The sequence below is a fragment of the Capricornis sumatraensis genome, chromosome 4 (genome assembly GCF_032405125.1).
Source record: "Capricornis sumatraensis isolate serow.1 chromosome 4, serow.2, whole genome shotgun sequence".
NCBI classification, from domain to species: Eukaryota; Metazoa; Chordata; class Mammalia; order Artiodactyla; family Bovidae; genus Capricornis; species Capricornis sumatraensis.
Genome location: NC_091072.1, coordinates 93,638,409 through 93,926,766, shown reverse-complemented (window position 1 = coordinate 93,926,766; position 288,358 = coordinate 93,638,409). Strand labels below are relative to the sequence as shown.

General features: G+C 39.7%; 4 protein-coding genes across 6 annotated transcripts; 2 read left to right on the top strand and 2 right to left on the bottom strand.

Annotated features, from left to right (window-relative positions):
* Positions 1 to 7,394: 7,394 nt before the first annotated feature.
* Positions 7,395 to 28,657, bottom strand: KICS2 (KICSTOR subunit 2). 2 transcript variants are annotated; one of them, XM_068972117.1, is made up of 3 exons: positions 28,423 to 28,657; positions 19,398 to 19,683; positions 7,395 to 8,211 (listed from the first exon to the last, which is right to left on the bottom strand). In XM_068972117.1, exons 1-3 carry the CDS (start codon positions 28,655 to 28,657, stop codon positions 7,395 to 7,397), a joined length of 1,338 nt encoding a protein of 445 aa, XP_068828218.1. The 2 variants fall into 2 exon arrangements, with proteins under 2 accessions (XP_068828218.1, XP_068828219.1); XM_068972118.1 differs by having other exon boundaries at positions 28,582 to 28,657.
* A 35,559-nt stretch (positions 28,658 to 64,216) lies between these two features.
* C4H12orf56 (chromosome 4 C12orf56 homolog) lies at positions 64,217 to 144,421 on the bottom strand. Its single transcript, XM_068971450.1, has 13 exons — positions 144,170 to 144,421; positions 113,951 to 114,113; positions 108,136 to 108,208; positions 98,978 to 99,383; positions 95,261 to 95,334; positions 86,855 to 86,999; positions 81,294 to 81,400; positions 80,578 to 80,667; positions 74,952 to 75,075; positions 71,071 to 71,145; positions 70,475 to 70,549; positions 67,476 to 67,654; positions 64,217 to 64,343 (listed from the first exon to the last, which is right to left on the bottom strand). The coding sequence occupies exons 1-13, from the start codon at positions 144,419 to 144,421 to the stop codon at positions 64,217 to 64,219; spliced, it is 1,890 nt and encodes a 629-aa protein (XP_068827551.1).
* On the top strand, positions 87,047 to 199,834 carry XPOT (exportin for tRNA). 2 transcript variants are annotated; one of them, XM_068969677.1, is made up of 25 exons: positions 87,047 to 87,078; positions 162,431 to 162,564; positions 166,173 to 166,255; positions 168,340 to 168,396; positions 169,182 to 169,251; positions 169,937 to 170,155; positions 171,018 to 171,202; positions 171,304 to 171,472; positions 172,597 to 172,833; positions 173,925 to 173,963; positions 174,096 to 174,158; positions 175,198 to 175,322; positions 175,703 to 175,847; positions 176,006 to 176,125; positions 176,481 to 176,575; positions 177,135 to 177,204; positions 178,871 to 179,109; positions 180,008 to 180,293; positions 182,660 to 182,849; positions 189,816 to 189,932; positions 190,371 to 190,486; positions 191,187 to 191,234; positions 194,475 to 194,546; positions 196,833 to 196,889; positions 199,264 to 199,834. In XM_068969677.1, exons 2-25 carry the CDS (start codon positions 162,505 to 162,507, stop codon positions 199,288 to 199,290), a joined length of 2,889 nt encoding a protein of 962 aa, XP_068825778.1. In that variant the 5' UTR covers positions 87,047 to 87,078; positions 162,431 to 162,504; the 3' UTR covers positions 199,291 to 199,834. The 2 variants fall into 2 exon arrangements, with proteins under 2 accessions (XP_068825778.1, XP_068825777.1); XM_068969676.1 differs by lacking the exon at positions 87,047 to 87,078 and adding an exon at positions 159,616 to 159,758.
* Positions 199,835 to 203,959: 4,125 nt separating this feature from the next.
* On the top strand, positions 203,960 to 247,740 carry TBK1 (TANK binding kinase 1). Its single transcript, XM_068970252.1, has 21 exons — positions 203,960 to 203,987; positions 206,377 to 206,494; positions 211,235 to 211,375; positions 214,270 to 214,399; positions 216,672 to 216,853; positions 221,671 to 221,831; positions 224,686 to 224,796; positions 227,555 to 227,734; positions 230,222 to 230,418; positions 231,281 to 231,339; positions 231,736 to 231,827; positions 233,305 to 233,406; positions 234,667 to 234,745; positions 238,739 to 238,860; positions 238,959 to 239,035; positions 239,625 to 239,664; positions 240,461 to 240,562; positions 240,692 to 240,788; positions 241,683 to 241,789; positions 242,013 to 242,084; positions 246,977 to 247,740. The coding sequence occupies exons 2-21, from the start codon at positions 206,408 to 206,410 to the stop codon at positions 247,026 to 247,028; spliced, it is 2,190 nt and encodes a 729-aa protein (XP_068826353.1). The 5' UTR covers positions 203,960 to 203,987; positions 206,377 to 206,407; the 3' UTR covers positions 247,029 to 247,740.
* The last annotated feature ends 40,618 nt before the right edge of the window (positions 247,741 to 288,358 follow it).

Here is a 288,358-nt window from a genome sequence, read left to right as displayed (position 1 = left end):
CCTGCATGTTCCTGCTATTGCTGCTGCACAGCCAAGCAGTTCTCTTTCAGAATGCACCCCAACACAGCTGCCCTTTGTGGCCCTCCCTGAGTTCTGCCATCAGGCAGACTGCTGCCCCCAGGTGCTGATATTAGGTTCTTGTTTAGTCACCAAGTCATCTCCGACTCTTGTGACCCCACAGACTGTAGCCCGCCAGGTTCCTTTCTTTATGGAACTCTCCAGGCAGGAATACTAAAGTAGGTTGCCATTTCCTTCTCCAGGGGATCTCCCTGATCCAAGGACAGAACCTGAGTCTCCTGCATTAGCAGGCAGAGTCTGACATTAGGTACAGGGCTACAGAAAGCAGAACACATTTGTATCTCTTCATTTCCTAACATTGATATCTTACACATACCATATGGTTTTAAATTTAAAGTATCCTAGAAACAGATTATCAAAGTCAGATTGAAAAAATATGCAGACAAGTCAAAAGACTTGCATTTAATGAAGTCTCATGGATCTACAAGATATCAAGAGAAGTCTCCCAAGGAAGAAGGACACAGCAAGCATATTTCTTCTGACTCATTTCCTCTGGAGAAGCAGCTTAGAATTATTCAGGCAAAAGGCCATGAAATAATTGCATTGCAGAATTGCTAAACTCTATCTACAGGGCTTTCTTGGGAAGTCACATGGCATGTTTTTTCTTTCTCACTTGGATGGGAAAAAAATTTATTTTTCTTAAACTTACTTAAAAGAAAAACAAAAAACAGAAGTTAATGTAATATTTTTATATAGACTAATTACAGAAAATAGACTGAGAATGATTTTCTACCTAATAATAAAAAATTACAGTAAAATTATGCTTGGTAAGATTTTAGTTCTGAGTAGCTTTTCTTACTGAGTAATCCACTGGATATACTCAGCATTGCTTGGCTATAGTTGGCTAAATGTCTTGTGTGCTCATGAAGTGGTTGGGCTTTTTGTGGTCACCCCATTAATGTGTCAATACTGAACTTTTCCCCTCTATGTATTCCTTTGCAACTGCCTGAAAAAAAAAAAAAAAAAACTAACTAGTTGTAAAAGCAATCAAAATAAATATTTTCAGATGCTGCTTTCCAAAACTGGGTCAGAGACCACTAGGGTACTGGCTCCCTGAAGCATGGGAAGAATTTCAGATGAGATCGGGCACGTTCAGGGTGGTATGGCCATAGTGGGAAGAATTTTAGTGGCTAAAGTAGAATTGCTGAGGAAGGTATTAGAAACTAGAGAGGAAGGAAAAAAGTAGAGGAGAGGAGTTAACAGTAATCAAGAGAGAAAAATCAACCATGAAGAAGAAATAAGGGAAGGTTGTAATATTTTATATGAAAGTGTCTATGGTAAGTGGAAAAAATGGCTGCTTTGATTCAGATTTGGGGTTAAAGCTAAGAGGCAAGAGGCAGAAATCCTTATAAATTCTTACACATTTCTTTAGAAACTCCTCAAAGTCTCTGGAAGATGCTGTACAACTCACTATTTTAAAAACTGACAAAAGAGAAAGAAGTGCTTCCAGGTCACCGCCGGCTGCCGCCTCCCGTCGCGCTCTAGAGCATTGCAGAGAAAGACAACAACCTGGTACCTATTGGCAAACCGGCCTCAGAGCACTGACGATGAGGAAGAGGAAGACGACAACAAGGACAGTGAAGAGGACTCAGAGGATGACGAGGACATGCAGGACGTGGATGAGATGAATGACTACAATGAGTCACCTGATGACGGGGAGGTCAATGAGGTGGACATGGAAGGCAACGAACAGGATCAGGACCAGTGGATGATCTAGGTAGACAAGAAAAGGTGGTCTCAAGAAAAGGGGTCCAAGGACGGCCCTGGACTCCCTGCAGAACCAGCTGATCACCCACCCCCATGGCCCACCCCAGTGCCTGAATGCTCATCCTCAGGCACTTCCTCAGCTGCTGCCAGGACCTGATCTTCTTGGTCCCTTCCAGGCCATCAGTCTGCCCTTGAATCCCCAGGGCCTAAGCCCAGCCCACTCCCTTCTAGCCAGCATCTCACCCCTTGTTTGTCAGATCTAGTCTCTAACTTTCTTTAATAAAGACACAGGACTGAAAAAAAAAAAAAATAAAAATAAAAACTGACAAAAGAATAAAGCATTTATCTAGCCTCCCCTTTATGAGCTGTTCTTCAAGGTAACTAAATAGTTGGAGGTGTAGTTCCTCTTTGCAGATTTGTCTAATAAATGAAATTCAGTTCAGTCGCTCAGTCGTGTCCAACTCTTTGCGACCCCGTGAATCACAGCATGCCAGGCCTCCCTGTCCATCACCAACTCCCAGAGTTCACTCAGACTCACATCCATTGAGTCCGTGATGCCATCCAGCCATCTCATCCTCTGTCGTCCCCTTCTCCTCCTGCCCCCAAACCCTCCCAACATCAGAGTCTTTTCCAATGAGTCAAATCTTCACATGAGGTGGCCAAAGTACTGGAGCTTCAGCTTTAGCATCATTCCTTCCAAAGAAATCCCAGGGCTGATCTCCTTCAGAATGGACTGGTTGGGTCTCCTTGCAGTCCAAGGGACTCTCAAGAGTCTTCTCCAACACCACAGTTCAAAAGCATCAATTCTTTGGCACTCAGCCTTCTTCACAGTCCAACTCTCATATCCATACATGACCACAGGAAAAACCATAGCCTTGACTAGACGGACCTTAGTCAGCAAAGTAATGTCTCTGCTTTTGAATATACTATCTAGGTTGGTCATAACTTTTCTTCCAAGGAGTAAGTGTCTTTTAATTTCATGGCTGCAATCACCATCTGCAGTGATTTTGGAGCCCAGAAAAATAAAGTCTGACACTGTTTCCACTGTTTCCCCATGAAATTAAAGTGACATATTTAGAATCCAACAGTTTTGTAACCTCTACTAATACAACCAATTTAGGCAATGCCAGGTATTAGCTGTCTAATAAAACACACGTGTGTGTGTGTGCGCGTGCGTGCGCACGTGCTAAGTCACTTCAGTCATGTCCGACTCTTGGCAACCCTTTGAACCATAGCCTGGCAGCCTCCTCTGTCCATAAGATTCTCTGGGCAAGAATACTGGAGTGGGTTGCCATGCCCTCCTCTAGAGGATCTTCCCCAACCAGGGATGGAAACCCTGTCTCTCATATCTCTTACATCTCCTGCATTGGTTCTTTACCACTAGTGCCACGTGGGAAGCCCAAAATGCACAACACTTGCTACCAAAAAAAAAAGCAATTACTGAATGTGATCAAACATCTTGATCTAACTCCCAACATGAAGAGAAAAGAGAACAGAAAGCTTATTAAATAATGGTTTGAGGATACCATCAGCAAAACCCTGACTGTGAAAACCTCATAGAAGAAATAAACTAAACATTTCAATCAAAAGGCAGAGATTGTCAGATACTGCTCTTTTTAATTAGTATTCTCTAGTTCTCACTACACACACTTTAAAAACAATGATACAAATAAATGACAAGTAAGAGGATTGAAAAAGACACACCATGCAAACAGGAAACACAAGCAAGCTGGAATGGTCATAAAAATGAGGCAAAGGCTTTCCTGATGGCTCAGAGGTACAGAACTTGCCTGCCAAAGCAGGAGATGTGTTTGATCCCTGATCTGGGAATATCCCACAGGCTGTAGAGCAACTAAGCCTGTATGCCACAACTACTAAGCCCACGCTCTAGAGCCTGGGAGCCCTAGAACCTGTGTTCCACAACAAGAAAAGCCAACGTAATGAGAAGCCCTCGCACTGAAACTAGAGAGTAGGTGCTGCTCGTCACAGCCAGAGAAAGCTCATCCAACAACAAAGATCTAGCACAGCCAAAGGAACTATTCCTAATTTTTCTTAAAAAAAAAAAAAAAGAAAAAAGAGGCAAAATGGATTTCAAAGCAAGGAGTACTAATGGAAATAAAGTGGGAAGCTAAATAATGATAAAATGGTTAATACATGAGAAAGAAAAACTATTAATGTGTATGCGACTAATAAAAGGAATTCAAAATGCAGAAAACTGACAGAAATAAAGAAATCCATAGTCACAACTGGAGATTTTAATTCACCCTTCTCAATAACTGATAGAGCAACCAGACTAAGAAATATCAGTAAGAAAACAGAAATGAAATGATGCTTCCACCAATGATAAAAATTTGGGAAGAACCACAAAGATTCTAAGGGCTTCCCTGGTGGCTCAATTGGTAAAGAATCCACTTGCAACGTGGGAGACCTGGTTCGATCCCTGGGTTGGGAAGATCCCCTGGAGAAGGGAAAGGCTACCCACTCCAGTATTCCGGCCTAGAGAATTCCATGGTTCATGGGGTCGCAAAGAGTCGGACATGACTGACTTTCATTTCACAAAGATTCTAAAATAAGTAAAGCAGGTGGGTTGATTAGACATTTATCTGCCTCCTCTTCTAAACTAGTTCTTTAAGTACCATTCAAACTTAATGTCAAAGTACAGGTTTGTCACCAATCTGGAGAGAAAGATGAGAACAGAAAAGTTTAAAGAAACAGTGGTTCATCTTTTATTTTGACAGCATTCAAATGCAAGTAAGTTTGCAAAGCATTTTTTACATGCGTGATCTCAGTTCATTCTTACACATCCTTTGGAAACAGCAGACCATATTTCCTTATTCCCATTTTACAGATAAGGAAGTCAAACTTAGAGGCCAACTTGCCAAAGAAAATTGCAAGTTGGCTGTTAGATCAAAGGGTGAACTTATTTTGACAATCACCTGAGTGACTATACTGGGAGTGAGGTTGAAATAATAACTATTTTCTCTCTTCAAAGTAAATTTTCTCTAGCATCTTCAAATGTACAGAGCAATTATAAACAGGATATTGGCTCCTGGGTTAAGAATTTAGCTTTACTGTCACACTCCCTAAGATGACACAGTCAGACACCAGGCTGGACCCAAAGAACAAAGTCATAAATGTTCACCCTCTGTCCAAACAGCGTTCTGAAATGAACACTCCTTGATGGGCTTGTTGGCAAGCTTGGTAATTGTTCACTGCACTTCTGGTTACCCATAAACATTGATCAAGTTGTGCTTTAGAAACATATTTCAAAGCAAATGGTCTACAGAAAATATGAGCATTTGTTCTTCCCATTAGCAAAGCATGGGGCTTCCCTGATAGCTCAGTTTGGTAAAGAATCTGCCCACAATGCAGGAGACAGTTCAATTCCTAGGTCAGGAAGATCCCCTGGAGAAGGGATAGGTTACCATCTCCAGTATTTTGGGGCTTTCCTTGTGGTTCAGCTGGTAAAGAGTCCGCCTGCAATGCGGGAGACCTGGGTTCGATCCCTGTATTGGGAAGATCCCCTGGAGAAGAGAAAGGCTACCCACTCCAGTATTCTGGCCTGGAGAATGGGGTCACAAAGAGTCAGACACGACTAAGCAACTTTCACTTCACTTCACATTAGCAAAGAATAGACTTTATAGATCATTTCATTACTGATTTCAAAGGACAAATCTCAGAGAGTAAAATGACTTTGTTTCCTGGCTTGAACCAAAATAGGTTTAAAAATAAATATACAATTCAAATATTTTCTAGGCGAGGACTCAGTATTTAAATACTGTATATATGTTTTATTTACACTCTCTGCCATGCTCCACTGAGGCCTGTTTCTTTTAGGTAAAAGGGACACCATATCATTAAGGCTAATGGTGGTTTCATCTAGGGGGGGAAAAAAATTCATGAACACCAAGGAATATTTTTCAGCTTCTTGGAAAAACACGAAAAGGAAGAAAAATGATTTGACTAATTAGTTCCAATTGTTTTCAATTTTTTATGTAAATTAAATGTTGTGAAATCAGCCCAGATTTTTATTGAACCTTAGTGAAAAAAATGCAGAAGTAAATCTCTACTTCCTATGTAAAGCAAACTGGCTTTTCACAAATCATATTTTTTCTAAAAAATAAAAACAAAAGAAAAACACACATTCTCCACAGAAAATAGGCCAGTGGGCTCTTCCACCAGGGAGTCTGGTCTGAGATAGGCAGCCTCCTACATGGACTCAAGGGACTCTCTGGTCTCGGCCAATGCTGCCCGCTTGCCTGCTGTGGCCACCCCGTAAAAAACCGTGACTCCATGCAATCATGAGAAAGGGGACTGCTCTGATCATTATGCTGCACACAAGCTTTGAAGGAACTATCAAATAGTAACTACTCAATTACTCTTTGTGGCTTATTTTTATTCTCAATCAATAACCTAGAAGGGAAGGTCTCCACGGCCCATTATGGCTTCACTGATCTGTCTCCTTCCCCATGAACACCTACTGAAGGAAAGCGTTAAGGAAGCATGTGTTAAGATGTATCACTGCTTCTAAAAATAACGTGGAGGAGACAGGAATGAAACCCAGGTTGAGATGTGCTTAACTGTAGGTGGATTACTCAACTACAAAGAGGCCTTTTGAATGCGCAATAGATTTTTTAGCAAGTATCAAGACCTCCATTTTGATTTTATAGAAGTAGGTTAAGTTGCCTAAAAGAGGCTGAAAAATCAAGACTGCCTACTTTTTCAGACTAAAGATAACCAGGGAGGAGCCAAACATGAGCATGCATTTCAACAGAAAGGTGATAAACAGAGAGCCAAATCGCTCCTTTCCTGAAGGAAGAAACGACCACTTAATGGCTTACACTAACCTTAAAACAGTGAAAAATTCAAGCTTTATAAGGGTAAAAACAAATGCAGCTAGATGTGCAGGTCATCCCAAAAGCAACCTTGGCTATTAAAGTTGCCCTGAGAATCTTTGGAACTGTTAAAAAAAAACAGATGCTATTGCTACCATTCTGATTCACTGTCAATTTCAAAAATTGATAGAACTTTCTCATCAAGACCCTAATTGTGGCATCAAAAATATTAATTTGCTGATCACAAAACTTAAAGTTTCATGTTAATTTGCTAATTCATGAGCTGGAAAATATTCCTTGATTTTAAAAAAGCTGTTTTACATAGTATCTCAGTTACTCATCCAGAAAGGGGCGGGGGGAGGGAAAGACAGGGCGTTTGAAACTACATTGGAATACAATGTTTGGAACAATATAAAACATCTGGAAATAAGAATCAAAGGCCAATAAATATTAGTCTACATGAAATACAGGAAAATAGAAGAAAACGCCAAAAAAAATACCTTGCTGTACTGCAGAGACCAGCATCCATGACCACCTCCTAGACTACTCTTTGGATATGTAATTCAGTTGGCCATAATTGCTTATAAAGGGTGCAATGCAATCAGGCAGGGTTTGTCCTGAATTTAGAAATGCAAGAAGCATGGGGTGGGGGAGGGGTGGGGAGGGGTGCCAGGTGGGGGTGGGGTGGAACCTCTAATCATAGACCACTGTAGATAGTTAGAGCAATTAAGAACATAATACCCAGTCTTGAATACCTTTCACACAAACCACCTGCTAACCTTTGGATCCAGGTTTTAGACTTGCAAAAACCTTGGGGTTCTTAAGGGCAAGTGAGATCTCACTAAGGAAAGAAATAAAGTGGGAGTCTCTCTCCGATTTCTTTGACTCAAAAATGACAACAATGGTAAAGTGAGGTTCTGGGCGGGTGAGGAAGTAGGTGCTCTGAACTTTGTCATCATAGAAGTGGACCACTTTCTCCAAGCTGTTCAGGTCGGACGTGCGGTCCGTCATGATCATGATGACATTGGGCCAGTGCATGACAGGCCGGTCACTGGGCAAAGACACCACAGCCGGATATTGATCCACTCCTTTGGGAGCCTCTCTGTAGGAATGGGGGTGGTGATAGCCGTGACCCTGAAAGCTCTCAGAACCTCGGTTGTCGAAGATTAAGGACACGTTGGCAGCGTCGTATTTCCTGATGAAGCTGGAAATTTTTCCAAAGAGGTCGGGGCTGGCTTTTGCAGTCAGCGCTTTCATTTCTGAAGCAGTCGTTTGTCGGCTCAGCGCCTCGTGAAAGTAGAAGCTAAATTTGGCAAGAAGCATGTTTTTGAGTTTCATCAGCCAAAGGAAAAGGTGTGGGGGCTGAACGGCCTTCTGAGACTGCCCTCCAAACAGATGTTTCTTGGTCTCCCGTTGCTTTTCAAAGATCTGGCCCCAAGTCTGCAGCTTGGTGTGAGCGCTGTGCAAGTTCACCAGGGACGGGAGAAACTTCCACTCGGAGACCTGAGCCTGGGCCTTCAGGAGGTGACTCAGAACGTCGACCTCCAGCTGGAAACTGCTTTCCAGAGGACTGAGGATGGGGTGGTGAAATCTAAAGTGAGAAGGGAAATGAACACGTTAAGTGGAAATGTGACCCCACGGTGACACTTTCTATCCTCAAAAAAAAACAAACCAATGTGGTCAGACAAACAATATTATGTTTGGGGGCAGGGAAGGGAAAGACTGAAAGATTCCATGTTGATTTATTTAAACAATCGTTCTGACAACTTCACCATCTCAGGATTATATCAGTGTTATAGTCTCCCATGGGAAGAGCCTGATGTTACAAAAAGAAATTGAGAATAGTCGCTACTTTCTTTTCAAATAAAGAGAAATTGAATTAGCTATAAGTCTTTCTCAGCTTTTGTTTGTTTCATTTTGTTTGTTTGTTTTGGGCCATGCCACATGGATTGTGGGATTTTAATTCCCTGATCAGGGTTGAACTTGGGCAGTGAAAGCACCGAGTCTTAAACACTGGACTGCCAGGTAATTTCTGTTATAAGTCTCTCTGAAGTTTATTTATTCCAGGAATTGTATGACGAAACAAGACATTCTATTTCAGGCTTAGATCCTAAAAAGGCAAAGAAAAGGTCACTGAAATATCTCTTAAATGTGCACATAACACATATCACCTTATTTAATGTTCACAGTAACTCCAAAAGGATTATAAAACCTATTTTTCAGATGGGAGTAGAGATGATAAACCAATATCCGAAACATAGTATGCAATCAATCAATGTTTATTAAAGGAATAGAACACTTACCAGAAAGCCCTTATTCAATCCTAGTTCCCAAATTCCCTTCATAATTTAATCACAGTTACAAACAAAATGGTGGCTAAATTTTTAAAATTTTATACTTCAATCACTCTCCATTTATCTCAGGATAAAATCTAAAATCCTTAACAAAGGCTTACAAGGCCTTGTAATAACCTGTGCAAGTTCACCTTCCTTGAACTTAGACTCTCCTCAGTTTGATCCACATTCCCATGGTCCTCAGTTTCCCCAGAAATTACATAACTAGAAATGAGATGATATCACAAAGAAAGTTAAGGTACTACTGTGATTTCATTCCTATTTGTCCTAGACAAAATGCTTTTTAAAAATTTTAGCCATGATCTACAGTAAGAATTACAGTTTATACTGTGACTTAGTACTGTGACTATACCATACTTTATACATATACCTATAGATAAATTTCATATTTACACTTACTATGGGGATTCCCTAGTAGCTCAGACGGTAAAGCATCTGCCTACAATGCAGGAGATCCAGGTTCAATCCCTGGGTCAGTAAGATACCCTGGAGAAGAAAATGGCAACCCACTCCAGTACTCTTGCCTGGAGAATCCCATGGATGGAGGAGCCTGGTGGGCTAAAGTCCATGGGGTCGCAAAGAGTCGGACACAACCGAGCGACTTCACTTTCAATTTTCCAGTAGTCAAGTACAGATGTGAGAGTTGGATCATAACGAAGGCTGAGTGCCAAAGAATTGCAGCGCTGGAGAAGACGCTTGAGAGTCCCATGGACTGCAAGATCAAACCAGTCAATCCTAAAGGAAATCATCCTTTAGTATTCATTGGAAGGACTGATGATGAAGCTGAAGCTTGAATACTTTGCCACCTGATGTGAAGAGCCAACTCACTGGAAAAGATCCTGATGCTGGGAAAGATTGAGGGCAGGAGGAAAAGGGGACGACAGAGGATGAGATGGTTGGATGGCATCACTGACTCAGTGGACATGAATTTGAGCAAACTCAAATAGTGGAAGACAGAGGAGCCTGGCGTGCTGCAGTCCATGGGGTTGCAAAGAGTCGGACGTGACTTAGTGACTGAATGACAGCAACAACATACTGTCAAAGAGACAGAAGATTCACACACATCTGTTTTGGCCCTGGTTGAAGAGGAAAATTTTGGTTATCAATTAAACAATTAGGAAAAAAATCATCACAAGTATATCTAGAGTTTTTAAAATCCTAAAAATATGAGATGATTACGAGATCCCAAACTAGGTTGACTATTATAAGGTAGAAACTGATTATCATGTGATAAATAAGATGCAGTTATTCACATAACAATACATTGTTTTTTGTATTACTGGCATTTTATAGTCAACATCCTCTAGGAAAGGGAAGCTAAAACATGGATGGAGGGTGTAGTCTAATAAGGCACTGAAAGAATCAGAAGGATAAATTCCGTTCAGTCGCTCAGTTGTGTCCGACTCTTTGAGACCCCATGGACTGCAGCATGCCAGGCCTCCCTGTCCATCACCAACTCCCAGAGTTTACTCAAGCTTGTGTCCATTGAGTCAGTGATGCCATCCAACCATCTTATCCTCTGTTGTCCCCTTCTCCTCCCACCTTCAGTCTTTCCCAGCATCAGGGTCTTTTCCAATGAGTCACTTCTTTGCGTCAGGTAGCCAGAGTATTGGAGTTTCAGCTTCAGCATCAGTCTTTCCAATGAATATTCAGGACTGACTTCCTCTAGGATGGACTGGTTGGATCTCCTCGCAGTCCAAGGTACTCTCAAGAGTCTTCTCTAACACCACAGTTCAAAAGCATCACTTCTTCGGCACTCAGCTTTCTTTATAGTCCAACTCTCACATCCATACATGACTACTGGAAAATAAATCGGATCTCAAATCTCTAGCAAAGGGACTTCCCTGGGGGCCAGTGGCTATGACTCCGTGCTCCCAGTGTAGAAGGGGTCCAATCCCTGGTCAGGAAACTAGACCCCACACACGGCAACTAAGAGTTCACATGCCGCAATGAAAGACCTGGTGCATAAAAATAAATAAAAGTGTCTTTTAAAAATCCTCTGGCTCAAGTACTCAATTAACTAATTTGGACTCTTCAAACATTACATTCTTTGAAATAAACATTAGGAAAGTCTCACACACACACACACACACACACACACACACGCACACTTACATACACTATAGCATGTCTCAAAATCTTTGCATTCTAAGAAATGCTCCTACCACCTTAGCCTTTAGGCAACTTGACATTTAATAAGCCTTAAGCATCACAATATTCTGTAATCATGGGTATCAAGAAAAATCTGCCAAGGAACTATGAACACAGTAAGACTGTTAACGGGAAAATGGTATCATCCTATCACAAGTAACAGTACTCAAAGTGATTTTTCTGCTTCCAATTGGAAATCATTTATATCCAATATTCTCCTTGAAAGAAAATGAATTCTCTGTACCAACTTTTAGAAAGAATTCCATACAAGCTCTTCGATAAACATACTAAACGTGTTTAAATGTTCAATGTTTATTAGGATGAATGTGAATGGCGAAGCTACTTTTCATTTTTTCAAGAAGAGCTAAAATTTCATGTTGATGTTATTCTGCCAAGACTTTGAGATTAGCATTATGTTGTATCATCTTCCCATTCCAGCTCTGTGCCTTATACCTATTCACATCTCAGACCATGGGGTGGGTGGTGGTGGTGGTCTGTTAAATCATAATTTCAAAAACACACACCTCAGCTATGGCAGCGAGCTTGAAAGAGTCTGAGTACAGAATACACTGACAACTATTTTCAGAGAACACCTGCTCCAAAAAAAAGCCAAAAGAGAAGACAAAGAGAGAACTCAAGCATGTACTGCTTCCTTCACAGCTCCCCATCAAGCAGCTCCTTCCAAAAGAAGTATGGAGGCCCACGCATGTGAGAAGGCAGAGGTCTGATGAAAAATAAAGCTGGAGCACAATGTGAATATACGGTATGTCACAGAACTGTGCACCTACAAATGATTAAAACAGTAAATGTTATGTTATGTAAATTTCAAAAAAAAAAAAAAAATCTATAATCCCACTTAAAACAACTATTTTACTAGATTTAGATACAAACACATTGACGAAATGAAGATGAATTAGCCAAAGGTTTGCCCTACAGGACTTAACCTGGTGGAAGGAGGCGTTTATAACGGGTACAGGTAGGAAGCAACATCTCTCTCAGGATGGGTACAGATCAATTAACAGTTTAGAAAAAGGAACAATTCCTTTTGGTTGAAAGGTTGTGTAGGCCATGGAGGAGACAGGTTTAAATTGACCCACAAAGCTTAAATTTCAAGCCCCAAATTCCTAACCACCCCAATTCCACCCCCTCTGCTGTGTGATTTTGCAGCCCTCCCACCAGAGGTGGCGTACTTTCCCACCCTGGACCATGGATTGGTTATGTGATTTGCTTTAGCCAAAGGGATGTTAACAGATCTGATGCAGGCAAAAGCTTAACATGAGCTTGACTGGGCTTGTTCTTTTGCACTTGGGTCCTCACCACTAGGTAGCTGCTTCCGCTCTAACCTTGGGCTCAGAATGAACACACGTGTAGCTGACTAAACCCACAGCTCACAACAAAAAGCCAAGCCCACTCAGAGCAATGTGTTCAGCACAGCTATCTAGCTGAGCCCAGCCTACATCAGACAACTCCCAGTTGACCTGTCTGCCTGAAAGTGTGACTTTGGGGATGGTCTGTTATACAGAACGATTGTGGCAACAACTGATACAAGATAGAACTCTATGGCATCCTGGTATATTGACTATTTTAAGCTGAATGAATTTGAGAAATGACATGTGCAGGAAGGAGTTTCTGGCCCTCTCCTGAAGCAGGTAATAAAACCCTTAAGTAAGAGGGCCCCTCCTTGTACCCTGAGGAAAGGAACATTCTTATCTCCAAAGACAAAAGGTCACGGAGAGAAATCTGAACTAACAGGCCTTGCTGTTTCTCCCAGTTCAGGAAACTTGGCTCATACCACTTTTCCCCACAACTCTCACTCATCATCAAATCTAGCATAAAAACACGGGTTTAACAACTTATTTGGATCTTCATTTCCTTAAGAAGACTCCAGGCCACATTGTTGTTTGGTTGCTAAGTCGTGTCTGACTCTTTGCGACCCCATGGACTGTAGCCCACCACGCTCCTCTGTCCATTTCCCCGGCAAGGATACTGGAATGGGTCGCCATTTCCTTCTCCAGGGGATCTTCCTGACCCAGGGATTGAACCAGTGTCTCCTGCATTGGCAGGTGGATTCTTTACCTCTGAGCCATGAGGGAAGCCCCCAGGCCACATTAAAACTATATTAAATACATTTGTATGCTTCTCTCGCATTAATCTGTCTTTTGCTAAAGGGTCCCCAGCTAGAAAAAAGGGTAAAGGGAAGAGGTAGTATTTCCTCCGATACAAATTCAAGCATATTCTAAGCGAACTAAGTAACAGGAACTAAGGTAGGAAATAGCAAATACTTATGGGGAATGCATTAGATTGTGGACCATTTTTGGTTTTTTAGGGGGGGGGCTTCTGGAAGTCAGACAGTAAAGCATCTGTCTACAATGCAGGAGGCCCAGGTTCGATCCCTGGGTTGGGAAGATACCCTGGAGAAGGAAATGGCAATCCACTCCAGTACTATTGCCTGGAAAATCCCATGGACAGAGAAGCCTGGTAGGCTACAGTCCATAGGGTCGCAAAGAGTCGGACATGACTGAGCGACTTCACTTTCACTTTCTGCTTAAAATCCTGTTTTCTCTTTGAAGCTGCTTTCTTTTCACTCAGAGTTTGGATGCAATTTAAAGCATTTGATGGGTCTTAGATAATTTGAGAAGTTGGGTTGGGGCAAGATCACAGGAAAGCCTCGAGTCTTCACTGTTAAGATCTAGGCATGTCAATTAACGAGAGTAGAATGTGTCCCACAGGAACCGCATTGTTGTTGGTTTTGCTTATGAAATTTTCAGTGGGCAATAGTTAACCTTATTGAACTACACACATACAACCAACTGTTTCAGTAACAGTGTTATCATTACAAATCTTTTTTGAAGGAAAAAGGACATCAGTTCAGTTCAGTTCAGTTGCTCAGTCGTGTCTGACTCTTTGTGACCCCATGAATTGCAGCATGCCAGGCCTCCCTGTCCATCACCAACTCCCAGAGTTCACTCAAACTCATGTCCATCAAGTCAGTGATGCCATCCAGCCATCTCATCCTCTGTCATCCCCTTCTCCTCCTGCCCCCAATCCCTCCCAGCATCAGAGTCTTTTCCAATGAGTCAACTCTTCACATGAAATGGCCAAAGTACTGGAGTTTCAGCTTTAGCATCAGTCCTTCCAATGAACACCCAGGACTGATCTACTTTAGAATGGACTGGATGGATCTCCTTGCAGTCCAAGGGACTCTCAAGAGTCTTCTCCAACACCACAATTCAAAAGCATCAAATCTTTGGTGCTCAGCTTTCTTCACGTAAAGCCTAATAAACCAAATCACAGTTCTGCCTATGGTGAGAATTCTGTCATTTGAAGCATTCAGATTAAAAAACAAAATGTGCTTCCTAAAATGCAAACAGGAAACACATAGTTTTTCAAGGCAGAAGCCTGGTGTGTCTATCTTTGCCTGGAAAAGGTTTAAAGCTACCCTTTTCTACTTCAACCCTCCCCACCAAAGGCAAATAAACTTATATAACTCAATTTTTAAAAATGTCCTTTAAATACTAGCTATAAAATTATGATTAAAGAATAAAAACCATTTAATAGTATATTATTGCTATACCAGATGGACTTTTAAAAGCTGTCTAGAATGAATAATTGCAGATCCTTGGTTGGGGAACTAAGATCTTACATGTTGCATGGCGTGGCATAAAAAGGGTACATGGCACCACACAAGGAATACAGCCAATATTTTATAGGAACTATAAAAGGGATACATCATTTTAAAATTGTGAATCACTATATTGTATAATAACATAAAATACTGCACTTCAATTAAAAGCTCTTGTTTTAGGAGAGTACATATTAATTTGCATTTATAATCAATATTCTAGTTTTGCTTTAACCATGAAACAGAAAGATTAGCCAGAATTTTCTCTTATGCCCATTGTACATAACAGGTAAATAAATTAAAAACAAATCTACAGAATCAAAAAATGTTCCACTGATGCTTCCTTGGGGAAAAAACCCAAGTTCTACTTCCCTTTAAAAGTATTGAAGGAATAGTAGACACGCTGACCCTAAACTCAACATTCAAAAAAACAAAAATCATGGCATCCGGTCCCATCACTTCACCACAAATAGATGGGAAAACAATGGAATGGTGACAGACTTTATTTTTCTGGGCTCCAAAATCACTGCAGATAGTGACTGCAGCCATGAAATTAAAAGACGCTTACTCCTTGGAAGAAAAGCTATGACCAATTTAGATAGCCAACAAAGGTCAGTTTAGTCAAAGCTATGGTTTTTCCAGTAGTCATGCATGGATGTGAGAGTTGGACCATAAAGAAAGCTGAGCGCCAAAGAATCGGAAGGACTGATGCTGAAGCTGAAACTTCAGTATCTGATGCAAAGAACTGACTCACTGGAAAAGACCATGATGCTGGGAAAGACTGAAGGCAGGAGGAGAAGGGAAAGTCAGGATAAGATGATTAGACGGCATCACCAACTTGATGGACATGCGTTTGAGTAAGCTCCAGGAGTTGGTGATGGACAGGGAAGCCTGGTATGTTGCAGTCCATGGGGTGCCAAAGAGTCAGATACGACTGAGAGACTAAACTGAACTGACCCTGAAAGAATTAAATCTGTATTATTCTTTCTATAGGGCACAGAGAATGATTAATGTTAATGATTAATCAAATGATTGTTAATTGTTTAATTTAAAATGCAGCATCACAAATGACTATGATTCTTAAATAAGAATTTTTATTTGCTTAACAATGTAGTAAGTTTGCCAAAAGAGGAAACCCTTAACACCATTCTACTCTGAGGACAACTGGCTTCCAGGGGTAAAAAACAAAACATGCTTCCTCTTCAACTCTGAAAGCAAAGGGTAAACCATGTTACTTTGTATCAAAAATAATTCTACTTTCTCCCCCAAAATCAATATATTATACAAAATTTCAACTTTTCAATAATTCTAAAGAATTTATATTGCTCAAATTAACCCAAAGCATCTAAATGTAGATCATTTTTGGACTAGGATGTGTCTGTGATCAGTAATTCCCTATTAACCAGACAAAGGTAGCATTGGTGGAGAATGTCTATAGCTGAAAATACTTACTGATCATGTGTTATCTTACAGCCCAACTCCATCAGTATCCACTCAGCAGGATGAGGGGTACAGACAAGTGCCCTAAGATCTGCAAGAATGAAATCTGGGCTTTTGCTACTGCAGTGGAAGAAATTCCCAGGGCTTTGAGAAGTTGGGGTGTTTCAAAGAAGATTCAAAGTTGATATATCACAAGTCTAACAAAATAAAAACAGTTAAATAGTAATAACCTTTCATTACTATGGGGAATTTCTGGAGCTCAGTGGAAAAGAAACCACCTGCAGTGTAGGAGATGTGGGTCCTATTCCTGGATTGGGAAGACCCCATGGGGAAACAAATGGCAACCCACTCCAGTATTCTTGCCTGGGAGATCCCAGGGACAGAGGAGCCTGGCAGGCTACAGTCCATAAGGTCTCAAAAGTTGGATACAACTGAAGCAACTAAACCACTGCTGCTGCTGCTGCTAAGTCTCTTCAGTCGTGTCCGACTCTGTGTGACCCCATAGACAGCAGCCCACTAGGCTCTCCCATCCCTGGGATTCTCCAGGCAAGAACACTGGAGCGGGTTGCCATTTCCTTCTCCAATGCATGAAAGTGAAAAGTGAACGTGAAGTTGCTCATTCGTGTCTTGACTCTTCGCAACCCCATGGACTGTAGCCTACCAGGCTCCTCCGTCCATGGGATTTCCCAGGCAGGAGTACTGGAGTGGGGCCATCGCCTTCTCCACTACTACCTTCTTTACTATGATACAACAGACGCACCGGCACTTGCACACACACTGATAAGGCTCCATATCCCATATATCCAGTATTGGCATCATTCTCTTATTTATTCAATTTTTCTTGCAGACTTATGTATCAGTGTCACAGGAAACTTTTAAAACAGACAGGTGTCTGGATACCCCATCCAGAATTGCTAGATCTTACTCTCTTGGGAAAGAAGGGCCCCGATACAAGTATTTTTCTTAAGCTCCTGAAATGGTTCAACAAAAACACTTTCATATTAGCATTTGGGAATGACCACATAAGATCCTTCATCCTAAGAATCATATCTCCAGTTATACTATAGTTTTTGGTTTAAGAAAATTATTAAGAGACAACATATACTAATCAGATTTGAGGGAGAAATAAAACAATACTTCCAAACATAAAAAATTTGAAAACATGTAAAATTTGTTTAAAAAAAGAAAATGTGTGTATTGATATGCATAGACTATCTCTTGAGAACGACAGAAAAATGTTGTTAACATTCAGTGACTCTCAGGAAGGGAATTTAGCTGAAGAACAAGGGCAGAAGGTAAATTTTCACTACTGTATTCTTTTGCACTTTTATAAATTTTGAGCCATGTTAATATATTGGAAAAGACCCTGATGCTGGGAAAAATTGAGGGCAAGAGGAGAAGCGGGCAACAGAGAATGAGATGGCTGGATGGTATCACTGACTTAATTGACATGAGTCTGAGCAAACTCAGGGAGACTGTGATGGACAGAGAAGTCTGGTATGCTGCAGTTCATGGGGCTGCAAAGAGTTGGATACAACTTAGTGACTGAACAGCAACAATATATTTCCTATTAAAAGTAAATAAAAAGATAATTTAGAATACAGTTTACCCTTGAATGACGTGAGTTTGAACTTCACAGGTCCATTTACATGCAGATTTTTTTCAACAGTAAATACTTGGAGTCACAAATAGGGAGAAACCACAGATATGAAGAAACCGTTCTTTCTACCAACCTTTGCTTTCAAAATCCTACCTGCCCTTAAAAATCTTCTCAAAGAGGAATAGATTGGGAGTTTGGGATTGACATCTATATATCTATTTTAAATATAGCAGTGTGTATCAGAGAAAACCATAATCCAAAAGGATACATGCATCCCAATGTTCATTACAGCAATATTTACAATAGCCAAGACATGGAAGGAACCTAAATGTCCATCAACAAAGGAATAAAGAAGATGTGGTACACATATACAATGGGACATCACTCAGCTGTAAAAAAGAATAAAACAATGCCATTTGCAGCAACATGGATAGACCTAGAGGCTATCATGTTAAGTGAAGTAAGTCAGAGAAGGACAAGTATCATGTGATATCACTCACATGTGGAATCTAATCTAAAAAAGATACAAATGAACTTATTTACAAAATAAAAGCAGACTTAGAGATATCAAAAACAAACTTATGGTTACCAAAGGGGAAAGATGGGGAGGAGGGATAAATAATCAACAAGGACCTAGTATTAGCACAAGGAACTCTACCCAATATTCTGTGATAACCTATAAGAAAAAAGACCCTAAAAAAGAATAAATATATGTACATGTATAACTGAATCACTTTGCTGTACACCTGAAACTAATTCAACACTGTAAATAACTATACACCAATAAAATGAAATATTTAAAAAAATAAAAATAAAAAAAATAAAATAGATAACCAACAAAGACCTACTGTACAACACAGGGAATGTGTTGTGCTCAATATTCTGTAATAATCTAAATGAGAAAAGAATTTGAAAAAGCATAGATATATATATGTGTGTAACTGAAGCACTTTGCTGTACACCTGAGACTAATACAACATTGTTCATCAACTATGCACCAATATAAAATTTAAGAAAATTTTTAAGTCTCCTCAGATTCTACCTCCTCCATATAGTCTCTTTTAATCTCTGTACTTTGCCCACTACTCATCTATTAATCAGATGAGCATTAATTAGCCTTCATTTGGGAATATAAATTAAGATATCTGCCTTTCTTTTTTAAGCAAACATATCTGAACTCATTAAGTCCAAAGGAGTGGTATCCTTCAAAGTCATCACTTTCCATTTAGCTCATCATAAAATTACTGAGCACCTACTATGTGCAAGGCTCTATGCCAGGTTCCAAGGACCCCAAAATAAAACTGAGTCATTCACAGTCAATGATGTCCACAGCACCATTCAAATTCTTTTGGAATTGCTCTTTGGATCTGACAGTAAGTAATACATTACAACCAATCTCACTTCTCTATAGGTAGCTTGTGTCTCCTGCACTGGCAGATAGATTCTTTACCACTGAGCCACCAGGGAAGCCCTGCTCAATGTATGCCTGTTGATTAATTAACACATATAAAATGCAATACAGCCATTTCTCCTTCACAATTATTCTATGAGACTCTGCGTGGAATTGCAAGGTTGCCCCATCCCATCCCTCCCTCCTCACCTACACTGACCTGGAGCTGTATTTCTTGAGGATGGTGTCCAAAAGGCCAACAAGCTCTTCAGCATTGATGAACTTCTGTGTGCTGAGAGTGTACATCTTCTCATAGAAGTCTGCGATCTCCGTGCGAGCCTGAACAAAGAAGCAGAGCTGCTCTGACAGGTGGGAAAGGAGCTCTTCCACGTGTGGAGCGGTCCCCCCGAAGGCACCACGGCCAGTCACTACCTTCTTCAGCTCGTTGTGCAGGGAAGTATAGATGGTGCGAATGGAATCCTTCCTGCTGAAGAAAGACTGGCCCCCTGGAAGGCAAATGACAGAAGCAGGTAAGGAAGAGAAACCAGACCCACAGAATGCTTGCCAGCATCCAGAAGGAAACAATCCAAACCACTGAGCTCAATGATTTTTCATCTACCGTATTCTCTGACTTCTACATATTTTGTGATTCGTAATTTCACTGGAGAGTAAGTTAAGTGGATGCCTGGTATCACTCATTTGTGTAGCAATGGACCTGTGTATGATTTTCCTGTTGCCTTGTTGTTTAGCCGCTAAGTCATGTTTGACTCTTGCAACCCCAAGGACTGTAGCCCATCAGACTCCTCTGTCTACGGGATTCTCCAGGCAGGAATGGGCTTCCCTGGTGGTATTCCAGGCAAGAATACTGGTGTGAGTTGCCATTTTCTTCTCCAGGGGATCTTCCCGACCCAGGGATCAAACCGACGTCTCCTGCATTGGCAGGCAGACTACCACTGAGTTTTCCTTACCCACGTGCCAACCCCACTTCAATGAAGGATTCAGATCTAATTCAGAGGATAGTTAACTTAGCAAGTGACATGAACCTGGTTCTAAAAAGCCCTCCTTCCACATTTAGGAATTTAAAACAAAAGAGAATACCCAATTATGAGACATTGTTGTTATTCCTGGTATATCAGAAAACTTCATCTTGGCTTTGGAGTTTTATTTTTCTTTTAAGCTATACTAGAAAATGGAAAACACAGCCTACTGGGATCCCAGGAGAAAAAAAGGAAATGTTAGTGTTCTTAGCAAGGTTGACACTATAGGTTATATCACAATAAGTACCACATTGTGCATTATTAAGAGTAAGAAGCAATTATAAATAACTGCTGCTATTAACTCTGGGGTTCCAAAGGAAATCAGCAAGAAGTAAGGCCAAATACATTCTTTACAACAGTTGAAAAAGTTCAAATGGCATATACATCATTTCTTTACTTCTGTATGAATACATGAAAAACTATATTTCTGGGGCCAGTTTCATAGATGTTGTCTTAAGCAATTCTGTACCCCAACAAAGGCTCAGAGGCAAGACATTAGGAGAACAAAAAGAAACAGGACAGGTTTAAAAGAGAGAATCTTAGGAATATTAAAAATCTCAGAGACAAAGGACAGTTTAAATTCTCTGCTAATTCACAGAAAGCGTTAATGAATGAGTTAGTATTCTAAACATACCAGTTAGGAGGGAAAGTTACATATCAAGGCCTTTGTAAAATTTTCTCTTAATGAATGAAACATTTCACAATTCATTGCCCAGTCTGTATTTCAAGAAAGGATTCTTATATCCCTTACTACTATGGCAACCACCTTGCCCCAGCCTATCTGTGACTGTCCAGGTTCTAGTACTAAAAAATCTAGCTTCTCAGGAAACCCTTAGTGCCATGTCCTGAAAACCCCCTCAACTTTGAGCAAACCTATGCTGATGGTCAGGCTTCCCTGATAGCTCAGTTGGTAAAGAATCTGTCTGCAATGCAAGAAACCCTGGTTCGATTCCTGGGTCGGGAAGATCCACCGGAGAAGGTACAGGCCACACACCCCAGTATTCTTGGGTGTCCCTTGTGGCTCAGCTGGTAAAGAATCCCTCCGCAGTGTGGGTGACCTGCATTCGACCCCTGGGTTGGGAAGATCCCCTGGAGAAGGGAAAGGTTACCCACTCCGGTATTCTGGCCTGGAGGATTCCATGAACTGTATAGTCCATGGGGTTGCAAAGACTCGGACACCACTGAGCGACTTTCAGTTTCATGAGGATGGTCATCTTACTTAACTTCTGATTCCACAGGCAAACTACTGATACTTAAAAAGTGTTTTCTCCAATATACTGCCCAATCACACTGGCTAGCAGTCACATCATTTCTCTTACTAATAGAAGCAAACACCATATGGTACAGGTGGATCCCCAGGTGGCACCAATGGTAAAGAGCCCATCTGCCCATGCAGGAGACCTAAGAGATGTGGGTTTGATTTCTGGGTCAGGAAGATCCCCTGGAAGAGAGCAGGGCAACCCACTCCAGTATTCTTGCCTAGAGAATCCCATGGACAGAGAAGCCTGGAGGGCTACAGTCCGCAGGGTCTCAAAGAGTCGGACACGACTGAGGTGACTTAGTACACACAGGTGGATCCAACATGCTATACAGGACTGTATCCTGGAAGGTTTGCCTTCCTTCTCCATCTGTATTCAGTCTAGCTTTGCAGATTTTGTAAAGTGATGGTATGAAATAAATGGACATTTGTGCTGAGGTCTAGAACAAAATCTGTTAGGTTAGGAAGGTAAGGAGAGTACTGAGTAAAAGCTGAAAGCTCTGGAAGGCTGAAAGACTTGGTGTCAAATCCCAGCTTCCAAATTTACAAGCTGTGTGACGTGCACTCACTTAGCCACTTTGAGCCTTAGTTGTTGCTTTAACATGAAACTAAAAAGACACAATGAAATAACATTTAGTTTGCAACAAGCCTGGAGCGAAGCACATAATCAATAAAGCTAAACCCTTTCCCTTTCATTTGGGCTTCCCTTGTGGCTCAGCTGGTAAAAAATCCGCCTGCAATGTGGGAGACCTGGGTTCGATCCCTGGGTTGGGAAGATCCCCTGGAGAAGGGAAAAGCTACCCACTCCAGTATTCTGGCCTGGAGAATTCCATGGACTATATAGTCCACGGGATCACAGAGAGTCGGACATGACTGAGCGACTGAGCGACTTTCACTTTCCTCCCATTTCTAACTGATATAAGAAGCTCTACCAACAAACACATGAAAGATGCTCAACATCGCTCATTATCAGAGAAATGCAAATCAAAATCTCAGTGAGGTATCACCTCACACCATTCTGAACAGCCATTATTAAGAAATCTATAAACAACAAATGCTGGAGAGTATGTGGAGAAAAGGGAACCCTCTTGCACAGTTGGTGAGAATGTAAATTGATACAGCCACTATGGAGAACCATAGGGAGACTTCTTAAAACACTAGGAATAAAACTACCATACAACCCAGCAATCCCACTACTGGGCATAGACCCTTAGAAAACCATAATTCAAAAACACACACGTACCCCAGCATTCACTGCAGCACTATTTACAATAGTTATGACATGGAAGCAACCCTAGATATCCATCAACAGATGAATGGATAAAGAAGTTGTGGTACATATATACAATGAAATGGTGTGTGTGTGTGTGTTGTGTTAAGTTGCTCCAGTCATGGCTGACTCTTTGCGACCCTATGGACTAAAACCTGCCAGGCTCCCCTGTCATCGGGATTTTCCAGGCAAGAATACTGGAGTAGGTTGCCATTTCCTTCTCTCGGGGATCTTCCCCACCCAGGGATCAAACCCACGTCTCTTACATTCTTTATCACTAGCACTACCTGGGAAGCCCATAAAAAGGAATGAATTTGAGTCAGGTGAGCTAAGATGGATGAATCTATAGTCTGTAATACAGACTGAAGTAAGTTTGAAAGAGAAAACCAAATATTGTGTGGGTGCTAAGTCATTTCAGTCATGTCTGACTCTGTGACCAAATGGACCATAGCCTGCCAGACTCCTCTGTCTATTCGATGCTCCAGGCAAAAATACTGGAGTGGGTTGCCATGCTCTCCTCCAGGGGATCTTCCCAACCCAGGGATCAAACTCGCATCTCTTGTTTCCTACATTGGTAGGTGTGTTCTATACCACTAGTGCTGCCTAGGAAGCCCCAAATATCATATATTAACACATAAGTATGGAATCTAGAAAAACAGTACTGATGAACCTACTTGCAGGGCAGGAATTGAGACAAAGACATAGAGAACAAACCTGTGGACACAGCAAGGGAAGGAGAGGGTGGGACGAATTGAGAAAGTAGCATAGTAAAATAGAAAGCTAGTGGGAAGCTGCTGTATCACACAGGAAGCTCAGCCTGGTGCTCCAAGACAATCTTGAGGGGTGGGATGGGGGCTGTGGTGGGAGGGAGGTTCAAGAGGGAGAGGACATACGTTTACATATGACTGATTCATGTTGTTGTGTGGCAGAAACAAACACAACATTGTAGAGCAATTATCCTCCAATTAAAAACAAAAGAAGCTCTTAATACTAGAGTCAGGCTTCTGCAACTCTGTGGTCAATTGGGAGCTTCAAGTACTGGAAAAAGAACAGCTAGCTACTTGATAGATAACTGGGTTATCTAGCGGGTGTGGAAGGGCTTCCCTGGTGGCTCAGATGGTAAAGAATCCACCTGCAATGCAGGAGGCCTGGATTCGATCCTTCGGACAGGAAGATCCCCTGAAGAAGGGAACAGCACCCACTCCTTCTTGCCTGGAGAATTCCATGGACAGAGGAGCCTGGCGGGCTACAGTCCATGGGGTCGCAAAGAGTTGGACACAACTGAGCAACTAAACATGCACACACGCATTTGATGTGGAAACACCACATAAAGAATACCTTTTAAAGCTTATCAATAAACATACACTACTAGTATGTGAAATCAAGCTAACTGACACTTTAAGGAAGGGAAAGACCACCAATTCACTTCTTTTAAATGGGTCTTTTTTCTCAAAGCTCTCAGGAGCACAAGCCTATCTGGTGACTGTCCTGCTAAGGAATGGGAAGCCCAGGTGGCTCAGTGGTAAAGAATCCACCTGCCAATGCAGGAGACTCTCGGGTTCAATCCCTGGGTGGGGAAGATCCCTTAGAGAAAGAAACCCGCTCCAGTATTCTTGCCTGGAACATTCCATGGACAGGGGACCCTGGCAGGCTACCGTTTAGGGGGTTGCAAAGAGTCAGACATGACGAGCACATACATACACACACACAGACTGGAATATCCAATGGGGAGTGGCCTTTCTTCATGCTGGGAAACAAGGAACCAGAGACACCAAACTTCTTTCTTGTCTCAGTTTTTTGAATTTACAAAATACAATTATTTTGAATTATTTCTAGAAGTCTATTTTCATGAAAGCTCATTATTTTTCAAGATTTCAACAGTCTATCTCATGTCATGAAATTTCAAGTGGCAAGTATATTAAAGGAGCATGCAAAATTTCTAAGCATATTTTAATCCACAACTTCTTGCTCATGACAATCTTTAAACATCAGTTCTCAAGGTAAGTCATTTTCTACCATGGTAACTTCCAGCAACCATGTCGAGGAAACTCTCCAACAGCAAAACAAAGGGCAGAAAAGTATGACCTTCTAAAGTCCTCCACAAGTGATAGCAACAGAGTGAAAGGGGCAAAGCAGGGAATTAAATAGTTAAAACCACTAGGCGATTATAAGTGGAAAAATATGGGAGACCCTTGTAAGTTACTGATTATTTAAAAAAGCAGGTTTGCTTAAACACAAAACCAAGCAGGATTGCTTAGTAACAAAACCATGCTGCAGAAGCATGGGACAAGCCCCCAAACAATAAAACAATGGAGGTGTGAGCCTCACAGATTGCCCAGTGAGCTCAGTAAGTTAATGATCACCACTTTGACACACTCTCTGACACATAAAAAACAATGATTTGTGGACCTAGCTTGACCATGTTTGGAGAAGAAAACTCCCCTGCCCAACCTGGAGGAGGAGCCGACGATGGAAGCATGACATCTACTCAAGGAAGACTAGGGAGTTCTTCTCCTTGCTACTTTTCCTTTGATTATAAAACTATAGCTCAGTTAAGTCCACAAGGGGCAGCTTTTCTCACCCACCCGCTTGTAAGCCTCACAACAGTCCTATTCTTATAAATCACTTCTCATCTCTCACTTTGATCTCATTGAGTTCTCCGTGCTGAGACATAAAGCACTGTGCTACGAGAACTCTTTGGAGACCCTGTAAATGACACCAGTTGGTTTCGTTTTCACAGGTATTGAGTCACCATACTTTCTCTTCCCAAATAAGTATATTCTCCCCTCAGAGTATGGAGCAGGCTATAAGATAAGCACTTGCCCCAGAGTTCTCCAACTGACCAAAACAGGAACAGAAGGCTCCCTGTCAGTTCTGTCCTTTGTCTAAAGTCCCATCCTTTCATTCATAATCAGGATTCACGGCTAAGGCCTCCAATAAACAGTCACAAAAGTAGGGTCAAAAAGACTCACTTTTTAAAACCATGCTTTCTATATGTTCAAAAGGTACAGATAAACGTTTTGTTTTGCTTTTTAAAGAAACCCAGATGAGTATTCTAAACAGCAAAGTAGTTGAAGAACATGGGACTGTGTTGTGACAACACAAAAATTTTCCCAAGTTTTTAAGAAAATGGGAGCATCAACTCAATAACCAAGAAGTCATATTGTAAGCACGTTGATACCACAAACATTCCCATACAGAAAAACCATAAGGTATTTGCAGAGTTAAAATTTTACATCTGGAACCTACATTTACTGTATATGGGAATAAATTATGAGGCATTAAACATGCCATTTTCAGAACATTTATTCTGAAATGACAGATCAGCTGGGAGCCTCAATAGCCCTGAGGATGTTGCATAGTGTAAATTGCTCTGTGGATCAGTTTCAAAGCACAGCCCTCAGGCTCAGCCATGCAAGCTGGGGTCCTTGTAGAACTAATCACTTTACATAATAAGAGCCACTTCACAGAATCCAAGTCAGAGACAGTGATGGTCTTGTGCATGTTCTTATGCACATCAGGCACATAAAGCCAGGCACATACAATGTAAACTAGAGTAGATTTCTTTCCTTTTTTTTTACTTTAGACTGGATTTCTTAACTGAAGTCTATACACAGGACATGACTGAAGCGACTTAGCAGCAGCAGCAGCAGCATACATAGGCTATGGGTTTCCCAGGTAGTTCAGCGGGTAAAGAATCTGCTTGAAGATGTGGTTTCAGTCCCTGGGTCAGAGTGGCAACCCACTCCAGTATTCTTGCCTGGGAAATCTCATGGACAGAGGAGCCTAGCAAGGTAGGGTCCATGAGATAGAAAGAGCTGGACGTGATTCAGCAACTAACGGAGAAGGCAATGGCACCCCACTCCAGTACTCTTGCCTGGAAAATCCCATGGATGGAGGAGCCTGGTGGGCTACAGTCCATGGGGCCACTAAGAGTCAGACATGACTGAGCAACTTCACTTTCATTTTTCACTTTCATGCACTGGAGAAGGAAATGGCAACCCACTTCAGTGTTCTTGCCTGGAGAATCCCAGGGACAGGAGAGCCTGGCGGGCTGCCGTCTACGGGGTCGCACAGAGTCGGACACGACTGAAGCGACTTAGCAGCAGCAGCAACTAAACAATAACAACAACATACATAGGCTTTAGGAACTCCGACTGAATATTTTCAGGTTATATGCAAAATTGTATTACACATATATTTTTCTGGGGAGTGAGGGCACAGGTTACCAAATTCTCATAGGTGAGCTAAAAGAAAAAACCTAAGAAACGTGACCCTGGGATCAGTTACCAATCTTCAAGAGGCAGGGGAATCTACAAACACCAAAACTGCCAGAAAATTACCCACCATCAATTTTATAGCCAGGATCGTCTCCATTTTCATATATACATAATAATATGTAAATTACATAATACATAGTATGTAAATTACAATACATCTACAATTTTTTATAAGTCATGTGGTTACAAACATAATCTGACAGTTCAAAGGTAGGTATTCTGGTACAGGCTCTGTCACCTACTCACATAACTTCACACACACACACAATTTGCCAGTCCGTAGAAAGGGAATTACAATAATGCAACAGCAATTGTAAATTTATGAAAAGTGCCATTGTAGGAAAGGAGGAAAAAATACAGGTGAAACTACCTGACTAATTCTTGCCAAGTCCGCACACTAAATAACAAAATACTGTTTGAAAAGCTAAAGCAAAGATCTCAGAAAGTCCTGCCCCTTGGGTGTTTACAGAAAGCAAGATATACAGGGTCACCTTCTGGCAATATAAGGAAAGTGGGGGAAAAAACTCAGACTGGAATCTGCACACAGTTGTAGTCTTCTATTTTATATTGTACATATGTCCTTCATTCATACCAGACCCAGACCCTGTGCCTCTGATATTAAAGAGTCTAAAACAGGCCAAAGCACTAAAAAGACTCTTAAAAACTCTGGAATTCATAATATCGGTAATTATTAGTAGTAATACTTTATATGTATAGCCTTTGGCTTTCACATATATTATTTCTTTCTGATCTCATATTGTTTGTTTCTACTAGTGAAAATCAGCTGAATCAGCTTCTGCATTTGATTTTCAGGGGCAAGATTTATAGTGGAATGATAAGCGTGTTTACCATTTTCTCTGTAAGACCCCTCTTGTTAGAGTTAGGCATATTTCTTGCCTTTCCTGTCCAGTATTCTTTTTTTTTTTCTTCATTCATTAAATGTTTATTGAGGGTCTACGAAGACGGGGTAGGACTCCATCTGTAATTCTCTCGAGCCTTAGCCTTAAGAGGCCAGACAATAGTGTTTATTAATTCTAACTAGGTTGTACTGCCAAGTTTTGCTCCTCTCGCCGCAGTGTCACTGGTTAGAGAGCGAGTTTGCGTAACTTCTCACTTATGGCACCAATCCATGCATGAGAAAAATGGATACAGCCATCCTTTCGGAGCACAGCCCTGCAAAGAACATCCACCCAGTTGGCCAATCTAACTGCCGCGCAGGCCCGTGGGCGGGGTTTGTGGAAGCCGAGGGAAGGAAGGGATCGGTGGGAGGAGACCTGGGAGTGCAGAGTTGAGCCAGCGGCTACGAGTGACAGAGACTGGGAACCCAAGCCACTGCCGATCGGGGAATATACTCCCTTTCCTTCCTCCTCCAGGGGCACCGGGGGGCGGGGCGGAGGTACCTAGTTTCTGCCCCAAGTAGGTGAGGCTGTGATAGACCTTCTCGGCCGCAGCCAGGTGGGCCAATGCCGCCAGCAGCGACAGCCAGCTGCCCCCCGCGCTCTTGTTGGCCTCTCGTTCCTTCTCCACATTGTCCTTGGCCTTGTCGTAAGAGAAGATACCCAGATGAGAGAAGAACGTCTCCAGCACCGCCTGTTCCACCGGGACCGGGGCGGCCAGCGGGATAGACTCCCCCATGCGAGCTGCGCTCCAGCTCCACCCACGTGGCTCGCCTCTCCTTCGCACTTCCGGGTTCTCAGGGAACGTGCGCACGAGCGTACGTGCGCGTAACCGCCACAAGCGGCGGGCTCGTGAGCGCGCTGCTGCCTGGACCGAGCCTGAGCCTCAGAGAGGACGAGGATAAGAGTTTAGGCCAGAGACGGGTGACCGCCCATCAGCTCCTGAGCCGCTTCGGCGCTTCCGTTCCCGCAGCCCTGACTATTCGGACCCTCAGGGCAGAGCGCTAGGCGGCCAACTCGCTGCTCCGTGGAGCTGACGTTCAGAGGTGAGCTGAGAGGCCCCTCCCTGTGAGACTGCGTCTGTGCTGATGACGTCACGTTTACTTGACGTCAGTAGTTCTTGTGCTAACATCTGGCCTGGGCTCCACCGAGCCTGAGGCGCAGGGCTAGGAATTGAGACTGCGGCCTGGAAGTGTGCTGGCTGTCACAACAAGGACTCTGTAGTCATTGCTTTCAAACCAACCCCAGTAAGTGGTTTATAGAAGCCTCACGTGGGTAAAAGTTTACTTATTTTCCTCATGTCTGATTTTCACACAATCACACGAGTTAATTCTCGCCTCTGTGGGGTCCTAGTCATCTCATGTTCTTGCTAACGAAAGGGCTTCCGAGCAGAGCTGCTCCTGGGCTTGGCCATACTTCATTAGGCTTCCGTAAAAAGTTCTCAGAATGAAGTCTACCTTAATGTAACTTCTGTTAAAGAATCTGGATTGATCCACTTTGCCATTCAGGTTAACTGCAAATTTTTCTGACATTTAAGAAACTCCATAAACCAGCTCATGTGTATGTCCCCTGCTTGAGACACTACCCACGGCTCACTTAGCTTTTACTTTTCTCTTTCCTTGTACGTACTTATTTTACTTATTTTATACTATTTAGTTATATTGTGTTTAGTTACATAAATTTACCTGTCTTTTTCCTCTACGAAGTGGTGATTTCCCTAAAGCAGAATCTCGGGTTCACTAACTTTTATAATCTTTTCATCGTGGACGGCACAATGATGTTCCTTAGTCAAATGAGGGACTTGCCTGTTTTCATTTTGTTGGCCAAATGTTCCGCCATTGTTACCTTTTAATATAACAAATCCCATAATTTGATTTTAATGAATATATAGTGTATCTGTTGCTTGCTCTCAAGAATATAATTGAGAAAGATCAACTCTGTTAACTGATTCAAAGCAGAATTTTATATGTTATAAAGGTAAAAAGGGAGGCAGCAGTGGTGTCTTTTTGGAAGAATCAAGGCTTCCTGGAAGACAATGTGATGGTTCTAAATGAATGAGTAGAAAAGTAAGTAAAAAAAAAAAAAAAAAAAAGTAGTACTAGCCCCAAAACCGACAGACAGTGAAAAACAGTTTTAAAGCTCATAATCATACTCAAGATATGTAAGAATTCTTTAGGTAGTAAAGGTAGCATCATAGATGAGTGGAGAAAGGAAAATTAATAGTGAAGGAGACTTGATTATGGGGAAGAAAAAAAAGCTTTCCCCATGTATCCTACAACAAAAAATAATTGCATATGTAAAAAACAAAATCAACAAACTAGAAAGAAATACAAGTGAAAATTTAATTGATCTAGAAATAGAAGAACATAATTAGGAAAGAATTGGAAGAAATTACAATTACAAGAAGGGATTGAATTGTTTGTAAAAATTTCAAGAAAACGCAATGCCATCCTGGGGAAAGATCTTTGTAACTGTATGTCAGGCAGAGATCTGATGTACTTAACATATCAAGATCTAGTCATCAGAGAAATGCAGATTATTATATTTTTCACCTACCAGATTTTGTAAAAATCTTTTTTTATGTGCTGGTAAACATGCAGGGACTCTGTTCTTATACCTTACAGATGGGAATGTAACTTGGTATGACCTTCCTGGAAAACATTTGGCAATATATATTAAGGTTGTATGTTAGTCACTCAGTTGTGTCCAGCCCTTTGTGACCCCATGGACTGTAGCCTGCCACGCTCCTCTGTCCATGGAATTCTTCAGGCAAGAATACTGGAGTGGGATGCCATTTCCTTCTCTAATATATTAAGGTTAAATGAGAGTATATGCACAGCGTCTAAAACACTAAGACATAACAAGTGGTGCTGGGAAAACTGGTCAACCACTTGTAAAAGAATGAAACTAGAACACTTTCTAACACCATACACAAAAATAAACTCAAAATGGATTAAAGATCTAAACATAAGACCAGAAACTATAAAAATCCTAGAGGAGAACATAGGCAAAACACTCTCTGACATAAATCACAGCAGGATCCTCTATGATCCACCTCCCAGAATACTGGAAATAAAAGCAAAAATAAACAAATGGGATCTAATTAAAAGCTTCTGCACAACAAAGGAAACTATAAGCAAGTTGAAAAGACAGTCTTCTGAATGGGAGAAAGTAATAGCAAATGAAGCAACTGACAAACAACTAATCTCAAAAATATACAAGCAACTTATGCAGCTCAATTCCAGAAAAATAAATGACCCAATCAAAAAATGGGCCAAGAACTAAATAGACATTTCTCCAAAGAAGACATACGGATGGCTAACAAACACATGAAAAGATGCTCAACATCACTCATTATCAGAGAAATGCAAATCAAAACCACAATGAGGTACCATTTCACACCAGTCAGAATGGCAGCAATCCAAAAGTCTGCAAGCAATAAATGCTGGAGAGGGTGTGGAGAAAAGGGAACCCTCTTACACTGTTGGTGGGAATGCAAACTAGTACAGCCACTATGGAGAACAGTGTGGAGATTCCTTAAAAAATTGCAAATAGAACTGCCTTACGACCCAGCGATCCCACTGCTGGGCATATACACCAAGGAAACCAGAATTGAAAGAGACACGTGAACCCCAATGTTCATCGCAGCACTGTTTATAATAGTCAGGACATGGAAACAACCTAGATGTCCCTCAGCAGATGAGTGGATAAGAAAGCTGTGGTATATATACACAATGGAGTATTACTCAGCCATTAAAAAGAATACATTTGAATCAGTTCTAATGAGGTGGATGAAACTGGAGCCTACTATACAGAGTGAAGTAGGCCAGAAAGAAAAACACCAATACAGTATACTAACACATATATATGGAATTTAGAAAGATGGTAATGATAACCCTGTATGTGAGACAGCAAAAGAGACATAGATGTATAGAACGGACTTTTGGACTCTGTGGGAGAGGGAGAGGGTGGGATGATTTGGGAGAATGGCATTGAAACATGTATACTAAGATGTAAGAAACGAATCACCAGTCTATGTTCAATACAGGATACAGGATGCTTGGGGCTGGTGCACAGGGATGATCCAGAGAGATGATACGGGGTGGGAGGTGGGAGGGGGGTTCAGGATTAGGAACTCATGTACACCCGTGGCAGATTCATGTCAATGTATGGCAAAACCAATATAGTATTGTAAAGCAAAATAAAGTAAAAATAAAAATTAAAAAAAAATAAAACACTAAGAGTAGATGCTTAATAAATATTAGTTAACACTTATTGTTACTATTGTTGCTTTTATGGTTCACAACATCCAACCTTTTTATCAGCAGAGCACCTAGAATAATACCTTGAACTTATCAAATTTAATAATAGCCAATTATTTTACCTGCAAAAGAGTTTACTCAGAAATAGCCAGAGGAATTGCAATTCAGGTAATGGAAACTATGGTGGACCACAAGCAAGTCCAGAGGACATGGAAAGGCTTCCCTGGTGGCTTAGATGGTAAAGAATTTACCTACAATTCAGGTGGCCTGGGTTTGATCCTTGGGACAGGAAGATCCCGTGGAGAAGGGAATGGCTACCCACTTCAGTACTCTTGCCTGGAGAATTCCATGGACAGAGGAGCCTGGCGGGCTACGGTCCACGGGGTTGCAAAGAGTTGGACACAATTGAGCGACTGAACTGAACTGAACTGAAGGGGCTGTCATAACTAAATAGTTCTTGGGAGGAAGCAGGGAGTTCAAAGTATGGCCTATGGAGGCTTTTCATTGTTTGTGGTGCTACAGTCTTTGATTGACTAGGCAGTGGTTGGCCAGAAAGATGGTTTTCTTCTTCCTCCTAAATAGTAAAGTAGGCAGTACCTTCCTGTGGGAAGAGGTAAGGGTATGTCTCTTATAGTTTGGAGTAACTGATGATGCACAGCCATGAGAGCTCTCCCTATAGACATATTCTGACTCCAGCTTCAGCTGAGGTTCTTTATTTCTACAAACTTAATGGATGTTTATTGATGTCTATTTATATTTGATTGGCTGATTCTCCTTGTCTTACAGGAATTTTGTAGGAAAAAGATACTGAGTCAGTGACATGATAGGCTATTAAAACATTGATGCTGTAAAGATACAAGTTACCTTAAAGGATCATCTGGTTCAGTCTATTAGCAAGACACTTTGGACAGTAGCAATAAATGTTTGCTGTTGATGATATGCTTGCCATCTACTGCTGCATATTAAATAACCCCAAAACTTAGTGACAAAATTTTGTTGTTGTTGTTGTTCAGTCACTAAGTCATGTTCAACTCTTTGCAATCCCATGGACTGTTGCTTCTTGACCTGCATACAGGTTTCTCAGGAGACAGGTAAGGTGGTCTGGTATTACCATCTCTTGAAGAATTTTTCACAGTTTGTTGTGATCCACATACTCAAAGGTTTTAATATAGTCAGTAAAGCAGAAGTAGATGTTTTTCTGGAATTCCCTTCTTTTCCCTATGATCCAACAAATGTTGGCAGTTTGATCTCTGGTTCCTCTGCCTTTTCTCAACCCAGCTGGTACATCTGGAAGTTCTCAGTTCACATACTGCTGAATCCTAGCTTGAAGGATTTTGAGCATTACCTTGCTAGCACTTGAAATGAGCGGTAGTTTGAACATTCTTTAGCATTGCCCTTCTTTGGGACTGGAATGAAAATTAACCTTTTCCAGTCCTGTAGCCACTACTGAGTTTTCTAAGTTTGCTGATTTATTGAGTGCAGCACTTTAACAGTATCCTTTTTTAGAATTTGAAATAGCTCAAGTGGAATTACATCACCTCTACTAGCTTTGTTCATAGTAATGCTTTGTAAGGTCCACTTGACTTCACAGTCCAAGATATCTGTCTCTAGGTAGTGACCACACCATCATGGTTATCTGGGTCATTAATACTTTTTTGGTACAGTTCTGTGTATTCTTGCCACCTCTTCTTAATCTCCTCTGCTTCTGTTAGGTCCTTACCCTTTCTGTCCTTTATCTTGTATATCAAATAACCGCAAAACTTAGTGACTTAAGAGAGTAAAAATCATGTATTGCCTCTCACAATTTCTGTGAGTCAGGAATTCAGGAGTGTCTCAATTGGGCATTTCTGTTTTAGTGTTTCATAAGGTTACAGTCCGGTGTTGGCTAGGATTGTGGTCATCTAAAGACTTATGAAGCTGGAGAGGCTGCTTTCAAAGTGACTGTCTTCACACGTCCACCAGGTTGTCACAAACTGTTGGCCACATGGGTCTCTCCATGGGATGTCTTGAGTGTCCTGCTCACAGCATGGCCACTGGCTTGTCCTGGAGCATGTGATCAATCTGATAGACCAAAGCAAAAGCTGCACGACTTTTTATGACATAGCCTTGGAAGTCACACTCGGCCGCGTTCAAGGCCATCCCTGATTGAATTTGGGCAGACTAGGGAGGCGCACAATGGCTAGGGAGTAAGGTTCAAAGGAGGCCACCCTGGAAACTACCACAGATGCCAATCACATTTCCAGCATGGAGAATTATCTATTTTCGTGAAAATATCTAAGGGTGGAAGCTCTTAACTGATCCTTTTTATCCTTAATATTGCTTAAGAAGTTGTCCCTTAATTTCAGCCCTAATCTTTCCTGTTAAGTCTAGGAAAGACCGCTGATTTGATGCTGCTCTTTAGAGTCTTTGAAATATCCCTACTGACAACGCCAGTGACAAAACTATTTTAGTGATAACCCATTTTGGGGGCAAAATGATATTTTAAATGGGCAAGACATTAATTCATTTATCCAAGCATTTTTTTTCATTCATTTGATAAACAGTTGATTAATTTTTGTGTGTTGTAAATACATATAAAAGAACGTATACCAAAAATAATTTTACAGTTTAATGATTATTCCAGTTGATTCCTACCCCAGTTTTTAAGTATTTCAGCTTACTTTCTTTTTGCTGATTTGTTTCCTTGACTTTCACTTTTTTCACTTTCCTTGACTTTATACTAATAGTAAAATTGTTATTGATTTAGCACTTAACTATATACCACGACTTTAATGTATGACTAATCTTCCAACAGATCTTCACAGCAGGTGTAGTTATCACCATTTGATTACAGAGAATTTAAGTAATTTGTTCGAAGTACTCACAGCCAGTAACTGGCAGGGCGAGATGCAAACCAGTATCTGTCTCTCTTTTCTTTATGACATTGCTTCTGTTCTTGAGTTATCCCCTTATGCATATGCCTCCCACCTAAGAGGTAAGAGACTTCCACATTGTTACTCAGGCATTTTCAAATTGTTTCTGCAGTTATCTCCGTTTATATGCATAGTATGGTTAAGAGGTCTGATTTCAATGAGAAGTCTTTCTTAATTTACCAACACTTTCTCCTTAGGTTATTTACTAAAAAATGCCATACAGTTAACGATATATAGCTCATTAGCACCTAACTTTCAATTAAATTACTTTCCCTGTTGTATATTTTTAAAATGTGACCCCCTCTTTTTTTACACTTAATTAGCTCTTGCCGTTTTGTTTTTCTTCCCATAAATATAATGATTTTGAAGTCATAAGGTAGAAATTATACAGGATAGTGAGTTGAAAAAGAAAACCAAACTTCAAGACAGAAAGTGTATTTTAAATCTGTGCTCTAAATAACCATTGCCTAGAATTGATATGGAGCTGCACTGTGCAGTATGGCAGTCACTAGCAATATGTGGCTGTTTACATTTCAATGAGTTGAAACTAAATAAAATTTAAAATTTGGCTCTTCATTTGCCTTAGTTACACTTCAAATGCTTAGCAGCCACCTATGGCTAATGGCTACCATATTGGAGAGCACAAACACTGAATTTTTTTTTTTTTTGGCTGTGACTTTCAGTGTGCAGGATCTTAGTTCCAACCAGGGATGGAAACTGTAACCCCAGCATTGGGAGCTCGGAGTCTTACCCACTGGACCACCAAGGAAGTCCCTGAAATATCTGTCATCACACAAAGTTCTGTTGAACATGCTGGAAAAAAACAATGTCATAAGAAATAATTTCACAGATTAAAAAAAATAAGCCAAAAGGAAAAGAACAGAAGTTCTGTTATTTTAATCATATTTCATACTTTCTTCTTGATTTTCTCCATATTTATGTTTTCTCTTTAAAATGTTATGTGTATATGTACATATATATATATATATATATATCAGTTCAGTTCAGTTCCTCAATTGTGTCTGAATCTTTGTGACCCCATGGACTGCAGCACACCAGGCTTCTCTGGCCCATCACCACCTCCCGGAGCTTATTCAAACTCATGTCTGTAGAATCGGTGATGCCGTCCAAACATCTCATCCTCTGTCACCCCTTCTCCTCCCACCTTCTCTTTCCCAGTATCAGGGTGTTTTCCAATGAGTCAGTTCTCCGAGTCAGGTAGCCAAACTATTGGAGTTTTAGGTTCACCATCAGTCCTTCCAATGAACATTCAGGACTGATTTCTGTTAGGATGGACTGGTTAGATCTCCTTGCAGTCCAAGGGACTCTCAAGATTCTTCTCCAACACCACAGTTCAAAAGCATCAATTCTTCTGCGCTCAGCTTTCTTTATAGTCCAACTCTCACATCCATACATGACTGCTGGAAATACCATAGCTTTGACTAGACAGATCTTTGTTGGCAAAGTAATGTCTCTGCTTTTTGAGATGTTGTCTAGGTTGGTCATAACTTTCCTTCCAAGGAGCAAGCGTCTTTTAATTTCATGGCTACAGTCACCATATGCAGTGATTTTGGAGCCCCCAAAAATAAAGTCTCTGACTGTTTCCACTGTTTCCCCATCTATTTGCCATGAAGTGATGGGACCAGATGCCATGATCTTAGTTTTTTGAATGTTGAGTTTTAAGCTAACATTTTTACTCTCCTCTTTCTCTCTTATCAAGAGGTTCTTCAGTTTTTCTTTGCTTTCTGTCATCAGGGTGGTGTCATCTGCATATCTGAGGTTATTGATATTTCTCCCAGCAATCTTGATTCCAGCTTGTGCTTCATGATGTACTCTGTATATAAGTTAAATAAGCAGGGAGACAATATACAGCCTTAACGTACTCCTTTTCCTATTTGGAACCACTCTGTTGTTCCATGTCCAGTTCTAACTGTTGCTTCCTGACCTGCATACAGGTTTCTCAAGAGGCAGGTCAGGTGGTCTGGTATGCCCATCTTTTTCAGAATTTTCCACAGTTTATTGTGATCCACACAGTCAAAGGCTTTGGCATAGTCAATAAAGCAGAAATAGATGTTTTTCTGGAACTCTCTTGCTTTTTCCATGATCCAGCGGATGTTGGCAATTTGATCTCTGGTTCCTCTGCCTTTTCTAAAACCAGCTTGGATATCTGGAAGTTCACAGTTCACATACTGTTGAAGCCTGGCTTGGAGAATTTTGAACATTACTAGCGTGTGAGATGAGTGCAATTGTGTGGTAGTTTGAGCATTCTTTTGCATTGCCTTTCTTTGGGATTGGAATGAAAACGGACCTTTTCCAGTCCTGTGGCCACTGCTGCGTTTTCCAAATTCGCTGGCACATGGAGTGCAGCCCTTTCACAGCATCATCTTTTAGGATTTGAAATAGCTCCACTGGAATTCCATCACCTCCACTAGCTTTGTTCATAGTGATGCTTAAGGCCCACTTGACTTAGCATTCCAGGATGCCTGGCTCTAGGTGAATGATCACACCATCATGATTATCTGGGTCATGAAGATCTTTTTTGTACAGTTCTTCTGTGTATTCTTGCCACCTCTTCTTAATATTTTCTGCTTCTGTTAGGTCCATACCGTTTCTGTCCTTTATTGTGCTCATCTTTGCATGAAATGTCCTCTTGGTATCTCTGATTTTCTTGAAGAGATCTCTAGTCTTTCCCGTTCTGTTGTTTTCCTCTATTTCTTTGCATTGATCGCTGAGGAAGGCTTTCTTACCTCTCCTTGCTGTTCTCTGGAACTCTGCATTCAAATGGGTATATCTTTCATTTTTTTCTTTGCCTTTAGCTTCTCGTCTTTTTTTAGCTCTTCACACACAAGAAATAATTACAGCTAAATTTATTGCTAATTGCTAAGTCACTTCAGTCGTGTCCAACTCTGTGCGACCCCATAGGCGGTGGCCCACCAGGCTCCCCCGTCCCTGGGATTCTCCAGGCCAGAACACTGGAGTGGGTTGCAATTTCCTTCTCCAATCCATGAAAGCGAAAGGTTAAAATGAAGTCACTCAGTCATGTACGACTTAGCGACCCCATGGACTGCAGCCTACCAGGCTCCTCCATCCATGGGATTTTCCAGCCAAGAGTACTGTAGTGGGGTGGAACTGTACTAAGTGCCTTCTGTGTATTAACTCATTTATTTAATCCTTAGAACAATGTTATATTCATTATGGAAAATATTTTTAAAAGAGAAAACCAACCTTAATCCGCAAACCCAGAGGTAATCACTGTTGACATTTCTGGTGGACACTGTGGTATGCTGCCTGGAGCTCAGGATACAGCTGCCAGGAATCTTGGCTGCTGATGACTCACATGTGAGTTGTTCTCCAGAATTACCTTCTGTGAAAGCAACTGCCTCACACTAGGTTACATCCCCTCCCTGGAGACAGCTCACATCCCATGACTGGTCACTTGTAAAGGTACAAGGCACAGTCCCTCAAAGATAAATAGTTGCTTTTTTTTTTTTTTGAAAAAGGGGGGTTCAATGTGGGCTAGATCCCTGGTGGGAAATCCTGCATGCTGCAGCTAAGACCCAATGCAGCCAAATAAATTTTTAAGAAAGGTACAAGGGACAGTCTGAGACATGCAGCTTGAGAACTCACTTCGTACACAAAGCTCGGTGCCTTCTGCCCTGTGGTTCACCCTCTCCCGCTGCCCAGTCCTGCCTCCCCTACAGGGGCTGCCTCTCAGAGTATTCTGTGCTAAACCACCTGCATGCAAATCTCTGCCCCAGAGTCACTTTCCTGAAAAACACAACCTCAATCAACATTTCAGAGGATCAGTTCCAGCTTTTTTATTTTTTGCATATATTTATGTAACTTTAAAAAACCTATCCAAACTTAGGCCACCCCAACAACTTTGATGTTTTCTCATCTATTGTTTTGTATGTTAACTTTTAGTTGATAACATTTTATGAATCATTTTGCATGCCACTAAGTATTTTTTTATACCACAGTTTGTAACAGCTCCTCAGGATTCATGTAATACATTATACTCAGTCTTACATTCTTGAATATTTTGGTGTTTCCTGGTTTTCACTGTGGCAAACCCTGTAACTTAGACCAACATTCATCCCCAACTTCTCTCTCACTTGCCTGCCTATGGGATGGGAAAACCAAATATTACCATGTATTTTGTTTTCCTAACCTTGCTAGGAGTGGTGTAAATTCCAGCCTTTGAGAAGTCAGCTGAAGATTTCTGAAGTTGAAGGGAAGTTCCAGGAAACCTTTTGCCTTCCAAATAAAATTGCACAGCCAAAAATGATATCATCTCTTCCCTGTTCTCTCTGCTTGGTAAGGAATAGGATGTCTGGAGCTATGGTAGCCATCTTTCATCCATGAGTGAAAAGTCAAGAAAATGAAGGGCTTCTGGCCTTAAGATCATTGAACATTTAAACCAAGGGACTTCCGCAATGCAAGGGATGTCAGTTCAATCCCTGGTTGAAGATCTTGCATACTGCAAATAAGACCCCATGCAGCCAAAATAAATTTTTTTAAAAAGCAACTACCTATCTCTGGATTTCTCATTATGATGAGGAAAACAACTATATTTTTTAAAATGTGCCTATGTTTGGATTTTCTGTTTGCTTATAGCTGAAATAATTTATAAATGTCACTGTCCTTGATGTTCGTGATTATAAGTAATACAGTGATAAACACTTGAATAGCAATGGTTTAACATAAAAGTCAGGGGAGAAGAATCAGGATCCTTCTCTTCCAGTGTTTCTTCTTTTTGACCTTGTGCAGCTCTGTTCTTAATCATCCTGTTTTCCTTTTCTTGTGGGGACCAGAAAAATAAGGCATGTAAGGCTTCCTAAAGTCTTTCAAAAGGCAGTAGTAGTTAGAAAATGAAATAGACCTTTTATAGATTATAATCATATCTCTTCAAATAGGATATTTTAGCAAAGGCAGCATGCCATTGAGTTGATACCCACTACTGCAGAATCAGCAAGAGTTTTTTGGAACAGGTGTTGCATGAACTGGGTAGCATTAAGTAATGTATTAATTTTCTCTGTGCTGTGCTTAGTTGTTCAGTCATGTCCAACTCTTTGCGACCCCATGGACTGTAGCCCATCATGCTCCTCTGTCTATGGGGATTCTCCAGGCAAGAATACTGGAGTGGGTTGCCATGCCCTCCTCCAGCGGATCTTCCCAACCCAGGAATCAATCCCAGGTCTCCCGGATTGTAGGCAGATTCTTTACCATCTGAGCCTTGCTGCTGCTGCTGCTAAGTTGCTTCAGTCATGTCCGACTCTGTGCAACCCCATAGATGGCAGCCCATCAGGCTTCCCATCCCTGGGATTCTCCAGGCCAGAACACTGGAGTGGGTTGCCATTTCCTTCTCTGATGCATGAAAGTGAAAAGTGAAAGTGAAGTCGCTCAGTCGTGTCCGACTCCTAGCGACCCCATGGACTGCAGCCTACCAGGCTCTTCCGTCCATGGGATTTTCCAGGCAAGAGTACTGGAGTGGGGTGCCATTGCCTTCTCCTTCTGAGCCATGAGGGAAGCCCAATTTTCTATATATTTGCCTGGAAGTCATTAAGGTCTCTAAGGTTGGGATATTTTATCCTTTGAGGATAAACAGAGAATCAAAGAAGATGAACTGCACTACTGTTTGAAGTGAAAGGAGCAGTGCTAAATTGCAAAGCAGATGTGAAGATTGTGTTTGAATTCAGCTTTCTAGTGGCAGGCACTTGACATTGGCAAAACCTAAATCTAGTGAGTCTACCTCCATGACTCCCACTTACCCAGTCTTAAGGCTGTTTATAATTTGACAGCCGTAGAAACCTCAGGCTGGCTGGTTTGGGCTCAAAGCATGGGGATACTTCACAGGTCTCAGGGAATCAGTATCTAAGACTGGGGTGTCAAAGATAGAGACGATCTAGCTCATTCCCACTAGTGTCTTTAGGATGGAAGATGGCTCTAGATCTGGCCAGACTGCCAGCAAGTTGCTACGGACTAGACTTTCACTCATGAGCATGGACTAAAACTGGCCTAGCAAAAGCAGCAGAGTGAAAAGGCAGCCTAAGGAAATCATATATCTAATAAGGGGATAATATTCAGGATCTATAAGGAACTCTTACAACTCAACAACATCAAATAGAATCCACTTTAAAAATGGGCAAGAAGATACACAAATGGCCAAAAAGCATATAAAAAGATGCTTAACATTACTAATGATTAGAGGCATGCAAATCAAAATGGCTACCATTTTAAGCAAACGAAGAGAAGATAACAAATGTTGGCGAGGATGTGGAGAAATTGGAACCCTTGTGCCCTGTTTGTAGGAACATAAAATGGTACAGCCCCTATGGAAAACAGTGTGCTGCTTCCTCAAAAAATTAAAATAGAATTACCATATGATCCAGTAATCCCCTTTCTAGGTATACGTCCAAAAGAACTGAAAGGCTTTCAAAGAGGCACTTACACACCCATGTTCATAACAGCATTATTCACAATAGCCAAAAGGTGGAAGCAAACCAGGTGTCTATAAACAGAGGAGTGATGAAGAGAATACGGTACATGCATACAGCAGAATATTTTTCAGCCTTAAAAAGGACGGGAGGGAGGGAGTCCTGTCACATGCTACAACATGGACTATAAGGACATTATGCTAAGTAAAATAAACGAATTGAGAAAAGACGAATATTCGATTACATTTATGTGAGGTATCTAGAATAGTTAAATTCACAGAGACAGAAAGTAGAATTGCAGTAGTTGCCAGTGGCTGGGAGAGGGGAATGGGGATTTGCTGTTTAAGGAGTATAGAGTTTCAGTTTTGCAAAATGAAAATATTCTGGAGATCGTTGCACAATAATGTGAATGTACTTAACACTTAGGAGGGGTGGAGAAAGAAAAGTAGATCAAGATCGCAGGGTCCGGCAATGCCTAAGATCCATATATACTATCTTGGTCCCTTATTTGATGACCCTTGCAAATGATATTACTCATGGCACACTGTGTATTTTTGTATTTATTTGGTGTATTTGGTGCATGAAATAGGACCCACTCATATCATGTTGCAACAGGAGATTTAATACAGGGAATCAGGAGCTTACAGAGTTACTGGAAAGTCTGAAGAGATAAAAGTGGGGCCTCCAGGAGTGCTTACTAGGACAAGACTGCTGGGCTGGTTTACCAGGCAAGAGGCGATCTCTGCTGTAGACAGAGAGCTGGGGCATCTGGGGACACCTTTGGTGCTGTTGAGTTCAAAGACTCAACACTGTCACTGTTAACAGAGAGCCACTGCTGCTCCTGGGACTACCTCTCAGCACCCATGAAGTTAGTACCTAGACTAGTTAGTAAAGCCCAGCGTGTTCACAGCTGAGTTTACTGGCAGAAACAGAGCAGGTGGCTCCAACCTTCGATCCATCTTCCAAGTGCTGCTAATTGGCAGAAGCAGAACCCTAACTGCACGGAGATGGGGGAGGTGTGGTTTTTATTCTTCCTTAACACCTGCAGAGCGCTGAAGAATTGATGCTTTCGAACTATGGGGCTGGAGAAGACTCTTGAAAATCCCCTGGACAGCAAGGAGATCAAACCAGTCAATCCTAAAGGAAGTCAACCCTGAATACTCATTGGAAGGACTGCTGCTGAAGCTGAAGCTGGAATATTTTGGCCACCTGATGTGACGAGCCAACTCATTGGAAAAGATCCTGATGCTGGGAAAGATTGAAAGCAAAAGAGGGCAACAGAGGATAAGATGGTTAGATGGCATCACCGATTCAATGGACATAAACTTGGGCAAACTCCAGGATGGTGAGGGACAGGGGAGCCTGGCATGCTGCAGTCCATGGGGTTGCAAACAGTTGGACACAACTTGGTGACTGAATAACAACAATGACACCTGCAGTCTCAGAAACACTAGAGGACTTCCCTGGTAGTCCAGTGGTTAGGAATCTGTCTCGTAATGAAGGGGACACAGGTTTGATCCCTGGTTGGGGAACTAAGATCCCACATGCCACAGAGCAGCTACTGAGCCCACGTGCTCAGGAGCTCGCTTGTCACAACTAGAGAGTCTGTACCTCAGCAAAAGATCCTGCGTGACCCAACTAAGACCCAACCCAGCCAAATAAATATTGAAAAGAAATACTAGAGGTTTGGCATAAATGCTGAGAGCCAGTTCAGGGCACCCACCACAACTAGATTGTGGCTTTAGGCCCCTTCCGCCTCTTCTCGTCTTTGGCCAACTCCTTATTCCTTTAGTTGAGAAATCTCTGACACTCCCTTCTCTACCCCCACCCGTACAGAATGGAAAGCCTCTTGTGAGTTTCCCTAGGTCTTAGCTCTAGCTATGTGACCTGTGTAGTTCTCTATATCATAATAGCCCGGTTTCTTCTTCCGGGCTTCCCTGGTAGCTCAGCTGGTTAAGAATCCGCCTGCAATGCAGGAGACCCCTGTTTGATTCCTGGGTCGGAAAGATCTGCTGGAGAAGGGATAGGCTACCCACTCCAGTATTCTGGCCTGGAGAATTCCATGGACTATCCATGGGGTTGCAAAGAGTCAGACATGACTGAGTGACTTTCACTTTATTCCTCCACTAGACTAAATGCCTTAAAGGTAGAAACTTGGTGTATTATTTGTTAAGAAAAATAAGTAATTCCAATATTATAACATCCCAAATAGCGTTTCTTTTCCTATTTTCTTTGCTCCATACTTTTGTGTGTTGATATCTACATGGTAAAGCAAAACAAGGTAACTTTCTGGCTTTTTGGCAGAGCAAAGAGTAGTTCCACCAATACTCTCTCTATATGTATCCCTATTTGACTCTCTGTGTACCTATATACGGAGAAGGCAATGGCACCCCACTCCAGTACTCTTGCCTGGAAAATCCCATGGATGGAGGAGCCTGGTAGGCTGCAGTCCATGGGGTCGCTAAGAGTCGGACACGACTGAGCGACTTCACTTTCACTTTTCACTTTCATGCATTGGAGAAGGAAATGGCAACCCACTCCAGTATTCTTGCCTGGAGAATCTCAGGGACGGGGGAGTCTGGCGGGCTGCCGTCTATGGGGTCGCACAGAGTCGGACACGACTGAAGCGACTTAGCAGTAGCAGCAGCAGTACCTATATAGGTACAACTATACTCCAATATAATGAAAGTTGCTCAGTCGTGTCCAACTCTTTGTGACCCCATGGACTGTACAGTCCTTGAAATTCGCCAGGCCAGGATACTGGAGTGGATAGCCTTTCCCTTCTCCAGGGGATCCTCTCAACCCAGGGATTGAACCTGGGTCTCCCGCATTGCAGGTGAGTTCTTTACCAGCTGAGCCACAAGGGAAGCCCCATATTCCAATAAAAATTAATTTTATAAACACTTGAAATTCTGAAATTCCAGAACTCTATGAATAAATTCTACTTTGTTTTTCATTCAGTAATTATTACTTCTGTATAGTGAAACTTTCTTCACCCTCTGAAGTCGAAGCTTCTGTGGGATTTCAATTTTGTTTCCTCACATCTTCCGTGATACCTAGTCCAGTGTCCTGCATAGTACGAAACAGGCTCTTAAGAGGTAAAAAATACATGTATAGATTGAGATCTTTCCCAGGGGAAATATTCATCAATTTTTCTCCTCTTTACTGTCATATGTTACTTTCTTTTGGGGGTGACATTCAAATGTAATTTGAGTATGCCTCCAAGAAATCAGTCCTCAACGTTTTTGGAGATGTTTCTGTAGTCAGAGCTGAGATTCTTTTCCTTAGAGCAGGGCTGTGTTCACTGCCCAGTTGTCTATTCCTGAGACTGAATGTGAAAATGTTTCTTTTATAAGAATTGTGTTGCATGCATATAAAATACTCTTGGCCTGTGGATAATGCCAGATATAGTAGGGAGTTCTCTATAGGGGACCAGTTTTTCTTCTGCTCCCTTTTTTAGGAAATGAAGTTTAAAAAGAAAAAAAAAGGAAATAAAATTCTCTGTAAACATATAAATGACCTATGGAGAAGGCATAATGTTTCTGAAACTTTGACTTATGTCAGTAGTTCAGTCTCAAAAACAATGTTACCATGAATGCAGATTAAACAAAGCCCAAAAGCATGTGAAAGGGAAAGAAAATAAGTACCTTTTAAAAAGTAATTGTATTTAGCTGCTATTTTACATTATGGTTTCCCTGGTGGCTCAGATGGTAAAGAATCTGCCTGCAGTGCAGGAGACCTGAGTTCAATCCCTGGGTCAGGAAAATCCCTTGGAGAAGGGAATGGCAACCCACTCCAGTATTCTTGCCTGGAGAATATCATGGACAGAGGAGCCTGGCGGGCTAAGTCCATGGGTTCACAAAGAGTCGGACACAACTGAGTGACTTTCACTTTGATATTACATTCTAGGGGAGCAGCAAAATTCACCTCTGGGGTACATGGAGATTTTGTTTGAGGAAAGAGAAAAAAAAAAGACCAGCCTTTGGGATTGTGAGCTAGTCTCTATGGGGATGGTTTGACAATGAGAATTTTTAAAACTTTGTTTGGAGTAATAAAATTACAGTGATTTGGAACCTGTGGAACTCAGAAAAGAGATGAAGAAGAAGGAAATCTGAGCAAAATGGCAGCAGGCAGTACCGGAGAAGAAAACATAGTGATAAATTCCCTGTGTTGAAAAGGACCATAGGACTTCTGGATACTTCTATCTTCTGTCCTGTGCTTAAGTAAGTAAGTAAAGTCATTCAGTCGTGTCTGACTCTTTGTGATCCCGTGTACTGCAGCCCACCAGGCTCCTCAGTCCATGGGATTCTCCAGGCAAGAATACTGGAGTGGGTTGCCAGTGCACTAATTCCTCTTGTAATTCCCAGACCTTCAGTAAGTCTTTTATGAACAACCACTTGTGCAGAATGGTGCTTGGGGAATAAATGAGGAGGGGCAGTGGTGACAACTAGGATGAAGTGGGGGAAAGAGGAGATAGCAGCCACTAAAACACAGAAATTTAGAAACGATTAAGAATTCCTTCTTAACCTTGGGGTAACCTTGGGGAATCATAACCTTTGTATTAAAGGGCCAAGTAAACCTAGAGGCCTGGGACACTTGAGGTCATTCGACGCTACACATGAAAGGTTAAAGCCCGATCCCCAAGCAACAGGAACGACCCCCAGATTGTGCAGGATCTGCCTGGATGGGCTGGGGTGCTCTTTAAGGACTTGAATACAGAGAATTCATAGAGAAAATTGGAGACTGATATTAAGAACCATTCATCTCACTGAAGAAACTGCATATTTAGAAACAAGAACAACAGCAAAACAGAACTCTGTAACCTGTTTATATGTGGGTCTGTGCATTCTTAGTAACTGTCACCATGGTAGCAAGGCAGTTTGACAGGGTGCCTTCTTAGCACAGTATATACAAAGGAGAGAGATAACAGCTCAGCATGTACTGTCTTATACCTTCCTTATTTATTTGTGTTGATCCTGTACCTCTGACTATTAGCCTCTGACACTTCTCGTCCTGATAGCATCAAACACAGTGCTAAGAATATATTAGGCACTAAAACACATATACTGATTGACTGAATTGAATAAATTATATTTCTGCTGTGTCTTCCTTTCTAAGCTATATAGAGAGTCACCCAGCAGAAATCTGATTTTAAAAATGACTCCTGGGAATTCCCTGGCGGTCCAGTGGTTAGGACTCTGCACTTTCACTACCAAGGGGACGGGTTCAGCCCCTGATCGGGAATTAAGATCCTGTAAGCCTTGCAACAATCCCCCCACCCTGAAAAAAAAAAAGGAAAGAAAAAAAAAACCCTCCTATATTTATCTAGAGGATCAAAACTAGGCCATTTTCCTAATTGGACTGGCCCAACATGCATTTCAGATTGTAGGGGGTGAAAGGACAAAGATTAGGTACACTAAGACTCTTTATCTTATCAGAAGACTAACATGTGAGTAGTAGATAGACGAGTAAGTAAATTCACTTGCATCAGTAAGGCCGTTCAAGGCCCAGAGGCTTTTTGTGAAGACTTGCAGTGCTGTTTTCTGCTTGGATGCAAAGACAAGGTTGGCAGCAGTTCCTGAACGAGTAATGTCAGGCGTGGGTTAAAGCCCAGAGGACAGGGAGTTCCCCAGATTTGAACTTCAAACTGAGAAAGCTTTTTGGGCACCTTATATGCAATGAACACTCAGCCTGGGAAACCTTCTTCTTATAACGTTTTGAGTGAATGATAATCTTTTAGTGTAGCCTTTTCCCTAGTATATTCTTACATTTCATTTTAATTTGTCATCTGTATAATTGCCCTGCATGTCAGTGACTTTCATTTCTACTCTTAATGTTTTGTTATTTCACATTTCTTTTTAAAAGTATTTAAATGTGGACATAGCCTCTTTGTTTTAATAACTGGGCGGTGGGGGGGGGGGGTTGCCTAAAATTTGCCACTTTTAAATCTGGGTTCCTGTAGTTTCAACAGATTCTCAGCATGTGCCACCTCCAGCTTACAGATTGATATTCCAGTCATGTTTGAGGCTGAAAACAGCTGCAAGAATTTGTCCTTAGAATTCTTTAGCAGTTGCTTCCAGTTGATAAAGTCCAAATTTGGCTGGTCGGTGGATCAGCTACTGGGATGTGATTATCATCATGATATCACCCCACTGGGATAAACCAAATGGGACCAGCCTCTCATGGAACAAGCTGCAGAGGTTGCCATTGCCAGAGAGGGATAGGTTAAATCCTTCCAAACCTGCTAAGCAATTTGACCTAGTTCCTGGAAATTAGAGTGTATAATGAAAAGTATATTTGGTTGCAAATGTGTTTCTTTCTTTCTCAAAATTATTTTTGAACCCCTGTGAGACAGGGATCTCATGGGCTCAGGTACACCATTAATAAGCTTGACTAATTCAGTATGAAGTTTGGGGAGCAGACAAATAATATGACTTCATTTTATGAAAAGAATGTTTAGGCTTATAGTGGTGAATGTTTGTGAAGACACAGTTAACATGCGTCCAGCTTCTCCTCTCCTGTTTTTTGACCCCTGTGTTTAAAACAATGGCGGGCGCAGGTGCTCAGTCAATGCTGAAGAAGGGAGGGAACGAATTTGAAAAGCTCCTCACAACCTGCCTCCAACCTACTTGTCCAGTTGTGGTATATCCAACTGCCCTCTCCCCAAAACATCCAATTTATACTTTGGCAAAATAGTTAATGAGTTGCCTAAAAATCTCTCCTGCTTTCCCACTTCGGTACCTTTGCTGTTACTGTACCAATGGCCTGGAATATTCTTTTCTCATATCCCAGAATATGCAAAAGTTACTGTTATTCAAGCCTCATTTCAAATGCTACTTCCTTCATGAAAATTTTATTGATGATCTCAATAAGGTAAAACCAAGCCTTTTTGCCTTCTAACTCATAAAACTCTATACCTCCTGGTCATTTATTCTCAACTATTTTATCACATAATTATCTCTATAGTTAATGTATTACAAGCTTGCCATATAGTAATCTTGAAGATTGGCACTGGGTCTTATTCATCTTTACAGTAACTCACCCATAGTTGATACTCAGTAATTGTTGTTGTTATTCAGCCACTCAGTTGTGTCCAACTTTTTGTGACTCCATGGATTGCAGCACGCCAAGCTTCCCTTTCACCATCTCCCAGAGTTTGCTCAAACTCTTGTCCATTGAGTCAGTGATGCCATCCCACCATCTCAGCCTCTGTCTCCCCCTTCTCCTGCCTTCAATCTTTCCCAGCATCAGGGTCTTTTCTAATGAATCGGCTGTTTGCATCAGGTGGCCAAAGTGTTGGAGCTTCAGTTTCAGCATCAGTCCTTCTAATGACTATTCAGGATTGATTTCCTTTAGGATTGACTGGTTTGATCTCCTTGCAGTCCAAGGGACTCTCAAGAGTCTTCTCCAACACCACAGTTCAAAAGCATCATTTCTTCAGCATTCAGCTTTCCTTATGGTCCAACTCTCAAACATCCATACATGACTACTGGAAAAACCATAGCTTTGACTATGTGGGCCTTTGTCGGTGAAGTAATGTCTCTGTTTTTAATACACTGTCTAGGTTTGTCATAGCTTTTCTTCCAAGGAGCAAGTGTCTTTTAATTTCATGACTGCAGTCACCATCTGCAGTGATTTTGGAGCCCAAGAAAATAAAGTCTGTTACTGTTTCCATTGTTTCTCCATCTATTTGCCATGAAGTGATGGGACTGGATGCCATGATCTTCGTTTTTTGAGTGTTGAGTTTTAAGCCAGCTTTTTCACTGTCCTCTCTCAGCTTCATCAAGAGGCTCTTTAGTTCCTCTTTGCTTTCTGACATTAAGGTGGTGTCATCTGCATATCTGAGGTTATTGATATTTCTCCCGGCAGTCTTGATTCCAGCATTTGCTTCATCCAGCCCAGCATTTTGCATGGTGCACTATGCATATAAGTTAAATAAGCAGGGTGACAACATATAGCCTTGACATATTCCTTTCCCAATTTGGAACCAGTCCATTGTTCCATGTCGGTTTTAACTGTTGCTTCCTGACCTACATACAGGTTTCTCAGGAGGCAGGTAAGATGTTCCGGTATTCCCATCTCTTTTATAAGAATTTTTCAAGTTTTCTGTGATCCACACAGTCAAAGGCTTTAACATAGTCAATGAAGCAGAAGTAGATGTTTTTCTAGAATTCTCTTGCTTTTTCTATGATCCAGTGGATGTTGGCAGTTTGATATCTGGTTCCTCTGCCTTTTCTAAACCCAGCTTGAACATCTGTAAGTTCACAGTTCACACACTGTTGAAGCCTGGCTTGGAGAATTTTAAGCATTACTTTGCTAGCATGTGAAATGTGTGCAATTGTGTGGTAGTTTGAACATTCTTTGGCATTGCCCTTCTTTGGGATTGGAACGAAAACTGACCTTTTCCAGTCCTGTGGCCACTGCTGAGTTGCCATATTTGCTGGCATATTGAGTGCAGCATTTTAACAGCATCATTGCTTAGGATTTGAAATAGCTCAGCTGAAATGCAAAAGTAGGAACTCAGTAATCAGTTGTTGAAATAATTATGGTATTCAATTTTACTAATGCTGTACTGTGAATCCCAGAAAATTTTTTATCAGTTTTCTTAATAGAATATAAATGTTGTTCTCATAAATGGACACTATTTAAACTCCCAAATAGATTGGAGTTGTATTGGTCAACATTTTCTTTCTAGTAATTCTGTAAAGGATTGGAGCCCTCATTAAGACAAAAGGACTCTCCCTGTGTTTTAAATGATCATGGACTTAATTCTTTTAGTAACATCATTAAAATTTATATCTTGTGTTCCTCAGAGAAGATCTTTTGCATGTGTTTTTCCTCAGTATGTGTGTATCATTAAATGTTAATTCATCTGATCTTTCAGTTCTGTTGTTCTCACCTGTGTTACCTAAAGTTGTCATTTCCATCCATTTATCCATTTACATGTAGGGCAAAGGTCTTCATGGAGACTTTTGGAGCTGTGCTTTCTGCATATTATTAAACATTTTTTCTACAAATGACCTCGTCTTGACACTTAATAATCAAACTAAAAATTCTCCCCCAGTTTTAAATAGTTAGCTACCACCATGTGCAGAGATTGAAGAGAGAGAAGATGAAGTGCAGATTATCCAAGAATTAAGGCTGGAAGTGAACTGAAAGCTTCCCTCTTAAAAGCAAGCACAGCACTGTGTTTTATTTCCTAAAACTTATAGTTCTCCTGAGGAAGGCATGTAATATGTCATTCAGAAGATTCTAAGGATTTAAGACAAAAGATGCAAAGAAGTGGAAAAAACTGTCCTTTTCAAAAATTTGGGATGGTCTTTATTCTGACTGCTACATGAGTTACAGTCCTAAATTATAACTTTCCAAGTCTCGTAAAAGCATTATTCCTAAAATAAATGATGCTTCAATCAAACCCTCACCAGTTTTTATTTTAAATGATATTCTTTTTACCACGCTTCTTCTGTTGCTTAGAGCCATGACTCTATGTTCCTTTTTGTCACTCTCTCCCCATCTCATTTCCTTCTTTTCTAATCATATTTCTATCCTTTTTCTCATTCTCTTTATTCTAAGTTATAATGTATGTACTTAAAATACCTTTACATTTTTGAAGTAATTTCATAGTCTTCCTGTCTTAATTGATGTTTTTCAGAATATCCATTTCTTATTGAAAACATCTGTTGAGCATCTGTGATCAGCCAGATCCTGAGCTAGGTAAGGAGATATAATCATAAACAGATGATAGAAGGCCCTTGTAAGGAGCTCATAGTCACTGGAGATGGCATTTATTAAGTAAATAATAACATAGCTTATTTGTCTAATAACTCAAAGTCTATGATAGAGTGGAGTCGAAGGTAGCTTTACTGAGAAAGTGAAGCTGAATTTTGTGGATACAAGTATGCATGAGGTATGAAAGGGCTTGGCATGCTCAAGATAAAGAGAAAACATGGGGGTGGGGAAGGATGGGAAAAAAAGAAGACCGATGTGGTAGGAAAATTTTGAGCCAAGGGTAGAGTGATTTGAGGGGAGGTAGGTAGGGACCAGGACATGTAATGCCACTATGGGCAGGTTATATATTTTGGACTTAATTCTAAGAAAAATGAAAAAGCTATTGGAAAGATTTAAATAAAAGGATGTAATCAGATTTTATTATTTTAAAAGTAACTGTGGAGAAATTTAAGATTCAGGAGACTCCTAAAAAAGCTATTGCTGTAACATAGGTGTTAATGATATTGGTTTGGACTAGTAAAGATGGGAAGAAGTATGTGTTCTGAAATTCTGTTGTGGACAGAATTCACAGGACATCCCTGTGGATGAGTATAGATCTGTCCTGTCCAGAAACAGAGAGAGAGGTGAAATGACTTCTCTTGAAGCACAGGAGTCTTACTCAAGATTAATTCATGACAATATAGTAGTTCATGATGGAAAGATGCAGAGAGAAGAGGAGGAGACTTCCTCTTATTAGAATATAAATGCCATGCCATGAAGTCAGGGGTTTTTAATTTCTTATTTACTGTATCTCTAGTGGTTGGAATAGTGCCTGACACATACCTACTAAACAAATATTTGTGGAATGAATGCCTAGTGCCACAGTTACAGTACAGAAACTATCTAAGCAGTTGTCTTGGCCAAGACACTAATTATAAGAAGAAAAATTTAGATAAATTTACCGTCACACCTCACATTGCCTCTCTAAAGAGGTAATGAGAGAAAGCTTTGCTTTTGTTTGTTTATTTATTTATTTACTTAATTGTCTGTTCCTGGCCTTGGTTGTGACACACGGGATCTTTCGTTATGGCATGTGTGATCTCGGAGAAGGCAATGGCACCCCACTCCAGTACTCTTGCCTGGAAAATCCCATGGACGGAGGAGCCTGGTGGGCTGCAGTCCATGGGGTCGCTAAGAGTCAAACACGACTGAGCGACTTCACTTTCACTTTTCACTTTTATGCATTGGAGAAGGAAATGGCAACCCACTCCAGTATTCTTGCCTGGAGAATCCCAGGGACGGGGCAGCCTGGGGTTGAGTCAGACACGACTGAAGCGACTTAGCAGCAGCAGCATGTGTGATATAGTTCCCTAATCAGGGATCAAACCTGGACTCCCTGCATTGGGAGCGTGGAGTCTTAGCCCTTGGACCACTGGGGAAGTCCCAAAGCTTTTTAAAATCATGGGACGCTGGAGAATTTCAGCTAAGCAGCCAGCTGGTCTATAGGAATAAAGATGGACAAAATACTTGCCTGGGCAGCTCAGCTGGGACCAGGTGAAGGTCCTCGAAGCCTGGTGGCTTTGCAGGACCTCAGTGTTGGAAACCACAAACAATCTGAGTGTATCTGAGTGTGTGGGCTAAATTCCTGACTTTATAAATGGAAATTCATCATTGCTTATATCACACATCTATGAGACTTATAGATTGCCTCATCAGCAGGACCCAAGAACAAAAGCCTGTCTACAGTTATCTTCCAGCTCTCCTAAACTGAATTTTCCAAGTTGAAATAGCCGAGTCTACTAGTAAGCTTCTGAAAGCAGCCAGTTCATCTGGTGTCTACTGCAGAGGCTGGAAAACTGCCACCTGTGGGAACAGTTAGCCTGCAGCCCATTATTTACTTTTTAACAGCTTTATTGAGATATAATTCACATGCCCTACAGTTGCCCTTTTAAAGTGTACAGTTCAGTGGGTTTTTGGTGTATTTATTGAGTTGCACTATCTTCACCGCAATTGATTTTATAACATTTTCATCACATATCCCCAGAAAACCCTCACCCATGAGCAGTTCCTCTCCCTGTTCGCCAAAACCTGCCAGCCCTCGTATTCTTTTTTTTATTTCTTGTCTATAGATATGCATATTCTGGATGTTTCTTATAAGTGGAATCATACAGTAGGTGGTTTTTTTGCCACTGGCTTCTTTCACTTAGCACGTTTTCAGGATTCATCCAGGTTGTGGCACAGCAATGCTGCTTTCTTTCTTACTGCCAAGAGAACGAAATGGATGTTTCCACATTTTGACTATGATGAATAATGCTGCCGTGAACATCTGTGTATAGTGTTTTGTGTGGACATATATTTTCATTTCTCTTGGGTATATACGTAGGAGTGGAATTGCTAGATCATATATAACTCCCTGCTTAGATGTTTGAGAAACTGCCAAACTGTTTTCCAAGGCTGCTGTGATATTTTATAATTCCCACAGTAATGTATGAGGGTTGCAGCTTCTGCATATTCTTGCCAACATGTGTTATTATTTGTCTTTTTGATTATAGCCATCAAGGGGTGAGGAATGATATCTCATTAGGTTTTGTTTTGCATTTCTGTAATTTACAGCTTATTATACAGTGTGAAAACTATGAATGGTTTTTACATTTTTTTAATGTTGAAAAAATCAAAAGAAGAATATTTATCTGAAATTTTCAATTTCAGTGTCTATAAATAAAGTTTTAGGGAAATACAGTCTCACCAATTTATTTTGTATTGTCTGTGGCTCCCTGCAACAGAACTGAATAGTTACAACATTGACTGCGTGGCCTGCAAAGCATAAAATGTTTACTGTCTGTTCATTTACAGAAAATATAGTTGGATGAGACTTGTCTACAATGTAGTTGATGAGACTGCAAAGAATCTAGGATAGGAAGGAGGAAATATCACTGCCCAGTAGAAATGGATTTTTAAAAAATAAAAATAGGGGATGCAAACGAGCAGAACAAGGGAGCAAATTAGGATGTCATTGGTCTTAGGGAGACTACCATATTTTCACTTGAGTCATTATTATAAGATCCTTCCAAATCTGGGCTCTCCACATCTTGCAGTTCTCTCCCAGAGTTCTACTCCTAATCTACTGCTCTGGTTATGTATTGTTCATCAGAAACCTTCAGGGATGTCCCATGCCTGCAGACCTCTTCTTCAGGAACACTTAGACAGTGTCCCACATGATCTGCCACAACTTAATTTTCTGACGCTTACCTTCTATCGAAGATGTGCATGTGCTGAATCGCTTCAGTCATGTCCAGCTCTTTGCGACGCCGTGGACTGTGGCCTACCAGGCTCCTCTGTCCATAGGATTCTCCAGGCAAGAAGGCTTTACGACTGAGCCACTGGGGAGGCCTCTGTTGGAGACACCTCACCTGAATTTCAGGATTCTGTGCCTTCACTCATACTTTCTTTTCTACTTGGAATGCTTTTCTCTTCTCCAAATCCTAGACACATTTTATTATTATCATAAAGTATTTCAAGCACACAGAGAAAATAATAATATAGTGATATCTGTGCACTCATCACCAAGCTTTGTCAAATCTTTTGCCATCTTTAGTTTGAAAAAAAATTACACATTTATGAAACAATATTACCCACATAGATACTTTTAAAATCTCCAAAAATACTAAATCTTCTAAGTTCGGCCTTGTTAATGAACCCAATCAGAATTAAACTTCTTTCTGTGATTTCCTGTAACCCTTTCTTTATACCTGTACCATCTGACTTATTCTACCCTTATAATATCTTCTTTAAGTGTTCCTTACTGTTATCATTCCCATAGAGTGGTACAAAGATGATTTTAGATAGTCCAAGGTAAAGGCATTTGAAATTTTTAGAATTGTGTTTATTTAAAAATGCATATTAGAAATATGTAAGCACAAGTATTTAAATATATATATATTTTTAAATATATATATATCTAGAACATCAACTCCATGATTTCCCAGATACTCTAAACTAGGTAGAGGTTCTAGAAATGATGTTAGAAAAATATGGAGTAAATAATGATGTTAGAAAAATATGGAGTAAATAAAAATACAGATGATATGGCAAAAGTTTTGAAGGTTGTACTCAGTTTAGCTTAGAGAATTTAGCTTTTTAGAACAGAGACCCAGTTTTATTAATCTTTGTACATCTTAAGTATCCAACTAACTCCAAATTAGCCCAACTAAATCCAAACTCTCTGGGACAGCAAGATCCTTGAAAATTGTGTGAAACCTCCCAAACCTCTGACAGACCACATTTAGACATTGTCGCCACATTAAGTATCCCCAGCACATATGCCAAGGACAGATGGTGCTTTTTCCCCCCCTCTCTCTTCCCTGTCCATTATGACAAGTTGCTCCAGTTGGGGCTTGATAAATATGAAATAATGCTAATAATCATCGTCATCTGAAGGAATGGAACTCAGAGTTGCCAGAATGCTGTCATTAGTATCCACTTCAACAGACCAGTCTCAGCAAATTTGTCTATGGGGCATTGTAGAGAAATATTTCTCCGCCTCCTTGAAAATCACTATTTTGTGGCATCTTTTCATTATTGCTAACACAGAACCATCTGAAGGCACATTGACAACTGAATTTGGTCTTGAGACTTGGCGGGAAGGAATCATTTTGTTGTGTAGCAAGCCCAAAGCATCATGCTAGCCAGATTATGTCATACAGTTACAAAACTGCTGTCCAGTCTTCCAGCTTCTCTGAGTAAATGTGGCCTTCTCAGAAGTTTCACCCCTCCTACCCAAAAATGACCTTGTATGCTCTCAAATATCAGAGAATCCTCAGTGTGATGAAATCTTTCATTCTATATACTAGTATTTCCTTTCTTACAGCCTGTGTTTTGAGGTGGTGTTTTGTTAATATGGGGGAGTCAGGGGAATCCCTGACGCTTCTGAGTCACAAAAGAAGATCAGAACATATCAAAAGTTTGGTTGAACCGCCAAAGCTTTACTCTTATTAGACTGGATATGCTTCTCAACAAAGCCCGAGAAGCTTCTCTAAGTAGGTTTAACTTTTGCTTCTTAACTCCCACTGCTAAGGCACAGATCTTTCCTGATCCTAAAATTCCACACTGAGACTGGCTTCTAACCAGGGTACAGATATAACCTTATTACTTTATCATTCAAATGAGGACACTATTGAAAATATAGCAGAAGTGCTGGGGGGGAAAAAGCATAAACCATCCAGGGACACCATGATGTTAAGTCACCATACTTAAAACATTGTGAGCCCTTTAGCCTCTGCAGCAGAGCCTCTCAAATTGGGGTCTTGACTTCAGCTTGAAAGTCTGTGGAGTTTCTTAGGAAGTTTAAAGTTTCATTTTTATTTCAGTGGAATGCCTGTGTTTGCATTGTTTATGTTGGGCCACTGTTTGTCCCTAAGTGGGGGAACTTTGAGTGTCCTCAGCCAGAAAGAGAACAGAAGCAGGTACTTCCCTGGTGGTCTAGTGGTTAAGACTTCTTCACCCTCCCAATGCAGGGGGCACCGGTTTGATCCTTGGTTGGGGAACTAGAATCCCACATACAGCGGGGCGTGGCAAAAAATAAATAACACTGTGGCTATGTAAATCAACCATATTTCAAAAATTTTCTTTTAGTTTAGAAGAAAATTTTAAAAAATAGCAATACATTGGGGAAAAAAAAGAACACAAGCAGATTTCAAACATAGTGAAATGTTCAAGCCAAGGGGCAGTCCGAGGTTAGCGTGGCCTGTACATAAAGATGTGCAGTAGTTCTGAAGAGCACAGTGAAATGTGACACCAGGAGACTGGAGAACTTAAGGGCCTTTGTGATACATTCTACCATCTTCATTTTTCGAGGAGAGGTGGCGTTTGAGCAAAACATCACATGTGACATTGATATTAATTTACATTTAATTTTGTAAACTTTTAAACTATACATTTGTGCCGATTTTATAAGAACATATGGGGGCTTCCCAGATGGCTCAGTTGGTAAAGAATACACCTGCAATGCAGGAGTCACAGGAGCCGCAGGTTCAATCTCTGGGTTGGGGAGATACCCTGGCAGAGGACATGGCAACCCACTCCAGGATTCTTGCCCGGAGAATCCCCCAGAGGATGACAGAGGACCCTGGTGGGCGTCAACGCACGGGGTCACAAAGAGCTGGACACGACTGAAGCGACTGAGCACAAAAGAACAGTTTTCTCACACCTAGATTTATGTGAGTACATATTAAAGAAGGCTGACAATAAAAATTAATTTAATTTTGAAGATGAGCAGGAATTAAAAGTTCATCAATCAAAACTCCTAGAGCAGTTGTTCTTCTGTCTTTCTTGTCCAATTTTGCCCCCTGGTGGTTATAGTTGGGAATAGATGTAAAATGTTTAGTTGCTGTTTGACTCTTCCGACCCCCGTGGACTGTACCCCGCCAGTCTCCTCTGTCACTGAGATTTCCCAGGCAAGAATCCTGGAGTGGGTTGCCATTTCTTTCTCCAAGGGATCCTCCCTACCCAGGAACAGAACCCATGTCTCCTGCATTGGCAGGTGGATTCTTCACCATGGAGACACCTGTGAAGCCCCGGGATATAAAATACTCCCTTTATAAATGTGTCCTTTCCAAATTCATTTGCAGGTTAGCTGTGCTGAAGACAGTAATTTCCATGTAGGAACGATGTTCTAAATAATGGCTAATATTGCAGAATAGCCTGCAAAACCCCTCAGTGGCCCTCTTCCACTTGATCTACACCCTCCACCTCCTGTAGTGCCCTGCTGCTTCTGCTAAGTCACTTCAGTCCTTCCGACTCTTTGTGACCCCATGGCCTATAGCCCACCAGGCTCCTCTATCCATGGGATTCTCCGCAAGAATACTGGAGGGGGTTGCCATTTCCTTCTCCAGGGGATCTTCCCAACCTGGGGATCGAACCTGTGTGTCTTTTGTCTCCTGCATTGGCAGGTGGGTTCTTTACCACTAGCACCACCTGGGAAACTTCTACTGTCCTCCTTGCTGGCGAAACAAATCACTAACCACTGTCACTACCATTGCCACTAACTACTCCATCTGTGTCACCACCACAAGCAGAAAGAGGAAGGAAGGGAATTAGTGGCTCCATCAAATCCGACATCTTTATTTATAGGCACAACTTATGCCCTGAAATCCTACACCTCTCCTCGGGTCTTCAAAGGAGTGGACCGCCCAGAGGGAAATTTAATGGTCCCCTTTGCCTCTCAGAATCTTAGGGCAAATATTAATCTTGCTTTCTTTTCTCTTGTTCCACCTCTAGTCCCTCTTAGTTCTGCAAAGTCCCCTTCCAAGTAGAAGACAACAAGAAAGGAAAAGAAAAATAGAAAAACAAAAGGAAAGAAAAGAAAACCCTTTGCCCCAAGGTTTTTCCTAAACCCAGAAGCCAGAGATCTCTGATATATAACCAGTACACCTTCAAAACCTTATCTCCTCCATGTTGTATAACTTCCTCATCAGTCCCTTCTAGGGACTGGCTCAGAGAGCAAGGGTTGAAGGCAGAAGCAGTCTTGGTCCTCTTGGTGTTCATCATACACTATCAGCACTTAAGTGGTCAGCTGTCATTTGTGCTGTGAGATTCCAAGGGTTCCTCCCCAGTAAGGGACAGTGACAGTGTGGACCCTGTTGTGCTTAGACAAATATAAATCCCATTTTAAAAGGATGAGAATTCTGTGGAATACTGTCTAATCCATTTAAAATGACAAAAGGGAAAATTATTTTATGATTTTAGCCATGTTTAGTCAACTTTTAAGGACTTCCCTGGTGGCTCAGACGGTAAAGCATCTGTCAATGAGGAAGATTCGGGTTTGATTCCTGGGTCGGGAAGATACCCTGGAGAAGGAAATGGCAACCCACTCCAGTACTGTTGCCTGGAAAATCCTGTGGATGGAGGAGCCTGATAGACTACAGTCCATGGGGTCGCAAGGAGTCGGACACGACTGAGCGACTTCACTCAGCCAACTTTTAGAAAAAAGTTGGAAGAACAGATAAGTAAAATACTTAAGCTGGTTAGAGTGCTTGATTGTGGCAAATGATTTAATTTGGAATTATACTAACATTGATAGAATGCTGTAAATGTATTTAAAATAAATGATAATGTCCTTGTTCTGTTTACCCAATGCTACATAATAAACCACCCCAAAACTTAGAGGCTTAAAATAACACTTACTTTTTTTAAAAAAAAGATAAGCTCATAGAAACAGAGGGTAGAAAGTGGTTGCTAGGGGCTGGGATGGGGAAATAGGGAGAGGTTGGTACTTCTCCAAACTTTTAAGGGTATAAACATTTTCAATTATGAGATGAATAAGGTCTGCGTACCTGATGTATAACATGGTCACCATAGCTGATAACACTGTATTATATAATTGAAATTTGCTAAGACAGTAGAACTTAAATGGTTCCCCTCCCCCTCAAAAAAAAAAAAAAGGTACCTATGGGAGGTAAGGGATGGATTAACTTGAGTGGGGGTGAGGGGTGAGGGTGGGGAAAATCCCTTCACAGAGTATAAGAATATCAAATCATCACATTGTTTACTTTAACTACCTTACAGTTTTATTAGTCAATTATACCTCAGTAAAGCTGGAAAAAATCCAACCCTTTATTATGTCTCATAATTTGTGGCTTGCCTGGGCGCTTTTTCTAGAGCTCTTACTTGGGGCCTTTTCATGAGTTTGCTGTTATGTGGCAGCTGGGGCTGGCGCTCCTGTCTGTGGTCTCCTTCTACATGTTTCTTTAGCCCATGCTTTCAACTCAGCATAGAAGAGGCACTTTGTAGAATAGCCAGATATTGGGATAGCACTATCCCAGATGTTGGGATATAGTCATGAATGCGGGCCAGACCCTCATGAAGCTTACATTCTTAAACTCCTGCATTGCAGAAAACAGGTAAGTAAACAAATACAAAGTGAGGTAAGTGATAGGGAGGCCACTTTGGAGTGATCAGAAAAGCCCTCTTTGAAGTGACGCTTGACGATCTGAGGGGGGGAAGCATTTGCTAGTGCAAGTGTCCAAGCCTTGAAAGAACTTGGAGGTTTAAAGGAAAACCATAAAAGGCCCGTGTGTTTAGGGAGTAGTGAGTGAGAAGAGTGATTGGATTAGGTCACAAAGGTAGTCAAAGGTCAGGTCATTAAGACACCTGAAAGCCATGGTAAGGACTTTGGATTTCATCTTGGGTAATGAGAAGAAAAGAGGTTTAAAGTCATAAATTGTATTGATTTCCTTGTTCAAAAGAATAGTCCACTCTCACCTTAGAGAAGGGTTTTGTAGGAGTCAGGGGTGAAAACAAGGTAATGAAATAGTTTATTGCATTAGGTGATGGAGGTTTGGACAAAAGTAGAGCAATTATGAGAAGTCAGTAGATTATTCATATATTTTGAAGGAATTTCCAATAAGCGCTGTTGATGGATTGTGTTTGGAGGATGAAGAGAAAGGAGAAGACACAAAAGCCTCCCAACTGTCTCTTTTGAGTGGAAGGGTGAATGAAGTGAAATTCACTGAGGAGGGGCAGACTGGTGCAAGAACAGATTGCTTCATTTGGGGAGAAGGCAGGAAAGGAAATTTTAAATTCTGTTTGAACATTTTAAATTATATTATGCCCACTTAATAATTTGTAATTGAACTGTTAATACATGATTTAAGGTTCACCCAAATCCGTGCAAGAATTAGCCATGTTATAACAAAATGCCATACTACCTGGGAAATTAGAATTAATGACATGTATTTAAAGAATAAGTTCTTAACGTGAGTTAGTGTTTCTGTTAGGATAATTGCTACCATCGATTGAGGGGGGGTTTTATTTGTTTGAACCATATGAGATTGCAGATATTGATAGTTTTGAACTTGAAAATGGCAATGCCATATGGTTTGTCTGTGTATTCTGGCCATAGAACTATTTGTTTACATATGAATGAATGAATATTCACAAAAACCCTTAAGGCAGACTTTCTATTAACTTATGCTTGACAAAATGGAAGTTCTGAAAGAAGTTAAATAACCTGCCAAAAGTCTGATAACAAGTAGATGGGCAAGAATCAAAACAAGGTCTTGCTGACAAAGCATCTGGACTCTCGGTCACAAGTTATACCACCCCTATTTCCAGCCAGAATCATTCTACCTTCCTCTCAATGTAAAAATCTTCAGATCCAAAAGACAGATATACAGGCACAGAGTGCTTGGTCTGATGGGATGAAGAATTGCTGACTGTCTTCATCCTACAGGGAGCCAAGTTCAGGTGGAACTTACAAGTCAGTATTGCATTTTAGAAGTAAATACAGTGAACAAGAGAAATCAGAGTGAGTTAATACTATTAAAGGTTGCTCAGAAATTCCCATTAAATTCATTTTTTCAAGAAATTTCCAGCTTCTCTTCTACATTTATCACTGAAACCTCTCTACTATACAGACACATTAAATAGAAAACAAGTGAGTCTAACCTCAGAGAAAATATAATGCCACTGGCTGAAACATATCACCAGTCAACAAGCTGTGACCACTTTTAGCAAATGCCTTAGAACATGTTTAATACCATACTTACTACCATACTCAGGCATTTCTATACACTGAAAAATGGTGAGTGAGAGTCAGTATGGAAATGAGTAAAATACATCATCAGTCAGAGAGACTTTAGGCTTTTCCCTCTTAACATAGTTTCTGGATTATCTAGATTTCAGTAAAATGAACAAACTCTTCATATGTGTATTCTCACCCTGTCTGTGAATCAATTAGGAACACTATAAGGACAGAGTGGCAAAGTCTGCTTGATCAGTTAGTAATTAGCTGTTTAAATCAAAGGTTAAAAAAAGTTTACATGACTGAAAAGCTTTCTGTCCACCCTTGGGAAGAATATTTCCCACGCAGCTCTTGCATTGTGAATGTCAATTAGAGTCTACAGTCCTTGGTGATGAGCAGTAGAAATAGTCACCTAATGAGATCATACTCCTGCTAATATAAAATTGAATTTTCAGTTTAATAATGAAATGAATCTGTTCTTCAATGCTGTATAGATTGGGGGCTGAGTATAATAGCTAGTCCCCAAATTGGTCCTGGAAATAAGGGAAGCACTTATTAATCTCTAAGTTCTCAGCCAGCTTTGATAGTAGTTTAATAAGTACCCAAACCTAAAACTTCCTGGGTGGCTCAGTGATAAAGAGTCTGCCTGCCATTTCAGGAGACGCAGGAGACATGGGTTTTATCCCTAGGTGGGGAAGATCTCCTAATGGGGAAAATGGCAACCCACTCCAGTATTTCTTGCCTGGATAATCCCATGGACAGAGGAGCCTGGCAAGCTACAGTCCATGGGGTGACAAAAAGTCAGACATGACTCAGCAACTGAGCACGCATGCACTGAATCTTTACTGCTTCCACATAACCATCTTATGTGCCTAAGCAATACCTTTTCATTTAAATCTAACAGCCCTCTGGGATAGGTTATATTTTTGTTTTGATTAGGGCTTAGAGATGTTAAGTAACTTCCCAAGGTCCAAAACTAATGGGAGAGAAGAGGCAACACAGACAAGAAAGCACGTGGGAAAGAGACCCCCAAGCCCTCTCCAGAGCCTCGCCACGCCTAGCCCAGAGCCAGGGCACTACCTGGAAGCCGAGGCAGAGCTGAGTCAGTGCTCTTGTCATTCTGCAGGCTCCGCACTCATCGGTAGTCAGCCTACTGTCCCATCATTTTTCCAGTTTCAAGTGTTGCTTGCCTTTGTCTTAAGAATCTTTTCAAATTCTCCTGTTTAACCATCTCTTGGGAATAACCCCTTATCTGACAGCCCAGGACACTCATAAACACCATTTTGCTCCCTTTCTGTCCCTAGATTAGAAAGCAGAAGACTTATAATCTTGGATGGGTGACAGTGCAGAAGGCTCAGACACTTTCTGGGGCAATGGTATGACAGCCAGGAGGAAAATGCTTAGTCCAAAGAAAACAGCATTGTTGAAATCAGTGTACAGCCAGGCACTGAGCCAGGGTAGCAGAGGAATGCACTGCCCATTACAGAATGCTAAGAAGTGTCTCATCACAGGCAGAGAATGTCAGAGCTGGAAGAGAACTTGGAGAAAAAGTTCTACCTTTAGCCTTCCACATAGGAGAGGAGGCCCTGAAAGGAGATCTGGCTTTCTCCAGGTCAAACAGCTGGTTAGTGGTTTAACCAGAACCAGGAATCAGATGTCCCGAGTTTAATTTTCTCTCCACTGCACAGCACAGGCAAGTCTGGCTTGGGAGCCCTTTCTTTGGTGCTGGATTCTTCTCTGATTCTCCCTTAAGGAAGTTGAATGCAGGACCCAGTTCCTGAGTTCTTAGAAACGCAAATCCAATAGCTCAGCAGGGATGCCAAAGTGAAGGTTTTTGTTGGATTAGTTTACTGCCATAAGATATAGTAAGACATTTTAGAAATAACTGGAAGAGCCATAACTGCTTATAGACAGTTTCTCTTTCATAGAAATGCTACAAGACTGCTCTCATTAGCTCCAGGTTTGTTTAAGAGTGGCAGAATGCATTTAGTTTTGTTGAAGCAAGTCTAAGCTGCTTTCCCCATGATAAATGAGGAACTGACCTTTCTTACAGCTATACCTATGTTCTTCTGCTCCTTCTTCCATGAATACTTCTATCACTAGAATTTTTACACCTGGTGTCATCCTGTTGCCCAATATTTACACTCCCCACAATTTATTTTTGGATATGTCAGTGGCTTCATGCCAGTCACCATTATTACACCAAAACTCATCAGGGTGCACTTTCTACACTTGCTCTTCATAGGTTTCTGTTTCTTTTATGTCTTAAACTTTTTCTTTTAGAAAAATGCTAGTCTTCAGCAACACTTTATGTCATTGTATTGAACAGTTTCTTTTTAAAGACTTCCCTTGGAGAGGTATTGAGGGAACCTTCAAATAAGATCTTTTTTGTAAAATACAGGAAGAGCTGTATTTCTAATAAATATTAAGTTGACTTCCAATTAACATTTTATACTCTTATTAATGTTTCACAGATTGTTTCTGTTCAACCAGTTTCAGAACTTCATGGAAAAGTTGAGTGGTAGGTTGGGTAATAGGGTAACATAATGGGAGCCTTTTTTCCAATGCTGGCATGTGAATAAAATACCTGCAAATCATAAAAAGAAACAAAATAGAGAGCTTTAAAAATAAGACTTTTCACACCAGTCACATCATTAAATACATACTTACTGGCATAGGGCTGTTGAGTGTGGGAGTTTAACCCACAAGACTGCCAACATTTAGCCCTCCAATCTCCTCCATTTGTGACCTAGAAGACCTCTGATATGTGAGCCTTTCAGCTCACTGAAGCACTTTACTTCAGCAAAGAGAGTGAACTGCATTAATAATGTATCAGTTATCAAAGCATCAATAAGGAAGCTAGGCCTGTCCTCACCACAGTGTGAGCTGAGACTCTTGCCTCTCGTTTTCACGGCCATACACAGCGGGGAGTTTAAATGAGTCAAGCTGGGGTGAGTGAAGCTTGGTCCCCCACTAGGACCAAGTCGAGGGAAGAGGAGAGTTTGTCCCCACGGCCTCAGTGAAGTACAGTTGACCCTTGAACAACATGGGTTTGAACTGTGTGGATGGATCCACTTGGGCTTGGATTTTTTTCAGTAAGTGTATATAAATATAGGTGTAGAACACTGCACAGACTTGTGTTGGAGTGGATTGCCTGTCCTTACATAGGCACAAGGCGATGCTTAATATAAAATTGATAATGTGTGAGTTCTCATAGTACTGTTTATAACTGCTTTCAAAGACTTACATACCATACAGTATGCTTCTCTTTCTTGTAATTGGAGAAACTGTTTCAGCCTATCACCACAGGTGTTTTTTTTTTTTTTTTAAGTAACAGTGTTTCCAATACTATATTATGAATATGACTATAACACTGTGTGCCATAAACATTTTATTATGATTCATTCATTATTGTATAAGCCAGGTTACCATGAAGCGATCATATTGCTGCTGCTTTGTTACCAATGCATGAACCATTAGGCCTGTACATAAATATAAATTTCTTTTTCACATTATCTTTTCATTTCTTTTGCCTAGTGATTGTAATATGTGTAACATCTACAGTGCTTTGTACCACTTAAGACAAATTAATGTAGATACTTATAGATAGACAGTTCATCTTTTAAAGACAACATGAACTTCCTGTATCAATAAATATGATTTTCTTGATAATATTTTCTCTAGCTGACTTAATTGTAAGAATGCAGTATATGATACATATAACATACAAAATATATATTAATAAACTTTATGTTATCAGAATGGCCTCTGGTCAAAAATTGGCTATTTGTTAACTTTGGGTGGAGTCAGAAGTTATGTATGGATTTTCAACTATGTGGGGTGTGGCATCCCTAGCTACAACACGGTTCAAGGGTCAGCTACTATAGGAAAAAACCAGGGAAGGGACAAAAGTAAGAAAATCTTTAGCTAGACTCTTGGACGGCTTCAAGCATTGCTTCTCAGCCCTGGATGCGCATTAGCATCACCTAGAAAGTTTATTTTAAACACCAGTGCCCAGGCGCACCCCAGACAAACTGAACAGGTACAACATTTCTATATGTGAGACTTGGGTGTCACATGTAGGAAGGCTAACACTAAGGACAAAGAGAGGAGACAGTGGCAAACTAAACAGTGTGTTATCTACCTAAGAGGGTAGCTGCTTTTGAGCCCTGGCCAATTATTTTCATGTAGGCATGTGACACTGTTGTTGCCATTGTTCTGATTTTTAAATGTGTGTAACTATTTTTAAGACATTGATTTATGTGACCCATGCTACAACATGGATGAACCTTGGAAACATCATGCTAAGTGAAAGAAACCAGACACAAAGGCCATATGTTGTGTGATTCCATTTGTATGGAATGTCCAGAACAGGCAAATCCACAGAGACAGAGAGTAGATTAGCGGTTGCCGGGTGCTGGGGTGTGACAGCTTCATGGGTAACAGGCTTCTTTGGGAGTGATGAAAATGTTCTGCAATTAGATAGGAGTGGTGGTTGCACAACATTGTGAAATGTATTAAAAGCCACTGAGGGAATTCCCTGGTGGTCCAGTGGTTAAGACTCTGTGCTTCCAATGCAAGCGGCCTGAGTTCGATCCTGCATGCCACACGGTGCAACCAAAACAAAAAAGTAAAAAAAATAAAGTCTTGGCAGTTCCCTGGTAGTCCAGTGATTAGGAATCAATACTTTCACTGCTGTAGGCCTGGGTCAAAAAATAAAGTCTTTAAAAATAAAAAGCCACTGAATTGCACCCTTTAAAATGTTTAAAATGGTGAATTTCATGCTATATGAATTTTACTTCAAAAAAAGTGAGGAAAAAATTAGGTCATATGCACCAACTCATAGTGGGGCAACCAAAACCCTTTTATGGGAACCAGAATGGAACCTATGCTATAAAACCACATGGAGGAAAAACAGGATTGACACTGGCCTGTAAAATTTTTTAAAGCAAATCTTTAGGCCACACATGCCTTCCCAACCTTGTATGTCTGTCTCCATCCAAAGTAATAACAAAGCTACGCCTGCTGCACCCTTTTCATCTTAAGTTAGACACAACCTGGGTTTTGTTTTGTTTTTCTCTTTAAAGGTGCTAATGCAAAGCTACACCGCTAAGAGCATTTGGCTTTGCCGGCCTATAAATAGAAGTAGGAACCCCTGAGGTGCAGAACAAGCTGGCTGATGATGAAACAATGCTCTCTGCTGTTCTTTCTTACTGTTTTGTTATTGAATGTAAGAGAAGGGTAAATGAAACAACAAAAAAGAAAACCCTAGTAACTGCATTCATCATTCCTCCTTTATCAATTGTTTTTCTTTCCCCCAATGACTGGGTTAATTCACAGTCAATTATATTGTCTCCTTCAGTAGGGTTTCTTACTTTCAGTTATTCACATGTTAAAATCATTACCAGTTCTGCAAAATAGATGCTGGTTGCGATAAAGACAGTGAGTGAGAAACAGTCCTTCCCAGAGAGCTCTGATGATTCACTGGTCTCTTCTGGCGCAGGAATGTACTTCAAGTGGCAATAGTTCTTAGACACCCCCCAACCCCAAATCCTACCTTACCACAGTAAGGTAACTATTTTATCAAAGTAAAATATTATTAAAAACAAACATTAGAATTTCCTACCTAATCTTCTAAATATTGGGTCGTGTTGTAGTTTTGCATGAAGATAAAAAATGAGTGGATTTTGTGGCAGATGAGAGTCAGACTTTTTCTTACCTGAATTCTTCTCTGTAGTTGTTCCTAATATACTCAGCTAAAGTCTTGCTGTACTGCAGGCAGCTCTTGAGGATGTAAAACTGCTGGTACAACAAAACCGCTCGGCCAGGACTTAGCAGCTGAAATGAAGCTGAAAGGCCCTTCACCACTTGTTTCACAATACTGGCCACAAAAGTAATCTAGGCAAGGGAAACACAGTTACACGCACGCTGCATGCTACCTGCAAGGGCACCTGCTTAGCTGGAATCTCAGCTAGAAATCTAGGCTGAAGTCCTCGCCACCCTGACTCCCTGATGCCCTTGCATTGTGCTGTTTCTTACTAAATTAGTATTGAGAGAGCTCCAGACCACACACCAACTGGGTTTGCCAGTTGCCCCCCTACCAACTGGATCAGAACCAGACCTGACTGTCAAAGGAGTCTGACTCCAAAGCAGGAGGAGAACATTGAAAGCATAAATTTAGGCTACTGTAAAAAACAGAAAGGAATACTACTGCCCTTTCAGGCTCTAGCCAGAAGGTCATTCTGGATGCTCATTAAATTAGCACTAACAAAATTTGCCTTTTCTATTCACGTGGCTACTGACCCTTCCTAAGTATGGCAGGTGATCTGAAGTTTCCCCAACCCAGATCCATTTACACATATTGACTAAATTTTGTGTCAGGCAAATGCAGATTGAGATCAGAGAGTCTGGAGCAGGGAAACAAAGCAATGCCCATTGGGAATTAAATTTTTAATTTCTTTAGCATCTTGCTGTAATCAAGAAAGAGAATCAGCCAGAGCTGACTGGCCTGCAGGTATATTCAATGATTCCACCAGTTTCCCTGCTTGCAAATTTCTCTCAAATGGTCTGTTTCTACCCAGACTCTTTAGAAGTAGGTTAATACTGCAGTTTTTAACACTGTTAGTGGTCCTTTTGCCATCTTTCATCCTGACGTTCTTTATGGTCATAGGCTGGCCACATACTCAGCTCAGTTCCTTTGGTGAACTAACCCTAGAGGTTGACAAGAAAACTTTCCTGTCGCTTGGAGTTCTTAGGACCCCAGATTCCACACAGTAGTTTAGATGATGAGGTCTACAAACACCCCACACAAAAAATAAGGGTCTTGCATCGTGCACATATGAGCTACTGTTGCTGGGAGTGGCTGTAACTTTACAACACTCTTTGAAGTGGGCCTGAGACTGGTTAGAGTCTATGTCTGCTAAAGGACTCAGATTCCTGGCTCAATCTCTGTATAAGGCAGTTGGCTGTACTACTGACAAGTGTACCCTCCGACTGCAGTCAGGTTTTTATATATTTATGTCAGAGATCTGGCAACTGGATTCCCTAAGACAGACTCAACATCAAAATAGCTCAAAGCAGGAAACCACTGATGGTTAAAAGAAGCATGTATGGAGAGAGAACAGAATACTACATGTCAATCCTCCATTAGCAACAAAAATTTAGTTTGCATTACTACCTTTTGAAAAGATTTCCAATTAAATCAATGTTGACTACACGGACGAATACATGAATGAATAAAGGGAAAGTAAGTTTGGGGAGATGAGAAAGATTAATGGATAAAGCCTTTCTTAGAGTTAATTCAGCAGATATATTATTTAACATCTATTATGTGCCTGGCACAAAACACAGAGCTCCTACCCTATGGCCCCTTGAGTTTCGGAAGAAAGACATTGTATCAATCATGATAGACTAGGGTATGTGATGGTAATAAATCTCGCAAAATATCAATGCTTTGTTTAACACAAGGAAGGTTTATTATTTGCTCATGCTGTATGTTCCTTAAGGATCAGTAGGGGTTTCTGCTCATTGTAGTCACTGGTCCGCATTCCAGGACCATATGGAATGTTACTAGTCACCCTATCAGAAGGAAAAAAAAAAAGGCAGGAAAGCATACACTGGCTCCTAAACCTTTGGACAAGAAGTGACATAGGTTACTTCTGCTCACATTCCACTGGCCAAAGCAGAAACAGAGACCCACCTAATTTCGAGTTGGTAGGGAAGTGTACTGCTACTACTTGCCTGAAAGGAGAGAAACCCAGAATATATATGGACACTAATGGCTACCACAAGACAGAATCAAATAATAACACAAACAGTGTAGACTGCAACAATAACAAGTCCTGTGTAGAATAGGAAAAAGTTGCCATGCTCTGACAATGTGTGTCCATGATGGAAGAATCTGATATAACCAGAATGGGAGAATCATCACCTCCATCCCACACGAGGAAGGGGCACTGAGGCCTGAAGGATGAGGAGTTAATTAGGTGTAAAAAGAAGGAAAAAGTGCTTCAAGCAGACAGACAGAGGGAATGGTAAGGACCATGTGATGGAGTTGGGAGTATCAGGGTGGGCAGTAGGTATGAGACCCACATAGCTAGCAGAGTGAGGGACCAGAGGAGGCTTCAGGGTCATAACATGCACAGCCTTGTAGGCCATATTAAAGTTTTTAGTCTTCATTTATTATGAGCACGAGATTTAAAGCAAGTGATGACATAATCAGATTTTTTATTTTGAATAGATTCCTTTGACTGTAGTCTGGTGGAAAGATAGGACAGACCACGTAATGCAATTAGAGTGTCGAGGAGAGAGATGGTGATACCACAGACCAGGGTGGCGGCTGCCAGGACAGAGTGGCCACAGTACTAAAAGTGTCCTCATACTCACCAACTCACACTCACTGTTTAAGATGAATGTTCATGTTTTTCACTTAATTATACAGCCAGCGTTTTAAAATTCTATTTCCTACATATAGCTTAGGGCTTTTCATTAAATAAAAATCACATTTAAGATGTTATTTCAATATCTTAAACATTCAGGCCCCAAATAGAAAAACATTTTATTTTGACTAATAAAATTACCAAATGTACATTTTCTTCTGTTTTATAAACTTCTCCCCTTATAGAGAAATAGTCGTTAATTAAGTACAAGAGCATCTGTTTCATCAGCCTTTTTTGATCTGTTTCATCAGTTTTGTTTCTGCTTCTAGAAGGTACTTACTATGGGAGGACAACGTTGTAGAAACGACATTATCCAGCTAATAGCAAACTTTGTTGACTGCAATCCAAGATTTCCCTAAAAAAATGCAATGAAATAAGCAAGTTATATTCATGAAGTTCAAACCTAGCTAAAAAGATATTCAGTTTCAAATACATTTTATCCTGATTAATCAAATCTTTAAGATGAGTATTTAGGAACATAAGCTAGATGAACACTTAAGAACAATAGTAGTCCTGTCATTTAAATCACCCAATTTTGGAGGTTATCTCTAAGACAAGCATTTTAATTATAGAATATATATATCATATAATAGGGCTTCCCAGGTGGCTCAGTGGTAAAGAATTACCCTGCCAATACAGGAGATGCGGGTTTGATCCCTGAGTTATGACGATCCCCTGGAGAAGAAAATGGCAACCCACTCCACTATTCATGCCTGGGAAATACCATGGACAGAGGAGCCTTGAAGGCTACCATGCATGGGGTCACAAAAGAGTCAGATGTGACTTAGTGACTCAACAACAACAGTATATATCATATAATGATCATGACATATAAGATAATGACACAATATGGTATGTATAATAAAACCATTGTACCTGCTGAAAGACAAGAAGTATCTCATACAAAAGTGCTGTAGCTGTATCTGTATATTCCAGGATAAGCTTCTGTAACTAGAATTTTTAATAGTAATCAATGCAGTATCATTGGCAGAGCCAGAAAATAATCATTTCTTCTGGTTATAAAAAGAACTTATGATCAGTAGAAAGTATTAGTGTGGTTAATTTTCTTGTTCTGTTTGATTCAATCATTCTCAAAAAAGTGGCTCTCATAAAATGCCTGCACATATAATAATGGCTAAGAAAGTGGGAAAAGAAGGAAAAGAAGATACGGCCTACAGAATAATACTGACATGCAAAAAAATGCACACTGATTTGATCTGAATGCACACATTCAGATCAACCATCCTGCTTCCTTTCAAGAATGTAGAAATATACTCCCCAGAATTGAAGTAGGAGATTCTCCAGGGAATTAAGTCTTATGCCCAACTTGAAGGATAACTCCTTCTGTGGTATGGGTAAATGTAAAGTTAGAGACATTTTGTTGTTGTTGTTCTCAAGAAATTCAAACAATTGGTGAAGCTGTCTCCTAGCCTACAGGCCACTTGGTGCATGGGAACTATGTAGGCATGCTACAGGCCCCACATTTTCCCTAACAGTATCCTTTGCAAGGAAGAGTTCTAGTTTGAAACCACCTGCTCTATTAGACCTTGGAACCAGAATTTATATAATCTGCTCAAGGTTTCATTCATAGCCCAGGTGCAAAAGACCAGCAGGTCCGAAAACAGGAAATTCAGACCTGTCTGTACTACTCACTGGATGTTTTCATGTGGAAATATCAAAGGCAAATCAAATAAGCTAATCTAAAACCAAGCTCATTATTTCCCCTTTAAACCTCCTATTCTTGTTATGGCTGTTATTTGTCATCCAGGCCAGAATCTAAAAGTCATCTAATATTAACTCTTTATATTTTTATCAACTCAGTTTCCTAAAAATTTCTGGAATCTTTCCTCTTCACAATTACCATCTTCCTTTTTTCATTTATTTATTGAACAAACATGCATCAGACACAGTACTCATTGGAGTCCCATACTGTACTAATGGAGAGTAACAGAGACGTGGTTACTGCCCTGGTGGAATATACAAGGGCTTCCCTGGTGGCTCAGAGGATAAAGGGTCTGCCTGCAATGCAGGAGACCTGGGTTCGATCCCTGGGTCAGGAAGATCCCCTGGAGAAGGAAATGGCAACCCACTCCAGTACTCTTGCCTGGAAAATCCCATGGACAGAGAAGCCTGGTAGACTACAGTCCATGGGATCGCAAATCTAGGGGGGAACAGATATCAATCTAATAATCACATAAATAAATGCACAGTTATACACTGAGACAAGAGCTGTGGAAGAAAGGCACAGGAAGTTAGGAGAGCTCTAAAAAGAAAGCCTAGTGTTGTTTGGGGGTCAGAGAAGGCTTGCTTCTTGGCCCCTATCATCCCTCAGCTGGACTACAGCACTAGCTTCTTAACACTTCTGTCAGTCTTGTTTCCATCCTCTTTTATCCCTAATCCACTCATTCCAGTGTTGAAATTGGTACTGCAGATGCTCCATATACAGTCTGTAATAATATTTGATGTTATATTTGACCAATTAATGCCTGTCTCTTCAACCTATAAGGGCAGAAGTGGTGTCTATTTTGCTTTTTATTTGCAGCCTGCTGCCTAGAACACTGTTTAGCTCATAACAGACACTCAATAAATATTTATTGAATAGATGAGTGAATTTAAGACCTTTCTAAAATAGAACTCTGATTGTGTGTCCAAGAACTATCAAATCATGTCCACCCTTTAAAGAAATTCTGTGTTGGCCTATTCAAAATAAACTAATAATAACCTGATTTATTCTCTCAGAGTAAGTACATTATCAGTTCAGTTCGGTCACTCAGTCATGTCCGACTCTTTGCAACCCCATGAATCGCAGCACGCCAGGCCTCCCTGTCCATCACCATCTCCCGGAGTTCATTCAGACTCATGTCCATCGAGTCCGTGATGCCATCCAGCCATCTCATCCTCGGTCGTCCCCTTCTCCTCCTGCCCCCAATCTCAGCATCAGAGTCTTTTCCAATGAGTCAACTCTTCGCATGAGGTGGCCAAAGTACTGGAGCTTCAGCTTTAGCATCATTCCTTCCAAAGAAATCCCAGGGTTGATCTCCTTCAGAATGGATTGGTTGGATCTCCTTGCAGTCCAAGGGACTCTCAAGAGTCTTCTCCAACACCACAGTTCAAAAGCATCAATTCTTCGGCGCTCAGCCTTCTTCACAGTCCAACTCTTACTTCCATACATGACCACAGGAGAAACCATAGCCTTGACTAGACAGACCTTAGTCAGCAAAGTAATGTCTCTGCTTTTGAATATACTATCTAGGTTGGTCATAACTTTTCTTCCAAGGAGTAAGTGTCTTTTAATTTCATGGCTGCAGTCACCATCTGCAGTGATTTTGGAGCCCCCAAAATAAAGTCTGACATTGTTTCTACTGTTTCCCCATCTATTTCCCATGAAGTGATGGGACTGGATGCCATGATCTTCGTTTTCTGAATGTTGAGCTTTAGGCCAACTTTTTCACTCTCCTCTTTCACTTTCATCAAGAGGCTTTTTAGCTCCTCTTCACTTTCTGCCATAAGGGTGGTGTCATCTGCATATCTGAGGTTATTGATATTTCTCCCGGCAATCTTGATTCCAGCTTGTGTTTCTTCCAGTCCAGCGTTTCTCATGATTATTACTCTGCATAGAAGTTAAATAAGCAGGGTGACAATATACAGGCTTGACGTACTCCTTTTCCTATTTGGAACCAGTCTGTTGTTCCATGTCCAGTTCTAACTGTTGCTTCCTGACCTGCATACAGATTTCTCAAGAGGCAGGTCAGGTGGTCTGGTATTCCCATCTTTTTCAGAATTTTCCACAGTTTATTGTCATCCACACAGTCAAAGGCTTTGGCATAGTCAATAAAGCAGAAATAGATGTTTTTCTGGAACTCTCTTGCTTTTTCCATTATCCAGTGGATGTTGGCAATTTGATCTCTGGTTCCTCTGCCTTTTCTAAAACCAGCTTGAACATCAGGGAGTTCACGGTTCACGTATTGCTAAAGTCTGGCTTGGAGAATTTTGAGCATTACTTTACTAGCATGTGAGATGAGTGCAATTGTGTGGTAGTTTGAGCATTCTTTGGCATTGCCTTTCTTTGGGATTGGAATGAAAACGGACCTTTTCCAGTCCTGTGGCCACTGCTGAGTTTTCCAAACTTGCTGGCATATTGAGTGCAGCACTTTCACAGCATCATCTTTCAGGATTTGAAATAGCTCAACTGGAATTCCATCACCTCCACTAGCTTTGTTTGTACTGATACTTTCTAAGGCTCACTTGACTTCACATTCCAAGATGTCTGGCTCTAGATTAGTGATCACATCATCATCATTATCTGGGTCGTGAAGATCTTTTTTGTACAGTTCTTCCGTGGCACTTTGATACCTCTAATATTTTAGTAAAACTTTAAACAAACATGTAATGCTAAGTTTGCACTACTCAGATAGGTAAGGAAATGATAAACTAAGACAAGAACCTTAACCCTGATATATCTCTAAGACAGTGCTTTTTTACCCATTAGACCCCTGCTGTGAAATTATATACATAAATATCTTACAGAGACAGATATAAACAGATTTATCTAATATATACAGAATACTGTTTTCTCAGTATGCATACTTTAAAACATATAAAATGGATATAATATTGATGAATAGCTATCTAAGTTTTGAAGTTAATAACAAAATATTAACTTTGATTTAATTATGTTTCTATATTCTAGAACTCATGGTCCACATAGAAGAACTTGTATATATTGTAATTAATGTATTCCAAAATTTTCATCTCACCTCAGCATCAAAAGACATCTCAACTGAAGCTGAGTCAGCCACCAACTGGATGTCAAACACAGGACTTGATTTTGGAATCTGAGGCTCACTAATTAAAATTACCAAAAGGTTAAATAGTGTTCCCCTGAAAAAAAATAAAGGCACTTAGTGAGTTAAGTTCAGAAAGAAAAACAGTGACACCAAGTTTTCAGGCACTGAATGTAATTATATTTAAAAGTATGAAGGACTGTGGACTGTTTATTTTAATTGAGGTATAATTGATTTATAATATTAGTTTCAGGTATACAATATAGTGATTCAAAAATTTTATAGGTTATACTCCATTTATACTTATTACACACTATTGGCTATATTCCCTGTCTTGCACAATATATCCTTGCAGCTTATTTATTTTATACATAGTAGTTTGTACCTCTTAGCTCCCTACCTCTATTTCGCCCCTCCCCCCTTTCCTCTGCCGACTGGTTAGAGCACTTAGTTTGTTCTTTATATCTGTGTATCTGCTTCTTTTTTGTTAGATTCACTAGTCTTATTTTTTAGATTCTACATATAAGTGATATTGTAGAGTTTTTTGACTCTAGAAACTGTTTGTAACAAACCATTTCAGAGGTTTATTGTTCCACTAAAGATCACTAGCTATTAGTGAATAAAAGTAGTATTAAACTTCAGGTCTTTCAAATGCAGTGTACAGTCCCCTAATATATACTAATAACCCACTTAAATGTTACTGCATATTTGAATAATATATCATACTATTTGAAAATAAAAAGGCTCACACACACAGAAATCACAATTCATAACATGCTTCCTGAGAAGCTAGGTCAGTAATCCCATTTTCATACGTATAGTACAACCCCTACAAGGTTGAAAAAAAGCTGAAGGCAGACCACTAGAAAAATCCATTCCCTAATTGAAGACACTATCAGAGAAGCTTTGACAGAGAGGAGCAATAAAAGAATGTACATATAGGACTATATAGAAATCCTCTATATTCTTAAGCATACCTTTTATAATAGAATAAAGAAGAATATAAACAATCTTATTTAGTAATATTTGAGGCTGAAACTCCAGTACTTTGGCCACCTCATGCGAAGAGTTGACTCATTGGAAAAGACTCTGATGCTGAGATTGGGGGCAGGAGGAGAAGGGGACGACGGAGGATGAGATGGCTGGATGGCATCATGGACTCGATGGAAGTGAGTCTGAGTGAACTCCAGGAGTTGGTGATGGACAGGGAGGCCTGGCGTGCTGCAATTCATGGGGTCACAAAGAGTCGGACACGACTGAGCGACTGAACTGAACTGAACTGAATCTTTACAGTCATTTAAATTATTACCATGATACGTTTACCAAAATTCTAATAAAAGTGCGATTCCCCTCCTTTCACCAACTCAAAAAACAAATCTAGTTCTCATATCTGCAAAAGAAGTTAGCACATTGTCAGTTACCACATTGCTCAAAAAAGCAGGATATGTCCTACAGGATATTTGCTAATGTTTTATTCAGGCTGTTTTAAAACAGCCAGTTTATTTTCAGAAGACACTTCTCAAATCAACAAAATACTCTATTTAGAAGCTTTCCTGATACTAAGTTTGAATTGACATTCCATTCACTGTAATATTTAATTATAGTCCTTTATTTTCAGCAACAACTTTTTTCAAACTATCATATATCCTAGGCTAAAGGGAGGAACTCTCAAATTCTGAGTCACTGAGGTAAGTTGAATACATGACTTCAACCATAAGAATACTTTAAAAAAAGGAAGGATTATAGCATATTTCAAGAATACAATGAAGTGGGTTGAACTAATAAAATCTCTACTTATGAAAAAAATAAAGAGGAAAATGCTGAAATGAATAAATGTTTTTTATTTGCTCAAATGGAATTTAATTTTAAATCTATCCCTTCTGCCATCTATTCCTTCTGCCAACTCAATTTAAAATCCATTAAGTCAATAATAGATAAAAGAAATTTTATTCTAAAATGGTATTTCATCCTGACTTATAATAGACACCTTAGGGTTGACATCACACCCTTAAAAATGGTACCAAGAGTTTGATACTTTTATTGTTTAGATTGTTATTATTCCCAATGTAAGATTTTTTTTAATGTATTACAGTATTTTAAAGTACAGACGTTGAAGGGCACATTCATGGTCTTATAAGTCATTCTGTGTTATTTTGGTAAGCAGAATTTTAATATGGCTTCCAAGATTTGCATCCTGTAGTATATACACTCTATATGACCCCTTCCCTAAAGTATGGTCAGGACCTGGGAACATATTAGGCTTTCATTCTCGTCATTAAGTTATATTAGATGAGAAAGGTGAAGAAATTTTGCAAATGTAATTAAGATCCCCAGTGAGTTGACTTTTGAGTTAATCAAAGAGAGATTATCCTGAGTGGACCTAAGCTAATGAGGCGAGTCCTTTAAAAGAGAGTTTAGGCCTTTTCTGAGCTCAGAGATATTCTCCTGCCAAGAAGCAAGCTGTCATGAGCTTTACAGCTATAAGGAAATTAATTCTGCTAACAACTACCCAAATGAGTTTGGAAGAGGGCCCCAAGCCTGAGACTGCAGCCCCAGCCAACCACCTTGATTACAGCCTTGTCAGACCCCGAGCAGAGGAGCCAGCTAAGCTGTATCCAGATTTCCTGATCCACGAAACTGTCAGATAATAAGTGTATGTTGTTTGAAGCCACTAAATTTGTGGTATTGGGTTGGTCAAAAAGTTCATTCGGGTCTGCCTGTAAGATCTATGGAAAAAGCCAAATGAACTTTTTGACCAACCCAATAATTTGTTACATAGCAACAGAAGATTATTAGTTGTATTAGACATTTACTGTGCTAGTTATTGGTACAGATAACATGATTTGACCACTATGAATATCAAAATTGACTGAAAAGTTAGTATTACAACCAACTATAGCAATATACTATATGTACCAAAGGACATGAGAAGAATTTGTTGTCTCAGGAAAGAAGCTTGATACAGTAGGGCTGATGTGGCAGAACCAAGTTAAGACAGAGCAATTAAAATGCAACACTTTACAACAGAGATTGGTAAGAATGATTTTCTCCAATTGGGATAAAGAAAAGTAGAGACCAAAAGGTGGACAAAAGGGGTAATGTGATTTAGCAATCATTTCAGTGTGGGAGAAGACATAAATATCAGACATAATTTTGAATCTCTCTCTTGGATATTGGGAAAATGGCAGTATCATCAACTACATAAAGAAGTATGCAGAGAAAAAAAAGTATGCAGAGAAAATAGCTGTATATTTTCCTTGTATGCTCTAGAGTAGGGGTCAACAAACTATGGCCTGCAGACACAATAGCCCAGAGCCTCTTTTTATAAATAAAACTTTTATCGGAATACAGCTGTGCCCTTTCCTTTGCATATTGTCTATGGCTGCTTTTGTGACAATGGCAGAATTAAGTAGTTTCAACAGAGACTAAGTAGCTTTTTGCAGAAACATTTGACCACCCTGCTATAAAGCATAGTATGCCTATAGTCCTTGACACACAGCAAGTTGCTTCAGTTCAGTTCAGTTCAGTCGCTCAGTCGTGTCCGACTCTTTGTGACCCCATGAATTGCACGCAGCACGCCAGGCCTCCCTGTCCATCACCAATGCCCAGAGTTCACTCAGACTCACGTCCATCAAGTCAGTGATGTCATCCAGCCATCTCATCCTCTGTCATCCCCTCCTCCTCCTGCCCCCAATCCCTCCCAGCATCAGAGTCTTTCCAATGAGTCAACTCTTTACATGAGGTGGCCAAACTACTGGAGCTTCAGCTTTAGCATCATTCCTTCCAAAGAAATCCCAGGGCTGATCTCCTTCAAAATAGACTGGTTGGATCCCCTTGCAGTCCAGGGGACTCTCAAGAGTCTTCTCCAACACCACAGTTCAAAAGCATCAATTCTTCGGCGCTCAGCTTTCTTCACAGTCCAATTCTCACATCCATACATGACCACCGGAAAAACCATAGCCTTGACTAGACAAACCTTTGTTGGCAAAGTAATATCTCTGCTTTTCAATATGCTATCTAGGTTGGTCATAACTTTCCTTTGCTTAAGATATGCTAATGACCATTATCAGTAAAATTTATTTGTAAAAGTCTCTAATAAATAGCCTGGACAAAATAGTACTAAAAGTTCTTATTCTTCCTTCAGGTTCAAATGTTTCAGAGTCTACGGTGCTCCTCCTTCTTCCACCTTATGATGCAAGAAATGTAGATATACAGTTGATTGAAAGGGTGGGAGGAAATTAAGATTTTAGCCAGACCATTGCCCAAGGATATAATTCATAGCCTATAAATCTCATAAAAAGGTCAAACAGCTAATATGGAAACACACACTTTCTGTGGCAAAGAATGCTATTGTCCCACACTATACATTCTCCCATTCTTCCTTTGAATAACAGCTGTCCCACTGCCATCTAAAGTTTAGCTAGACACACAGAAGTCCAACTACAGACACGTTTTGCAGCCTTTTTTGCGGCTAGAAATGCCGTATGCCTAAAATTCTCAGCAATAGAAGGAAAGCAAAACTATTACGCAGTCCATGGGATCTCAAAGAGTGGGACACGACTCTGACTGAACAGCAACAACAAAAGTCTTCTATGCCTTGCTTTAAAAAGAAATTTGGGAAGCTGCTCTATAGCACAGGAAGCTCAGCTGGGTGCTCTGTGATGACCTAGAGGAGTAGGATTTGCAGCTTTGGGGAGGGGGGAAGGGGGAGTAGGTGAGAGGGAGGTTCGAGAGAGGGGATGTATGTATACTTACAGCTGATTCACGTTGTTGTACAGCAGAAACTAAACAGCATTATAAAGCAGTTATACTCCAATTTAAAAAAATAAGTAAATAAAATATATTCCTAAGTAAAAAGAAGAAGAAATTTCCTTGCCCTTCCTGATTCCCACAGGGTGTGATGAAGGCAAGAAGTTCAGCCAGCTAACCATGAGGACAAAGATAGCATGATAGAAGACAGTAGAGCAACAAAAAGGAGGAAACCTAGGTCTCTGGCTGATCTTATAGCAAAAAGTGTGGCTCTTTACTCTGGACTAATATGTGAGAAACATGTAAATTTCTCTCTTCTTTGGGACACATATTTTGGAGTAACTTTATTACACCTCTTACCCTCCAATATTCACTCCAAGATTGCATGCATGCTAAGTCGCTTTGGTCGTGTCCAACTCTTTGTGACCCTATGAACTGTAGCCCGCCAGGCTCCTCTATCCATGGGGTTCTGCAGGCAAGAATACTGGAGTGGGTTGCTATGCCCTCTTTCAGGGGATCTTCCCAACCCAGGGATCAAACCTGTGTCTCCTGCAGTTCCTGCATTGCAGGCAGATTCTTACCACTAAGCCACCGGGAAAACCCCTTGGTCTTCAGATGACGACAAAAGACGAACTTAGGATAACAAAATCTTTGTGCCCTCAATAATCAGAGAGAACTCAGTATATACCAATTAATCTGTTCATCACAGAAGGAAGTGAGAGACAAAAGAGTTTAATATATTTACAAAGGGATCAAGCAGAGAAGTCAAAGAATTATGAGTTCTGGAAGACACTCGAAAGAGTAGTTAGTGGGTTGCAGCTACAAGATCTCAATTTTTAAAAGGCCTTACTTCTTAGCTGCTAATATGTTCAGGCGCAATGACTCAGTTTCTGTTTCTCTGAACATCCGTCCCAGAGTCTGTATAATTTCAATGCACACCCTGTAAAACAAAGAGGAAAATGTCACAGAAATGGCATGACTTCATTATGAGTTCAGAATTTCACAAAATCAGTAATCCTTAATAGAATTACATTCAGATACCCATTTTTTTAAAAAGTATAGGAAGGAAATTCTATATATCCAATTGCCAACATTGGTTGCAAGCCTATTCTGTGATGGCTACATGGTAAGTACTCAAAAATATTTGTTGAATGAATAAATTAATAAGTGCATGTCAAGATTACAAGTCATTATCATATTGATTTTTGTACTTATTTTTTGCAAAGTGTTAATGATAATCACACTTTTAAAACAAAATTTAATCATTTTAACTGTTTCAAGTAGGTAATTTTTCAAAATTTCAAATGTAAAAATGGGGATAAGTAAAAGGTGTCTTTCCTTCATAAACTGATTTTTTTTCTCCTTTGGGGACAGCCAGTATTACTAGTTTCTTGTGTAGTTTTTGACCATACAATTAGAACAAAATAAATGCTATTTTTAAAAATCTATGTGAAGCAAAATTTGCAGCATTATTTATCATTAAAACAGTACATATTTTGCCTAGTGCCTTCCATTTATTTAACATCCTAGGGAAAAAATATCTGTGATTAGCCAGTTAGTACTTACACCAGCTCATCAGCCCTTTGGCTTCTGTTGTGAAGTGCATTCTTATCCCTAGACTCTGGCAAGTATTCATGAAGTTTATTCACTAGGAAATAGAAAAGGTCACTGGTCTGTGAAAGCAAGCAGGAAAGAAATGGTAATTAAGTTCAGTTCAGTTCAGTTTAGTCGCTCAGTCTTGTCTGACTCTTTGCGACCCCATGGGCTGCTTCATGCCAGGCCTCCCTGAGTTACCTGTTTGCAAAACTGTCAATTCTTCCACAATAAAAATAAGAAATTATTTGTTCTTTGATTAGGGAGAAAGGGATTTACAATCTCTCTCATTAATGCTGCTGCTGCTGCTAAGTCGCTTCAGTTGTGTCTGACTCTGTGCGACCCATAGATGGCAGCCCACGAGGCTCCTCCGTCCCTCGATTCTCCAGGCAAGAATACTGGAGTGGGTTGCCATTTCCTTCTCCAATGCATGAAAGTGAAAAGTGAAAGTGAAGTTGTTCAAGTCGTGCCCGACTCTTAGCGACCCCATGGACTGCAGCCTACCAGGCTCCTCCGTCCATGGGGTTTTCCAGGCAAGAGTACTGGACTGGGGTGCCATTGCCTTCTCCACTCATTAACGCTAGCATAACCCAAATTGAAAACATACTTTTACTTACAACCAGGAGACCACTGTCCTGCTGAACAGAGCCAGAGCTAAAAATAAGCAGGTGATGCTGGGAGATGACTTCACCATTAATATTGAAGATCAGCCAGAAGTAGGTATATAATTTAGGCAAGTCATTAAGTCATCTTGGAATAACAGCGTTAAATGGGGGCCACTATATGTCTGGCCTTTCCAAAGTAATATGGCTTTTGTGAGAATATGTCTAGAAAAGCACTCATTGTGAAATGTTTACTAATTCAAAAACAAATGAATGGCAGTGGTACAGCCTGTGAAGATGGTGCAGAATGATTTTAATACTTCTGTTAAAACAGTGGAAATGTAGATTGCCATTTCTGCCAAAATAAACACTGACTTAAGAGTGGGGGAAACAATTTTTTGTGTGTTCCTATCCAGTCTCATGAGATAATCGAGCACGACAATAAGCACTGGCCCATGAAATGAGGCAAGTTGGTACTAATGAGAAATAGGATGTAATTGCTTCTGTTTTCTATTTCTCTGTTGTTCCTTTTCTCCCCAGGACTTTTTCATTCACTTGTGGCAACCTAGACTCCTTGTTTAGACAGGTACATGTGTGTTCTTATTTAGTTAATGTGGCATGAGAAGAGGCTGGGATGGCAAGTGGAGAATGGGAAGGAAAAGAAGGGCAAATGGACACCTTGGCCCACTGAGAAGTGCTGGGATTTAGCCAGTGCCCTGGTGTATTAGCAGAGTACGGTAGCTTTACATGCTGACTCTGGAGCCAGGTTGCATGTATGCTCAGTTGTGTCCAGCTCTTTGCGACCCCATGGACTATAGCCCGCAGGCTCCTCTGTCCATGGGATTCTCCAGGTAAGAATACTGGAATGGGTTGCCATTGCCTCCTCTAGGAGATTGTCCCAACCAAGGGATCAAGCCTACGTCTTCTGCATTGGCAAGTGGATTCTTTACCACTTGAGCTACCTAGGAAGCACAGTTCCGCCACTGGGTAGCTGTAGGATGTTTGGCAAATTACTTATATATTCTATAGCTCTTCATCTCTAAAATGGGATTAATAGAATCACCTCATGAAGTTGATGTTAGGATTAATAAGATATTATTTGTAAAGCCTGAACAGTACTCAACATATTGTATGTGCTTAATAAATATCAGTGATTATTGTAATCGCCCACCTGCTCAGTGGTTCAGGAATTTTCATGTTTAAAATATCTTCCACCTACTAGCAACAACAGGGAAGAATCTCAAAAACATTATGTTAAAAGAAGCCAAACACAAACTCCAGTACAATTCCATGTAACTGGAATTCTAGGAAGAGCAAAATTAATCTATGATAGAAGATGCAATAGTTGCCTGAGGACATGGATCAGAGGAAACTGAGTGCCAGAGGGCACAATTTAGCCCTAAGAGGTGATAGGTGTAAGTAAGTGTAAGTGTTAGTCACTTAGTCGTGCCCGACTCTTTGTGACCCCATGGACTGCCGCCAACCAGGCTCAGATTTTCCAATCAAGAATACTGGAGTGGGTTGCCATTTCTTTCTCCAGGGGATCTTCCCTGACCCAGGGATCGAACCCGGGTCTCCTGCACTGCAGGCAGATTCTTAACCAACTGAGCTACAAGGGAAGAGGTGATAGAAGTGTTCTAAATCATGGTTGCTGCTGCTGCTGCTAGTCGCTTCAGTCGTGTCCAACTCTGTGCGACCCCATAGACGACAGCCCACCAGGCTCCCCCGTCCCTGGGATTCTCCAGGCAAGAACACCAGAGTGGGTTGCCATTTCCTTCTCCAATGCATGAAAGTGAAAAGTGCAAGTGAAGTCACTCAGTCATGTCCGACTCTTAGCAACCCCATGGACTGCGGACTACCAGGCTTCTCTGCCCATGGGATTTTGGGTGGTGTTTATACAGTTATATACATTTGCTAAAACTTTTTAAACTATGTGTTAAAACTCTTAAAATATATGTGCATTTAATTATATGTAAATTGGACCCCAGTATTTCTCTGAAGAAGATATACAAATTGCCAGTAAGCATGGGAAAAAATGCTCAACATCACTGACCATTAGGGAAATGTGAATCAAAATTACTAGATACACCCTAACACCCATCAGAATGATTGCTTCAAAAAATCAGTAAATAACAAGTCTTGGCAAGGAGTGGAAAAACTGGAGACTTTATGCACTGTTGGTGAGAATGTAAAATGGTACAGCTGCTGTGCAAAACAGTATGGCAGTGCCTAAAAAATTTAACAATAGAACTACTATATGATTTAGCAATTCTGCTTCTAACTGGGCTCCAAAAAGAATTGGAAGCAGGGTCTTAAAGAGAGATTTACACATCCATGTTCATAACAACATTATTCACAATAATTAAAACATGGAAGCAATCCAAGTGCTAATCAGTGGATGAATGAATAAATAAAATGTGGTATTACATGTCTGAAATATTATTCGACCTTAAAAGGAAGGAAATCCTGACATATCCTTTAACTTCAGTGAATCTGGAAGACATCATGCCAAGTGAAATAAGCCAATCACAAAATGATAAATGCTGTATGATTCCACTTACATGAGATGTTTAGAATAATCAAACTCATAGAAGCGCAAAGGAAAATCATGGTTGCCAGGGGCTCGGGGAGGAGAAATGAGGAATTATTGTTTATTGAGTATAGTTTCAGTTCTGTAAGATGAAAAGAGGTCTGGAGATGGATGGTGGTGATGGTTACACAACATGGATACATAACATTGATCTACACACTTAAAAATGGTTAAGATGGTAAATTTTATATGTTTAAAAACTGAAGGGAAAAAAACTTCATGAATAAAAAATGAAGGGTTGGGAAAGAACATATCTAGACAACTCTTTGGGGACTTCTTTGGCAGTCCAGTGGTTAAGACTTCAAGCTCCCAATGCAGGGGACACAGGTTTGAACCCTGGTTGGGGAACTAAGATCCTGTATGCCACATGGTTTGGCCAAAAAAAAAAGAAGAGAGAGAACTCTTTCATTCATTCATTGAACGTATAACGATTTAATCCAGCCGTGTGGCAAGTACTATGCGAAGTAATGCAAATAACATCTTAAGCAAAACAGACTAACTGGACATGATATCTGTACTCCTGAAGTTTTCAGTTTAGTCAGCCTATGAAAAAGTCTTTTCAAAATTTAAAAGTTTTATTGTAATAGAAGAATAAAAATTACCTAACAGAGGAAAATTATACCCCAATAAAGTTGATTTTTAAAAGGGAAAATGATACACAGTTGATCCTTCAACAACAAGGGGTGGAGGTTTGGGGGGAGTTAAAAGTGCTCATCCTCTTCACCATCAAAAATCTGAGTATAACTTACAGTCAACCCTCCATATCTGTGATTCCATACCCATGGATTCAACCACATGTGATCATGTAGTACTATAGTATTTACTGTTGAAAAAATTAACATATAAATGGACCAAGCAGTTCAAACTAATGTTCAAGGGTCAACTATATACATATTACTATAATTATATAATATTATGTTATTATATTATTATAATAATTATAGTAGTATAAGAATATGGCTATAATTATTCATTATACTAATTTTATTATAATTTACAAATATATATATAATTTCCCATCCTCTTACCCAAGAACCAAAAATTAGAGCTACCTCTAAGCTAATAATGTGGTGTATTCCTAACAGGGTCTGTCTAGCACAAGCATTTTAGATGATACAGCACTGCAGCATCATCCCTGCCTGCCTCAATGCTGGCGACACTTGACAGACTATTCCCTATAGCTACTATGCCCTCTGGTTAGGGGGATCAACCATCCCAATTGCAATTGGTCTAGCTTTTGTACTACAAGCAAGTGCAAGTGCCATGAACTTCCTCAGTCCCAGACACACTGGAACAGTTTGTTACCCTACTCTGGGTAAGCCAGGATGGTTGGTCATCAGACATATGAAGCACTCAGAATCTAAGAAGTATGGCAGCAACTATGTATGAGGCCAGGAGCCAGAATCAGCCTCATTAGCACAGTACCAGTACTAACCTGGGCTTCTCAATGCCTTCACCTAAAACTGGATGACACGAAGTCAGTCTTCCAGAGTAAGTCTGTAACTTGCCGGATGGGAGAGCTAGATCACTTTCACTTCTCAGAAGTCACCTTTTTAAGAAATTATTTTATTTATTTATGTCTGTGCTGGGTCTTCGTTGCTGTGCAGTCTTTTCTCTAGTTGTGGCAAGCAAGGGCTACTCTCTATTGTGATACTCAGGCTTCTCATTGCTTCTCTTGTTGCGTAGCACAGGCTCTAGGGTGTGTGGGCTCAGTAGTTGTGGCCTGCAGGCCTAGTTGCTCCGCAGCCTGTGGAATCTTCCTGGATCAGGGATCAAATCCATGTCTCCTGTATTGGCAGGTGGATTTTTTACCACTGAACCACCAGGGAAGCCCAGGAGTCATCTTTAACAAGATGAATGTACTCAGTGCCACTGAACTATACAGTTAAATATGGTTACGATAGTTTTGTATTATATGACTTTTACCACAATAAAATTTTTTTTAAATATATCAATCCTACACTTGAAAGTGTATTTAATTCTATTTTTGTTTTAGGGGAACATGCACATAAAACTTCTTGATATCTGCTTTATCTCACTGTCTTACACTTCTTGCATGCCAGGAGCTTCCCCTGACCTTCTCTCTTTTTTTCACTCTGTCAACCCAGCCCATGTGAGCTACCATCTGTTTGCTACTGCTCTCCTCTCTCTTCCATCTCCCTGTGATTACATCACAGCATTTCAAGCATCGAGACGATTGCATTAAATTTAATCAACATTTTTTTTAAAACAGCATCAGAATACAAGATATTTATTTCTATTTTACTTTATGCTTGAATATGCTACATTTGATAAACAGGTAAAACAAGTTTTAAAGATTAAAAATAAGACAAAACACCTACTTTCCAGAAAAGTCTTTTCAGAATGAAGTTTTTCTGGGCTGTTACTTTAAGTTCCATAATTAAACAAAGTATCTTCCTCAACGTGTTGTCTTTAAGAAAAAGTTCAGATTTAAGCTGACCAAAGTGTTTAATTTTCTCCTCAGATCTACAGAAAGAAAAGAAAATTTGCCATGAAAGAAAATGATAAGAAACAGCAGTTGAGAAATATCAACAATTACTGACAGGTATGTAAAACTTTGTTACTAATGAAATTTTTTCTTTGGTTCCCTGAGGCATTTTATTTGCATGTATGTATTACGTCCCTAAAAAAACAATTCAAGGACTGTTCCCTGCTGTGTGTTTTCATCTTGCTTGTTCATGGTCCTTGATGCCAGCTGAGGTTGTTGGTACAGTGAAACCAAACAGATGTGACAGGAGCAGGTTATTCTGCCATTTTCCCACATCTTTGAGTTGCATATCAAATCTGAAGCTGATCACTCCACACTTATTTAGCCTGTCTGTGAGGTTCCCAACAATCTTCCCAGCCCTATGATCATCGATTATTTCAAATTCGCCAGTGTAACCGTGCTTCATCATGGAAGATGACTTTGGAGCACAGCCTAATAAGAATTTGGCATTTGCCTCTCTTTGAGGCATTGTTGATACTCTTGAAAGCATTAGCGAGGACATTCATGGTGCCACCATCATGGCAGCATGGGAAGATGGCTGGAAGAGGACTAATGGAATATTAGTATAGTTTTGTACTTCTAACTTAATTACTTATCAGTAATGAAAACTGCTCCTTGTAGCCCTCCAGGCTCCTCTGTCCATGGAATTTTCCAGGCGAGAATACTGGAGTGGGTCACCATTTCATCCTCCAGGAGATCTTGACCCAGGGAACGAACTCGCATCCCCTGCATCTCCTGCACTGCAGGCAGATTCTTTCTTTACTGCTGAACCACTGGGGAAGCCTCTAAATCGAACTGTTTATTACTCTCCAAACACATTTCTGACCATGCCCCTTTACTCTAGCTGTACCTATCCCGAATCTTCTGTCCCTCTTTCATAGTCTATCTCAGAGTTTGTTTGTATACCATTTACCATAATCCATGAATCATATGTAATATTGTTTGCATACTATTTTTCCTTTAAATCAACTCATTTTTTCCTAGAGAAATTTCTTTACGAAGAAAACTTATTACTACTTCACAAGGGAAAAACCAGTACTTTTTGCTATAATTAGCAGGTAACTGTAAAAACAGCTTGAAAGCAACAAAATTGTAAGTTGATGCTCCCTATTTTGAGCCTGAAGTCTGCTCTCCCTTTGACAAAAGGGCAGATAAGTGTGTTAGAGACCTGCCTCTACTGGCACCAAGTCAAGAGATTCTCTCTGATGAGATCAGACGAGTTGGAAGAGAGAATCACTTTTTTACTGTGGAATTCAAAGTCATTTCATGCCATGTCAGAAAACCACATGAAGTCACCCCACATCATTGCCCCACGTCCATTCCACACTTCAGGAAAAGCTGGCTTTGCTGAAATGAGTTAACACCTTCTCCTTAGGGCTTTCCCTAATTCTACCAACCATGGAGACCCTCTTCCATAGCCTTTTTTCCATACTTCACTCCATTGCAGTTCTTTGTGTACTTGTCCTGGCCCCTCAGCTGATTTGCAGCAACTTGAAAAACCATTAACAGTTTGGATGTTGTTTCCATCTCCCACTGTGCTCAGCAATAACAACTGCACTTACCTAAGCACTGACTCTGTGGCAGGCTTTGGCCTGGGTACTCCTCATGGACTAGCTCACTCAGTGTCACTAGGTGGGCTGAGCTGGGAATTACTATCACGTTTACAGGACATTAGGTTAAGTAGCCTGTCCAAGCTCACACAACCAGTGATTCAGAAAAGCAGGGTGCAAAGTAACAGTAAGAGAGCTGTTTCATGTTCTGTGTAGATCAATGGAAATGTCTTAGAATTTCTGACTTAAGGTAAAAATATTTTTACCACTTACTGTAGAAATCTTGTTATCAGACATTTATTCCAATAATACTACATAGAATCTTGGTTCTTGCCCACTACCTCCCACTTTATTAAAAAAAACAAATCTAAGATGCTCTCTTCTAGCCAATCAATGAACCTCTCTTATTAACATAAAAATTAAGACTTTCTGAAAAATAGTCTCTTTTCTAGTGAAGACACCAGAGTAGAAATGAACATGAAGAGATCAATCTTAGCCATCAAAAAGGCCACAAATAACAAATGTTGGCAAGGATGTGGGGAAAAAAGGAATCCTTGTACACTGTTAGGGCTTCCCTGATAGCTCAGTTGGTAAAGAATCTGCCTGCAGTGCAGGAGACCCCAGTTTGATTCCTGGGTTGGGAAGATCCCCTGGAGAAGGGATAGGCTACCCACTCCAGTATTCTTGGGTTTCCCTTGTGGCTCAGCTGGTAAAGAATCTGCCTGCAATGAGGGAGACCTGGGCTCGATCCCTGGGTTGGGAAGATTCCCCTGGAGAAGGGATAAGGCTACAGTCTTCTGGCCTGGAGAATTCCCTGGACTGTATAGTCCATGGGGTCACAAAGAGTTGGACACGACTGAGCAACTTTCACTTTCACTTTTTTCACTTGTACACTGTTGGCAGGAATGTAAATTGGTGCAGCCACTATGGAAAACAGGATAGAGGTTACTCAAAAAACTAAAAATAGAACTCCCATGTCACCAAAGTACCCACTCCTGGATACTTATCTGGAAAAAAAAAGAAAATACTAATGTGAAGATACATGTACCCTCAATGATCATAGGACCATTATTTACAATGGCTAATGGATGTAAGTAACCTCAGCAGATGAATGGATAAAGAAGATATGGTGTGTGTGTGTGTGTGTGTGTGTGTATAATTTTAGTTGCCAAGTCATGTCCAACTCTTGTGACTCTATGGACTATAGCCTGCCAGGCTCCTCTGTCCCATGGGATTTCCCAGGCAAGACTACTGGAGTGGGTTGCAATTTCCTCCTCCAGGGCATCTTCCTGACCCAGGGATCAAACCTGTATCTCCTGCATTGGCAGGCGGATTCTTTATCACTGAGTCACCAGGGAAGCCATATATGTGTGTATGTGTACACACACACACACACACACACACACACACACACAGAGGAATACTACTCAGCCATAAAAAAAGAATGAAATCCTGCCATTTGTAGAACATGGATAGACATGGAGGGTATTATGCTAATTGAAATGTCAGACAGAAAAAGGCAGATACTGTGTGATATCACTTATGTGTGGAATCTAAGAAATAAAAGAAACTAATGAATATAGAAATAGACTCACAGTTACAGAGAACAAACTAGTGGTCACCAGTGAGGAGAGAGAAGGGAAGAGGGATGAGGTAGAGGTATGGCATTAAGAGTATAAACTAGTATGTATAAAATAAAGCTGCAAGGATATATCCTACAGCACAGGGAATATAGCCAATATTTTATAACAATTTTAAATGGACTATAATCATTAAAAATTGTGAATCACGATGTTGTATACCGAAAACACATAATATTATAAATCAACTATACCTGAATTTAAAAAATAAAAGAATTCAGTAATAACAGTCATAGAGGCAGATGAACATGATTTTGAGTATGGGGGCACAGTCAGATAGACTGGTCAGTATCCTAGATCTGCCCCTGTTCCTCTGAGTAACTACCAAGGGCAAGTTTCCTAGTGTCTCTATACCTCAGTTTTCCCATCTGTAAAATGAAGATGATGATAGTACCTATCCCACTGTGCTGTTTTGATATTTTAGTTATTTCATGTTCTTAGCATACAATAAGTATTTAATAAATATGATCTAAATAGGAATAAGCTTTGAGATCTTGCTTCCCTATATACCATTTCAAATTATTGCCATATTTCATATGGCAATAAATTTTTCATATTTAAAAAATAACCACAAAATCCCTCTGCTAAGAACTCAAATAAACAGCAGATATGTAGTTTTCACAAACAAATGAGCTTAGAAAAGCAAAAGCCCAGGAAAAATACAATATCAGCACAATCATTTTGAAATTGAGTTTCCAGTTTTTCCCACTGGGAGTCAGCAATTTGCTAGGATTCATATAGAAATGAACTGTTTTTAATCTTTTGGCACCTATGATAATAGATTATAATATCAAACTATTTTTTTCAAAAAGGCAAAAACAAATTTCATAAGAAAAAGCACACTAAACTCTTCATATTGAAAATCAATTCATATGTAAAGTGAGGTCTTATCTTACCTCATAAATTCAAATTAGATTCAGTGGTCTATATTTCTACAGAGAAGTTATGGATAATCACAGTTTCTCTGAAAATTCAGAGAATATTTGCTTTTAGATAGATGACAAACTTCGACTAATTTAAATAAGAAAAAGTCTAGTGCCAGAAGACTCCATTATTCAGTTTAGGAATAAGAGGAAATTTTATATTAAAGTCAACAGATATTCTATATTTCATGAGCTAGAAAACAAAACCTCACCCAACAATGTGGCAGGAGAATTCTTGATTTAATGATAAGTTCTATTTTTCCTGTATTTTTTCATTTTTACAAACATTTAACATTAATTATACCTTATATTTGTATCATACTTTATAGCTGGAATGGTTTTTCTTATATTATCTCAGAAGCCCAGTGTATATATTCACAATAATCAGATTACAGAACTCACAACTGTGTCAGAATCCTAACTTGAAAACCCAAAGAATATTTATTCTTTTTTAAACTGAAGGTGCCTTGTAGGTACAGACCATTTCCTACGTGTCTTGTACATATATTTGCATCCTTCGTGGTACATTAAATTACTATACTTTAAATATATTTATTGCCTTTAGTAATTAACTTTGCAAGAAATATGCTTTTCCTGAGTCCAGATAGAGGCAGACCTCTCCTTGCCTTCAGGGATAAATTTCAAGTCACACAAAGTGAGAGCCTGTTTTATTATACAATTAACTTTGAAATCACTTTATACAATATAGCACCAAAATTAAAATGGATATTTTTTAGAGTAAACATATGAAAACATGTAGAAATTCTAAGTTATCTAGATAATCATCTTTTTTAAGAAGAAATCCCAAACCATTATGTTATTTAACCCCTATACCTCAGAACATATCTCAAAATAAATGGAACATTTCCTTGCAAACTCATCATCATCACACCAACAAACTTATCAGTAATTCTATGGTATTGTCTAATACCCAGTCCATATTCAAATGTTCTCTCTTGCCTTAAAATATATTTTTATATTTGGCTTGCTAAAATCAAGATCTAAATAAGATAATGGTTATATTTGCTTGCTGTGTTTCTTAGGTCTTTTAAAAACTTTAACTATGGCAATTTTCATACACAAAAATGGAGAAAATCACATAAGAAACCCCCACATACCCATCACTAAGCTTCAGTAATTTTCAACATTTTGCCAGTCTCATTTTATCTATTGCCTTAAACATACACATTAATACACACAACAACACACACACCTTTAAAAATTCTGAGATAAAATATATATAACATAAAAACTTGCCATTTTAACCATTTTACGGTGTATTAATACAATTCAGCAGCAGTAAGTGGGACCATAATATTGTGCAAAATCACTACTACCTATTTCCGTAACTTTTTCATCATCCCGAACAGAAACTCTGTATCCATCAATCAATAAGTCTCCATTCCTCTCTCTCCCTAGCTCCTGGTAACCCATATTCTGGTTTCTGTTTCTATGAATTTGCCTATTTTAGGTATCTCATATAAGTGGAATCATAAAATATTTGTCCTTTTACGACTGACTTATTTCACATAGCATTATGTCTTCAAGGCTTATCTATATTGTCACATGTATGAGAATTTCATTCCTTCTTAAGGCTGACACACCCAGACTTTAAGTCAGATTCCAATTTAATTGTGGAGAAGCAACCAGCACTCTACTTTTCTTGCCTGGGCAATCCCATGGACAGAGGAGCCTGGCGGGCTACAGTCCGTGAGGTTGCAAAAGAGTCAGATACAATTGAGGGACTAAACCACAACAAAGCAGTTTAATTGTCTGAGCAAAGATGTGCCATAGGTGGTGCTCTTTGTTTCATGTTATGTCAAATAATGAGGCACAAAAATTTCAAGTGCCTCATTAGAGCATCCCAGTTAAGTGAGCTAAGACTGATCAATGGTCTAGTTATTTACATGATCCCTCGATTTTGAAGTTACCCTTCACCTTTATATCTAATAGTTCCATCCATTGAGATCATTGCATGAATCTTTTATTTCATTTGAGGTTGGAAAAATGGTAATTTTCTATTTCTGTCAAACCTTCCACATTTATTTAGTTGGAATTCTGTAAAGTTAAATTTGTTCTCATCAACTTGAGCTACTTGGTTACCCTGAACTAACCAGTTTATGCAGGAAAGGCAGGATAAATGCTTAATTCTTTCCATTTGTTTGCTTATTTGCAGAGAGATGAATTAATGCCCTATTTACTTCTAATGGAGTTTAGTGTATTTTTATTTCTTAACGGAAGGAGGGTAGGAGAGAGGACTTTCCATGATGCATCATTATACACTTTGGAATTTTTATATATTCATTATGTTTTAACCATCTCATTCATTATTTTTTCTGATCTCGTGTTGTTGGCTATTAGGAGCCCCTTCATGGGTGCTCCTGTGTCCTTTAGTTTGGGCCCTGTTGCTCTTTGCATTCTGCCTCAAGCTGTTTCAAATTCATTTGTGTATTTCCTGCTGCAGGCCTAGAATTAGTCATTCTTCCCAGGAACTTTGGGTCCTTTTAATGGGGAATGAATTGTATCTTTTAAAATTAAACTTTCCCTTAGTTTATTTACATCACCCCCAGTATATGTCACTTATCATAAATCTCTCAAAACTCACTTATGACTTAATATCAAAATTATTGGAATCATCAATTCACAGAATGTTTTCTTTGTGCAAAGCACTGTTTTAAGTAAGAAAAATACAAAAATTAATAAGATATCCTTCTTGCCTTCCAGGGTGGTGGTGGTGGTTCAGTTGCTAAGTTGTGTCCAACTCTTGTGACCCCATGGACTGCAGCCTGCCAGGCTCCTCTGTCCATGTGATTTCCCAGGCAAGAATCCTGGAGTGATTGTCATTTTCTTCTCTAAGGGACCTTCCCGACCCAGGGATCAAACCCCACGACTCCTGCATTGCAGGTAGATTCTTTACCCCTGAGCCGCAAAGGAAGTCCATTGCCTTCCAGGGGCTCACAATCTATTGGCAGTAATAGTCACATCACAAGTAACTGCTTCAATGTAAGGCTGATTGTGATGAGAACATAGTAGTACTATAAAGTCTGGATAAAATCCAAGTTCCTTTGTCTCGCATATAAGGTCCAGCTTCTATCTTATTTCATTCATTCATTCATTCATTGTATAAAGCTTACTGGCAGTCTACTATGTGCTAATGACCAAAGTACAGTCCCCGCTTAAGGAGCGTATTTCCTAATGGGGCAGCACATAAACAAGCAATCCATAATACAGAGTGGACAGTGCTACAAGTTGTGTAACCACAGGATTTTAGGGAGGGGCCCTCTTAACTTACTTTGAGAAATGATTTTTTGAAAAAGGGATAATGAGCTAAGACTTGAGCTGACATTTCTATGAAGAGGAAGAAGAGAAGCGGGTAAGTTCTAGAATGGAAGCCATCATGTTAGGACCCAGATGAACAGGGAGCTTTTTGAGAGCTACAAGTTCTCTTGGATCAGGAATTTAAGGTAGGAGTGTGGGGGACACAACAGTTGAGGAGAAAAAAATAAAGAGATATTAGGAAGATATGTAAAAAGGTGTTATAGAGTGTAGACCTTCTAAGGGCACTGGGGAGCTCTGCAAAGGTTTTAAGGGAGAAGTGACATGATCAGGGTTTGTGCTTCTGAGAGATTCCTCTGTCATGCTGAGGGAGGGTCTAGCGAGCTGCAAGAGTGAAGGCAGAGACCAGCAAGGAAAATACTGGTGGGAGCCTCAAACAGAGATAACTGGACCTGAGCATATGGCAGTGGAAAGAAGTAGGTGTTATCCAGATATATTCAATAGGTACAATAAATCATGTGGTGATGACTGGATGTAGAGGGTGGGCATCTGAGGATCCAGGACCCTGGCTTAGGCTGTCTGGAGATACTGACATCATGCCCTGTTTAGGAAACATAGACAGACGGTCAGGTCACAGAAGGAAGAGGCTGAGCCCTGTTTTGAATATGCTGACGTTGTGGCTCCTGTGACACATACAAGAAGTGATGTCCCATATAGTATTTGCAATTCAGGGCATGAAGTGATACAGATATAAATGTGATGGTCAGCAACTCACAGAGTTAGGAGAAGCAAAGAGAACAAACCCCCGCCCCCACCTCCTATGTAACTCTGCCCTGTCATCACTTCTTACCTGTATGGCTTTTGACTTCCAGTAGCAGGACTGAACTCACTAACATATAGGGGATCTTGTAAAAGAGTAGCTTTCTGAAAGAGGAAAAAAAGTGGGAATAGTTAGAATTTTTGTTGAATGAAAATCAATTCCCCTTACTTTTAGTCAGTATCATGTATCTATTCTTTAATCCCTTCTACAGTACATGATTTGTGACTCATTCCAGTATTTGATAATACCACAGGGAATTTTTCCTTAGTAGTTTTTTTTAAAAGTTTTAAACATAACACTTGCTCATTGTATCAACATCAAACAGTACGGAAATGTTTAAATGATAAAAAGTTCCCTATCCCTCACTACCCCTTCTGTCTCAATTTTCAAAACACCTTGCTGTTGTTGGTTTGGTTTATATTCTTTCAGGCAGATAAAAACATATTAATTATAACATACATTTATAATATTTACACATTAGATGATATATATTTATAATATTTATTTAATACTAGCCACATCATATCACATATTAATCTGGGGTCTTTTTTTCACTTAATACATAGTGGACAGTTCTTCATATCTATATATATAGATTTACTTCAGTCTTTTTAATAATTACAGTATTACATTGCTAAGATATACAATAATTTTGTTACCTGTTCCCCCTTTAATGGGGTTATTTTTTCCTTAAATCGTTAGTGTTGCCATTTCCCATTCATTCTGGGTCTTAAAACAAACTGGCATGTAATGTTCGGCAAGTTCTCTAAATAATTTTTTGTTTTTTTTGAGGCTTAACAGGTCAGAAGGAATTTCTGAAATGTTTCTGATTTACAGTTCCAAGCAACTCCTGTCTTACTCCTTATAAAGAGAGTATAGTGGTAGGTGCGTATGTAGGGGGGAATTATGTGCTTTGTCTTACTATTTTTGTCATCATTCTATGTTTCTTCTTTTTTAAAAAAAAGCTACCCTTTTTTCCTCTCCAAATTTATCCTTGCCTTAAATCTAGAATTTTAATTTGAGAATATTCCTTAGTTATTTAGCTTTCTAGCAGTTATCTTTGCAACATAAGGGCAAAAATTGCCATATTTTGTCTTTGTAGAATTTGAGATGCTAAACAACAGAGATCATAATTACTTTTGGTAAAATTTACAGATTAAATGTCTTACTCACAGAGACAACTCTTTGGAAACCCTTAAAATCAGAATGAGTGCTAATTTCTAACTGGATGGTTTAGGTCAATTTTACCTGAAAGTATACAGAGTTAAGATGTCTTTTCCCAGGAGCATTTCCATACCTCAACAGGAAAGAAATCTCAGACGCAGCAGATCAATTACACAAGATAAGTCTGACTGACTTAGGAAATTATTCTTTTTCCACTTCCTAAAATCTATGAAGATAGCCAAGACCAACCAAGGGTGACCACCCTAATTAGAGAATCCAACAATGTCACAAAAAAAGTCACACTTTTTAAAATGTTTATGTTGAGTTAATACCATTTTCATTAGAATAAATGGTAACCTAATTGATTCATTTGTATATGAAATATTTGCTTACTTATTTTCCTTCTTTCAAGGGATAGAATGTTGTTTAATAATAATGTCTGCCAACTCATAAGGATAACCCCCTCCATCCACAGTATTTCAGTGCATAGAAAAAAAATCAGTCTATCTGGGTTCAAATCTCAGTTCTGTGTTTGTTGTATAACCTTGAATATACTTAACTTCCCTATACCTTAGTTTCCTCATCTATAAGATGAGAATAACAGTCTTACCTCATAGGACTGTTGTATAGATTAAATGAGTTAATATACAGAAAGCATCAGCACAGTTAATAACATTGATAATAACACTACATGGTAGTTATTTGTTGTTGCTTTTATCATCAGAAGAGCTATGAGTTGGCCCATCTGACTTACCCCAAGCATGCCTCTACTGCAGAATTTTAAAGTAGTACTTAAAACTAGGAGTTAGTTAATTCTGGAAGCATAAACAGTTATTTTGAAATATTTAGGCAGATTTTTAAAAGTCAATTAAGTTTTGGGTTTTCTATTAGAATATATGGTTGCTTCCCTGGTGGCTCAGATGGTAAAGTGTCTGTCTACAGTGCGGGAGACCCGGGTTTGAGCCCTGAGTTGGGAAGATCCCCTGGAGAAGGAAATGGCAATCCACTCCAGGACTACTGCCTGGAAAATCCCATGGACAGAGAAGCCTGGTAGACTACAGTCCAAGGGGTCACAAAGAGTCGTATATAAGGCCTTCTTTTAAGAGATCAAGATTTTCCCTCTATTTATGATTCACATACATTCTTAATTTGGAGAAAGCTGTTTAAGATTTTACAGATGAATTTTAAACATTTAACATTTAATTTAAACATTAAATATTCTGAACTGTGCTGTGAGAAAAAAACTAGAGTTGCCTTGCAGTCTTCCAAATTTGGGGCCACTTATAAAACCCCTCCTTCCTAGCTTCTTCTGAGTGATAAGAGTCTTTCATTCCTCTTAACATCATTATGAAAGACTCTTTTCACTCAGAAGGGCTTCCCTTATGGCTCACCTGGTAAAGAATCCACCTACAATGCAGGAGACCTGGGTTCAATCCCTGGGTTGGGAAGATCCCTTGGAGAAGGGATAGACTACCCACTCCAGTATTCTTGGACTTCCCTTGTGACTCAGCTGGTAAAGAATCTATCCACAATGCAGACCTGAGTTCAATCCCTGGGTTGGGAAGATCCCCTGGAGAAGGGAAAGGCTACCCACTCCAGTATTCTGGCCTGGAGAATTTCATGGACTGTATAGTCCACGGGGTTGCAAAGAGCTGGACACAACTGAGTGACTTTCATTTCAACATTATTATATTCGAAGATCAGTAATAAAAATTATATATCACTGAAGGGAACTAAAAAGAGTCATATTATAAAACTGATCCTGGTGTTATAAAAAGATTACTAAATGAGAGTTCTGACTCTGCCTCTAAGCTTACTACACAATGTTGAGTAAGTTACTTAGAATTTTTTTTTGCTTCAGTCTCCTCATTTATAAAATAAAGGACATAAGCCAGGTGATCTCTGTAAAATTATCTGATCTTATGACAATGACTCCCACTAGCCTACTTTCAGTAGCACAGCTAAGAAATAATGAAACATATTGACAGTGTTGAGCTTTGTCTTCACTGAAAGCTGAATGGTTAAGAAATCACCCCTTGTGTGCGTGCTAAGTCACTTCAATTGTGTCCAACTCTTTGCAACGCTATGGACCATAGCTCACTAGGCTCCTCTGTCCATGGGATTCTCCAGGTGAGAATAGTTACTAGAGTGGGGTGCCATGCCCTCCTCCAGGGGATCTTCCCGACCCAGGGATCGAACCTGTGTGTCTTAAAACTGCCACCTGAGAAGCCTGAGAAATCACCCCAGCTAACTGTAAAAAAAAACACTGCTCACAAATATTCCAAAATAAGACCTGTCTCCAACCTTCCTCACTGATTCCCACAAGACTTACGGCCAACTGCCCTATTTGTTACCTGCCTCATGAAACCTCAGGGCCATCTCCTTTTCTTTAAGACACTTTTCATTAATGAGCATTTCCCCTATTGGAGTAGCCTGATAAAGTCATCTCCTTAATTGTCCAGTGCATTGTGTCTTTCACTATCTTAAATCCCAAGGTTAAGTTTCCAAAATGGGGAGGAAGAGCAGGGAAGCCTATCCTAAAAACTAATCCTCAAGGCAAGGTTAACTTAGGAGGGCACTTACTATAATATAATTGTTCCATGAACTTTTTAAGTGCAGAAATATTGATGATGTTGTGGAAATAACATACAAATGAAGTTCTGACTCCTTTTTCTCTAGATTTGGGTTGCTCTGTAAAGGGGAAGCCAGGGTGGAATTTCCTAAGTAAAACTCATTTCCGTTCCCATTGCACTTGAAAGGGATTTCACTTAGAGAGTCTTTGTGATCTAAAAGCCCCTGGGGTTCTTTTGTGTCTGTTATACAAAATGGCCCACTAGCTTTGCTACTGGCTGATGTGAGCTGACAACTTCTCCTGGAAGGGTTAGGTAAGGGTCCACCAGCTCTTTGGCCATGAAGGGACAGCTTCTTCAGGTCTGAAGAAGGGCCGAGAGTTGAGTCCTTGGATGCTGTGCTGCTCTCCTGGTGGTACCTGTCAGGTAGAATTTAGAGTTAAACATAATATTCAGAATTTAACAGAAAGGAACAAAAAGAACCCAGTGGCCCACTGCAGCAGTTTGAAAGTAAAAGTCTTCGCATAAAGTCTGAAAGTAAAAGTCTTCGAATAAAGGGAATGCTTGTTAGAAGAAAGGAGCGATTTACTCTCACCTGCTAGGAGTTATGGTACAATTCTTCAGTATATACTCCTGCTTTCAGAAATAGAATCTACCCTATGTCATTTAAAGAGGCTTTTTTTTTTTTTTACATCTAAAGCATTATGCCTGTCCTTCACAGAGCCCAATACTCCTAGTGAAAGGACTTTTCATTCTAGTTTTGAAACTTGATTGTTCTTTCATTGTGCATTTCTGATGGATACCATAAAGAAACAATTATTCATATGGAGAGATGTGAAGAGAGACTTTCTTAAATGGTGTTTTCTTTGACTCATGTTTTGCTAATACTCTTCTAATTTTTCTAATATCATTGCAATAGCATCAGCAGTTTTTTTTCAGAATCAATCTTTTGTCCCATCTTTTGTCTTCCCTGTTCTCTGCAGCTCACCATGACCCACTTCTTTTCTCTGCAGCCCAAGGAAGCAAGTGGCAGAGGCTAAGAAGTTGCAGAATATGAGATCCAAGTTCTAATCCAGGCTCTGCCCCTCAGTGGTTATGTGATTTTGATTGACCTAAGCGTTAATTTCCTAATTTTAAAATAGGAGCCAATAGAACCATCTCATTGGGTTTCTGTGAGGACTAAGTAAGAAAATACATGCAATACTCAACAGATGCTAGCAATTAATCACTCAGTAGGTGCTAGCTATTAATATTACCCTATATTGTCTTGAATTGCTGGTTTATCATTTTATATTAATTTATCTTGTCTCCCTTATGAGACTGGAACCTCTATGAAAGTTGGAAACCACTTTGTTTTTATTTGTTCTTAATTTAAAACAGGTGTAGAATTCATTCTGGAGAAGGCAATGGCAACCCACTCCAGCACTCTTGCCTGGTAAATCCCATGGATGGAGGAGCCTGGAAGGCTGCAGTCCATGGGGTCACTAAGAGCTGAACATGACTGAGCAACTTCCGTTTCACTTTTCGCTTTCATGCATTGGAGAGGGAAATGGCAACCCACTCCAGTGTTCTTGCCTGGAGAATCCCAGGGACGGGTGAGCCTGTTGGGCTGCCGTCTATGGGGTCGCACAGAGTCGGACATGACTGAAGCGACTTAGCAGCAGTAGCAAAATTCATTAATCATCTGTACTGTGCTATGAACTAGGCTGACTTTCAACTCTCAGCTCCCTCTTCCATTGACTTTACATATGTGTACATGTATGCACGCACACACACACACATGAACATACAAGTGCTCAAAAAGTGATAGCTTTTCTTTATTCTTGTAGATGATATTTTCTAAAATTTTCTCTATGGGAATTGAATTAAATAGCCAGTGCACAGATTATGTTAGATAATGTTATGAAATTAGGTTAAAATGTTCATTTTGGGCCCAACATATATTAAACTAAAATCATGGCATCTAGTCCCATCACTTCATGGCAAATAGATGGGGAAACAGTGGAAACAGTGACAGACTTTATTTTGGGGGGCTCCAAAATCACCGCAGATGGTGACTGCAGCCATGAAATTCAAAGATGCTTGCTCCTTGGAAGAAAAGCTATGACCAACCTAAGCAGCATATTAAAAAGTGGAGACATCACTTTGCCAACAAAGGTCTGTCTAGTCAAAGCTATGGTTTTTCCAGTAGTCACATATGGATGTGAGAGTTGGACTATAAAGAAAGCTGAGCACTGAAGAATTGATGCTTTTGAACTGTGGTGTTGGAGAAGACTCTTGAGAGTCCCTTGGACTGCAAGGAAATACAACCAGTCCATCCTGAAGGAAATCAGTCCTGAATATTCATTGGAAGGACTGATGCTGAAGCTGAAACTCCAATACTTTGGCCACCTGATGCAAAGAACTGACTCACTGGAAAAGACCCTGATGCTGGGAAAGATTGAAGGCAGGAGGAGAAGGGGACAACAGAGGATGAGATGGTTGGATGGCATCACCGACTCAATGAACATGAGTTTGAGTAAGCTCCGGGTGTTGGTGGTGGACAGGGAGGCCTGGCATGCTGCAGTCCATGGGGTTGCAAAGAGTTGGACACGACTGAGCGACTGAACTGAATTGATCTTAAAGGTCAGCAAAATGATTTCAGGTAATTACAGAAAAATCCACTTGAAGTGACTGTAATTTACTCAGTTGTATGAAAAATTTATTATTTTAGAGAGTTAAAAGAGTTTCTAACAAGGATTACCTTTTTGACAGCATAAATTAAAATGCCACAGACATTATAGCTTCACCGCTTAAGCAAGCCAACCGTAAAGCTAAACTGTATTTTTCATTTAAAATTCAGTAATATCTACTCTTAGTAGTCTGAAGAGTTCTAGAACCTTGAATTTCCACACTAGTCGACTTCATATTTATAGTGCTAGGTTGCTAAAAGTCAAGTGTTTTTCTAATGAGCTGATTATGTATCTCTAGGGAGAGCCCAGCCATAAAGGAGTAAGCAATGAGAGAACTGGAAAAGATAACTCCAAGATCAAAATTATGCACAAATGACTTTTCTCCTTTTCCCCTCCACATCAAACACAGCCACATTCACTCCTTGAGGCTGAAATCATCAAGTTAAACCCACAGTCCAAAAAGCAACAGGCAACATTAAACAGCTTCAGAAAAATCCATTAGATGCAAGGTCAACTAAGAATACAAAGTACATATATGCTAGCGTATTGATTCTATCAAGAAATGAGGAAAAATGGTAAGTAGAATTTATTTAACTTCTTTCTCATCTTTTTCAAAAGTTTTAGAATCAAATACAAAAAAATAATTATTTGATTTTTAAAACTCTTAAGAAGGAAGAGAAAGAAGTTAAATACGAAAATGGGGAATTTAGTTTTCATGGAGAGCAAAGCACCTATTCAAGGAAGTAGTCAGATTAATATACAAAATAGAAAAAACAAGCAGAGCAATAAAGAACAATGATTCTTCCATAAAAAAAAATTATATAGGCCTAGATCTTAAGATGTAGAATTTCAGGGAGCTCATGTACACCCGTGGTGGATTCATGTCAATGTATGCCAAAACCAATACAGTATTGTAAAGTAAAATAAAGTAAAAATAATTAAAAAAAAAAAAAGATGTAGAATTTCAGCTCTCCTGAATTTAAAAATTCCCCATGAAGGCTCTACTAAAGCAGAATTGGTGAGATATAAGCAATTTTATGTAAAATAATTCAAAACTGGAAAGCAATTATCAGTATTTAAGTGTAATCAAGAGGCTGGCAGACACCAGTACCAAACTTGTCATGTGACCCAGAGTCACATAACATAACATTCAACACAGTTAGCATTCTGAATAGTACATTTTATGGCAACCCACTCCAGTATTCTTGCCTGGAAAATCCCAAGGACAGAGTTGCCTGGCAGGCTACAGTCCATAGGGTTGAAGAGTCAGACATGCCTGAAGCATCTTAGCACACACACATGCCAAATTACTGCACAATAGCATTTTTTATTAGCTTTTAAAGAAAGTATTTACTTATTTTAACTTTGGCTGTGCTGGGTCTTCATTGCTGCATGAGCTTTTCTCTGGTTGTGGCAACCAGGGGCTACATTCCAGTTGTAGTATACAGGCTTCTCATTGTGGCAGCTTCTCCTGTTGTGGACCACGAGCTCTAGGTGCATGGGCTTCAGTATTGTGGCACATGGGCACAGTAGTTGCAGCTCCTGGGCTCTAGAGCACAGGCTTGGTAGTTGTGGCACACCGACTTAGTTGCTTCTCAGCATGTGGGGTCTTCCCAGACCAGGGATTGAACGCATCTCCTGCACTGGCAGACAGATTCTTTACCACTGAGCCACCCGGGAAGCCCACACAATAGCATTTTTATTCTTTAAATACCGTATTATTAGTGAGAGTAGAAAAGAGGGAAGTTATTCTGTTCCAAGACTTGATCAAGGATTCTGAGGATGCCGAATAGATTATTGTTTAGTGACTGACTTACAGGTAATTAGCAATAACAACAGAGCTAAGTTTAATAGGGATTTACTAAGTGTCACACACAGTTCAAGCACTTTACATGTACAGTTGACCCTTGAACAACATGAGGTTGGGGCGCTGACCGTCTGCACAGTTAAAAATCAACACATAACACTTTAGAGTCACCCCTCTGTATCCAAGGTTCCATATCTGAGGATTGTGTAGGACTGTAGTACGTACCTATTAAAGAAATATGCATATAAATGAACCCGCAAAGTTCAAACCTGTGTTGTTCAAGGGTCAACCGTACGTGAGTGATTTAGTTCTTTATGTATCATCCCTGTGGGATAGGCACCATTGTGAGCCCCATCCTACAATGAGGAGTGAAGCCCTGGGAAGGTGAAATAGTCCAAGACAGAGTCTAGACTTGATGTTATCCAGTGTGACTACTGAGCCTGCATGTTTTTCTCTACTATGCAGAAAAGAATAAAACAGCTCCCTTTTTCTAGTTTCTGCCAAGAAATGTTTCTTCTTAGAGAAAGATATAAGATTCAACTTCTTGATTGTTTTTTTCCCCTTCTATTTTGCTAATGATATTAAGTGCAACACATTCTCATATCATAAGGATGCCAAGGTGGTCACCTCTGTCATGTGGTGGTGGTTTAGTCACTCAGTCATGTCTGACTCTTGCAACCCCATGGACTGTAGCCTGCCAGGCTCCTTTGTCCGTGGGATTCTCCAGGCAACACTACCAGAGTGGGTTGCGATTTCCTTCTCTAGAGGATCTTCCCAACCCAGGGATTGAACCCATGTGAATTCTGTTTATTAAACAGACCGGTTTCTTCAGTTCATCCTTCTACTTGCTATGCCCTATGGTTAGAAAGTCTGCAGCTAGATATCAGTAGAGGCTATAGACAGATGTAAACTTAGATGAAAATCCACCCTAGTGAGTATAAGCTGAGCAGATCTAGACTGAAGGCTAAGCATTGTCACTCTTTTCCTTTTGGATTATTCAGGGTGAGCTCAGTTGAATTTATATAAATCTGCCTCTGTGCCAGCACTGTAAAAACGTTCTGTTGATCTCTATGTTTTCCTTTTATATGTGCAAGCAATAGGCAGTCTTTTCCTTGCCAGCTTTAGGGGACTCTTAAGTAGGTCACAATAAATTTTTCCTCAAGGAGCGTTTTGAGGAGACATCTGCTTGGGTTTTCTCCTGTAAAATGTCTGAGTACATGGAACTATCCACTAATGAAGCTATACTAAAGAGAGAGAAACTGAAGTACTGAATCTCATTATCAGAGATCATCACTAGTCTGTTTTCCATCCCTCAGGTGTTAGAAGGTCTGTTGTTTACTATTACCTTGAAAAGTAATCATATTTATGTCAATCTGATGTCCCAAGACAACTGCTTCCTTCTTATGACCTGCAGCTTCTCATAATTAGGCCTAAAACTTTATACCACAGAGGTGTTTCAAAGCCCTCTACACGACAACATTCTTTAGCCCTCTAATTAGTGTTTATCATAGCCTGCCTTTTGTTTACACTTTTGACTCAAATGTTTAATGACGAAGATGGTAGTCCTAGAAAACTATGGATAGCAGGCCTAACTCTACCACCCCGACCTATATTCACTCCTCTCCTCCACACATGGAGCGCACAGAAGCTGCCATGTTTTTAAACCTCTTGGTTATGGTGGATATTTTCATCAGTGAATCATTTATTCAAGCTAGGCATCAGAGACTTCCCAGGATTTTTTTTTTTTTTTGGTTGTGGTGGGTCTTCATTGAAGCCCTCAGGCTCTTCGTTGCTGTGCGTTGGTTTTCTCTAATAGAGGCATGCAGGCTTCTCGTTGTGGTTTCTGTTGTTGCAGAACACAGGCTTTAGGGCACGTGGGCTTCAGTAGTTCTGGCACACAGGCCTAGTTGCTCCGTGGCATGTGAGATCTTAGTTCCCAGACCAGGGATCAAACCTGTGTCCCCTGCACTGGCAGGCAGATTCTTAACCACTGGACCACCAGGGAGGTCCCAGGATTTTTTAATTTGGTGCAAGAAAGTATGTGAGTTAGCCACCATGTGGTGGTGGGAGCAATAAAAAGTGAGTTTAAGACAGCTGTTGACTTTGCTGTCCCAGAGAGGACATGTTATTCAGTGAAAGAAAAAAGCTGATCCACAAACATCCCAGGAGACAGAGACAAAGTTCTGTGGCACTCAAGTCCCCAGTTCCAGGTATGCCTAATCCAACTTCATGCTTACTATTCCTACATTCCTGCAGTGTGGTTTCTAACTTTTGCTGATTTTTCTCACTGTAGTACATCTGAAATCAATCACAGACCCCAACAAATAGAATATACCAGATTTAACAGGTAAGATAGATGGATCTACATTAATATCTATCAGTTCAGTTCAGTTCAGTCGCTCAGTCGTGTCTGACTCTTTGCGACCCCATGAATTGCAGCACGCCAGGCCTCCCTGTCCATCACCAACTCCCGGAGTTCACTCAGACTCACTTCCATCGAGTCCGTGATGCCATCCAGCCATCTCATCCTCTGTCGTCCCCTTCTCCTCCTGCCCCCAATCCCTCCCAGCATCAGTCTTTTCCAATGAGTCAACTCTTTGCATGAGGTGGCCAAAGTACTGGAGTTTCAGCTTTAGCATCATTCCTTCCAAAGAAATCCCAGGGTTGATCTCCTTCAGAATGGACTGGTTGGATCTCCTTGCAGTCCAAGGGACTCTCAAGAGTCTTCTCCAGCACCACAGTTCAAAAGCATCAATTCTTCGGCACTTAGCCTTCTTCACAGTCCAACTCTCACATCCACACACGACCATAGGAAAAACCATAGCCTTGACTAGATGGACCTTAGTCAGCAAAGTAATGTCTCTGCTTTTGAATATGCTATCTAGGTTGGTCATAACTTTCCTTCCAAGGAGTAAGCATCTTTTAATTTCATGGCTGCAGTCACCATCTGCAGTGATTTTGGAGCCCCCAAAAATAAAGTCTGACACTGTTTCCCCATCTATTTCCCATGAAGTGATGGGACCAGATGCCATGATCTTCGTTTTCTGAATGTTGAGCTTTAAGCCAACTATTTCACTCTCCTCTTTCATCTACTGAATGAATGTTGAATAACATGCATTGCCCTCTAATTCCAATATTGCCTGAATTCCCCTTTTAACCTATGTTGGACATCAGCCACTTTTAACAGAGTTCTAACCTCCAAGATAACCTATAACAACTACTGCATACATTACTTCTAAATTTCTTTAATTTTTCTAAAATGGAAGAAGATAATGAGGCTAACAGAATGGTCTAGAAAAATTAGGGCACTGTACACCAAATGTGAAATGAAGAATGTTGAATCTGAGAGCGTGTGGGGCTATCCACTGGCACGGCCCCTCCCTCAATACTTCCAGTTACGCAAGCCATGTTAGGAACATCACTTAGTGCATTGACACAGGAAGGCAGAGACCCCTCGTCCAAGAATCTAGTAACTTATGGTGCTCAGGGTAACAATGGAATTGCAACCCCTTAAAACTTGGCTTCTTATCACATGGATTTAGATCAAATCATGGTCCTCTAAGCCTATCTGACACAAGCCAGGCTTCCTAAACTAATATTTTTTCTTTTGGTGAGGAAAAAGTTATAATAGTGACATTTAGGTTTAGAAGACCTTTGTACATCATTGTGCAGCGAGAGAAGGTGAGTATGAGAGTAAGTACAGTGGGAAAAGGACCCTCCCCAGTATCCTGAGTTATTACACAGCATGGTGCACTACAGATCCGTACATACTTCCCAAGTAGGAGCTCACTTTTTCTTTGCAGCATTTTACAGTGTTTTCCTAACCTGGCTATTCCCCCCATGTCATACCTGACTTTCAGGGCCCCAACACACCTTAATTTTCCTCCTGCCTGTCATCCCCTGAATCAGAGCTCTTAGAATCCTATGCTCCCCTCCTCCTTCTAGTGTCTAGTTACTTAAAGTGTGTAATAGAACCATACTTTGAGTTGTGCAGCTTAGGAAACTCCTTTTCAAATTTACACATGTTCCATTTTTTTCCTGCTTCTATCGTTCAGTTCAGTTCAGTTCAGTCACTCAGTCGTGTCCGACTCTGCAACTCCATGAATCGCAGCACGCCAGGCCTCCCTAGCTTCTATGATTCCCACAACTCCAATATCTGAATCACCATGTGTGATTCCTTCAACAACTGTGATCTGATATCTTGACTCCTCCCCCAAACTGAATAAAACCTTTCTCCTCATTAAATCTCTCTGACAATTTGCTCAAACTCATTGAGGACACTTAGCATGCATACTTTGCAGTATCTTCATTTATGCAAATATCATATATCCTGGTTAGAATCAGCTTCTCAAGGGTAGGAACTATATCTTACTCATTGTTGTATCTATTACAGGGACCAAGTTCCTACTACACAGAATCAGAGTTCAGTAAGTGTTTTTTAATTTAATTTTAATCATTTACTTATATTGAGACACTGTATATTCCATTGAAATGGGAAAATTTATAGTTTATAACTAACTGGATTTGAATTTAGAAGAAAGCCTCCCCAAATACCTTCATAATTATATATATGAGATAAACAGAACTCAATTCTAAGATTTTAGTAGAGTAAAAGCACTTTAAATAAAAAGCCAATTTAAATGTAAAATAAATTTTGGTCAGCAAGTTAAAAATATAAACCAACAATCTCACCTGCAAATGGATTCATTCAGACTGTTAGCCTTTTTGCCTCTCCAAAAGACAGGCCCATTATTCTCTTCTTTGACTAAGGAGAAAAGAAAAGTTAATTGGTCATTAATTACATAGTTTGATTGAACGTGCTGCTATTCATGGGGTCGCAAAGAGTCGGACACGACTGAGCGACTAAACTGAACTGAACTGAATACGTGTTTAGGACCCCAGTCATCACAGGCGCTTGAAATAGTAGGCATTTCACAAATTTGGTACTAAATGTGATACAAATAACACCTTTGGTTTTTGCTAGAATTAAGTAGAACATATTAGTAGAACACCTGTGGCCTAGGGGTCAGACAATTTTGAGCCTATCTCTTCTTCAGGACCACATGTTACAGGATGTCTAGGAGGTGAGCCACAGGAGTCATATGTACAGAGCAGTACCTAACCCAGCAGCGTGGAGAAATGGAGACGGAGTACAGCACTGCTGGCGTGCTGGACGGGGAAGGAGTGCCGGGGCTGCTTCACTAAGAAGCTCCTACCTACGATCAGCCTGTGCCTAGCTAGGCTCAAGTCGTCTCTTAAACCTGATTTCATCCAAGTTCACCAACCAAACTTGGACTTTCTCTTTTTGTGTATGTGGACACTAAGAGGTTGTGACAAAACTTTAGTGTCCATGTCCCTGCCTCTCTATATTAGCTTTTTAATTTGTAACAGTGGAGTGGCTGAACTTAGGATCATCTGTTCTCCACTGAGAAATGAAGTATGGCTAGAGTTGTGTTTCAGCACTTGGTGGGATGTCTGGTCTCCTGGATGCCAGGGATTGGAACCCGGCAAGGCTATACTGGCAATAATGACAAGAGAGCCTGAATACAGATAATAGAGAGATCTGCCCCTGTGTTATCTCACGTGCACCAGCAATCTTCAATCTTCTTCAGTAGCTTAGGTAGGAAGTCGTTCCGCACAGTGTGTGTCTGATGGTACATGGTGCTGGTCAGCTGAGGAATACTTTCAGAAGCGACACGCCAAAAAGAACAAACCTGCTGTTTTGCCTGTAGGACGTTTGATTATATTTGTCAAATCCTATTCCTTTGGGGAAGACCAACAAGCTTATGTATTGATAAAAATTATTCCGAGACTTCCCTGGCAGTCCAGTGGCTAGGAGTCTGTGTTCCCAATGCGGTGGGCATGGGTTCCATTCCTGGTTGGGGAGCTTTTATCCCACATGCTGCATGGAGCAGCCAAAAGCTTTTATTTTAAAAAGTTATCCACTTAACCTAAGAGACTCATCAGTGTCTTGTTGTTTTGGCTTTACACCACATCACTAGTTTTAAAAAAACATCTAAGTTTTAGGTTTAAAATAAAAATTATGCACATACACAAGTATACATATGCACACACATATAAAAAACTTTGATTCTGTTTTTGTTTCATTAAATTATTGTGTCTCGTTCTGGTTTGGGATTAGTATACTTCACTTTATGCCAGTGTTTCAAAATATGCCACTAAAACCTTTAAGGTCCTTTCCATGATTCTAGAACTACAGTGATCAATTTGGTAGCCATCAGCTACCTGTGGCTATTAACATTAAAATTTACTAAAATTCAGTTAGTAGCACTAGTCATCTCAGGTCCTCAACAGCCACAGGTAGCTGATGGATACTGTTTAGACATAATTAGACTAGTTATAGAACAATTCCATCATTGCAGAAAGTTCTATTGGGTAGTACTCTTCTAGAATGTACTGAAACTAATGGGCATTAATAACCCCATTCATTCTAGAGCTGTTACTGTTAATACAGCTCACCACTGTCACTCTGCTGTCACTAAGATTGTTCATTTAGAGTTTACTAATCGTGCCCTTCATCTAACCATATGTGTGTGCATACTAAGTCACTTCAGTTGTGTCTGACTCTTTGCAACCCTATGAACTAGAGTCCGCAGGCTCCTCTATCCATGGGATTCTCCAGGCAAGAACACTGGAGTGGGTTGCCATAAACTGTGCAATACAGAGTGCTAACTGTGGCCCATACAGGTATACATGTGTACTATAGAGAAAAGCCTCTTTGTAGCTCCAGGAAAGTTGGGCCTAATTAGAAATCCTGCTTTAAAATGTGGTGATTAAACTCAGTATTTATATTATAAATGATCTGCAATTTTGAGCTTCCTTTGTTAAGATGATCTACTTGATTGGAGTGTGAGCACCTTTACCACATGACACAAATATTCCCTAGGCTTTCACCCAAGAGATTTGGAGTTCTAATAATTATCTTTATTTAAATACTCAGTAATTAATGTGAGCGGCTTCTCTAGGCATGGCATCATCATTATTAGCATGAAGGACTCTAGTAATGACTACCCTCAAATAGATGCTTAGATAGGTTTGAGTGTATCTCTTGCTTCAGAATTACATATTACAGAATGTCCAGGAGGTGAACCACTGGGGTCCTGTGCACAGAGCAATACCTAACCCAGGAATAAGCAGCTTGGAGGCCAAGAGGAATCTGAGCACATCAGTGCTGACTTGCTGGAAAGGGGGCATGTTTTTTATCCTCCAATGTGTGCTACGTATGATTCCTTGAAACAGCAATAGTTTCGTGTTTTTGAAAATCTCTTTGCCAGTGTCAGATGGTACCTTTAGAGATGAAAACAAAGGAGAGGAGGAGAGAGGTGTCATTCCGTGAATGTGTGTGAACAAAGCATACGTTTTTAAAGACTCTTCACTGTTTTTAACATCATTTGCAAAGTTTCTAGGAATTTAAATTTCATAAAACTTCTACCTATAATTGGCTTCTTTAATGCATGTTTTCATCTTATACGTGTTAGGGGAAAAGAAGCCAAGAATAATTATGCTTGTGGACAAGCATAAATATGCATTTAAGGCAACCAACACCAGTTAGATATCCTAATTAGTGTGACAGGAGACCTGAAGAGCAACCAGGGATTTAACAAGTTTGCTAATTAGAGCAGCTTTTAAAAACAGTCGCCATGCTCTGAAGTGTCGATGTGGTACGGTCCTTTTCCAGGATAGTGTACAGACACTGGACATTTTTCTCACACTTAGTAGCTCTTCAGTACTCCAAGAGGTTGACCCTAATTTTGAGTGGAGTCCAGTGAAGAGGGAACAGGCTGGTACCGGTTGGTCTGGGTACACTGGCTAGATGCCAGCAGTGAGCCGCCGTGGATCTCATTCTTTCTTTCTCCCTCCATGCTAAGCATGCAGTCTTCACAGCTGCCTACTTTCCTGCTGTGTGCCCAGCCCTGGCCACATGATTTCAGATAATACAGTGACCTTGTGACGCTAGTAACAGAGATGAGGACGCTGAGGCTCACAAAAAAGTTGAGTGACTTGCAGACAGTCATACAGCTGGGAAAGCTGAGAACCAGTATGCAAATCTGGCTTAACTGAGTCCCAAGTCTATGCCTTTTTGTCTGCTTTTCACCAGCTCCCAATTATAGGGATGGATACTTTAAAGGACTCCTTTGTATACATGTACATTTCATATACATATATCAAATACATATATATGTGTGTATTTTTCATGCACAAAATAAGACCAAGAAAGTAAGCAGTGTCATGCTGAACTATATAATCTATTTTTATCCAGTCACCCTTGAATTTTTAAAACTTCTCTATGAGAAATGTTTGGGAAGGGCCCAAAGTGTGAAACCTAGAAGCAGGGCTGCACTGGGGTTGAGCCCAATGAGTGCTGGGAGTCCGGACTCCCCACCTCCCTTTCTCTAGATCATCTGGATCTCCTTAGGCACCACTGGAAAATCACACACTGAGCTCCCTAAAAACAAGATCTAAAGGTGACATGTGAATCATTCTTGGGAACAGATTTCCAACCAATATTTTTGAATGAAGAGTGAATGCTGTTAATAAACCACAATTATCAGGGCAGGGCTGGTGACTCCCTTGCTGGTAAAAGGCACAGGGTTCAGAGAGATGACTATAAGGAGTTTTCCTAAAGCCAGGTGTTACAATCTTTCTGGTTACTCCCTCACAATCTTTCTGGTTACCCTCTGCACTTCTTCACCAGGTTTTTTCATTAAAATCTCCGATTGTTGATAAGGTTACTAAAATCAAACAAGCACTGACCAAAGAGAATTCAGAGTCTAACTCATTCTTTTTTTAAACCAATATTTAGTGAAAACACTTTCCTCTCTTTTTTCTTTCTTCTTTTATTTTCCTTCCTCCCTTTCTTTCTTCCATACTTTTCTTTCTTTCCTTCCTCTCTACTCATGGCAAACTAAGCCCAGGCACTATGCTGCTGGTCATGGATAGTCAGCTTATCCTCAGTGTAAAGAACCGAATCTTCTCAACATCATTAATCATAGGGAAAAGCAAGTCAAAACCACAGTGTGCTGTCACCTCACACCTGCTAAGATGACTTATCAAAAAGTCAAAAGATAACACGTGTTAGCAAGGATGCAAAAAAAAGAGAACCCTCATGCACTGTTGGGAGGGAATGTAAGTTAGTATAGCTATTCTGGAAAATGGTATGGAAGTTCCCAAAAAAATTAAAAATAAAAGCCATCCCACTTCTGGGTATATATCTGAAGGAAATAAGATCACTGTCTCAAAGAGATATCTGCACTCCCATGATCATGGCAGAATTACTTACAGTAGTCAAGAATTGTGTAATGGGGCTTCCTAGGTGGCTCAGTGGTAAAGAAACTGTCTGCCAATGCAGGAGAGGAAAGAGGTGAGGGTTCAGTCCCTGGGTTGGTAAGTACCCCTGGAGAAAGAAGTAACAACCCACTCCGGTATTCTTGCCTGGGGAATCTATGGACAAAGGAGCCTGTCGAACCAGTCCATGGGGTCACAAAAAGTAGGACGTGACTTAGCAACTGAGCACACACAGTCAAGAATGGTAAACACCCTAAGTGTCTGGCAATAGGTGAATGGATAAAGAAAATGTAGTGTGTGTGTGTGCGCGCGTGCGCGCACGTGCGTGTGCGTGCTTAGTCGCTCAGTCCTGTCTGACTCTGTGACCCCATGGATGGCAGCCCTCCCGGCTCCTCTGACCATGGAATTTTCCAGGCAAGAAGGCAGAGGCAGGTTGCCATTTCACACTCCAGGCCATCTTCCCAACTCAGGGATCAAACCTGCGTTTCTTGCATCTCCTGCATTGGCAGGTGGATTCTTTACCACTGTGCCACCTGGGAAGCCTGTGTATGTATATATGTATGTGTATATATGTATACATATGCACACACGATGTAGTATTGTCCAGCTTCTAAAACGAAGGAAATTCGGCCATTTGCAACAAGATGGATGAACCTGGAAGACATTGTGCAAATAAGCCAGGCACAGAAAGGTAAATACTACATAATCTCACTTGCGTGGAATCTAAAAAAGGAACTCACAGTAACAGAGAGTATAATGGTGGTTGCCATTGTGGGACTTGGAAGTGAAGGTAAGGGAAAAAGGTAGGTGTCCATCAAAGGTTACAGAACTTCAGTTATAAGATAAGTAAGTCCTAGAGACTGAAATGTATAGCATAGTGACTGTAGTTAACAACAACATGCTGTATATTTGAAATCTGCGAAGAGTAGATCTCAAGTGTTTTTAAAAAAAAAAAGCAAACAAAAAAGTAACTGTGTGGTGATGGATATCTTAACTAGCCTGACTGTGGTGATCACTTCACAGTGATCACTTTGATATACATACATCAAAATATCATACTGTACACCTTAAGTATCAATACATAGATTTTTATTTGTCAGTCATACTTCAGTAAAGCTGGGAAGGAAAAAAGAACATTATCTTTTTATCTCCTATAGAAATGTATCTTTTCTTATGTCACCTAAAGAAATATATTACATACCTTTTTTGTTGTTAGCATTGGCATGATGAAATGGAAATAAGAATTTCCTGACACCTTTTGATTTTTCACACTCTTTTTTTAAGACAGTTGTATAATAAATGATACGAATGTGTTGGTTGGTTTCTCTATCTGGTGGACTTAGAAATTCTGGGTAATCATCAATCTGAAAAACAAAATGAATAGAGCTGATTAAAGACAAATACAACTGCTCATCTCTTCTGGGATAATAAATCCCCCAAAGCTTATGGGAATTTTTTTTTTTGGACTGGTGATTCGTTTTATTTATTTTTTTATTGGTTTTGCCATACATTGACATGAATCCACCACGGGTGTACATGCGTTCCCAAACATGAACCCCCCTCCCACCTCCCTCCCCATAACATCTCTCTGGGTCATCACCATGCACCAGCCCCAAGCATGCTGTATCCTGCATCGGACATAGACTGGCGATTCGATTCTTACATGATAGTATACATGTTACAATGCCATTCTCCCAAATCATCCCACCCTCTCCCTCTCCCTCTGAGTCCAAAAGTCCGTTATACACATCTGTGTCTTTTTTGCTGTTTTGCATACGGGGTCGTCATTGCCATCTTTCTAAATTCCATATATATGTGTTAGTATACTGTATTGGTGTTTTTCTTTCTGGCTTACTTCACTCTGTATAATCGGCTCCAGTTTCATCCATCTCATCAGAACTGATTCAAATGTATTCTTTTTAACGGCTCAGTATTACTCCATTGTGTATATGTACCACAGCTTTCTTATCCATTCATCTGCTGATGGACATCTAGGTTGTTTCCATGTCCTGGCTATTATAAACAGTGCTGCGATGAACATTGGGGTACATGTGTCTCTTTCAATTCTGGTTTCCTTGGTGTGTATGCCCAGCAGTGGGATTGCTGGGTCATAAGGTAGTTCTATTTGCAATTTTTAACTGTATTCCTTCTTATTATTTTTTTCCCCAGGAAATCTTTCCTCTTATTGTTAGGTTTCCCAATTCCTTCTCTATTTGTTTTAGTCTTTACTAAAAATGTGCTCAGCAACAAAACCTAAGAAACTATTTACACTATAGGATCGCTAAATAAATAATAAGTGTCTTTATTTGTTAAAATATACCCTACTACTTCCATTTTAAAATTTTTTAAAGAATTTTAAAGGTCTTAAAAGGTATAATTAATTGGGTTTAGACTAGGATTTTTCTCTGCAGAGGACAGTAGCCATTTGTAGAGAACAGTCTACAAAGATTCTGTGAATACAAACATCAAGGTTTAAACTATTGGAAGTTTCCTACTTCTGAATAGCTTTTTCTTCTCTCCAAAGTGCTTGTTTTCTATTCTTGACTGAAAAGGGGAAAATCTCAATAAATATTAAGGGCTTTTGATCTTTTCTTCAACAATCTACTTCCCTTTTTATGACAGACAGGCAGCAGTGGCACCTGATTGAAAAGCGAAGAGTAAAGGGAATCACCTGTGTGTACCTGTGTGCTAAAAGCTTCAGTCGTGTCCGACAATTTGTGACGCTATGGACTGGAACCTGTCAGGCTGCTCTGTCCATGGGATTCTCCAGGCAAGAATACTGGAGTGGGTTGCCATTTTCCTTCTCCAAAGGAGAATCACCTGACACATACTTAAAACTATTAATTCAAACATCAGTAGGGATTTCCCTGTAATTTTTACAGGTATTTAGAATTTGGGTAAAAATGTTTCCTGTGATTGTTTAGTTCCATCGTTTTCTTTTCACAAATATAAGAAGGAGATTAATGATAATAATTAAAATTTTTAATTCTAATACAGAGTAACCAAAGATAGGAAGATGGATTAATGAAAAACTGTCAGGACCTACTCAAATTTTTAAAATTATTTTCAAATATGTAGAGTAATTCAAATCAGGCTAATGAAGCAAGGCCTAGTGGAGAATGTGCTTTAGTTAATACAAAGTTTTATAGTTAATAAAGGAATTCTGCACGAAAGATTCTTCAGAAATGCCTTTATTTTGAAACCTGCAAAGTTAATAAAATTAGAATGTTACACATAAATAGCTAAATTTTCTGGTTTGTGTAACTGTATTCTGAATATTTTTCCCTTGCTTTAATCAAGATAAATTATGAAATGCTTTGAAATAGGCAAAAAGGATTATCTAGGTGTTCATCTTTTATTGTCTTTAAGCTATTTTAAAACTGTAAGTTGTAGAAAACTGATAATAATTCAAATGATTTTTGTTCATAATGATATGGATTGTGTCCAGTGGAACAGAATTGATCATTGCCATCTGATACAAAGAACAGCTATTGGATATCTGTACTAGTGTGAATTTGTTTTCTAACTTTACTGATCTGAAACTATAAGCTCTTTCTATATCTGCTGCTGCTGCTGCTAAGTCACTTCAGTCATGTCTGACTCTGTGTGACCCCAGAGACAACAGCCCACCAGGCTCCCTGACCAGGGATAAAATATGAGCTGCCTGATACAGGAGTGCAGAGTCTTAGCCATTGGACCACCATGAAAGTGCTAATTAGTAATACTCTTTGTTTTTAACTTTTAAATGTATTTATTTATTTTTGCCTTGGCTGGATCTTCCTTGCTGTGGCCAGGCCTTCTCTAGTTGTGACTAGTGGGCTTCTCACTGTAGTGGCCCCTCTTTGTTGGGGAGCTTGGGCTTCAGTAGTTTCAGCTCTCAGGCTCAGGAGTTGTGTGTGATTCATGGGCTTAGTTGGCATGTGGGATCTTCCCCAACCGGGGATCAAACCCTTGTCCCATGCATTGCAAGGCAGATTCTTAACCACTGGACCACCAGGGAAGCTCCTACATTAGTAATTCTTAAAAGAACTGTGTTCTCATGGCTTGTACAGATAAGCAACCACTTATGTAAGTAAAATGTTTCTGCCCCAAAATGTACATTTACCATCTAATATTTTAAATGAGCTGTGCATATTCATTGGAAGGACTGATGCTGAAGCTGAAGCTGCAATACTTTGGCCACCTGATGTGAAGAGCTGACTCATTGGAAAAGACCGTGATGCTGGGAAAGATTGAGGGCAAAAGGAGAAGAGGTGGCAGGGGATGGTTAGATAGCATCACTGATTCAGTGGACATGAACTTGAGCAAACTCTGGGAGATAATAGAGGACAGGGAAGCCTGGTGTGCTGCAGTCCATGGGGTCACAAAGAGTTGGATATGACTTAGCGACTGAACAACCACAATTCTTTATATTATATTCGTATAATATGTGCCGTGTGCTTAGTCATGTCTGACTCTTTGTGACCTCATAGACTGTAGGCCACCAGGCTCCTCTGTCCCTGGAATTTCCCAGGTGAGAATAATGGAGTGGGTTGCCATTTATTTCCTCCTCCAGATCTTCCTGACCCAGGGACTGAACCTGAGTCTCCGAATATGCTGTCTAGGTTGGTCTAGGTTGGTCATAACTTTCCTTTCAAGGAGTGTCTTTTAATTTCATGGCTGCAATCACCATCTGCAGTGATTTTGGAGCCCCCCCAAAAAAAGTCTGACACTGTTTCCACTGTTTCCCCATCTATTTCCCATGAAGTGATGGGACCAGATGCCATGATCTTCATTTTCTGAATGTTGAGCTTTAAGCCAACTTTTTCACTCTCCTCTTTCACTTTCCTCAAGAGGCTCTTTAGTTCTTCACTTTCTGCCATAATGGTGGTGTCATCTGCATGTCTGAGGTTATTGTTATTTTTCCCGACAATCTTGATTCCAGCTTGTGCTTCATCTAGCTCAGCATTTCTCATGATGTACTCTGCATATAGGTTGAATAAGCAGGGTGACAATATACAGCCTTGACGTACTCCTTTTCCTATTTGGAACCAGTCTGTTGTTCCATGTCCAGTTCTAACTGTTGCTTCCTGGCCTGCATACAGATTTCTCAAGAGGCAGGTCAGGTGGTCTGGTATTCCCATCTCTTTCAGAATTTTCCACAGTTTATTGTGATCCACATAGTCAAAGGCCTTGGCCTAGTCAATAAAGCAGAAATAGATATTTTTCTGGAACTCGCTTGCTTTTTCGATGATCCAGCTGTTGTTGGCAATTTGATATCTGGTTCCTCTGCCATTTCTAAAACCAGCTTGAACATCTGGAAGTTCACAGTTCACATATTGTTGAAGCCTGGCTTGGAGAATTTTGAGCATTACTTTACTAGTGTGTGAGATTAATTTTCTTGTCAGTTGCCTCATCAGACTTTCCTATTTGAAAGGTCTGAGTAATAAACTAATCATAGTCATTTAATGTCTCTGTCTTCTACAAACAGTTTTCGTTTTATTGAGATGCTTGCTTGAGAGTTCTACTATAAGCTAAAGATCAGAGTTTGTGTCTTCAACAAAGAAGGCCAGTTTCAGAGCCTCCTGGAAAAATAATTGAGCCAGGTTCTTCAAACTATTTTTAAACATATTTTTATTGAGGTATAATTGACATATAACTCTTCAAAGTATTAATACTTCAATGCTGACCTGATATTACATAGTCAACCCTCAAGACTGTACCAGTGGGCTTAGTCAGGATTTCCAGGATTCTGTTATATCAAGAAGCAGGTGACTTCATAAGACTCCTAACCCAATATTTATCAGAATAAGAATTAACAGTTAAGGACAAAATGAAACTGATGAGGGGAATTTTATTTTTATTATTTCTTTGGACTATTATTAGTGTTGTTTTAATGTTCTGTTTTTCTGGATATGAAAGGAAGCTTTTTCTCTTTCTTCTTAAGTAATAATCAGTATGTAACATAACAATTTAGTGGATTCTACTTTTGAAAACTGAAAATGTTTAAATATCAGATCTTTACTGACTCCCCCAGAATTCAGAAACTCTTAACTTGATTGAATAAAGATCTGCTTGCCTTTTTACAGGGATATAACCTGACAGACACATTGATTGTATAACTACAGCCTTACATGAAGTGTAATATTTAAGTAGAATGCTGGTTCAACCAGGTATGACAGGCCATTTTAAGGGCCAAAGTTTGGCTGTACCTATGGAACCAATGTAACAAAGACTTCCAAGGAAAACTGGCCTGGTACCTAGGTGTACCAGCCTCACAGATATTAGCAAAGTCACTCCCTGGCAGACTAGAAAACTTAAGAAATTTTATGAACCTCAAGAAGACCCTCCAGAAGAAATTTCAAGATCTCAAAAATCACTCAAATTTTATAGGTACTGCACGAGAAATCTGGTGGAATTTCTTAAACTTGATTTCCTAGCCTTGGGAAAGCACATATAGGCTTTTAAAAGTCTAACCTGGATTCATTATGGAATTTCCAGATAGAAGTTAAATCTATAGCAGTGGTAGTTGTTCAGTACCCTAGATTTGCAAAGTGTTTTTCAGGAGGCCTATCTGGTAAATTAACACTCTTGTTGCACCTATGTAAATAATCTGGCCAGCCTGAAGAGTCTTATATTGTGATAAAGAATCTTTTCTCAGAAATTCCCTGGTGATTCAGTGGTTAGGACTTGTGCTTTCACTGCAGGAGTAAAACTAAGATCCCACAAGCTGTGGGGCTTGGCTGAAAAAAAAAGAATAACCTTTTTTTTTTTTTTTTTAAGATTATTATGATAGTGGGGGTGGGAAAGACTTTGAAGTGGGGACAGGGGTGATTAGTAGGAATTCTGGTGGGGGCAACCTATCTATGCTTTCATTGTCTTTGATATATTTTACAATGCTGTTATTTGTAGAAAACTTTTCTGTGTTTTTTAAAAACATACAGAAACATAGCATTTCTAAGTGGTAAATCTGTCAACTTTTGACCTCATTTCTTCCTTTGTTTATGCTTAGAAATGCCTTCTATACCTTAAAATCAGATAAATATTCACCTACAATTTATATTTCCTTTATGGTTTTCCCCTTTACAGTTAACTCTCTAATACTTCTGGAATCTTTATTGGGAGTGTCCCTCAAGACTTCAGTCTATGATTCCAGTGTATTTGGTGTTACTCTGATGAAAATCATGCCTTAAGTAGAGACTGAATGCAAATAAATATGTAAACATTTCTGAGTCAAATTGCTTATTAGCAGTTTTGGGGAGAGAAAAAGTATTTATAATTATTTGAATAATTACAGTTCATGAAAAATAGCACAAATTTTATATAATAATACTTGCAGCAAATCTATAAGATAGTCATTATTAACTCCATTTTGCAATGGAAAAATCCAAGATGCAGAGTTAAGTTTACAAAACTAGTAAATAAATGGTGGAATTAGAATTACAAATCAAGTTACTCTGTCTCTAAAGCCAATTTTACAAAAAAACAACTAAGATTTAAGTGCACAGCCCTATTAGTGGTCAGAGGTGGGGATCCTCTCAGAGAAGAATTTCTTTTAAAAATAAGGCAGGAATCCAAAAAGTAATCAAGCAGCTGGATTCATTATTGCGTCAGAGTTTCAGTCAAATTATGCTAATTCCTTCATTTGGAAGTAAGTAGAGTCAGAGTTCTTTTTTTAGTTGCTGTAATCATCGAATTTGCTTAGCTCTGTCATTCTAGAACATGGTATCTTGCTTAAATACACTAAAGTGACATTTTATACAAAGAAGTCATTTAAATTCTTTCTGTATTCATTGGCATGAAAAAATGTCCGTGATATGCTGGAAACTAAAAATAACAGATTATAAAACAGTATGTGGGGTATATGGGCTTCCCTGGTGGCTCAGACTGTAAAGAATCTGCCTGCAATGCAGGCGACCCAGGGTTCGATCCCTGGGTCAGGAAGATCCTGTGGAGACAGGAATGGCTATCCATTCCACTATTCTTGCTTAGAGAATCCCATGGACAGAGGAGCTTGGCAGGAGGAGTCCATGGGGTCACAAAGAGTCACACATGACTGAGCAACTTACACTTTCACTTTTTATGTGGAATATGGTTTCATGTTTTTTAATTCATTGATCAGTTTGTAATATTGTACTCCAGATTTTCTTGGGTGTATGGCTAACTATGGTTATCTCTGGATGATGGAATTATATGTATATAATTTATTTTCATTTAATTATAAGAATCATCTTGTTTGCTGATCTTTTTTAAAAAAAATATTTCAGCTGGTAGTCTGGCATCTCATAGTCATTAAATATAGATGTGTGCATTCTTCCCTGAAAAATCTGTCACCAAAGAGTTCAGGTTTGCAGGGGTGGAACGGTAAGGACAACATCTAATATGATTAATAAAAACAATTTGTTTACAGTAGGCTCACTTTTTAAAAAGCCATTTTTATGCACACTGTGACACCCCATCACAAGAACAGAAGTGTTCAGTGATTCCTGATAACAGTCACACCGCTAAAGGGATACATCTATGTTGGAAAAGGTGGGGGGAGATGATGACAGATGTGATAAACAGTAACTGTGAATAGTGGTAGTGCCAAAATGACCGGTCACTTTTCACCTTCCCTCTGCTCTCTTATTGGTTCATGTAACAATCATAATCTCAGTTGCAGATCCTATGAATACAAATGTATAAACAGAGCAAGACTCTGATGTACACAATTAATTCACTTGGACTTGAATTAACAGGGCAAAGTGTTAAAGAAAGGAAGATGGTGTCTCTTTTTTCTTTCACTTTTAAAAATTAAAAAAAAAAAAAACTAATCAAGATCTTTTTTTCAAGACCCACAGCATGCTTGTGAAGCATGAGAGGACCACCCAGGAACCAAACAAGGCGAATTTACTTATCCATGGGGTGTTGGCCTACTTTTCTGACTAGAAAGCCTCTCCACTGGCATCAGAGAACAGGGCTAGGACGCTTAGTCCAAATCAACGCCTGAAGAAAGAAAAGAAAGCTCTTAAAGGGGATAGAGCTGAATTCAGTCCCTTGTTAGCGATTTACTTTAGATATGGTGTTATCTGAAAAAAAAGATGTTTTGCCTTTGCACTGGGACATCAGAAGCATCTTTAGGAAATTCAAAAGCCAAAGTTTTAGCCCAAAGGAGAGAGAGGAATGAGATGGGGGTGGGGGGTGCGGGGAGGAAGTGGAGGAGAAGGGGAAGGAGGAGGCAGGAAGGAAATTGTAATAGTCCTACAGAATTACCTTTGTTTAAAAATTTCTAACTTTATGTCCCAAATAAGCTTTAAATATTATGATATATTCTATTTTGTAAACTCTTAGCTAATTTAGGTTGGAAATAAATTATCCATTATTTCATACAGCATTGAATTTATGTTTTTAGGACCAGTTTTCAAAGCTGAAAGAACTGCTTTTACTTCTAGCACAGGTAATCATACCTGTAGAATATCTACATGAAAATAACCATAGAACTCCAAATTGAGACACGTGACAGATTTTTTTTTCCTATGACTTGTTGACATAAAAACTCTTAATAAAATAATTAAACCACACTATTTATGTATAGGTCCATCTAGTTAAAGCTATGGTTTTTCCAGTAGTCATGTATGGATGTAAGAGTTGGACTATAAAAAAACTGAGCACCAAAGAATTGATGTTTTTGAACTGTGGTGTTAGAGAAGACTCTTGAGAGTCCCTTGGACTGCAACGAGATCCAACCAGTCATTCCTAAAGGAAATCAGACCTGAATATTCATTGGAAGGACTGATGTTGAAACTGAAACTTCAATAGTTTGGCCACCTGATGCGAAGAACTGACTCATTAGAAAAGACCCTGATGCTGGGAAAGATTGAAGGCAGGAGAAGGGGACAACAAAGGATGAGATGGTTGGATGGCATCACCGACTTGATGGAATTATACCCAGGATTTGGAATTTACCAGCATGAGTTCTGGATGCTCTTTTAAAAATGCAGTTATATCATAGAACACTATGGCTTCTACACACTTTGAGATACTTATGAATAGGAAACTCCTGCTTCCATAATATAAGGAAACAAGAATATTTTTTGCACAATCATCAAGTATAAAAAAACTTAACAGTCTGATTTACTTTTATCAAAGGTAAAATGATGCACTGCTACATTTCATTGGAGAAGGCAATGGCACCCCACTCCAGGATTCTTGCCTGGCCAATCCCATGGACTGAAGAGCCTGGTGGGCTGCAGTCCGTGGGGTCGCTAAGAGTCAGACATGACTGAGTGACTTCACTTTCACTTTTCACTTTCATGCATTGGGGAAGGAAATGGCAACCTACTCCAGTATTCTTGCCTGGAGAATCCCAGGGACGGGGGAGCCTGATGGGCTGCTGTCGATGGGATTGCACAGAGTCGGACACGACTGAAGTGACTAGCAGCAGCAGCTACATTTCATGGATTATTGTGATGCTCAGTAGTTCCTAAACACAAAATAAATTCCACATGAACTTTTATCTGGGTTTTCAAAAGCAAGACATCAATACAAAATGTATTAAATCGGCTAGCAGAAGTCCATGGGCTACAGAAGAGGAATTAAATATAAATGTTCACCAACTTTATCCATTCTAATTTTACAACAGCTTCAGGTATTGAGACCTAGTTGGTTTCTTATGTCTATCCATTATGAACATAACTCAATCTTCTGTTTTAAAACTTCTCAGGGTCATTTTTTTTGCTGGGTATTTAATTGAGCGATGTATAAGATCTTCTCGTCCAACTTCCATCATTTGTTCCTCCCAAGACTTCATTTCATTATAATAACGAATTTTATCATCTTTAGCAAGCTGAATATATACCTGCTTTTGAGAATTAGAGAGATTTTTCCAGTTTTCATTTATAGCTTTCAGCTTTATTCTCTTTTTTATTAACACTTTCTTTTTTAAACGTTTCTGCATGATTTCTTTTTCCAAAGATACCATTTGACTTGGAGTTAATTGTTATTGAATTCTGTTTCTCTCTTCCTTGTAAACCTGCCAGTCTGCCCTGTAAGCATCTTCATATATCTTTTTCTCTGAATCAGGAAGTTCCCTCCATAGCTTGGCGATTTTTTTAATTTGTTCTGAATTTTTTGCATCTGGGTTCTGAGCTTTAAGCCTATGACTTCATACGTTCGATTTTCTAAAGAACAGCTGCCCATATTTAAATCACCTCTTTTAAATATAATTGTATTAAATTATTACTGATCCAGTGCTGTACTTCTGCTGTTCCACTTATATAAATGATAACTTTAGCTGTCTGCCTTTTCTCATTAGACACTGAGGCTGACAAGGTGGAGTTATTTCTCAACAGCCTCCTAAGTGCTCCCTCTCAATATTATAAAAACTCTAAGACTATTCGAGGAGATCAAACCAGTCATTCCTAAAGGAAATCAGTCCTGAATATTCATTGGAAGGACTGATGCTGAAGCTGAAACTCCAATAGTTTGGCCACCTGATGCGAAGAACTGACTCATTGGAAAAGACCTTAATGCTGAGAAAGATTGACGACAGGAGGAGAAGGGGACGACAGAGGATGAAATGGTTGGATGGCATCACCGACTCGATGGACATGAGTTTGACCAGGCTCTGGGAGTTGGTGATGGACAGGGAAGCCTGGCATGCTGCAGTCCATGGGGTTGCAAAGAGTCAGACACAACTGAGTGACTGAACTGAAGACTATTCATCAATTATAGTGCTTCCTGATATATGACCTTTCTTTGCCGCTGAAAAAGGTGCTGACCCCCGTCACTACTAATATGGAACCCCATGCTCCAACCATGTCCAAGAGCACCAGCTGCTATCCTCCTATTAAAAGCTAGGTCTTGGGTGGAATTCCTTGGCAGTCCAGTGGTTAGGACTCCACACTTCCACTGCAGGATACACAGGTTCTGGTTAGAGAACTAAGATCCTGTAAGCCACATGTCCCCGCCTTAAAAAAATTTAGTCTTGGGGAAAATCTTAAAAAAAAAACAACAAAAAACCTGTATTAACTGATGCTGAAAACTCAGCCTCTGTACACTAGTGCCAAATTGAGTTTTGGGTGAAGTAGAAAAGAATAGCTTTATTGCTGTGCCAGGGAAAGCAGGCTTGTGCCCCTAAAAACTGTGTGTCCTAACCCAGGAAGATTTCATGAGGGGTTTTATAGCATTAGTTCAAGGGTCAGGGTGTTTATGAGGATCAGGGTGTGTAGAGCCTGTACTCCTTTAATCTGACCTCAGGTGTTCCTCTCTGGAGTGAAGAATGCTAACATTTTCCATTTATGGGGAGTTTTAGTTCTGTAAGGTGCTCAAATAAATTGTTCTGTATATCCCTTAAGGGGGAGCTTCCCAGGTGGCTCAGTGGTAAAGAACCTGCCTGTAGTGCACGAGCCGTAGGAGACATGTGTTCTATCCCTGGGTTGAGAAGATCCCCTGGAGGAGGAAATGGCAGCCCACTCCAGTATTCTTGCCTGGAGGACCCCCTGGACGGAGGAGCCTGGCGGGCTACAGTCCATAGTGTCACAGAGTCAAACACAACTGAAGTAACATAGCACACACACACGCAGGCATCCCTTGGAGAGGAACACCAACCCTGCCCCAAGGTTGCCATATTGTTTCTTGGCTGCTCCTCCCTTGTCTCTGCTTCCCCTCCCTTCCCTGATTAGCAACTGTCTGAAAGGCTTCCGTGGCTAGGAGCCCCACAGAGTCCTGCTAGGTTTCACTGCTTATGTGACGGGAAGAAAAACCATGCTGGCTCACCAACCAGGAATACCGTCTCTCAATCTGTGAAGTTAAAAAAGTAGGTAGGTGTGCAGGAAAGGGTTAACTCTCCAGGTCTGAGCTGCTCATACCTTGCATCTTGGAAGATGGAGGAGCCTGGCAGGCTACAGTCCATGAGGTCACAAAGAGTCAGACACTACTTAAGTAACTTAGCACACACACACATGCTACTCCACTGGACAAAGATAACTGGAAGCTTGCACCTGGTATCTCCTGGATTCCATCCTACACACCTCCCTTTGCTAAATGTAATCTGTATTCTCTCACTATAATAAACCATGTCTGAGTCCTGTGAGTCCTTCTATGATCCATCAAGCATGAAGATAGTCTTGGGGACCCCCTACACAGTTGGACAGCCATACCCAAGCATTAAAAGGCAAATACATCAGTTTGCCAGCAAAGGTCCATGATAATCAAAGCTATGGTTTTTCCAGAAGTCATGTACAGATGTGAGAGTTGGACCATAAAGAAAGCTGAGTGCCAAAGAATTGATGCTTTCGAACTGTGGTGCTAGAGAAGACTCTTGAGAGTCCCTAGGACTGCAAGGAGCTCCAACCAGTCCATCCTAAAGGAAATCAACCCTGAATACTCACTGGAAGGACTGATGCTGAAGCTGAAGCTCCAATACTTTGGCCACCTGAGGTAAAGAGTCAATCCATTGGAAAAGACCCTAATGCTGAGTTAGATTGAAAGCAGAAGAGGGGGCCAGAGGATGAGATGGTTGAGATCACTGCTTAAACAGACATGAACTTGGGCAAACTCCAGGAGATAGTAACGGACAGGGAGGCCTGGCGTGTTGCAGTCCATGGGGTCACAAAGAATCAACACGACTTAGCGACTGAACAACAGCAACCCAAGCATAAGGCCATTGGCTGCCTATACCACTGGTTATACCTCCTTTGGGCACTGCAGATCCTTGCCCTTTCCCAGGCTATTAAGTCCTGAGGAGTCAGCCCCACCTTCCTGTCCTTCCTTTTCAAAGAACTCATAAGATTCTGATCCTTGAGGCCAGATTTGCTGAAGATGGGAAAAAGAGATTAAATGTTCAAACAGTATCTTACAAAATGTAATAAAATTTAACATTTATTGAATACTTATTACATGTTCTTTATAGGTATTACCTCACTGTATCCTCATAGAACTCCTAGTGTAGGTAAAACTATTCCCATTTTACAAGGGAATTTGAAGAACCTGAGTCTGAGAGAGTTAAGTAGCCTGCCCAAGTTTCCTTTCCTAGTAAGTGGCAGACCAAATATTCAAAATGAATCCTGTGCTCTTAACTTATGCAGCTGACATGCAAAGTATAAAACATATATGCCCCCCCAAAAAAACCTAACATACTGTGGGTCTAAAAATAAAATTGCTTCTATTATGAGATGGTGCAATGGTATGATGAGGTAGATTTTTGTGTTTCTGTATTTTGTAATCTTATTGTGAGACAGTGTTTAAGGACAAAGACTGCTGTACAGACCTTATTACTCTGGTAACAAATGTCACAGAAACCTCAAAAACTCAAAATTTTCGAATTACTTAAATGGACCCATTTGGCTTTCATTTCTTTTTTCTTTCTTTTTATTTTTTATTTTTTTTTTTTTTTTTATATTTTTATTTTTATTTATTTATTTTTTTTTTTTATTTTTATTTTTTTTAAATTTTAAAATCTTTAATTCTTACATGTGTTCCCAAACATGAAACCCCCTCCCACCTCCCTCCCCATAACATCTCTGTGGGTCATCCCCATGCACCAGCCCCAAGCATGCTGTCTATGTCTTTTCTTTCTTTTTAAACTGAAGTTTATGTGTATTGGATATTAATCCTTTATTAGTCATATCACTTGCAAATATTTTCTCCCATTCAGGAGGTTGTCTTTTTGTTTTGTTGAAGGTTTCCTTTGCTGTGCAAAAGCTTTAAAGTTTAATTAGATCCCACTTGTCTTGCCTCTTGAGAAATCTGTATGCAGGCCAGGAAGCAACAGTTAGAACTGGACATGGAACAACAGACTGGTTCCAAATAGGAAAAGGAGTACGTCAAGGCTGTATATTGTCACCCTGCTTATTTAACTTCTATGCAGAGTACATCATGAGAAACGCTGGACTGGAAGAAACACAAGCTGGAATCAAGATTGCCAGGAGAAATATCAATCACCTCAGATATGCAGATGACACCACCCTTATGGCAGAAAGTGAAGAGGAACTGAAAAGCCTCTTGATGAAAGTGAAAGAGGAGAGTGAAAAAGTTGGCTTAAAGCTCAACATTCAGAAAACGAAGATCATGGCATCCGGTCCCATCACTCCATGGGAAATAGATGGAGAAACAGTGGAAACAGTGTCAGACTTGATTTTTTGGGGCTCCAAAATCACTGCAGATGGTGACTGCAGCCATGAAATTAAAAGACACTTACTCCTTGGAAGAAAAGTTATGACCAACCTAGATAGCATATTCAAAAGCAGAGACATTACTTTACCGACTAAGGTCCATCTAGTCAAGGCTATGGTTTTTCCAGTAGTCATGTATGGATGTGAGAGCTGGACTGTGAAGAAGGCTGAGCGCCGAAGAATTGATGCTTTTGAACTGTGGTGTTGGAGAAGACTCTTGAGAGTCCCTTGGACTGCAAGGAGATCCAACCAGTCCACTCTGAAGGAGATCAACCCTGGGATTTCTTTGGAATGAATGATGCTGAAGCTGAAACTCCAGTACTTTGGCCACCTCATGCGAAGAGTTGACTCATTGGAAAAGACTCTGATGCTGGGAGAGATTGGGGGCAGGAGGAGAAGGGGACGACAGAGGATGAGATGGCTGGATGGCATCACGGACTCAATGGACGTGAGTCTGAGTGAACTCTCGGAGTTGGTGATGGACAGGGAGGCCTGGCATGCTGCGATTCATGGTGTCGCAAAGAGTCGGACACGACTGAGCGACTGAACTGAACTGAACTGTTTATTTTTTGCTTTTATTTCCTTTTTTTAGGAGAGATAGGTAACTCTCACTTCTTACCCATTTTCATGAATTGCCCACCTTCAGAATCTCTATCAAAGGCCTGATATCAAAGAGGGACTGACACATGAAAGAGAACCTCAGACTAAGCAAGCCTTTAAAATGAACATAAATTCATGTACAAAGGTCAGGATTAAAATCGCTTGAAAATCAGATTTCTAAGTGGAAGGTACTAACATGTCCTAAAGAAAAGCCATCAAGCAGGCAGCAATCAGGTTAACTGGTATGAATTATTCTCATTAAAGTCTTATGAACCAATTCATTGTTTTGTTGCCCTAATTATTAAGTACATCATGACCAAACTAGGTCACCATGATGGAAATTTGGAATGCTGGGCAAACACTATGAACTAGCAGTTAAGAAATCTGATTTCTAATGTGGTCTCCATTATTGTAATTATGTGGCTTCGGTCAAGTTACTTATTCTCTTTGGCTGTGATTTTCTCAGGTTAAAATGAGAAATGTGGAATCAACTAAGGTCTCTTTCAGCTTGAATATATATATTTTAAAACATGAAATTATAACATTACAATATTAAAACTTTGTTAATGACTACTTCAGGAAATGTATTTGCATGATCAGAAAGAACCACAAGAGCTTCCCTGCAAAGATGCAGGCAAAGGGTATCTACTGAGTCCTGTTTTGTGGGAGGAGAATATATGTCAATATGTAATTTACCTATGCATTTTGTTAAGAACATTCCTTATAAAGAATTCTGTATCTATATCCCAAAGAATTTTATAAAAGGTATTGGTACTAGCTAACCTATAAGACGGAGAAGGCGATGGCACCCTACTCCAGTACTCTTGCCTGGAAAATCCCTTGGACAGAGGAGCCTGGTAGGCTGCGGTCCATGGGGTCACGAAGAGTTGGACACAACTGAGCGACTTCACTTTCACTTTTCACTTTCATGCACTGGAGAAGGAAATGGCAACCCACTCCAGTGTTCTTGCCTGGAGAATCCCAGGGACGGGGGGGCCTGGTAGGCTGCCATCTATGGGGTCACACAGAGTAGGACACGACTGAAGTGACTTAGCAGCAGCAGCAGCAGCAACCTATAAGAAATATTAAATGCAGTCCTTTATTCTAGTTTCTTTATGCTTGAGATTTTCCATATGAAAATGTAAATATGAGAGAGATGACAACCAAATGCAGTGTGTGATTCTTGATTGGATCCTAGTTTGAACAAACTGAAAAGACAGGTAGAAGCAGAACAGCTATGTGACCTTCGCTAAAATAAGCTCTACTAGGTTCCACTGATTTGGGTAAAACATACTGAAGAAAGGGCTTCCCAGGTGGTGCTAGTAGTAAAGAGCTCACCTGCCAGTGCAGGAAACAAGAGACGCAGGTTCGACCTCTGGGTTGGGAAGATCGCCTGGAGGAAGACATGGCAACCCTCTCCAGTATTCTTGCCTGGAGAATCCCATGGATAGAGGAGCCTGGAGGTCTGTAGTCCAGAGGGTCACAAAGAGTTGTACACAACCGAATCAACTTAGCACACACACATATTGTAGAAAGCTGATGAAGTACATGTTATTCCCTCCTTTTAAGAATACTGTCCCTTTTTTTTTTTTGGCTAGAAACTTCTAATCTTCCTTCAAGATGAAACTCAAAAGTTACTTCTTGGTGAACCATTACCCATTCATCCACCCGATAGAATATATCACTTTCTCTTATCCCAAAATATTCTATTTAATCTGCTTTCATATTCCATTATAATCATCTGCTTATCATTTTTCTTATTTTCCATCTGGCTTACCTTCCTCTCTAAATTATGAGTTATTCAAAATCAGGTTCCATTTTTTATTCATTTATATATCTGTAGTATAAATGAATACTAGTAGTTCAAAACACTGGTAAAATGCTCTCTATAAAATCTAACATACATTCAGTAGAACTATTCAGTGTAGAAAGAAGAAAGACATAAACCAGAAGAAAAGGGAAAAACTGAAGGCAAACATCTATTTGGAGACTATTTCACTTAATAAGCTTCCCAGGTGGCTCAGATGGTAAAAAGTCCACCTGCAATGCAAGAGACGTGGGTTTGATCCCCGGGTGGGGAGGATCCCCTGGAGAAGGGAATGTCTTCCCATTCTTGCCTGGAGGATTCCATGGACAGAGGAGTTTGGTGGTCCATGTGGTCGCAAAGAGTCGCACACGACTGAGTGACTAACACTTTTACTTTTTTTCACTTTTACTTAATGGGACAGTAAGTAGTTGAAGTAAGGCCCTGATACAGGTAAACTGTGAGACATTTTTCTGCTTCCATTGTCATTTCAGGACCTAACTTCCTCTGCAGAGCACATTCTAACTCTACAATCTCCCAAAAAGGGAGGAAAGCAGGTAAAAAAAAAATTTACTCAAATTGCAATGTAATGAATCACCTGTTCCAAGATTATTTCAGAGCAAATCTGGAGGACCACTGACAAGCCCAAAATATTTAATATCCTGATGAAATGGCCAATCAATATATGGAGAGGCCATCAATGAACCTCCCTCAAATTAAACCACGTTAGCTATCACCTATGTCACACTGTAGTTAAGCTTACTCCCAAGTGAAAGCTATTTTTACATTTCATTTCAGTCGCTCAGTCACGTCTGACTCTGCAACCCCATGGACTGCAGCACTCCAGGCTTCCCTGTCCATCACCAGCTCCCAGAGTTTACTCAAACTCATGTCCATAAAGTCAGTGATGCCATCCAACCATCTCATCCTCTGTTGTCCCCTTCTCCTCTTGCCTTCAATCTTTCCCAGCTTCAGAGTCTTTTCTAGTGAGTCAGTTCTTTGCATCAGGTGGCCAAAATACTGGGGTTTCAGCTTCAACATCAGTCCTTCCAATGAATATTCAGGACTGATTTCCTTTAGGATGGACTGGTTGGATCTCCTTGCAGTCCAAGGGACTCTCAAGAGTCTTCTCCGACACCACAGTTCAAAAGCATCAATTCTTCGGCATTCAGCTTTCTTTAGAGTCCAACTCTCACATCCATACATGACTACCAGAAAAACCATAGCTTTGATTAGACAGACTTTTGTTGCCAAAGTAATGTCTCTGCTTTTTAATATGCTGTCTAGGTTGGTCATAGCTTTTCTTCCAAGGGGTAAGCATCTTTTAATTTCAAAGCTACTGTCTCCATCTGCAATGATTTTGGACCCCCCCCAAAATAAAGTCTGACAGTTTCCACTGTTTCCCCATCTATTTGCCATGAAGTGATGGGACCAGATGCCATGATCTTCGTTTTCTGAATGTTGAGTTTTAAGCCTACTTTTCACTCTCCTCTTTCACTTTCCTCAAGAGGCTCTTTAGTTCTTCTTCACTTTTTGACATAAGGGTGGTGTCATCTGCATATCTGAGGTTATTGACATTTCTCCCGGAAGTCTTGATTCCAGCTTGTGCTTCCTCCAGCCCAGCGTTTCTCATGATGTACTCTGCATATAAGTTAAATAAGCAGGGTGACAGTATACAGCCTTGACATACTCCTTTCCTGATTTGGAACCAGTCTGCTGTTCCATGTCCAGTTCTAACATTTAGCATTTGGCAAAGCCTTCCACTGTGGTGATTGTGCAGCCTCCACCAGGTGGTTTTTTCCCATTGTACTCTCCTTGGGCTTTAGCATACCAGTTCCTGAGGAAATCTGAGTAGGTGAACTATTTTTGGAAAGTATGAATATTGCTGGTGTGAATGATCCACTCATAGATTTCAAAAGGAATTACCCATTAGGAGAATGGGGCACTGCCCTCACATAATATTGCAGAGTCCCTAGATTATTTTAATGTTTGCTTGAAAAATCATTGCCTCAGGACCGAGAGCCACACCTGAGGAATACTAAAAGGAAAAAAAAAAAAAAAAAAAACCTTGCAAATCCTGGCCCTATGAAAAAGATACTATATTCCATCTGGGTCTTTGCAGCCAAACCTGTCCTTAAACCTCATCAGCAGCAATGACACCAGCCTCAGTTGTGAAGGACAACAATCCTGAATACAGAGAGGTGGTGTGGGAGAATGGAAAAGGTGTTTTGTTTATCCATTCCCCTTGTTCCTGACACCCGATATTCAGAAACCATGCAATGTGCATACTGAGGTAACTCTGTTGTCCTATTGCAAAACCTAAAAGCTTCTCAAGAAATATTAATACCATAAATTTGCAGGAGGCCAGTTGTTACTATATGCATAGTGGTTAAAAGAATGCTGGCTATGATGTCCAAAGGTTAAATTTACATTCCAGGTCACATGTTTTCAGATTATGCAACTTGTACAAGTATTTACCCTTTCTCTGCCTCAGTATTCTCATCTATGCAAGAAAGAGAACATCTCCTTCCTGAAAGAATCAATACAATGAAATGAGATAATCCACTTAAAGTGGCTGGCACACAGTACATACCCAATAGGTGTGTGTTATAACTCTTGATATTTGATTGTTCATAAGAACTTCAGTAGTGCAATGCTGAGCCAGATTCATGGTCCACTCAGTCTGGCATTTGTCTCTGATGATGGCAGCAAAAGGCATTTGGGGAGAGAGGTGAATGCTCTTTCTTGTTATTAGATGAATAGGCTTTACTTGAAAATATCCCTAATTTTTTTGACTAAATCTCTAAGAATAAAATGGGCTTCCCTGGTGGCTCAGACAGTAAAGAATTGGCCTGCAATGCAGGAGACCTGGGTTCAATCCCTGGGTCAGGAAGATCCCCCTAGATAAGGGAATGGCAACCCACTCCAGTCTTCTTGCCTGGGAAATCCCATAGACAGGGGATCCTGGTGGGCTACAGTCCATGGGGTCGGAAAAGAGTCAGACACAACTGAGTGATTAACACTTTCACTACACTAAGAATAATATATCACTTATGAATAAGTCTGCATCATTTTTGACCATATTCATATTTGCAACTGGTACCAGTTTCTCTTAAAGTACTACTTTCAAAATGCAGGGAGAGGGGAAAACCCTCCTTTATTTTCCAGTATTTTGTGAATAATCCTATATTTACCTTACCCCTTAGTCTTGATTTCATTGGATTTCTTTTACCAGCTTTTAATTTCAGAGAAAAAAGGAACCCTAAGCTTTCAGCAGTTGATTATCAAGTTTCTAATTTATTCAGTTCAACTCCTCGTAGATATTTTGAGTTCCTGATACAAAGCACAAAGTTGAAACATACAAAACATAAGATTACAGTTTCTATTCTCAAAAGAGTTTAGAGTCTTCTGGAAATCCAGTCAATGAAAACTTTTTAAAAAAAATGATCCACTAGGTACTAAGGCAGCTGTAGCCTAGAGATTAAGAGCCCTGACTCTGGAGCCAGATGACTCAGGTTCATATTCTGGTTCTGTCACTTGGTGGATGACAGTGGGCAGACTGCTTTCAATCCTTCTATTTCAGGTTCCTTATCTGTAAAACTGAGGTAACAGTATCATCTGGGGCTTGTTGTAAGGATACAGAAGTTTCACATCAAGCACTCAGAACAGCAGATGGGTAGCATATAGTAAGCACTCAATAAAATGTCAGCAATTTGAGGCAGGCATTAGAGCTGTTCACAAGTATTCCTATCCTCTCTTCCAGACATGTGGAACACACACATGGTAGGATCATATTTTCCTACCCCTTTTATGTTAAGCATGGCCATGTTCCCGACTCTGGTTAATGAAATGTGATAAGTAGGGACATGCCCCTGGGTAGAAGATGAAAACCCAGTGCATAATTTGCAGAGGCAATCCCCCCTGCCCTGGTGATCAAGCAAGCATGTGGTAAAAGGGAACCTCTGATGCTAAAATGGGTAACTAAGTATCACACACCTTGTGAGTAAAATGAACAGTCTTTGCTAATCCACCATGGACAGGTAGCTAAGACTAGACTCGGTGCTGTGTGAAAGTACTCAGGCTTTGAAGTGATTTCTTAGTGCAGCTTAAGCTGAACAATTCTGACCAGTCACTAGGGTCAGAGCAGTGAATCAGGCTGACAAACTGCTGGTCCTCTTAGAGTTTCTCAAGACTTGAATGCAATATCCAAAATATTCTATGCAAACAAACTCTTAAGCAGCAGCCAAAATGACTGATAAGAATTTACCACTTTTTTCCACCTCCCACAGTGAGATCTTTGAAATGTAAGAAGTGAGTCAAAATACAGGGGGAAAAAAAGTTCAAGATGAAAAGAAGTATCCATAACATGGTCTTACCTTCTATAAGTTTTTACTACCTCTCAACATGCTTGATAAACAACACAGGGATCATTTCATGCAAACACACAAAATACATGAAGAAAGCTGAACTTGAGGAGCAGGAGACCCATGAGAATTTAGTCCGACTCTGCCTCTAACTGACTGTGTAACTCTGGCCAGTGTGATGAGCTGCCAATCTCCCAAGTCTCTCAGTATTTGGAAATAAGGAAATATGATCTCCCTTTCTAAGAAGTGAACTGTATGATGTACCTGAGCATCCATTTATTCACTTATTCATTCTCCCAATTTACAAATAGTTATTGACTATCTGCTATGTGTCAGAGAATATAACGCACAGTTATACAGGGATGAACAAGACAGACAAGGTCCTGCTCTCATGGAGCTTACATTTACTGCGGGGCATTTGTTATTGTTGTTGTTTAGTTGCCAAGTCGTGTCCAACTCCTTTGTGATCTCATGGACTGTAGCCCTCCAGGCTCCTCTGTCTGTGAGATTTCCCAGGCAAGAATACGGGTTGCCATTTCCTTCTCCAGGATATCTTTCCAACCCAGGGATCAAACCTGCATCTCCTGCTTGGCAGGTGGATTCTTTACCACTGAGCCCACTATGGGACACAGGTAAGAATAAATCACCAAACACGTTAATCTCATAGTGCAGATAGTGGTAAGTGCTTTGAAACAGTGATGTGGTAGTTGTATTGGGGACTGACACTTTAGACTGGGTGGCCCCAGAAGGCATCCCAAGGAATCAACCCTCTGAAGATGTGAGGGAAAGTGTTCCAGGTAGTTCATAGTTAAATACATTTTAGCAGACAAGTGACAGGGTTCAGAACACACTACTCCAAAATATGGTTGGCACCTTAGCATACTGAGTGTTCTGAGCTGAAGGCATTCAAGAAAATGCAGATGTAGAAAAGTCTTTCTGATCCCCAGCCCTCCTCCCTGAATTGGGTCATAAGGCCCTCATGAGACAGTTGGTCTCTCTATACCCAGAAGAAAGGAACAACCTTATCTCCAAGACAGGGATGCTAAGATGAATCCAAACAAGCAGGCCTCGCTAAAATGTCCCCAGTTTATGACCCTTAGCTTTTTCAGCTTTTTTGAACTATCACATTTTTCTATGACTCTCCATTCTTCATCAAACTTAGTGTTAAACACCCACCGGTTTTTGCTTTGTTTTTTAAGATTTTTCTTTAATTGATGTGGGACCATTTTTTAAAGTCTTTATTGAATTTGTTACAATATTATTTATGTTTTGGTTTTGTGGCCATGAGTCATGTGGGATCTTAGTTCTCCAACCAGAGACTGAACCTGCACCCCCTGTATTGGAAGGCAAAGTTCTAACCATTGGACCACCAGGGAAGCCCCCACACACAGGTGTAACTGTTTCTTCTTTGGAATTTCGTTTCCTTCTAAAGTCTCCCTTATCATATAAAATTTATGTTAAACAAGTTTGTACAGTTTTCCCCTGTTCATCTTTTTTTTTTTTTCAGTTTAATTTTCAGACCTAATCAGGATCCTTAGAAGGGTTGAGGAAAACTTTTTCCTCTTCTACACAAATCAAGAGGATAGACTAATATGTAAGATATGGGGAATGAAAGAAAGAACTAAAGATAATGGAGGATGACATTACTTCCTAAAATGGGAAAAGTTAAGAGAGGAACAGGTTTGGGGGTGGAGCTCAGGAATTCTGTTCTTCAACAAATTAAACTCGGCAAACCCAATGGGCAAGTTTTCAAAAAGAACAAGTGAGATTTTAAAACACCTAATACATAAGCAATGCTCAAAAAACAGTTCTTCTTTTTTTTTTTCCCCCAAAATTTACTAATCTCCCAAAGAGATATCAGTCTTACAGATTTAGGAACCTAAGTTGACTTAATGTATGTGGATAAAGGTTATTAATAATAATGAAACGTGTATAGCTCCTACCATGCACCAAGTACTATTTTATTTATTTTTTAAACACATTTATTTATTGACTTATGTATTTGGCTACACTGGGTCTTAGTTGTGGCATGCGGGATGTCATTCCCTGACCAGGGTTTGAACTCGGGCCACCTGTGTTGGGAGCATGGAGTCTTAGCCACTGGACCTCCAGGGAAATCCCCAAGTATTATTTAAAGTATGTTTCATTTATTAATGAACTTAATCCTTCCAACAGCTCTATAAGGATGATGCTATCATCTGCATTTTACAGATGAAGAAATGGAGAGATAAAGTAGAGGTTGAATAACTTGACCAAATCCACACAGGTAGAAGGCAAAAGCTGAATAAAAATGTACTACTAAACACTCCTGTGTATACTGCAAATAATAAATTGAGAAATGAAGAGACAGATTATGTTGAACATTTAACAAATAGTTATTGGCCATGTCACATGTATCAATCAGGCAGTGTTCCCGAACTTTTGGAAATCACTGTTCAGGATAGTTGGTTCTCACGCCTGAAAAATGTATCTAATCTTAGAAGTGCTTAAAGAATAGTGTGGTGATGCACACAATAAAAGCAAAACTCTAGAGTTTTCAAAAGTTAATTTTAAAGAAAATATCAGCCTTTCACAAAAGCTCTGCCTAAGGGACCTTGGAAACCCATTGTTTTAGGAGATGAACCACATCAAACACCCACTGAGTGGTGATCATTAGTAATGTGTAGAAATATTGAACCACTGTGTTATGCACCCGGAACTAACCCAGTGTTATAGGTCAATTATATTTCAGTTTTTAAACTAATTAGTTTTAAAAAATAAATGACCAAAACTTACATTAAATTATTTAAATAAATCTGACATTAATTTGTTTTGGAAAAAAGTCCCCTACTGAGACCTCCAAGTGCACATCAAACTTGTCTTTGCTAGAATGGAAATCTCACTTCTGTGTTTTCACAGCATCTCACTGCTGTTCCTTTCATTTTCTTTCCCCCCCCTCTTAGGGGAGAGAATAGAATTTAATCTGTATATTTGCACTTTTCTTTTTCTGTGAAGTGTAACTAGAACATGAGACATGAACTAAATGAGAGATCTAGCCAGACGGGGAACAAAGGTGGGGGCCCAGAGGCATAAAGGATTGGCTTGCTTAGGGGCTTTATTAACAGTGAAAACAAAGGCCACTGGGAACCTGAGCCAACTGAAAGTTAAATAACAGACAAATTTGCACAGTAAAATGAGAAGACCTTTGAGAACGGAAAAGGATTCTAAAGAGGTAGCCTTAGAAAGACAGCACCCTAGTAGAAAAGGAGATTAAAACAGTTGATCTTTCAAGAAAGGAGGAACCGATTCTAAACAACAAAGCTGCCTGGCACTCTAACAATGTAATCCACTGTAACAGACAACTATATATATGAGGGGACAATACAGTTGACGTAACACAGAAATCAGGAAAATTCTCCATGTGGTATTAAGGACAGACATAATGTTCACAGAGGGATGACAAGCCAACTACACCTGTGGATATTAATTGACACTAGATAAAGCAATGTGGGGACACTCATTTTTCACACACCCTATGAAGCTTAGTTAGTACAAGCTGTCATCATTGTCCTTTAGTTGCTAAGTCATGTCTAACTCTTGGTGACCAATGGGCTGCAGCACACCAGGCTCCTTTGTCTTCCACTATCTCCCAGAATTTGCTCAAATTCATGTCCATTGAGTTGGTGATACCATCCAACTAACTCATCCTCTGTTGCCCCCTTCTCCTCCTGCCCTCAGTCTTTCCCAGAATCAGGGTCTTTTCTAGTGAGTCAGCTCTTCCCATCAGGTAGCCAAAGTATTAGAGCTCCAGTTTCAGCATCAGTCATTCCAACGAACATTCCTTTATTTCCTTTAGGATTGATTGGTTTGATCTCCCTGCTGTCCAAGGGACTCTCAAGAGTCTTCTTTAGCACCACAGTTTGAAAGCATCAATTCTTCAGTGCTCATCAGAGGAGGCAATGGCACCCTTGCCTTTTCAGTATTTTCCAGTACTCTTGCATGGAAAATCCCATGGACGGAGGAGCCTGGTAGGCTGCAGTCCATGGGGTCGCAAAGAGTCAGACACAACTGAACGACTTCACGTTTACTTTTCACTTTCATGCACTGGAGAAGGAAATGGCAACCCACTCCAGTGTTCTTTCCTGGAGAATCCCAGTGACAGGGGAGCCTGGTGGGCTGCCATCTGTGCGGTCGCACAGAGTCGGACACAACTGAAGCGACTTAGCAGCAGCGGCAGCAACCTTCTTTATGGTCCAACTCTTACATCTGTACCTGACTACTGGAAACAACATAGCTTTGACTATACAGACTTTTGTCAGCAAAGTGACGTCTCTGTTTTTAATACACTGTCTAGGTTTGTCATTAGCTTTCCTTCCAAGGAGCAAGTATCTTTTAATTTCATGGCTGCAGTCACCATCCACAGTGATTTTGGAGCCCAAGAAAATAAAATCTGTCACTGCTTCCACTTTTTCACCTTCTGTGTGGCATGAAGTGATAGGACCAGATACCATGATCTTCATTTTTTGAATGTTGAGTTTCCAGCCAACTTTTTCACTCTCTTTTTTCATGCTCATTAAAGGCTCTTTAGTTCCTCTTAACTTTCTGCTATTAGAGTGGTATCATGTGCATATCTGAGGTTGTTGATATTTCTCCCAGCAATCTTGATTCCAGCTTGTGATTCATCCAGCCCAGCATTTCACATGATGTACTCCCCTGGTGGCTCAGTGGTGGTAAAGAATCCACCTGAAATGCAGGAGACACAGGTAGACGCAGGTTTGATCACTGGGCTGGGAAAATCCCCTGGAGAAGGAAACAGTGACCCACTCCAGTATTATTGCTGGGGAAATTCCATGGACAGAGGAGCCTGGGGGCTACGGTCTGTAGGGTCAAAAAAGAGTCAGATATGACTGAGCACACACACACACTCTCTCTCTCTCTTTGCATTTAAGTTAAATAAACAGGGCGACAATATACAGCCTTGTCCTACGCCTTTCCCAATTTTGAACCAGTCAGTTATTCTACATCTGGTTCTAACTGTTGCTTCTTGACCCACATACAGGTTTCTCAGGAGACAGATAAGGTGGTCTGGTACTCCCATCTCTAAGAATTTTCCACAGTTTGTTGTGATCCACACAGTCAAAGGCTTTAGTGTAGTCAACGAAGCAGATGTTTTTCTGAAATTGCTTTCTTCATGATCCAACAAATATTGGCAATTTGATCTCTGGTTCCTCTGCCTTTTCTAAACCCAGCCTGTACATCTGGAAGTTCTCAGTTCACATGCTGTTGAAGCCTAGCTTGAAGGACTTTGAGGATAACCTTGCTAGCATGTGAAATGAGGGCAATTATACAGTGGTTTGAACATTCTTTAGCATTGCCTTTCTTTGGGATTGGAATGAAAACTGACCTTTTCCAGTCCTGTGGCCTTTGCCAAGTTTTCCAAATATGCTGTCATACTGAGTGCAGAACAATGAAAAGAAATAGAGGAAACAATAAAATGGAAAAGACTAGAGATCTCTTTCTAGTAGTCATGAATGGATGTGAGAGTTGGACTATAAAGAAAGCTGAGCACTGAAGAATTGATGCTTTTGAACTGTGGTGTTGGAGAAGACTCTTGAGAATCCCTTGGACTGCAAGGAGATCCAGCCAGTCTCAAAGGATCCTAAAGGAGATCAGTCCTGAATATTCATTGGAAGGACTGATGCTGAAGCTGAAACTCCAATAGTTTGGCCACCTGATGTGAAGAAGTGACTCATTTGAAAAGACCTTGATGCTGGGAAAGATTGAAGGTGGGATTAGAAGGGGACAACAGAGGATGAGATGGTTGGATGGCATCACCGACTCAACGGACATGAGTTTGAGCAAGCTCCAGGAGTTGGTGATCGATAGGGAGACCTGGTGTGCTGCAGTCCATGGGGTCCCAAGGAGTCAGCGACTGAACTGAACTGAGAGATCTCTTCAAGAAAACTGGAGATATCAAGGGAACATTTCATGCAAGGGTGAGCACAATAAAGGACAGAAACTGTAAGGACCTTACAGAAGCAGAAGAGATTAAGAAGTGTCAAGAATACATGGAAGAACTATACAAGGAAGGTCTTAATGACACAGATAACCACAGTGGTCACTGAGATGGTCAGTGGTCATATTTGGAAAACTCAGTGGTCATTCACTTAGGGCCGGACATCCTAGAGTGTGAAGTCAAGTGAGCTTTAGGAAGCATTACTACAAACAAAGCTAGTGGAGGTGATGGAATTCCAGCTGAGCTATTAAAAAAATCCTTAAAATGATGTTGTTAAAATGCACTCAGTAGGTCAGCAAATTTAGTACAAGCCACTGAACTATAATAAAAACTCAGCAAAAGAGATTGTCAAGGCATTTGTGCTTGGCATGACTGTACTTATTACTCACTGAAATAAGATTTCTTAAACAATTACCCATTTTAAAACATCATAAGAGAAAACACTTCTGTACTGATTTCCTATTGTTATTGTAACACATTTTCATAAACTCGGCGGTATTAAATAACACAAACTTATTTTCTTAATGGTTCTGGGGTCAGAAGTCTGAAATGGGTCTCACTGATCTAAAATGGGTATCAGCAAGACTGCATTCTTTCTGGAGGCTCTAGGGAAAAACATGTTTCTGTGCCTTTATTAGCTTTTAGAGGCTATCCACATTCCTTGGTTTGTGGCCCCCTTCCAACTTCAAAATCAGTCTTTCTTATAGCGCATCCCTCTGCTGCTGACTCTTCTTCTGCTTCTCTTTTTCAATTTTAAGGATGTAGTGATTACATTTACCTTATGCATAATCCAAAATAATCTCCCAATTTTAAGGTCAGCTGGTTAGCATATGTGTGCAGTTGCTCAGTTGTGTTCAACTCATTGTGACCCCATGAACTGTAACCTGTCAGGGTCCTCTGTTCAGTCTCCAGGCAAGAACATGAGGTTGCCAGTTCCTTTTCCAGGAGATCTTCCTGACTCAGGGATCGAACCCACGTCTCTATCTCCTGTACTGGCAGGCAGCTTCTTTACCACTGCATCACCTAGGAAGCTCTGCAACTGTAATTCCCCTTTGTTGTAGAATATAAAATAGGAAGTAATATAAAATAGAAAGAGGTTCTGGAGATATCTTTGGGGAGCCATTATTCTGCCTTCCACAGCTTTAACCAAAGTTAAACTATATTGTGTAAGATGGACGTTCATTGTACCGACAGGGACTTCCCTGGTGGTCCAGGGGTTAAGAACCCACCTTCCACTGCAGGGGATGTGGGTTCAATCCCTGGTCAGCAAACTAAGATCCCACATGTTGTGGGGTAACAGGCTGCATCCCTCAACAGCAGAGCCCTCATGCTCTGGAGCCCACACTCCGAAACTTGAACAGTCCCACATGCCGCAACAAAGACCCAACACAGCCAAAAAAAAGAAATTCTATCAACAATGCTGAAATCTTGAGACTTGTTCAGTACCTTTATAGACATTACACAGTCTCCTATATGCCAGCAAGGTAAACTTTGAACATCAAGCATGATCAGGTATGCCTTTCTGTAGTATTCTTGTCTTGGGAGACCTAGGGAGCTTTACTGTACTTTGCAGATTCTGACAGCTTAAAAAGAAAGCTATATGACACTTATCGACATATGTATACTGTCTCTTTTGGGAGAGAGTAACAATATCCTAAAATCATTACTTTCTGTCCAAAGAATACATGTTTACACTGCAGACACTAGAAAAAAATTTGACCATTTAATGTTTTCTAAAACATTTGGTCAGAAATTTAAATTTTTTTAAATTTTAGTTCAAGAGAATGCAAATAGTAGCAGTGAGGAAAAGGTAGTTTTACTTCCAACTCTTGCTCAAATTAAGGCAGGAGATAGATGAGCCCTAGGCTGAACAGCTGGAGTTCATCCCCTATGGACAGATACTCCAAAATAGCAGAAGGAAAGAGAAGTTAAGCCCTGCCCAGATTAAAGAGACCACATATTTATCACTCTTGAGGATAAGGAGACCGTCTTAACTATATATGCACAGAAAGGCTTCTTGGAGGTCTAAGGGAGGGGGCACCACCCCATATCACATATTAAGTGATATCAACCTATGGATCGGCCTCTTTGCTAGAATCCATCTTGGCTAAGGGATGCATGCACACACATGGAAAGACCCTGATGCATATGGACTCAACCAGGCAAAGCAAGGTGACTGGCCAGAGGAAACATGAAGAAATGCCCCATTAAAGTGATTCAAACTACCACAAGGGCGCAACTCTCTGAGACCACCTGTGTGTCTATCCACAGTACCCTTTTTCTCCTAATAAATGCTTTCCTTGTTGCACTACTTTCTGTCTCTATGTGGGAATTCATTTCTACACAGCTGACAGGCAAGGGCCTTGTCACTGACCACTGGTCCCTGATGTTCTAGTCTAGGATCCAGTGCTGTCACTTCGGTGGCTGACTTCAATCTCTGGCCAGGAATCCTGCTTCAATCCCCTGCAGGCTGAGGCCACCTGAGATCAAAATGAAGCAAAGAAATCAGTATAGCGATATCAGCCCACAGAGGTATTTTAAGTAGAAAAAGCTTTCACTTTTTTCATTCGATTTCATTATTTTCTTACAGACATGATCCAAAGAAGCTATGATTTTCTTGACCCCATCTAAGGCTTGCTAGCTTCTCCCCTGGGAGACACAGAGACTCAAGCGAGGGAAAGAAACAGGAGGCTAGACACCTGTCCCCAGTGGAAAAAGGAAGAACACACCTGGAGAGCAACTCAGACAAAGGGAGCCAAGGGGGGAGGGAAACTAATTGGAGAGGAGACTGCTTCCAAGCTGTTGCTGGTTTATAAGGTAAATCTATTGCTGGATGAAAGGGATACAGTAGCAGCAACTAAAAACTGAGACAGACTGTATCTCCTTCAAGGCTCCTGCTCTAATGACACTCCTTCCAGGAAGTTTTCCCAGCATGGCCTGAGCCTGGATTGGATGAAATACCTGCCAGAGATTGCCATGCGTCCCATACAAATCTTATCAATGCATGCACTTATTCATTCATTCACTTACTCATATTGAGTACCTAACATGGTCTAAGCCCTAAAGATAAAACATAAACAAGGCATATTCGCACTTCTCACATGGCATTTCTTTGCATTGGTTTTGGTTTTCTGTCTTTCCCACAGAATCTTCTAGGAAGGCCCCCTGTTTCAGTTTCTCATCCTCAGAGCCTAGCACAGTGCTTGGCCCACTGTGGGTGCTTAATTAACGAAAGAACTACCTTAAAGCGTACTTCTAGTAGGAGGCTATGTTCTCAAATCTCTCGTCCTATTTGAGGGGACAGGGATGACCGGTACACAAAATAAGAATGGTAAAAGCATCTTTATTCGGAATGCATACAGCAATCCAGTTTTCCTATGTGGCTACTAGCAGGAAAGTATATGTTAAAGAGAACAAGAATCCCGGGCAGGGTGAGGAAGCTCCTCCTCCTCCTCCTTCCCGCGAGTAACAGGGATTCGGGGGGGCCCAAGAAAGGGGTTCTCGCGAGCCCGTCTGCGCGCCTCACCAGGTCAATGGCTACGATGTCCCGCAGCGCCACGACTCGTCGGATGGACTTGGGCGGGTTCTCGGTCAGGTAGATGAGCCGGTCAGTGAGCACCACGTACTTTAGGGTGTGTTTCTCCGAGTCAGATACCACGATGCACTGCTCATAGGTGCGGACGGCGTCGTAGACCTCGGGCGGCAGATGCCTCCGGAGGAAGGCGTCCAGGCGGCTATTCTTGCGCGCTGGGAAGCCGCAGCGCGCGGGGCTGGCCATGTGGGGCGCCCGCGGCCCCGCCGAGTGCCGGGGTCCGCGGACGCCTCTGTCCGACCCCGCCTCCGCGCCGTCCGCGGTGGAACCCGCGCGCGCCACAAAGCCGCCGAATCGTGCGGCCGCCTCCCCGGGCGCTGGTGGCCGGGCCCCCGGCTTCGGAGCTCCTGCGTCCGACCCCCTGAACCGCCACCGCGCCCCCGCCCCCAACACACCAACACACACACACACACACACACACACACACACACACACATCCCGCGTTTGGCCCCGCCCCCCAATCTTAGTCCCCGACAACAATGGGCGGGGCGAGACTCTGGTCCTTCTGGGCTCGCTGCCAAGCATCCTGGGGCCCTCTGCTCACCCCGGCCCCTTACCCTCCCCTAGGCTAGCTGTTGCGGACCAAGCATCGAGGCCTCTGGTTTGGTCTGGTTTTCTATTACAAACTTGAACGAGATGAAATTTACCGATTTATTTTTAAATTAAAAAATCCTAGAGCTCTATTAAGATCAACCACACAGATTTAGCACTTGATTATAAGATTGGCTAGCTCTCTAATTTTTCACGAGTAGAGACGCAGCTCTTCTTTCTGCACCTACATAAAAGCTCTCTGACAGAAGAGCCTGTTATAAATTCTTTTCCGCACACCCAAGTCCACCTAATGGATATGCTTCTATTCCCAGTGCCCAGGACAACGACCCGTAGGCAGTCGGAGCTCAGTCTGTGTAGGATGACTGAACGGGTGAAGCCTGCGTCCTTAAAAAATTGAAACTTGGAGGCAGAGAAATGCTGAACATGCAGCCTTGAGGCTTCAGGGTAGTAACAAGTACTATTTACTTTATACAGACCAGGAATCAGTTCAGTTCAGTCCCTCAGTCTTGTCCCACTCTTTGCGACCCCATGAATTGCAGCACGCCAGGCCTCCCTGTCCATCACCAGCTCCCGGAGTTCACTCAAACTCACGTCCATCGAGTCAGTGATGCCATCCAGCCATCTCATCCTCTGTCGTCCCCTTCTCCTCCTGCTCCCAAACCCTCCCAGCATCAGAGTCTTTTCCAATGAGTCAACTCTTCGCATGAGGTGTCCAAAGTATTGGAGTTTCAGCTTCAACATCAGTCCTTCCAATGAACACCCAGGACTGATCTCCTTTAGGATGGACTGGTTGGATCTCCTTGCAGTCCAAGGGACTCTCAAGAGTCTTCTCCAACACCACAGTTCAAAAGCATCAATTCTTTGGCGCTAAGCGTTCTTCACAGTCCAATGTTCACATCCTACTGGATGTGACTACTGGAAAAACCATAGCCTTGATAGATGGACCTTTGTTGGCAAAGTAATGTCTCTGCTTTTGAATATGCTATCTAGGTTGGTCATAACTTTCCTTCCAAGGAGTAAGCATCCTTTAATTTCATGGCTGCAATCACCATCTGCAGTGATTTTGAAGCCCTCAAAAATAAAGTCTGACACTGTTTCCCCATCTATTTGCCATGAAGTGATGGGACCAGATGCCATGATCTTCATTTTCTGAATGTTGAGCTTTAAGCCAACTTTTTCACTTTCCTCTTTCACTTTCATCAAGAGGCTCTTTAGTTCTTCACTCTGTGCCATAAGGGTGGTGTCATCTGCATATCTGAGGCTATTGATATTTCTCCTGGCAATCCTTTTCCTATTTGGAAGCAGTCTGTTGTTCCATGTCCAGTTCTAACTGTTGCTTCCTGACCTGCATACAGGTTTCTCAAGAGGCAGGTCAGGTGGTCTGGTATTCCTTTCTCTTTCAGAATTTTCCACAGTTTATTATGATCCACACAGTCAAAGGCTTTGGCATAGTCAATAAAGCAGAAATAGATGTTTTTCTGGAACTCTCTTGCTTTTTCCATGATCCAGCAGATATTGGCAATTTGATCTCTGGTTCCTCTGCCTTTTCTGAAACCAGCTTGAACATCTGGAATTTCAGGGTTCACGTATTGCTGAAGCCTGGCTTGGAGAATTTTGAGTATTACTTTACTAGTGTTTGAGATGAGTGCAATTATGCGGTAGTTTGAGCATTCTTTGGCATTGCCTTTCTTTGGGATTGGGATGAAAACACCTTTTCCAGTCCTGTGGCCACTGCTGAGTTTTCCAAATTTGCTGGCATATTGAGTGAAGCACTTTCACAGCATCATCTTTCAGGGTTTGAAATAGCTCAACTGGAATGCCATCACCTCCACTAGCTTTGTTCATAGTGATGCTTTCTAAGGCCCACTTGACTTCACATTCCAGGATATCTGGCTCTAGGTGAGTAATCACACCATCGTGATTATCTAGGTCATGAAGCACTTTTTTGTACAGTTCTTCTGTGTATTCTTGCCACTTCTTCTTAATATCTTCTGCTTCTGTTAGGTCCATACCATTTTTGTCCTTTATTGAGCCCACCTTTGCGTGAAATGTTCCCTTGGTATCTCTAATTTTCTTGAAGAGATCTCTAGTCTTTCCCATTCTGTTGTTTTCCTCTATTTCTTTGCATTGATCGCTGAGGAAGGCTTTCTTATCTCTCCTTGCTGTTCTTTGGAACTCTGCATTCAGATGCTTATATCTTTCCTTTTCTCCTTTGCTTTTCACCTCTTTTTTTTTTTAATTTAATTTTAAAATCTTTAATTCTTACATGTGTTCCCAAACATGAACCCCCCTCTCCCCATAACATCTCTGTGGGTCATCCCCATGCACCAGCCCCAAGCATGCTGTATCCTGTGTCAGACATAGACTGGCGATTCAATTCTTACATGATAGTATACATGATAGAATGCCATTCTCCCAAATCATCCCACCCTCTCCCTCTCCCTCTGAGTCCAAAAGTCCGTTATACACCGCTGTATCTTTTTTCCTGTCTTGCATACAGGGTCGTCATTGCTATCTTTCTAAATTCCATATATATGTGTTAGTATACTGTATTGGTGTTTTTCTTTCTGGCTTACTTTTCACAGCTATTTGTAAGGCCTCCCCAGGCAGCGATTTTGCTTTTTTGCATTTCTTTTCCATGGGGATGGTCTTGATCCCTGTCTCCTGTACAATGTCACGAACCTCCATCCATAGTTCATTAGGCACTCTATCTATCAGATCTAGTCCCTTAAATCTATTTCTCACTTCCACTGTATAATCATAAGGGATTTGATTTAGGTCATACTTGAATGGTCTAGTGGTTTTCCCTACTTTCTTCAATTTCAGTCTGAATTTGGCAATAAGGAGTTCATGATCTGAGCCACAGTCCACTCCTGGTCTTGTTTTTGCTGACTGTATAGAGCTTCTCCATCTTTGGCTGCAAAGAATATAATCAGTCTGATTTCAGTGTTGACCATCTGGTGATATCCATGTGTAGAGTCTTCTCTTGTGTTGTTGGAAGACCAGGAAGAACTTATTGTAAATTAGGTTAACGAGATGATAACACAGCAACAGAAACTTATCTCTAGTAAGCCTAGGTGAGAACTTTCATTTTAAATTCAAATCCTAGAAAAGTCATTCTCTCTCCCTTCTGATTCACCCAGAAACCCAGAGACAATGCAAACAGTATATATATATTTTGTTTAATTTGTTCCAGCTACCTGCAACCCAGTATTGAATTATGTATTCTTTATTACATTTTACATTTTCATTTTCCTATTTTACTACTGCATACTGTATGTTGTAAGCAATTTCAAATCCTTTGTGGAAACAGCATAAATAAATTAAAACCTAAACATAATGTAGACTAAATCGCTACAAACTGAGGGAACTGAGGAGAAATGTTTAGATGTAGCTAAAGAAGTCTGAGAAACTCAATAGCAGCAAAGGAATAGAAACAATATTCCTCTTTTGGAAAGACTGTATTTGGTGAGTAAGGAGAGAAGTGCCACCTGCTGACAAAATGTTAAATGACCTAGCATTTGAAGTTTTCTTAGGATCTGATCATACATCTGACTCTTCATATTCATACCTGGATGAAAAGGGACCCCCAGGGTCATGGCTATTTCCTCTGAAGTAAGGATTATTCCCATCTAACCCATTCTGAAATTTGTTGCCTCAAACCAAGAGAAGGAAAGGCCCTTCATGTTTGCCAAAGAGTCATACCTCAGGAGAGTGTTTGAGAGGGAAATGGCTACTGCAGAGTTGGAACAGGAGGCCCAAGTGGGGAACAGGGCTCAGTCCAGACTGCTGTCTCTTGTCTCACGGGCTCCCTGTTTCATAGCCACTTCCCGGGACTAAGAAACAGAATGACCTGATCAGGACCAGAAAAGAAAGCATATCTGATATATCTGCCACGAAGCCCATCATAAACAAGTTTCTGGTGATGAGGGTACTAGGCTTAACAAATGTGAAGGTGATACACACAAAGAAGGGAATTTAACAAAGGGTCTGGTGGTTAAGGTGACCTCAGTTAACTTTATAATTTTGTGGCACACAAAGAAGGCAGTATCATGGTTTCCAGGCACTCATTGTTCTCTACTGTTGCCAAGGTAACAGCAAAGTTCAGATCACAGGAAAGGGTTTTAATATAGGGGAAAGATCCCTGGATTTGGAGTCAGGAGAACTGGATTAGAGCACTAATCCTGTTGCTTAGTATCTGAGATTTTTGAAAAGTCACTTCACCTTTTGAGCTTCATTTCACCATCTGTGTAATGAAACTACTACTAAACATATGCCCTGCTAACTAGAGAGTTGGTAGGAGGACCAAAGGCAATGACTTATGAATTATGAAAGGACTACAGACATGTAAAGTGTCTGTATTCCCTTATCTTTTGGTAAGCTTTACAAGACCAGTTAACATAAATATAGGCTTCCCAGGTGGCTCAGTGGTAAAGAATCCTTCTGCCATCCAAGAGGTGAGGATTTGACCCCTGGGTCGGGAACATCCCCTAGAGAAGGAAATGGCAACTTACTCCAACATTCTTGCCTGGAAAATCTTATTGACAGAGGAACCTGGTGGGCTCCAGCCTATGAGGTCACAAAAGAGTTGGACACAACTTAGTGACTAAACAACAACAACAACATAAATACACCCTACATAGGCATTTACTCCTTATCTTCTAAATCCAACCAAACTCAGGAAGCATTTGGTACAGATCCTGTACAAGATCCCTGGGAGGAGGGAACGGCAACCCATTCCAGTATTCTTGCCTGGAGAATTCCATGGACAGAGAGCCTGGTGAGTTACAGTTCATAGGGTTGCAAAGAGTTGGACACGACTTAGTGTCTTTGTGACCCCATGGACTGCAGCATGCCAGGCTTCCCTGTCCGTCACCAACTTCTGGAGCTTGCTCAAATTCACATCCATCCAGTTGATGACTCCATCCAACCATCTTATCCTCTGTCGTCCCCTTCTCCTCCTGACTTCAATCTTTCCCAGCATCAGGATCTTTACCAATGAGTCAATTGTTCACATCAGGTGGCCAAATATTGGAGTTTCAGTTTCAGCATCAGTCCATCCAATGAATATTCAGGACTGATTTTCTTTAGGATGGACTGGTTGGATCTCCTTGCAGTCCAAGGGACTCTCAAGAGTCTTCTCCAACACCACAGTTCAAAAGCATCAATTCTTCAGCACTCAGTTTTCTTTATAGTCCAACTCTCATATCCATACATGATTACTGGAAAAACCATAGCTTTGACTAGATGGACCTTTGTTGGTCAAGTAATGTCTCTGCATTTTAATATGCTGTCTAGGTTGGATAGATGTCTGGATAGAACCAGATGACCTGGGTTCAAATTCCAGCTCTCACTCAGTAGTTAAAAAAATCACATTGCACAACTTTTTTATTTGGCTGTGTTGCACAGCATGCAGGACCCTAGTTCCCCAACCAGGGATCAAACCTGGGCCCTTCACAGTGAGAAAAAGAGTCTTATCCACTGAATGCCTAGGAATTCCTGGACAGATTACTTTAAATGCTCAGTGCCCCAGTTTCCTGATCTGTGAAATGGGTAACAGTACCAACCCCACAGGGTTATTATGAGGATTAGCAGTGTTTCTGAGTACTTAGAACAGGTACTTGGAACAGAGTGAACACTACATAAGTCTTTTAAAAATGAACTGAACCAGTATGTGATTTCCTGGTACATATGTGGTCATTCAGTTCCCCTTATACAAAGTAGTAATATAAAATTCTTCTTTGTTGGGTGATAGCCTAACAAGTGGGCCTTAGGAAGCATCACTACAAATAAAGCTAGTGGAATTCCAGTGGAGCTATTTCAAATCCTGAAAGATGATGCTGTGAAAGTGCTACACTCAACATGCCAGCAAATTTGGAAAACTCAGCAGTGGCCACAGGACTGGAAAAGGTCAGTTTTCATTCCAAATCCCAAGGAAAGGCAATCCCAAAGAATGCTCAAACTATCACACAATTGCACTCATCTCACATGCTAGTAAAGTAATGCTCAAAGTTCTCCAAGCCAGGCTTCAACAGCACATGAACCATGAACTTCCAGATGTTCAAGCTGGATTTAGAAAAGGCAGAGGAACCACAGATCGAATTGCCAACATCCATTGGATTATCAAAAAAGCAAGAGAGTTCCAGAAAAATATCTACTTCTGCTTTATTGACTAAGCAAAAGCCTTTGACTGTGAGGACCACAACAAACTCTGGAAAATTCTTAAAGAGATGGGAATACCAGACCACCTGACCTACCTCTTGAGAAATCTGTATACAAGTCAGGAAGCAACAGTTAGAACTAGACATGGAACAACAGGCTGTTTCCAAATAGGGAAAGGAGAACATCAAGGCTGTATATTGTCACCTGCTTATTTAACTTATATGCAGAGTACATCATGAGAAATGCTGGGCTGGATGAAGCACAAGCTGGAATCAAGACTGCCAGGAGAAATATCAATATCCTCAGATATGCAGATGACACCACCCTTATGGCAGAAAGTGAAGAAGAACTAAAGAGCCTCTTGATGAAAGTGAAAGAGGAGAGTGAGAAAGTTGGCTTAAAGCTCAACATTGAGAAAACGAAGATCATGGCATCTGGTCCCATCACTTCATGGGAAATAGATGGGGAAACAGTGGAAACAGTGTCAGACTTTATTTTGGGGGGCTCCAAAATCACTGCAGATGGTGACTGCAGCCATGAAATTAAAAGACACTTACTCCTTGGAAGAAAAGTTATGACCAATCTAGATAGCATATTAAAAACAGAGACATTACCACAAAGGTTCATCTAGTCAAGGCTATGATTTTTCCAATAGTCATGTATGGATGTGAGAGTTGGACTATAACGAAAACTGAGCACCAAAGAATTGATGCTTTTGAACTGTGGTGTTAGAGAAGACTTCTTGAGAGTCCCTTGAACTGTAAAGAGATCCAACCAGTCTATCTTAAAGGAAATCAGTCCCGAATATTCATTTGAAGGACTGATGCTGAAACTGAAACTCCAATAGTTCAGCAACCTGATGCAAAGAACTGACTCATTTGAAAAGACCCTGATGCTGGGAAAGATTGAAGGCAGGAGGAGAAGGGGACGACAGAAGATAAGATGGTTGGATGGCATCACCGACTCTATGGACATGAGTTTGAGTAAACTCCGGGAGTTAGCGATGGACTGGGAAGCCTGGCGTGCTGCAGTCCATAGGGTCACAAAGATCGGACACGATTGAGCGACTGAACTGAACAAAGCCTAACTTTTTACATGACTGAGTGACTGAACTGAACTAAGCCTAACTTTTTACATTTTAGATTATAGCTCAAGACAAAAATATAATCTACATACACAAACATACAAACAAAAGAATGGAATTTTTACCTTTTCTTTTTTTAGTTGCATTTTTGGTGGAGAAGTGAGCAGTGGGCCACAGGTCATAAGAACCCTGTAAGGATTTCAAACTGGAAGTACCCTTCAATGGCTCTTAGGATCCTAAGTGTTCCCACCTCTCAACCTGAAAATAAGGACAGACAGTATGTAAAGAGAGATACTTGAAGTTTGCAATAGGTAAATAGAAGCTGAATTTTTTTAATGTATGAATTAGGAATCCCTTGGTATTTCTACTTAGTATTAACAGATACTGACCATTTAAATTATCTGCAACATTTAGCAATCCACTGAAATATGGAGGAGACATGTCATTATAATTAAGTCTAAGGAACCATCCAAAGCAGATTAAAGCAAACATTTCTTTTACTAAATAATGCCCCAGTGCTCTGTTCTGCCTCAGGCTTCCTGCATCACACCCACTTCCTATAAAAGAAACCAATGATTGAACTAGAACCCAATAAAGACAGCTCACCTGACCTATTTTCCAACTTCTTTCTCTGCCAGGAAGCCCATTGCGAATGAGCTTTGGCAAGAATGGTGCTAGGCTTAATAAGCACTGCGATGAAGAAAATTTGAGACACAACTCAGTGTTTATCAGCTCACATTATATTATTTTGGGTTCAATTCAATACATGTCACAAATACTGAGAAGCTGTTATCCATAAACAGAATCAGAAAGAACTTATTTTCAGTCTTCAAGAATTGACTACTAGGTGAGTAAGACAACCATACAAATTTAATACAAAACAAAAATATATTAATGACATGAGAGGTATGAAAAAAAAAGCACATCAAAGAAATGATTAAATAAACCTGGTTGCTGAAATGTAGAGTCTCTTCATGAGAGAGATAGCATTCAATAAATTCTCAAAGTCAATGAAACTATTCCTTTTTTCCCTTTTATTACAGTCAGTTTAAAAAAATTTTTTTAAGAACGTACTACATATTCACTGTGGGAAAAAATTTGTTTTAATCCAAAAAGGTACAAGAAACATAACAGAAATCACCTGCAGTCTTACCACCTGAAGATAACTTTCAAGTAATGGGTAAGTTTCCTTCAGTAAATCCAGCAGAGAAGCTTTGAAAGCCTAATGTCAGACAGAGGAAACAAGGAAAGGAACAGAAAGGACAGATGTGATAGCGCTATGCTGAAACTGAACTGGGTCATTGGACGTGAAAGCAACAAAAGTGATCCCAGGAGCACTGACTTGTGCTGAGGAGCTGGATGCATTGGCAGAAAGGGCCACATCAGGAGTCAGATGTATTTTGTGGGGAAGATCTCGACTTTGGTTTCTGGATGTATTAGACTTCGTGTACTGGTTGAGATGTGTGTCTTGTAACACAAGATGAGAGTACAAAACCTTAGAACCAGAAGTAGAGAAGGGGAGATCTTCATAGAAATGAGTGCTGAAGATGTGGAAATAATTACTGAGAGCAAGGGCAGAAAACAGAAAGCCACATAGCTAAGAAGGCAGCCTTGGGGAAGATGTGGTAAGAGAATAAAAGTAGGAGGCGTCATCAGAAAAATGAAATAAAAGAGTTTGAGGATAACACAGTGTCAAAGTTAAGAGAGGAGATAATTTCAAGGAGAAAGGAAATAGTCAAAGGAAAAATAGAAGTAAATTCATAAAAATGGTCACAGGGTTGGATAATTTTAAGTTTCAGTTGAATGATTTGAGGATAGAAAATATGTTACAAAAAGTGAGAGACCGGAGGATTAAGTATAGGCAAAAATGTATGGTATCCTGAAGACAGGAAGCCTAGATTCAAGAATTTAGGGTTCTAATACATTTACTACCTATGCAACTTAGGTGTGTGCGTGTGCTTAGTTGCTCAGTCACGTCTGACTCTGTGACCCTTTGGACTGTAGCCTGCCAGGCTCCTCTGTCCATGGGATTTTTCAGGCAAGAATACTGGAGTAGGTTGTCGTTTCCTCCTCCAGAGGATCTGATCTTCCTGACCCAGGGATCAAACCTGAATCTCCTGTGTCTCCCACATTGCAGGTGGATTCTGCACCCACTGAGCCATCAGGAAAGCCTCATGTGACTTAGGGTAAGTTACTTAAAATAGACCTTGGTTTCCTTAACTGTAAATTAAAGATGATGATGATGATGATGATGATGATATCTGCTCCATCCCTACAAGCGAAAAGGAACAAATTAGAAAAGTTATATGGAGACATACTATAATCCATAATGCAATATATAATGTTATCTATTATGCTTCTTTCAAGTACTCTGGCAATTGTAAGAAAAGGGAAATATGGGACAGAAACAATATTTTATTGTTATAAGAGAGGTGCCTCAGCATATTTATAGGAAGAACTAGTACAATAGTTCCACAGTGTCATCATCCTTTAATGAACCTTCATTTGAGAGACAGGGGTTGAAAGCACAGACTCTACAGTCAGACTGTGTGCATTTGAATCCCAACTCTGCTACTTAACTTTCATTTGTTTTCTTATCTATAAAATGGGCATGTTGTTGTGAGGATTAATGTCTAAACACTCAGAACAGTTTCTGGCACATAATAAATGCTCAAAAATGTTCAGTTCAGTTGCTCAGTTGTGTCTGACTCTTTGTGACCCCATGGACTGCAGCACGCCAGGCCTCCATGTCCATCACCAACTCCAAGAGTTTACTCAAACTCACGTCCATAGAGTCGGTGATGCCATCCAACCATCTCAGCTTCTGTCCTCCGCTTCTGCTCCTGCCTTCAATCTTTCCCAGCATCAGGGTCTTTTCAAATGAGTCAGTTCTCTGCATCAGGTAGCCAAAGTACTGGAGTTTCAAGTTCAACATCAGTCCTTCCAATGAACATTCAGGACTGATTTCCTTTAGGATGGACTGGTTGGATCTCCTTGCAGTCCAAGGGACTCTCAAGAGTCTTCTCCAACACCACAGTTCAAAAGCATCAATTCTTTGCTGCTCAGCTTTCTTTATAGTCCAACTCTCACATCCATACATGACTACTGGAAAAACCATAGCCTTGACTAGATGGATCTTTGTGATTAAGTAATGTCTCTGCTTTTTAATATGCTGTCTAGTTTAGTCATAACTTTTCTTCCAAGGAGTAAGTGTCTTTTAATTTCATGGCTGCAGTCACCATCTGCAGTGATTTTGGAGCACCCAAAAATAAAGTCTGACACTGTTTCCACTGTTTCCCCATCTATTTCCCATGAAGTGATGGGACCACATGCCATGATCTTCATTTTCTCAATGTTGAGCTTTAAGCCAACTTTTTCACTCTCCTCTTTCACTTTCATCAAGAGGCTCTTTAGTTCTTCTTCACTTTCTGCCATAAGGGTGGTGTCATCTGCATATCTGAGGTTATTGATATTTCTCCTGGCAGTCTTGATTCCAGCTTGTGCTTCATTCAGCCCAGCGTTTCTCATGATGTACTCTGCATATAAGTTAAATAAGCAGGTGACAACATACAGCCTTGACGACTCCTTTCTCTATTTGGAATCAGTCTGTTGTTCCATGTCCAGTTCTAACTGTTGCTTCCTGACCTGCATACAGGTTTCTCAAGAGGTCAGGTGTTCTGGTATTCCATCTCTTTAAGAATTTTCCATGGGGGTTCAGGATTGGGAACTCATGTACACCCGTGGCTGATTCATGTCAATGTATGGCAAAACCAATACACTATTGTAAACAAAAATTAAAATTTAAAAAAAACCCAGAATTTTCCAGAGTTTGTTGTGATCCACACAGTCAAAGGCTTTGGCATAGTCAATCAAGCAGAAATAGATGCTTTTCTGGAACTCTCTTGCTTTTTCCATGATCCAGCAGATGTTGGCAATTTGATCTCTGGTTCCTCTGCTTTTTCTAAACCCAGCTTGAACATCTGAAAGTTCATGGTTCACGTGCTGTTGAAGCCTGGATTGGAGAATTTTGAGCATTACTTTACTAGCGTGTGAGATGAATGTTAATTGTGCAGCAGTTTGAGCATTCTTTCGCATTGCCTTTCTTTGGGATTGGAATGAAAACTGACCTTTTCCAGTCCTGTGGCCACTGCTGAGTTTTCCAAATTTGCTGGCATATTGAGTGCAGCACTTTCACAGCATCATCTTTCAGGATTTGAAATAGCCTAACTGGAATGCCATCACCTCCACTAGCTTTGTTCATAGTGATGCTTTCTAAGGCCCACTTGACTTCACATTCCAGGATATCTGGCTCTAGGTGAGTGATCACACCGTCGTGATTATCTTGGTCATGAAGATCTTTTTGTACAGTTCTGTGTATTCTTGCCACCTCTTCTTAACATCTTCTGCTTCTGTTAGGTCCATACCATTTCTGTCCTTTATTGAGCCCACCTTTGCGTGAAATGTTCCCTTGGTATCTCTAATTTTCTTGAAGAGATCTCTAGTCTTTCCCATTCTGTTGTTTTCCTCTATTTCTTTGCATTGATCGCTGAGGAAGTCTTTCTTATCTCTTCTTGCTATTCTTGAAGTTCTTTAGGATGATACAGTGGAATATACTGAACACAATATAGGCTTTGGAGCCACTTGGACCAGGATTAGTACTGAACTTCCATAATCAGTAGTTGACCCACACAGCTAATGTAAGAATCCATGCAATGATTCACTTATTGAATTGTAACTACTGGGTGGTACTAGGCACCAGGATACACTGAAATAGAACAGGAATCCTAGCCTGACATTTTGAACAAGTAAATTATAAATGTGATGCAAAAGTGACTCAAGATACTTTATATATAAAATGCTTGGTGCAGTGTTTTGCACGGGGCAGGTCACAAAATAAATGTAGCTGTTATATGGTTCAGTTCAGTTCAGTCGCTCAGTCGTGTCCGACTTTGCGACACCATGAATCGCAGCATGCCAGGCCTCCCTGTCCATCACCAACTCCCGGAGTTCACTCAGACTCACGTCCATCGAGTCAGTGATGCCATCCAGCCATCTCATCCTCTGTCGTCCCCTTCTCCTCCTGCCCCCAAACCCTCCCAGAATCAGTCTTTTCCAATGAGTCAACTCTTCGCATGAGGTGGCCAAAGTACTGGAGCTTCAGCTTTAGCATCATTCCTTCCAAAGAAATCCCAGGGCTGATCTCCTTCAGAATGGACTGGTTGGATCTCCTTGCAGTCCAAGGGACTCTCAAGAGTCTTCTCCAACACCACAGTTCAAAAGCATCAATTCTTTGGCGCTCAGTTTTCTTTATAGTCCAACTCTCACATCCATACATGACTACTGGAAAAACCATAGCCTTGACTAGACAGACCTTAGTCAGCAAAGTAATGTCTCTGCTTTTGAATATGCTATCTAGGTTGGTCATAACTTTTCTTCCAAGGAGTAAGTGTCTTTTAATTTCATGGCTGCAGTCACCATCTGCAGTGATTTTGGAGCCCCCAAAAATAAAGTCTGACACTGTTTCCACTGTTTCCCCATCTATTTCCCATGAAGTGATGGGACTGGATGCCATGATCTTTGTTTTCTCAATGCTGAGCTTTAAGCCAACTTTTTCACTCTCCTCTTTCACTTTCATCAAGAAGCTTTTTAGTTCCTCTTCACTTTCTGCCATAAGGGTGGTGTCATCTGCATATCTGAGGTTATTGATATTTCTCCCGGCAATCTTGATTCCAGCTTGTGTTTCTTCCAGTCCAGCGTTTCTCATGATGTACTCTGCATAGAAGTTAAATAAGCAGAGTGACAATATACAGCCTTGACGTTCTCCTTTCCCTGTTTGGAACCAGTCTGTTGTTCCATGTCCAGTTCTAACTGTTGCTTCCTGACCTGCATATAGGTTTCTCAAGAGGCAGGTCAGGTGGTCTGGTATTCCCATCTCTTTCAGAATTTTCCACAGTTTATTGTGATCCACAATAAAGGCTTTGGCATAGTCAACATTAATTTTATTCTACTTTTCTGTCCATTCCCTTCTCCCGGCTTTTCTTTTTTCATTGTAGTCCCACTGAGGGTAACCTAGTCTATATTCAGTACATATTTAACAATCAGAAATGAAACCTAAATACAGAGCACTTACTGTATGTCAAACGTAAGTATTAACTCAATTCTCACAACAAGCCTTTGAGGTAGGTACTATTAGCATACACCGTTTTACTGATGAGTTAACAGGGTCAATGGCACCGCTCTCCAGTACTCTTGCCTGGAAAATCCTATGGACGGAGGAGCCTCCATGAGGTCGCTAAGAGTGGGACACGACTGAGCGACTTCACTTTCACCTTTCACTTTCATGCACTGGAAAAGTAAATGGCAACCCACTCCAGTGTTCTTGCCTGGAGAATCCCAGGGACGGGGGAACCTGGTGGGCTGCCGTCTCTGGGGTCGCACAGAGTCGGACACGACTGAAGTGACTTAGCAGCAAACAGGGGCATCACAGGTGGCTGAGTGGTAAAGAATCCGCCTGCCAATGCAGGAGAGGCGGATTCTTTCCGTCGGCGGGGAAGATCCCCTGGAATATGGAATGGAAACCTACTCCAGTATTCTTGTCTGGAGAATCCCACGGACAGAGGGCTACAGTGGGGGGCTACAGTCCATGGGGGTGAAAAGAGTTGGACACTACTGAGCGAGAAAAGTCAAATCGTACTGAAGCACAGATAAGATTATGTAATGTGCCTGAAACTGAAGTTAACAATAAGTGAGCGGGGTAACGGGTTGGGGCGAGCTGGGATCCAAATCTACGTACGCAGCTTGAGCCTGTACTATCTCTATTCAGTATTTTAAACTAATCAGTGAATGAATAAACCAAGTAACAGTATCACACGAAGTAAACAGTATCTTTTCACGAATGACAAAAATACTGGTACGTTTAAACTGACAAAAAATTTTCAGCGCTCGTCGGGGGATCCTCACGCTGGGGAACTTGTGGGATCATAAAAGAGAAATTAAACAACTGACTCACACGTGGTTTGGACCACGACAGGCGGCTCTCCGGGACCCCGTTCTCTAACCTACCAACTACCTCCCCAAGTCTTTAAGCAACATGCTAAGCAAACCAGGCCCGGTTTGGGGGTGTGGGGGGATGGTTACGGATCTTCGCCCCGGCGCAGACGCCGCACCAGACTTCACCGCAGCGAAAAATTTCGGCCGGAGCCCCATCCCGGCATGCACCAGAGGCCCCGGCGACCACGCCTCCCGGCGACCGCCCGGTGCGCGTGTGCGTACCGTCGCCCGGAAGCGTCGCCTGCACATTGCATGCTGGGAGTCGTAGGCTCCCGGTCCGGGCCCTGGGGCCGTCTTCAGCCTTCTTCATGAGGCTGCTGGCTTTGGTCCGCGCGGCACCGACGCGGGGAGCGCGCTTCGCGCTGACTCAGCGGCGACGGCCGTGGCGGCGTTAGCCGGCCCTCACTCTCTTATCCTTCCTGGGGCGCCAACCCCGCCCGCCAGCTTGCTAGCTTGCCTGCCCGGCGCCACGCAAGAAAAGGCGCCAGGAGACGCAGAGCAGCGAGAGGCGTGCGGCCCCGGCCAGCTCCGTCTCCAGCGTTAGCGCTGCGGCCGTGGCGGAGGACGACGGTGACGAGGACGAGGGCCGCTCTTCTCGCTCCCTGCTTGCGGCGCGGCTCCACTGACCGGCCCTCGGGAGTGCAGGCGGGCAGGCGGGATGGAGTGATAGGGAAGGTGACTCGGGGCTTGGGGCGGGACTCGGACCCAGTTCGGTTCACGCGAGGCTGCGGGGAAGTTGGCCGGGAAGACTGGCCCTGGAAGCCCCCATGCTGGAGAGGGTGCGGGCCGGGGGCTCTCCATGGCGGTGCGCCCCGGGGCTGGGCTGCCTGGGTCGGGGTAGTACGAGCTGCGGCAGACTGCGTCCCCTGTGCGTGGCCGCTCATTGCCCGGTGTTTCATCACTCCAATTGCCACGAGGCTTCTTTTAGGGGGGGGATCCGGGGGAAGGAAAGGGGCAAGGCCGGCGGAGGAGGGCCCCCATCGCCTGTGGCCCCCACATAGTAAAAGTGGCTAAGCCCATTTGTAATAGTTGTAGCGTATCCCAGCAGTTTCAACTGCAGAGATCTCAAACTTGATCCCCACCCCCACCCCGTCCCAGGACAAAAAAGAAAAAAAGTATTATTTCTCTGTAGTAATTTGCCAGCACGGACACGCCATTTTTGCTCTTCCCTTCCTCACAATTCTGCAAGAGTAGAGAAACATGATGTTTCCTTATAACCAGGAAAAAAAAATTACTTTTTGAAAGTGCTAATTAGTGTTACTGGGGGAAGTTACGTTTGATTAAAGCGACTTGTCAGCGTGGTGGTATAAGGCTGAAAAGATTCAGCCTTGGAACTGAAGAACAGTGTTCAGTAGGTGTAGTGGAATTTTTCCAGATTGTTTGATTCTTGATTTCATGGGTATCCATAGTAAAGTTAGGGCTTAATATTTTAAGTATTTTGCTTGCCTTCCCCCAGAACATTTGCTAGATGAGTAATTGAAGGGTTTATCTTATCGTAACAAATGTTTAAGCCTGCACCGCTATACCATGTTAGATATGTGTTCATGCACAACCTTTTGCTAGGAAAATTGTCACGTTTTTGCACAGGTTATAACTTTACAGGTTTTTTGCGTACATGTAGGTGATTTATCATTGCTTGTTATTATCCAAGTGCCTTCTCCGTGAGAGATTCTTTCTCTACTGACAACTAACAAGTTTGTTTCCGTAGATTTTATTTGCAATGCTTTTTCCTTAATACCGCTTGCTGTTTCCCTTGATAGAATCAAAGTGACCAAGTTTATGAAATTTTCGCTAAAGCCATGCCATATTCAAGAAATCTTTTACAGAATTTCTCGATCTGGGATTCATAGAAGTTCAGATAGTCTTTTCTTTGTGTGTGTGCATTTTTCAGGGGAATGGTCATCAAATTTTTAACAATGCCTTTGTTTTTCCATCTGTTCAAAATGCCAGTTTTCTAGTGTGATACGATGAATTATGAATTGTGGGCCCAGTATGTGCCGGTCATGCTTTACATACCTTGTCTCATTGAAGTCTTTACTGCTTTATGAGGCAGGTGCTCTTTTTTTCCTATTTCACAGAAAGGGCTCTCTCAGTTTTTGTAGTTGTCCACGTGGCCCCAGTTTGAAAGTAAGATTAGAGTGCCAATCCAAATCTTTGCAAATCCAAAATCTATGTTATATTATGTCCTAGGAACATAGTGATAAATATTCAGTCACTCCTTCTGTTTAAGGTTAATGAGAGAAAAGTAGAAAGCAGACAGTGACAACCTATCAGCACTTGGAGGGCCATCTCATCCAGTTTGGGAGAGTTGAACAGTAGGGGTCAAAGAAGCGTTCTTGAAAGAAGTGACTTCTAAGCTGAGTTCTGAAGGACAAGCAGGGGTTAACCAAGTAAGGAGCAATGTGTGCAAAGATGAAAGGTAGACTACCGCATGTCTTGCATGGTTAGAGTACAGAATGGTTACAGTCATTGAAAAGTGGATCTTAATCCTGAGGGCAGTAGGGAGTTACACTACCTTGATGTAATCTGCAAGTATGACCTTAACTATAGGAGAAGAAGCTGAGCTTTCTTCTCCAAGGCTTTCAGAACACATTCTGACTTATCATTGATTTGGGCAGAACCAGGGGGAGACAGAAAAGCATGTTGTAGTAAGAATCTTCTAACCTGGATCCAATCCTGGCCTCACCATTCCCATGAAAGGCTGTGGCCCCCTTCCTCATCACCCCCTGCGCCCCCCACCCCCAGGTTCTTGCCTTTTAAGAGTAGTAAGACCAGGCCTCCTTACCTCAGGTAGAGCTTGTTCTTTATTTCTGCAAATAAATACACATTTTATCAGAAACCAAGTTGCCTTTGGGGCTGATCGTGTTCTTATTTGAAAATGTTAGACTCTGAATTGTGGGGAAAGTGCAGTGCTTTCCAGAGACTAAAAAAAGTTCTTAAATAAGAGCAGTCAGTGTTAAATCGACAGCAACATAATCTGAATCTGTACTTCTTTTTGAACATAATGTGGTTGCACAGTTGCACTTTATTGGAGATAGTAACAACGTAAATTAGATGCTTCTATTTCAAGTAAAAATAATTACTTTCTATACTTTATTGATGATCTTGAAGAAAAGAAATTTGAAAACCTTAATGGCATACCTTAGAAATTACACATTAGTGGACTGTTTAGCAGACCCACTCTTCTGAGACAGGCTCCTATACTTGTAATTTGGATTGTTTCAAAGGAAGTTCTTTGAACTCTTAAACGTTTTCCTATAATGTTATCTGCTTGTAATGGTATTCAGGATAAGCATCTATTTTGCTTATCAAGTGTTTTTTTCTTCCAACTGTGTGTGTTTGTACAGATGTTTGTGGATTCTTCTGTGGGATTAGAGGGCACGCCTATTGTAATCAGAAGACTCCAAGCATAGCAGCAGGAATGGATGAACAGGCTCTCCTAGGTCTAAATCCAAACGCTGATTCAGACTTCAGACAAAGGGTAAGTCATGTCTGCTTAATCATTTTTTAAATCATGTTCCATAAACATTTTCATTAGAGGACTTGAATCAAAAATACACATCTGATGAAGGTTTAATTTGGATGGAAATGAACAGAGAAACAAATCTGAGGTATTTCACTATATTCTGAATGCAGAAACAGTGAATGATTGTGATCTATTTTCTCTGTAGTTGGCTTAACAACAGTATTAAAATCTCTTGTAATTTAAGGCAAGTCTTTATGTCACATCATTATAATTATTTGAAAGTTATAATGCAAAGTATTGTTCAAGGGACTTTGCTAAAATAGCAGGCGTACATATGATGTTTTTCCATTGCTTGATTTAGTTTAGTCTAAACAAGTTGTTTAACCCTCATGTTAGTGGTAGTTAACAATATTGTTACTTCAATCAGGCGGACATGTAAATAAGCAGGTATTATATACCATGTCTCAGGTTACATAAAATGATTACATGACAAAGAATCCATTATGAGGTACTGGGATATTCGGGTAAGTATAAACAATTAAACATACTGTAGCATCCACTTGTAATCATGGCTGAATGATAAAAGAAGAATCTAAAGAACAAGCCTGTAATTAAGTTTTTTAAAGATGTGTGGGTGGTTTGAAGTATAAGGTAAATGGATGAAGAGTCATTTACTTTCTGCTCTCATAGCAAAGGATATTTTTTTATAAATGAGCTAAATGAAGTTAACAATTTACAAAATATAAAATATTTAAAAATTTACAAAATATAAAAGTCAACAATTTTACAGAAATTTTTTTAAATAGTAAAAAAAAATCTGCAGGGATTTCCAGGATAGTACTGTGTACTTGTCTCTGCTGTTAAAAGAAGTAACCAGCCTTCCAGATAGAGATGAATGACAAGAATTGAGATTTAAATAGCTAATTACAAGATACCTATCAAACCGGTTAGGACATGAAAAGTCATTAAAAGTCTGTGTCTTGTGTATATGGACAAATATTTCTTTTCATAGGAGCTTTAGCTGCCTACCTTCAAACCCTTAGTCATGAATATAGTTGAAGCATAATAAATCTGTACCTTTCGTTTAGCTTGGTGTTACATAGCTTTTGACTATTAGTTTAGTTATTAAATAAGCTTCTCTGTTATTTTTTATGTTCCTTTTTTGAAATCGTTTGTTTTATAATAAAATTCCACCATCAGAACTTTTTTTTTTAATGTGCTATGATTTTCTTTTTCAGAAAGTAAAACTAGTACATTAACAGTGGTTTTAATATTATAGAAGTTAGGGTTTTCAGCAATAAAAATGGGTTCTATCAGTCATAGGCATATATTACACATCCAGATCCAGCCCTAATTTATACTCCATTAAGCCAACCCGAGTAATAATTAGAATGGAAAATAAGGAATTGTAAGGAAAAGTAAGTTCTGATAGTCCTGATCCTGGAATTGAGGAGTAGTAGGGACTTAATTCAGTTTTGTAATAAGATAAATGATTGCCAACCCTGATTCCCAGTTGTCTGTCTATAGTTCTCTGTTTTCTACCTGGGCACTAAGTAATTGAACTGACTCTGTTGCCACTTAGAGACAGTAGAACATTAGAAAGGTGTGAGATAGCAGAACTGGGTGATGAAAACTGACTGGTTCATCATTACTACAGTGTTGTTGTTGTTGTTGTTGTTGTTTAAATGCTAGTATCACGTGGATTCAGAGTGCAAAGAATAGTTAAAACTGAAAATTTTCAAGTTATTATCACTAAAAAAAATAGAATATCTGTCTTTGGCTTGAAACTTAGTGACAGTTCCGGCAGCTGAATCACATCTCCCCCACCTGTTTTGGTAAGTGCACTATTAAATGGTAATACAGTCTGCAAGACTGACTTCAAACTTGTCCCCGCCCTGGCCCCTGAGATACTCCTAAAGGAAACTCGAGGCTCTATGGAATAAGTATTGTTAGACACCTGAACTAGGTTTTTTTCTGCTGCTTGAGCTCCTATATTCTTAATTCTAAAGGCAGCCATTATTTACCCTTACGGTAGTATTTGGTGATCTTCATCTACTCGCTTCTTTTACCTGGTCCTCTCTCAGTGGAAACAGCCATTGAGAAAACATATAAAAACCCATTTCCTCGTGCATACAATTGTGTAACACAGGAAACCATCACCTAACTACATACGCATCAATCACTCAGTCATGTCCAACTCTTTGCAGCCCCATGGACTATAACATGCCAGGCTGGTTTTCCAGGCAAAGATGCAGGAGTGGACTGCCATTTCAGTAGCTTTCCATTATTATTGCAGGTTTTAAAATATATGTATATTTATAAAATAAATAAGAATATTTACTCATTTATTTGGCTGCCTCAGGTCTAAGTTGTGGCAAGCAGAATCTTTTGTTGAGTTGTGTGAGATCTTTCATTGTGGCTCAAGGACTCTAACTTATTTTTTTTAACCTCTCACCCAAAGGAAAAAATAATTTTATATCATGACCGAGTATATGTCTATGTATATGTATGTATATACACACATGAATATATGACATTTACACACATAAGTAAAACAAGTCATACAAAATAATAGTTATTCTTGCTAGGTGCAGTGCACTCTAATATCTCTGTTCTGTTTCACTTTTTAAATTGCTGATCAAGACTGATAAAATTGTTTTCACAACATTGATGAGGCACAAACCACATTTAAAAATATATATATATTGGCTAATTGAAATTAGATTCCTCAACTCATTTCAAGGTATGTGTTTAATTGCTTCAGACTCATTTAGCAGTGTTTCTAGAGATTATGTGTTATTTTCTTGACTGAGAGATTTTTTGCAAGTTACTGAGATTACTGTTTGTTGTCATATGTGAAACTGGCATCTGTCATTGATCTCCATTGCAGCATACAAATGGAAGAGTATGAGTCACCCCTGTTTTCCCAACAGTGGTACATAGGCTATGGACTTGGTGCTGCATCTATTCTAGAGGATACTTGCTCCTGTAACAAGACCCAGAATTCATAAATACAGGGATGAGAAATGCATTCCCTAAAGCTTTGACTTTTTCAGTTATTTGGTACTTCCCTAAAATTCATATCAAGCAGTTGAACTCTGATTTTAATCTCACCATTTAGGAAACTTACTGATGCAGTTGAAAAATGGAAATAATTCTCTTTTTCTGTTAAATGGTAGATCAAATGATAAGACAGAATATGTTTCATCCTTTATAGGTAGTCACTTCTTTAATAGCATGTTTGATATTAAATAGGAAAAGTATTCTTTATATCCCATTTTAAAATTGCATGTACCTCAGGAGTTTAGCACTTGACAGAGCACTGGACTGTTTTCTCTTGATTCTTCTAATAACCCAGTGAGGTCTGCAGGGCATTTTTGTGTTGTCTCCTTTCCCATAAGGAAACAAGTTAGAAGTATCCAACTGATGGAATTTGTTTTCTACTTAACCTATTTCCTAGGAATAATCATTCAGTTGCACCTACTCAGAAGCCTGAATTCAGTGTTTAGCTGTTTTTTTAAGTCACTGTAGTTGGTTTGCTACTCTCAGTAAACTTTGTTGAGTTTTGGCAGAGAATTGAGATTGACTGTTCCAAATGCATATTCTGCTTTGCAATTACACAGGCCTTGGCCTATTTTGAACAGTTAAAGATTTCCCCAGATGCCTGGCAGGTGTGTGCAGAAGCTCTGGCTCAGAGGACATACAGGTAATCAAAGCAAAATTTGCATAACTTGTAGAAGACTTTAAATTTTTATGAACTTGGCAGGATTGTTTTATTTATCTGTTTGAAAAAGGCTTTCATAAAAACATTTTATGACTTAGTTTTAAAAAACTATTCCATGTAGAACGAGAAAAATAATAAACTAAAAATTTTGGCCAATTCTGAATTCACTTTTCATTAAAACTATCCTTTCTTTGCCTTATTCTGAGTTCCTAATAGTAGATTCCAGCTGGCATATAGTACAGTAGAAATTTCTATATTTTCTTATGATGAGGAGGGATGATTGGTTTTCTAAAAACTTGGTAGAGAAGGTAATCAGAAATTATCTATCTTAATTTTTAATTTAGTGCATAAACATTCAGTTACTAATCTTTTGATGTTGGACCAACAATTTTTCTTTGTGTATGTGCTGCAATCACTTTGTGATTCTTAATGTTGAAAATATTAATTGCCCCCATAATTGATCCTCTCCAATTTCTGCTTTGGGTCCCTGTAGTGGATTGAAGAACAGTGAATATGGCTTTCTAAACCTTTTATTTATTTGTTCCCACATCTCCAAGTCTTCTGGTTATCTGGCCCACAATACACGTGTACAAGGTTTTTTTCTCCCATGCAGTGTGACTTTCTGTGAACTCTTTCTAAAGCATTCAACTTAATTTTCACAAAAATAGAAACTCATCATACTCACTGCATTATTTTATATAGTAGTTAATTAAGTTACTTACATATAAAAGAAGTACAGTGCACCTAGTGAGACTGGGGGAAGCACACTGACTAGTTGTAAACAACAACTCTACTAGTAGGAGTATAAATAAGTTTATAGGGGTCAGTGAGAATTCCTGCCTAGGTTTCTTGCATGCTGGGAGTATCAGTCACTGCATTTTATAGCTGAAAGCAAGTGTTCCAGTTTAGTGAAAGTTAATTTTGAAGAACATCTATATGTCTTAGAGTAAATGAGGGCTGGCTTTTAATTAAGGGCTCCCTGTAGTTTATATTTTGAGTGAAAAATTTCAGTCATATAATTAAAGCTTCAGTGCAATCCATGATAAGAATAGAAACCCTAAGGTCTTAGAAAAGATGCTAATTAAATGTAACTTTTAAATAAACTTTAAAAAATTAGGTTTTATTTTCTTAAGTGCGAATTTTTTTTGGTGGAGGGGTTAAGGGATGTAGTCAGAATAAAGACAATACCTCCATTCTTACATTGACTATAGTTAGCTTTGTATATGAAAAATTGTTCCTTGACTATGCCTGACTCAAACTAACTGTCTAAAAAGAACATTGTTGTTCATTAATGGGACTTGGTCAGAGCTTGTAGCTAGCTCACTGCATCTCTGTTGTTACTCCTAGGGAGACAGTTAGAAGTGGACAGTGGATGGATATTGATTTTTACTACCCCAACCCTTTTTAAGATCATATATTTGTTTTTACTTTCTTTCTTTTTTTTTTTTTGTTTGAATGGCCTCACCATGCAGTATGCAGGATCTTAATTTCCCAACCAGGGACTAAACCCATACCCCATACAGTAGAAGTGTAGACTCCTATCCACTGGACCACCAGGGAATCCCTAAGGCAATATATTTGTAACCTGGTTTTCTATATGAATTTCGGGGCTGGACTGCCAGTCTAGGAGACTTCTCTTGCTTTGGATTTTGCTGCAATAGAACTTTTAAGTTTAAGTATGACTTTGATGGCCATCTCTGACTTGACTGAGTCTCTGGCTGTTCTACTGTTTGTCATTTTACATCTATCCTTTCTGTTATAAAAGGTAGGAATTGCTTTGGGAATCCTAACATCTTGAATTGAGGGGAATGCTCTCTATTTGCAAAGCACTGTATGTACTTAAAGTGAATCTTAATTTGGGATTATTCTGTTAGTCAGATTTCCACTGAATATTATATAAAGTTCTCTTAGCTTACAAATGGATGTGAATGTAACACTTGAGAGCAATAAGCCAAAAGTCTGGTTTGAGAAACTTTCACCTGAGTTATTCATTGCTATTTACCTTTGATTTGTTTTCCCCAATTCATATACTCCTTGTCTAATTTTTCTTTTTTTTTCTTTTTCAGTGATGATCATATTAAGTTTTTCTGCTTTCAAGTACTGGAACATCAAGTTAAATACAAGTATGGCTTTTCTCACTGAGATTTGTGGGGAGAAGCTATTTTTCCCTCTTTGGGGACATCATAACATAGGCTGTAAATTGACATTATGTGTCATATCCAGCTTTGAAATATGTTTTGATTTATCCCAAGGTGTTTTAAAAATACCGAATTCATTGGCTACATAAAAGAATCCAGTCAGTACACAGGAAAAAGTTAAATTCCAGTTTCTCTGGGAAAGAATGAAAAGATATGGCAACACCACGCCTGTATCACTGCATGACCACTCTCTGTTAAAGTTGAGTGGCAGTATGGGCACTTGCATTTAGAACCCCTGCCTTGTTGTTCAGTCGCTCAGTCATGTCCAGCTCTTTGTGACAGCATGGACTGTAGCCCGCCAGGCTCCTCTGTCCATGGGATTTCCCAGGCAAGAACACTGGAGTGGGTTGCCACTGACTTTTCCAAAAACCCCTGCCTAATTTAAGCAGAAACAGTGAATTGCTGCCCCAGGGATCCTTAGTTTGCCTCCTGATTTATTCTGTAAATCACAGACCTGAGACCATTATTTTCATTTGAAAAATTGTGTAGCTGCCATTTTGTTTTGGACCACAGATAAAACTAAGATCAATATTGATACCCCTCCAGCCACTCTTTAAAGTGTCTTTAAAGTGGCAATGAGAATTATTACCAATTTATCATAGGGAATTTTAGGTAATTGCTATACAAATTTTCTGTTTCAAATATAAGAGGCCATTACTTTTTAAAAACCACATACACTAAATATTACCATTATTCTGTATTTTGAACAGATATTCAGAACTAACTACTGTTCAACAACAACTAATTAGGGAGACGCTCGTATCTTGGCTTCAAGCTCAGGTAAAATAGTAGCTTTTACATTTAATACCTCAAATTGCCAGATATTTCAGTTTTTATTTTTGGAAGAGTTTGCAACTTCACCTCAAAAATGTCACTCATTTATCCTCCATTTGATCATGTAGCTCTTTTAGAAAGTGCTGGCTTTGAAGATTACGAGTGATAAAAACTTAGCAGTAACTTAAAATTATATCAGTAATAGAAGCTGTCATTCTGTCCATGACACATGGTGGAAACTTTTGGTTTTAGAATGTTATTTTAACTACTAGACAAAAGTCAATTTTCACACTTAAGGTGAGCCCTCCTGGAACAGATTCTTCACAAAGAGCCCTTTTTAAAGGAGCCAATAGAGTTCTTTATTCACAGTATTTTATTTTTCATTAATTTTAGCTAATCTTAACATATTAAAATAGTTGTATAGCTAGAATATTTATTTATCTTACAGAGCAAGCAGCTAGAAGAAAAACCATTGAATTTGCTTTCTTCTTAGAAAAGGTTATAGAAACTACTAAAACTCTGCCCATGAAACTTTAATACTTTGGTAATTCTCAAGCATATTTGCCGCACAGCTGTTGTAGACCATGGTGCAGTTTAGTGGGATTTTGCCTGTTAATGATAAATAGGAGAACAATGTTTGAATCTTTTCCATTTACATTTAATTTTATGAACTGTATCTCTTGTTTGTCAGATGCTGAATCCCCAACCAGAGAAGACCTTCATACGAAATAAAGCTGCCCAAGTCTTCGCCTTGCTTTTTGTTACAGAATATCTCACTAAATGGCCCAAGTTTTTTTTTGACATTCTCTCAGTAGTGGACCTAAATCCAAGGGGAGTGGATCTGTACCTCCGAATTCTCATGGCTATTGATTCAGAGTTGGTGGATCGTGATGTGGTTCACACCTCAGAGGCAAGTAACATCTTATTAATAAGTTTTTAATTTAGATATTGCAAGAGATAATGGGTACATAATGAAAGGATCAAGAAGGGATTTTTTTGTTTTTGATAAAACTTTATTAGGAATACTTATAAATTTGCTCAACATTTTGAATTTTGTTTTACAAAGGAACTTAAATTGGGGTTTTTTTCCCAGGTATAGGGTAAAATTAGAGCATTTAGCTTTTTTTTTTTTTTTTAACCAGATAGTAACTTCCTCTAGTGAAATAAACAAACTGATTTTTTTCCTATGAATTTGTAGAGAAATGTGGCCTATATTTACTGTTACTTTATAGTTGCTGACTGAGGAAAAAGCCTTGCTATGTACCAGTGCTGAGTTCTTCTGTATCCTCAGATAGTCACATAGGCCATGACCTTAGTCTTTCTCTATTTCTGTATTACCCAATATAACTTTCTCCTTTTTCTTAAAGAACACAATGGAAATAGCTTAATTCAAATATGTCTGATGATTTAAGGTTATTGTATGTTAAATATGACATTTATACACAGTATTGTTTACATTATTGCTGTTCTCTTAAATAGTTTAAGTATGTTTGTATAATACTGAGAAATAACTTTTATCACATGGTTAAAATTTCTAAGCAGTGTTTTTTTTATAGTTTGTGTTTAATAAATTATGTCTAAGTAAAATGGAAGGAAGAGTTAGAATCACAGGTTATGATTTTAGAGCAGATAAATAGGAAATACTGGCAGGGAATGTGTTAACAAGTCGGGAAATGTAGTGTTGAGAAAATACTGTGTGCAACTATTATACAGATATCAAACATTATCTTGGGAGGTAATCTGATTGTATATATGGTATTTTTTTTTTTTAGGAGGCTCGTAGGAATACTCTCATAAAGGATACCATGAGGGAACAGTGCATTCCAAACTTGGTGGAATCATGGTACCAAATCCTACAAAATTATCAGTATACCAATTCAGAAGTGACATGCCAGTGCCTTGAAGTAGTTGGGGCTTATGTCTCTTGGATAGACTTATCCCTTATAGCCAATGATAGGTAAGTAAATCTATATTTAAAGAATATAAACCTGCATAATACAGTGTATAAAGCTCATGAATTTGAAAATATTGTAAGAATTTTTGTTTCTCCATTGCCAGGTTTATAAATATGCTGCTAGGTCATATGTCAATAGAAGTTCTACGGGAAGAAGCCTGTGATTGTTTATTTGAAATTGTAAATAAAGGAATGGATCCTGTTGATAAAATGAAACTGGTAGAATCTTTGTGTCAAGTATTACAGTCTGCTGGGTTTTTCAGCATTGACCGGGTCAGTAAATTTATGTATAAGGTTTTGAAAATTGTTAGAACAAACTAGGATAGGCAGTAATTTAAATATACTTTCCTCTTTCTTTATTTTTGTTTTTAAGTGTTAGAAACTTCCTTGAGCTTATAATGGTGAAACACTGTCCAGAAAGCCGTAATGTCATGTGTAACATTTTCCTTGACCATGGATTATATCAGACTTAAACTTGAAGATCTAGGATAGTATTTACTTTTGTGCTTTCTAATAGCCTCTCAGGTGATGCTGTGATACTGCTCTTCATGGACCACACTTTAAGAAGCATGGCAGTGCATTTTGACCTAAATTAGACTCCATTATAAATGTTATATTTTTATCATATTCATTTGAGCTATTGGAGTTTAGCCTCAGCAGAATTAGGGCTCAAGTGAGTGTGGTAAATTAATAATTTAGAAACTGAATTTGAAGGTTTTTACTTTTAATTTTACCTGTGACAGTGATAAAGAATTACTAAGAAGTCTTTGTATTGTTGATATATCAGGAGTACATCTCTGGTATTTTCCTCACTGTCAAAGTATAGTCAGTTACACTGCTAATAATTGTTTTATTAAAAAACTTAAAATGGTGAAGCTAAAAACTCTTTCTATAGGAGAACATCATAAGGATAATTAATGAAAATTAACCTGATTTTGAGTTCTAACACTAATGCTGATTAACTTTAGGCAGTTATTTTAATAGCAGTTTTATCTCTTTATGATGTAGTTGAGGTTCAAATTAAATAGTGTCAGAAAGGACTGTTGTAAATAGTGGCACAAAGCATAATATGGCAGCATTAACTTTATTAGAAGGTATTTATTAAATTCATCAATTTACAGAGAAGGTTTTGAAACCACAGATCTCTTTTTTAAAACTTTTATAATTTGACAATGTCTACATGACTGTAATCATTAAAGATAGTTATTTTGAGAGTTAGTGGATAATAACAGTAGAAGAATTCAGACTCTTAAAACTTCCCAGTCAAAATGGTAGTATTGTTAATGTCTAATGTTAGTTTAAAATTGACTACTATAATTGGCACTTGATCCATTCTAAAATTTAGAGTTTTTCCTCTCAGGTAGTTGGTTTTAAATTGAGATCTGTATTGTTTGTAGGAAGAAGATGTTGACTTCCTGGCCAGATTTTCTAAACTGGTCAATGGAATGGGACAGTCATTGATAGTTAGCTGGACTAAATTAATTAAAAATGGGGATATCAAGAATGCTCAGGAGGCACTGCAAGCTATTGAAACAAAGGTGGCGCTGATGTTGCAGCTCCTAATTCATGAGGATGATGACATCTCTTCTAACATTATTGGATTTTGTTACGATTATCTTCATATTTTGAAACAGGTAAGTCCTTATGTTAGTCTTTGTTGTAGATAATATAGAAAAGCCATAGAGAATTGAAAAATACAGGAAAATGAAAATAAGATACTCAGTTATCTACTCTAGTGATATTTACTGTTAATTATGAATATATTTTCATCTTTTTTCTTTCCTTTAAACTTCTTAGCTGGAAAACATAAATGGCCAGGTTCTAAAATTCACTAGACTAAAAAGCTTCAGAATTAGTTATAGGTTTAGGTTGTTTCTTTTATTTTTAATCTGTGTTTATTTCTTTTTGGCCTTATATCATGTGCCATCTTAGTTCCCTGACTGGGGGACTGAACCTGTACCCCTGCCTTGGGAGCATAGAGTCTTAACTGGACTGCCAGTGAAGTCCCCTGTGTTTGTTTTTAAATACAGTAGAAATTTTGTTAAAGATATTATTTTAATTACATATGCATCATTTCTTATGAAGTTTTTTATAATTAAAAATTTCCCCCAGAGTTGCTGCCAGTAGTAGAACTTAAAACGTAGAAGGTATGAATCTCATATATTATAATGTAGCCTTTTAAAGAATTAATAACTTTTCATTATGACATTAGGTGAGAGCTATGCCTACTTTATTTACATTGATTTAGTTGAATTGAGTCAAGCTTAAGATAATATTTTTTGAAACTGAGTTTAGCTTCTGTTATAACATGTTTCTGCATGCATACTTTAAGAAATTTTCGGCAATGTGAAAAGGTATGATGAAAGTTAAAACCACTATTGGTAATCCCACTGTATCTCATAGTGGATTTCTAGGCTTTTATGGCCTAACTTAATTAAAAACAAGGTGAGATCATACTTTGCTGTTCTGTAATCTGCTTCTTAGCTGAGTACATTTATAAGATCTTTAAAATTCAAGTTTATCTACATGTTTTTGCCTGTATGCCAAGTTACTTACTAGAAGTGAAATTGATAGATTTTAGATTAGGTACATTTCACATATAGAAAGTTACTATCAAACTGCCCTCCAGAAAAGCTGTGTGCATGTTTGAAAAGATACTAAGAAAAATATTTTAAGCAAGTATTACTTCAGGAAACCTAATAAATGATTGCTTTCTTTTCAACAGCTTACAGTGCTTTCAGATCAACAAAAAGCTAATGTAGAGGTAACTGACTTCTTTTTGCTTCTTTTAAACCAATAGTAGACTCTGTATCTGCAGTCTGCCTTGAAATACAGCCTAGTTTCAGATTACATGAAATTAGAGGAGACTGACAAAAGACTTTGTTCTTAATTTTAGGCAATCATGTTGGCCGTTATGAAAAAATTAACCTATGATGAAGAATATAACTTTGAAAACGAGGTAAGAATTTTGGATTGAGGAGAGAACAGTTTTAATTTTATTATGTACCCACGTCAGATTACTATTTCAAGTTTTGAGTGTCTTAGAGTCCTTTAAAACAAGAAGTGTTTTAAAAATTAGTCTTGTTTATACTGACGACTTCTTAGATTAATGGAAACTTCATAATTCTTCATGTTTTTGTATTTTGTCCTCTGATTCTTGAAAATGACCTTTTTAAGGACACTTTGTAGCACTGAACTTTGTAAGACATTGACAGTATTGTTCGTGATCATATTTCACTTTATATTTAATAAGAGAGAAATTGAGGCCCAATTGGTGGACCTCAGATTGTAATTGTCTACAGGAGAGTGGAAGTGAGGCACTTCACTGTCTCTGGGCTTGTTGTGGTTAAAGTCCTCTCCAGGGTTGTCATAAGTCAGCTTTCCATCAGTCACAAGAGTCATGAGTGCTTTCTGGCGACTCAGTAATGGCATGTACTGTCTAGCTGTGTGCTAACATGTTCTGTTACCCACTTCAGACGTTCAGAAACTGGACTATACGAGGATACTGGTGATGATCACCAACACACCATGCACTTGCAAAGTGCCAGGTTCATTACATATAGTATCTTTAATCATGTGATATTATTACAGTTCTTACAGTGGACAGTAAGATACAAAGAGTATACATAAGGTGCTAAGGTTCTCATAAAGCCCTGTGTGAACCCATCGTGGCTTGAACTTCTGCTTTTGTTTTCCAAAGCCTTCCATTGTCTGGTGTTCACCTAATCATCCCTCAGTCACTCTCTTCTCTATAATGACTCTTGTTTTTAACCTCCTCCCTGTGCTGTTTCTGGCTCTAGGCTATCATGGTCTAGGGCTGGGAAATAATTATTTGTGAGCAGGAGGGGAAACACTACTGCGTTTTCTTACATAAATAAATATTTATGAAAAAATAAAAGTGTATTAAATTTGTAAATATAAAAAACTAATGAGAACTCACCATTTTGTGTGTCTTAAGGTCTTCTAAGTTTCTTAATGGAATTTTTAAAATACCATAGGGTGAAGATGAAGCCATGTTTGTAGAATATAGAAAACAGCTGAAGTTGTTGTTGGACAGGCTTGCTCAAGTTTCACCAGAGTTGCTGCTGGCTTCTGTCCGCAGAGTATTCAGTTCTACACTGCAGTAAGTGTGTCCATCTGCTTCTGACAAGTCGCCTCTTTCCTCCTCTCCCTGATGGTGGCCTACCATAAGTGATTCACATGACTCACTTGTTTATGTTACTTACTGAGATCTTACGTGTGTCTCCAAAACAATGCACTTGACTCCTTGATTTATCTTGATCCTTGAGGGGAAATGCTGCTCTTCGGAACATAAACAATAAAATGGATTACATTGGTTATTTATACTTCTGTGATATGAATTAATGTTCCCTGGCAGAATTAACAATTGCTGTGAGTTTTTAGTAATTAAAGAGAATTTTGTTGGTGTCTTTTTATCCAGTGCATCACTAGTTGTATAGAAAGTTTGTATTCAGATCTCAGTGATGTGTTATACCTTGGTAGGAATTGGCAGACTACACGGTTTATGGAAGTTGAAGTGGCAATAAGATTGCTGTATATGTTGGCAGAAGCTCTTCCAGTATCTCATGGTGCTCACTTCTCAGGTGATGTTTCAAAAGCTAGTGCTTTGCAGGATATGATGCGAACTGTAAGTATACAAAAGACAACTTATTCTGAACCTAATTTTCTGTTTTCATATAAGCTAATGTGAGTTTCTTAATTGTTAGAGTTTAATATACATTATTACAGGGACATTTTGATGTTGCAGTAAATGAAGATAGATTTCTTAACTTTTTCCTGCTCTAGCTGGTAACATCAGGAGTTAGTTCCTATCAGCACACATCTGTGACATTGGAGTTCTTTGAAACTGTTGTTAGATACGAAAAGTTTTTCACAGTTGAACCTCAGCACATTCCATGTGTACTAGTAAGTATACACTTTACTCTCAGCTTTTGTTATTTTGGATGTGTTTCAGCTAATGAATAGATAGTATTCTATCTTTTTTTTATCACTTTTTTCCAGAGCTCTCAAAAATTCCTGAACATGCTAAAACTCCTCCATTTCTTTAAAATGGAGTTTGTGTCTAGTCAGTTATTTAAAACAAATATTCAAGGACCTATTTGTGTGTAGTGTAGGCTTACTTATATGTACCTGGTTCCTCTCTTCCAGAGCGAAAAAGTAAAACTCGATGTGAACAAAAACATGTCATGACATTAGCAATAAAAGCAGTAAAAGATGGTAAATAAGCACAGAAATAGTAAAAGTGTCTCTGTCTCTTTAGATGGCTTTCTTAGATCACAGGGGTCTGCGGCACTCCAGTGCTAAAGTCCGGAGCAGAACCGCTTACCTATTCTCCAGATTTGTTAAATCTCTCAAGTAAGTAAAACATTTTGGCTGTTATGTTTAATTCTTATTTTTAAGATTGTTAAGTAAGATGTAACTTATTATCTAAGAGCCTATGGTAGTTTTAGTTCTTTCTGTTCTTAGGCTTTTAAAAAAAATGTTCCTTTTTGTATTGTGCTTTCTTTTCTTTCTCTTTAGCCAGGTACTTTGTTCATTATTAAACTGATATGTTTGAATATTTTTATATGTAACACTTGTCATTACTAATGGCATTAGTTATTTCACAGTTTTATTGCTGTGGATAAAACTATATGGTTTCTTTGAAATTCTAAAGATGATATTCCTTGGAAATACGTTAACTTAATCTGTCATATTGTTCTTTACTAGTACCATTTTTCTAGGTATGAAAACTACTTTTTTTAGGTTATAATATGTAGTTTTAAAAAAGCATAGCTAGTCTGAATGGTGACATGTGACTACCTTAGAACTGAACTTTTTTTTAGTTCTGCCTTAAAGAGGAATTTGATATTTCAGCACTTCTCCAAGCACTATTATTTATGTAATTGTGGTTTTCCTTTTTGCCTTTATTCAGTAAACAAATGAATCCTTTCATTGAGGATATTCTGAATAGAATACAAGATTTATTAGAGCTTTCTCCACCGGTAAGTATCTTTCTTTCTAAATGAAAATTGGCGGGGGGCATGTAGGGCTTAGATCTATTTACTAAAACTCTGTTGAGGTATAGTAAATAAACAGTATTAGAAATAGAAGAGTAAAAAAAGAAATAGAAGGGAATCAAAATTTGACTGATAGATTTAGCAGTGTGAGATATGGTCTGCTCTCTGTACTATTAAATGCCAGTGAAGTATTTTTTGGAGAAGAAATATTCAGTTTCAAAATTATTCTCTGTTTAGTACTGTGATCACACAAGCGCTTCTCAGTGACTTCTACTAGTAGACTGAAATTTTATTGTTAAAATTCTGGCTTGAGGTAAAAAGAATTTCAACACTGCTTGATCTGAATATCTCGGTTATTTATTTCACTAGAAAGATTTAAATAATCTTTAAAAGATACCTTGTAAGCGCATTTTGACTGATATCTGTTTTTGTGTAAAATGCTGGCAATGTCAGCAAACTACTGACATTAAGTTTTTTTTCATTTTGGTGAGAGTTACTAATGGAGCCACACTTCAAAAATGTTAAACATAAAATATTTTGTTTTTTAAACTAAGTATCAGTATTTAGGGTATATGGGTTATTTCATTTCATTGCATGAAAGGTTACTCGTGAATTATATGGTTAAATTTGCCTACATACTAAAGAAATCTACATTAAAAGACTTCCATAGAGCCATATTTAGCCATGCCATATTTATGGATATTGGAAATTTTTTGTTTTTCTTATTGCACATAGAAACAAGAACTTGTACTATGCCTGTAATCTTTTTTTAGTGTGTAAAAAGACTTGATTCACAGTGCTTTTACTGAATGTTGACTGCTTAATAGGGGTATAAATACTGTGTATTTATCTAACAACTTTAACTTTGTGATCTCAACTCCTAGAGCCGTGATTGGTCCTAGTGTTATTTAATAAGTGTTTTAGTTACTTCTAAATAAGGACGTTCTCTTTTAAAAAATAGAAGATTCTTATATATGTATATACACTCACACACACATATATAAAATATACATATACTTATATATATGTGTATATATATATATATAATAAGGCTGCCACACAGTTTATCTAAGACTAGGCTTGTAAATAATTTCTTAACAGGGAGTTTTGGTGTTAGATGTAGAAGGGCTTCTGATATTTTCCCCTTCCCCCTGGCCTCTCAGATTGCATAAATGTGAAAAATAACAAAACTTAGTAATAAAATGGGTCAGTGGATGTTTGCTTACACTTGAATAAGATCTTTTCATTTGCAGTCTTATTTTCAAACGTGCAAAAGTAACAACTCGTGTATGTGTTTATTATGTGGCGTTTGTTGTATTTAAATCTTAAACACTTTAAAATATTAATCTGTGTGGGCTTTGTCTTAACCTTCAAAGCACTTTGTATAACTGACTTTTAGCCTCTTAACAACAGAAAATTTTATAAAAGTAAAACAAGTTAGAAAACTTGATTATTACATTACATGACCATTTATGATATCATCTCAATAGACCCCTCATCTTTTGACCTCTAATTCAGTTTATTTACAAGTACTCAATCTTCTTTTTATTAATGAGTTGATGTGATAGATTACATCTTCTGTCCCTCTTTTACTTTTAAATGGGAGGAACTGAACAAATTAAAACTTAAATAAGACTAAATTTCATTTTAGGAGAATGGTTACCAGTCTTTGTTGAGCAGCGACGATCAATTATTTATCTATGAGACAGCTGGAGTGCTAATTGTTAATAGTGAGTATCCTGCAGAGCGGAAGCAGGCATTAATGAGGAATCTGTTGACTCCACTCATGGAGAAGTTTAAAATTCTGTTAGAAAAATTGATGCTGGCACAGGACGAAGAACGACAGGCATCTCTAGCAGACTGTCTCAACCATGCTGTTGGATTTGCTAGGTGAGTGTGATTGGTGAAGATTGGCATTTAAATTGGCGAAGTGATTTTCTCAATATATACAGAATCATTTACTTAGATTTTTCTAGAACTAGGCATGTGTGTCATGTTTCCAAAACTGGATTGTCCAGAGAATTGTGTAAACATTTCTAAATTCATTAAATTAGGATATTTAGCTGAAGAAGGGAATAGATCTCATAACATTCTGCATTTCTGACTTGACATCTTTCTAAATCCATAACTTCTCTGATTTCTCTGGTTTAAGTTGATAATGTATTTAAGGAGATTCGCTTAAGTATATATACCAATGACATCAGGGGATCTGTTACGGAATCTTAAAGAGAAGGTGCTGAGGCTTCTTATTAGTTGTTGCATTGTGTCCCAACCACCCACGCTGTTGTTTCTCTCTCTACACATACTTCTTTATTGGTAAAGAATAACAGTATGAAAGTTACAGTGATTTTTAATTAGAACCACTTAGAGAAAACTTCCATGCAAAAGCTTGTGTTAGAGATATTGTATAAATAACTCAATTCTAAGATTGTTTTCTAATATAAATTGGTGGTTTACAGTTTGTGTAGTAGAGCCTATTCATAGTAAATAGATTTTTTTTTCTCTCTTTACTGCATATATTATCAGCAGGATTTTAGTAAAATATTTAGGTGGGCTCACATTTGAGAGATTGTATCAATTACATTTCATTCATTTAACTTGGGCCCTTTCTAGAATGGTAACTGGAAGCAACCATTAGCTAAAAGTGGACATAACTGTGACATGGAAAATAAAGAATTGGCTGCTTTGTTTTGTCAGTTTTATAATTTGTTGTGCATTGTTGTTTATTACTCCATAAACCACTTGAAGAATAAACTTAAAACCAGTTACCTGATCATTGTTTATGTAGTCGAACCAGCAAAGCTTTCAGCAACAAGCAGACTGTGAAGCAATGTGGCTGTTCTGAAGTTTACCTGGACTGTTTACAGACGTTCTTGCCAGCTCTCAGTTGTCCCTTACAAAAGGATATTCTCAGGAGTGGAGTCCGCACTTTCCTTCATCGCATGATTATTTGCCTGGAGGAAGAAGTCCTTCCCTTCATTCCATCTGCTTCAGAACACATGCTCAAAGATTGTGAAGCAAAAGACCTCCAGGAATTCATTCCTCTTATCAACCAGATTACAGCCAAATTTAAGGTACCATACACCTTCAGAGGTCAGAGAATCTCTTTAAGATCTCCTGACTTTTATATTTCTCTTTAGATGTATTTTAGCATTTGACGTTTTTTTTTTTTAATATGAGTTATCTGAGGGCATGGAACATATGTATTTTTATCGTCCCAATGGCTACAATACTCCCTGACACTCAGGGCCTGATCGATAGATATTTAATAAGAATAGAGCTTTTCTGTTCTATGCAGCAGAAGAAAACTATTAGTTTGGTGTTTTAGAAAAGCAAATGAAACTGCATTGGATACTAAATGTCAACGAATAAATTAAAAGCACTGTAATTTGGGTATTTAAGTAGTTTAAAAGTAATTCGATGTCCGTTTTATGTACAAGGAAATTTAAGCAAAGCATAAGCTGGCTAATGAAATTGGCTGATACTTAAGATAGTGTTTTCTATGTTCAAAGTCTGTCCTGAGCATTTTCTTATACATTCATTTGAATTTTGTAACAACCTTGGAAGTTAAGTATTGTTCTTTTATAGATGAAGAAACTGAGACACTTAACTGAGAAGTTAAGGTATTTGCTTAAGGCCATGTAAAGCCTTCACAGAATTCAATCATATAAATTCATTTTTAATTTAGCAGTAAAAGTGAAAGTCACTCAGCCATGTCTGACTCTTTGCTACCCATGAAATTCTCTGGGCCAGAATACTGGAGTGGGTAGCCTTTCCCTTCTCCAGGGGATCTTCCCAACCCAGGGAGAGAACCCAGGTCTTGTGCATTTTAGGCAGATTCTTACCAGCTGAGCCCCCACAAGGGAAGCCCAAGAATACTGGAGTGGGTAGCCTATCCCTTCTCCAGCGGATCTTCCCGACCCAGGAATCAAACCAGGGTCTCCTGCATTGCAGGTGGATTCTTTACCAACTGAGCTATCAGTTCAGTTCAGTCACTCAGTCGTGTCCGACTCTTTGCGACCCCATGAATCGCAGCACCCCAGGCCTCCCTGTCCATCACCATCTCCCGGAGTTCACTCAGAGTCACATCCATCGAGTCCGTGATGCCATCTAGTCATCTCATCCTTGGTTGTCCCCTTCTCCTCCTGCCCCCAATCCCTCCCAGCATCAGAGTCTTTTCCAGTGAGTCAACTCTTTGCATGAGGTGGCCAAAGTACTGGAGCTTCAGCTTTAGCATCATTCCTTCCAAAGAAATCCCAGGGTTGATCTTCTTCAGAATGGACTGGTTGGATCCCCTTGCAGTCCAAGGGACTGTCAAGAGTCTTCTCCAACACCACAGTTCAAAAGCATCAATTCTTCGGCGCTCAGCCTTCACAGTCCCAACTCTCACATCCATACACGACCACAGGAAAAACCATAGCCTTGACTAGATGGACCTTAGTCAGCAAAGTAATGTCTCTGCTTTTGAATATACTATCTAGGTTGGTCATAACTTTTCTTCCAAGGAGTAAGTGTCTTTTAATTTCATGGCTGCAGTCACCATCTGCATGATTTTGGAGCCCAAAAAAATAAAGTCTGACACTGTTTCCACTGTTTCCCCATCTATTTCCCATGAAGTGATGGGACCAGATGCCATGATCTTAGTTTTCTGAATGTTGAGCTTTAAGCCAACTTTTTTGCTCTCCTCTTTTACTTTGATCAAGAGGCTTTTTAGCTCTTCACTTTCTGCCATAAGGGTGGTGTCATCTGCATATCTGAGGTTATTGGTGTTTCTCTCGGCAATCTTGATTCCAGCTTGTGTTTCTTCCAGTCCAGTGTTTCTCATGATGTACTCTGCATAGAAGTTAAATAAGCAGAGTGACAATATACAGCCTTGACGTACTCCTTTTCCTATTTGGAACCAGTCTGTTGTTCCATGTCCAGTTCTAACTGTTGCTTCCTGACCTGCATACAGATTTCTCAAGAGGCAGGTCAGGTGGTCTGGTATTCCCATCTCTTTCAGAATTTTCCACAGTTTATTGTTATCCACCCAGTCAAAGGCTTTGGCATAGTCAATAAAGCAGAAATAGCAGGTGGATTCTTTACCAACTGAGCTATCAAGGAAGCCCTAATTTAGCAGTGGAATTCATTTATTGAGAATTTAAATTTGACAATATTCCATGACAATATTTGATTGTGGAATATGTTTGATTCCATGTTACTTGAACCTGAATCTTGAATTGTAAGAAATGGTTTGAACTTAATGATTTTTGAGGCTTTAAATACTGTATATGCTGTGTAGATTTTTGTCTTAATATTGATGTTTGCTAGCTGAATTATATAAATATGTATCCTAAATATAGAAACTGGAAAAAAGCTTTACGTAAAACATGTCTTTCCTAAATTTTAAATTAGTAATTTTCTTATTTCTCAGATAGTAATAGTTGTTTCCTCTCTTCAGATACAGGTATCCCCATTTTTACAACAAATGTTCATGCCTCTTCTTCATGCAATTTTTGAAGTTTTGCTCCGACCAGCAGAAGAAAACGACCAATCTGCTGCTTTAGAGAAGCAGATGTTGCGGAGGAGTTACTTTGCTTTTCTGCAAACAGTCACAGGCAGTGGAATGAGTGAAGTCATAGCAAATCAAGGTGGGGATGCATGCAGTGCCTAAATTGTCTGTTATTTGTCACAGTTCTGCATCTGTATGAGCAAGAGCTAGTTGAAGTAAACACTGAACTTTTTTTTTATGATTTTATTTATTTATTTTTTTACTTTACAATATTGTATTGGTTTTGACATGCATCAACATGAACCTGCCACAGGTGTACATGTGTTCCCCATCCTGAACCCACCTCCCTCCCTGTACCATCCCTCTGGGTCATCCCAGTGCACCAGCCCCAAGCATCCTGTATCATGCATCGAACCTGGTCTGGTGATTGGTTTCATATATGATATTATATGTGTTTCAATGCCATTCTCCCAAATCGTCCCACCCTCTCCCTCTCCCACAGAGTCCAGAAGACTTCTATATATCTGTGTCTTTTTTACTATTGTGCATACAGGGTTATTACCATCTTTCTAAATTCCATATATATGCATTAGTATACTGTATTGGTGTTTTTCTTTCTGGCTTACTTCACTCTGTATAGTAGGCTCCAGTTTCATCCACCTCATTAGAACTGATTCAAATATGTTCTTCTTAATGGCTAAGTAATACTCCATTGTGTATATGTACTGCAGCTTTCTTGTCCATTCATCTGCTGATGGACATCTAGGTTGCTTCCATGTCCTGGCTATTATAAACAAACACTGAACTTTTGAAGTAGTTGTATGTTGGCCACAAGGATGACAGTTCATTATTATCAGAGTGGCGATCACTTTCACTTCAGTGCTCTTAGAATTAATTTGTATTCAGTTCCTGTTTTCCTAAACCAGTGTTCCTTTTTCTTTTTTTTTAAGTTGACCAGCAATGTGTTAGCTTCAGATATACAGCCAAATGATTCAGTTATATACATATCCTTTTTCAGATTATTTTCCATTATAGGTTATTATAAGATACTAAATCTAGGTTCTTATTCTATATAGTAGGTCCTTATTGGTTATCTATTTCATACATTAGTAATGTATATCTGTTAATCTCATCAGTTAAGTTCAGTTGCTCAGTAGTGTCTGGCTCTCTGCGACCCTATGGACTGCAGCACGGCCAGGCTTCCCTGTCCATCACCAACTCCTGGAGCTTGCTCACACTCATGTTCATTGGGTCAGTGATGCCATCCAACCATCTCATCCTCTGTCGTTTCAATCTTTCCCAGCAGTTCTTCGCATCAGGTGGCCAAAGTATTGGAGTTTCACCTTCAACATCAGTCCTTCCAGTGAATATTCAGGATGCATTTCCTTTAGGAAGACTGGTTGGATCTCCTTGCAGTCCAAGGGACTCTAAAGAGCCTTCTCCAACACCACAGTTCAAAAGCATCAATTCTTTGGCGCTCAGTTTTCTTTATAGTCCAACTCTCATATCCATACATGACCACTGGAAAAACCATAGCTTTGACTAGACAGACCTTTGTTGGCAAAGCAGTGTCTTTCCTTTTTAATATGCTATCGGAGAAGGCGATGGCACCCCACTCCAGAACTCTTGCCTGGAAAATCCCATGGGCGGAGGAGCCTGGTGGGCTGTAGTCCATGGAGTCTTGAAGAGTCGTACACGACTGAGCGACTTCACTTTCACTTTTCACTTTCATGCATTAGAGAAGGAAATGACAACCCACTCCAGTGTTCTTGCCTGGAGAATCCCAGGGATGGGGGAGCCTGGTGGGCTGCCGTCTGTGGGGTCGCACAGAGTTGGACACGACTGAGGCGACTTAGCAGCAGCTAGGTTGGTCATAACTTTTCTTCCAGGGAGCAAGTGTCTTTTAATTTCATGGCTGCAGTCACCACCTGCATGATTTTGGAGCCCCCCAAAATAGTTAGCCACTGTTTCCGTTGTTTCTGCATCTACTTGCCATGAAGTAATGGGACCAGATGCCATGATCTTAGTTTTCTGAATGTTGAGTTTTAAGCCAACTTTTTCACTCTATCACTTTCATCAAGAGTCTCTTTAGTTCTTCTTCACTTTCTGTCATAAGGGTGGTGTCATCTTCATATCTGAGGTTATTGATATTTCTCCCAGCAATCTTGATTCCAGCTTGTGCTTCCTCCAGCCCAACGTTTCTCATGATGTGCTCTGCATAGAAGTTAAGTAAGCAGGGTGACAGTATACATTGTTGACATACTCCTTTCTCAATTTGGAACCAGTCTGTTGTTCCATGTCCATTTTTAACTGTTGCTTCTTGAAAGTGAAAATGAAATTGCTCAGTTGTGTCTGACTCTTTGCAACCCCATGGATTGTAGCCTACCAGGCTTCTCCGTCTGTGGGATTTTCCAGGCAAGAGTACTGGAGTTGGTTGCCATTTCCTTCTCCAGGGGATCTTCCTGACCCAGGGATTGAACCCAGGTCTCCCGCATTGCAGGCAGATGCTTTACCCTCTGAGCCACTGCGTACAGATTTCTCAGGAGGCAGGTCAGGTGATTTGGTATTCCCATCTCTGAGAATTTTCCAGTTTGTTGTGGTCCACACAGTCAAAGGCTTTGGCATAGTCAATAAAGCAGAAATAGATGTTTTTCTGGAACGCTTGCTTTTTTGATGATTGAACAGATGTTGGTAATTTGATCTCTGGTTCCTCTGCCTTTTCTAAAACCAGCTCGAACATCTGGAAGTTCACGGTTTATGTACTGTTGAAGCCTGGTTTGGAGAATTTTGAGCGTTACTTTGCAAGTGTATGAGATGAGTGCAATTGTGCAGTAGTTTGAACATTCTTTGGCATTGCCTTTCTTTGGGACTGGAATGAAAACTGACCTTTTCCAGTCCTGTGGCCACTGCTGAGTTTTCCAAATTTGCTGGTATACTGAGTGCAGTACTTTTACAGCATCATCTTTTAGGATTTGAAATAGTTTAATTGGAATTCCATCACCTCCACTAGCTTTGTTCTTAGTGATGCTTTCTAAGGTCCACTCGACTTCATGTTCCAGGATGTCTGGATCTAGTTCAGTAATCACATGGTTATCTGGGTCATGAAGATCTTTTTTGTATAGTTCTTCTGTGTATCTTGCCACCTCTTCTCAATATCTTCTGCTTCTGTTAGGTCCATACCATTTCTGTTCTTTATTGTGCCCATTTTTGCATGAAATGTTCCCTTGGCATCTCTGATTTTCTTGAAGAGATCTCTAAAGTTTATAGCTTAATCTCATACCCCTGATTTATTCCTCCCCACTTCCTCTTTGGTAACCATAAGTTTTTTATGTCTATGAGTCTTGTTTCTTATTTGTAAATAAGCTCATTTGTGTCATGTTTTAGACTCCACATATAAATGGTATCATATAATACTTGTCTTTCTCTGTCTGACCCACTTTACCTAGTAGGATAGTCTCTAGGTTCATCCATGTTGCTGCAGATTGAAATATTCCACTATTTTTGATGACTGAGTATATCCTATTGTATATATAACCTACATCTTCTTTATCCATTCATCTTTTGGTAGACATTTAGGTTGCTTCCATGTTTGGGCTTTTGTAAATAGTGTTGCTGTGAACATTGCTGTGCATCTTTCTTTTCAAATTAGAGTTTTCATCTTTTCTGAGTATACAGCCAGGAGTGGGATTGCTGGATTACATGGTAACTCCACGTATAGTTTTCTAAGAACCTCCATACTGTTATCCATACTGGCTGCACCAGTGTGCATTGCCACCATCAGTGTAGAAGAGCTACCTTTTTTCCATACGCTCTCCAGCCTGTATTATTTGGAGGCTTTTTGGTGATAGCCATTCTGTGAGGTGATAACCTCATTGTAGTTTTGATTTACATTTCTCTAATAATTAGCAATGTTGCACATCTTTTTAATGTGCTTCTTGACCATCTGTTTGTCTTTGAAGAAATGTCTATTTAGGTTTTCTGCCCAGTTTTTGATGGGGTTGCTTATTTTTTTGTTATTGAGTACTGTGAACTGTTCGCATATTTTGGATTTAAGCCCTCATCAATCTTATAACTTGCAAATATTTTCTTCCAGTCTTCTCATTTCATTTATGATTTACTTTGCTGTGCAAATGCCGATAAGTTTGTTTAGGTTCCATTTATTTTTGCTTTTATTTCTTTTGCTTTGGGAGACTGACCTAAGAAAATATTGCTGTGATTTAGTTTGATGGTGTCATGTCTTATATTTAGGTTTTTAAGCCATTTTGCGTTAATTTTTGTGTACAGCATGAGGGAATGTTCTAACTTGACTGATTAACAAGTGGCTGTCTAGCTTTCTCAACACGACTTACCAAAGAGACTGTCTTTTTCTATTGTATAATCTTGCCTTTGTGGATTAATTGACTGTAGGTGTTTGTGTGTTTCTCAGGCTTCTGTTTGGTTTCATTGATCTGTGTGTTCGTTTTTGTGCCATTATAATGCTGTTTTTACTACAATAGCTCTGTAGTGTTGTTGGACGTCTGGGAGGGGTGTGCCTCCAGCTTTGTTCTTTCTTTTGTTTTTTTCCAGGATTGCTTTGGCAATTCTGTCTTTTATGGTTCCATATAAATTTTAGTGTTATTTCTTCTAATTCTTCAAAAAATGCCATGGGTAATTTGATAGAAATTGTATTAAATCCATAGGTAACTTTGGGTAGTATGGTCATTCTAACAATATTCTTCCAAACCAAGAACATGGGATATCTTTCCATTTCTTTGAATCATCTTCAGTTTCCATTATCAATTTTTTATAGTCCTCAGCATATAGATCTTTTACCTCCTTGGTAGGTTTATTTATTGGTTGTGGTTTTTTAAATTTTTTTGGACACAATCTCAAGTGTGATTGTTTTTTGCTTTTTCTGAAATTATTAATGAAATGTGACAGATTTCTATATATTAGACTTGTATCCTGCTGCCTTGCTGAACTCATTTTTCTAATATATTTTTTTTGTGGAGTCCTTCGGGTTTTCAATATAGAACATCATGTCATCTGCCTATAATGACAGTTTCACCTCTCCCTTCCAGTATGGATACCACCTTTTCTTTCTTTCTTTTTTTTTTTTGTCTAATTGCTGTGGCTGAGACTTCCAATATTATATTGACTAGAAGTGGTAAGGGTGAACATTCTTCTCTTTCTCCAAAATTGAGCAGGAAGGTTTTTGGCTTTTCACCACTGAGTATTACATTCACTGTGGGTTTGTTATAAATGGCTTTTATTATGTTGAGATATACTCCTTCTGTACTCACACTGGTGAGAGTTTTTATCATGAAGGGTTGTTGATTTTACCGGATGCTTTTTCTGAATCCACTGAGATAATCATGTGGTTTTTGTCTTTTCTTTTATTGGGGTGGTATGTCACATTGATTGATTTGCATATATTGAACCATCCTTGTGACCCTGAAATAAATCTTACTTGATCATGGAGTATAATCCTTTTTATGTGTTATTGGCTTCAGTTTGCTAATATTTTGTTGAGGATTTTTGTGTCTATAGTCATCAAAGATACCAGCCTATAATTTTCTTTTTTTGTAGTGTCTTTGTCTGACTTGGGTATCAGGGTGATGATGGCTTCATAGAATGACGTTGGTTAGGTCCCCTCTTTGGTCTTTTGGAAGAACTTAAAAAAGATAGGTGTAAGTTCTTTGTCTGTTTGGTAGAATTCCCCAGTGAAGCTGAATGGTCCTGGACTTTTTTTGCCATGAGTTTTTTTTTTAAGACAGATTCTATTCCACTTCTAACGATCAGTCTGTTGAAGTTACCTGTGTTTTCTTAATTCAGATTTGGTAGGCTGTATGTCTCTAGAAATTTTTCCATTTCTTCTAGATTGTCCATTTTGTTGCTATATAACTGTAATATTACAATTTTTTTTTAATTTCTGTAGTACTGGTTGTTATTTTTCATTTTTCATTTTGTTTATTTGAGTCCTTTTCCTTCTTGATGAGACCAGCTACAGGTTTGTTGATTTTGTTTATCCCTTCCGAAAAACCATCTCCTGCTTTTATTGCCTTTTTAATCTTTCTTAATCTCTATTTAATCTGTGTCTTTTCTCTGATATTTGTTTCCTTCCTTCTGTTGACTTCAGGATTTGTTTGTTCTTGTTCTAATTCTTTTAGGTGGTAGGTCACATTGTTTGAGACTTTTCTTGTGTTTTTGAGGAAGGCCTAGATCATGAGGAACTTCTGTCTTAAGGCTGCTCTTGCTGCATCCTGTGGGTTTTTGTATGGTAGTTTTTCATTATCACTTGCTTCAGTATTATTTTTTCTTTTTTCTTCTTTGATTTCCTCATTGACCCATTGGTTTTTTAGTAGCATGTTGTTTCATTTCCACATAGTTGTTTTTTTGTGTGTGTGTGTTTTGTGTTTTTTTGTTTGTTTTTTTGAGTCCCTGGTGGCTCAGAGGTTAAAGCGTCTGCCTGCAATGCGGGAGACCTGGGTTCGATCCCTGGGTCAGGAAGATCCCCTGGAGTTGTTTTTCATTTTTCTTTCTGTGATTGATCTCTAGTTTCATGCCATTGTGGTCAGAAAAGATACTTGAAATAATTTCTATCCTTTTATATTTACTGTGGCTTGGTTGTGTGTTCCAGTATGTGTTTTAGTCTAGAGAATGTTCTTTGTTTGCCTAAAGCTATATTAGTTGATTCCTTCATAGTGTAATACTGTGATGGCTTCTTGCTAGAATTGACCTGACAATTGAATCTTACTGTCCACTTTGCTTTTTTTTTTTAATTAACACATTAGTGTCTGGGGGATTTTTGGAGAAATTTAATGACTGTGGCCAGCAATTAGTTATGTAACTGAATATTGAATTGTCTCTGGTCAGTAAGCTATCAGAAATGGACTACAGGGGTCCACATAGAGAATTTTGCTATATGGAAGTCCAGAGGGCGGGATAATGAGGGAATAGTAATTTTTCAATGTTTCATACTTGAAATTTAGAGAGCCAGGATAATAAAAATTGAGGGCTCTTATCAACCCTGCAAATGCTTTTGTCTTGTTACTATATATGAAATCAGAACTTCAGATTGCCTTTCTAGTTCTTTTTCAGATTGAACTCAGGTTTTTCTCTTCAGGTGCAGAGAATGTAGAACGAGTGCTGGTTACTGTTATTCAAGGAGCAGTAGAATATCCAGATCCCATTGCTCAGAAAACATGTTTTATTATCCTTTCCAAGTTGGTAGAACTCTGGGGTAAGATAATTCTTTTTTAAAAAATTTTGGGGCTTCCCCTGGTGTCTCAGTGGTAAAAGAGTCTGCCTGCCAATGCAGGAGATACAGGTTTGATCCCTGATCCAGGAAGATCCCACATGCCTTGGAGCAACTAAGCCCGTGCATCACAACTATTGAGCCTGTACTCAAGAGCCCAGGAGCTGCAACTGCTGAAGCCTGCGTGCCCTAGGGCCCATGCCTCAACAGAGAAAAGCCCACACAGCAACAAAGACCCATCACAGTCAAAAATAAATATAATTTTTAAAAAAATTCTTCATTCCCCAACCTGTTTCCTAAGACAAAAGAGATGAAATGGGATCCTAGTCCTAACATAGACAGGCTCTGGGAGTTGATTTTCACTGGTGATAAATTAAATGACTTCATTATTATACAAGATGAAAATTTGAATTTTCTTAACAGGAGGTAAAGATGGACCAGTGGGATTTGCTGATTTTGTTTATAAGCACATTGTCCCTGCATGTTTCCTAGCACCTTTAAAACAAACCTTTGATCTGGCAGATGCACAAACAGTATTGGTAAGCACCTAGGAATCTCTTTAGACCTTCTTAGATCTCATGTATTCTAATTCACAATTTCTTCCTTAATGCCAGGCTGATTATATTAGATTTCAGTGCCTTTAAAAAATAATAATTTCAAATTAGAATATTCATTAAAAAAATTTTTTTAAACATTGATGATACCATTTGGACCTTTTGTGAATTCTTCCTAAATCTTGATATTAAAGCTAACTGTATAAAATGTAGCTCCTGCAATTTTAACAACCAGGACTTTTTCTAGGACTGTGAAAGGGTACACGATGCAAACATTCTTTAAAGCTTGGTTGGGTTACTAGTTTCCTGCCACTTCTTTCATTCTAAAACTTGTGCTTAATGTTGGGTTTTTTTTTTCTTAATCATTAAGAGAGTAACTTTCTCTTCCTCATTTGATAGTTTCCCCAAATCTCATCTTTAGAATGCTTAATGTCAAGCAGTTACCCTTTATTCATTTCCCTAGGACCAAGTAAAAGCTTGATTTCTTAATTATAATGCACTACATTAAGACAGTAGTTTTGTATTTTTCTGTCTAACTCATTTGTTCCTTTTGCCTGTCTGTTACCATTCCTTTCTCCATCTTTTCTTTGGCAGTAAATGTTAGTGAACAGTGGCGAGGGAAAGAAATGTAGGATCAGTATTTAAGAATTGACTGTATTAAATTTCTTAAACTTGCTTTTCATAGGCTTTATCTGAGTGTGCGGTGACACTGAAAACAATTCATCTCAAACGGGTAAGCTTTGTACTTCCTGCCCCCTTATTTTCAGCTTGCATGTTTATTTTTTATAGTTTTAATTGCGTATGTCTTATTCTTGAAAACTATCTTTTATGAAAATTGATTAACTTTGCTTTCGACTATCTTGGATGTGAGGGTGGGGTTGAACGAAAGAAGTAGTATCTTTTATTGTCTTTCACATTTGGGATAACCGGAAAGTTAAAATGTATATTTGTTTGGTTTGACAAATAACAAGAAAAATCTTAACCAGAATTTCACAATCCCTGGTTTCACTACCTGGTAGGTTCTTCACAGATTTGTCCAACTTCTTAGTGTTACCAGTTGGTTAGAGCACTTCACTACTTTAGAAGTTTGTAGTCCCCTTGTTAACCTAACAATTTATATAAATCATAAGTGATTCTGGGCTGAATCTAGCTGGTGTGTTGTTTGCTTTATATAGTGTTTTTAATTAGGGAGTTGATTGCCAGCATTTGAAAATAGGTCCTTTTTTTAATTTTTAAACAAAGATTTCTGTCTCTGACTTCTCAAAGCCAGGATGCCAGCACAGGACTAGCAGTCCCACATAGCTGAAGTCATCTAGTGAGCAGCACCTTCCCTCAACCACCCAAAATAAACACGTGAGGTTTTGTTCAGAGTCTCCATACATCCCACTCCCTCATTTGAACTTAAATTTTTGATTCCAAGAGAGACTTGAAGGGTTTTCAATCCAGCATTTTCTCTACACCTATTATGTGCTAGGGAGGAAAGGGCTATGTGTTTGGGGCAGCAACGGTCCTGTATAAACATGAATAAACAGTGCCCCAACATTTGTGGAGCTTAGAATCGGGCTTCCCTGGTAGCTCAGCTGGTAAAGAATCCGCCTGCAATGTGGGAGACCTGGGTTCAGTCCCTGGGTTGGGAAGATTCCCCTGGAGAAGGGAACAGCTACTCACTCTAGTATTCTGGCCTGGAGAATTCCATGGGCTATCCATGAGGTCACAAAGAGTCGGACACGACTAAGCAACTTTCACTTAGAATCGGGGAGACCAATACTTAAAAACTCAATTGGATGTGTTAAGTAAGTACTTTAATAGAGGTATAGTAAATTAATCCATTTGTATTAAATGTAACATGGTGGGACTAAAGATGAATGAGCAGATCTGCCCAGGCAGTATATAAGTCAATACTAAAAAGAGGGAGTATTCTTCTGTTTTTTTATAGACTGTGAAACAACTGTGGATTCATTAGACTGACCAGGAGGAGCTGGCACTCTGGGCACAGATACTGTGACAGGTGTAGGAAGACAGATCAGGTGTTGCAGGGTAGAGTTAGTGGCGAATAATGTCATCCTGTTTAACTAAAGTATAGGGGTAGAATAGCTAAAAACCGAATTGGGACTAGGTATGTGTTTCATGTGAGAAGTTGGGAAGTCAGTAGGCAGTGATTGTAATTTAGAATAGCTAGGTAGAAAAAATGTACACAGAACCCTTAGAAACATGGGTCAAAAGCAGTTAGAACTAAATACTGGTTTTGGAGTTCTCAGGTTGTAGTTTGTTAAGATGGAGTAGTAAGAATGAATGAGACTTTCTAAGACCAGGACAGAAAGAACTTTGGCTAAAGCAAGAGTCAACAGAAAGCTAGGACCAAAGGTATGAAAGTTAGGGAATAGAGTCATGAGAGAGAAGACTGGTTAACATTGTTAGATGCTAGAGAGTCAAGGAGAATGAGGAATAGCAGACAGTTAGAATGATATTTACAATTCGGAAGTGTTTATCTTGTCCTCAGAGTTGTTCTTTAGACACACAGAATTGAATCAAGTGGAACATTATATTTGAAAATTATTTACTTCATTTTTCTATTTTCTCATTTATTTACCTGACTGATATCCTCTTGAGGTCAAAGTTTACGTTTCCTCATTAAAAAAAAACGAAAACAAAACTATACTCCCATTTTTAAGTGGTAACAGTGGAGTTGTATGCAGTGATGAGCACTGAATGGGCGATTAGTACAGGGAAAGGAATAGAATAAAAAATGAGAAGGAAAGTAGAAGTGATATGAGAAACTTGCACAAACAGCCCAGTATTATCTCCTCTCAGGAACAAGTTTCCTTAGAAGGATCGTTAAATTGTGACCTGGATTGATCGGGCTAGTGGGTCAGGAGTCAAGGTAGATAAGGAAACATAAAGAAAGCCTTTGATTCAGGAGCAATAATGTTAACAGGAAATCCAGATATTAATGCCCCGGGAGAAGTACATTGAGGAGAGTTGGATTGCTTTTGTTTTGATAGCATCCTTTCAGTTGTACTAGGTTGGAATAATCAACATATTAAAGCATTTAAGTTAAATTCAAGTTTGAAGATGAAATTAGCAGGGATTTTGTTTGCTTGTTTTCTGAATATTGGGTTTATTGCATTCGGTTGAGGCCACTGTCTCAGCAACAGAGTGCTATAAGAAAGGCGTTCTCAAACTGTGTCCTAAGTCCTTTGTAGGTGTTGAGAAGGGGTGGAGATTAGGGGTGAGTTTGTGGAACTCTTCTCCCCTCCCTCTGCCAAGTTTACCCTTAAAAAGCCAGATAACTATTCCGAAAGTTTTAGCATCTAGAAGTACTAGCAGTTGGCAACAAAGGACAATGGTTTAAGATATCAAATGACCTGCTGTTTATTTAGTATTTAGTACAGACTTAATTAACAGAAACTGGACAAATCACCCTATCTTCCTGTGTCTTAGTTTCCTCACCTGGCTACTAAATTCCTGTTTCCTAGTTTATTGAACAGGAAGAAGGAGGTGTGCTTTTATTGCTGTTATCTCCTATGCAGCATTTATTCTTTCTTGCTTACATTTTCATTTCTAAAGATGTTAACTTTCCTGGCACTACCCTCAGGCTTCCCCCAGCGTGCCAGTAGTCCACTCTGATAAAATGGGAGCACCTCTCTTTGCTTTCTTGTTCAGTCCTGTGAGTCAGACTCTGGTTTTGTGATCTCTTGCATTTAAAAGAATATTTGTTGAGTCGCGTAATGTTAATATGTCCTGAGTGCTAAGTGTTATTCTAGCAGCATTATGTTTGTTAACTCATCCAATCCTCACAATAACTCCATTTTTTTCAGAAACTGAGGCTCAGGGAGATTAAGTAACCTACCCAAGTTACTAGAAGTTAGCTAGAGCCAGGCTTCAAAGCAGTCTGGCTTTAGAATCTGTGTTCTTAATCAAAATACCATATTGTATTTAAAGTATTCACATATTATTCCAATTTAATTTTCAGGGCCCAGAATGTGTTCAGTATCTTCAACAGGAATACCTGCCTTCCTTGCAAGTAGCTCCAGAGATAATTCAGGTAAGAGCTGTTGTAGCAGATTTTCCTCTTAATCTTAATTAAAGAAGTTGTTGTTTAGTCCCTAAGTCATGTCCAATTCTTTGTGATCCCATGGATTGGAGCCCACAAGGCTCCTCTCTCCATGGGATTTCCTAGGCAAGAATACTGGAGTGGGTGGCCATTTTCTTCTCCAAGGGATTTTCCCAACCCAGGGATTGAACCTGCATCTCCTGCTTGGCAGGTGGATTCTTTGCTACTGAGCCACTGTAATTCACTTTAAATTTTGATTGGAGAAAGCCAAACCTGGAAGTTCCCTGGTGGTCCAGTGGTTAAGACTTCACCTTCTGGTGCAGGGGGTACAGGTTCCATCCCTGGTCAGGAAGCTAAGATCCCACATACCTCTTGGCCAAAAGACCAAAACGTAATCATTATTGTAACAAAATCAATAAAAAGGCTTTAAAAGAAAAAAGAAAGCCAGAACAATTACATTCACCTTGACTTAATACACATAGGATAGCCAAAGTCCAAACATCAGAGGGTCTGTGAAATTGAATGGGGGAAAAAAATGTCTTTTTCTTTTCCGTCTAACAGAAATTTAATTTCCTACCATTGTGTAGGTGACAGATCATAATAGTATTCACGTTGCCTGTGACTTTGTCACTCATAAGAATCACAGATATTTTTATATCACATTACATTGTCCCAGAGATCTTGAAATAGCCACTAGACCTTGTTATCTAAGTCAGTAAGTCTTATTATTCTGCCACATATCACAAATATATTTCATAAGCATAATTCATTATCATTAGTTTGCTTTGTAACCCCATGTATTTTAAGAGTATTTTTTAAAACATTCTGAAAGTGGTCTAATAGGCTCCCCAGACTGCCAGAAGGGACTGTGGCACATGAGTGCATGGTCTGAAGGTTTGTGCCAGGTGGTTAATTTTACACAGACCAAGCTCACCTATGCTTAGCTTGTGAATTTGAAATCATATTTTGAGGTAAGTGGCACATTTTTATGATGGCATTCAGTTGTTCTCTGAGCATCTAGTTATCCAGACCTCTTGTGCAATAGCACATAGTTCTAATGAGGTATCAAAGTCCCGATTGAAACTAGAGTTAGGATCTCTTGTGTAGATTCTAAGGATTGTTTCTTCATCAATAGTATTTTATAATGCTGTTTTATAAAAGGCACTAAAAAACTGAGTGAAAAATAGACCTCACATAAAAATACTCACAAAATTAATTTTTAATTTATGGTCTCTAATTTTATGACATATCTTTAACTTGGGTGTTAAGTTTCTCATTTACCATTTGTTACATAAGTAAATTAATATTTTATAAAAAGGTATGCTACTAATTACTTATGATCTTAATGCATCAGGAACAGAAATATACCACTCAATGTTGAAGAGCTCAAATAGTTTCCTAGGTTCCTAAATGAAGCAAAGTATCTAATAATTTGCTTGTAAAAGATAATGATTCCCAGTTTTCCCTTTTGTCATATGGCATCTGACTGCGCTTCTTGAACAGTTCTATTGAGGAGAATTTTCTCTTTTTCGTTTGGTCTGGCTCCTCGCAGTTACCCTTTTACTAGATGAGAACATCCATAGCCATGTAATTTTTGTCCCACTCACCCTTCTGAGGCAAGAGTCCATCTTCCCCAGAGCATCCATGTTCTCTTAATGTGAAAACAGCCTGTCTGAGAAGTATTACATTTGAAAATGTCTTATAACCTTTTTGGTGAGGAACTGTTCAGGTTAATTTTGATAAATTATAATATGAATACTGAAGATGTGAAGCAACCTGAATGTCTGTTGATGGGTGAATGGATAAGCCAAATGTGGTATATACATAGAACAGATATGGTTCAGCCTTTAAAACAAAAAGGGAAATTTTGTCGTATGCTACAACATGGATGAACCTTGAGGACGTTACGCTAAATGAAATAAGCCAATCACAAAAACAGATATTGTATTATTCCACTTAAATGAAGTATCTAAAGTGGTCAAACTCTTAGAAACAGAAGGTAGAATGTTGGTGGCCAGGGGGTGGGGGCTGGGGAGAAAGGGGGGAACGGGGACTTTTCAGTGGGTGTGGAGTTTTAGTTTTGCAAGATGAAAAATTCTTGAAATCTGGTGCATGACAGTGCATATAGTTAACAGTGCTGTACCGTATATGTGGTTAAGATGGTCAGTTTTATGATTTTATTATCACAATTTTAAAAGAATATTGTGGTTTTGAATTTTGATGAATTTAATACAAATGACTCATTCTTTTATCTCTCCTCCCCTCCTGGCCCCTCAGGAGTTTTGTCAAGCACTTCAACAGCCTGATGCTAAAGTTTTTAAAAACTACTTAAAGGTAGGTATTTGGAAAACTTACATATCTTCATACGATTAGGTAGTGTTTCAGAGCCAATACATGCTACAGTATACTGTATCATACTGTAGTTTGACCAACAGTTACATAGTTACATATTTGGGATCTCTTTGCTCTAAAACCTGCTTCTAAGAATCCACAATTAATAGCTATTACTACATTTCAGTTTTATGTGAAGGCCCTTTCAGCTGAGCTCCTACAAAAGGTTAGAGGAAGTTAGATAAGCACACTGAATTGTATATGCCTGACCATGTTGATACGAAAATGTCATTTCCTTTCAGTTTTGTGATGTAACTAACTAGGTACTAGAGAATTGGGAGAACAAGTAATATTTAAGAACAATTACCCATATTGAGTTGAAAGTAAGGAACTAAAAATAAAAAAACAGAAGTATGAGTTACTTGGTTATATCCTATCTTGAAACTTTCAAATTTGCAAAATGGACATTAAGGCTCTTTTTATAGTCATAAAACCACTGAATTAACCAAACCAATCTCCAAGTATTTATTTGATATTCATTTCTACAGTTAAATCCATGAAACAGCTATCTTACCCTCACCCAGCTGGTCATTCAGTCAGCACTCTGTGACTGCCTTGTTATGTAACACATACTGTCCTAACTGCTGCAGATACCAGTATGAGTGACTTTCCTTGCCCACAAGGAGCTCATGGTCTGGAATTAAAGTTATAGTGTGACAGCTTGAGGAACTGTTCTTTACTTTATTAATTATGTTCAACAAATTTCAGGGTAAAGCATGTGCTAAATTTCTTAGTGATAAGTAACTTAATGGCTCCCTGGTCCTTTTGCCAAAGGCATTCAAGTCAGGGGACTTCACTGATAAATAAGTGTGCTATCCTTAAACTTCGGTTCTGCCATCTTCCCTTGCCAGTTTTTCCCCTAGTAATAGTTTCTCAGCTTAAACTGACCAAAGAGTTTATGAGAAGAGAGTTACTGTTTATCATTGGGAACCCTCTCTTTTCCCAGTTCCCCATGAAAGCAAAGTACCTGTGGAAGTAACCTCTGTTAAGTAACTGATCATCACACTGGGTTAAAGGACTAAAAATAAATTGTAACTCTGTTAGAGGTATCTGTTCCAGCAGGTCTAGGTACATTATAGGAGGCTTGTGCTCCAAGTATATTCATCCCAACAGCATTTAATAGTCTTCCTCCCAAGCGCAGCTTCTCTATGGCATTATTCTTCTAGTTGGAAAAAAAATGAAGTTCCTTCTTTTGAGCCTCCTCTGTTCCTGTCTGATTAATCCTTAGATCTTGCTGATTGTTTCCTCCCCACTGTCTCACTTGTTTTCTGTCTCCCCTGCTGCCACTCTGGTGTAGGCTTCTGTTCTCTAAGAACACTCTGATTTCCCTTCCCTTGTTCTATCCAAGCTGATCCATTTGAAAACATTGAAAAGTTTTCTGAAATTCATTCCTTTTCTTCATGATCTTCATAGGCTTAACTGTTGACTAAACAGTAACAAATTCTTTAATTTGGCATTTAGGTGCCTTCCCCGCCACCCCCCACCCCCCCCCACCCCCAAGATTCTGAGCTCAGACTACTTTTTTTGTTTTTTCTTGCAGGAATATCCCTTACTATTCCTGCTGTTCTTCAAATATTCTGCCTTATTAGCACTCTTTTCCTTTAGGAATTCTACCCATTCTTCAAGGCTAATCTTAATCATGGCCTCTATGTTTTGCTTATATAGTGATGATTCTTTTCTCTCCACTTAGATAGTTAATAATTATTATATGAATGTCTGATCTACTAGGTGTTACAGATATAATGATGAATGTGGTCCTTATCCATGATGAGTTTACTGCCTTCTATTTACTCTGGTGCTTACTTAACATGAACCCAGCTATGGAAGGGAGTAATATTGAGCCAGTGCTTAGCACAGCCTCTGGCCTACACATTCATAGTCTTAGATGTTAAATTGAAAGTATTTTTTTAATAATCAAATAACTAGTTAAGGGATAACACCTGCTATCTTTAGCTTTGACTTGTTTGTTTCTTCTTCAAAATTTAATTTCCTAGCGTTAACTTTGACAGTAGTGCCAGTTGGCAAACCATTCTCAAGAGCGTGTTTTCCTCTCACTGCTTGACTCTCATAGCACTGAAGGTAGCACCATATTTTCACGAGTTTCCCAATTGAGTAGGGACAATATTAGTTATCTCTAAACTTCACCAAGTTGTCTAGAAGAGAAAGTTGTTGGCTTGTATTATGTGTGGATTTATGGAGTATATGAAATGTTTTAGAAGTGTGACTAGCACCCAGTAAGTAACATGGAGCCCTTCTTGAGGTAAAAGGTGACAATCATCTGACATCAGTACTAAGTGAACTAATACCTTATTTACAGGTGTTCTTCCAGAGAGCAAAGCCCTGAGGACTAGAGCTCCCCGTGCCTACTTCATGATCAAGAATTCCAGTTAATAATTTATAAGAAAACAATTTTTTGTGTGCTGTTCACCCTGGTCTTTTTAACATTGCTTTGAGCTTATTGCAGTATATGTATTGGGATTTTTTTCTGTAAAATGGGTATAATTTCCCCTAAATTACAGGTATGTGACAACATAGAGAAGTTGCATGCCGATTAAATCGTTCTATATAAAAATGCTGTTGTAAGATACAGCAGAGTTATCCTAGTACCTTTTTTTTTAACTTGAAACTTTTAAGTCCTTTATAAATACCATAGCAAGAAAACAGTGTATTTCTTTTTCATTACTGAATATAAAATGTTTGAAAATTTAAATTTTTGTTTTATGTGTGCAGACTCATAAACTGTTTCATTTATGTGTGCAGACTCATAAAAAAGTGGGGGGAATAAAATCAAAATTAACTTTTTTGTAGATAGCTGTTACATTTCCTTAAACTGTTTAATGCCAATGTGTATTCTACAAAACAACGGTTTCATAAATTAACTGATTGAAGAGTAGGTGCTGGTGTTATACATTTTTTATTAAAAAAAGCAAATAAATTTTACGTAGTGAAATATATCAAGTCTTTTGGAGTTATTTTAAATACTTGAGTCTTATTTTTTCATCTCTCCTTGATTTTCCATTTAAAGGACTGCACATACTGTATAAGTGTTTGGATTATTTAATTATGCTCCTAAAAAAGTATATCCTACTTTGTTCTATTAAGTAATTTAGAATCTTTTTTCAAATGCACTACAAAAAGCCTGTGTGCATATGTTGATAGAATTAAAAATCTAATATTTTCCATCTTAACTGGATTTACTTAGGGCACAATATACCTGTGTGTTTATAATGCTTATTAGTAGCTGCTGGTTTAGTTCCCCTGCCTTCCCCCATTTTTATTCATAACTATGCAAGAAACCTTCCCTGGTGGCTCAGACAGTAAAGAATCTGCCTGCAGTTTGGGAGACCTGGGTTCAATCCCTGGGTCGGGAAGATCCCCTTAGAAGGGAATTGCTACCCACTCTAGTATTCTTGCCTGGAGAATTCCATGGACAGAGGGGCCTGGAGGGCTATAGTCCATGGGGCTGCAAGGAGTCGGACATAACTGAGTGATTAACACTTTGACTTTCATGTAAGAAACCAAGATGATAAGACCAGCAGTACTATTGGAAAATTAAGAAAGGATGGACAACACTGAGCAGCAGAATTACTATAATCATCATTTAAGTTTAAATTCCAAACTCTCAAGTAAGGTTTTAGAGTGGCTAAGGGTTTTTTTAACCTTTGGCCCATGTGGTCCCTAGAGGTTTCATGGATGGGCTTCAGTGGTCTTCTAAATTCCCTAAAATTGTATCCTTAATTTTACATAAATATTCTCCTGGGGTTAATATTCTCCAGAAACGATTTTAAACATTTTCCTAGCATCATAGAATAAAGTTGCTAAACAGTTAATTGTAAAAATGGATCAATGAGATGTATATTATAGTCAGCCCTCTGTATGTGCAGGTTCCACATCCATGGATTCAACCAACCTTAGATCAAAAATACTTGGAAAAAACAATTTCCAGAAGGTTTGAAAAAGCAAAACTTGAATTTGCTGTACTTGAGAACTATTTATATAGCATTTACATTGTATTAGGTATTGTAAGCATTCTAGAGATCATTTAAAGTATGTGGGAGGATGTGCATGGATTACATGCAAATACTATGCTATTTTATATAAGAAATGAGCATCCAAGGATTTCGGTATCTGGGGGTCCTGGAGCCAATCCCCTGTGGACGAAGGGATGACAGTACTTCAATAAAAATGATTTTAAAAACAGATGAGTGAGAGCTATTGTTCTTTGACAAGTTCCCCTGTACAGTGGGAGAGATCATTATTGCATAGCATAGTAGTTAAGAGCTTAAACAGGCTCGGGATCCAGATTCAGTGGGTTCTGACAACAGTTATGCCAGTAATTGGTTTTAGAACCTTTGACAAGTTCTCTCTGCCCCAGTTTACCCATCTGTAAAATGGGGGAAATAATGGTAACTATAAGAATTCAGTAAGTTAAACATGAAAAAAGCTTACTGCAGCATCTGCTTATTGATAATAACTATTGTTTAGTCACTAGGTGGTGTCTGACTCTTTTGTGACCCCATGCTATTTTATATACTCTTGTAACCTGCTGGGCTTCTATGTCCATGGGATATTCCAGGCAAGAATACTGGAGTGGGTGGCCATTTCCTTTTCCAGAGGATCTTCCTGACCCAGGGGTTGAACCCAAGTCTCCTGCTTGGCAGGCAGATTGTTTGCCACTGAGCCACCTGGCAAGCCCCCAATAGCCATTGTTACTGTACTGTTTATTCCATATATGTAAAGGTGACACCTCCTTCTTCCTTCCTGGCTTTTTAAAGCCCTTCAGAAGATTCACAAGTATTGAGAACTAAGAGAAATCAAAACAGGGGCATTAAGAATCTATAATAGAGATTAAAACTTCATGTTATCTAATGTGTAATAATTCACATCTTCCTTCCTTGAGGTTGTCTAGAGCATTTCACGTAGGGGGAGCCATAGCAATTAGGAAACTTTCATCATAAATTGCCTTACCTGTATTGTATAACAGTCTCCAAAAGCAAACACCCCAATAATTAATTGTCTCAAGGGTGAATCTCACCTTAACAAAGCCTCACTGAGGCAAGAAGACGGGTTTGTATGTCTTAACTATGGAACTATAAGTTTTATGAGGCCTGGTATAGTTTTGGGCCTAACAGTTTATTTAAGTATTAAATACTAACATTAAATGCTTCACAAATGGCTTGATCTTCCAGAAAAAGTATTTCAGTGTTCCTCACTTAATGCAGTAAACATTTTGAATCAAGGCCTTCAGCTAATCACATTTTCTCCCATTCAACTTTGAGGTGTAGGTTATACTGTTGTAAGGAACTTGGACTCAAGGCCTCCTTGGCATTAGATAGGGGTGAACTAAAATTAGTGGGAATTGTAAGCAGTGAATAGACAGTTGTTAGAATGATTTCATCATTAAACATTGTTTAAAAGTTTAATAATGAAAATTCCTTTATAACATTATAGTGGACTTTTGTTATCTCTGTTTTGTACCTATGGTATATGATAAAAACACACTTAAGGACTTAAGTGTTAGTTGCTGAGTCGTCTCTAACTCTGCGACTCCATGGACTGTAGCCAGACAGGTTCTTCTGTCCATGGGATTTTCCCAGCCAAGAATACTGGAGTGTGGTGCCATTTTCTTCTCCAGAGGGTCTTTGCCATGCAGGGATCGAACCCAGGTCTATCGCATTGCAGACAGATTCTTTACCTTCTGAGCTACCAGGGAAGCCCTAAAAAACAGGCTTAGGTTAAAAAACAAACTGTCTAAAGCCAGCTCAGTTGCTCAGTCGTGTCCGACTCTGCAACCCCATGAACCACAGCACGTCATCAATAGCAAAAAGCACTGGGACTGCAATCCAGGTCAGCTCCATTCAAAAGCCTCTGCTCTTAAAACACTCTGCCATAGTTTCCTTCTTTCACTCCTGTCTCCTGTAGTTCTCACCTGGAAAGGACTCCCGCCTTCCTCCTCCTTCCCTCCGGAATTTATCCCTCAGCAGCAGAAGTCTCTTGAGCCTCTAGTTCTGAGAAAGGTTGCAGTGCTGTCAGTGGACCAGAGGGATCTCTAGGGAATAGCCTCTTGAGCTCTCAGCGGCACAAATATTGCAGGTCACCTGATTATAGTCCCTAGATTCTCCACTATTGTCGTTTTCCAAAGCAAGAGTACTGGAGTGGGTTGCCATTTTCTGTTCTAGGGTATCTTCCCGATCCAGGGATCGAACCTGGGTCTTCCGCGTTGCAGGCAGACACTTTACCGTCTGAGCCACAGGGAAGCCCGAAAGTGAGTGAAGTCGCTCAGTCGTGTCCGACTCTTTGCGACCCTGTGGACTGTAGCCCACCAGGCTTCTCCGTCCATGGGATTCTCCAGGCAAGAATACTGGAGTGGGTTACCATTTTTTTTTCCAGGGGATCTTCCCGACCCAGGGATTGAACCCGGGTCTCTCGCGTTGGAGGCAGACGCTTTAACCTCTGAGCCACCAGGGAAGCCGGGAAGCCCAAAATACTATCCAAAAAGATGGAATTAAATGAGCTTGTTTACATTCAATAATCTGGCTCCCCTGCAGCCAACGTGGTCTTCTTTAAAATACGTACTAATCTATCCCTGAAGCGATGGCCTCGCACGTGTCAGTGTTCTGCACAGCTGTGATTATTATATATTTGTAATCATCGGTCCCTATTTGACCCACCATCACGGCACTGGGGGACGCGGCAGAATTTGCCGCGTGGGAATCTGAATTCTTGCGCTCACCGCGCAGGGCTCTCCAGCTTTACCCTCAGAGTAAGCGGGAGACAGGCGGTGGATGTGGACTGGGTCGGACTCAGACACCCACCCAGCCTCCTGGCTCCTCGTCACAGAAAATCGCGGAGCCAGCAGTGCGAGCAGCCTTGGCGGCGGAGGCTGAGGCCCAGGCCGATCCGGCGGGGGTGCGCACGCGCACCCGCACGCCGGCCGTCGGTCACGTGGCCTCTGTCCAGGGCTTGCGAAGCCGGAAGTGGCCTGAGCCGCAGGGAGGCCGCGGGAGCCCGCTGGTGGTGGAGTGGCGGAGACCAGACAAGGTAAGCCGGGACGGCTCGGGCGGAGGGGCTGCAAACGCGTGGGGCACGGGCTGCGGAGCCAGGCATGGCCCGCGAGAAGCAATCCCGCCCCCGTGGGAAACTGGGGTGCTGAGTCAGGGCGGAGGCGGGGCGGGCGACCCGAAGAGCCTAGCGGGACCCGAGGCCGAGCCTTCCCCGACCCTGGCTGGGCGGACGCCGCCTCTCTGGTGTCCGGGGCGTGCGAAGCCGGCCGGAATGGCCGCGCGGGCCGGTCCGATGCGTCTGGACTCTTCGCCCCATGGCCGGCTCTTTGACCCGGCCCTCACGGGTCTGGTGTCGTCGGGCACCGAGAAAGAGGATGTATCCGTTACTGGGGTTGGGCCCTGGCCGCCCGAGCAGGCGGGCATCCATGCCCCTTTCCCTTGGAGTTAGACTGGCTGCTTTCTCCCGTCTTTCCGAGCGTGAAAGGGATCGTTCTGATTTTTCGGACGATTAAGACATGTCATTAGGGTTTTAATGAAAACAGCAGGGGTTGGCTCACCGGAAGCTAGAAGCCGAAGACGTTTTTAATGTACATACATGTAATGCAAATTCCCAGACGTTTCCGTTGGGAAATGGCTTACGAGTGTATTTTCCAGCCCATTTCCCGGGTGTTTTCAATAGGTGTCCTCAAAACAAGTTCTCCCCAATAATTGTCAGTGCGTAACCGAAGCCCGGCTTTTTTCGCGGTAGAACGCTGAATGTTATATTTGATAAATGATTCACGTAGTGGTAGAGTTTGGAAATTCTGGAACTTTGTCCATATGCGGCGTCACCAAGCCGGTTTTATCTATGGACAAATGGTAACTTTCATTTTGGACGATATAAGGAAGTAGACTTAGGCAGGATCACCAATCTCGTACTTGTTGAGTGCCTGCTTATGTTGTGTCAAAATTTTGAAAAGATATAGCAAGCACCTTCTAGGTGTGCTGAGTCATGTTTTAGCATGCTGTTGTTGTGGGGTAATTGGTAGATAGTTTGAAAAGGCATTTCCCCAATCATTGTGACACCTTAGTTTAATATCTGCATATAGAGAGCACCATATCTTAGCTGATCAATATGTTTTCTATTACCCATTAGATTTACATAGGTACCTAATGATATTATTTGTCAGTTATAGTTAGCTCAAGCAGCAAAGTTACATTAATTAGGGAAGCTTTTCATTCTTGAGAAATACTTGAAGGTATTATTGAAAAGATATTTGAGAATTTTATTATATCAGTAGCTGATAAATGTATTTCATATTTTGAAAACAATCTTATTTTTACTGCTTATTTCCCATAAATTACTGTATATAAAATTATTTATCTGAATTAGATGGTAAAATTATCTTCATGTATCTTAATATATCAAAGATTGTTGAAGTTTTGACCCTGCCCATTCTTTGTGTTCTTAACCCTACTTGGAATATTGGCACTCATTAATTCATTCCTGAATATCTATCTCTGACTTACTGTGAAAGGATGTTAAGATTAAATGTGACATTACATCAGGTTTAGATTGGCATGGTGGAACAAGTGTTTATGCTTTTAGCATACCTCATTTTTACTCCATCATGGAGCACAAATATTTACAATATCCTTATAGATACACAGTTTTACAATATTGAAGGACAAGGGTAGGGGTATTGTTTTTTTTAATAGACTTAAGTTTTTTAGAGCAGTTTTAAGTTCACTGCAAAATTGAGCAAAAGGTACAGAGATTTTTCCATATATTTCTTGCCTCTAAACGTGCGTAGTCTCCCCTGCTTTTTTTTTAAGACTTGTTAATATACACTTAGTATGTGTGTATTTATATATTTGGAGGTTGGAAAAACTATCCTTAAGTTAATTTCAGAATTTGTGGCTGAAAGGTCTCTTTTGAATCCTGGTTGTCAGGCTCCAGGTAGAGGAAATTTTAAATTAGGAAAGGTTATGTAGTGGTAACAATTGTTTTCCTTAGTGTTGGCTTGCACCTGAAAGAAACAAAGTTATTTTTTTCTATATTTCTGTTTTATTTTACCTTATTTTATTTAAAACACTTTAAAATATGATGCATCAGTGATTAATCTCTCAAAACATTTTAAGGAGGTAGATATCACTTTCATTGACAGAGAAAAAATTAGAAGGAAAATAGATATTTTTTCCAGCCCTGTGAATAAGTGAATTAAACTGAATATATGAGATGTCATTGGTTAAAGCTTTTTCAGAGCCCACACAGCATTTTAATCTTTAATATTGCTGGAAAGTTAGATTTTTATTGGACTGTTTGTACACTTCAGTTTAGCAGTAAATATAGGTGCTCTTTCTTGAGACTAAAAGTAGCTAACATTTGTTTCTTAAATGTATTATTCCCTTAAAACAAGCGTGCAATTTTTTTTCTTTTCTCTTAGTGTAACAGGAGGATCGCCTGACCACGCCAAGATGCAGAGCACTTCTAATCATCTGTGGCTTTTATCTGATGTTTTAGGCCAAGGAGCTACTGCAAATGTCTTTCGTGGAAGACATAAGGTTGGTATGGAGAATTCTGTGAAAGCACTGTATGTGTAGTTTTCTGAGATGCACGCTTACACTTGGTGGGTTTGATTATTTTGTCTAAAGAGAGTGTGCGTTTTTGTGGTTATTTAAGGTATTGCTGATGTCAGAGGCAGTGCTATCTACCTGGTGGTAGCAGAGGTCATGTGCTGGGGAGAGGAGAAAAACAGAAGGTTGCATGAAAAAAGGAACTAGCGAACATTAGTGTTGGCCTTTTGGCTCTCTCCTCCACCTGGTCCTCCTGCGGTAGAGAGTGATCTCACTGACAGAGTTCAGTGCAGCGGTGATTTGGGGTAGGAGGCAGTAGAGGGAGGCGTGGCGAGGAGCAGATGGGAACTTTTGAGGGAAGCCCACAGATGATTCTGCTGAGCTGTGGTAAGGCTTCCTGCCCTTGAAGTAAACCAGCATTCTGCAGAGTAGATTGGTGTAAAGTGAAGTAATCAACAAGGAGCCCAGGTTTATAGCAGTGTGGGGCTGTATCCTGGTATGAGGTGATCGGAACTTGTTAGTGCAAGTGAAAGTGAAGTCGCTCAGTCGTGTCTGATTCTTTACGACGTCATGGACCGTAGCCTACCAGGCTCCTCTGTCCATGGGATTTTCCAGACAATAGTACTTGAGTGGATTGCCATTTCCTTCTCCAGGGGATCTTCCCGACCCAGGAATAGAACCCTGCTCTCCGGCATTGCAGGCAGACGCTTTACCATCTGAGCCACCAGGGAAGCCCTGTTAGTGCAAGGGGGAATAGAATAAAAGGGCTAACCCCAGAGGCATTTCAGGAACCGAAAGGACTCTATGTCAGCTCCTGTACTGGAGAATGAAATGAAAGATAATTAAAGTCATTTAAAAATGAAGAAATTTAAAATCATTAAAATCTCTGTTCTGGGAAGGAAGCTGGAAAAATAATAGAATAAAAACATCCTTTTATGATGCAAACAATCATCCACTAGTTTTTCAGCACTAAGAATTCAGCCCAGGAGCTCAAAACACTTTGGTAAGGAGGACTTTCTATATATTTTTCTGTAGCCTTGAGACCGACCACCAGTCAGTTCTGTCTGTGACAATGAAATCAGTGTTCACAGAGGGGTGCTGTTTCCTCTGTGGCGCTTAGGGAGTGAATCAGAAGTGTCGTACGGTTTTTAGCTTTTTCTCCACCTCCAGTTTTTAGAACTATCTGCACGTTTCAGTCCTTGATCAGATTCATAGTGATCAGCCTTGGACATTCCTGCTCTAGAAGTTGTTTTTGTTTTGTGCAGAGTGCCAAGAAGAGAAAATGGGTGGTAGCACTGAATTTAGCAGTGAGACACATCTGACCCTGTGTCTTCCTGTGACCAAATTAACTTATCAGACTTTGATAATCACCTGGTATATGTCAGACACTTTGAGTGGACCTAGTGATTTTAGCCACAGAATTTATTAAAATCATCAAAATTTTAATGATTTTAAGTATAGTTCCTGTGCACAAAGAGTTTTAGGTTCAGTAGCAAGGTGGCATTGGAAGGAACATAAATTAGCAGCTGAGGGAGTGACAGGTATTCAGTAGTGATAGGAACCGAGGGAGGCATATTTCAAGTGCCTGAGGCTAGTGAAGTGACATGATGTCGCTCAGTCGTGCCCGACTCTTTGTGACCCTGTGGACTGTAGCCTACAAGGCTCCTCTGTCCATGGAATTTTCAGGCAAGAGTACTGGAGTGGGTTGCCATTTCCTTCTCCAGGGGATCTTCCCGACCCAGGGATTGAACCCAGGTCTCCCGCATTGCAGGCAGACGCTTTACCGTCTGAGCCAAAATATCTCTATTTACTAGTGCCTTTCCTTCTTCCTTGGGGCTTCCCTGGTGGCTCAGAGGTTAAAGCGTCTGCCTACGATGTGAGAGACCTGGGTTCGATCCCTGGGTCTGGAAGATCCCCTGGAGGAGGAAATGGCACCCCACTCCAGTACTCTTGCCTGGAGAATCCCATGGACGGAGGAGCCTAGTGGGCTACAGTCCATGGGGTCGCAAAGAGTCGGACATGACTGAGCGACTTCACTTCACTTCCTTCTTCCTTACTTAGGTATCCAGTCCTTCATGTTAGTACTTACTTTTAGTAGGTAGTATAAATGCTTGGTGACTGAAAGAATGAATGAATGAGAACAAACTACAGTAGACTACCCTAACACGACCTGAAGTTCTTCAAAGGAAGTAAAAATGTTCTTTATCCAATAGAGTTCAAAAGCCTCAAATAAGGATTCGAGAGGCATAAGAATTGACTTATAATATTGCCAACATCTAGTTTAGTATTCAAATGTGTTTTGAGAAACCATATTTGTTCTCAGTGACATCATTTGGACTATACCCCCAAAATCCTGCTTGCCCTTAATTACTGCTTGTTTAAAGATCTTTAATTGTATTAGCTAAACCCTTTTTATGTTATTGCCGGGAGTGACCAGGTCCCTAAGTTTACTATTTGTTATTCAAAGTATTTGTTGTTGTTATTGACTAGTTGCTAAGTCGTGTCCAACTGTTTATGATCTCATGGACTGTAACCCACCAAGCTCCTCTGTCCATGAGATTTCCTAGGCAAGAATACTGTAGTGGGTTGCCATTTCCTTCTCCAGGGAATCTTCCCAATCCAGGGACTGAACTCATGTCCCCTGCATTGGCAGGCAAATTCTTTACCACGAAGCTACCAGGAGGCCCTATACAAAATATGAAAGTGAAAGTGTTAGTTGCTCAGTTGCTCCTGTCCAACTCTGTGACCCCATAGACTGTAGCCTGCCAGGCTCCTCTGTCCATGGGATTCTCTGGGCAAGAATACTGGAGTAGGTAGCCATTCCCTTCTCCAGGCAATCTTCCCAACCCGGGGATCAAACCCAGGTCTCCTCCATTGCAGGCAGATTCTTTACTGTCTGAGCCACCAGGGAAGCCCCATACAAAGTTTATTACCTACTTACTTTGTCTCTTTTTCATTAAGTTGCCTGGAGCTGCTACCGTGTGTGGATGAGTGTGTATGCATGTGATAACTAGGTGAAGTTAAAGAGGGGAGAGCTGTAGGAAGGACATGTTGACCTGCATGTTGTATATACGTGTACTCGTGAATCTCTGAACATTGTTCGTAGTGCTTTGACATAAGGACAGTGACTGATAGGTGACAGTGCAGTTGAATAGAGGGAAACTGGGCCTTGCTGCCACATGTCCCGGTAGACTCAGGGGTATGTGGTAGACCACAGAGGAGTGGAAGGCACTGGCCTTGGTCACAGTGGGCACATGGCAGCATTGTGTTACTTCCCCCGCTTGCTCCTCTCTCAGGATTCTCCGCATTTCAGACTAAGTTTAAGACAAGGGTCCTCAATAAAAATCTCTGTTGGGTGGCAATAGATTTGACAGTGTTCTTATCCTGGCTGATTAAATGGTAAAACAGTGTGAATGAACCCTGGTTAAATTGTTCCATTTTCATTCTGTCTGAAAACAGTTAGTGGGTCTTTTCCTCTGGAAAGAATATACGTGTATTTGGTGTGGCGGGAGCACGGAAGAAAGGGAGGAGTGATCTCATCACACAGATAATGGTCTCCACAGAGTGCACTTAAGACTAGGCTTGTGAGACAGCTCAGTGGTCTTCAGAAGATCATGAAATTCTAAGGTGAGGGGAGGAGGGTGACAAGCTGTAGGTGGTTCCATAGGTGGTTAATCTGCATGAGAAGCTGTAGAAAGGGCTTCAAAGCAGGAAAAGCGCAGGGTCCTCAAAGACAGAGCCGTGAGAAAGCTTTACGTAAGGCATGCTTGAACCCCAAGCTCGTAGAGGAGACAAGCTTTCCACCAACTCTAGGCGGGTTCAGCCTTGGGTTGTGGGAAAGCAAGGTTAAACTCAGAGAATCTAGCCTGAGTGATTGGAAAGTGGTGAGAGGGTCTGCAGGAGAGCCTTTAAGGTTAATTCTGTGAAGAACATGAGAATGTGCTGTTTACCTGGAATGAAGCATGTGTTTTGTACTTCTAAGATGCCTTCCCAATTTCGGCTATGCTTTATAATTCTGTGTTTGATGTACTTCAGTGTGCCCTGAGAGAGTGAGAGTTGGGCTACCGCAGCTGTTTTGGTGGAGGAAAGGAAATGCCTTTGATCCTTTAGAAATGATGTGGGAAGCAGCATCCTGCCCTAGTCATCTAGGTAAAGTTGCAGAAAGTCCCCAGCAGCAGCCATGGTGCAATCCAGCAAGAAGGGTGTGCTCTAACCTTACTCTTTTAACTCCTCTGCTTCCACACACACACATTTTATCCAGCTAGGGATCTTAAAAGTTAATTGCCTTACTTTGAGATTCTTACTAAAAATTTCATATGTGGAATATAATCTTTATAATCCTTCTCTTCCTGCTTTGATTAGTTTAAAATTATTAGTTCCCAGAGAAACCTTGTGAGTTTCACTTTCTATTTCTCATTCAGAATACATGTTTGCCTTTAGTACTGTTGACTGTCTTTGCCACATGTATCACAATGGAACCTTTATTTATTATATGAAAGAAAATAGCCTTTTCTACATTCCAAAGCATACAATTTGAAATAAATATTGAGCAGTTGATTAACGTATTTTAGCTTAAAAAAAAAAAAGATCAGGAGTCCTAGTACAAACTACCAATGCTTAAAAATATTCAGGGTGTTCTCCAAAAAAGATAAATTGTTGTATCTAGTTCTAATGCTACCTTTTTTATTTTCTTTATAAGTACATAAAAGCTTTCTCTCCTTTTCTTAGAAAACTGGTGACTTATTTGCTATCAAAGTATTTAATAACATAAGCTTCCTTCGTCCAGTGGATGTTCAAATGAGAGAATTTGAAGTGTTAAAAAAACTGAATCACAAAAACATTGTCAAATTATTTGCTATTGAAGAAGAGGTAAGTCATCAAGCTTTAGTTAATCCTGTCATGTTTATTGTTGTTAATACAATTCAGGAGAAATAATCTAACATAAAAATTGTTTTATAAAGAGTGGGTTTTTTAATGCTGAAAATTAGGGCTCATACCATCAAATATTTATTCTCAGAAACAGATATAACAGTGAAAGTTGTTGGACTGGAATGGAATATAACAATGGAAAGTCTCATGGAATCAGGAAAAGTAGTATAAGTAATAAAAGAATACACAGTGTAGTTACCAGTATTATTACTAAAAGCAAAAGCTAAGTGAAGTTAAATTGACATAATTAGATAAGGAAAAAGTCAAACAATGCAAGGAAGCCTTTATAAAGAATAAAAATCTTTGGAATCCAGAGTGATACATGAATCCAGTTGTCAAAGATAGAATTGGTTTTAGTGGGAAACAGTGAAAATAAAAATGTCTTTAGAAAAATAGAAATCTCATTATTATGGGTAATCAAATCACACCTTTTGAAAAACAATTTGGCAGTTTATACTCCTTATATCAGTGATTTCATTTTTAGTGATTACTTCTTAGAAAGTAATCAGAAATGTAAACTATAATTTTATGCACAAAGATGTTCATTGCTGTCCTGTTTATAATAAAGAATGGTTAAATAAATTAGAATGTTTGATGGATAGTTAGCCAGAGTTAGCAATACTGAAGATTAAAAGCGTACCCCTCTGGACTGCCAAGTCTGTTGAAGACTTCTTACACGAGCCACAAAGGAGTTTGGCAGACTGTGCAGTCAGAGAAGTCTCCACCAGACTGCTCATTCAGACACAGGCTGCAAGTTCAGGAGTCCCCAGGGCCATCTTCCCTTAAGACCAGCTGGCTACAAATTTGGGGCTTCCCTTGACTGCCCTCAGATTTGATAATTTGCTAGAATGTTGAATGACTCACAGAACTCAGGAAGGCACTATACAGTTGACCCTCACTCAAACTGCACAGGTTTGAACTGCACGGGTCCACCAATAATAATGTGAATTTTTTTCCACTAAATATGTACTACAGTACTACACAATCTGAGACTGGTTGAATCTGCAGATATGGAACCACAGATACAGGGGGTTGACTGTAAACTTACATGTAAATGTCCTACTGCATGGAAGGTCAGCACCTCCTGACCCCTGCTTTGTTCAATGGTCAGCTCTACTTACAAGTTGGTATCTTAGCAAAGCAAAAGGATATAAATTAGAACTAGCCAAAGGAAGAGATCCATAGGGCCATAGAAGAATATAGGAGGGTTCCAAACATGAATCTTCCTTTCCACAAGGATACATTATCCTCCTGGCATTGATGTATGATATGACCGTACACACAGAGTATTGTCAACCCTGTAAGCTCACCCAAGCCTTTGGTGTGCAGTTTTTACTGAGGCTCGGTCACATACTCTGCGTGGCCGAACTTTAGTCTCCAACACTTCCTGTGGGTTCTGGCTAATTCCTTAGCCTCCAGAAGTCGAAACTGAAGTGCACGTCCTAAGATCCCCATCATAAATCACATTTTTAGACTGTCACGTGGCCAAAGCCCCCAGATAGAGACACTTTAGCAGATAGGACATTCTAGAGGCCTGTTGAATCAGCTCCCAGTAGCCAAGGGCAAGCACTAGACCTCTCTAGCTAAAATTAATTCTGTACTGCACAGTGGTAAAACAGTAATAAAAAGAAATATTTAACAAAATTTCAGTCACCTGGGAGCATGCTTATATATAATGTTTTGTGAGAAAATCAGTATTAAAAATATATATGCAGTATGATCTTGATAAATACAGTATGGTATAAAAGTTTTATGTGTCTATAATGTGATTCATTACATAGAAAAAAGACTGAAAGGAAATATACCAAATATAAACATAATTATCTCAGTGATGAAATTAGAGATATTTCTCAAATTTTCAGCTCCTCAAAACTCAGTTATTTCATTATTTAAAAGGAACAGCTTTTTTCTTTTAAAATTATTTCTTTCATACTATTCAATAGTAAATAAGTTTTTAAAATATTTTATAGATTTATTTGGGGGATATATAGAAAAAAATTATAAAAGGAAGAAAGAGTAAAAATGATAATGACTACTGTATTTAAGATTCATTCACATTTTCAAGTTTCTGAAATGGGCATTATGTTATAATCAATGTGTATTTGTAAGTTGGTGATACTTCTTTTTTTTTCCTCTATAAAGCTATTGTTAAATTGATGGTGTATCTTATAATCAATGGTACATTAAAATCATGGTTTAAAACAGATCAGCAGCTCAGATTCCTATGAGCTGACTAGAACTTTGCTCCAAGGGGACCAGTCAATTATTCTGCTACCTATTTGTTTTTAAGGCTAAAACTCAGGGAACTCTCTGGCAGTCCAGTGCTTAGGGCTCTGGGCTTCCACTGCCTGGGGCACAGGTTGAGTCCCTTATTGGGAAACTAAGATCCCACATGCCACATTGTACTGCCCCCCTAAAAAGCTAAAACTCCCTTCTTTGAAGTAAAAGTAGTGAAAGTGTTTGTCAGAAGAACTCAAGTGTTTTAAGAGATTCATTACAAAAGCTAATATCCTAAATGTACTGTTATGTATTAGAAATTAAACAATTTTGAAAGATCCATTATAACATTGTAGCAGTGATTTTCTAATTAGATTTAGCCAACTTTTTACTGTGGTTTGTCTTTAAAGACAAATCCAATTTTAGTATTAATATTGGGAAGTGTTAACTCTCATCTGTACAGTCAACAAATATTTAACAAACCCTAGGTAAAAAGCAGTTCAAACTACCTTCATTATTGTAGCAAATCCAACTTTTAAATGAAATCAGATGAGTATTGGCATATATTGAAAATTTATTTTTTAGATTTCCCCACTCAGTGATTTTTTTTTTTCCAGACAACAACAAGACATAAAGTACTTATTATGGAATTTTGCCCATGTGGGAGTTTATACACTGTTTTAGAAGAACCATCTAATGCCTATGGACTACCAGAGTCTGAGTTTCTAATTGTTTTGCGAGATGTGGGTATGTTTATTTATTTATATGATTATATATGTGTGTAAATATAATTTAATGACATAAGAATTTTTAAAAATAAATTTCTTACATTCAAAGCTAAAGACTTTTATGGAGTACTTTCTTAGATATGATATCAAAAGCACAAGTACAATAAGAAAAAGGTAGATAAATTTCATCAACGTTAACTTGTGTGTGTCCAAAGGACAGCGTCAAGTAAAAAGACAACTCAGAATGAGAGAAAATATTTACAAATCAGATGTCTGATAAGGAATTTTTATACCAACAAGTCAACAATAAAGAGACAACCCAATTTAAAAATTGGTAAAGGATTTGGTAGACATTTCTCCAAAGAAAATATGCAGGTGACCAACAAATATATAAAAAGATCATTAGGCATTAAGAAAATGCAAATCAAAACCATAAAGAGATGCCACTACATACCCACTAGGATGGCTAAAATCAAAAAGACAAAACAAAACAAGTGTTGGTAAGGATGTAGATAAATTGGAACCCTCGTATACTATTGGTGGTATTGTAAAAAGAAGTGCAGGCAGTTTGCACAGTAGATGGACAGTTCTTCAGAAAGTTAAACAATTACTATATGACTTATCAGTTCCATTACTAGGTGTTTATCTAAAAGAATTTAAAATATTTCCACACAAAAACTTGTGTACCAGTATTTACAATAATAGCAACAACAACAAAAGGAAGCCCAGTATTCACCAACTGGTGAATAGATAAATGGGGCACATACAGTGAAGTTTTATTTGTTTGTAACAAGAATGAAGTAGTGGTACATGCTGTAACATGGATGCACCTTGAAAAATTATGCTTAGTGAAAAACACCGGACACAAGAGGCAACAATATTTGTATGATTGCATTTATGTGAAGTGTTCAGAATAGGCAGATGCCTAGAGACAGAAGGCAGAGTAATGGTGGTCAAGGCCTTGAGAGGACAGTGGAGTCAAGGAGTGACTGCCAATAGATGTGGGGGTTCTTTCTGCATAACGGAAATGTTCTGAAATTGGTGGTGATGGTTTGTATACTCTGTGGCTCTATACTGAAAACTGCTGAATTGTATACTTTAAAAAAATGAGTTTTATGTTATGTGAATTTTATCTCAATAAACCTGTTATTAAAAATAAAAAAGAATATCGCAGCCACCGGGAATAATATCTTCTTGGAAGGAAATGAATCAGTATTTGAAGAATAGGAAAAGCCCAGTGTTATAAAGTATGAGGTTAGTGGGAATTCTTGAAATTGATACTGGAAGCAGTAGAGACTACTTAGGTGAGGGTAGAATGAAGGAGAAGCCATATATGCTGCAGCCTGTTAAGTCAAATAGAAGGGGTAGATAATTGATCCCTTCCTAAGTATACTGGTAGTCCTGAGTTTCCGTAATTGAATGTTGATATCTTTAAACTTAATTTTATATGTCATGCTTGGACATTCATCTATCAGGTGTCAAACAAATGGTTCAGACAGACTATCATTTTATGACACTGCATGTCAGCCCAAACAGGTTAATTTCAGCAATTTCTATTAATTTTTTTTTTTACTATATTATGTATTGAGTCCAGTTTACTATTTTGTGGAATTTTTTTCCCCAAAGTAAAAATTTAAATTATGGTGAAAGATTATTTTTCTCGGGAATCTGTGTTCTTGGGTTTAGGTAGATGGCCCACAGGTATATAACAAAAAGTAATTCAGGAAGTCATAGGCTTAAGATCGTTGTGTTCCATTTTCTTGACAGTATTTAAGAGAGACTGGACTCTTCCTTTAGACCATATGGATCCCTGTCCTTCTAAAATTTCTCATTACTCAAGCATGAAATACAAAATCTAAGCATAATCTTGGAGAAGGCAATGGCACCCCACTCCAGTACTCTTGCCTGGAAAATCCCATGGACAGAAGAGCCTGGAAGGCTGCAGTCCATGGGGTCGCTGAGGGTTGGACACGACTGAGCGACTTCACTTTCACTTTTCACTTTCATGCATTGGAGAAGGAAATGGCAACCCACTCCAGTGTTCTTGCCTGGAGAATCCTAGGGACAGGGGAGCCTGGTAGGCTGCCATCTATGGGGTCTCACAGAGTCGGACACTACTGAAGTGACTTAGCAGTGAGTATAATCTATTACTTCTTTGATTAAAATGACTTTGGACCAACTTATATAAAAACTTACATTGAGTGAATAAGAATATATTAATGTTCATTAGTGAATCTGATGCACACGCATACCTACTTATGTTTTCCTTTGTTTTATATTTATTGTTGAAGTGGGTGGAATGAATCATCTCCGAGAGAATGGCATAGTTCACCGTGATATCAAGCCAGGAAATATCATGCGTGTGATAGGGGAAGACGGACAGTCTGTGTACAAACTCACAGATTTTGGTGCAGCTAGAGAATTAGAAGATGATGAGCAGTTTGTTTCTCTGTATGGCACAGAAGAATATTTGGTAAGTCATGCATCACTAATAATTTTATTTTAAGAAGCTGGATATATTATAAATATGGGTTGTTGGTCAGCCAGATCACTCTATAAAATGTCTTAACTCTTATGGCAAAAACTAAATTTTCTATTCTAATGAATATGGTATGTAATGCAGAATTAGGTATTGGTTTCTAAGGGTGTTGTTTTCTGTTAAAAAAAAATTCTTGTAAGTTTTATAATACTCTTAAATAATTTTACTGATGTTATGCATCTATGTTAAAAGAAAGAACTATCTGTACACTCCAGAAGCATCTAGCTAGTAAAGGCTTCCTTATTTGGATCAGAGCAGTTAATATATTACAAGCTTGTTATAATACTGTTCCCTGTAGAGCAAATAATTCTGAAGAAGACTCTCTTCAGGGAGGCTGGTTACTGAAAGATGAAAAAAACCATTGTTAGAAACACACACAAAAAATGAAATGCCTCTAAAAGATCTAACTTGAAATACTAGAAAACTAGAAAAGCTCCGTGGTTGAAACAGTTTATGTAGATGTGCTTGTGTGAAGTTAATAAATATTTGAAACACTTAAGAAAGGCACTTAAAAATAAGTACATTTAATATGTAATCAGAAAGTTTATAATATATAGCTGTCACTAATTGGTTATGGCTCTGAGTTTTATTTTAAAAGTCTTAGATTCTGTGACTTTTTCCCAACTGGATTCTACGATTATAATTTTATAATTTGAATAAAGTCAAGGTGCCCCTATAACTTTATTCAGATTGTTCTAACTCTGGCATGCATTAAGGTATCTTAACATGTTCTATCAATACGTAACCACTAATTAATCTGCAGTTGTATTTTGATAATCTTTTGTTAAGAGTACTTAAAAATGGGGACTTCTCTGACAGTCCAGTGGTTAAGACTTCACACTTAGGGTGCAGGGGCACAGGTTTAGTCCCTAGTCGGGGCATTAAGATCCTGCTGTGCAGTGCCGCCAAAAAAAAAAAACAAAAACAAACCTAAAAATGGATTATATTCATCCAACAGCTATTTATGTACCAAGCATTGTTGTAGAAATTGAGACTTCTGTGGTGTACCGGAAGTACATGAGCTCTGCTTCTGTGGTACCTACAATCTAGTGAGGGCAGTAGACAAGTAAATAAGATAAATTCGGATGATTAAAGTGTTGGAAAGACAATAAGGTAACAAAACAGAAGAAAGATAAGCTGGGGAAAGCTTCCTTTCAATCCTAAGTCAACTGATACTTTAATGATGAAAACAAGCAAGCCATGCAAAGATTTGGCGGGAAAACAGCATTACAAGCAACTACAAAGGCCTGAAAACAGAAATGACCTTGGATGTTTGAGAAACAGAAGGGATGAAAGAATAGCCGGACTTAATGCAAAGGCAGGTGACAAGAATTGGAGAAGTAAGCAGAAGCCAAGCAGAGCACACAGTGGTTTCTACCCTGTATGATCACCCCCTGTTAATAATGAATGTTTCACAATATTCTTTTCAATATCTTGAAATGAAATTCCTAGATAATATAATCAACCAGTATACCTAATTAAAGGAAGAACGTAGTATCTTAATGATAATATAAAGGAAAATATAATAAAAATCATAGATGCTTAATATGTAAAAGTTTACTATCAATTTCACTAGCAAACAACTGAAATAATTAGATGCCTGTACCTGTGTATAATGTTACCTCCAGTGCACATGCAGTGATAACCTGTATATTGAATTGGTGAGTCATAATATCGTCTTATGTTGTTGCTGACATCAATTTCCGAAGAATTCCTGATAAAGTTTCTAACTTAACAAAGTAGATTTATGTATACTGCATTCCTATAGCTACAAAAATACTGTTTACTTTATATTCAACCATACACTGTTTACATATAAAATGAAATGAGATCTTTATAAACAGACTTCTTAGCTGCACAGATATCTGGCAGGATATTCAAAAGTCATGCAGGAAGTCAGAAGCTTGTTTTTCAGAGCTGTTTCATGTTCAACAGGATGTCTCTCATCTCTGGTCTCTGCCCACTAAATTCCAGCAGCCCTTCCCAATGACTCTGGTGATCGAAAGAAACAACGGCAGTACCATACTAGCCTTTGTGAGGGTGATCCCTATTACCTACTGTCAGTCTTTCACACAGTCTCCAAAGCCCACAATTTAGCCTCTGCCACCAACAGACTTGTAAAATGGAAAGAACACAACATTAAGTAGACTAACTTCCAAGTCCATGCTGATCTCTTGGCTGAAATTTTACTGTAGTCTGTTTTCCTATTTCAGGTTATTCCCAACTCTCTTTTCTAATAGATTACACCAGCAGTTATGATATGAGACACAGCCTGAAACTCACCAGTCTAGAAATATTTCTATATTTAAATGAAGACTTTCCTCATTTTGGAATTCCCGGACCAGATGTTGAATCTTCTCCTTTTTATGTGTTAAAGACCAAAGGAAGCAGCAGCATTTTTTCTTCTACTGTTTTTAATATGATGGCTTTCTTAATATGAATTACCCAAAAAGTTCATTCGGGTTTTTCCATAAGATAGTGCAGGAAAACTCAAATGAACTTTTTGGCCAACCCGATTTAACCTGAGAACTCAGAGTAGGTTTGTCCTTATGCTCCCGTCCCAGATGCAGGGGCCCAGGCACAGTAATGGTATTCCCTGTGCAAACACAAGTCGCACGTTCAGGAGAGAGCCTGTGGACCCAGCTGTGTCAGACCAGCATGCAGCAGGCCATTCTCAGCTAATCATTCTCAGCCTAGGGAAGGCCTTCCAGCTGTGCTACTTAGGAGGTATCTTAGTGCACCTTTTGAGGAGGTCCCGCTTTGTCTCCTTCTAGAATTGCTGTATCTGCTCTTCCCAGGTTGGCAGCCTCATGTTCTTTGAAGATCAGGCATGTCCAGGTACTCTTGGCCTCTTCACAGCACCATTGATAAAGTAAGAACCTTCTGCTAGGACAGAGGTCTGGCTCGTGCTTCTTGAGACAATAATGCCTTATGTACTATGCCACAGAATCAGCAGAATCACTCAGACCCTGTGTATCTGGTAGCCATGTTTGGATATACGTCTTAAGCCCCTTATGCTTGTCACCTCTTCTAATTTCTCATTAAAATGTATTTCCCAAAAAAGTCCCATCCATCCCCCCAAAAATAATCCAGAGCTTGTGACCCTTCGAGAGATGAATTCATAAACCGCATCATTTTCAGTAGTGACACCCTCCCAGCAGTGTTATCCCAGTCCCTTGGGCCGCTGCCACATACCACAGTGTCATAAGGCATTGTTTTAGTTTGGTATCATTTGGGAGATCACTCTGCTCTGGTCCAGAGTACACTCTTACAGGTTTATCTACCAAAAACCTTGATATACAGCATGTAATTTACATAAAGACAGTGTCACGGAGGCTAAGTGTATGACCTCTGGCTGTCCTTTGCAGAGCTTAATGTCCATAAGAATCTCTGTCTGGATCTGTAAGCTCCTAAGCCACGCCCTATAAGTTCCATCTGTTCTCACAACTGTATCATAGTGTCTTCTGTGCTTAAGGACCATGTGGTGAACATCAGACAAGCTGCTTATCTGAGTTGCTCTATCCTCCAACATACCCAATCAGGCTAGTCCTCTGAATTCATTCTAGAAATTTAGTTTTCATCTCAGAGCCCTTATGACTTGCTCACATGGATTGCATGTGAGGTATGAGGGAAAGGAATTGAGGCTGCCTGATATGTTTTGGGTATGAGCAACTGGGTGGATGATGGTACCATTTACTTAAAGGGTAAAGATTAGAAGGAAAAGATTAGAAGGTTTGAGTCAGAATGGTACCATTTACTTAAAGGGTAAAGATTAGAAGGTTTGAGTCAGAAGACCAGGAGTCTGTTTTTGATACCTTAAGTTTAAGCTTCCTTTTAGACATTTGAGAAAACAGTAGGATACATGAATCCAGAACTCAGGACAAGAAATGGTTTGGAAAGGTAAAGGATATCGGTAACATTTAACACCATAGGCCTGAATGGGAGATGAAGAAGTAAGGCAGTTGTTGTCAGTGTGGACAGCTGTTTTGAGTTTTGCTATGGAGGGAAGCAGAAAATTGAATGATAGCTCAAAGAGGTTGTAAGGTCAATTTGGGTTTTTTTTAATGGGAGATATGAAAGCATGTGTGTAAGCTGAAAGAAATGAGCCAATAGAAAGGGGGGAAATGATGCATAAAATAAAAGGGATAGTTTCAAGAATTGATTTCTAGAATTGATGAGATGATATGATGGGCCCCACAGCACAGAGGTGGTGCTAGTGGTAGAGAACCCGCCTGCCAGTGCAAGAGACATAGAGATGCGGGTTTAATCCCTGGATCAGGAAGATCCCCTGGAGAAGGAAATGGCAACCCACTCCAGTATTCTTGACTGGAGAATCCCATGCACAGAGGGACCTGGCAGGCTACAGTCCATGGGAGTGCGAAGAGTCAGACACGACTGAAGCAGCTTGGTACAGCACAGGTGGAAAAGTTAAGCCTTTGATAAGAGCAGTTCCATTGTAACTGGTTCTGAACACAGATTCAGGTAGATCGGCTTTTGGTAAAAGATATAAAGGAGAGTTGATCTCTGATTGCTTCCATTTTCTCACTGTAGTATGAAGTGAGGTCATCAAAATTGAGGGTTGAAAGAGGTGGTATTGAAGGTTTGAGGAGAGAGAGGAAGATGTGAAATAGTCTTTTCAGATTGAAAGTGAAATTATTAGGAAAATAGAATTTCCAGACATTACTGAATACCCATCTTTGTGTAATATATTTCATAGAACACGTTAGTAGCTTTTTCTTTTCTTTTTAAAGCATCCTGATATGTATGAGAGAGCAGTGCTAAGAAAGGATCATCAGAAGAAATACGGAGCAACTGTGGATCTTTGGAGCATTGGGGTAACGTTTTACCATGCAGCTACTGGATCACTGCCATTTAGACCATTTGAAGGGCCACGTAGGAATAAGGAAGTGATGTAAGTGATTTCTCCATTTAAAATTAGAAATAAATTTTTAAATGTATATGTCTTACTTTATTTCATCATGTTAGAGAGGTACACTATTGATCTAGCCATCATTTCTGATATTTTATACTATTTGATTTTTTAGTAAGAGTACAACCCTATAAAAATGTATAGAGATACTGTTTCATACTGTGTTTAACTATCTTATGTACAAAGTATAAATGGCATCCATATTTGGTCCATCCAGTCTTCGGTCCATATTAAAAATATTGTGCCTTCTGAAATTTCTTTCAGCACTATTTAGTCCTTTTTGTGTGCTGATTAGTTTTTTCCTCCATATCACTAAAAAAATTTAAAAATACTTGCATGAAGTAATAGAACCACCAATAGAATTAGTGAATCAAAAAGAAATATGAACTGACCCGATTTCTTTAACTATTTCAAAAATAACATTTAATGTAATATTACTTTTCTAGTGTTGCTGTTTCAGTCCAGAACATTCTGCTGAATGCATTTTACCAGTACATTATACATTTATACAACTGCCATAGTTACTAGGAAATTATTACTATATATGAAGTCACTGTTATAAACCAAATAATGGAAGAAAAAAGGGGTGGATTGTTAGATGTCACATTTATTATAAAACTCATTTGTACATTGGCTGCACATCTTTCTATGAAAGAAATTAGTGGTTGATCTTGCCTCATGAGAAATAGCCAGCCTCTGTACATGTAAAACTATAAGGTGAAGTTATGAATGTTATTCAGTTCACTGAAGTATAACTCACTTGACAGCCTTAATGTGTTCAACTGTTCTTTTAGATTTTGACGTTTCTCTCAAAATCTTTATATATTTGACCCTGCCTTTTATAAGTGGAGCTTCCCTGGTGGCTCAGATGGTAAAGAATCTGCCTGAGTACAGGAGACCCAGGTTCGATCCCTGGGTGGGGAAAATTCCCTGGAGGAAGAAATGGCCACCCACTCCAGTATTCTTGCCTGAAAAATTCCGTGGACAGGGGAACCTGCTGGGCAACAGTCCATGGGGTCACAAAGAGTCAGACATGACCGACTTTATAAGTAACACTTTATAAGTAATAATCCCGAGTGTAAACATACAGTCTTTAGTCTTAGAAAATTAGGAGCATATTTTTTCTTTTGTTTGTTTGAGGAGGTAAAACTAGTTCAGCTGATACCATGACTTTTGCTAAAACCTGAATGTTTTCCAGCAAGGAGAGCATATATATTTGTGGGAAGAAGTTATCCATTAGTGTACTGATTTTGGTATAGTATCATCTTGAGGCCACTTTACAGCAGTGTCCTTTTTATAAAATCTCTTCATTAATGAAGGCTTAGAGTCAGTTTCTGTCTTTCCTCATTAAACATAAAGTGTGCCCAACAGTTAATCATGCTTTGCTGTCATAGGTGTTCTAAAGCAGTATCACCATGTATTGCTGCACTAAGAATGGGTTAAATAAAAGTGTGATGCTCTGTAGTAAAGGAAACATGACTCATAAACAACTGGGAATACCTGGCACATTCTAGTACCATTACAAGAATTTTTTTCTTTAATTGCACAGAAACTAAACTTTTTATGAACATTGATGCTAATCAATGTTTAGAAGCGCTTCAAGAAATAATAAGGGTTGTTTTCCTTGACTATTGAGTGATGTATTCCTCTCACATTATAGGAGTGTTGATCCCTCAGAATCTTATTTACATGTTAATAAATGTATTTAGATATGTATCTTAACAAAATAAGTTTTTTCAAGAGTTTATAAGCATTACCTTAATTAAGAATTCTGCCATTCAGTCTATTCACATCTCTTCTTGCATTATTCTCACATATCTCTACTTAACTGATCCACAGTCTGATCCTTCTCACATGAATGCAACTTATTTTTCACATTAATTTCCTTCTTTGAAAAGTCTCTTAGTGCCCAAATCCTGGCTGCCTCTACTGAAGAAACAGCAAGCAGCTCAGATCAGTTGTTCTGGTTTCTTCTATTTTTTTAAAGAGTATGTTAATCTGCTCAGAGCACATTTATGTAGACATTAAAACAAATCAAAAAATTGTCAGAAATACTGTCTATAAACTTATGTAAGATTCTGATGTGTTATGATTTACATTTTCATCTTGAAGGCATGAACCTCTATTTCTCTCCTAATTTCAGATTTTGTGTTAGAAAGGGCTGACACCTTTAAGGCTGCTTTCATTGCCCCACCTCCATCATTATTAGTATTCTTTCATTTCTTCATTCATCTCTTTCTTGAATTCATCTTTATTTTTATCACCATCATCAAGAAACAGATTAAGTTTGGCTCTTAATTTTGCTACACACATCTAATCCTGTAATGTGTATATATTTTCTCAACATGCAAAAACTTTCTGATACTGTGCTATGTATAGTTTTATCTCTTTTTTTTAAAGAAAGCTATTGTTCATTCTGTAGTAATTTCATGGTCCAGTTGACTGTGCCTTTGGGTAAGATGAGTAAGAGGGATTAGATGCTTTTTTCCTGGTCTAGAGACATTCTGTAACATAACTTTTTTTGTGTTTGCTCAATTTTTTCAGATGGAAAAATGAATATTTTTGTTGTGAACATCAAGATGCTGTTATATGGCACTCTGAGAGCCAAAATGAAAATTAATTATGGCATATGTAAAATAATCATACAGCCACTATTCTACTTCAGTCAGTCAGATTCAAAGTGTTTTGATTGTTTTATGGATCCTGTGAACATCAGTCGCAAAGTTTTGTCTAGTAGATAATTGTAGGTGCAACTGAGGAAGTATTTTTGCAGACCCCTTTGATAGGCCCTGCAGTAACAAACCGCTTATTTTAATCTGCTTTTATTCCTCCCAAGGTATAAAATAATTACTGGAAAGCCTTCTGGTGCAATATCTGGAGTACAGAAAGCAGAAAATGGACCAATTGACTGGAGTGGAGACATGCCTATTTCTTGTAGTCTTTCTCGGTAAGAATAGTGTATGTACCCTGTTCTCTTTGGTGTTGGGATCTTTGTTGATTGAAGTCACCAATACTTAAGTGTAGTTTTGTTCTTAATTTTCCAGTAGATGTTATTAAAGCATTCCTTGATTTGTAATTTTTGTCTTTGTGGCAATGTAAAGATTGATTTGAGTCTATGTAAATAATTTTGCCAGATCTCTTTTAAGACATAGAGCATTCATAAATTTTTCAGATTGCTAATCACTGGTCTTAGAATTGTGTCCAGTGTGGGGTTCCAGCTTAGGACTTCGGTGTCTCTTGTGCTGACCTTCATTATGACAGAGCACAGATAGTGGTACAGATAGGAATAACTAGAGTTCTAAGAAACAAACATTGAAGAAGTCTAATATTACCCTCATTTTCAAAAAGTAATCATATTATTCAAAAGGTGAGAAATAACAGTTTTCTACTGCTTTTTCCAGCATTTCAAAAGTTCATATGGGTCTTAATATAGCAGCCAGAACTCAAATTATACATGAATCCTGTTATCACAGAGAGAGATTTAAGGTAAAGGAAATTAAAAGTAGAGAGTAAATTTTTTTTTCTGTTGTATCTTTCTTTATTGACGTATATTTGATTTACAAAGTTGTGCTAATTTGAGAGTAAATTATTTTAGATTTTACTCTGGAAATAAAGCCAAGACAATCATCAGTATTTGGAATTTGTAATTACTGAGTTGCTTTCCATTTTTCTTGAGTGTGGGGATTGTATAATCCACAAGTGAACATACATAGGTTATGTTTTATTGGTTTAATGCCTGTTAGAATCTGTGGGTGCTTTTTGTATTACTTTCAACATATAAGTAAATAAATATGTTTATTCAAAATATTTATTTAGACTGTACATATATAATATATATACCACAAGTTAATGAAATATGTCCTGTCATTTTATGTGTTAATATCTGTGAAAACTCATTTAAACCAGTAGTTCCAGTGCTGAAATCATTTTTGAAAACCACTGGCCTGACAGTTTCATTTTTGTGTGTTAAAAGTCTCCAAAACTAAATTGTGTCCTGCAATTAGAATTACCAGGAGAAAGTCACTTTATTGGAGAGCAGAAATTCAATGTTATAATGGTGATCTGTGTTAAATTTTGATTTAGAAAAGTACCCATTTTGGAAATCTCGGGCAAAACTGATAAAATTTAAAGGGGTCAGGAAATGAGCACTCTCTGTTTAATGTTTAACTATATTGCTGACATTCACACAGTGTTTTGGCAGTCTGAACTGTAGATTGCATATTTCAGGAAGATGGTAGGCCTTATCTGTCTGATTATTCTTCAGTACACTAAGTTAGAAATTTTTTTTATAAAAATTGCTTAGGTATCAAAGTATGTTATATGATTTTTTTAAATACTAAGGACTTTGAGTACTAACAATCAACAATGAAAACAATTACCAAAAATGTAAAAACTACAGAAAAAAGATAACCATCTTCTTTCTCGTATGTATTAGTCAAGACTAGATAGCCAATGAGACAAACCTAACTCAGCTGTGAGTGAAGACAGGTATAAGTGAAAAATAGATTGACATTGTAATTCAAAGTTCATGTGTGTATGTAACTCAGAGCTCCACCGAATCCTCAGATTCAGATTGTTGTCAAGACTTGGTGGGCTTTCCCAGTGGCTCAGCAATAAAGAATCCACCTGCAATGCAGGAGATGCGGCGAAAGACCTGGGTTTGATCCCTGGGTTGGAAAGATTCCCCAGAGAAGGAAATGGCAACCCACTTGAGTATTCTTGCCTGGAAAATTCCACGGACAGAGTCTGGTGGGCTACAGTATGTGGAGTCGCAAAGAGTCGGACACGACTGAGCATGCACATGCTGAGTACACATACCTTAAAAACTGTTAACAGACAGTTATTTCATTGTCATGTAGTCAAGAATATATTTTTAAGATGACTTGAAATTCCATAAGTGAGTCTATTTAAACGTATTTGAAAATTCAGGTAGTGCATGAGAAAGAATTAAGTTCCTTCCATTCATTTTTTTTTTTTTTTTTAAATATTTATTAGTCAAAGATTGGAGGCTTCCCTAGTACCTCAGACAGTAAAGCATCCACCTGCAATGCAGGAGACCTCAGATTCAGTCCCTGGGTCAGGAAGATCCTCTGGAGAAGGAAATGACAATCCACTCCAGTATTCTTACTGGAGAATTCTATGGACAGAGGAGCCTGGCGGGCTACAATCCATGGGGTCACAGAGTCAGACAAGACTGAGCGACTAACACAATCAAAGATTATTCTTAGTTTAATTGGCATTAATTGATTGCTAAATGATTATAGTGATTTTCCTTCTTGAAGAAGTGTGCTACAAAAGGCATATGAATTCGGCATAAAAAATTAGGTGTTGGAGTGACATATTGAAAGGACATTCATGACCCTGAAGTTAAACCATTATCCTCATGACCACAGGGTTCCAGTCAACTGATCTCACCTGGATAGCCATGTATATACAATGTTAGGATGTTTGGAAAAGTGAGAAAACTAGGGAAGGAGAAAATCAAAGAAAATAACATGTAAAAGCCAACATAAAAATACCATAACCCCTGGTTCATTGACAAGTAATATTAAATCAAGGTTACCTGGCTTTCCAAAAAGTTGGTAGATTTTTTATGATTTTAAATTAATCTTATCTGATAATAGTAATAGTTCCTTTGATTTGTTGGTAAATATTATGATTTTGTACTTAGATTCTTCATGTAACTCTTTTCAATACTATTTTAGGGGTCTTCAAGTTCTGCTTACTCCTGTTCTTGCAAACATCCTTGAGGCAGATCAGGAAAAGTGTTGGGGTTTTGACCAGTTTTTTGCAGAAACTAGTGATATACTTCATCGGATGATAGTTCATGTTTTTTCACTACAACAAATGACAGCTCATAAAATTTATATTCATGGCTATAATACGTAAGTACCTCTTTATATTTTTTCCTGTATCATGATGTTGTATAATAGTTATGTATCTTCACGAATCAGGTGAAGAAATAGATGCTTCAGCTTCATCAGGTGTACCCATTTCTGGGTAGAAAGTGTTAGAAAATGTTTGAGTGCTTAGTAAATTACTTTTCACTTATCTTTGAAGTAAAAGGATTAATTTTCTAAAATTTACAAGTAAGCTAACTTGTTCTTAAACTACAAATTTTACAAGACTATTTTCCTTTATGTGCCTTCTTTCAAATTACTTAACCACATAACTGCAATTAGCATTTACTAATAAATGAGCCAGGTTTTATTAAGAGTATTGTCCTGTCACTTAAAATATTAAAGCATGAGTCTTAAAGATAGTTTGTGTAATTATTTGCATATGTGGCCTAAAGCCCTTGAGTGCTGGGGAAAGACCCATTCCTTTTATCTTAAAAAAACAGATTATACCTACATGATAAAAATCTACCCGTGTGATAAAACTACATATAACTAAATCACACACACCTTTACATGTGGAACTAGGGAAATCTGAATAAGATATGTGGATTATGTCAGTATCAAGGTCCTGATTATAATAGTGTACTATACTTATGCAAGATGTTACCATTGGGGGGAAACTGAGTAAAGAGTATTTAGTGTCTCTCTATACAATTTCTTTCAGTTACACATGAACCTACAGTGATCTCAAATGTTTCTTTTAAATGAAAGTGGAAAGCATTACACCCATTCTATATGCCTTAGTTTCTATTTTAACAAGACTCTGGTAGCAGTTTTGATGCCTCATGAAATTAAAAAAGAGACTTTCACTGGTTATGTATTAAGGAATAAAGTCAATTAGATGGAATAAAACTTTAGACATTTTGTCTAATATCTGTATCCAATAAGGGGCTTCCCTGGTGGTGCAGATGGTAAAGAATCTGCCTGCAGTGCAGGAGACCCGGGTTTGATCCCTGGGTCAGGAAGATCCCCTGGAGAAGGTAGTGGCTACCCACTTTAGTATTCTTGCCTGGAGAATTTCATAGACAGAGGAGCCTGGCAGGCTACAGCCTCTGGGGTTGCAAAGAGTCAGACACGACTAAATGACTAACACTAACTAACATTACAATATTATAAACATTGAAAATAATATAAATAGAATGAATAATATTAATAACATTAGGTTCAGTTTAGTTCAGTCGCTCAGTCGTGTCCGACTCTTTGCGACATGAACCGCAGCATCACCAACTGTATCGCCAACTCCCTCTCCATCACCAGCTCCCAGAGTTTACCCAACCTCATGTCCATTGAGTCGGTGATGCCATCCAACCATCTCATCCTCTATCGTCCCCTTCTCCTCCTGCCTTCAATCTTTCCCAGCATCAGGGTCTTTTCAAATGAGTCAGCTCTTCGCATCAGGTGACCAGAGTATTGGAGTTTCAGCTTCAGCATCAGTCCTTCCAATGAACACCCAGGACTGGTCTCCTTTAGGATGGACTGGTTGGATCTCCTTGCAGTCCAAGGGACTCTCAAGAGTCTTCTCCAACACCACAGTTCAAAAGCATCAGTTCTTTGGCACTCAGCTTGCTTTATAGTCCAACTCTCACATCCATACATGACTACTGGAAAAACCATAGCCTTGACCAGATGGACTTTTGTTGGCAAAGTAATGTCTCTGCTTTTTAATATGCTGTCTAAAATATATTGATCATTTATATTTTGGTGCTTAATAGCCTGAATAGAAATGTAACATAGTTAGGTGTTGGCCACTATTTCATTGTAAGAGTATATGTGTACATAGAAAGCCCACCTGAGCCCAAGCCAAAAATCACAGCAGGGGCTTTTTGGCAGAGAAAAATCACAACATTGCTGCTGGAATGTTGATTTGTTTCTTTTTTTCATGGATCTCTTTAGGGAGAATCTACCTTTTCCCCCAAAACATCATTTTGAAAATACCTGACTTTATTAGCTTATTTAACACATATTATATACTCATGTTGTAAGTGATGTTCTCAATTCCTTATATATTTAAGTCATTTAGTCCTCACAACAGTTCTGTGAGGTGAGGACTGTTACTCCATTCTGTAGATAAAGAAACACAGCACAGAGAAGTTAAGTAGTTTAAGGTAGTAAGTAAGTGGTAAGCAAACAAACTGAAATGAACCCAGCTGTTCTGACTCCAGTCAGTGACCTCAAACTGTCTTCTGTATTGGCTCCCGTTTATGAAATATTAAGACTCCTGTAAATTGCACATATCCAATATAGGTGTCCAGACATAAAAATGTCTTCGAATTGACTGCCATATCGACAGACTGTGTGGATTTTCAGTTTAGTAGACTTTATAGTGTCCACATCAACCAAGCAGCATTTCTGTGGACTGGTCATGATCTAAAGTTTTACTGAGAAATGGATGTCGTGGCACTGGTTTTAAAAAAAATTTTTACCTCTCATTTTATCCCAGTTATGTTGTCCTTTTCGATTTTTCTCAAACAGTGCTACTGTATTTCATGAACTGGTATATAAACAAACCAAAATTATTTCTTCAAATCAAGAGCTTATATATGAAGGACGACGTTTAGTTCTAGAACCTGGAAGACTGGCACAGCATTTCCCTAAAACTTCTGAGGAAAACCCTATCTTTGTAGTAAGCCGGGAACCTCTGAGTACCATAGGATTGATATATGAAAAAAGTAAGTTGGGATTTTTCTTGTTGTTCTTACTAGCCATTAAAAAACAACAACAAACTGGGAAATCCCTGGTGGTCTAGCGGTTACAGCTCCACACTCTCACTGCTGAGGGCCTGGGTTCTGTCTCTGGTTGGGGAAATAAGATCCCACAAGACACGCAGCGCAGCCAAAGGGGGAAAAAAAACCCCACAAAAATGATTGTCATCTTCATAAAGTTGATTAATGATGACATTAATGTGGAACTTTTGTAAATATTAAAATTTGTAAGTTAATCGAATGAGCAGTAGTAAAATTTAAAATCCTCATAGGTAGCAAGATTTGACAGTAAACATTTTGTTTATAAAATGGTGAAATACTTTGTCATACATGTTTTACTGTAGCTCTCTGCTTTTAGTATTTTACTAACCCTCAGAATAACCTTTTGTATCATAAATTTCAACAAATGTTTATTGTTTCCGGGGTGAATAGGACCCTTTGCCAGACTTTGGAATCTAAGAATAATTAACTATATTTTGGAATCTTTTAAGTTATTAATTCTGATGGTGCAAAAAACTTACCTGGATTTTTACATTTCTATTTAGATCTTTAGGATTTGATTTAGATTTAAAGAAAAGCATTGAACTTGTTATGTTGGAATATATTTAAGAAAAAGAGGTGAAACTCCTTAGAAGTAGTGCAGGTAGTAATTTGCTAAAGAATGAGCTTTTTTTTTTTTAAACCAGAAAAAGAACGTTAAAGAGTTTTATGACTAATGTTTAATTTAAAGGTAATTTAGAGGTTAATGTTTAATTTGGAGGTTGATGTATAAAGGATAAAATAATGCATTTTTTATTTCTGATTTTAACTATTTTATTTCATATTTCAGTTTCCCTCCCTAAAGTACATCCACGTTATGATTTAGATGGGGATGCCAGCATGGCTAAGGTTAGTATTTAATTAAATTACTATTTAAACATCTGAATTAAAATTATCAATAACGGAAGCAATAAAAAGTGTATCTTTATATATACCTGTATAGCTTAGGAAATTATTCATTTAGATTGTTATCCATTACAAATTGTCTCATGTTCTCTCTTCATTATATCTTTTCTTGAACTCATAAGAAAATGTTCTCCATTGAGACAATGCATGTTTACCATTGCTATATTAAGGATGAAATGTTTATTGCAGTTATATCTGTCCTTAGCTTTTAGGAACTAGTAGCTTTATCCTGTTTTTAATGATAAAAATAGGAATGTTTCAAAATTTTTATGTGAAAGTTTTTCTAACCCTATACCACAAGTTAGCACCAGATATTGACACTTGGTATTTCTTCATTAGGCAATGACAGGAGTTGTGTGTTATGCCTGTAGAATTGCCAGTACCTTGCTGCTTTATCAGGAATTAATGCGAAAGGGAATACGATGGTTGATGTAAGTAATGGATTGAAATTTGAAAATTGATCTTCACATAGGCCTCACTAAATAACTGATCATCTCTTCATGGGTACTTTACCTCTTGAGACTAGGTAGGGTCACGTGCATAATTTTTACTATAGTACATTTGTTTCACATTTAGTTTACAAAACATTTAGCAGCTTTTTTTTTTCTTTAATTTTATTCCTACAAAATATAAGACAGGACCAATAGTATCTGAATTTTAAAATTTTTTAAAATTAAATTTTAAAATTTAAAACAAATCAGGAGAAAATGGGACTTCCCCAGTGGTCCAGTAGTTGGGACTCATGCTTTCACTGCTGTGGTCCCATGACCCTAAGGAGTGTTTTGTGGATGAGTGTATATATCCTCACAGAAGTGGAGAATGAATGGTCTCTTAAAAATCATGACTCTAGTTCTATACAACGTCATTTGAAGCTTTTGGATTTTATAGACACATAATAATGGACTCATGGTGCTCCTGGGCTTTAATGCTTATGACAGTTTATATATACCCAACTCACACCTGTCCTTCCCCTCTCGCAAAAACATACATGAAGCGTTTCATCATTCTTGTTGTGCTGTTTTTTCTAAGAAGAAAAAAGTATAAGCCTCTTTTTTTTTTTCTGTCACCTTTATGTTAAACCTGTCATTTATGCTTCTAATATTTTTTATGTGTTCACATACCCAATTTGTAAACCTGTGCTTTTCTCTTTCCATTAAGAAGCCTGTTTATTTTTGCTAAATGGTTTCTGGAAAAATCTAAATGTTGACTTCATTCAGTATCATAGCATTGTTACTAACAGCTCTTGTTTTTTCCTGCTCTTTTCTGTCCAAGTCACAGCTCTATGAACCTTTCATTTCTTTACTTACTAGTTTTTAGTTCAATAAGTCATAAGAAAATAGTTTTTCATGTAGACCACTATTGGCAAATATTTTCAAATAGTAAATATTTTAGACTTCATGGGCCACAAGTTTTCTTTGTTTTCATTTTGTTTTTTCAAACTTTAAAAATGTAGATACTCTTTTTAGCAGAAACAGGCATCAGACCTTAGTTTGCTGACTTGATATAGATCAGAAGCTCTTCAGTTATATACTATGTTACCTTAGAGATCATATTAATTGATTTAAAGTATAAATCAGACAGTAGTCTACTATGAACAGTAAAAATTAATTCTGGTGGTATAAAATGTAATGCTGTTCAGCTTATTTGTGTGGTTGAAGGTTAATTTTTATTCCTTAGTGTAATTTTAATGCCTTAGATTTACAAATTATTGACCTGGTGATGGTTTGTGCCCTGAATAAGTGTTACAGAGATGCTTTCAGTAATAAAAAGGTAATTGGCTTTCATAATATATCAAGACTATTAAGAAGTTTGTCTGAACGGAAGGTAGTACAGCAGTGTAATTAGTGAAAGACAGCAGCAAATAAATAATTCCCTAGATAAACTAATAGGAATATTATTATTTTTTAGAGAATTAGTTAAAGATGACTATAATGAAACTGTTCACAAAAAGACAGAAGTTGTGATCACGTTGGATTTCTGCATCAGAAACATTGAAAAAACTGTGAAAGTGTGAGTAGATTGCCATCTTACTGATAATGGTTAAAATGTTAACTATTATTCCACTTCTGTTTAATTTGTTTAGTTATTGTTAACATGATATAGCATGCCATGCAAGTCTTTCTGTTAAGGGACAACCTTAGATTAAGTCGCTTCCTCACAAGGGCAGAAATGTCCAGTTGTCTCAGTAAGAAATGAATACCATCTCCTTGGTAGCATTTTCTCCTTCCCTTTGAAAAGGAAAAGGAATCTGAAATAGAAACATTTCATTTTTTTACCTTGCTAAGCAGACACCTCTGCATAGGAAATATAAAACCTGTAATCAAAGGAAGTAGGAAGTTATTCTAAAACTGCATTTTGAAAGTATTTTTAGAATTTTGGGATTATTCTTCTGTTTATTCTTCACTTCAGTCGCTCAGTCATGTTCAACTCTTTGCAACCCCATAGACTGCAGCATGCCAGGCCTCCTTGTCCATCACCAACTCTCAGAGCTTGCTCAAACTCATGTCCATCGAGGCGGTGATGCCATCCAACCATCTCATCCTCTGTTGTCCCCTTCTTCTCCTGCCTTCAGTCTTTCCCATTATCAGGGTCTTTACCAGTGAGTCAGTTCTTTGCATGAGGTGGCCAAAGTATTGGAGCTTCAGCTTCAGCATCAGTCCCTCCAATGCATATTCAGGACTGATGTCCTTTAGAATTGATCGGTTTGATCCCCTTGCAGTCCAAGGGACTCTCAAGAGTCTTCTCCAACACCACAGTTCAAAAGCATATTCTTCAGTGCTATATTAATAAGTTTATTCTTATTTATATTAGTATTTAATTGACTCTTACTTATTATTCTTTAGTTTACTCTTACTGTTACTTAGTTTACTCTTACTTATTCCTGAGAATGCATTTTGAAACACAGTGATATTTTAAACTGCCCTGTTACTAGGCTATACTACTTGTACTGCATAGGAAAAATAATAACTGAACCTGTATATACTGCTAACCTCCATTAAGTCAGAAATCAAGTATTTTGATGATTATCCTGGTGTAAGACTGAAGTAAAGTTGTCTTTTATAGTTTAATCTCTTAATCTTCACATTTATAAATACAAATATATAAAATTTCATTTTTACAGAGACATCAAGTTTTCTTGGAATTGTTTATTGTAGACTTTGCATTCAATATTCTGTTCTTAAATCGTTATGATAATAGGTCAAATATAATTTATGAAATATCTTTTAAAATCTATGCTCATTTAATTTTTCTGTACTTGTTTTTGTACAGATATGAAAAGTTGATGAAGATCAACATAGAAGCAGCAGAGTTAGGTGAAATTTCAGACATACACACCAAGCTGTTGAGAGTAAGTGTTTACAAAATTATAATAATTGTAGGTTCGTAGTCTATTCCTTTGGTGACAAGATTAGAAATGAACTGTCCTAGAGAGATGATGTACCTAAAGATCTCAGGAGAAATAGTAGCCTTTTCCCACCATAGAAAACTATTTATAATTATTTAAATACCCTTTACTGCTATGATGTTCTTCATGACATTTCCAAATGCCTTCTTTGTGTTAAGCCCGTTTCTCTCTCTCTCTTCTCTTCTCTCCCTCTCTGTCTTTAGAATTCACAGTGCTCTTATGTTGCTTTTGTGGAAATTAAAGCAAATTCATAAATGTAATTTGACATGCAGAATGTATAAACTTGTTTAGAAACAGATGCAAGTTAGGAAAATACCCAATCTTTTCTAAAATAAAAAGTAAGGAAAGATAGATTTGAGTTTTTCAAGGCAGTGATTTGTTTCTATAACTAAAAAAGAAATTAGGACAAAATCTCTCCTGAAAAATGCAATAGCATTTCAGGTAATCTCTGGATCTCTTATTAAAATGTGTGATAGAAGGACATGAAATTATATATTGAGAACTGACTCCTAATCCCAGATACGTCCCTGTTTACCCAACAATTTCTGCCTGGCTACTTAAGCAAGGCCTTCAATTCTTTGCATTCTCGCTTTTTTCTTCTTTAAAATGGGTAGTCTCTTACTCTGCTTACCTCACAGGTTATTGTACCAATTAAATGAGATAAATAAAAATGCTATATATACTTCTGCAAGCTTTTAGTATTTTAAGTATTCTTTCATGAAATGGATGTTAAAAGTTTTAGAACTTGCTATTATACTCCTTTTCTCTTTCCAAGTAGAAAATGTCAGAATGCATCACATATAAGGATATTACTAGTCCATGAAACTTTCTGTTCAGTTTTACTGTCTACACGTTAATGATACTGGGTTAAAACAAAGTGAGCTTCTTTCTATAGGTTATGATCAAAAAGTTTGAAAAATGTTTTATAGAATAGACATGAAAAGTCATAGAAACAGGAAATAGTTTCCCCAATATTTGTCCATATTAAAATATAGGCAGTCATATTGCTGTAAATGTTTTCTATTATTTTTTCTACTTTTGTGTTAGAACTTGATTTACCAGCTCATCTCAGAGCTTGACTTACCAGCTCTCAGAGCTTGACTTACCAGCTCAGAGCCCTCATGGCACTTTCAAGTGCCAGTGCCATTTCAGCACTTTGAATTGAAATTGTATGTTTTCTTTCATGGAGTCCAAAATGTTTCTCATTTTTATGACATTTTTGTGAGGACTTAGATTTCGTAGGAGAATCAAAGCATGGATGGTTAAAATATTCATGGAGTCTTACAAAGTCAGGGCTTTAACTTCAGGCCATTTATTTTTCACCAGATTTCAATATTTTTCCTCATACATGTGGAGTTGTTATGGTTCCTTTCCTAATGGAGACCTCAAAATTTTTTTCCACCATAAAAATAAGATACATAAGTTAGAAAAGGTTATGTATATACATACCAATCAGAAATGATTATTAAAAGTTCTGTTCAGTGTCCTGCAGCAGTGATTCTCAGAGTAATTCTTGAAACAGCAGCCTTACCTCACATGAGAGCTTGTTAGAAATGCACATTTGGGGGCCCCACCTGTTGAATCAGAAACGGATGGTAGGGCCCAGCAGTCAGTATTGCAAGCTCTCCAAAGGATTCCGATGCTGCTAAACTTTTGTCAATCACTGTTTGGTTGTCTTTTTATATATATTATTAAATTATTTTTTTCCATATGTATATACAGTTTTTTGTTTTGTTTTGTTTGACATTATAGTAAAGGCATTTTCCAGGTTTTTTTGGTTGGTAATACTACTTTTTATTATTTTTGACTGTACTTCAGCATGTGGGATCTTAGTTCCCCAACCAGGGGTCAGACCCACACAAACTGCTTTGGAAACGCAAAGTCTCAACCACTGGTTGGCCTGGAAGTCCCACTACTTTTTAAATAGACATTTAATAATATTACAGCCAATTGATTTATTATTAGTTTTATTTATTACCCCCCTAATGTTGGTCCTTCAGGTTGCTTGCTATTTCACACACTTTTGTGCTATAAAAAAATAACTTTGTCCATAAACTATTTTCCATATTTTAGAACTATAAGGTAACACATTCTTAACATTAGTGTTAAGAAAGATATAAAACATGAAAAGCAAGATATGTATTTGGCTATATAAGAATTTAAAATCTTTTTTTTTTTTTCGTTGGTCTGCTCCACATGGCCTGTGGGATCTTAGTTCCCTGACCAGGGATTGAACCCTGGCCGCTGGCAATGAATGCATGGAGTCCTAATTACTGGACTGCCACGGAATTCTCAAGATCCCTATATGTTAAGTGAAAAAAAAATGTTAAAGAACAAATAGATCGAGAAAATGAGATAAAGTGTTTTTTTTTTCTTTTTTTTTTTTTAAATCAACACAGCTCATGCAAATGCATAAAGTGAAGTTACTCAGTCATGTCTGACTCTTTGTGAACCTATGGACTATAGCCTACCAGGTTCCTCCATCCATGGGATTTTCCAGGCAAGAATACTGGAGTGGGTTGCCATTTCCTTCTCCAGGGGATCTTCCTGACCCAGGGATTGAACCTGGGTCTGCCGCATTGCAGGCAGACTCTTCACTGACTGAGCCACCAGGGAATTTTTTCCCTAACAAATGCATAAGGAAAACATTAAATCTGCAGTAAATAGACATAGAACAGTTAGAAATGATTTAAAAATGAGTAGATCTAAGTGAAACTCTTGGGGTAAAAAGTTCAACCCTGATAGTAATAGAAAATTGCCTATTAGGATAACAGTAAGATACCATTTTGTCTTTCAAATTAACAAGGTTTTAAAAATTATCCCTTCTCTCCAACCTTACCTCAGTCTTTTCCTGTCTCTTTTCACTCCGTGTCCATTTATTTCTCTGCCCATTTAAACAAATGAGCACACACATAACTCTGGGCCAGGCCTATTTCAGGCAGCAGAATAGCCACAATGACTAAGATCCCTGCACTCCTCGAGTTATGGGTGTTTGCAAAATACTCAGTTCTAACTCCCTGTCCTGAACTGGCTTAAGGCTTTATCTCCTTTTCCTTGCTGTGAGTGATGTTATGGGCTGGATTGTGCCCTCTAAAATGATATACTGGGAATTCTCTGGCAGTTCAGTGGTTAGGACTCCATGCTTTCACTGCCGAGAGTTATGGGTTCAATCCCTGGTGCAGTAACTAAGATCCCACAAAGCATACAGCACAGTAAGCAAGCAGGCAAATAAGTAAAGACTGTTTAATACCAATGCTAACAGAGTAGAGTGAAAAGGGCACATTTGTTACTAGTAGCTGCCTAAACCATCACTTAAAACTTCATTTGAGAAACAGTAATATGTATCAGGACGTTTAAAATATTCAAATATATTTATCCTCTAAGTCTAACCATCTTTTCTTTGTAAGTTATACAGATACTCAGATCTTTGGTAGACAAGTGATAAATTTATTAAGCTTAAAATGAACAGGGTCTTAGATGAGGTTTCTTTGCATTTTTTGTTTTTATGAGGACTTCCTTTTTTTAATCTCTAAACAGAGCACAATTTTGCATACCTACGTTTATACTTGGGGTTATGCTAATAATTCTCCTGTTTGATTTTCATGAGATAGGGTACTAACCGTACTTTGTAACTAAAGAAACAGAAGCGTAATTGAATGATTACAAGTATTTTGTGTGTTTTTTAAAAAGAATATTTGATGTAAGCAGTGTTTATAAAATGTATTCATACTCATGTTTTATTATCATATTGTCATATGATAATTGTCATTATCATATTGAATACAACCTAAGAAACTGTGTTTGCATTTAAAGGTAAAAATAATTATTCTGACTTTGAAGTAATCTTCAAAAGAAATACTGTTCAGCTCCATTGGCATTGTGATTTTCATACCTGATTTTTGGTAATCTGGATCTAAACACTTTGGTTTTATTTAGCTTTCCAGTTCTCAGGGAACAATAGAAACCAGTCTCCAGGATGTTGAAAGCAAATTGTCTCCAGGTGGATTACTTGCCGATACGTGGACCCATCAAGAAGGCACTCATCCCAAAGATAGACAGTAGGTTATAAGTGCATTGATAGTTTCTGCTCTTATTATTAAATGTCCTTTTTCACATTGACTCAATTAATTTATTTGGATTTTTCTTCCTAAAACAGTGTAGAAAAGCTACAAGTCCTGTTAAATTGCATCACAGAGATTTACTATCAGTTCAAAAAAGACAAAGCAGAACGTAGTAAGTAAAATTTCCCATTTGTTAATCTGATGAGTCAGTCCTACTGGTTGTAATTCAGTTGAATTATTTGCTATATTTAATAAAGATGTCTACATAAGTGATTTATTTCAGAGACTTGATTTCTGTAAGGAAAGAGGTTGAATGTATTAAAATTTCAACCTTTTGAGATTTCAAATCAGGGATCATGGTCTCTAAAACCTCTAGTGGCCATGCACGTAAAAGAGAGGAATGAGATTCGCCAGTGGAGACTGAGGGGAAGTAGAGAGGAGCCCCTCTCCGAACCTGCCCCCATCAGAAGGGGAGAGCCTTCAGATTGACCTAATTGTTTTTCCAGGCTTCCTAGATCTCAAGAGAAGCTAGAAATAGACTTTACTAGAAATATCCTGATTTTTAAATGTTGACTTTTTTTTTAATATTAGCAATATATAGACCAAACAAAAGAATTTGTGGGTTATATCTACCCATGGGTCACAAATTTGTAACATCTGCTTTAAACTCTTAAGCCTTTTGAAGTAATAATCTCAGAAAACAACTGCATGTGATTTTATGATTCTACATTTATAAAAGTAATATATATTTTTATTTTTAGGACTAGCTTATAATGAAGAACAAATCCACAAATTCGATAAGTAAGTGTCTAGATTATGGTTTTTTAATTATATTTATTTATTTTAATTGATGATTGCTTTACAATATTGGTTTGATTTCTGCCATACATCAGCATGAATTAGCCATAGGTGTACATATGTGTCCTCCCTCCCGCCTCCCATCTCCCACCCTTTCCCACCTCTCTAGGCTGTGACAGAGCCCCAGTTTGAGTTCCCTGAATCATAGCAAATTTCCATTAGCTATCTGTTTTATATGTTAGTATATATGCTTCCATGCTACTTTCTCCATTCATCTCACCCTCTCCTTCCTGTCAGATGATGTTTAATAATTTTGTTTGGTTATATTGTTAGTGAGATTCTTCTTGAAGTTGTGATTAATCACAATAAAAAATACATCTTGATATTGGCTTTATATAGAACTGTTACTGAATGTGCAGATATTTGAGGCCTGCTCACCTGGCTCCCTGGTTCAGAGGTTAGAGAGATAGGAGGATAAGGGGGACAGTCTTCCTCTGCCTCCTGTGCTCTGATTACAGAAGGACAGATACTAGAGAACATAGGTGAGGGCACACTTAACCACCTCTTTAACCTTAACCTCATTCAGTAAATATTTTTTGACCATTCTCCACTATGAACCTTCTTTTTCTTCTCTTGCTGCTATAATGTCCGTCTGAGAAACCTTAGGCGCTTTCTACTGTAAATATCCTAAACCCACAACAGTCGTTATGGGAAATAAATTTCATATATTTTAAGACTTTAATATTGGAAATAGAGACAGTGACATTGCTTTAAGCCTCTGATCATTTCTAAATTACAGGCAAAAACTGTATTATCATGCAACAAAAGCTATGACCCACTTTACAGATGAATGTGTTAAAAAGTATGAGGCTTTCTTGGATAAGTCAGAAGAATGGATGAGGTAAGTAAACTTTTGGGGGGGGCGATTAGTGGTTGGCTGCACAATATACAATCTAATCTATAGTACACATTTTAAGTAAGGGTAATATTTCCTTAGACTGCTGATTAATCGATTCTTTTTGGTTTTCAGAAAGATGCTTCACCTTAGGAAACAGTTATTATCCCTAACTAATCAGTGTTTTGATATTGAAGAAGAAGTATCGAAGTATCAAGACTATACTAATGAGGTATAGCTTCAAAATTATCTAGAAAAAAAGCCTTTTTCCTATTAGGAAAAATTAAAATTCTTGTCAGTTTATATCTGATAATGATTGAAAAGAGAAATAGGATATAATATGCTTGTATTCAGCTCCACTTGCTCATTTGTGATATATTTTTTTAATATACATAGTGTAACATTTAGCATTTAAATCATTTTTAAAAATATTTATTTATTTAGTCTTCCCTGGTGGCTCAGACAGTAAAGAATCTGCCTGCAACGCAGGAGACCCGGGTTCTACCCCTCAGTCAGGAGGCTCCCCTGGAGAAGGGCATGGGCACCCCACTCCAGTATTCTTGCCTGGAGACTCCCATGGACAGAGGAGCCGGCAGTACAGTCCATGGGGTGGCAGAGAGCTGGACACGACTGAGCAGCTGGCACGCCTGTGTGTGTGTGTGCCTGTGTCTGTCTCAGTTGTCGCAGGGGATCTCCCGTTGTGGTGAACACACTCTCTAGTTCTGGCACTCAGGCTCCCCGGTTGTGGTGCAGACTCGAGAGTGAGTGGGCTCAGTAGTTGTGGCTCCACAGCAGGTGGGATTATTAGTTCCCCAACCAGAAATCAAACCCATGTCCCCTGCACTGTGGATTGTTAACCAGTGGACCACCAGGGAAGTCCATGTGATACATATTTTGAGCCAAGTTTCAAGAACTTAGATGCTTTTAATTATAAAATGTCTAATAGATCATTTTTTATCATCTGAAAAGTTTTTTTTAAGAGTTTTAGTTTAAGTATTATTGATAGTTTTGAAATCACAGCATAAGGCTGTAACGGGCTTATTAAAACCTGTAACATTTGTTCCAAGATCTGTAGTAAGTATTCTCTTCTGTGATTGATGTGGTATTTTTGTTTTTAATGTTTTAGTTACAAGAAACTTTGCCACAGAAAATGTTTGCAGCCTCCAGTGGAATCAAACATACCATGACCCCAATTTATCCATGTTCTAACACATTAGTAGAAATGACTCTTGGGTAAGAAATTTATTATTTGGTAACTATAATGTTTCTATTTGTTTTTATTTTGTTTTACTTGCTCTTTTATTTTGAAATGTTTTATATTTGTTAGGAATACATTTGCTAATGTTATTTAATGGCTTAGATCAATCTAGAGAACTAAACATACTATAAATATAATCATAGAACATTTGCTTACTTTTTTTAAGCAGAGATGCTTTTATCTTTATTTTGAATATAGTATGAAGAAATTAAAGGAAGAAATGGAAGGAGTAGTTAAAGAACTTGCTGAAAATAATCATATTTTAGAAAGGTGAGTAATTAAAAAAATCATTCTGCCTGGTGACTATGCAATTGAGTGCATACATATATATCTATACTTGTATGTGTCTTCCTGTATCAATAGGTTAAGCAGTGAGAAAGGAGTATTAAAGGAGTATTAAGTCAGAACCCTTAGGTTTTGTGAATTTCATGATGCCTTTTAATGTTTGGGGTTGTTTGGATAAAGAAAAGATAATTGTGATTGATTTCACTTTATAGAAGCACTGGTTAATATTAGATTGGTGCAGATGTAATTGCAGTTTTGGGTCATGAATGTTAAATCATTATAACGAGGCTCAAACACATCTTTATTAGTCAAAATGCTGCTGCTGCTAAGTCGCTTCAGTTGTGTCCGACTCTCTGCTACCCCATAGACAGCAACCCACCAGGCTCCCCCGTCCTGGGATTCTCCAGGCAAGAACACTGGATTGGGTTGCCATTTCCTTCTCTAATGCATGAAAGTGAAAAGTGAAAGTGAAGTCGCTCAGTCGTGTTCGACTCTTAGCGACCCCATGGACTGCAGCCTACCGAGTTCTTCCACCCATGGGATTTTCCAGGCAAGAGTACTGGAGTGGGTTGCCATTGCCTTCTCTGTATTAGTTAAAATGCTGCTGCTACTGCTAAGTCACTTCAGTCATGTCCAACTCTGTGCGACCCCATAGACGGCAGCCCATCCCCCGTCCCTGGGATTCTCCAGGCAAGAACACTGGAGTAGGTTGCCATTTCCTTCTCCAATGCATGAAAGTGAAAAGTGAAAGGAAGTCACTTAGTCGTGTCTGACCCTCAGCGACCCCATGGACTGCAGCCTTCCAGGCTCCTCTGTCCATGGGATTTTCCATGCAAAATAGGCACCATTAACATCAACAAATATTTACCAATGAGAGATGAGTGTGTTTATTCCTATAGCATAAAAATCCATGCTTCGGGATTTGACGAACTCTTGGAAAGAATTTTCTGCTTCCTACTGGAAGGATTTTCCCTGCAAAAAGTTGTCCAGATGCTTGAAGAAGTGGTAGTCAGTTGGCAAGAGGTCAGGTGAATATGGCGGATGAGGCAAAACTTCATAGCCCGATGTGTTCAGCTGTTAAATGTTGGTTGTGTGACATGCTGTTGGGCATTGTCATGGAGAAGAATTGGGCCCTTTCTGTTAGCCAGTGCTGGCTGCAGGTGTTGCAGTTTTCTGTGCATCTCATCCATTTTGCTGAACATACTTCTCTCAGATGTAATGGCTTCGCCAGGATTCGGAAAGCTGTAATGGAGCAGTTGGGCAGCAGACCACCAGACAGTGACCATGACTCTTTTTGGGTGTAAGCTTGGCTTTGGGAAGTGCTTTGGAGCTTCTTCTCGGTCCAAACACAGACCTGGTCATCGCTGGTTGTTTATATAAAATCCATTTTTCGTCCCACATCACAACCAATTGAGAAATGGTTTGTTGTTGCATAGATTAAGAGAAGATGACACTTCAAAACGACAATTTTTTTGGATTTGTGGTCAGCTCATGAGTCACCTGCCTGCCAGTGCAGGAGACTTAAGAAATGTGTTCGATCCCCCTGGGTTAGGAAGATCACCTAGAAGAGGGCATGGCAACCCACTCTAGTATTCTTGCTTGGAGAATCCCATGGACAGAGGAACCTGGTGGGCTCCGGTCCATGGAGTCTCAAAGAGACACAACTGAAGTGACTGAGTATGCATGCACGCGAGGTACCGACTTCTTGAGGTTTTGCACCTTTCCAGTTTGCTTCAGGTGCCGAATGACCATAGAATGGTTGACATTGAGTTCTTTGGCAGCTTCTTGTGTATTTGTAAGAGGATCAGCTTTGATGATCCTCTCAGTTGGTCGTTGTCAACTTCCAATGCCCGACTACCACGCTTCTCATTTTCAAGGCTCTCATCTCCTTTCAAAACTTCTTGAACCACCACTGCACTGTACATTCATTAGCAGTTCCTGGGCCAAATGTATCGTTTATGTTGCACGCTGTCTGCTCTGCTTTATGACCCATTTTGAACTCAAATAAGAAAATCACTCAAATTTGCTTTTTGTCTAACATCATTTCCATAGTCTAAAATAAATATAAAATAAACAGCAAGTAATAAGTCATTAGCAAAAATACATAAAGTGAGACATGCACATTAATGCATGTGCATTAATGCATATCTGACAACATAACCACATTTATTTAAGAATGTATTCCAGTATCAAATGGCAAATTTCAACAGTGTAAAACCGCAATTTTGCAGCAACCTAATAGAATTCTTTGAATCAGCTTGTGAAAACAAAAATCTTTTGCATATTATTTTTCCAAACATTTTCTCATTAGAATCATCATCTTCAGTTCTGAAATCAGAGTTGCTTAGGAGATGGCAGCACTCTGATAGTGTAACTCACAGAATCCTCTGCACACCTCCTTGCACGTGAGCATCATCTGTTCATTGAGTTCTTTGAGGAGCTGAGTATCTGCTTATCTTCAGAATCCTAATAGATCAAGGAGAAAAAGTTGGAAAACATATAGAGCCAATAAAGTCACTTTACTGGCTATTTTTCTCGGATGGCTTGTCTGTTTTTCTCAGAGAAGTGAAGTCATATTTGGCTCATGAAGGAAAAGCCTTCTTTTTCCAGCCCTTAGGTGCTTCTCCACAGGTTGTCTCACCACCGAGATGTTAACGCAAGGACATCATGTTTATGTGGTGTTTTGTCCACTTGAAGAGCACTTTCATGCCGTATGGCCTCACTAAGCATGTGTTCCAGCCTTGCATCCAAGGTCTACAGGTAGTCTTTGTCAGTGTTCCGCAGATGCTGACGTTCATACCTGAGAAGATGAACTGGAGCTGGAACCCAGCCTCCTGTCTCCTCACATCATCATCCCCCTGCTAACTCTGTTCCCTCACAGAAAAGACCACACAGCTTCCTAAGGCTTGAAAAGATTAGATGTCAGGAAATCACATGATATTCGAGCTACATGCAGAACGTTAGCCGACACTTCTGTAGTATCATCAGCCTTCTTAATGAATTTAATGAATTGGTAAATCAACTTTTAGCTGTGTGTAATTGTGAAAATTGAAATGAAAGTCTTCATCTACGGTCTCATACTCCTCCACCCCCATAGAAGCACTCAGCATTAATAGTTTGTTGTGCACGTGTATTTTATAAGAATGGAGTCATTCTGTTCACACTGGTTTAGTCTTTTTTCACTTAAGGCTATATATCAAGAGCACTTTTTCATATCCATACCTGTAGCTTCAGTTTTCTCATTTTCAGCAGCGGCCTGGTATTCTAGCGTTTTCATCTACCATATCTATTTAGTGCATCCCTGTTTATTGAGCATTTAAATTGTTTCTAATTTTTCACAGTTACAAACCATGCTTCAGTGAACATACATGTTCATATATCTCTTCATGTGCTTGTGTAAGAATTTTTGAAGGGTTGATTTCTTGACGTTTCTAGATACAGAATTGTTGGGTCTGAGGTTATGCACATTTAAATTTTGATGAGCTGTGTTAGTTTGTTCTCTGAAAGACTTGTTATCCCATTGAATGTTACCACTTTTTCAAGTGCCAATTTATTTAATAGAAGCTGGTGTCTTATTTCAGTTTCCATTTCTTCAGTTAATAGTGATATCAAGCATCTTTATATTTGTTTCTTTTTTTTTTTTTTCTGTGAATTGCCTGTTAGGTTTTAAAGTCTTTTCCTATTGGTTTATAGCATCTACATAGTACTTATCTCTTTATAACTTCATAAATTTATTCAAACTATTTTCTTCACAACTTTAGCTAAATTCTAAATTTATCCTGAAAGGCTAAAGATTAGCAAGTAGAAAAGATTATTAAAATTTTTTAACAAAATTTTATTGATATATTGAATCACTTCTGTTTTGTGAAAGAAAATCCGCACTTCCCAAAGCATGTCCAGTTACTCATGTTTTATTTGCTGGCTTGACAATTCATGGGTAACCAGACATGACAGAATCATAACTTGTTTGAGTGACCACTTAAGGATTTGTGCCAGAACAAGTAATAGAAACCAAGTCTTGTGCACTGTCTCCACATAGATATCTGTCACTTTGTATCTAAAATCACTTATCGTCCTTCCCAGCTCAGTTTCCTCTGCAGTTTCCTCATCTTCAACCCCTTTCTTCTCCTTCCATGCACGTAACTTGTTTTAGACACTAGCTCTTTCTTCACCTCCTTTCATCATGTTTGGTAGTCTTCCTTCAGAATGTTCCCTCTTGCCCTCATCAGCCTCATTTAGGTCTCCTTCCCCCCCCACCCCCACCCCCACCCTGCCCCATGAGCCATGGTCAAAATCCTGTCTATAAGCTTAACCAGCCCTTCTCATCTGTCATCGGTTTTACAGCCAAACTAATCTTCCCAGATACTGATCTAATCATTCCACTCCTTTGACTCAAAAATTTCTAAATTCCTGCTACCTAAAAAGTCAAATATAAATTTGTACTGAATACAAAGAATATAATAGTCTGATGCCAGCCTAATCACCCAGTTTTATTCCTACAAATAACATTCTGTTCCAGCAGGATTCCATTCCACACTGTCCCTGACTCCCAGCTCCACATCTTTGTTTATGAATCCCATCCCGAAGAAATTACCCAACTGGTCCTAATGCTTTCTAGATTATGTCACTCCTCGTTTTCTCTTAAGAAGTCTTCCCAAGCCATTGAGTTGTGTTTTTTCAAATATTTATAATAATACCACTGTGTTTCAAATTAGAGCAAGTTTATTTTGCTCTGTTTTCAAAATAGAGCACATTATAGTTGGTTAACTCTTTAAAAAGAATAGTTTGTTCATCTAAGAAGTATTTTATATTCTTTAAAATGTTAGAGGTCAATTAAGTGAATCTTGTGAGACTGCCTTTTTCCTTTTGTGTTTTAGGTTTGGCTCATTAACCATGGACGGCGGCCTCCGCAATGTCGACTGTCTTTAGCTTTATAAGAAGTCTGAGGCAGGTTTCAGTTTGCACAAGAAAATAATGTCGAGGCATTAAATGAATGCCTGTATAGGTGGTCTCTTGTTTCTATATTTCACTATTTGATGTGGTCATGTAAATATGTATAATATTGTAAATACATAAAAATATATAAATTTTTGGCTGCTGTTAAGATGTAATTTTACCTTTTAACATTCATAATTATATGAGGACATTTGACCTCAGTTAGCACTTAGAAGAAAGCCATGACCAATATTCTGAGATACTGATGGTCGACTTTTCTGAGTAAGGCCAACTAACTCATGTATCTCCGACTGCCTACTGAAAACATTTTTAAGTGGAACCAAAATTGGCATCCTTACAAATCAGTAAAGGCTGATTGTTGACATGTTTGTAAGTGACAGAATGGTGAGATAGCTTCTGTGAGTGGAGAGCAGAACCGAACCACTGTTGTAACTAGGATCCCAGTTTTTTTGAGAAGGATAAAGTGGCATTATCCCAGTTATCTTCCTATCTGTTTAATTTCAGGTAAATTACTGAGCAAAATTTTTAAAGTGATGAATTATTAAAAACTGTTCATTTTTTATTTTGGCCATAAATGTATAATTGTCATAAAAATTTTAGGATCATTTCAACTGTTTTAGGCTGTACATTTCTTCTTTACTTTAATTCTGCTTACTATTTCATGAAGAAATATCAATAAATTTCTTGATTTTAATGTAACAGTTTGTATTTTTCTGTGTACAACAGTTTGAGAAACAAAAGTTATCTTTTGAAAAATATTGTGGGTGGTAATGGTCAATTAGCCTCAGAAATTGGACGAGGGGCAATTCTGTGTCTCTGCTAAACCACTGATTCCAAATTTAGTAGAAGTTCTTTCATAAACATACGCTGTACAAATCCAAAAGAGAGCCTTCTCTTTGAAAAATGTACCCAAGGTTCTAGACAAAAGAATTGTGCTCAATATGAAATTATTTTATCCCAGAAGAATTAAGTTTTGGTTTTGGTTTCTGATTTCTTAGATGATTGAAGTATGATCATGTTCAACCTGTATATCATGAAGAGACCATGTTTTAAAGAGTAAATTTTGGCTACCATGGACACTGGAAAACTGAAAACGGATTAGGATGTTATTTGAAATCTCAAATTGATACTTTATTGTGGTGGGGAATTTTAAGTGTCACATGTACACATTAGAGAAATAAATACAGGGGTAAATGACATTACTTTACTTTGACATTACTTTGATTGTGATAGTTATCACCATCAAAAACTGTTTAGTCAGAGAATGTGTGGGGCAAGGGGGTGTTTAATCTCTTATAATTTTAATTTTCCATTTGACCATCTAACATGAATGTCTTTAATTGTGATACTAGGTAATAATTTTACCTGAGTTATATGGTCAGTTAATATATTTGCAAATTTCATTTTTATTCAAGCACCTCTAGAAAAGAACATCAATAAACAAACCCTTGCTGTGGGGACTGTATTTGTGTAAGTTGTCCTGGTAAGATCAATTCTTATCCACGCTAGTAATTGGTTAAGACTTACTGTTCTGTTCCTCATTACAGCAGCATGTAAATCAAGCACATTTGCTTTCAATAGACTACTCTCAAGAATGTATCTTCATTCAAAACATCTTATGTCAGTAAATGGATAGTGACATTGGTCTGCTGACCAAATGTTCAGTTACTATGTAAGTAAAATTAGCTTTAAAATAAGTTACATCTCTAGTTTAGTAGCTTTTTTTTTTTTTTTTTTTCAGTATTTGGATATATTTCCAAAAGACAGGGATTAAAAATATTAAATGTAACAAGTGAAAGAGTTGGTGGATTTAACTCTTTTCTTTTTCTGGTAGTTTTTTTAAGTTGATATACAGTAATATACAATATTATATGTTACAGATGTACAGTATAGTGATTCACAGTGTTAAAGGTTATACTCCATGTGTAATTATAAAGTAGTGGCTCTATTCCTTGTTGCACAGTATATACTTTTAGCTTATTTTCTTCATGGTAGTTGGTAGCTCTTCATCCCCTACCCTATTTTGCCCCTCTCTGCTTCTCTCTCCACACTGGTAAGCACTAGTTTGTTCTCTTTATGTGTGACTCTTATTTCTTTCCTTATTATATTCACTAATTTGTTGTATTTTTAGGAGTCTGCATAAAAGTGATATTGTACTGTATCTGTCTTTTTCTGACTTATTTCAGTTAGCATATTGCCCTCCAAGTCCATCCACATTGTCGCAAATGGTAAAATTTCATTCTTTTTTTATGATTGAGTGGTAGTCCATTATGTATGTACACACCACATCTGTATCCATTCATCTGTCGGTGAACACTTAGGTTGCTTCTGTATCTCGGCAACTGTAAATAATGCTGCTGTGAGCATTGGGGTACACACATCTTTTCAAGTTAGTATTTCGGGGTTTTTGGATATATGCCTCAGAGTAGATTGCTATCATATGACAGTTCTGCTTTAGTTTTCTACAGTGACTGATCAGTTCACATTCCCACCAGCAGTGTACAGGGGTTTCCTTTCTCCACATCCTCACCAACATGTGTTGTTTGTGTTCTTTTTGATGATAGCCATTCTGACAGGTGTGAGGTAAGATTTAATTCTTAATGTAAAAAAGAGATTATGGTTCTAGTAGAAGAAATAATCAAAAATGAAATAAGTGAATGTAACTTATGTGGGGAAAACAGGGATATCTTTTAGTAAATAAAAAAGAAGTTAGAGGTTAGGGAAGAAATGTGGAAAATAATCCCATCATATCTTCTAAAGGTCCCATTTCGATTATTTTGGAAATGACCAAATACTGAGTAAGTGGCTTATAGCCCTCGTTACACTGTCAGAGTGTCTCATTAGATATAAAAGATCTTTTCCTCAAAATATTCCTTTAAAAAATATAATACCTGCATCAGTAAGTTATCCAGAATGTGCTTTTGTTTGTTTTTCTGGGGTTTTTTTAAGTGATGAAGTTTGCTTTTTGTGGTGTTCTGTGCTAAAAGAGGTTTGTTATTTGGAATTAAGAAAGGAATTATGAATTATCAGTAGGTAAAAACAGTCTCAACTGAAATGTCAGAACTTTTATTGTCCCATCAGAGTCACAGGTACAACCAGAGCTAGTCTTTTTCTCTTTGCCCTAACTCCACTCAGAAGGGCAGTTTTCACCTTGTACTTTTTGTCTTTGAGGAAGTGCTGTAGAAAAGTTCAGTTCAGTTCAGTCGCTCAGTCGTGTCCGACTCTTTGCGACCCTATGACTACAGTTACTCAAACATTTAAAACGTGCGGGGGCAGACACTGAAAACATAAAGAAGTCTTAATGCTATCATTTTGGGCAAGATCCACCAGCCTACATCCTATTTTTAGGACGAGGAGAGTATCAGAAAGTCTTACACTATGGTTTTAATTGGACTTTCTCCCCTAATTGTCACTTATAAGCAGACTCCTAAGCAAATTCATAAGAACTCATGGAAGTAGAGTAGGAAACAAAAACATCTGACTTGGAAACAGAAACTGGTAATAAAATAGTTTCCTTTAGTGGGTGTGTATAAGTCAGCTCCAAAAATGTAGTGTGTCACATAAAAAAAGCACTGTCCAAGCGTTAAACATCAGGCTGTTTTAAGGACTAATGTATGAATAAGTTTATTTCTTTTGACATAAACAGAATGCACAAAGATCAGTTGTTGGATGTAGTTCCAGGAGTGATGATGGGTCTTTGTCTTTTATACACTTCTTGACTTGTAAGAATCAGTCAAATTCATTCTTTCTGTGATAGATTCCTGCCAGGGTTTAAAATACATTTCACTTTTCCAATAAAAAATGTACAAAACAAATGGGATCAAGGCTATGGCTTTTAGAAGTAGCTTGTTAAACACCAGCAAGTCCTGCAGACTGCCGTTGACAATTCTGTTGGATGCTGTGTTAGTGGATACTGGTGACTTTGTCCCTGTGTGAAAGTAATTGTAATTCTTTGGAGGAGGTGGGGCAGGGGTGGTGTCTATACTTAAAAATTATCAAGTGTTGCATTAGGTTAGAGTTTCTGAAGCTTAAAACTCTTTCTTTAGAAAGAACATCTATTAATACAGTTTCTAGTTACGAGGGCTAAGGTCCAAAGGACAGAGCGAAGGAATGACAGAGGAAGGGGATTTAGGGCTGACAGGTGGTCCCCAGACATATTGGCTGAAAGAGAGTTCACAGCTAAAGTGTCACATGTGGGTGTTACTGTGTTTCCTCATCCACACTCTCGTGGAGGGCTGTTCTGAAGCACTCAATAGTACTGGCTATGGCCATCAAAAGCGACTTTAATAAGACATTCAGAAGAATAGCCCGGCTCTTTTACTGGTTCCCCAAGTCACTAACCTGCTCGAAGAATCAGAAATCCAAGTTGCTCTGGAGCCAGGGGCGAGGTAAGTTATCTGAGGCTAATGCTTCATTTGAAATACATTTTTTTCTGTTACTAAAATGGAGCCCCCTCTCTCAAGTAGGGAGAAAAAACAAAGCTCTTAAAACCTTTAAAAAGTTATTTAACATGGTTTTCTGAGAGAAAATTAAGAGAAAGCAATTTGAAGGTGAGATATTAAAAGCCATGAACATTTTATAATCCAATTTATGCTCTATAGGCTTTTGGGTTTGGAGATGTTTTCTAAAGAGAGATGGAGAATGTTTAGCTTTTTTTTTAAAAAAAAGGAGCTCTTTTTATCAGTGAATCTCAACTTGCTTGTGGAGTTAAAATACCTTAGAATAAGCAAAAAAAGAATAATCAAATGCATTCCCCTTGTCATAGAAAATTTAAAAAGTCAATGGACCATTTTATTTCTTTGGGTCAGTTTATACAGCATATTTTAGTCAAGCATTAAGGTAAGATTTTAGGGCACCTTCAGTGTAGTGCCGCGTTTCCATCTGGTCCTGCCTGGCTGGGATATGAGGAGTCCTAGGACAGGGGGTTGAGGGGAAGAGGATTCTTGACCCCTTCTGCAGAGCCCAGCTCTCCTTTTCCTACACTGCCCCTGGGAGGAGGTCTGGAAATGCCGCCGGGAACAAGGTGAGCAGATGCTCTTCCTTCACAGTGTTTCATCTTGCAGTTGACTAATAATAGAGCTTTTTGACACCCATGTAGCTCTGCATGTCATATAAGAGCTAACATTTACCCTTTGTCTGGTAGGTAATCCAGCATAATCTGATGATATGATAGAAGAGCCACCACCACATCTTCCTTTAACTGATACAGAAATGACTGTGGGTATCTGATTAAGAACTTTACAAAATGTAGGGCCTGGTACATTTCAGTCATCTCTTTTTCTTTAAACTGATACTTCCATTCTTTTTCACTATCAAAATATGTATAATCTAGTTTAAAACTCGGGATGGGTGTGGGTGTGTGTGTGAGTGGGTGTGTCGGTGTGTGTGTGTGTGTGTGTGTGTGCATGCGTGAATTATACTGCAAGGAAATTAATCTACATTAAAAATTATTATATCATTAATAATTAGCATGGTGATTTAAATAGCACATCTAGATCAAAACCTGCCACACAAGTTCTGAATAGATGTCAGCTTCTATTTCTAGTCCTAGTGGTGCATTCAAGAAAGCTAATTTTTGATCCTTGAAAGCAAAAAAAAAAGTGTTGTAGGTTCTCCAAATGGGAGCCTAGATATATGTGTTAAATATGAATGTGGTTCACTCCTCTGAATTCCTGTTACTATTCCTGCTAGCTAAGAAGTATTGAGGTCATTACTGAAAAGAGGACACTGAAAAAAAAAATGACTGATTGAAATTGGGGGTGTTGATGTAGCCTTTGGGTACGTTAAAGTCTTAGATAGACCTTAAATGTCTATGAGCCCAAGAACAAATGCAAAGTTAAACAAGTGGGATTTCTTAAAGAAGCTTAATCATTTGCCCAAGACACACAGCTGAAAAATGACATAGTCAGGGGAAGTGAATTTTGGTTTCATCTTTGCCTGAGTTTGAACTCTTCACCCCCCTTCAGAGCCCTCCTGGATCTGTTCCCCCAAATCATGAGAACATAGCCCTTCTACTTGCTGCGTTGATCTCATCTCTAGAAGAGAGGGAGAGTCTGTGAAACTACGAGAAGTTCAACTTGTGAAGCTTCAAGTTTTTAATTTCATACTTATAAGTGCTTTAGAAACAGCAGACCTTTTTGGAACGCCAGGAGGCATGAAAGCAAGTACTTTTGGAAATGCAGTGTTTCCTGTGACATGGTTTTCTAGACAGATCCGGAAAGTTCAAAGTAGAACACCTTTGAAAATACCAAAAAGCCTATGTTACAGAATGAATCTTCTCTAGGCTCAAAACTTTCTTTTTTTGAGAGCATATAAAGTAATAATAGAAATTGCAACAAAGCTTCTGTTCCCAGATGTCAAATCTATTATTTTCATCTCAGCTCCTGCTGGAGGACATAGGGAGAAATTGGCAAGGACCCGCCCTTAGCTTCTCTTAGTCACCAAAACACCAGCACGGTGCTAGACCCATGGTAGGACATGCTCAGTGCTGTCGAAGAAATGTGTGGTTAAGATGTTTCAATTCTTCATCCCACCCTCTCGCCTGACCCAGCAGGCACACAAGAGAACACAAACATGTTATGCACATATACACACAGCATCTAATCAAGTCTTTTGTCAACGGCAATTTTAGGACTGGTCACCAAAATGGCAACCCACTCCAGTATTCTTGCCTGGAGAATCCCATGGAGGGAGGAGCCTGGTAGGCTACAGTCCATGGGGTCACAAAGAGTTGGACATGACTGAGTGACTTCACTTTCACCATCAAATGATTTGGATGATTTGCCAAGAGAATTGAGAGCTCATTCATGATAATGACCAGGAATGTACCAGGAGTGCCAACCCAAGAAATTAAGGGACCAGAAGTCTCCCCCCTCCCACCCCCCAAACTATTTGGCTGTGATTTCTACAGCCATCCACCTACTTGGTTTCAGCTAGCGAAGCTGGGGATTCCAGTTTCTCTGTCCCAGGAGGGGTTTAAAATACAACAAAACAAAACATTAACAGGACTAATCCTGAAAATCTGGTGCCCTGGGTAAGAAAGAAGAGCAAGGATTTCCTCAATTCTATCCCCTCCCACTGCTTTGGGTTGCTGAACCCCTCTGGGAATCCAGAATAGTGTTGCTTCTAGAGCAGCTACATTTTCCAAACCCAAGGTGTCAGGCACAGGGACGTGGTGTGAAGGGATGGGAGCTGAGCATTGATTGCTTTCAGGGGAAAGAAAGATGCCCACGTTTTTTTCTCTGAGATCACTTCTCTGTTCATTTGCTTTAAACCACATGGGCTTCCTTGTTTGGACGCTACTCTGTAGATAAAAATGTTTTCTGTGGGTCCAGAAAACCCCTCTTTGCCCCCCAGGTCTGCCAGGCTTCAGCAGGTGGTCTCTGTAAAGACCAGCTCCCAAATTTGTATATGATCCAGAGTCACTTATAGCCTAGGACCAAAGACTCTGAATTTGGGGACGGAAAAAGCAGACTGCAACAAGCACAAATGTTCTTACAAAGTGGCCTTCACCTCGGGCTGATCTGCCCACAACCCAGTTCCTGAGTGGGTCAGTTGACCAGGGAGGGGCTGGAAAGCTGGTGGCGGGAGGGAGGCCCCGAGTCCCATCGGATTGCTGTTGTCACTTGCTAGCTGTTCTGGCTTCAGTCATTCTTCCTTCTTCCCTTCCTTCCTCCCATCACGCTCCCAGCTTCCCCCAGAGTGAGGTTTCTAAAGCATGTGTGTGCTCCCGTCACTGTCCCTCCCGAGTCACACACTGCGTTGTAGCTCCCTGTTGCTTACAGTTTTGTTTTGTTTCTGAGTCTCCTGCACCACTCACGCCCAGAACACCTCTCATGATGCTCCATGGGGTCAAGGTGCAGGGTCTAAAGAGGGTGTTAATGTTCTATTTGAGATCTGCTGACTTTTAAGGTACTGACTCCTTTGTATCCCATCCAAGGCCCAGCTCAATCGAGCCCACATAGCCAGTCACATCTCCACATACTTCTGCATTGCGTCCTCTGCGATAACTACGTCAGCATCCACATCATGCTGATACGCAAACTCAGATGCCTGCAAAATTCCAGGTGGAATAACCAAAAAGAAAGACTTCCCTTGTGGCTCAGCTGGTAAAGACTCTGCCTGCAATGTGGGAGACCTGGGTTCAATCCCTGGGTTGGGAAGATCCCCTAGAAAAGGCAGTGGTTACCCACTCCAATACTCTTGCCTGGAGAATTTCATGGACAGAGGAGCCTGGCAGGCTACCCACAGTGCATGGGGTTGCAAAGAGTAGGACACAACTGAACGACTAACACTTTAATCAAAAGGAAAAGTGTTGGATGTAAGAAAAATGGGAAACGGGGGGATTCTGGCAACCTGAAGAGCTCAGGTTCCGGCTTCTTTCTGTTCATCCAGTTGTTGGGCATCAGGTCTTAGAGTTTCAGAAACCTTTTTGTTCATCTGCTCATCAAACTTTATATCTATTTCAAGATAGTTGTACTTCTCTTATGCTGCTTGTTACCATCTTGTACTTTGATTGTCGTCGTTTGTGTACAGTTCTTCCCTCTTTTCTAAAGTCTTCATCTGAGAAGGGACTAACCAAAAGTTCACGTCCTCCTTTCAGAAGCTCTGAAAGCATCCTCTCTGCTTTTTCCTCCTTTTTTCTCTCTCACTTTTTGGCAGACCTGACTAGCAAAGCTGTCCTGGGGCATGGCATCTCTTGTCCTCATTGTCTCTTTGGAAGAGACATACACATTCTTCCACTATTTTCAGCCTTTTAAAGCCCCATATACTCAGCCTACTTGCAATCATAATGAGCTTCGGCTGTGGAAGCAGGGAACAGGCTGGTAGGTGCCATCAGTGAGTGTAGGTGAGATTCTGCAGACCTAGAATTTATTTGACTCTGCACTGAATTTTTTCAAAGCTTGCTTTTCTGCTGTTCTGTGTTCTGGAGTTTCTTTTCTTCTGGTAGGGTGATCAAGAACAGAGAGATCTGTCAGAACCAACTTGAGAATACAGATCAATTGATTCCTTGCTGCCACTGTGATGTGTAAATGGAACAGTTGAAAGAGACATGATGTCAGCTCATTACTTCTGCCCCGCAGGCTGCAAACAGCCGCAAGTGTGACAAGCCAGGTGAACAAGGGAGGGAGGGAGGTCAGTAGTGACCTCATCTCCGCACAGCTACTCATTATTCTAATTATTCTGAGGACCACAGCCACTTCTCAGTGTGAGACCACAGGTCCTCTTACTTCAGAACGTTCTGGGGTGATTGTTAAAACTTCGCCTCCCAAACCCTCCAGCCTAAGGACCCGTACTCCTGGGGGACGGGCTGTGACTCTGCAGCTTCAACAAGCTCCCCAGGTGGTGCACATGCTGCCTTCATCCCCGGGCCTACTGAATTACACACCCCTACCTTCGGGTCTCAGTAAATCCTCCACACGGCACTGCCGTCCACGGTCACCATCAGAGTACAAGGACCAAGAACATGGTTGAGGTCAGAGCCTGGCTTGGCCACATACTGGTAAGAAAGCAACTTCCCCTCTCTCTGCCACAGCATCTTCTTTGATAATATAAAGATGATAATAACTACTTATTGCTTAGGATATTAAGAATTAATGCTTACAAAGTGCCAGGTTCCTGGCTCAGTTAACTGTAGCTCCATTTCCCAATCCAGGAATTCCTAAACTTCCATCATTCATAGGCCATTGTTGCAATTTTTTGCCATATTTGCATAAGCCTCTACTAGAATTCTCTTAATACATATATATATATATATATACCCATTTTACTTAGCATCATCCTAAGAAGAAATACCTGGAAAATAATTGACTTGGTGTACTATTATATTTTTACACATTAAAATGTGTATATGATTTAGGAAAATGTAAAGTGTTCATTTCAGGTACCACCATGATAAGTCTACCTACCACCAGCGGGAAACCCTGATCAAATCCAACTTCATGAAACTGAGACTCAGGTTAAGTGGATTTTCAGAAGTCATACAGGGAGTGGTGGGCAAAGGCAAAACTAGAGGAATTCAGGTCTCCTTCTAACTAGGGCAATGCTCCTTCCTTCACGTCAACCTGGTGGTTATACAGTGTTCTTAAAAGATACATTGAAATGTACCGAAAATAGAACATTCCTTCCTGAGTCTGATGTCAGTAAACGGAAAATACCCTTATACATTAAGTTGGCTACAAAGGAAAGCTCTCTTTAGCCTTGAGAAGACATTGAAAGAGGAGGTTCATCTCATTTTATCTCTAATAGCCTCTAAGCGGGTGTTGGAGAACACACAAGACAGGTGAGGCTGAGAAGCCAAGCTTCTGGGACTGACCTGTGCAGCTAGCGCTCCTGGTAATGGAGCAGACAGGCCTCTACCTGCAGAGGGGCAGCCAAGGGCAGGCTCGACTCCCCCTCACAAGCTTGACCTCACGTAATTACTTAAACTTTCTAGACCTCAGTCTGAAATATTCTCATAGGATTGTTGGAAATTTTAAGTACCATCGAGAGAAAATGCTTAATACAGCAGGGGTGGGGTGCTTTTCTTTTTTCCTTTTTTTTTATTGGCTGTGCTGGGTCTTTGTTGTGCATATGCGCTTCTCTAGCTGTGGCTTAGTTGCCCCATGGCATGTGGGATCTTAGTTTCCCGACTAGGGAACAAACCCACATCTCCAACACTGGAAGGTGGATTCTTAATCACTGGATCACCAGGGAAGTCTCTTGTGTGTTTTCCTAGACTGAATGATCATATGCAAAGAAATACAATTAGCTTTGAAGTCAGAGCTTGAAAGGAATAAGGTATAGAAAACCTGCTACACCGAGTGGTCAGAACTTTAGTGTCTTTCCTGATCAAGTGAGTTCATAAATCTGTGTATCTTTAATACAGAATGCAGCTACTATCAAGCTTTCAGGGAGTGCAATCAAGCACCATGTTAAGCTAATTGGTAGTTCTTTGCAGGGGTTCATGTTGAAGGTGCAGTGGATGTCTGGTTTTCATTGAGAAACCATTCATTTCCTACTTGGAGTTGATCCAAGGGTGAACACATGACCCAAGCCTGGCCAGTCAGCACTTTTTAACACCTAGACATAGACACGTAAGTCCATCCAACCAGAGTCAGTCCTGGATCTTTTGACAGAACTTAAGAAATCCAGAAGCACTCTGTCTGCTAGATGCATGCCAGGAGTTGCTGACAGTCATCTTGCCACCCTGAGAGAAGACCTTCTTGAAGATGGAGCCATCACAGACAGGAGAATGAAGAGATGGAGAGAGAGCAAGGGCCAGTGATCTCGTTTGAGCCCCTGGATCCAGCCACACCTGAATCTAATGTGTCCTTGCACTTATAGGCAGTATCATTTGTCTGCAAAAATACAGGGAAGCCTAACCAACAGATTATTCATTTGAATTATTGCTATAACAAGAGAAGAGATAAATCTCAAGGGACTCAATTTTCGTGTTTTATGGCAATCAAGCCAGGTGAGACATTTCCATTCAAGTACTAAGCACATACCCTGCTACCTGGGACCCTATACCCTTTCCTGCCAAGCCAATCCCATCTAAAGAGCTTAATCTCATAACTTGGGAGTCACCACAGTCAAGATGATGAACACATCCATCACTCCCCAAAACCCCCTCATGCGCCTTTATCATCCTTCCCTTTAACCCCTCCTGCCCCCACCACATAACCCCTCATCCACTTTCTGTTGCTGTACATTAGTTTGCACTTTCTGGAATATTCTATAAATGGATTCTTACAACACGTACTTTTTTTTTTTTTGGTCTGGCTTCTTTCACTTAGTATAATGATTTTGAAATTCATTTATATTGTTGTGTATATCAAAATAGTTCCTTTTAGAAATCACTGAATAGTATTTCAATGTGCCATAATTTATTTATCTATTAATCTGCTCATGGACATTTGAGTTCTTTCCCAGTTTAGGACTATTAAAAAATAATGCTGCTGTGATATTTGTGAACAAGTCTTTGTATGGACAAAGCCTTCCCTTTCTCTTGGGTAAATACATAGGAGTGGTATGGTGGGGTCATATGGTAGCTGTATATTTAATTTTCTAAGACACTGTCCAAGTATTCTTCCAAAGTAGCCCTACCGCTTTATATCTGCATCAGCAGCATGTGACAAAGAGTTCCAGTAGGTCCTCCCCAGGACGTGCTATGGTCTGTTTTCCATTTTAGCCATTCTAGTAGGTGCCTAGCAGCGTCACATTGTGTTTTTAACTCGCATTTCTCTAATGACTAATAATATCTAGCATCTTTTCATGTACTTATTTGCCATCTGTGTGTCTTCTGTCTTTTTGATGAAGTCTGTTCAACTCTTTGGCCCATTTTTTAAATGCATTTCTTGTTTGTTTACTCTTGACAGTGCTGGATCTTCGTGCATGGGCTTTCTCTAGCTGTGGTGAGTGGGGGCTGAGCTCCAGCTGTGGGTGTGTGGCCTGCTCTTGTTGCAGCGCATGGGCTCAGGACTTGTGGCATACAGGCTTAGTTGCCTTTTGACGTGTGGAATCCTCCCGGATCAGGGATCAAACCCATGTCCCCTGCACTGGCAGGCGGATTCTTAATCACTGGACCACCAAGGAAGTCCTGGTCCATTTTTTATATTGACTGTTTACTTTCTGAATGTTAAGTTTTGAGATTCATTGTATTTTTCTGAATCAGATTTGCAAATATCGACTCTCAGTCTTTGTCATTTCATTCTCTTGACAGTGTCTTTTGAAGAGAAGAGGCTCTTAATTTTGATAAAATCTGATTTGCCATTTTTCTTTTATTAATTATGCTTTTGGTGTCTTATCTAAGAAATCATTGCCTAACCCAAAGACATAAGGATTTCCTCCTATGTGTTCTTATAGAAATTGTATAGCTTTAGGCCTCACATTTAGATCTGTGATACATTTTGAATAAATTCTTATACATCATGAGAGGTATGAAGTTTATTTTAAAATATGCAAAAAACATATGCATGTCCAATTGCCCCAGCACCGTTTGTTAAAAAGATTATCCTTTCTCCACTGAATTTTGTTCTTCATTGAAAATCAGTTGACCAAGTATGTGTGGGTTTATTTCTGGACTCTCTACCTGAATACTGTTGTTTTTTTTTTACTGTGGTAAAAATATATATAACAGAAATATTGCTATTTTAACCATTTTCACATATACAATTGGGTGGCATTAATTCAGTGTTCAACCATCATCACTACTTTTTCCGTTGAAAAAAGTGAACGTATTTAAAATCTCACTTTTTCCTTGAAAAATACTTGGAAATTTTGAACTGCATTCCATCACACTCCCAGTTTTATTTTAATGTAAAAAGTAATGTTGATGCTTCAGGAAGATGAACCATATTAGCCTTTACCTTTATGAGGATTCCACGGCACCCCTCCCTCCCTGTTTGTGCAAACTCCAGCTCAGAGGAAGTCAGAACTACAGAGACCTCACAGGTCACCTAGAAGCGCCCCATTGTTTTACAGATGCGAAAACTGAGAACCCAGATCACACACCGGTAAATGACAGAGCCAGCTGAGAAGAAAGGCTATTTTGGGGCTGCTGAGGGTTTTGTACCAAATCCTGACCACTTCCTTCTGTGAGATCCGCCTTTGGTGAAATCAACTCCCCTCTCTGCCTCCAGGCACCAGAAAAGTGAAGCAAGGCTACCACCATCCTCACAGGACTAACCTGAGAGTTTAACCAAGGGATAAAAATGCCTCAAAGTTGACAACAGGGGGTGATCAGGGACAGAAGAGCGCAGCCACTCGGGGGAGAAGCTGGCAGTTCTCACAGGAGGCAAGAGCAACGCTACACAGCAGTCCATGCTCTCAGGAACTTCGGGTTCTCAGGGCAAAGATGAAACAGTCCCACTGATGGACCTGCTTGAAGAAGGCAGCCTCACTTCTCCTGATTCTTGACTGCTGTTATAAAGGGTTCCTTTTCCCCAAACAATGGGACTTGTGACCTGACTTAGTGTATGATACTTTCCTAGTATCCTTGGAAGTTGTTAAAACCTGTTACCCAATCAATTAACATCCATGCTCATAAATGCATATTTTCTTAATAGGGAAAGCACAGGGCTTCCTTCAACAACAATTATAGTATCAGTGGGTAACTGTCTGGAGAGGCTTACCACGATGCTGGACGTCATTCTAAGCAGTTTTTTCTTTTTTTGCTACACCACTCTGCATGTGGGCTCTCAGTTCCCCAATCAGGGATTGAACCCATGCCCCTTATATTTGAAGGGGGGAATCTTAACTGCTGGACCACCCTGGAAGTCCTTTAAGTCCTTATCAAAAGTCAGTGCAGTGGGGACTATCTTGCAGAAGACGTGATGGAGGCACAGAGAGGTTAAATAAATTGCCAAAAGGCTCACAGCTCACCTCGACCATCTGTGTCCAGAGGCCTTCCTAACCACAGTACAGGCGTCTCCAGTTAAGATTGTGGACTGGGAAACCCTTGCCCTCTTCTGGCCTGATTTATAGACCTGGCTGTGAGAGTTTGACAGCCCTGACGAACAGGGCTGCTGAGCACGCTGGTGGCCAGTTGGAAAAATACATGAAGCCAGGGAGTGGAAGGAGGCCTGGCCGCCTGGTGGGCTCTGAGTCACATAGGTCAGCGGGAGTTGGCCCACTCAGCCTGTCACCCTCAGCTGTCTCTCTGTGCTGCACACGGAGCCAGGGCTCGGAGATGGGAACTGCGATTTATAAGCTCTCAGGCAAAATCAACTTTCGGGTGAAGAAAACCCACATACACGGTAGGTTCCCCTGTCTTCTGACTTTCTGACGGCACCCGGGCCACTGGGAGGACCGTCTTGACACTGGTTCAGTTGTTCGTGCCTTTGATGTTACAAAAGGACCCAGCTGGCCTTCAGGGCTGGGGATAAAAGCTTCAACGGGGACTGCTGTTTGGGTTTCTTGTCGTCTGAGTCCTTTTATAAGCCAGATCACAAGTAAGCTTTATTTTCTTGTAGACCAACGTGCTTTCAAATGTTGCATGAGTTAAACAAAGGGTGGTGACAGCAAAGCCCTGCAGCTTCTTTCTATTACAGGACAGCTCAGAGGTTTAATTTTCCATAACAGATGGAACAGTAACTCCAGCATTATTTTGACCAGTTATAAATATCAAAGACATGTGTTTTGCTGGCTAGATTCTTCCTAAAAGGATTCAAGGACCTCCAGGGGTTAGTCCTCAGCTCCCAAATCTTTCTTGAGGAGCAACAGAAATGGCCTTTGGGCTCACGGTGTAGACAGGGGGTGATGGGAGCTGGCTGGTGATAGGGGCACCGGTATAATCAGGAGAGTTTCTAGTAGCTTCAGCTGTCTGTAGATCTTCATTAGCAACAAAATCGAAATGAGGGTTTAACAGAGAATAAGTAAAAGAGGGGTATCTCCCACTTTTCTCTTGCCAGTGACGGATAGATTAGCCATCCTGAGGCTATAAAGGCCTCTGCAAGGCTGTGGGGGAGCAGGAGGTGGCACTGTCAGGTGTATGTATGTGTATTTAGAGTGAGAAGGTGACAGGGGCTGGAATGGGCCCAGAGAGGAATTCTGCCTGGTTTTAAGCCATCGGCTGTCTTGTTTCTTGGCGTGAGTAGCAAGATGCTGGTCTTAATGCTAAGCAATGGAAAATGTTCCCAGGGCTGTGTGTCTGCCCATGACCATATATTACTGTTGTCCAGAGGTTCTCACAAAACCAATAAGTGGTTGTGTTTCTAGAATTGCTTGCCTGGTCCTCAGGCACATCATTTTCATGTTTGATCATATCTAAGACACTGTCAGTTGTGATGCTTTGTGAACCACGAAGAAAGGAAAATGCTGGCCGTCCCCGGTGGTCCAGGGGTTAAGGCTCCGTGCTTCCAATTGCAGTGGTCATGGGCTCAGTCCCTGGTCAGGGAACTAAGATCCCCCATGCCAAGTGGATCAGTCAGTAAGTAAATAAATTTAAACTGATTAAAAAAAAAAAAACCTTTAAAAAAGGAAAGGAAAATGTTGTCAATTAGATGATACATCCATCATTCATTGTAAGACAGTTCACTTCAGAGATGTTTACATGTCTTTAAAAAGTGCCTTTAGTATAGGTGAAATTTGGTAGATAGCCTTCCAAAGTTCCTTTTAGTCTTGTAAAACAGTGTTTCCTCATAAAAGTATCCCCATCCCATTAAAACTTTGTTTACAAGAAGTAGATAAAACTTTCCCAATTTGGGTTTTGCTTTCTCTTTTTTGAAGTATGCTTTTAATAAAAGGAAATAATGGGCCTGCTGTAGGCTTGACATTACAGTGAAAGAGATTAAAATTGATTATGAATGAGGGACAAAAACATAGAAAAAGAGAATATGTTTCCTAATTGCCTAGTAAACCTTGAATAGCTTATAGAATATTTGACTATCACACATCTCTCTAATTCAGTTGGCCTATGTTGGGTTTATTAGAACATCAACACATATAAATAATAACAGTGTCAGTCTAGTTCCCAGATAAGAAAGGAGAGCTATGGAGCTCTCAAAAAAAGAAAAAAAGATGGTGCACACCTGGGAAAGGAAAACTGTGGAATAAGGGGTTGGAGTGCATCTCTGTACTATGCTCCATGCTTGTCTTATCAGCGTATCTGTGACATGTGCCAGGGCTGACCAACTGTTTTCCTGAAACTTTCTCCTGTCTTGACTTCCTTTTCCACACTCTTGCGTCTTTCTCCTCTTGCCTTTCCGAATTTTACTTCTCAGTCTTCCTCGCAGTACCCCCTTCAGCATCAGTGAGCTTTCCTCAGCCTAGTTCTTACTATGGTAGGAATAGCTGCCACTTTGTGTGAGCTCCTATTCAAGAGCATTCTCAGACTTAATGTGTTACATCATTTGAAGGCTCACGGAAGCATGGTGAGGCTCCAAGATGCCCTCTGCTCACAGAGGGTCACTTGAGCTTCAGAGTGGGCTGATAACTTGTGCAGAGCTTTACAGGAAGTAAGAGGCAGAGGCAGAGTTCAAATCCAGACGGTCTAACCAACAAACTACACCCTCCAGTAGGCCACTCTCCCTCTCAGACGGCTCTCAGCCGTAACCCGGACCTTGGCATACATCTGACTAAGATAAACGACTCCCTGTGTGTGACCCCGTCTCAGCGCTCCCTCCTGAACTGCAGACTCACTCACCCAGCTACCAGCTGGACATCCTCCTTCATAATCCACTGGCACCTGGATCTCACACTGCCTAGAGCTCAGCCATTCATCTTTTCCACCAGCGTCCTTACCCTGTGGCAGACATCACCTGAGGGGGTCATCTTCGAGTCAGTCCTCTTTCTCTGTATCAGCAGGACTAGCTGCATTGTTTGCTAGGGCTGCCGTAACAAAACACCACAGACTGGGCGGCTTAAACACCAGGACTTGATTGTCTCACAGTTCCGGAGGCTGGAAGTCTGAGATCTAGGTGTTGGCAGGTCTGGTTTCCCAGAGGCCTCTCCTTTTGGCTTGCAGGTGGGCGCCTTCTCTCTGTCCTCACTGGTTGCTCCTTGGGCTCTGTGTGGCCTGTGTCCTAACACACTTATTTTTTAATTATGTATTTATCTTTGGCGGTGCTGGTCTTTGTTGCTGAATGGGCTTTTTTCTAGTTGCAGCGAGCAGGGGCTACTGTTCGTGGCCGGGCTCAGGCTGGCCATGGTGGCCTCTCCTGTAGTGGAGCACAGCTCTAGAGTCCGCAGCCTTCAGCAGTTGCACGTGTGGGCTCAGCAGGTGCGGTTCCCAGGCTCTAGAGCACAGACTCAGTTGTTGTGGCGCATGGGCTTATTTGCTTCTCGACATGTGGGATCTTCCCAGGTCAGGGATCTAACCCAGGTCTCCGGCACTGGCAGGCAGATTCTTTACTGCTGAACCACCAGGGAAGCCTTCAGGATACTTTTCTTATAAGAACACTAGTCGTATTGCATCAGAGTCCACCCATGTAACCTCATTTTACCTTAATTACTTCTTTAAAGGCACTATCTCCGAATACAAGCATATTCTGACATATGAGGTTAGGTCTTCAACAAATGAATCTGGGAAGAACACAGTTTATACCATGACACTAACCTTTAGGCATCTCTAAAATCTGACTTTCCATCTTCATCTCTTTTTGTTGAGAACAATGCCATTTCTTAACCGTTATGATACTCTCACCATTATGAATATATAAGTAATTTGTTTCTGATTACAAAAAGAATTAGATGAACTCTGTATAAAATGTAAAAAAGCACAAATAAAAAATAAACCCCTATAAAAGCACAAATAAAAAATAAACCCCATAATTGGTAATTGACATAATAGCCTTACCTTTTTTCTATGCATATATATTTTAAACACTGAATCATAACATAGATTCTTGTTAGTAATTTGACTGTATAATTTAACAGTTTCTCATGCCAGTGAATGTTATTCTCCAACATCACTTACTGATCATGTCACAGTATTCCATCACATGGATGTAACATATTAACTGCCTTCCCATTGCTTCCGCATTTCTACCATTACAGTGAAGATCCCGCGTCATAAGTCTTTCCTCACATCATGATTTTTTCCTTAGGGTAAGTTCTTAGAAGCAGTGTTATTGGGTCAAAGTGTTAGTCCCATTTGAAGGTTTTTTATATATATGTTCACAAATTGCCTTCCCAAAAAGGCGGTTTCAATTCAGACTCCTGCCAACGCTGCTTGAAAGTATCAAATTCTCAGCAGTCTCACCAGCACCGTGTGTGTGCTGATTTTCTAGGTGAAAATGTTCTCTGGTTTTCAGTGGGTGATGACAGTGCCGGCTTCCATACAGTGAGTTCATTTCTGCAGCACAGCAGTCTCCAAAACAGAGTTAGCTCACAGGCCAATTCTCACGCTCCTAAAATCTGAGACCTCAGCCTACAGCCCACCCCTCCTCCTCTTCAGCCCTCCGTTCTGTCCTATGGCACAAAAGGCCTTGCACGAGGGCCCCTGTCCAACCCCAACCAATACTATTGCTCCTGACCAGCTCTTGGGCCTCAGGGTGATCACATTGGCATCTCCTGTTGAAGGAGGACCCAGGCAAGAAGACTGCATGGGCCCTGGGAGCAAGCTGGAGACCATTTGGGCAGAGAAACTCTGAGTCCTGGGTACCCAGCAAGTGATACCCAGAAGCTGGCCATGTTGGTTCTAGGTAAGCGTGTCCTGTGAGCTCTGTGGGGAGAACGTGGCCAGAGGGAGGCCAAGACAGGCATCAGGGCAATACTATGAGTACCTGCCAGTGTGCAAGATAAGCCCTAGAGACTGAGAAGATTATAGATGTTCTATCAGTATCATCCTTAAAATTTTCTATTTGTATACAGTTTATTCTATATGTAATGTATTAATGCAGTAATTTATGTATGCAATGATAAATAAATATATTGCTTACCCTGCATGCATTAGAGACATATGTTCAATTTCCTCTCTCTCTCTCTCTCTCTCTTTTTTTTAATGACAGCAGAGTGAGTTCAAAACAGTGTAAAGACTTCACCATAGGAATTATAGAAATTGATGATCTGAGTTTTTAATCGATCGCCTTTCTTTAATCCTGCTGGTTCCCTTCCAGTCTCCATACTGCTACCAGAAGGATTTTTTTTTTTTGACAATATAGACTGATTTTATCACACTTGTGCTTTAAAATATTTCTGTTGTTTTCCTCTGGTTTGGTTTTTCAGGATCTCCTACTCCTGCAGTCATCCTCAGTTTAGTTCAGTTCAGTGGCTCAGTCATGTCCGACTCTTTGCAACCCCATGAATCACAGCATGCCAGGCCTCCCTGTCCATCACCATCTCCCGGAGTTCACTGACTCACGTCCATCGAGTCCGTGATGCCATCCAGCCATCTCATCCTCGGTCGTCCGCTTCTCCTCCTGCCCCCAATCCTTCCCAGCATCAAAGTCTTTTCCAATGAGTCAACTCTTCTCATAAGGTGGCCAAAGTACTGGAGTTTCAGCTTTAGCATCATTCCTTCCAAAGAAATCCCAGGGCTGATCTCCTTTAGAATGGACTGGTTGGATCTCCTTGCAGTCCAAGGGACTCTCAAGAGTCTTCTCCAACACCACAGTTCAAATCCATCAATTCTTCGGCACTCAGCCTTCTTCACAGTCCAACTCTCACATCCATACATGACCACAGGAAAAACCATAGCCTTGACTAGACAGACCTTAGTCGGCAAAGTAATGTCTCTGCTTTTGAATATGCTATCTAGGTTGGTCATAACTTTTCTTCCAAGGAGTAAACGTCTTTTAACTTCATGGCTGCAGTTACCATCTGCAGTGACTTTGGAGCCCAAAAAGATAAAGTCTGACACTGTTTCCACTGTTTCCCCATCTATTTCCCATGAAGTGATGGGACGGATGCCATGATCTTCGTTTTCTGAATGTTGAGCTTTAAGACAACTTTTTCCCTCTCCTCTTTCACTTTCATCAAGAGGCTTTTTAGCTCCTCTTCACTTTCTGCCATAAGGGTAGTGTCATCTGCATATCTGAGGTTATTGATATTTCTCCCGGCAATCTTGATTCCAGCTTGTGTTTCTTTCAGTCCAGCGTTTCTCATGATGTACTCTGCATATAAGTTAAATAAGCATGGTGACAATATACAGCCTTGACGTACTCCTTTTCCTATTTGGAACCAGTCTGTTGTTCCATGTCCAGTTCTAACTGTTGCTTCCTGACCTGCATACAGATTTCTCAAGAGGCAGGTCAGGTGGTCTGGTATTCCCATCTCTTTCAGAATTTTCCACAGTTTATTGTGATCCACCCAGTCAAAGGCTTTGGCATAGTCAATAAAGCAGAAATAGATGTTTTTCTGGAATTCTCTTGCTTTTTCCATGATCCAGCGGATGTTGGCAAATTGATCTCTGGTTCCTCTGCCTTATCTAAAACCAGCATGAACATCAGGGAGTTCACGGTGCATATATTGCTGAAGCCTGGCTTGGAGAATTTTGAGCATTAGTTTACTAGCATGTGAGATGAGTACAATTGTGTGGTAGTTTGAGCATTCTTTGGCATTGCCTTTCTTTGGAATTAGAATGAAAACTGACCTTTTACAGTCCTGTGGCCACTGCTGAGTTTTCCAAATTTGCTGGCATATTGAGTGCAGCACTTTCACAGCATCATCTTTCAGGATTTGAAATAGCTCAACTGGAATTCCATCACCTCTACTAGCTTTGTTCATAGTGGTGCTTTCTAAGGCCCACTTGACTTCCAAGATGTCTGGCTCTAGATTAGTGATCACATCATCATGATTATCTGGGTCATGAAGATCTTTTTTGTACACTTCTTCTGTGTATTCTTGCCACCTCTTCTTAATATCTTCTGCTTCTGTTAGGTCCAGACCATTTCTGTCCTTTATCAAGCCCATCTTTGCATGAAATATTCCCTTGGTATCTCTAATTTTCTTGAAGAGATCTCTAGTCTTTCCCATTCTGTTGTTTTCCTCTATTTCTTTGCATTGATCACTGAAGAAGGCTTTCTTATCTCTTCTTGCTATTCTTTGGAACTCTGCATTCAGATGCTTATATCTTTCCTTTTCTCCTTTGCTTTTCACCTCTCTTCTTTTCACAGCTATTTGTAAGGCCTCCTCAGACAGCCATTTTGCTTTTTTGCCTTTCTTTTCCATGGGGATGGTCTTGATCCCTGTCTCCTGTACAATGTCATGAACCTCATTCTATAGTTCATCAGGCATTCTATCTATCAGATCTAGTCCCTTAAATCTATTTCTCACTTCCACTGTATAATCATAAGGGATTTGATTTAGGTCATACCTGAATGGTCTAGTGGTTTTCCCTACTTTCTTCAATTTCAGTCTGAATTTGGCAATAAGGAGTTCATGATCTGAGCCACAGTCAGCTCCTGGTCTTGTTTTTGTTGACTGTATAGAGCTTCTCCATCTTTGGCCCAGGTCATTAGGTGCCCAATATGCTACTGGAGTTCAGTGGAGAAATAACTCCAGAAAGAATGAAGGGATGGAGCCAAAGCTAAACAATACCCAGTTGTGGATGTGACTGGTGATAGAAGCAAGGTTCGATGCTGTAAAGAGCAATATTGCATAGGAACCTGGAATGTCAGGTCCATGAATCAAGGCAAATTGGAAGTGATCAAACAAGAGATGGCAAGGGTGAACGTCGACATTCTAGGAATCAGCGAACTAAAATGGACTGGAATGGGTGAATTTAACTCAGATGACCATTATATCTACTACTGCGGGCAGGAATCCCTCAGAAGAAATGGAGTCGCCATCATGGTCAACAAAAGAGTCCGAAATGCAGTACTTGGATGCAATCTCAAAAACAACAGAATGATCTCTGTTCGTCTCCAAGGCAAACCATTCAATATCACAATTATCCAAGTCTATGCCCTAACCAGTAACGCTGAAGAAACTGAAGTTGAACGGTTTTATGAAGCCCTACAAGACCTTTTATAACTAACACCCCCAAAAGACGTCCTTTTCATTATAAGGGACTGGAATGCAAAAGTAGGAAGTCAAGAAACACCTGGAGTAACAGGCAAATTTGGCCTTGGAATGCAGAATGAAGCAGGGCAAAGACTAATAGAGTTTTGCCAAGAAAATGCACTGGTCATAGCAAACACCCTCTTCCAACAACACAAGAGAAGACTCTACCCGTGGACATCACCAGATGGTCAACACCGAAATCAGATTGATTATATTCTTTGCAGCCAAAGATGGAGAAGTCATCCCACCTCGCAGCTTTCCTAAAGGTAGTCCCAGGGCCAGCAGCACTTTCTCTGTCCAGCCTCCATCACTTGCATAGATATGATCCTTCTTCTGCTTGAGTTGTCCTCTCTCACCTCCTCCAGTGCCAATTGCCTAATTCCTGGACCACATCACCTCAAGTACCACCTCCCCTAGGAGCTTTCCTTGGCTTTCAAAGGCTGCCCTAGGATCTGTCCTGACCCCCACTCCATGCTGCTGTTGCGTTTGCCACACTGTTGTGTAGCTCATTTCTTATCCGTTTCTCACACCGAGGGCAGAGACTGGTCCTCTATGACTGTGTACTGAACTGTCCAACAGGCCTGGGGAATGAAGTACATGAACATTTGTTGCATGGCTGAAAGAATGTGGACAAGCATGCAGAGTAAGTCCCTGCAAATTAGTTGACTCTGACGCTAGAGACTGTGGCTTCTAGGTCACCTCTGGATGCCATTAGGAAAGCTAGGTCCCTGTTACCCTCCAGTAGGTTTAATCCTGGTATCAGCACACAAAACATTGTTTATAATGATGATGTAGGCTGCTGTATCCTTGGCTAGAAGAAGAACTACCTGTAGAGCCCCACTCAGTGTTTTCCTCCAGGTTCTTCTTGCCTGGACACCACTTTCACAGATAAAGGTACTTCATAATAAGGCCCTTTAAGTATCTCATAATGTAAGATGCCTCTTGAATGGGTTTCATTACTAGACTACTGTTTAGAGAAGTCTATTAGCTGGTGAATAGAGTTATAGAAGTTCTTATCTATGTGCTGTGATCTGGCTGAAAGAGACGTTATAGAGAGATTTACATTGGAAAACAGTGTGGGAGTTCCTCAGAAATTATACAGAACTACCATACATCCCGGCAATTCCTCTCCTAGGAATGGAAACAGATGAATAGATAAAATGTGGGCTTCCAGCCAGTGAAATATTCAACAATAAGTAATGTTCTGATATATGCTACAATATGGATAGACCTTGAAAGGAGCTAGACACAAAAGGCCACATGTTATATGATTCTGTCAAAACAAAATGCCCAAAATAGACAAATCTGTAGGAACAGAAAGTAGATTAGTGATTTCCAGGGGCTAGAGGAAGAAGGAAATGGGCAGTGGCTGCTAACAGGTAGAGGACTTGTTCTTGGGATGACAGAAATGTTCTGCAATTAGATAATAGTGACTACTGTGCAATGTTATGATTATACTAAAAATCATTTAGTTTTATTTTTTAATTTGTATTTATTTTTTGGCCACAGCTTTTGGGAGGGATCATAATTCCCCGACCAGGGATTGAACGTGGGCCCTCAGCATTTAAAGCACCAAATCTAACCCCTGGAACTCCATGAAATTCCCTGAACTTTCTACTCTTTAAAATGGTGAATTTTTATTGACATATAGTTGATTTACAATGTTGTGTTAGAGCAAACACAGCAAAGTGTTTGCAGAGTGATTCTGTTATATATTCTTTTTCACGTTCTTTCCCATTATATCAATAGTGTGCCACAGGGTGTTGAGTATAGTCCCCTGTGCTACACAGTAGGACCTTGTTGCTCATCCATGCTGTATATAATAGCTTGTGTCTGCTAACCCCAAACTCCCGACCCTTCCCTGCCTTACCCCCTCCTCCACTGGCCACCACGAGTCTGTTCTCTGTGTATGCAAGTCTGTTTCTCTTTTGTAGATATGTTCATTTGTATTGTATTTTAGATTCCAGATATAAATGATATAATACGGTATTTGTCTGTTTCTCACTTGGCTTAGTGTGATCATCTCTAGATCCAACCATGTTGATGCAAATGGCATTGTTTCATTATTTTTTTATGACTGAGTAATATTCCGTGTATTTTTATACCACATTTTCTTTATCCATTCATCCATCAGTGGACGTTTAGGTTATCTCCATTTCTTGGTTATTGTAAATAGTGCTGCTATAAACATAGGGGTGCATGAATCTTTTCAGATTAGAGTTGTATCTGGGCATGTGCCCAGGAGTGAGATTGCTGGATCATATGGCAACTCTGTTGTTAGTTTTTTGAGGAATTTCCATACTGCTCTCCATACTGCCTGCACCAATTTACATTCCCACCAACAGTATAAGAAAGTAAGAAAGTATTCCTTTTTGTCCACAACCTCTCCAGCATTTATTATCTGGAGACTAGACTCTTACTGATGGCCATTCTGACCTGTGTGAGGTGACACCTCATTGTAGGGCTGGTTTGCAATGGCTATCTCTATGTCTTCTTTGGAGAAATGTCTCTTTAGATCTGCCCACTTTTTGGTTGAGTTGTTTGTTTTTTGTTGTTGGATTTTATGAGCTATTTGTATATTTTGGAAATTAAGCCCTTGTCTCGGAGAAGGCAATGGCACCCCACTCCAGTACTCTTGCCTGGAAAATCCCATGGATGGAGGAGCCTGGAAGACTGCAGTCCATGGGGTCGCTGAGGGTTGGACACGACTGAGCGACTTCACTTTCACTTTTCACTTTCCTGCATTGGAGAAGGAAATGGCAACCCACTCCAGTGTTCTTGCCTGGAGAATCCCAGGGACAGGGGAGCCTGGTGGGCTGCCGTCTATGGGGTCACAGAGTCGGACATGACTGAAGTGACTTAGCAGCAGCAGCAGCAGCAGCAGCAGCAGCAAGCCCTTGTCTACTGACATCATTTGCAAATATTTTCTGAGTCAGTAGATTGTCTTTTCATTTTGTTGATAGTTTCCTTTGCTGTGCATAAACTGGTAAGTTTGGTTAGGTCCCATTTGTTTATTTCTTATTTTATTTCTATTGCCTTGGGAGACTAAACTAAGAAAACATTGCTACAATTTATGTTTTGCCTATTTTCAGAGAATGTTTTGCTTATGTTCTCTTCTATGAGTTTTATGGTGTCATGTCTTATTATATATATATTTAATTATTTAAGCCATAAGTGGTGAATTTTATCTCAATTTTTAAATTGCGAAAATGACATTGATAGTAGTCTAATCTGTCTTCGTGAAATGTATTCACTGGTATCATGTTTGGATTTCAGAGAAGGCCAGGTTTTTATAAATGGCTCAGCATACCGCTATGAAAGAATAGGCCCTACACAAACACATGTCTCCATTGCTCCACATCAGATACTGGGCTTTGGTTGGGAGGCTTAAATTTCCGTGTGCCCATCAGATGGACATTTACGTACCTCTAATCAAGAACCTCCTGTACTTTCTCTTTCAGAGGGTAAATACATATGTCATTCTTACTGCCAAGACCTGGTACATCTGGATTATCCACAAAATGGGAAATTACCAAACGGTATGCCCATTTGTGAAGTAAGACACTCAAGCCAAAACAACCCTCAGGTAGGTGCTACACAGTTCTTGCAGTGTTCTGAACTGGGGGCTGTGCCATCACTTGAATGCCAAGAGAATGGGCTCCTTACCCCCATGGCTTACCTGTGTGTCTTCACAAGTGCTAACTCATGTTTATTCTTTGCTGTGACTCCTTTCTTCTGTTGCATCAGAAGCTTAACCGTGGGTTGTGATCCTAGAAATAATAGGATAGAATGTGCTAATAGTTTATCCAACAGATTTTGGAAAAGATGCAAGGCGTCAGTCTGTACCATTGTCAGTCCACGTTTAGGATGAGGTCTGGCTGACAGGTGTACTCGCTCCCGACTGACGATGGGACTTGAACTTTGAATGAGCGTGTTGGTTGTCTCTACATCTGATAAGGAGCCTCAGCGTGAACACTCTATTCAGGAATCCATCATTTTTTACTGGTTCCGTTAAAGCCAGGATCTCCAGCTAGCTGGTCGAGATCTACTTTTGACAGGTTCTCAGCCTGGTTTCTGGCAGACCTCCCTCCTCACTGTTTTCCCTGGTTTGCTGAGATTTCCGGAAGAAAGGGGGTACCACCAGCGTTGAAGCCTACTCCTCTGCTACCTTGACTATTTCTAGCATCTTCTCTCCTGACCTTTCAAGATTTTTCTTTAAAAGTCATCTTTCCTCCCCACCCCAGAAAGTTGGGGGCAGTGGCATGAAATGACCTTTAAGTGTCTCCTTGATTTCTGGGAGTTCATTTTCATGTCTGAATAGGATTACTGAAGTCAGGCAACAGTATACATCTTTCCTTTACATGTGTCTGAAGTTATTATTCAGCCTGGGGCCAAGAGACGGATTCTGTACAGCCCCCTGACCAATGCTGAGCACAAAAGAACAGATCGGTGATTTTTGCCACTTGCTTTCCCCCTAACAAAGTTGTCTTGATCAGAGCACTCATAGCTGCTGTGATGAGTTTGTTCAGCATGTGTGGCTCTCACATCTGTTAAATTTCTATTCAATTTAATTACACTTGGCAGGGGCATAAGGAATGAATGGGGAGTCAGTAAAGGGCATGAATAATAGCTTGTCTGGCAAACTGATGGCTTCATTTTAACTAGAGACCGATGGGACTTTTACAAGGGAGTCGATTGGAGTTCCTGCAGAGTTGCACCAGCTTTAAAACTAATTTAAGAAAATTCCTTCATCTCCAAAAGAAAAGCTTGGATTAGGGAGGCAGTTTGTAATTTAATAGGATGACTTTGGAGTGAGCAGAGAGAATAATAGAGGTATTGTGAGAGGCTCTAGGGAGAACAAATGTATACTTGTTCGGCTTGAAAAAAAAATGTAGAGTTCAAGTGTAAGGTTTAAACAAATTCTTTAGAAAGTTTCTCAAAAGTTACCTGAACTACCAATGCTGAATAATTCATATACTTCTTATATACATTTTTTAAAAGTAACACTGAGCAATCCTACGTGGCTCTAAAAGCTTTACATAATTATAAAGTAATTTGATTTTTGATTTTAGTTTAATTAAAAAATTTTTTGTGGACCATTTTTAAAGTCTTTCTTGAATTTGTTACAATATTGTTTCTGTTTTGTATTTTTTGTGTTTTTGGCCATAAAGCATGTGAGATCTCAGCTCCCCAGTCAGGGATCAAACCTGCACCCCAGCATTGGAAGGTAAAGTCTTAACCATTGGACCGCTAGGGAAGTCCCTAGTTCACTTATTTTTAAACTGTAGAATTTAAGATTTAAAAGTTGACGTTCTGGGGAGTTTCAGATTTGGTTTGCTGGATAGAGCCAAAGCAGAAGATGTGAAAAACGGCCTCCCAACAGGCTAAGTATAAAATTTCTCTATATTAAAGTAAGAATGCCCCCAACTGGGAATACCACCTAGCATATCATTTCCTGCATATACATCTAGGGGATAATGTATACTTCACAGGAGGTGATGAGAATTAAATTCAATTTTGAATATTTTTTGTTTTCAGAAGGCATATCCAGTATAATAGATTGTTTTAAAATTCTACCTTAAAAAAAATAAAATAAAATAAAATTATACCTAACCAGTCTATTCCTGTGATTTGAATTGGGTTTGATACTATATTTAGCTTTTCTCATGAGTTTTTTTTTTTTTTAAGGTTTTTTTAATGTGGACCATTTTAGAAGTTCTTATTGACTTTGTCGCAATATTGTTTTTGTTTTGTTTTGTTTTTGGCTATGAGGCATGTGAGATCTTAGTTCCCTGATCAGGATTGAACTGGTACCCACTGCATTGGAAGACATAGGTCTTAACAACCCCTGGACTTCCAGGGAATTCCCTCTCAGGGGTTTTAAACCTGCTAAATGATCAATGCGATGGTTTCAAAGTCATTTACAGGATTCTGAGTTCTGACAATCTCTCAGGATATTAACCTTTTGGAAGGTGATGCTATAATCTTTGGCCACTGCTAGAGGGATAAAGTCAAGTGGGCCTTAGAAAGCATCACTACGAACAAAGCTAGTGGAGGTGATGGCATTCCAGTTGAACTATTTCAAATCCTGAAAGATGATGCTGTCACAGTGCTACACTCAATATGACAGCAAATTTGGAAAACTCAGCAGTGGCCACAGGACTGTAAAAGGTCAGTTTTCATTCCAATTCCAAAGAAAGGCAATGCCAAAGAATGCTCAAACTACCACACAATTGCACTCATCTCACATGCTAGTAAACTAATGCTCAAAATTCTCCAAGCCAGGCTTCAGCAATACGTGAACCGTGAACTCCCTGATATTCAAGCTGGTTTTAGAAAAGGCAGAGGAACCAGAGATCAAATTGCCAACATCCGCTAGATCATGGAAAAAGCAAGAGAGTTCCAGAAAAACATCTATTTCTGCTTTATTGACTATGCCAAAGCCTTTGACTGTGTGGATCACAATAAACTGTGGAAAATTCTGAAAGAGATGGGAATACCAAACCACCTGACCTGCCTCTTGAGAAATCTGTATGCAGGTCAGGAAGCAACAGTTAGAACTGGACATGGAACAACAGACTGGTTCCAAATAGGAAAAGGAGTACGTCAAGGCTGTATATTGTCACCCTGCTTATTTAACTTCTATGCAGAGTACATCATGAGAAACACTGGACTGAAAGAAACACAAGCTGGAATCAAGATTGCCAGGAGAAATATCAATAACCTCAGATATGCAGATGACACTACCCTTATGGCAGAAAGTGAAGAGGAACTAAAAAGTCTCTTGATGAAAGTGAAAGAGGAGAGCGAAAAAGTTGTCTTAAAGCTCAACATTCAGAAAACTAAGATCATGGCATCCAGTCCCATCACTTCATGGGAAATAGATGGGGAAACAGTGGAAAGTGTCAGACTTTATCTTTTTGGGCTCCAAAATCACTGCAGATGGTGACTGTAGCCATGAAATTAAAAGACGCTTACTCCTTGGAAGAACAGTTATGACAAACCTAGATAGTATATTCAAAAGCAGAGACATTACTTTGCCGACTAAGGTCCGTCTAGTCAAGGCTATGGTTTTTCCTGTGGTCATGAATGGATGTGAGAGTTGGACTGTGAAGAAGGCTGAGCGCCGAAGAATTGATGCATTTGAACTGTGGTGTTGGAGAAGACTCTTGAGAGTCCCTTGGACTGCAAGGAGATCCAACCAGTCCATTCTAAAGGAGATCAGCCCTGGGATTTCTTTGGAAGGAATGATGCTAAAGCTGAAACTCCAGTACTTTGGCCAACTCATGCGAAGAGTTGACTCATTGGAAAAGACTCTGATGCTGGGAGGGACTGGGGGCAGGAGGAGAAGGGGACGACAGAGGATGAGACGGCTGGATGGCATCACGGACTCAATGGTCATGAGTCTGAGTGAACTCCGGGAGTTGGTGATGGACAGGGAGGCCTGGCGTGCTGCGATTCATGGGGTTGCAAAGAGTCGGACACGATTGAGCAACTGAACTGAAGTGAACTGAGGGATAAACTTCAGAATGGTTTCAATTCTGTGGAGACCCTTAAGAAAATTATTTCAAGCAAAATTACCTAAAAGCTATAGAATTTGACCCAGAACCAATATAATTATTCTCTCGCTCACTCTTATCTTGCAACTGCTCTTTGATACGCTGAGGGCTTTGAAAGATGGTGGATGGAATAGACCCAACCAGACAAGCATTTTTCCATCTCACTCACCAAATCTTAAGGGGCTCAGCCTTTACAAACACCAAGAACAAATTTTGAACGCAATACAATGGGCAGGAAACTGCATAAAAGTTTGAGATTTGGTGAGTGACTTGGGGAAATGACTGAATGGCCGAACCTCTTCCAGTTTTCCAAAACTGTAATTAGTAAAGTCAGGACTCAGAGAAGTAGTGATTCTGTGATCTCCCACCCCTGATATCTGGTCATTCTCAGAAGGGTTACACAGAAGATGTAGGCTTCACAGCCACTTGTCCCCTTGAGGCTCTGAAAGTGTATCTTTTCCCAAAGTAGGGGAAGAAACGGAAGGTCTGAGTGAACTAGCAGAAAAGTGGGGTACAGCAGCCCACCACCACCTGTGCTTCTGATGCAGGTAAGGATGGGATTTAAGAATGAACGAGGCTAGAAAATTTTTAGGGCTTCAGTAAAACAGCCCATCATTACAATCCCTGAGGAGAGGTTGTCTGTTCCTCTTTCAGCTCTAGCCTCCACAGGGCACAACGGCATTCTTAAAGTTGCTGTGTCTCGTTTCCTTTGTTTTCAGCATTTTAAATGATACACTCTGATTTTGAATTACTCCCCATCTGTTGTTCAGTCAGTAAGTTGTGACCCCATGGACTGCAGCGCGCCAGGCTTCCCTGTCCTTCACTATCTCCCTGAGTTTGCTCAAACTCACGTCCATTGTGTTGGTGATGCCATCCAACCATCTCATCCTCTGTCACCCCTTCTCCTCCTGCCCTCATTCTGTCCCAGCATCCAGGTCTTTTCCGATGAGTTGGCTCTTCCCTTCAGGTGGACAGTGTCCTTCCATTGAATATTCAGGATTGATCTCCTTTAGGATGGCCTGGTTGAATCTCCTTGCAGGCCAAGGGACTCTCAAGAGTCTTCTCCAAACCACAGTTCAAAAGCACCAATTCTTAGTGCTCAGTCTTCTTTGTGGTCCATCTCTCACATCCATACATGACCACTAGAAAGACCATAGCCTTGACTAGACAGACCTTTGTCAGCAAAATGATGTCTCTGCTTTTTAATACACTGTTGAGGTTTGTCATAGCTTTTTTTCCCCAAAGAGCAAGAGTCTTTTAATTTCATGGCTGCCTTCACCATCTGCAGTGATTTTGGAGCTCAAGAAAATAAAATTTGTAACTGCTTCCACTTTTCCCTATCTATTTGTCATGAATTGATGGGACTATCGGGAAAGGAGTACATCAAGGCTGTATATTGTCACCCTGCTTATTTAACTTTTATGCAGAGGACATCATGAGAAATGGTGGGCTGGAAGAAGCACAAACTGGAATCAAGATTGCTGGGAGAAATATCAATAACCTTTGATATGCAGATGACACCACCTTAATGGCAGAAAGCAAAGAACTAAAGAGCCTCTTGATGAAAGTGAAATAGGAGAGTGAAAAAGTTGGCTTAAAGCTCAATATTCAGAAAACTAAGATCATGGCATCCAGCCCCATCACTTCATGACAAATAGATGGGGAAACAATGGAAACGATGAGAGACTTTATTTTGGGGGGCTCCAAAATCATGCAGATGGTGACTGCAGCCATGAAATTAAAAGATGCTTGCTCCTTGGAGGAAAAGCTATGACCAACCTAGAGAGCATATTAAAAAGCAGAGACATTATTTACTAACAAAGATCTGTCTAGTCAAAGCTATGATTTTTCCAGTAGTCATGTATAGATATGAGAGTTGGACTTTAAAGAAAGCTGAATGCCAAAGAATTGATGCTTTTGAACTGTGGTGTTGGAGAAGACTCTTGAGAGTCTCTTGGACTGCAAGGAGATTCAGCCAGTCAATCCTAAAGGAAATCAGTCCTGAATATTCATTGGGAGGACTGATGCTGAAGCTGAAACTCCAATACTTTGGCCACCTGACTCGAAGAACCGACTCATTCGAAAAGACCCTGATGCTGGGAAAGATTGAGGGCAGGAGGAAAAGGGGACGACAGAGGATGAGATGGTTCTATGACATCCCCGACACAATGGGCACAACTTTGAATAAGCCCCAGGAGTTGGTGATGGACAGGGAAGCCTGGCATGCTGCAGTCCATGGGGTCGCAAAGAGTCAGACATGACTGAGCGACTGAACTGAACTGAACTTATGGGACTGGATGCCATGATCTTCGTTTTTTGAATGTTGAGTTTTAAGCCAGTCTTTTCACTCTCCTCTTTCATCTTCATCAAGAGGCTCTTTAGGGACTTCTCTGGTGGTCCAGCGGCTAAAACTTTGAGCTCCCAAGGTAGGGGGCTAGGGTTGATCCCTGGTCAGAAACTAGATCCCACATGGTGCAACTAAGATCCAGTGCAGCTGAGTAAATATTTGAAAGAAAAAAAGAAAAGAGGCGCTTTCACTTTCTTCCATTAAAGTGGTTTCATCTGCATATCTGAGGTTGTTGCTATTTCTGCTGGCAATCTTGATTCCACCTTGTGAGTCACCCAGTCCAGCGTTTCACATGAGGTATTCTGCCTATAAGTTAAATAAGCAGAGTGACAATTACAGCCTTGATGTACCCTTGCCCAATTTGGAACCAGTGGCTTATTCCATGTTCAGTTCTAACTCTTGCTTCTTGATCTCCATACTCCCTATCTAGCAGTATGATTAGGTGCAGTCACAGGAAATCGACATTTCTGTAGATTATAAATGGCTGAATAGCAGCTAATTTCATAAGGCTCAAACTCAGACTAAGGGAATTATTCTTAATCATTATGAGCAGATGGTAACTTTAACTTAAATATAGTTGGCTTCCCTGGTGGTTTACAATGTTGGGTCAGTTTCAGGTGTATGGCATACGATGCAGTATTTTTGCACGTTAATGGTACCGTTTTCTAATGGAAGCGCCTGCAGCAGCATGGACTCTGCCCTGCTCCCCTCCTTTCGGTGCCTGGAGGCGGGTCAACAGCAAGTAAGGCAGAGCCTTCCGGTCCCGGCCCTTAGAGGCCAAGGTCGGTATAGTAGGTTTTGTTTGTGATATTAGAGCCACCAGAGGGCGCTCTAACACTGGCTACCATATGTTTGCGCGTTTGCCTTGGACATAGGAGCCTGTGAGGCTACAGTCCACGGGATCGCAAGTCGACGCGACTTAGCGACTAAATCACCACCACCACCACCAATGAAAAAAGCAATAAATATACCAAGACGGTATTTATAGAGCACGCATGGACAGAACTTAGGTTTAGATATATCATTATTATGTTTATTGCTAACATTAGTTAAGCATCTGTGTGCTTGTCACGTATTTCATTTTATGCTTACTACAATTCCATCAGCAAGATATTTTCATTTTTACAGATGGGGAGATCAAGGCTTATAGACGTTAAGTAATTTTACAAATGAGAAAACGAAAACAGATTTTATCTAGAGGCTCAGCTCGCTGATAAAAGTCTCTTGCTTTCCCGTCCTCTCTTTTGCGTTTTTAAAAATTCTTTCTTTAAAAGAAAAAGGAATAAATTATACTTCAATTTTTTTTAACTACTTTTAATTTTAAAAATTAAAAAGTTTTTAAATAAATAAAGAAGAAGCAGCCGGAGAGAGAGAGAAAGACAAAGAAGCAGAAGCTCATGTCCAATAGGTCAGTGACCTCTCCGGTCCTGACTGCCTGCACAGCAGGGTACAGTATCCTGCGCAGGACTGCCCTGCTCCCGAAAATCTCTGCTATTTCTATGACTTTCCCCACCCCCTAGCTTGCCCTAGAAGACTGATCTTGGTTTCACCCTTATTTGAATTCAAGCAGTAGGAGAAGACAAAAGGAGAATGTTAGGCACCTCCACAGTCTCAAAGATAGCAGCTCTACTTCTATAGCACTTTATAGTCTGTTCATGACCCACAACGACCAAGGGCAAGGAAATAATCATGCGGCCCCCACTAGCTGGGTGGCCTTGGTTACCACGTCATGTAATGTTGCCAAAAAATTATATGTAAAAAAATGTAGTAATATCTTATTCTTAGGGATGTTATAGAAATTTAAACAGTGCATAGGAAAACACTTAGTCCAATGCTTGGCAGGAACTGGTTTAATTAATGTTGCTTGGAAGGACTGATGCTGAGACTGAAACTCCAATACTTCGGCCACCTCATGCAAAGAGTTGACTCATTGGAAAAGACCCTGATGCTGGGAGGGATTGGGGGCAGGAAGAGAAGGGGACGACAGAGGATGAGATGGCTGGATGGCATCACCGACTCGATGCACATGAGTTTGGGTGAACTCCGGGAGTTGGTGATGGACAGGGAGGCCTGGCGTGCTGCAATTAACAGGGTTGCGAAGAGTCAGACACGACTGAGCAAACTAACTGAACTGAACTGAATATTGCCAACAAAGTTCTGTCTAGTCAAAACTATGATTTTTCCAGTAGTCATATATGGATGTGAGAGTTGGACTATAAAGAAAGCTGAGTGCCGAAGAATTGATGTTTTTGAACTGTGGTGTTGGAGAAGACTCTTGAGAGTCCCTTGGACTGCAAGGAGATCCAACCAGTCCATCCTAAAGGAGATCAGTCCTGAATAGTCATTGGAAGGACTGATGCTGAAACTGAAACTCCACTACTTTGGCCACCTGATGAGAAGAACTGACTCATTGGAAAAGACCCTGATGCTGGGAAAGACTGAAGGTGGGAGGAGAAGGGGACGGCAGAGGATGAAATGGTTGGATGACATCACCGACTGAATGGACATGAGTTTGAGTGAACTCTGGGAATTGGTGATGGACAGGGAGGCCTGGTGTGCTGCAGTCCATGGGGTCACAAAGAGTCGGACATGACTGAGTGACTGAACTGAACTGAATATTGCTCTTTTATTTAATTCTCCCAACAACCCTATAAGGTTTGCGTTTCACAGAGAACCTGGCTTAGGCCACGATCTTTGAGTTCTTGTGGTTTACAGAAGAGGAAATTTGTGTTCCCCAGGGGCTAAGTGACGTACCAAAGGTCCACAGCTACTGTTACAACTATAAAATCTTTTCAAAATTTTTTCACTGTTTTCAGTTTTTCAGCAGGCGAAACTGAGCAATATCATTTTCACATGTGCACCTTATCACATGTGCACAAGATGTACGCCTTACACAAGTGTGTAAGGCCTTCCATCAGCCTTCGGAAAATCCCTGATGTTGGTTAATAGGGAAACAGCACCCCAAGTTTAGGGGAACCCTGAAATGGATCTAATTTAAACATTGTAGTATGATTCTCTGAACAGTTAACTTTTTCTTTGTGCTTTGATTGTTGTTAAAAGAACATGAAAGCGTTAGTTGCTCAGTTGTGTCTGACTCTTTGCGACCTCATGGACTTCTCCATGGAATTCTCCAGGCTAGAATACTGGAGTGGGTTGCCATTCTCTTCTCCAGAGGATCTTCCCAACCCAGGGATCGAATCCGGGTCTCCCGCATTGCAGGCAGATTGCTTACCATCTGAGCCACCAGGGATGCCGCTTAGAAGGGTGTGGGAGAATATAATTTTGGAGGCTGGGGAACTAGGTAGAGGCGGAGGGAGAAAGAGAAATAAACTGTGGTGGGAGCACAGAAGACCTAAGGCTCAGAAGACCCTGAACAAGAACGCTGAACCCCAGGCTTCATTGTCCTTTCCTTCCAAAAAGAGCAGCTTGGATTCTGCCTCTAAGTCTGTGATTTGAATATATTCTTTCTCCCTTTATCTTGCAGATCTTTCCACATTCTCTTTTAGATATCACACAATGCTTTATGTTCTCAGGATCAGGGTTAAAAGTGTGAAAGAGATTCGCTTTTTTTCTCCCAACAACTTTATTATTATACTCTTTAAAGGGCTACTCAATAATGATACCAGGTTCAGTCGTTAACTGAAGAGAAGAGGTAAGTTTGTTTTGTAGATCACAACTGGTTGCGCAGTAAATAGGAAGTAAACAAGCTGTATGTCTAATGATTCTGGGGTACTGAATCACCAGGCAGTGAGGCTGGACCAGGGTGTTAAATAGCCCTGACCTTGGGTTAGGGAGGGTGGATAGGGCAGTGTTTGTAAACACTATGGTGCTAGTAAGTTACTGCCAGGAAATCTGCACTTTTAATCAAGAATTACAGTAAAATATGCAGACAGTCATTGCCCTTCTGCCTGCAGTGTGGGAGACAAGGGTTCAATCTCTGGGTGGGGAAGATCCCCTGGAGGAGATCATGGCACCCCACTCCAGTATTCTTGCCTGGAGAATCCCCATGGACAGAGGAGCCTTGTGGGCTTCAGTCCATGGAGTCACAAAGAATGGGACAGGAGTGAGTGACTACATGATGATGGTGAGGGGACTTCCCTGGTGGTCCGAGGGTTAAGTAAGACTCTATACTTCCAATGCAGGGGCTATGGGTTCAATCCCTGGTCAGGGAGTTAAGACCCCATGTGCCATGTGGCTTGGCCAAAAAATAAATTTAAAGAAGAACTACAGTAAAATAGACACTGGTAATAAGTCCTTCACAAAGAGAAATATACTACCTAAGGTCACAAACATCTGATGCTCTCTCAGCGCCACAGAACCACCACATCTCTGAGGGAGACTGGACCTGGGGTGTCAATATGCCTGAGAGCCTTCCTAGCCTATCTAGTCTCTGCTTAAACATTTCCCTTAAAGAGATGCTTGCTAATTTAAGAAGTCATTTTCTACATGATCAGGGCTTTAGGCTTCTTGATGCTGAACATAATATGTCTCCCTTCAGTTTTAGCATGTTGGCCCATTTTTTTTTTTAAGAATTAAAAAAAATTTTTAAATTAATTTATTTAGCTTCACCTGGTTTTAGTTGTGACATGTGGGATCTAGTTCCCTGACCAGGGATCAAACCCAGGCCCCCTGCACTGGAAGCATAGAGTCTTAGCCATTGGACCACCAGGGAAGTCCACTGGCCCGAGCTCTGATCCAAGGAACAATGCAGAACACATCCTTCCTCTCCTTTCAGACTTCTGACCCTACCCCTGTTTTCTGGGTCATAGTTCCCCTTAACATGTGACTACAGAGGTTCAGGGACAGTGCTGTCAGAAAGCAGAGGGGTCTGGTGTAGAGGTTTTCTTAAGAGTGAAATTCTGGCAGGTAGAGAAACAGACAGGAACAGATTCCTGGAGGTATCACGACCAAGCAAGTGGTAAGAGGGGCCAATAAATGGTCACTTCCTTTAGGACCATCCTAAGGAGATGCCTAGTTTTGTCTCTGGCTCAATTCAACTAACGAGATTCAACAAGTATTCACTGTCTCCACTCTGAATAGCACACTGATTCCAACATGGCCCTATCTTCAAGGCACTTATGGTCCAGGGAGCAATCCCATCTCCCTGTCTTCAAGGCAGGATTGCCTTCACTCGGGAAATATTCATTGAATACCAACCATGTAGACAAAATAGACAACAATAGCTACCTTTGTGCAGCTTACATTCTGGTGGGAAAAAAAAAAAAACCCATCAACAGTAAACAAAACATATAATTATATAGTATAATAAATGCTGATAAGTGCTTTGGAAAAAGAAAAAGTAGGAAAAAAGATAAGGGAATCTGGGGCGCCGAGGGGTAAGCTGTTTTCAAATGTTTTAGTATGGGAACTTACCTCCTGGTCCAGTGGCTAAGACCTCATGCTCCAGTGCAGGAGACATGGGTCTGACCCCCGGTCAGGGAACTAGATCCCGCCTGCCGAGACGAAAGATCCTTTGCACCACAGCCAAGACCTGGCACAGCCAAATAAATAAACAGAGATAAATATTTTTTTAAATGTTTTAGGGAATTCCCTGGTGGTCCAGTAGTTAAGAATCTGCCCTCCATTGTAGGGGACATAGGTTTGATCCCTGGTCAGGGAATTAAGAATTAACATGCCGTGGAGCAGCTAGAGAAGCTGCGCACCGCAACGAAGGTCTCTCACGTCACAATTAAGACCCATCACAGCCAAATTAATAAATACTGTTAAAGTTGTTTTAAAAAATGTTTTAGTGTGGTCAGAGTAGGTCTCACTGAGAAGGAGCCATCTAGAAAGACTTGAAGAAGATGAAGGGCGAGCCTTACAGATAACTGGGGAAAGAGCATTCCAGATGTCGGTACAAAGGGCCTGGGCAGGAGTGGGCCTGGTATGTTGAAAGCCAGTGTGAGTGAGGACACGTAAGGGAGGAGGTGCAGGTGATGGTGGGTAGTCAAGCTTCGATTTTTATTCTGAGTGAAATGAGGAGCGATCACATGGCTTTGAGTAGAGAGTGATGTGTTCTAATTTCTTTTAAAAGGATCACTGGGGTTTCTGGGTTCAGAATAAATTATAGGTGGGGGCAGGGGTAGAATTGAGGAGACTCACTGAGAGGTTATTGCAGAAACCCCAGCAGGAGTTTATGGTGGCTCAGCCAAGCAACAGTAAAAGGGAGGAGATGGAGTCTGATTCTGGAGCATCAGACTCACAGTGATGAGCTGGAAAGTGTGGCTGACACTAACAAGCAACTGGAAGGACGGAGTTTCCATCAGTTGAGATGGGGAGACCAAGTGAGACATAAACAGGTGAACGTGAGAGGCTGTCTCCTCCACTAGAATATTAGGGAGGGAGGTGGGGTTTTGTGTATCCCAGATGTGCTCACATCTGCCTCCTTACAGGAAGCAGTAGACTTTCATTCCATCACGACAGGTCTTTGTCTCCCCCGTCCCTGCGATCTCAGTGCGTGGCCCGTGGCGGAGGCTCAGTGAATATTTGTTGGATGAATGAATAATGAATTTTGATATACTACAACTATAATTGAAAACTGGAAGAATCTGGCTCTCAAAGTTTTGAACAAGAGATTTATATCTCTTTAACTCTTTGATAAGACTATCTTTGTTATACCTTCAAAAGTCTTCATCTTAAAGTAGATTAATGAGATTTCATGGTATGCTCCTGTGTTAGTTTAGAACTTAAAGAAGCAAAAGTCAGGATGGGATTATCCAGGTAAGAGACTGACTGTGAGTCCATCTGCGATGGGTAAAGGAGAGGGAGCCGGGGAAAGTGAGGAGAGACTCCAGGCAGCAACGGGTCTGACACTTGAACAGGAAGAAGGAAAGATCTTGGGTAGAAGAGTCAGAGGCTACAGCAGTTCTGAAAAATCCTTGAGTGGAGGAACGTTGAGTCCATTTTTAAAGTGGACTAAGAAAAATCTTGCTCTCTGTGACAACATGGATGAACCTGGATGACGTTATGCTAGATGAAATAAACCAGACACAGGAGGAGAAACACTGCATGATTCCGCTTGTATGAGGGTTGTAAAATAGACTCACAGAAGCAAAGAGTGTAGAGGTGGTTGTCATGGACTGGAGGGTGCGGGAGGTGGGGAGGTATTAGCCAAAGGGCAAAGAGTTTCAGTTATGCAAGATGACTAAGTCTTAGAGAGCTAGGTACAGTAGAGTGCCTGTTGTTCACAATACTGTTTGGACTTCCCTGGTGGCTCAGATGGTAAAGCATCTGCCTGCAGTGCAGGAGACCTGGGCTCGATCCCTGGGTTGGGAAGATCCCCTGGAGAAGGTAATGGCAACCCACTCCAGTATTCTTGCCTGGAGAATTCCATGTACAGAGAGGAGCCTGGCGGGCTACAGTGCCTGGGGTTGCAAAGAATTGGACACAACTGAGCAACTAACACATGGACACTTAGGTGAAAGTTAAAGTTGCTCAGTCGTGTCCGACTCTTTGCAACCCCATGGACTATACAGTCCATGGAATCCTCCAGGCCGGAATATTGGAGTGGGTAACCTTTCCCTTCTCCAGGGGATCTTCCCAACCCAGGGATTGAATCCAGGTCTCCCACATTGCGGGCAGATTCTTTACCAGCTGAGCCACAGGGAAGCACAAGAATACAGGGGTGGGTAGCCTACCCCTTCTCCAGTGGATCTTCCCTGGCCAGGAATTGAACCAGGGTCTCCTGCATTGCAGGTGGATTCTATACCAACTGAGCTATAAGGGATGAAAATTTCCCAAAAGACTAGATTTTATGTTAGGTGTTTATATCACAAAATAATAATAAAAAGGAAAATTTTGGAGGTGATAGTTATGATTGGGCATAGGTTGTGGTGTAGTTTCTCAGGTATATACTTACCTCCAAACTCATCAAGTTGTATAACTTTGATATATGCAGCTTTTTTTTTTTTCTTCTGATGTGGATTGTTTTTAAAGTCTTTATTGAATTTGTAACAATCTTGTTTCTGTTTTATGCTTTGGTTTTTTGGCCATGAGGCATGTGGGGTCTTAATTCCCTGGCCAGGGATTGAACCCACACACCTCTGCATTGGAAGGTGAAGTCTTAACCACTGGACCTCCAGGGAAGTCCCTATGTAACTTTTTTTTTCCTATGTAACTTTTTAATAAGTCAATCATACCTCAATAGTGGTTTTTAAACAAATGTAAAGGGTGGTGACTTGGGGAAAAAAATTGATCATGAAAGGAGTTTGCATCTTGCAGGAATGGGCCCACATCAGTCCCTCATCTTTGCTCGGTCATTGACTGGAAGCAGCCAGTGGGAAGAGGGGCTGTGATCCAGAATCTTAGCCACTCTGGCTCTCAGTCCCGCAAGCGCCCCGCTGCCAGAAAGCTGAGCAGTGCTTTGCCGTGGCCTCCACAACCTCCCACCAAGTCCTTAAAGCCTACTTACACCACTATTGCTCATGTATCTTGTGAGTCACTGAATAAGGAAGCTGTCTCTAACCTCAGAAATGGTTTCATCTAATGTCTTCATTTTAAGGATGAAGAAAGAAAGAGGGACTTCCCTGGTGGTCCAGTGGTTAAGACTCTAATGTAGAGGGGATGTAGGCTCAATCCTTGGTCAGGGAGCTAAGATTCTGCATGCCAGGCAGCATGGCTCCCCCACCTCCAAAAATAAAATAAAGATGAAGAAAGAGAGAGGCAGGAATTTTAAATAAATTTTCCCAATGTACAGAAATTTTGGACTGGACATTTTTTCTTGTGCAAAGACCATCCTGGCCCCAGAGACTGGATGCCAGTCGACTCCCCATCCTGACAAATAACACTGCTCCTTCCTTTTCTATAAGGTCCTTGGAGGCAGTTGAGTCCCAAGCAGTACCACTCAGCAACTCATTATTGATACCTGATACCCAAGACAGAATTATTATGCAGATAAGACCACTACACAATGCACTTCTGTGACACCAAGAGCATATGTAACAAAAAATGCCCCAAGGAGCCTCCCCCATTCC

Coding starts and splice junctions, on each gene's coding strand:
- XPOT (XM_068969677.1), top strand. CDS start 162,505: ATGGATGAACAGGCTCTCCTAGGTCTAAATCCAAACGCTGATTCAGAC. Junction 170,156..171,017: donor ATGTGGTTCACACCTCAGAG/GCAAGTAACATC, acceptor TTTTTTTTTTAG/GAGGCTCGTAGGAATACTCT. Junction 196,890..199,263: donor TTTTTAAAAACTACTTAAAG/GTAGGTATTTGG, acceptor CCTTATTTACAG/GTGTTCTTCCAGAGAGCAAA.
- KICS2 (XM_068972117.1), bottom strand. CDS start 28,657: ATGGGGGAGTCTATCCCGCTGGCCGCCCCGGTCCCGGTGGAACAGGCG. Junction 19,684..28,422: donor CTACTTGGGGCAGAAACTAG/GTACCTCCGCCC, acceptor TTTGCCTTCCAG/GGGGCCAGTCTTTCTTCAGC. Junction 8,212..19,397: donor CTCAAGAAATACAGCTCCAG/GTCAGTGTAGGT, acceptor TTCTCACTTTAG/ATTTCACCACCCCATCCTCA.
- TBK1 (XM_068970252.1), top strand. CDS start 206,408: ATGCAGAGCACTTCTAATCATCTGTGGCTTTTATCTGATGTTTTAGGC. Junction 227,735..230,221: donor TATATTCATGGCTATAATAC/GTAAGTACCTCT, acceptor TTTCTCAAACAG/TGCTACTGTATTTCATGAAC. Junction 233,407..234,666: donor ATTGAAAAAACTGTGAAAGT/GTGAGTAGATTG, acceptor GTTTTTGTACAG/ATATGAAAAGTTGATGAAGA.
- C4H12orf56 (XM_068971450.1), bottom strand. CDS start 144,421: ATGGCCAGCCCCGCGCGCTGCGGCTTCCCAGCGCGCAAGAATAGCCGC. Junction 99,384..108,135: donor CTGAATGAATCCATTTGCAG/GTGAGATTGTTG, acceptor TCTACCTGACAG/GTACCACCAGGAGAGCAGCA. Junction 81,401..86,854: donor TGAAAAGACTTTTCTGGAAA/GTAGGTGTTTTG, acceptor TTGCTTTCACAG/ACCAGTGACCTTTTCTATTT.